The sequence below is a fragment of the Dermacentor variabilis genome, chromosome 8 (genome assembly GCF_050947875.1).
Source record: "Dermacentor variabilis isolate Ectoservices chromosome 8, ASM5094787v1, whole genome shotgun sequence".
Taxonomy (NCBI): domain Eukaryota; kingdom Metazoa; phylum Arthropoda; class Arachnida; order Ixodida; family Ixodidae; genus Dermacentor; species Dermacentor variabilis.
This window is the reverse complement of record NC_134575.1, coordinates 58,555,068-58,843,425: the sequence shown is the minus strand read 5'-3', so window position 1 is coordinate 58,843,425 and position 288,358 is coordinate 58,555,068. Positions and strand designations below refer to the sequence as shown.

Sequence of the window (288,358 nt, the reverse complement as noted above, 5' to 3'; positions counted from 1 at the left end):
TAATGTTGTTGCAGCACCGCTATGGGCGGCGGCGTGCTGTCAAAGTTATAGTTACTCTCGTTACTGTCATTACTATAAATTACTCTTACTACTATTACTATGAAACAATAAAACAGTGTATACGCCCCTCAGCAGTTGCTGTGATGGTTTTCAACGACTTCGCTGGACATCTACTTTCTCATGGCCGGGATGGTAAGTCAATTTTTTTGTTGCTTACTACGATTACAGGTATCAGGGTGCTAGTCTGGCTATTAGTAGTTATGTGCTACGGGCTTTCTTTTCGATATGCAGATATGAATTTGGCAAATGATATTCATTTTAAGGATTTTAATTTGTCCGCGACACCCTGAACTGAAAGGGCAATTTAACTGGCCCATCTTGACGGTGTTATCGCAGCCCGGTTAGTTTAGAGGAACTATTCATTATTTTTATCGGTCTAGAAACTAGATGACTGCGGCTGCCTGGGTATAGGCGATTATAACTCTCTCAATTGCCATAGTAAAGAAACATCCATGCATGAGCCAAGGCAGCGAGCTATCTCGCAGCATCTAAAGCGGATGCGCCTCGGCTTGGTGGGATCTTTTGCTATCGGACTACCTTTCGTTTTGAACGAACATGCGAAGATTAGCGAACAGGATCGCGCCGCTTCTTCGGGCGCCGTGTAAACACCTAAAGTATTCTTCTTGCGTCGCCCGATAGGCTGAAACGATGCGCTTTCTACAGGTTTAGGCAAACTCACTGCGTATTTCATTTCCGGCAAGACGTCTTACAGAACTGTCTGAGCATCAATTTATAAACTGCCTGACCACAGGACCATGTGAAAAAAATAAATTATGGGGTTTTACGTGCCAAAAGCACTTTCTGATTATGAGACACGCCGTAATGGAGGACTCCGGAAATTTCGACCACCTGGGGTTCTTTAACGTGCACATAAATCTAAGCACACGGGTGTTTTCGCCCCCATCGAAATGCGGCCGCCGTGGCCGGGATTCGATCTCGCGACCTCGTGTTCAGCAGCCCAACACCATAGCCACTGGGCAACTACGGCGGGTCACGGGACCATGTAGCTTGCATCAATGAATTTAAACCTCTACGTGGCTTCAGTACTGCCTCATTTTTCTCTCCTAGGTCTGAAATTTCTCCAAGAAATGCTACACCAGTGCGCAGTTCTACTTATATGTTGAAAAAAGTGGACGCATATGTTTGTACATACTAATGCAGGTAACGCAGATGTGATGCACATACAGATGAGCCGTATTTGTACACTATGATAAATTTCGATTTACAACTCTATTCCAAATTAGTCAGTTTTGCCAATTTAAGAAGCTTATCTTCTTTTGCATCTTACGCGATCATGCTTGACACCTCGGAGGAACAGTGACGCAAATTTGATTTATTCAAGCATTGTAATGATTCTTCATATGTAGTCTTCACCAACGTTCAGATTCCGAACTTCTGCCCACCATGAAAGACACTCTCCGAAAGCTCAAGAAAATTCTGACGCCTGCGTTGATTCAAACCGTCCGTGTCACCGATGTCGAAACAGCTGCCGTCGGTGGAATGTACACTCGTGTTTGCATCGCTGATCGCCAGACACTTTCATTCGCCGTCCTTGCCAAACGCCCGCATGACGTGATCCTGGAACTTCACTTTCTTGCCGCACACTCCGTCTTTAGCGACAGCTCAGTCAGCACCCTCCCTATTGATCTTTCACTTTCGGACCCCGCTGACCAACCTCCAAGCCGCCTCTGCCCCACCGGGTACGCCCGCTTGCATCCGCAGTCGTTGACTTACGTCGACTTCGTGTCGTCACTGCCAGTTTCTGACGGTGACTATGTTTTGACGCCCATTACGGTCATCTTCCTCACCCACGGTATCACAGTAATCCATGCTGTTTTGTATAAAGTGGCGAATTCTATCTGCTTTCCAATTGTGAACTTCAGCTTGACACTTTAAGTGATGCCACAAGGCATCTCACTCGCACTCATTTGCGCCTTCGGTGGAGGCGAAGTGGTAGCTTCCATGGTGGCCGCCTCTCCTGGTTCCCCGACTCACCAGCAGTCGGATTCTTGCCCTGACAGAGCTATAAGTCGATGATGGCTTCTGACTTAACATCTCAGCAGATGGAAGAACTACACCGCGTTCTGCTTTCCTACCTCGATGTTGTTTACATTAGCGGCCGTCCCTTGGGCCAAGCCACAGGCGCGACTCATCGCATAAATACTAGCTATGCGCTTCTTATTCATCGGTGCCCATATCGGGTGTCCGTCTGTGAGCGTCAAATTATTAAAAGTGATGTTCGCAAAGTGCTCTCCAAGAACATCATCGAGCCATCTTGCAGTCTTTGGACATCACTTGTCCTGTCGGTGAAAAAAAAGACGACACATGGTGGTTCTGCGCGCATTATCGGCACCTTATCAGAATTACGAAAAAGAACGTGTACCTTCTGCCACGCATTGATGATGCTCATGATTGCCTGCATGGTACCCGCTGTTTTTCCTCCATCGCCTTACGCTCTGGGTATGGGCAGAACGCTGTGGACAATACGGACAGTGAAAAGACGGCCTTTGTAGCACTTGATGGCATTTACCAATTCAAGGTCATGCCTCGAGGACTTTAAGATGTTCCAGCCACTTTTGAGCACGTGATGGTCTTTCTGGTCAGATTCTTCAAATGGCCCACATGTTTATGACACTTGGATGACGTCATCATTTTTTCACCAACTCTCTAGATTCATATAGAGCACTTCTCAGCCGTCCTCAAAGTTTTTTTTTGTCAGACCGGACTGCAGCTGAACTCGTCTAAATGACACTTTGGCCACCGCCAGATCACAATGCTTGGCCATCTCGTAGACGCTAATGACGTACAGCCATACCTGGTAAAAGTCTGCGCAGTCAAGAGCTTCCCTGTTCCCCGATCTGCAAAGTATGTTTACAGCTTTCTAGCGTTATGCTTGGACTTCCGCCACTGCGTGAAGAATTTTTCGGGCATAGCGCGGCCACTTAGTTAACTACTTGCCTTTTTTATGGAGCCCGGAAGAAGCCTCTGCGTTCTCGCACCTCATCGCACCCGTCATACTTGCCCACTTTGACCCGGCTGCACCCACCGTTGTCCCAAGCGATGCAAGTGGCCATGAAGTCGGCGAAGTACCAGCCAAACGTCAACGTGGCCGTGACTGTGTCACCACCTACGCTAGCCCCTTCCCATCAGCCAGTGAGCGCAATTATCCCATTACAGTGCGCGAGTGCTTGGCCCTCATTCGGGCGGCTGAAAATTCAGACCCTATTTATAGGGACGGCCATTCTCTGTAGTTACCGACCATCACGCGCTGTACTGGCTGTCCTCTCTGAAAGGTACTTCCTGTTGGTTTTCCAATATTAACCAAGGGGCTGACAGGTGGAATAGCACACTGTGGTATAAAGTTTGTAAACAGCGATAGGGTGCCTCAGAAAGGCTGGCCAGGATAAGGTGCCTCAGAAAGGCTGGCAGGATAAGGTGCCTCAGAAAGGCTGGCCAGCCTTTCTGAGGCACCTTATCCCTGTTTACAAACTTTATTCCTGATGGCTTGGTTGCTGGGCCCTGCGTCTACAAGAATTTTCATATTCGGTAGTCTACAAATCCGGCCGCATGCACGTGGATGCAGATGGATGGATGGATGGATGGATGCACGTGGATGCAGTCCATGTATCTGGTCGGCAACCATGAGAACGCTGATGAGGACACTAACAGCTCTATTTTTTCCATGTCGCACCTGATTCGCATCGGTGAAGGACAAGACCAGGACCCTCCATTGCGAGAACTATCAGTTGCCTAGAATGATCGCCTAATGACGGTTCCGTACGCAAATTTCTAATTCAGAAGGGTGTGCTATACCACCGAGATCTTCAACCTGATGGACCTGACCTCCTTATTATTGTGCTTGACACTTACGACGGAGTGTCCTCACAGAACTTCATGATACGCCCACTGCCGGACACTTTGGCGTATCTAGCACCTACGAGCGTGTCCGGCGTCGCTTATTTTGGCCAGGCCTTGCACACTCCGTCCGCCGTTACGTGACCACTTGCGAATCATGCCAACGTCGCAAAACAGTCCCGATACTGCGTGCTGGTCACCTTCAATAAATCGACATAGCCACGATACCATTCTTTCGCGTTGGACTAGATGTTCTTGCCCATTTTCGCACATGCACATTGGGAAACAAAGGGATAGCACTGTTTACCGATTATGCTACGCGCTACGCAGTTACCCTAGCTTTGCCGACCACTTGTGCAACTGATGTCGCGGACTTCTTGTTCCAGGACGTTATATTGCTTCACGGCGCCCCGAGCCAATTAATTGCTCACTGACCGTGGCCGTAACTTTCTCTCTCAAGTTATTTCCGACATACTGCCTTCCTGTTCGACTCAACACAAATTGACCACTTTTTACCATGCTGAGACCAACGGCCTCACGGAACGCTTGAACCGCACTCTAACAGGCATGCTCGCTATGCATGTTTCGCCGCTGGACCGCCGTGATTGGCACTTTGCTCATCCCTACATAACTTTCGCTTATAATTTCTCTTGTCATAACACAGCTCGATTTTCGCCTTTCTAGCTATTGTACAGATGACAGTCAAATTTAGCTCTCGACGCTATGCTCCGACTATTTGCCGCCTCCACTAGCGAGTACGCACTTGATGCCATCGCGTGGGCTCACCCCGCCCGTCAGCTTGCCCGCGCTCGACTTACGTCGCCACAAAATAATCAGACAAGTCGCCATGATGCTTCGCACCGCGAAGCGCTTTCTCTCTTGGTGCGCTTCTCTGGCCCCCTTCCCGCCGTGTGGGCCTCTCCGGAAAGGTTCTTTCCCGGTATACGAGATAATACTCTGTGTTGTGCCAGGTCACACCTGTTACCTACGAAATTGCCCCTGTCAATTCCAACTCGTCATCTCTCCTTCGGCCCGCTGACGTCGCTCAGATACAAAGCCTCAAGATCTACCACTGTTCTTCCAACGACTCCCTTTAGAGCTGTGGCACGGTGCTTCGGCCGTGGGTTCAATGCTACGGAACAGTTATTACATTGCCCAAGAGAAGGTCTATTAAAATTGAAGAGACGAGGAGGACGACGTTATAACCTGGCACGGGCTGTTCGTTCTCGACAGGGCTACATGCGCTTGTAAATATACCTGTACATAGTCCTTCCCATGTATCTTTGTACGTAGCAATAGGTGCCTAATTGGAAGGGGTTCTATTTCAGAGCTCTTTCTCTATTATCTTCGTGTCAAGAGAACTTGCCTGTACAACAGGGGAATACAAAACGGTGTATACAATGCGCATACCACGTAAGCGAAATTGATCAACAGACACAAACAACACCTGAAAACGTAAACGATCAAAGTTCAGCCACAAACTTTCATTTTCTGACGTTCGTGGCAGACCTTGGGAGGTTTATGGCCAGGCGCTTACGCAACGTTCTTGCTGAGCAGTTATGCACTTCCGCTTATGAACAGACACTGCTGTCTGTTAGAAATCAGTGCCGCTCCTTGTCACAACAACCAGGCCATTTATAGAATTTGTTGGGCCAGCGTTCTTTCGCATCGGATGGAGCCGGACACCTGCATGTAGAAAAACAAAATTATGCTCTTCATTCAGGTGGCTGATACTCTCAAAGCCGATTTAGACAGTATTGTACACCGGCTGCTAACCGTATATTTCTCATATTTGCAGCGAAAATAATTAAAATGCTTTCGTGCCGCATGCATTTCGCATCACACTCAACATTCTATTTCTTCAATTTGTATTTCTAGCGCTTCATGGTGGCGGTATTTTCAGCCTACCACTTTCGGACAAAATTACTTCTAGTTCGTTCACAATAATTGCCCTAGTTCATTGAATTGAACGCCACTGAACTAAGATCACAAAACACTGTTTTCGTTAATGCAGAAAGTTGTTTTCTAGGGCCGTGAGTGTCGCATCACTCTTCGCCGCTCCCCGCTCTTCATCGTAGCCTGCTGAAATTTCTTTTAGGCTGTGGGATATCAGTGTGTACAAGCGGTAGTAATGAGACAAATTGGGTGCAAATTGTACGCTTTAATGTCGCAGAATAGTTCATTGAACTTCGAGGTTCCTGACAGAGGTTCTCGACAGTTACTTAATAAAGGTGGCTAAGTTCCACCTTAGTAAGGTAGTGTCTTTTCATCGCTTAGCGGGTCTTCGTGACCGGGATGCCACTGGTGTTGTACTACCGCACAAATTATGTACAGTTATTTTGTTTATTTAGCTTGCAGACCTGTACACGTACCAAGCATACCAAGAAACACAAACCTAGAATACAACAAAGAGATAAGGTAAGCCAGCGACACTGCGCTACAATAAATGCTAAAGAACAAGAGCAACAACGAAGAAATAAAATACTCGGATGCCACAATATACAAGGAAGGGAGATGTGCTGCCTACGATACCAGTAAACAGTACGAAGTGGTAGCAGCTACAGCAGTAGTTGCTAGGGACATTGAGGTTACCGAAGAGGTCGCCATAGCAATGAGCAATGCAGACCTGCCGAAGGGATGGGCCGGTCATCGCCGTGACTGAGCCACAGACAGCCTGTCGCCATTTCCGGGAAGTCAAAACTAGTAAGACCGCACTCAGCATCATCAAGAAGCAAGACATGAAATTGACATTATTTGAATCGTGTGACAAAAATCCTTGCGCTTGCCACACCGCCACCCGAGAGCATGTACGCCGGGCCCCCATCGCGTACTGTCGAGACCAAGAAAAAAGGTTACAAAGCAAATGTTCCGACATTGTGAACATTATACAAACAGGTGGCAGTACGGCACATCTCATCGCAAGGTTAACGGAAAACAAGCCGTCATAAACCTTTGGCCTACTTAACATGGGCAAAAACCACCGCACCACTCTACTACACGCGACGTATCGATCCCTCAATGTGTCATCATCATCATCATCATCATCATCAGCCTGGTTACGCCCACTGCAGGGCAAAGGCCTCTCCCATACTTCTCCAACAACCCCGGTCATGTACTAATTGTGGCCATGCCGTCCCTGCAAACTTCTTCATCTCATCCGCCCACCTAACTTTTTGCCGCCCCCTGCTACGCTTCCCTTCCCTTGGGATCCAGTCCGTAACCCTTAATGACCATCGGTTATCTTCCCTCCTCATTACATGTCCTGCCCATGCCCATTTCTTTTTCTTGATTTCAACTAAGATGTCATTAACTCGCGTTTGTTCCCTCACCCAATCTGCTCTTTTCTTATCCCTTAACGTTACACCTATCATTCTTCTTTCCATAGCTCGTTGTGTCGTCCTCAATTTGAGTAGAACCCTTTTCGTAAGCCTCCAGGTTTCTGCCCCGTAGGTGAGTACTGGTAAGACACAGCTATTATATACTTTTCTCTTGAGGGATAACGGCAACCTGCTGTTCATGATTTGGGAATGTCTGCCAAACGCACTCCAGCCCATTCTTATTCTTCTGATTATTTCCGTCTCATGATCCGGATCCGCCGTCACTACCTGCCCTAAGTAGATGTATTCCCTTACGACTTCCAGTGCCTCGCTGCCTATTGTAAATTGCCGTTCTCTCCCGAGACTGTTAAGCATTACTTTAGTTTTCTGCATATTAATTTTTAGACCCACTCTTTTGCTTTGCCTCTCCAGGTCAGTGAGCATGCATTGCAATTGGTCCCCTGAGTTACTAAACAAGGCAATATCATCAGCGAATCGCAAGTTACTAAGGTATTCTCCATTAACTTTTATCCCCAATTCTTCCCAATCCAGGTCTCTGAATACCTCCTGTAAACACGCTGTGAATAGCATTGGAGATATCGTATCTCCCTGCCTGACGCCTTTCTTTATTGAGATTTTGTTGCTTGCTTTATGGAGGACTACGGTGGCTGTGGAGCCGCTATAGATATCTTCCAGTATTTTTACATATGGCTCATCTACACCCTGATTCCGTAATGCCTCCATGACTGCTGAGGTTTCGACTGAATCAAACGCTTTCTCGTAATCAATGAAAGCTATATATAAGGGTTGGTTATATTCTGCACATTTCTCTATCACTTGATTGATAGTGTGAATATGGTCTATTGTTGAGTAGCCTTTACGGAATCCTGCCTGGTCCTTTGGTTGACAGAAGTCTAAGGTGTTCCTGATTCTATTTGCAATTACCTTAGTAAATACTTTGTAGGCAACGGACAGTAAGCTGATCGGTCTATAATTTTTCAAGTCTTTGGCGTCCCCTTTCTTATGGATTAGGATTATGTTAGCGTTCTTCCAAGATACCGGTACGCTCGAGGTCATGAGGCATTGCGTATACAGGGTGGCCAGTTTCTCTAGAACAATCTGTCCACCATCCTTCAACAAATCTGCTGTTACCTGATCCTCCCCAGCTGCCTTCCCCCTTTGCATATCTCCTAAGGCTTTCTTTACTTCTTCCGGCGTTACCTTCGGGATTTCGAATTCCTCTAGACTATTTTCTCTTCCATTATCGTCGTGGGTGCCACTGGTACTGTATAAATCTCTATAGAACTCCTCAGCCACTTGAACTATCTCATCCATATTAGTAATGATATTGCCGGCTTTGTCTCTTAACGCATACATCTGATTCTTGCCAATTCCTAGTTTCTTCTTCACTGTTTTTAGGCTTCCTCCGCTCCTGAGAGCTTGTTCAATTCTATCCATATTATACTTCCTTATGTCAGCTGTCTTACGCTTGTTGATTAACTTCGAAAGTTCTGCCAGTTCTATTCTAGCTGTAGGGTTAGATGCTTTCATACATTGGCGTTTCTTGATCAGATCTTTCGTCTCCTGCGATAGTTTGCTGGTATCCTGCCTAACGGAGTTACCACCGACTTCCATTGCACACTCCTTAATGATGCCCACAAGATTGTCGTTCATTGCTTCAACACTAAGGCCCTCTTCCTGAGTTAAAGCTGAATACCTGTTCTGTAGCTTGATCTGGAATTCCTCTATTTTCCCTCTTACCGCTAACTCATTGATCGGCTTCTTATGTACCAGTTTCTTCCGTTCCCTCCTCAGGTCTAGGCTAATTCGAGTTCTTACCATCCTGTGGTAAGAACTCGAATTAGCCTAGACCTGAGGCTAACCTCCTCAATGTGTGCAAGAGACTGCAAATCCTGCAATACGCCGAACTCCTTCTGCCAAATTGTCTGGAAATGTGACAAGAACTCACTGACAATGATCATCGATACACCAACAAAAGACCAGTGAGAGGCCCGGATTACAAACCCAAGTCATGAGGACTAGATGTCGCTGGCGAACAGGGCTTGTCTATCAGCATCTGGCCACGCTTACATGGAGTAGGGTGGCCACCCACCCCCGGGCCCTAACAGCGTGGTCTCTGAAATAATCTTTATTTTTATTTCTTTGTTTATTTATTTACTTAAAATACTCTCAATGCCTAATCGGGTTAAAGAGAGGATTGGGTGAGTACCGTTATAAAATACTAAAGATTACGCCTTGGAAAGTTTAGTGGTCAGGATTGTTGACGATGGAGGCGGGAAATAAGGTGGCTATATTCGACGCCTGTCATCGGCTGGGAGGAATTAAATTTTAGGTTATCACGGTTGTTCGGTGCGTGCACTTTACGCTGGTGGTGCACGCGTGGAGAGATGTAAGAAACCGGCGTTAAGCTGAAGGTTTGTGAAATATACAGCGTGGAAAAGGACATACTCGGCCAATTAACTTTTAACGGCTTCAGTGCTGACAGAAATATGCCTATTTTCGGTGCATTTATGATTTAACCTCTTATTTCAAGGTCGACGCAGCAATCGAGACTATGGCGTGATACATAAAATTATAGCCTGATCGCTGGTGTTTTGAGTGGATATAAAGAAGTACCAATTGCCCGGACAGAATTTGATCAATCTTACATGAATCTTGATAGAGGCACGTCATGGAACACGAATGAAAGTATAATTTCACATTTCTTAGTCTAAGTGCAGCAAGGGAAATGAACGTGAAATATACAAAATATGCACGTGGCTCCTTATGGGCAAATTTTGTAATAGAGATCACGGCAAAAATTATTACGAAGATTTGTTGGCGTCAATACTAGCCATAGTGATGTCCATGCTATGCGGGAAAGAAGGAGGAGGAGGAGGAGGAGGAGGAAAAACTTTATTCTTGTCCTGTACAAGGTGTTGCCACCCGCCTGGCTAGTCCCATGTTGGGACCGGGAGGTCAAGCCTCCTAGCCCTATCACGGGCGTACTGGACAGCCAGGACTTGAGGGATATGATCTGGAGATCTTATCATTCCTAAAAACCGATTCCGGGAAATGCCAGGGCCGAGCGACCCACACTCCCAGAGCATATGTTCAAGCGTGCATATCTCCTTTTTGCATGCTTTGCATATAATATTCATGTCTGCAATGTCATACCATTCCTTTATTTGTGCAGGTGAATAATAAGACTCTGTTTGTAATTGCCTAAGTGTAACTGCTTGTGCTCTGTTTAGTCTATAGTGAGGGGGTGGAAACTCCCTCCTTCCCATGCAGTAATGTTTTGTAATTTCATTGTATGTAATGAGGGTATCTCTCTGTAAGTTCTCCAATCCAGCAGAATCAAAACCATATGTAGAAGCGGCCCGGTCTGTAAGGTCGCGGGCGACGCTGTTGGCCGATTCATTTGGATTGACAGGAATACCATCAAGTGAACCAAGGTGCGCCGGGAACCAATAAATGAATCGCGTAACATTTGTTTGCCTTTTTTTAATTATTTTCGCAGCCTGTGGGGCAATTTTTCCCCTATTGAAAGCTCTAATAGCTGTTTTCGAGTCGCTATAAATTTCTGTAAATCTATCGTCTGTTAGTGCCAATGCAATGGCAACTTGTTCAGCGACTTCAGGTTTGCTAGTGTAGACCGTGGCGCAGTTGGTGCAATTGCCCTGATGATCCACTACTGCCGCCGCGAACTTAGTTCGATCGTTGTAAGCAGCCGAATCAACAAAGCAGGCTCCTCTGCCCCCTTTATCCATTTTCTTGATTAACGCCCTGGCTCGCGCAACTCTCCTGTTGATGTTATGTTTTTCGTGCATATTCCTGGGTAGCGGTGCGACAATTATGTTGTCTGCGAATTCTTGATTAACTTTAGTGTACTGTGCTGGATCCGTAATCGGGTTGATCATAATCTTGTCCAGGATTGATCTTCCCGTGCTGGTTGTAGATAGTCTCGCTATTTGTGATGTTTCTTGAGCCTCCGCGATCTCCATGGTCGTGTTGTGTATTCCTAACTTCTTGGGAAGGCAGTATCGTTGCAAATGGATAAAGGAGTAAGTTCCTATATTGCAGTGAGCATTTGTTTTTACTCATTTCAGCATACACTGCTATCTCTACACTTGCGAAGCAATGGTTGTCAGGTCAGAAAGCTTGCGGAGGCCTCCTCATACTTAATTATTGTGTTCGATGAGATTTTTTTTGAAGCGACATCTAGTGTGCGTTCAACTGGCGCTGGGGCCTCCACGTGCATTGTTCAGCCCCTGTACAGTGCTGTACAGTAATGTGGAGTATCCCACAATATTGTGCAGTAAGGGATAAGGGCACTTGCCCAGAGAGTATTAAAATGCAAGGGATTAGTCAAGCATGCAAGTGAAGCTTAAATCCAAGGTTGGTCTGATATCGACTGCGTGGTTTTGTGTGAGCGAAAACCCCGCACTACGGTAACAATTGCCCGTGATCATTCGTACAGACGCTGTCGGAACAATGATGGGTAGAAGCAACCGATGGTGGCAAAAATAAGGCTGCCCTTGATATTACGCGAACGCAATCATAAAAATAACATGCACTCACGAGGATTTAGCGCTGCTTGATACAGCGTTAAAACAGCCTGGACGTCAGATCGGGAAATTGCAACTAAGAGAAACTGTGTCTTCACTGCTACTGTAATTTAGAAATAAAGTCGCCCAGTCGACCAAAACCAATTTTCTCATGTTGCGTTTTCAAACACACGTCTTTCATTCTAGCATTTCCGAATACATATACTTAACATTTTATTTCTTCCTCATCTTCTCCATCACCTTCGTGTTTTTGTTTTAGCGCCACTACTATAAAGTGTCTTGCTCCTCCCGAAGGCTGACCGGTTGATACTTCCGCCCACTTTAAATCCAAGAGCTTCTGAAAAGTGTACATTATCTACGGATCTTACCGGGTAATCTCTTCACATTCGATTAGGATGTGCTCAGTGGTCTCTGGGCTTGTTCTGCCGGATCCCCATGCCTCACCTTCTTGCGAACGTTTGCTCCGGTATCTTTTGTCTTTAGGCAACCAGCCCGAGCCTCAAATAGCGAGGCACTGCCCTGTGTGTTTTACGTACAGATTTTCTCTCCTGATTTCTTGTTTGCGCTTCGTGTAAATCTCCATGAACTTTTTTGTCTCCGTTCTTTGCATCCAATTCACTGTCTCTGATTCGCTCACTTTGCTTCTGATGACTCCTAGTTGTCTATTTGCACTCTCAATTACCATGTACTTGGCTGCGAACTTTCTTGACCTCTTCCTCCTTGACCATCCTTCCTTCCTTGACCTCACCTAAGAACTCTCGGCACCATCTGGCACCGCCACCGCAAAGCCTGCGCGTGGTCTCCAGAATGCATGGAGTGCCGGTTCATGCGAACGTTAAGAAACGTGATATGGTGGCTACTGGGCTCCTCTCACGCTTTTTTCAGGACAGGCTGCGCCATCTAGTGGCACTGTCGCAAAGTTTGTGCGTGGCCTCTGAGACAAGCAGCGTTGCACGCCGTTGCTTGCGACCGCTGAGAATGGTTCCTTCGCTTGCCCCACACTCAGTGGCCCAAGTTGGTGAGAGATTCACTGAAGAGCGGCACATATATAGTGCCTTCATGGCGCAGCTTGCTAAGACTTTGGCGTGTTAGGTGTTCATTAGAAAGCAGCCCATATCCAGTGCATTTTTGGTGCAGCATGTTAATGCGACGGGCTGCTGTCCATGAAAACCCTGGTAATATAAGCTTGGTTCCGCTGAACACTCAAAGATCAAAGATGATTCAAAAATCCCCGACTACTTCTCAAGCTTCCCGTCAACTCCTGCATTTGTAACCGTAACGTTTACCGGGAAATGCTGGCAGTGAACGCTATGCACTAAGGCGAGCTTTATAGTAGAGACGCGGCCTCTTGCATGGGCCGCGGATGCGCGTAGGGGAGCGCCATCTGGATGGTGATGCAAGGAATCGGGCACACCGCTGTATGAGTGGTAGAAACGCTGGAAAACGGGTTGGTGTTTGATTTCTCGCGTTACATTTCTCGTATATTCAAATTACACTCCGATGCTATAATGTCTACAGGTTGTGTGTAAGTCCTACTTTACTATTTTTCTCACGCACTTTGAGAAATTTATTATTTGAGTAACATCTTTGCGTTACACGGAGGGTGTGGGTGGTTGGGTATGCGTGGCTGGGAATGATTCATGGCGCACAAGACGGTAGACGCTGGGCGCGGGACGCGGGATTCCTCAGCGGATTTTCTGTGACACGATGCCCTTAACGCAATGCACTGAGCCTTCACCTCTAAAAAAAGAGCCGAGACAGAAGGAGTGCACTAACTATGATACACTATTTATACACAACTAATATGATTCGCTTACTTGCTTGACGCTAAACGATGTCGCGCACTTCAAAGAGCTCTTTATTTTTTCCATACAAATCTGTCTTTGTTTCACTGGTTTAAACATTAAACGTGAATGTCTCTGGCAAATTTTATGGGTGATCTGGATATCATGGCTGAGCCAAAGATATTTTACGTCGAAACAACGAGCCTTTATTTCCCAATGAACCAAGCATTTACATTTGCACAGCACGTTCATTAAATTGCGAGCTTACTCCAGCTGCGTCGGCTCTCTTTCAGAAGTGAAGGGCAAATTAACTTTTTTTGCCTGAGTGGAACCTATTTGTAATTCTTGGGTTTTCGCCGACTTTTTCTAGTTTACTGCAGAAGAGGACGAAGAACAGGCGCCAGGGGTTGGCGATCGGCTCCTTGCGACTATACCACGTCCTATCTTTACCCTTTTCGCCCTCCGGGCTGTAAATAAATCCATCACATCCGTAACAATAATAGGAATTTAGCATCACCAGAGGCGTCCCTTATTTAGGATATAAAAGGAAGTTCTATAGTAAGCGATAATACCAACTACAATACCTAGGAAAGGCACTCACATGCACATGTTTTGGCAGCACGAAGTGAAGCAACAGCTGGCTACTTACCCTCTTATTTTCACTTCTTTATTATCTAATATACATGTAAGTTGCTCGCAAGGCCATTCATAAGCCATCGGCGTCTCGTTCAGAAGATTCTCGCCGCGGTAGAGGCAATAATCTGCAGGAGTAAGAAAGAAAGAAACAAATAAATACGAGGTAGGTTTGTGCAGTCTCACAACCAAATTTCCAGCGACATCGTTCTTTTGTATCAATAATTCTTAATACTCGTAAGACAGTATTATATCAGCAGTCTTGCACTGCACGTATCGCAAATCATACTTTTAACGGTCTGGAGCGCCTGCATAAGGAATTTATTGCTAAGAGCTCGGCTATCTGGCGCACTTCAAAATACACCAGTATATTTGCCTCAATATGCCTTTTATTTTCGCATGATGTAAACAAGATACCCCATTTATTCATTGTGTACGCCGAGGAAACATGTTGCATGGTTTCTAAACCTCCGCAAACTAGGAAGACTACCAGTACTTAGGCATTATTAGGGGCCGAATTTTGAGGCAGTTGGCGTGTGGATGGAGTTCGTCACACAAAACGGGCAACTAAAGCCTAATTTTAGGCACGATACGGGAGTAAATAGCACTGTCTGTGAACTCTTCGCCAACTATGACCTATTTTTTGGATTGAATGTGCGTAGCCCTATAGCACAATAAGAAGGTGACGTAGCATTTAGTTGTCATGTCTAAAATGCGGCAACGATATTGTGCAAGCCATCGCTTAACAGGGCTTTTCTGGGCACAAGAGCGCCGTTTCTTTTTCAATCTGCCTACGGCAAATAGGGAATTTCAAATAAAATCTGGCGTTTAAGTGCCAAAACCACGATCATAACCACGCCGCGGTGAGGGTCTCCAGATTAAGTATGGCCACCTGGCGTTCTTTAGTGTGCGCCTAATTGAAGTACACAAGCGTTTCTGCATTTCGTCGCCGTCAAAATGCAGCCGCCGCTGCCGGCATCAAACCCGCGACCACGAGCTCAGCAGCGCAAGCCGCATACTGCAGTCGAACACGCGTAATGCATTCGTCTTGACACTGAGTATATTTTAATTGCAAAATTTTCCTCCTTCCAATGGTACATCAAGTGGAGTGAGCAGTGAAAAAGTCTAGAACACAAAGCTATCGGAGGTTCTTGAGAGAAACTAAAGCATATGACCAATGGAAGGCAGTCAACAAATTTTTTACAGGTAGAAAAAACGCATCGAATAATGACGTTTACGAATTATTGCAAAAGTAAGAATTACAGTAACACTTCATTATGTATATGTTTTAAGGTTCAATCTCTATGTTTTAGCGCTCTTCTCAATATAATGTAGGCAGAAAACAAGCTGGAGCATGAACAATAAATAAACTAGTTTTTTTTTATTTTTGAATGCCTGATAACTTCATGCACTTGTAGATTCTTGAGTGTTCGCCTGGTAGAACCGCGGATATATTTTTTTACCTTAGAAATAGCTATGTTTTTTGTCAAAGTCATACTGAACCTTTGCACAAACTTATTTACGGCTGATCTTATGCACATGGGATACAACAAGTCGTGCTATGGTATGACGGCTGCGTCCGGACTTGCGAACTTTGTCGACTGTTTACAAGAAACTTTACTTTGGAGTTCTTCGCACATTGTCTTGGTTCTTGAAAGAGTATCTAAATATCTATCACACGTTCGAGCACAGCAGCAGGTATCTCTCTACATACACATATACAAAATAATAAGGTTGAGGGAGGGTGAAATTAAGGGCAGAGTATATTACTCATATACTAACAGTTTAGATGAGCCATCATCGCCTGGGGTGTCTGTACAATAAAAGATGGAGCGGAGATGCCGAAAAAGGGGACATCATAGCTACAGTCGCTAGTAATGCAAGCGAATTTGGGCGCTTCCACCTAACACACACGCAGCGCACTCAGAGTCATTGCCATCGCTTTGGTACCTTCAACGAGAAAGAGTTAAAGTATTTAGATAGTATGGCCCTCTTAAAAGGTGATTGAAGTGTGTGCTCCGGCTATTACGTTGCTATTTGTCCAAGGGTTCGTTTCGAACCCTGTCCCCTAAGCACAGCAGCCTGATGCACCACCCATTCGACAATGTACTACCCAGTGACCCAGGCGGGCAGGAAAACGGTTAGCATATATTGATAGATATAGACAAGCATAGATAGATAACCCCAGAAAAGTGCGTGAATTACCGTAAGAATGCTAACGCCAATCAAGCATCCCTTCAATTTCTGCGATGCTGAGTGGCGTCGTACCCACATCACAGGAGTTCTTCGAGGAGAACAACCAGACGCCTGAGCAGGCTGCGCTACAAGCGCACTGGGTGCGTGCCGCTTTTCAATCAACCGCTTTTACGCCAACGCCTTAGCGAGCTGCGCCACGAATGCACTGGTTTTGTGCCACTGTTCAATGAACATCTCGCCAACTTGCGTCACTAAGTATTTGCCGCTGGGCGGGTGGCAAGCGAGGGAACGATTCTCAGCGTGCACAGGCACCGGCGTGCCACGCTTCTCGTCGAGGAGACCACGCGCGGACATCTCGGCAGCGTCACCAGATGACGCAGCGTGTCCAGAAAAAAGCGCGAGAGATGAGCCCGGTTGCCGCACGACGCGTTCCTAAGCGTTAGCACGCACACGCGCGTCGTGCGTTTCGGAGGCCACTCGCAGGCTTCGCGGTGGCGGCGCTAGATGGCGCCCAGTGTTCTTAGGAAAGTTTGAAAGAGGAGTCCCACTGCAGTGTATGCCTCATACATAACTCGTTTCGATGGCGGCAAATATGTTGTACTGCTATAGTGATTCGGCGCTAAACGACGTTATACCGTCTGCACTCATCGTAAGATGGGTTCTAGCGAATTTTTTTTCACATAAAGGTTGTTCTTAGAGTGCGCTTGCGTTGCCTGTTCTTGTCAGTATTTTCACGCTGTTCTCAAGTTTACTCCTAAATTAGTTAGGAGTAACATTAGTTGTTTAACGGCGTACATACTGAAAAGAACAGTGCTCGTCTCGCGTAATCGACGGACTTGGCACTTGTCGCGCTCATAGGAAGGAACAACGGAAGTACCTTATGTTGATCATCGCGACTGGTAATTTACAAGGTACAAAAGGCACAGAGAGGTGACTAACAAGCAAATTCTTTATTTCCGGAAGCTGTATATGCAGGCACGTGGAAGACACATACAAAACGGAAAAAGAATCAGCATGAAAGACAATTTGGTTCTTTTGTCAGTTGTCAAGGGCATGGACAGCTAGCGCGACAGTCTGCGTCTGGGAAAATATTGAAAACTTCAAATATTTCTAGGGCGCGCAGTAAGCAGTACTCTCTCCATGCCGCTGTTACGTACGTCACCGAAGAGCCAACAAAGGAATGGGTCGTACTTTGGGATTCTAAGGCAGCTCTTCACATTATCAGGTCTACATTACATCACAGAACTTATGAGCAGATGATATCTGACATCGGGGAAGTGCACCACCATGCTCTGGAAAGAGGGCACACCATCATATTTCAATGGACTCCTGCTCCTTGTGGCATCGTCGGCAACAACCTAGCTGACAAGGTTGCTCGGTCTGCCCACGAAGATACCCAGACGCGTCCAACATCTTTGGCGAAGTTGGACGCAGCCAGGAAACTTCGCCTACTTTCACGCAAAAAGTCACAATATCTCTGGGGTTCAACTACCTTCAATTGCCGACTGCATAAACTGGACGCCACGCTACAGCTACAACTGCCATCTAGCCTTTCCCGCGGCGAAACAACCTTGCTGTGGCGCTTGTGGTAGAGAGTGGCGTTCACGAACGCATACTCCTGTCATTCGGGAATGGCTGAGAGCCCGATGTGCGACTCCTGTGGGTGTGAGGAAACCATCGAGCACCTATTGTGTAGCTGCCGTCGCTACGATGTACAACGCCACTCTCTGCTGGCAACCTTATACCAGAGTCCTTCCATGTTTTTTCTGGTCACGAAACTGCCGCCTCAGTTTCATATAGCGCCAGCGCCCGCCGCTAGAGGCGCAACCGTGCATGAGAGGGCATGCGAACGCCGCTACCGCTGTGGTTGTGTGTGGGGCAGCCTCGGTATTCTAGCTTTCTCAACTTCCTCAACCATCGCTTTAGTTTCACGTAACTATTTTTAACATTGAATATAATTAAATTACTGCCTCAGCGTGTCTTCTGCGATGATATGAGCGCACGGGACGAAAAAAAAAAGCCGCTCATAACATGGAGCTTGCGGCGGTCTCAGACCAAAAAGAAGAAAGATCTGGAATTTTAAGAGCCAGAACCGCGATACGATTATGAGGCACGCCGTAGTGGGGGACTCGGGATTAGTTTTGACCACCTGGGATCCTTTAAAATGCACCTAAATTTAAATAAACGGGTGTTTTGCATTTCGCCCCCGTCGAAGTGCGTCCGCCGTACACGGCCGGGCGGTCCCGGTCCGGATTTCTTCGTCATCGCCGTGCGCCTCAACGCTTCGGTGGGCTCCGCTTTTTAATACTTGCCTGAAATTAAACACCGCGCATTCGCAACAAAACGCCAGTGGTCCCACTTATCACCACAGGAGTAAGCGCCAATTCTCCGTTGCGCATAGCGCCAGATTGTTCGCCGAGCACAGCTGTTCAGTTTCTGTTAAACTGTGGCATAGAAGGACTCTGTGGGCAGTATCTTATAACGAGATCAAAAGAATGAAATTGCTATTGCAAAGGGCTGCTACCGTAGAATACTTAATGACAAAGAAAAGGGAACTGAGCTGCTCCATGCGCTTAAGATTTCTTGCAAAGCGATGTCATTTCTGAATAAGATTTAGGTAGAATTAATGCAAGCCGAACTTCGCTACTAAATGTCTTCCTAGACAATCACATGTAAGAAGACAGGACAGACAGACAGACCTGTCCTGTCTTCTTACATGTGATTGTCTAGAAAGCGCAACCAATGTTTCCTATTACAATGAACCAACTTGCCCAACAACGCATCCTGCTAAATGCCTTCGGTGCGGCTTTTAACAACGGATTAAGGCGAACCTGAAGTGTTAGGACCTGCACAGTTGAAACTAGCTGTAATTAGGCAATTGCCTTAGCAAGCAGTCGTTTAGAAGCGTCAGTAAGCCCAGCACTTCACTGCTCGTGGTTTCGACGCAGAAACGACGAGACTAGGTATTTTGGTTCTTAATTCGCAACTATTTACAATATGTTAAAATGTTGCAATCACCGGTCCTGATATTCTTATCATGGTCGAAAAATGAAAAAAAAACTTTATAATTCGATTAAGAAAATAAATAAAACGTGTTGGTGCAAAAACAAAATACAAGCACGATCATTTATTTATCATGCAAAATAAGCGGAGCGAAATACAGATAGCACGGAGGCGTCCGGTCACAAATGGTCCACCATTCACAATGCAAGAAGTTTGTTAAAAGCATGACACTGATATAATACGCATAAAGAAATAAGATCAAACGTGAGAGGTATGCATTGGGAGGCAGGAAACAAACACCAGCAAACGAATGGCAATAAGTACAGAATGCATAGTCGATTGTTTCTATAAACAAGAAAGTGTAAAGCATAAGCATTTCATAACACACGGCTAAAGAACTCTCAAACGAACACAAGTAGCCACATCACAAATACAGCAATTTTTTTTTTAAATGGCTTGTTAGAGATACCACCTTTCTACTTCTTCAGCTGTTACTTAAACATGCAGACAAAACTTGCTCAGCAAATCACAATACAAATGTAGCTAACAGTGTGCTAATAACCTTCTTACTCATAGCAGCTTATAGACTTAAAAGTACGTGCAATTGAAGAATTGTAGCCCATCATTAGCCAAGACTAAAGGACAATGGAAAATAAAACAATGCATATTATTCTGTTTTAACACTTGCATTTAAAGGAATTCTAATGCTATACCTTTCATAGATGGTCGGGGTAAGGGCGCTATTGCTGTGAACTACTCTATCCTGGTATAACACAAATTGAGGTTGCAACAAAGCATAAAGCAAATGTGTTCAGCGTCGGCTTCTCACGCTCCAGGGACACGTCGTCGCCGTTGATGTTGAAATTGTACGCAGTGACGATGTCCGAGGCGTCAAAGTGTTTCGCGCACACACGTGTATACTTCGATTCGAAATTAAAACCGTCACTTTCCTGCCGCGGTATGGCCCGCTTCCATTTCTCGCGCTGCTCCTTGTTATTAGGTAAACAGAACAACGACACCTTTTCGGTCGTGCCCTTGTAGCCGGAACGGCACCCAGGCACGCAACACGTGTTCGGCATCGTTGTCCCACCCCGCCACTTCAACCAAACAGCCCAGCACTCGAAAAATAGCGCAGCACATGCACATAACGCACCCGATCACTCAGCTTGCCTCGCACTGCGCGCGCGTTTCGGTACGCGAACGATGCCCTCTGTGGCACAGTGGCGCCGCGTCGCGGCACCTTTGGGCAGCATATGAACCTCTCCCATAGCGTGACGGCGGAGTTTCGTGACCAGAAAAACATGGAAGGACTCTGCTTATACTGACTGGGCTCGAGACCGTTCACCGAGTCAAAGATACTCGGACGGTGGCCGGTCACTGGCACGCAAAGCGATTCGTGCGCTAGTGCAATACTTGAAGTGCACCGGCTTAAGAGACCGTTTATAGTGTCCTTGTGTAGAGTGTCCCTCCCACACACACTGAGTGCTCACTCTCTCCATTTTTCCTCTTTCTATTCTCCTTTCCCCCAACCCCAGTGTAGGGTAGCAAACTGGGTGTCCTTCTGGTTGAACTCCCTGCCTTTCCTGTCCTTGCTTTCTTTCTCTCTCTCATTGTCTTACACTTTTCACAGGAGAGCAGTTGCACAGTATAGTAAGACCTAACCGTATTAATTTGTCGTATCGAACATACGCGAAGGCCGCCGTTTACATCAATGCGCATTTTTTCTCCCCAGCAAGCTTCATTCAGCTAGTGCCATAATTGAAAGTGAACGCTGTCACTTCCACTTCTGTCCGATATGCATGTTTTCGCTGTCGTGTTGTGAAATGCACCGAAAGTGCCTGCAGGGTGTAGGCTATACATTCCGACAAGTTTTCCTTCGTTTGCCCACGCGGACATAATTACGGAACATTTATTTTGACAAAACATACCGTATTGTACCAGGGTATTAAAATGCCCCAATGTCACCGCCACTGTTGTCACGTCCAGTAGTAGCCGAGCACGGCCATCTCGGCTTCTATTTATTCATAGAGAAACTGGCTAGGTTATCGCCGCAAATCAAGTAAGTCGCCTATGTTAATGTCATTTTTCACTGACAAAGAGAACTGTTTCGTCGCGCGTATTGTACTAAAGAGGGCAAAGAGATCACGTGTAGCATGCTCCGTCAGCCGCCATTTCTGTTTTGATGTCGCACAGAGACGGTGTTGGCTGCCGCCTGTTGGTCGGCCCGTTGTCATCCCGCAGTGAATGCGTTCCCACGATTCCTGATACGAAACGCTTATGTTTACGTGCGTCGTTGGAATTCGTATTTTCCCTCTGAAGCTATACCCCTGCTTGAAGCATTTGATGTGACACGCCTGCTTAGCGAATTATCTTACTTGCATAAGAAGCAGTACGCTTCAAAGGTGCAATACGCTTGAAAACAGCATATTGAAGCAGGCAGGAAAGTGGGAGAACACGCTGCTCTGTCAAATATTATGCTCAAGTAGACATTGGGAAATACATAGTTATTGATAATTTGCACAATAATGCAGCTTATTTTAGCCAATTTACACATAAAGTACAATAGACAGCATTTCTCAGCCTTTTATTCGTAAATGCGATTTTCGATGTAATAAAATAGCAAGATTGCACAGTTTCAAGCTAGGCCTTAAATGGCTACATTGTGCTAGTCATTATGCTTTTTATTCCTAACTTCGAAGGGTGACTTCATAACTGAGTATTTTAGTTCATGATTCAGAGATTTCGTACTTTGTGTAATCAACAGGGTTTTCTTACTCACAGCCCCTGCCTTATCTTCTGAAAACTGCTAATATATTAAAGCAGTTGTTATGTGCTTGTCACTGCTTAGTCATTATTATACAGTCACACGGGAATAAGGTTACTGTTATGTCACCGGATATAAAACCTGTGCACTATTTAGCCAACTAGATGTTCAGCCAGCACGTTATCAAAATCGTAGCGCCAGTGCGGCTACACGAGGCCTTCATGAGGCTCCGGCGACACTTCGCCACAGAAATTTAAACGAGGTTTGTAGGCTTAAGCATGCCACACTTATATACACGTATGATACATACAAACAAGAGCAGTGGAGCCTACGTAAGCGCCTGTTTCATTAGCTATGGTAATTAGACGAACGAGCAACCACCGAAAACGATACGCTTGTACATGAGTCTTGCCGCTTTTCAACTCAAAAGGAGTTAAAGGCATACTGAACAAAATGTAAAACAAAAATGAGGGAAGGAGACAGCGATTTTTAAGACTTGGGTACAAGCTCCGCTTGTGGAAGCAAGTACACGGCCGCGACCAGCTGCTCAGTTGAGACGTAGTTCGCTGTCGACCGACGCCGTCCACGGGCGTGGGCAGACGCGGGCGATGGCTCGCACGCCAGTATGCGGCACAGACACGTCACAGACATGTCACAGACACGTCAGTTCCTCTAGTTCGCGTTACGGCCGCTAGACGCGGTATTTTGCGAAGAATGGATTAAATTCGTCATTTTCCGGTAGTGTCTGTCTGAAACCAAGGTTGTCTCAAACAATTCCAGCACCAAAACTTTCATTAAGGCTGAAAAAATCTTGGCGATTTATTCAGTATCCCTTAAAACAGTACTTCATTTTCATGGCAGAAAGAGTCATTCCGTCGTGCAGTGTTGCTTTTCGGCAATGGTCGGTCCCACCGCCTGTTGCCTCATTTTTTGCTGCTCTTCTTCTTCCTCCTCAAGCGTAGGGTAGCAAACGGGGCAGCATGTTATCCCCTTAAAAGCAGCGCTAGCTGTTGTGGGCCTGAATTGCTATTAGTTATTTTCGTATCTGCCGGTGTCCGTCACCGCAATTTTAAGGTTGGTTGTTAAAATGCTACAAAAAGAAATCCGACTGAAACCCATCGGGGACTACTTGTACGCGTACAAATGAAGGCACAGCTTCGTATTGCAAAACTGCTGAGATGCCCAGTAGTGCGACGCGTGCGGGTGTGTAACGAAAAAGCACAAAACGACGACGTCGACGATGCGGCGATTAAGGTGGTGCGGCGCCCATAAAAAAAAAAACACGGCGTTTCTATGACGACAGCAACGCGGCGAGAAGGGTGTGACAACCGTGGAAGGACGAGGACAGAGATTATAATGAGGGCGTGACGCAATGGAATGCTAGCGCTGGGCACGCGGTCGAGGAGAAACTCCATGAAGTCCAGATATTCAGTCCACGGAAATGGCCGAAATGGCAATTATAATAATAAAAAAAGAGCCATAGCTTTAAAAGTCGGAGTGGCCGCGAAGATTCCAACTCAGCAACTCCGGTAACGGTATAGATTGCCTCTTGAGCGTTAGCTAACATTATCAACAGACGCCGCGCTCTGCAGCTCATTAAAAGCCTAGCGCTGAGGTAAAAGAATATAAACAACGCTAGCGATAGGAAGTGAAAGGTAAGATAGAAAAAAAGAAAGACATCTTGTCTTTCCGCTTCTGGGGAGAGGGGGGAGAGTGCCACTGGAGAGCGGTGCCGCCACAAACGAAGATGGTTTGGACATAGCCAATGAATGATGTTTCTTTTTTTTAATTTTTTCGCTAGAAAGGAGATTGATCGTGCGCATCTGCGAATGTTTGCAATAAGTGAGGAAGCATGAAATAGTGCAAGACTTCATGCGAATAACATTGCGCCCCATAGCTAGCTATCTCGTTGCTGCGGGAGAAACAATTTCTTTCTTTCTCATTCTTCTTTCGGCGCTGTGTTTCTCGAGTCCACTTAATGCCCAGATATAAGCAGAAAGCTTCTGCATGTTGCATTGGTCACTGCATAGGTCACTGCAAATATATAGCGCTGAACATATTTTAACATCATCTAAGTATTCCGCACCTTCGAAGGAAGAGTGTTAGAAATAAGAATGGACTAGTAATATAATGACCACTGATTTCCCCCTCTAGAATATAGATTACCACAGAGGTCGGTATTAGGCCCATTAATTTTTAGTTACATGTGAAGGATGTGGCCGAACTGGCATTAAACTCCGTTAGATGAGCTTGGCGACGATACCGCGATAGCACTACCTGATGAAAACTTCAGTGAATGAGTGCACCTGCGTATATATAGTTATGAAGTAATTCGAGGATAATTACTTAATTAATAATGAATATAAGACCATGTTAACGTGTTTTAGCAATCCCCACAAGAAGGTTGATTTAAACAGAGCAGGACGTTTACATGACGAGTATCTTACCAACTATTTTGAAATGTCTTGGTCTGCTGTTTGATTAAAGGTATTCACTGACCTAAGATACTGAATGCCTGGATAAGAAAGACAGAGCAGTTTGTACAGCCATTTAAAAATTGAGGTAGGTGTCGTTAGCTTAAGGAAGGCAACATACAAGGCTGTTGGTTGTTGAGGACCATTGTTGAAGCACGGTATTACAATTTACGGATTAGCATCACCATATAATGGGACAATATTTAACTTAATAATACGCACTACGACAGCTAATCTTATATTGAATAACCAGAAGTTTGTTAACATTGCAGAAGTAATGACTCATCACTATAGATTTGATCTTAAAGACCTCTTTCCTTGACAGGGCCTCTGGAGGCCTACCACTATAACAAGTTAGGCATAAAAGATGATAACATTGAAATATTTGTCCATGCCATAGCTTCTAATAATTGAGCAAAACGAGCGAGAGAGATTTATGTGCCAAACTATTGAAGAAAATAACAAAATTTCTTGCCTTCACGTGATTTCATAGCCAAAGTGAATACATATATGCGTAGGCTTTACCAAACATTATTTCTTTTGTGAATGCATAAATACTGCCAGCCCTAGTTCCCCCATTGAAGTCGGTATTGGTACGTTCACCACTGTAACATTATAGGAATGTGACCAGCTAGTCATATTGTTTCTTACATTACTGTAGTATTCTGTCAGTCACTATGTAAGACGAAAAAAATGAAGCAGCTCAGTGGCAATGCCATGCCAGGAATGAGGAGTAAGCATAAGATCAATGATGTATGCCCTGGCTGAAACTCTATTAAACGGGGCACAAAACTGAGCTTAGATCTTTTGCTGAAAATATAAGAAATCTTGCATGCAGTTTGTAATTTTCGAACGTTCAAGGCCAATCGGCTGCCCTTTCCTGTGCAAAAGCATCGGTGTTACAGCGGGTTGATCTACCTTCATGTAATGAGGGTATGTAATGAAATAAATAAAAATAAACATTACTTACTGCCACTACTCTGAACTGGTACCAGAACAAATATGTCCGCTTCCTCAGCAAGAAGTAACGTATGTGCTGCAAAAATACCCATTAATATGTAAATTAACATCCTGGAGAGATTTTAGTAAAAACCTGGAAAGAGAAACCGTAAAAGACATTGAGTGTAACTGGTAAAATACCGACTGGGCTATGCGACGTGTTTAAGGTGTTTCGATTTCGCTTGGCGGAATACATCTTTCTAAGCGTTCGCAAGTTGGTTCGATATGTGGAACTGGTTCAACACTGTGTACCAGATTCTAAGCCTCCAATATAGTTACCACGTGACAAAGTGTGCCGATTTCAATGACCGCGCTGTGTACACAAGTTATCCCAAACAATCGAAGATGACTTGCGGCACGTTGGAAACAGGACAATCTTTTATGAGGCAAATAAATTTAAGGTTATGTAGCTGCAACAAACGGATCCGTTTCCTCAAGCTGTAATCAGGAACAATGCCCACTATCTATTTCTATTTGAAAAAAAAAAATTCACATAAAGTGCACTCTGTAGGAGAAACAGATTAAGTCATGCTGCGCAAGGCACAAACTTTTCCGCGGTGAAGCAGGTTTGTCTAATGCTTTCGATCACGCTCATCATCACTTGCTAATATGCTTGTTTTTCTACTAACATTATGATAGTCACATTAGTGCTAAGCCTTTCTTATAATTATGGTCAGCGTACGGTCAGTGTTCTGATTGCAATAATGTATGTTTTTCTAATTGCTTTATTAAGAATTCACAACTTAATCACACCACACTACGATAATAGTGAATTACCTTGGCTTGACTAAATTGACGAAATATAACTGGCGAAAAAAGCAGAAAACCAATACGAGTCGTCGTAGACCTCCGAATGTGGCAGCGTGGCCGAAGGCCCTGATGTATTATGATTATCTCAAGGGCATATTCAACAGAAACATTGCAAGGCTAATGATAAAGTACTATCAAATATGTCCTAGCGCGTGCAAGGTTCATGGAAATAATTGTGCCTGGTAGGGTGGACCAAAATGAGACACAAGGAAACAAAGCATAATTTTTGAGCTTACGACTATCTTCTAAGTCCGCAATCTATGTGGCGTGATATTTTGCCTACAGGTGCTCCTACATATTCCCTTCGCTTGACCAAAAACCGTCGTAATTGGGCTTTGGAAATTAGAGGAAGAAACTGTGGACCGAGTGCGCGTTAGTCGTACGCGACCCAAACAGCGGGAAGTCAGCTCACTTCATTTTGCGGGTGAGTACGCTGCATCCCCAGTACATTTCGTAATCAGCAGAAATAATTGCTTTATTTCTACCCTTCACTAGCTACACTTTCACAATATTTCTAGTCGGAACACCTTAATATTCAGTTGGAGAATCATAATTAAATGTTACTCTAAGAGAGGGGCAAAACGCGCCAAGGAGGTCTTTGTGAGCCCTGATGATATCTTTATAAAGCTCATTGCTTATGGCTGTTCTGTACCATTTCTTGTCTAGGATGGTAAGGGCGTACAAGAGGAACACATTGAGGGCCGCTTTTGAGAAAAATGGCATGAAAAGAGCACACACGAAGCCGTCCCTGAGCGGATGCAGTTCATTTGAACTGCGACGAACTTAACGCATTATTACATGCAAACTGTTCCTGAACTATCAATGAGGGAACCCCTCTTGAGTTACGCTGCTTAGCGACATGCCATATTACCCACCGTGCTGGCCTAGCAGCAATGGGGTTGCCCTGCTAAGCGCGAGATCGCGGGATCGAATCACGGCCCCGGCGGCCGCATTTCAATGGGGGCGAAATGCAAGAACGCCCGTGTACAGTGCATGGATGCACGTTAAACAACCACAGGTGGTCAAAATTAACCCGGAGCCCTTCACTACGACGTGCCTCATAATCAGACCGCTGTTTTGGCACGTACAACCCCAGAATTTATTTAATTTAACATACACATATTGTAGTAATGCCAATGGCTATCATTCGGACACCTTGAAAAAAATGTGGTTTGGAATTGCAGGCTGTCTCCTCTTTGGTCCCGGTGTTTTCACATGAACATAGCGTGTACAAAAACTGTACTGCAAATTTTAACAAGCTGCTTCTAGGGTGGTTTAACTGTGGTAGTGAGAGTATTTTGTTCAGCATAGTGCGTTTCTTGAGTCTGCATCACCCATGAAGCTTGAACCCTCTCGTTCTAAAGCAGTTACTTGTGCCAGGGAAGGTGGAGGGTCGAGAGTGGAGAGGCCTGTATCAGTCAATGTTCAGGTTTATGTTCAAGTAAGTTTCGAGATTATCGGTTCGATTGCAGTCCCGGCTGATTATTTCAGTTAGGATCCATCCATCCATCCATCCATCCATCCATCCATCCATCCATCCATCCATCCATCCATCCATCCATCCATCCATCCATCCATCCATCCATCCATCCATCCATCCACCCGTCCGTCCGTCCGTCCGTCCATGTATCTATGTACCTACCAAACCATTTCCCAGTCCACCACTGAGGTTGGCTAGTCCATGTCCAAATGGGTAGCGCATTGGTCAGCTGTACTGATGGAAGATAGTTATAAACCAACTACAGAACTAACTTGGTTCACTGGGTGTGTGGTACTGGGTATGTGTCTCTGTTAACTGAACCTCTATGATGCCAATTTGCAGCACTCGCTATGTGGCAGTTGATCTGTGCCGCTCTTCAATGAACCTGGCTCCAAATCGAGTCACTTCGCATATCACCAGGTATGTGCCGCACTTCAACGAGTCTCCTAAATGCCAACATGGGTTACTACGTATAAGCCACTAGTTACGTACGGCTCTTCAATGAACCTCCTTGACGCCAACTTGAGTCACTGGGCACATGTCGTTTGGTATGGATCGCCTTTCAATGACCCTCTTTGACGCGAAGTTTGGTTAGTAGGCACACGCCACCGGTGCTTTGCCGCTATTGAACAATTGTCTCTGATGCCTTGTTTGGTAACTCTGTGCCCCTCAGTCTGTACCGCTCCTCATCAGAAAAACGATCGTTCAAAATTTATTCACTGGCGAACGGAATGTAACCCACGTCACATATATGCCGACAAACTTGTCTAAATGTCTGTTCACACGAGCGCAACGCGCGGGCTTCGCGGCGGCTATGTGGAATGGCGCAGCGCTTTCAGCGGAACGCGCGAGAAAAGAGCCCGGCTACACCATTCACACCGCTTACATGACGCGTCTCTGCGGTGGCAATACAGTGTGTCCCTGCATTACTTCGTTGCTAATCGCATTAATGTCGACGTTCTTCACGAAATTAGTTCTGCAGGAGATTTTTTTTTGCTCCCAGCGTAGATCGAAATTCTGCACTTAGTGCGCGAAGAAGAATTTCAGCTTTGTTACAGAAGAAACATATATAGGAGAGCAAAATTATTTGAGACGATTTCGCTGGTTCGCGGAAAGATTCTTTCACAGGGTTCGCAACCACGGGGAGACCAATGCACACGAAAAACGTGGAGATCTAACAGCAAGTTCTGGAAAAAAAAGGAAATATTAACGTGCCTAGAAATATTGGGATATTCGATTTGCTGGATGCGAATAGAATTGAAGCATTGAGCGCAAATCGATATTCAGTTCTTTGGAATATTTGGTTAAGGTCAAATCTAGCGTTTATTGCAACTACCCGGACCTGTAGGCAATGAAAAAAAAAAGGTATCTCCACAATAACTCCCAGCTACTGTAAGTGGCTGATGGTTAATGACGGTGAATGACAAGGCACAAATGCCGTTGTAATCCAACTAGGAACTGCGATGCCCTTCTACTGTTTGCTTTTACAGCCGCAAGTTGTTCTTTCAACCACTTTCATTGCCATTAATTTATCACGTATTGAATTCAATTAATAAGTACAAGTAATTTCCCCCATGTTGTCCTTGGCGTCTTTCTTTGTTGTATTCTCATAATATGATTATAAAAATCGGGCCCCTCAGCTAACCCCCTTTCTTCTTGTTCATTACTGTTTGCTTGTTCATCTTTAAGCTGCTCAGTGGATTCACCTTTGAAATGGCCTTGCACTAATTGAAATACATATTTTTTTATTGCGACAAGAAATAAATTGAAAGTTAGTGCAGCCACCATCGTGCTGTCACTCCATGGACGTGCATGTGTGGCTTGTACATGGAAGATCAGGTCTTCAGAGACGCGCCGTGCCTTTGGGTGCAAAAGCGACGAGGCCAAGTGGACGCGCCCTCACGCTTCGTTACGTCATTTCTGCAACGGAGCTAGGGCAGTTTTCTGGCTTCGCTGGCACGAATGTTTAGTGCGCACAAATGAGACATCCCCGCTTAGCAGGTGCGTGCACACAGCACCTTGGTGCATGCACTGGTCTTAGCGGAACGGACAGCAGACGTCAAGCAACACCATACTTTCATAGGTGGTGTCCGAATCCACGGCCCAGCGACGGCTCTCTCTGGATAACAAGAACAGATCTAGAAGGCTATGCTTTAAGCTGACTTCATGCACCGGAAGCAATTCGGGAGCCGGAACTACGTGATAGACGTCCCTTTTTTAGACGTCACCTACTAGGCGCCTAACGCCAACGGTTTTCCGTCGGTCTCATCTCAAGCACCATCGAGGTGCGACACCGCTAGAACACTGCTGCCAGGGTTAACACAGCGCCAGAGTCGTAAAGCGACAGGCGTATGCCAGAGTATTGTTTGTTCGGCGCACCAGGAGTTGTCTAGGGTGCTTCGTCGCGTCATGTCGCCTCTGTGTATCGTTAGAGCGACGTGCGAGTAACTCGAGGCCAACGCTATACCAAGCTATCACTGCCAATGCTTTCTTCACCTTCTGGCCAAATGGTCATTTTATTGCAGCGCCCCCTCCTAAATTTCTCGGTTTTTACTTTTAGAAACAGAAATAGCTCAGGTTCGATTCGATATTCGAAGCTCGTAATTTTTGAATCACCGCATGGATTGCGGAAATGTCTGTACTCAAACATTTTCCCATAATATGGGCAGGACACGTAATGAGGCGGGAAGATAACCGATGGTCATTAAGAGTTACGGAATGGATTCCAAGGGAAGGGAAGCGTAGCAGAGGGCGGCAGAAAGTTAGGTGGGCGGACGAGATTAAGAAGTTTGCAGGGACAACATGGCCACAATTAGTACAGGACCGGAGTAGTTGGAGAAGTATGGGAGAGGCCTTTGTCCTGCAGTGGGCATAACCAGGCTGATGATGATGATGATGATGACATACAATACAGTATACAAGTATAATCCTAAGAAAAGGGTTTTACTCGACAGTTGTAAAAAAAAACAAAAAGAACGACATGTCAATGACTCCCTTTGGCGTTGAACTCATTTACCGTGACAGCGCCCCCCCCCCCCCATAAGGCTCTAAAGAAACTTAAATTTAGGGGTTTATGAGGCACGCAGTAGTAGGGGGCTCCGATTTGATTTTAGCCACCTGGCGTTCCTTAACGTGCGCTCAGTGCATGCTAGGCGGCCATTTTCGCATTTCACCTTCATCGAAATGCGGCCGCGACGACCTGAAATTGATCCCACGACCTCGGGGTCAGCAGCACAACACGATAGCTACTCGGCTATGCGTACGCGAAGCTTTCATGAACCAGAAAGGCAAAATGGTGCTTTACGACAAGCGACGTGCTGCAGGTTGCAGTGACGAACTTGTCCCTCAGCTTCAATGATGTAGATTGAAAAGCGAGTGCAAGTTTTATCCAGCAACCGAACGTGTTCAGTCACAACACACAGCTTGGCCTTGTAGAAACGAACCACAGCGACGTTGTACGGTGGGAGACGCGCATGAAATTTCGACGGCAAACGCGTCTCGCAATTTTCGTTTTCATCATCAGCTACTAGCTGCGCACTTTTAATCAAAACATCGCTATGCAGCGCGGATAACGCACCAAGCATCTCAAAGTGCTGGCTTGCTCGAGAGAAATTGTCCGCTCAGGATTCGCCTTAATTGGCGCCGGACGTGATCGAACGATGGAGGTGCTACACTATTAGTAAAAGAAGGATACGGCAGCTAGAAATGACGACGACAACCGATTCGCAGGCCACCACGATTGCAGATGACAGATGACAGAAGAGCAGCCTAGTTGATGGTGAGCCAGATACTCGCGAATATCCCGACTGCCGAATGCCGTGCCGCCTGACGACAGCACACCGAATTGGGGATTGTACGGCACACGCAGCGGTACGAGTCAAACATGTCACCACCGCCACGATCAAGGACTACGCCAGCTGGATCTGACCTGCGGCTCAAACCCGCGACACGTGCTCGACTCACTCTTGGCGTTCGCCACGGAGAGCGGCCTCAAATGCTGGCTCTAGCGCCATGACCGTGGCCAAGTTCCATTAGCCCAGTTTACTCCCTTCCCCTGAACCCCCTCTCCAAAGTAGGCGAAGAAGCCAGCTTTATCGCATTAAACATGTATCCTCGTCTATTTCTCCTTTTATCGCGTTAGCCTAATAGGCGGATATCTCACACTTTATGCGTATTCTTCTGACGAAAATTTGGGCCGATCCCGCAGACAGTAGGGTTTAAAAATGTGGGCTGGTCCCGAAAGCCGCGCAGTCTAGCACAGCTTCTCAAAGCGCTAGCTGTCACGAAGGAAGAGTGCAAGAAACAGGCACGTGATGCACACACTAGATCTTTCCAAGAGCGATTTTCGGTAAGAGAGAAGCATTTGTGTGGTCGTGGCATAATGGTTAGACCAATGAGCTGTCGGCTGTGGAAGGTAGAGCTTTGGTCCTACTGTGGGTCAAGCATTTTTAAATGGAATCGTAGGCACATTTCGCCCACCTTTTAGGCACCTAACAGAAAATAGGAGGTGTATTTAACGTACGCGAGCGTGTCACGGTGCGCGCAATATCACACGTTTGCAAAACAGACTAGGTATAGAAACGTGGCTTTGATAATAAAGAGTGTGCAAGGTCGTCCCTGACGCACGTAGCTGTCGAGGCGTCACAATGATCACTATCGCATAGTTACTCAGCGGGGCTACGTTCTGGCCTAGTATCTTTATTGTCATCTCATGTCATTTCGCGTTTGCCTTTTAAAGAGAGTTTGCAAAAACATTTAAAGCGCGTTAAGCGATCTTTAGTTGAAATTATTGTTTTTATTGATGAAGATGCCCCGGATGGGTCCTGCTACGCCCCCAGACACAACATAACTCTTTCGCGCAGGAACGAAAAGGGACGTGGTACTAATGTAGCCAAAGAGCAAGGTGTGCAATGGGTTAAAATATGTGTCCAAGGGTCAGTGCGAACTGTTACCAGGAAAAAAAGTAAAAAAAAATGGTTGGGCAGAAAACATCGGAGTACGATTCTGAACTCAAACGATAGCTTCCCGGCAGACCTGCTGAGATATGCCGATGGGAACAGACATTCATAAGCTGCATTGGTGAAATGCTATGAAACTAGTCAGTGCTGTGACACAGCACTGTATACAGAACTGGTCATCGCTACGAGCCACACAAATTCCGGCGGCACGTATGGTTCACTGGTCAGACGCGTTCGAAAGCCAACACTTTGAATCACATTGTCTCCGGGATCGGCTGAGTTTTCTCGACCACACAACTGCCCTCGCAAGGAGGAAGCGGGTGGGGGAGGGGGGAAGTACTAAAGAGAGCTTTGCACTGAAATCTACCATTCTAGCTGCGACCTAATAAATGCAGCATCATACCGAACTTGTTTTGAAGATATGCCAGCTCAATCCATAGCATAATATATATTTACGAAAGCAGCGCTCATAGTTTCACTCAAAAACATCAATTCAAAATTAAGTCACCAGTGTTTGTGTAAAGCGATCTTGCTGAAAATTGGGTATTTTGAGAAAATCTAAAAGAAAGTTCTGCCGGCCCCATGTAGACTAGTTTGCCGGCAGTTAGAATATTTCATATGTCCTTTGAACGAAGGAAGCTATACAAGTACATTGTGCGCCATATATCAGCATAGCCTAGGAATGATAAAAATGTGAAAAATCAAGTGGTATTGAAGAAATAAACACCTTTAGAGAAGTCGTGACATACCTTGGGACACACTGCAGGAAATGCTGCAGTGTTTGCGCTCGCCGACGACAAAATGGCCAGTCTCCACGAAGAATATTTAACATTGCCAGCGAGCAACCGCGCTGATACGCTTCGTGAAGGTCTTTTGAATGTAGTTTTTAGGTTTTACAGATAAGAAACATACTCGGGTGCTGCAGCCTACATTGTTCTGGCTTCCTAAAAAGATTCGAAGCAAGGACAAAGGTTCTCAACTAAGATACTTGGAAAACATATATGAGTAATAGATTCGGTGGGACGAACAATCGAAAATAGCTTGATATTGGTTTTGTGATTTATAGTGGCTGTTTTCCTTTGCGCAAGTCTGTTTCCAATGCAGTGTAGCGAGTCAAGCTCACTGGCGTACGAGTTGTGGCACATGAACGTGACGCATTTTAATGAAAATGTCATAATTAGTATTTTTAACACTACAAAAATATTTTGTAGGGACCCTCCATGTATGTGATATTCTTAACGAATCGCTTTGTGTTAAGCTGCAAATAAACGAAAATCGAAAAAGAAGACCGTGATATTTGACTGAATATGATACGCGAATACATCTCAATATACTGAATATATATTGCTGCGACAGCAGTTAAATAACCCGAAACACGTTTGCTGTGTGAGTGCATTTATCCACCCATGCGTCCTTTCAGTACGACGCCGGTCGTAGTCAGACTACTTCCTCATCCTCAGCTTGGCCCTCGCCGCGCGGCAAAAAAACGAAAGTCGAAGCAAAAATGCTTGTATACAACGGTATTGTAAACCACAGTGTAGAGTGAGCGAGCATATATTTTTGCCGCGTGATGAATATGCCACGAAATTTTTGTTTGTAGAACCCATCTGACGATAACTGTCACCAGTAATGCGTTTAACATTGAATCAGTATAGAGACTCAACGTACTGCCACCGTCGAGTCGAGTTATGTATAAGGCGTGCTATGCATGTTAGTTTCCTAAGAGCGCTCGGCGCCATCTAGTGCTGCCGCCGCGAAGCCTGCGTATGGCCTCCGCAATGCATGGCGCCCCAGCGCGTGCGAACACCTAAAAATGCGTGATGGGGCAGTCCTCTCTCGTGGTTCTGATGATGATGATAATAATAATAAGTTAATAGCATACCCTTTGAAACGGAGCGGTGACAATCACCTAGCCTGCTTGAATTAATCAGGCATGCTATACATGTGTTTTATCTAGCATCTTTGTGTACGCCTCCATAATCTTATTTCCCCCCTTTAAAATCTACCTTGTACCGCTAGCTATGACTGTAAGAGATCCGGCCGTATCAACCTCTTCTCTGTTCTTTTTTTCCCACGAATACTCGAAACGTCTCTTGTTATCTCGACTGCTGACAGCTCGGCGCTTTCATCTAGTTTAAACCGAAGCGCTTTTGGAAAGTGTACGTTACCTACGATACTCAGTGGGCGAATGCCTTCGCATTCCGTTAGGATGCGCTAAATGGCCTCCAGGTTTTGCTGCAGCATACAGATGCCTAATCTAGTTTTGAATATTTGCGCTCGTATGTTTTTGTCCTTAGGCAACCGGCTTGAGCCTGAAATAGTAAGGCACCGCCCTTTGTGTTATCGTACGGACTTTCCCTTCTTTGTCAATCACTATGGTCATTTTGGTTTCCATTCTTTGCATCGAATTAACTCTCTTTGTTTCTCTCACTTTCTTTCTGATGACTCCTGGTTGGTCTATTTACCGTTTCTATTACGGTGCACTTGGTTGCCAAAATTATTAACCTATTTCTCCATTCTGTGTCCGCACTTTTCATGTATGGATACTTGGGGACTTTGCTGCCCATTTATTTTGATCTATGTTGCTCAGTCTTCCTTCAAAACTAATTTTGCTCTGTGCTTATCTGACTTCAAAAGTGGCCCAGCCCATGCCACCCTGCACTACCTCATTTGTGGTTTTACCGTAAACTCCCGAAGCGGACTGGCCCACTGATCTTTAGTTAACTTCAAACACTGACATGCTATCCGGTTTGATGGTTGTGTTCATATAGGAGGGTGTGGCCAAGTACTGCACCAGGGTGGCCAATCCTGCTCTGCTGAGGGAGTGCGTTACCGGTTCTGGTCACCGGGATCAGGCCACACTCCAGGCCTGTTTATGCAATTTTATCAACACGCGGATTTCTTTTAAACCGGTGGAAAATTGCGCGGCACCAGGATTCGAACCATGGACCTCTTGCACGCGAGGCGGGTGTTCTACCTCTACGCCACCGCTGCACCTATATAAGCACACTATCAATCAGGTGATAGAGAAATGTGCGGAATATAACGAACCCTTATATATAACTTTCATTGATTACGAGAAAGCGTTTGATTCTGTCGAAACCTCAGCAGTCATGGAGGCATTACGGAATCAGGGTGTAGACGAGCCGTATGTAAAAATACTGAAAGATATCTATAGCGGTTCCACAGCCACCATAGTCCTCCATAAAGAAAGCAACAAAATCCCAATAAAGAAAGGCGTCAGGCAGGGAGATACGATCTCTCCAATGCTATTCACAGCGTGTTTACAATAGGTATTCAGAGACCTGGATTGAGAAGAATTGAGGATAAAAGTTAATGGAGAATACCTTAGTAACTTGCGATTCGCTGATGATATTGCCTTGCTTAGTAACTCAGGGGACCAATTGCAATGCATGCTCACTGACCTGGAGAGGCAAAGCAGAAGAGTAGGTCTAAAATTAATCAGCAGAAAACTAAAGTAATGTTTAACAGTCTCGGAAGAGAACAGCAATTTACAATAGGTAGCGAGGCACTGGAAGTGGTAAGGGAATACATCTACTTAGGGCAGGTAGTGACGGCGGATCCGAATCATGAGACGGAAATAATCAGAAGAATAAGAATGGGCTGGGGTGCGTTTGGCAGGCATTCTCAGATCATGAACAGCAGGTTGCCATTATCCCCCAAGAGAAAACTGTATAATAGCTGTGTCTTACCAGTACTCACCTACGGGGCAGAAACCTGGAGGCTTACGAAAAGGGTTCTACTTAAATTGAGGACGACGCAACGAGCTATGGCAAGAACAATGATGGGTGTAATGTTAAGGGATAAGAAAAGAGCAGATTGGCTGAGGGAACAAACGCGAGTTAATGACATCTTAGTTGAAATCAAGAAAAAGAAATGGGGGGGGGGGCATGGGCAGGACATGTAATGCGGAGGGAAGATAACCGATGGTCATTAAGGGTTACGGACTGGATTTTAAGGGAAGGGAAGCGTAGCAGGGGGCGGCAGAAAGTTAGGTGGGCGGATGAGATTAAGAAGTTTGCAATGACGACATGGCCACAATTAGTACATGACCGGAGTTGTTGGAGAAGTATGGGAGAGGCCTTTGCCCTGCAGTGGGCGTAACCAGGCTGATGATGATGATGATGCTATCCGGTTTTAGGCATAGAATGACATTTGCGAACGTTAGCGCTGACACCATTATTCCTTTCCAGGTTCCCCGCACCACCTCATGTTTCCCCTTTATTTTCAGATTATCTTGGTGAGTGCTTGAGTACGTCTTTCTTCATTTATGTATACGCTGAGGTATAGTGCTTGACTATGGGTATGACTTGCTGCTGAATTGGCACCACGTAATTACTCGTCTGTTCATCGAAGACCATAATTCCCGATTTCTCTGAGCTAAACATGAGGACTACATTTGTCGCTGCGTTACCATAGATGTTTCCTAGTGTATGAAAATCTATTTTATTGTCCGGTAGTAGCACTATGTCTTCCGTATACGTCAGTCCAGGGAGCTTCTGTTTCACCATTTGTCCATTACGCATCTAGGATAAACCATAATTCGCTGTTTTGCAGTCGTCTTTCTAGCCATTAACATAAAGCGTGAACCACAGGGGAGACAGAAGACATCCTTGCTTCAGTCCTTGGTGCGTTCCCACCACTTCATTACCTTGTCGATCATCCCAGCTTATTTGTGGACACGTTGCGCCATCTAGTGGCACTGCCTAGAAGTTCGCGCATGACCTCCGAGACGAGACGCGTGGCGTGCGAGTGCTTGCAAACACTGATGATTCTGACTTCATTTGCCGTACACTCACACTGTGCAATATTTACATATTTAAGGGTGTTTTCTTGTCGCACTGGTAAAACCCTTACCGTTTGGGCCTTAAAAAATTGATGGAGGCCGACAACGGAGCCCTAACTAGACGTGCGATGACGAAAGACGTAGTTGAAAACCATGTAATTATCTAACATCCTTGGGCGCACAGAATTATCCGACAAGAGCATTTCACAGGGAGAGATATGAAACTCTTCTGCCGGATATTTCACTGCGCCGAAAGCTGTAAGAATGATTACATAGTTTTCAGCATTGTCATTTGTTGGGCGTGTTGGTAAAATGACTTGGAAAGCATATTTAGCGCCAGCAAACAAGGACAGAAGGGAGACGACCATGCACAGTGGCGCCACCTCATCCATATCTTAACCATCCGAAAAAGCCGTCTCCTTATCTAACAAGTCGACCGAAGGGGCACTAACACACTTATCACTATTCCGCCAGATAGCCTGAGCCTCAATAATCTCTCGCACATCTTTATCTTTGTACGTCGCAAGAACCCGGCAGGATCCATACACCGGCAACTCACTGTCAGGAATGTGGCTATGCGCCGGTTTAATGGCTTTTCGTAAAAATGCAATTTTCGTAAGTGTGCTCCTTCGTTTCTTCAACTATATATATATATATATATATATATATATATATATATATATATATATATATATATATATATATATATATATATATATATATATATATATATATATTGTAATGGATGCACTGAACAGTTCCGAGGGTAACGTCTCTTCGTAACCGAGGAGGCAGGTGACGCAGAGCAGGAACAGCTGGTTGCCCGAACGGCTCACACTCGTGCCAAGCACTGGCGATCCGGCTGGCCCTGTTCTTGTGCTCTTCTTCTTCATTACAATATATATATATATATATATATATATATATATATATATATATATATATATATATATATATATATATATATATATATATTGACGACGCCATCGACTGTCTCTCTGCGGCATCTTACTTTTCCTCAATCGATTTACGGTCAGGTTACTGGCAAATTCTTATACACAAGGACGACAGAGAAAAGACAGCATTTGTAACACCCGACGGACTATTCGAGCTTAACGTGATGCCTTTCGGGTTGTGTAACGCACCCGCAACGTTCTAAAGGTTCATGGACACGATATTACGCGGCTTAAAATGGGAAGTTTGCGTGTGCTACTTAGACGACGTTGTGATCTTCGGGCGAACGTTTAGTGAACACAACAAACGTTTGGATTTGGTCTTGAACTGCTTGGAGAAAGCGGGTCTTGTGCTCAATTAAAAAAATGCCGTTTTGGGGAACGACAAACTCAGTGCTAGGCCATCTGGTCGCTAAAGAAGGCATCCGACCAGATCCACAAAAGACTGCGGCCGTAGAAGCATTTAGAGTACCCAACTCTGTCAAGCAGTTCAGAAGTTTCTTGGGCTTGTGCTCCTATTTTCGCCGATTCATTCCCCGGTTTGCTGACATGGCTCATTCCCTTACACGCCTTCTCCAAAAAGGCGTTCCCTTTGAGTGGACTGCAGATTGCGACTCATCGTTTCGCTAGCTCAAGTTCCTGTTGACATCCCGACCAATTCTTCGCCACTTTGATCCTTCATCACCAACTGAGATTCACATCGATGCCAGCGGCGTAGGCATCGGTGCTGTGCTAGTTCAGCGTGTTGGCGACAGTGAGCACGTGATCTCTTACGCTAGCCGGTCCTTGAGCCGCTCCGAGCACAACTACACAGTCACCGAACAAGAGTGTATGGCGGTCACCTTCGCCGTGCAACGGTTTCGTTCGTATCTCTATGGGCACCCCTTCACTGTGATAACAGATCATCATTCGCTATGCTGGCTTGTGAATCTGCGGGATCCCTCAGGACGACTAGCGCGCTGGGCCGTCCGTCTACAGGAATACGATTTTGTTATTTGCTACAAAAGTGGCCGGCGGCATGCTGACGCTGATTGTCTCTCTCGGATGCCACTTCAAACAACTGAATGTGATGCGGACAATTTTGATGAATACATCGCTTTTGTGTCCGCTTTTGCTTTTGTGACGAGAGCTTACAACCGCTCTTCGCGGCAGCACAGGAGTCAGCTGCAGGCAGTCGCTTTGGCCTACGTGATGGTGGCGCGCTGTATAAGAAGAGCTACTCGACCACCGGTGCACGCTACCATTTAGTTGTCCCCAAGAACCTTCGCCACCAAGTATTACACGCCATGCACGATGACCCAACTTCCGGTCATCTTGGTTCCACACGTACCCTCTACCGGGCTCAAGAACGTTTTTACTGGCCTAAGATGCGGAAAGATATCGAACGGTACGTCGCCAGCTGCTCTCAATGCCAGCGCTACAAGCGTCGGCCACAAGCGCCACATGGCCTGCTTCAACCAGTTCCCCCTTCTAGCGTCCCCTTTGAGCAAGTTGGTATAGATCTTCTGGGCCCTTTCCCGCGATCCTCCAAGGGAAATCGTTGGGTTATCGTTTGCGTAGATCACCTTACCCGCTATTGTGAGACCGCCGCATTGCCATCGGCCACAGCTACAGAAGTTTCTACCGTCTTGCTGGCTAACGTTATACTCCGACATGGACCTCCTCGCATAGTAATCAGCGATCGTAGGCGACAGTTTACCGCGGACGTGGTTGAAGAAACCGTTCGTCTGTGTTCATGTAGCTTCCGCCATTCTACGCCCTACAATCCACAAACTAATGGTCTGGTCGAGCGCACAAACAGAACGCTTGCCAACATGCTGTCCATGTACGTCGATTCAGCACACAATAATTGGGACAGTACCTTGCCTTTCATTACCTATGCCTTCAATACCGCGAGACACGAGACCACTGGTTACTCACCATTTTTCCTTCTGTATGCTCGTCCGCCGCGCTACACCCTCGACACCATATTTCCCTACTTCGCTCATGACAACGAATCAATTGATGAGATCCTATGTCGAGCAGAAGAAGCGCGACGCCTCGCTAGGCTACGCACCATAGCATCGCAGGACCGGTCCAAGATACGCTATGACGAGCGTCACCGCCACGTTTACTTCGATCCTGGTGACCTTGTGTGGCTCTGGACGCCGTTGCGGAAGCGTGGCTTGCGCCAGAAGTATCTCGCCCACGACGTCGGCCCTTACGTTATTCTGGAGCGCCTCAGCGAAGTAAACTACTGCATTGCGCGTCTCACGAGCAGTGGACGACGCTCGGCCAAGGCTGAAGTGACACACGTCGCGCGTCTGAGGCGTTACAACCCACGAGATGACTGACTCGCCCGGCGGGCTTCGTCTGCCAGCGGGGAAATGTCACAAGCTGTCATGAACCACGCCTGCCGCGCAGACAACCAAATGAAAGAAGGAAGAGAACGACGTTAGCCAAGCTGCCGCGAGACCGCTCTTCAAGAACCGCGCCTATCAACCAGATTCATCTGGTTCTGCATTAAAACACCTCGTGTGTAACATATATATATATATATATATATATATATATATATATATATATATATATATATATATATATATATATAAACATCTACTGGCACGTTAATGGGCGTCATTTTTGCCAGAACACCTTTTACCTCCTGCTGTCGTGCGTTCGGGGTATTCGACAGTGTGTGAAAGAGCCTGGCACGCGTTCTAAGCTACCGTGGACTCGAGCACGGTCTAAGCATTTACGACGCCGTTATTCGCCTTTATTATTGTGTTGTAGGTCAAACGTGCTTTTGGTAAACTAAATTATGCTTAAGAGGAAGCTTTAGCTCGGACCCAACTCCGACGCGGCCTATTGAAATACATGTAAAACGCAAGAACGTTTTTCTGAGACCGATTTTAATGAAGTTTGTTGCATTTGAGAGAGAAAGTTAAATGCTAGTGACTGCTGGAAGCGGAATTCAGATTTACGTCCTGGATCTTGTTAAAAGAATTTTCAAAAATTCCGAAGTTAAAAAAAATAGAAGAACGAAGTTTACAAATTCATAACTCTGCATCAAAAACAGATATCGCGGTTCTGTAAACGGCATACATTAGACCATTAAAAGCGGACAAACTTCATATGTCATTTTTTTATCTTACGTGAATTTGTTACGTTGTTTACAAAGGTTCTGCAAAAGCTGTATTTCCATATTACTAAATTTTTTTAGATTCATGTATAGCACATCAATTTTGTCCGCTTTAGATGTACTATTAGATGCAATTCAAATAATTGTATTATCGTTTTTCGTTTTAGAGTTACAGAGTTCTAAACTTGATAGCTTCTTTTTTTGACAATTTGCAATATTTGTCAAATTTTAATAAAAAGTTAAGGACCTAAATTAAAAATTCGAAACTAACAGTCACTAGATTTTAAGGTTTTCTTTTAAGAGCAACAAACGAATTCTCCTTTTACATGTATTTAGATAGGAGCATCCGAGCTAAAGCTTCCTCTTAACAACTAAAAGTTGCTCTCTTTAAATGCACTACAGCCTTGTAACCAAGAAAGGCTTCCGTGTCTTCAGAAGGATGTAGAATGGACACGCAGAATGCCGTGTCGTTCATAATTTTCGCAGCCATAGTAACTTATTAGCGGATACTGAAAGAGACGGTAGTAGAAATGCAATATATCGTCCAAGTATTGTTTACTAGTCTAAATGTCAAATATACTGGTTTTGTAGTTTTATGTAGTTTCGAAAATAATCACCATAAAGTGCTTCAGGTCTAGGTGTCCATTTCCTTGCAACTCCATCCTGGAATTCCGGGATACCATTCGATCCAAATTCCGCTAGTCTTATTCGTGCCCTGATTTCATTCCGATTCCACTCCGGGTATCTAAAAATGCGGAATGATTACGGAATTATTCCAACTCCGGAGCTACCACTCCACAACTCTGGTGAGCGATCCCACGTACTAAGTGTCCCAAGTTGGTTTGACAGTTGGTTTCGAACCCTGCTCCTTTTGCATAGCAGCCCGACATGTTAGCCGTTCGACCATGCCCACAGAGCCGGGTAAGCGGGAAAACGGTTACACATAGACAGTTAGACTCCGAAAAGTGCATCAAGTACCATAATGCTAATGCTTTAAAATCGTTTCGATGATACATTATTTGGAGGCACCATACTCGTTCTGGGGCGTTTTTGAGACTTCAAAGAAAAATGGTTCAAGGTCCCATTAAATGTCTACCGACTTACTCTACCACCGAAGGACCAATATTATCTAAAATCGCGCGCAAGCATTCAAAGCCGTGGATGAATCGCAATCTGCACATAAAGATGCCCGAATATTGTACATACAGTGTAATGTGTTTCAGAGTGTCTTTCTTCATAACTAAGACACTTTCGCTTACATGGCCAGACATGAGGGGTGTGCTCTGTCTGAACTTTTTAATGCAATTAGCATTATTTCGGTACTGCAGTGAGTTTTCGGCATGTTTCTAAGTTTGTACTCGGCTATATAACCTCTATCACACCAACTTGGGTCCTTGAGCTCTCCGTGGCGGAGTGGGTAGAGCATCGAGCTTCGTCGCTGAGAGAACCGCATTCGAAATCGATCATCGCGCCAACTTGGATCGCTATAGGTATACAACATTGAGTACGTATTTATTCGATGAGGCTCTTTCATACTCTTTAATGAACCTCTTCGGCCCCAATTTGTATCACAGGGTATGTTCCACGTTTGAATCGCACAAACACGAAAAAAAGACTCATTTTTGCGGTGCTGAGCAGAATCAAAACTGAGTCATATACGCGCCTATTCAGGCAATCTTGTCTAAATAATATTCACACACTCGCGACACCTTGATTTCGCGGGGGCGCAGCCAGATGGCGCAGTGTGTTCATTGATATGCGTGAGACAAGAGTCCGGCCGCGTACACACTTCGTACATGACGAGCGTTTCGGGGCTGCCAAAACTGCGACACGTTTCGGAGGTGGTGTGTAGCTACAGCGCTCCAATTCTAATCGCAGTAACACCGACATTCATCTTGCGTAGTTTTATTCCTTAATTTGAGCCAGGCGATAGCGGTTAGGAGCCTACCAAAGTGAAGTTAGGCTGATAATGACAATTGTAATAAATATTCGTGTTTGCCAAGCTCAGGGAGGACATTAAAGAACTTCACGTAGTCCAAATTTGTTACATGGTTAGTTGGATGCTGCGCTGTCAGAAGGCAATGTAGACGCAAGCTGACAAGCTGGAAGAATGTTCGTTTATTTTCTGTTCACGTCGTAATATACAGACAAGTGCAGGTAGGAGAGGAAGGGAACCAAGGTGAGGGAAACATAAGAATGGCAGCCAGAATGGCACGTGTTGGCACCTTGGCTTCAGTTGAGCCAAGAAACAGAGAACACTGAAGTTACAACCAAGTTCAACTAGCGTCCTCCAAGACGGCGTCCCTCGTTGCCGACTGCGTGGCTTCATGGCGTGAAACTTGGTACAAATAAACTGTGATTTTCCCATTTATGTTGCGCGCATGCTCAGCGGTTAGTTCTGACTCGGTGCAGAAGCTGCTGCAGCGCCTTTCCGTGTCGGCGCAATCATTGGTAGGAGGCACGTTTTGTGTTTGTCGTTAGGCGAGTGCACAAGAATGCGCCTGAATTGCCAGGTGGCAGATCTTTGTACGAAGCCTCAAATTTTGCAGCCTTTTTAAAGCTGAGTATACATTGTTGCGCTGTGCGGGGGAGCCTGATATATTTTTTAAGGTCACAATGAGTGCTGACTATTGTTATTTTCACCGAACAAGGGGAAATGTCAACTACTCAAGCAATGGAACAGCCTAGAGAACTTTCAAGGTGGCAGGCCTACAAAAACATCGCTAGCAGTTCTGAAAATACTATTACTTCGGTCATTGGAACTGTATTGTAACATTGAAAATTGTTGTCGTGCACCCAATTCCACAGCCACTTTCTACAAACATGCATTTTAATTCCCCGAGAATATGATGAGAATTAAAATCCTTTGCTAGGAGCATTGAATTCGAACAGTTTCGGCCCCGTAGTCCAGGGGATCAGTGCATTTGACTCCGTTCGTGAAGTACGCATTAAGCACTGTACGCGCAGCGCAACCAGGCCATAAAAAAGCTAATCCTGAAATTTTGCGGTCTGAACGCACATGTTCAAAAGTGACAGTTACATTATGATGCATTTTGATAAAATTAATGCTAGCAGCCCACCGCCTCTACCTGGGCGATCTAAACGAAATGTTCGAAAATTATTAATATCAAATCTTTGATGTGACGGAAGCCTTGACTTGGCGTACTAGATAAAGAAAGTCTACGTAACCGGAGAGTTGGGCTATCATTCCATTGAATAACCTTCAATGATGCTATGGCATTCCTAGAATGGATGACTCCACAACAGAGTGCAACGCGCTCTGCTCGTGCTGTTCACTGCTTCGTGGTGTACTGTTCACTGCTTCGTGGTGTACGTGGTTCACCTAGACTTATGAGAATCAGTGGGAGAAAGCGGGGAACGCTTACGTCTGTTGCTCATGCTCCCAACCCTCATGCATCCAAATGAATGGCTAGGTCTCACAGTCGCTCTTAGCGGTTAACACACTCAGGTATCAAACTCAACCACTGCCTGAGTGTCAAAGTTTGATTCGTTTGAATCTTGCGCAGGAATACTAGTTGAAGTGGGGGCAGCAGAAGCTGAGTGCGATTGGAGGAGGCTGTTGAATTTGGCAATTAGCCTTTCGGTTATACCTCTGGCAAAGGTGTTGAAAAGTCACTCCGTAGCTATTCGGATTGCCTTGTCTATTGCTACGCATCCTGCGACCGAAACTGTGGCTTCTCCAGATGCCGAGTGACGGGACGCAGCGGCTGCGTAACCGACTTCACGCTCTTTAATTGCAAGCCGTCCAGCCTTGATCACTTGCGGCCCATTTCCCTCACATCCTGCGTTGGCAAGGTGATGGAGCACGCGTTCCTCTCCCGCATCAACCACCACCTCGAGGACACTGGAGTCTACCCACCCACTATGGTGGGCTTCCGGTCACACCTCTCCACTCAAGACGTCATGCTCCAGCTCTACCACCAGATTATCAATGACCCAACTAGTGGCAACCGGGCCATCCTCGGCCTAGATTTGGAAAAGGCATTTGACAATGTAGCACATGCAGCAATCCTGAGCCGCATAAACAAGCTCAACTTGGGTGAGCGAAGCTACAACTACGTCAGAGACTTCCTGTCGCGCCGCACAGTCACCCTCGCGGTCGGCAGCATGACATCCGACGAACATACACTAGGAAGCACCGGCACTCCTCAAGGATCGGTCATATCCCCGCTCCTTTTCAACCTCGTGATGCTGGGTCTCCCGGCCTACCTCGACGAGATCGATGGCCTCCATTACACCTTGTACGCAGATGACATCACCCTGTGGGTCAACAAGGGCAGTGACGGTCAGATAGAATGCACATTACAAGCAGCGGTCTCTGCAGTCGAAACCTACCTCCAAGACACAGGTCTCCGACTATCTCCACTGAAATCGGAGCTGCTCGTCTACCGCTCGCGCCGCCGGCCCAAGCCTACAGCCGAATCGCGCCAATGTGACGACATAATCCTCTATACGCAAGACGGCTCCTGCATTCCCCGAGTCCCGAAGATACGCATCCTAGGCATGCATATAACAGCCAACGGGTCAAACATAGAAGCTATTCGCAAAATCGAAGGCAATGTTACAGCGGCTACCCGCCTGATCAAACGCATTACAAACAAGCACACGGGCATGAAGGAGGACAGTGTCATGCGCCTCATACACTCTTTCGCAATCAGTCACATCACTTATGTGGCTGCCTTCCACAACTGGAATGTCACTGAAAGGGAGAAAATCAACACCCTTATACGCAAGACTTACAAGATCGCCCTTGGCCTACCGGAGTCCACAAGCACTGCTCGTCTGCTACAGCTGGGGGTATACAACACGCTTGAGGAAATCGTGGATGCGCAAAGAACCTCTCAACTCGAACGCATGTCTCTGACAGCCACGGGCCGGTACATCCTGCAAAAACTCGGCTTCAACTACCACGTCCAACACGGTCAGAAACAGGTCATTCCACCTGACCTCAGCGACACGCTGATTGTCGCCCCTATACCTCGAAACATGCACCCCGAATTTAATCGGGGCCGACGCCAGGCCCGTGCCAAGGCACTGCTGCGCTCCTTGGGTGGAAAGAGGACTACGCGTTTGTAGACGCCGCAGAATACACACGAGAACATCGGTTCACGGCGGTAGTCGTAGACGTTAGCTCCAGGCTTACGCACGCGTGTAGTGTCGCAACGGAATACCCCGAAACAGCAGAAGAGGTAGCGATTGCGCTTGCGCTTACCGACCCCCTCTGCGAGGTAGTGTTTAGCGACTCACAATCCGCAGTTCGCAACTACGCGCGGAGGCGCATTTCCTACGAAGCTCTCCAGATTCTAAGGAAAGCTGGTCGACAGCACTTCGATAACACCGCCATCATATGGTTTCCAGCGCACGTCGCCACCCCCACCGATGAGGGCCTCATTAACTCGAACGAGGTAGCACACCGCTCTGCGCGAGAACTGACCCGCCGCGCAGAATCGGGGACCGCCTCTTCGAGTTCGGAACTGCTGGCTCAAAACACGCGAGAACGCCTGGTCAGGTACAATGACATCACCAAGCACTACCAGCTAGGCAGGCGGTTGCTGCCCCCACCTCACCCCATGCTGAAACGTCGCCAGGCAGTCATCTGGTGACAATTGCAAACACAAACATTCCCCAGTCCGGTGCGATTGCAGCACATTTTCCCCGCGCAATACCCGAATGCTCTTTGCAAATAATGTCAGGAAACTAGAGCGACGCTGTCACACATGTTGTGGGAGTGTCGGGTTACACCAGCTACAATGGCAGTAGCTCCAGAAGCTCTTGCGTCGAAGTGGGCCGCCGCTCTGCGCAGCTCCAACCTCAAGACACAAGAGTGGGCTGTCCAGCAAGCCCGAGAGGCGGCGACGAGGCAAGGCCTCGAAGTCCCCTCATGGGAGACCTGAGCCCGGGTCATCAAATTTGCCGGATTCAGAATAAAGTTGTTTCCATCCATTGCTGCTATCGCTTCGGCACCGGAACAATGAAGTTTCTCCGCAATCTCAAGCACCTGCATCTCATGGCCTCACGCGGGGCTGTTACTATACGTAGCACTATGAGATACATCACATAAGCGACACCTTGGGGCATATACGTCCCAGGCTGATGCGAAGTGAGAGCCTCCACAATTACAGCATCTCACTGAAGATCTGCAGGCATTAGCACTGTGCCCAAATTTCCAACAGTTTCCACACTTCAGTGGTCAAGGTGTCAAGGTCTCACAGCGGAACAAATATGACCAAGTCTTCACTTCAGACGGGTGCATTAAACCGGCGAACGCGAGGATAACGCTCTCATTTGGAACTCGGTTATCACTCAATGACCTGTTGCACCTGTAAACAGAAACACCATCCGGAGAGGGCATCTTCAAGGAGGCCTCAGGAGTGATATTGGTGGGTACTCCACGAACCTGCCCTTCACGCGTGCGAGAAGAGAAGGCACGAAAGCGCGAACCGCGATTCTAGCGAATCACGTGCAGTTAAGCAAATCACTGAGGCACTGAACAGTAGATGGCTTACCCACAGAATGCCAGTCTTGCCAAAACGCCTCATCCCGGAGATGCCAATGAATTGTTCGGTTATACCACGCAGCTCCTCCTGAAAAACTTTGATTCGGTCAATCGAATGGATTCCCCACTTGTGGGAACTAGCGCCATGGGCGAGGTATTGACTCCGTTCTGAAGAAAACACTCTAGGGGCACCGACTAGCCAGCCAGTCCCTGAAAAAAAGAAAACACACACACGCACGTCTATATAAGAAACAAAGCACTACGAGCAGCTAAAATGTGACCAATCCCCTTCCGAATATGAGACAAGAGGATAACTTGGAAGCCTGGTTGGAGAGGATGACGTTCACACATAAATGCGAGTCCACTCGATATCCAGACGGAGGGCTCACTCGTCCGCTTCTCCTGCTTCTTCCTCGCGTGGCCTCTCCGCTTTAAGGTCGCGCTACAGGACTCTTAGGTATTTCTTCTTTTTCTTGGTATAACTTTTTTCCACATCGCTTCATTAGCGCCCTCGTTACTTCGTCGTTGTGTCGTCCTCATTACGAAGTCCACACGTGTACTTCATGACGAAAGCCTGATTTGGGGACCTCAACTCCTGTCGAGCAAGATGCTTTGCTGGACTAGTTGGTATGTAGACATCATGGAGAGTAGGGCAAAACACGAGGAAAAAAGCCTGTATTCCCATCCGTCCTTTTTCATCATTTCCTCCCGTACTTTCCATGATTCCTAAATTACCGTATTCAAATAATTGTCGGTTCTGCAGTTCTGTCACTTGTGTGTACAATGTACCCGTCAAAATGACATGTTACCCGCGTTCGCAGACTGTTTTCAATCTGCAGAAGGTCGTCTTTTAAAAAAAATATTCAAGGGTTCTACGTGCCAGAACCACGATCTGATTTGAGGCATGCCCTAGTGGGGGACTCCGGATTAATTCGAACTGGTGCTCTACAATGCGCACCGCATCCGCGGTGCACGGGTATTGTTAGATTGTCCTGCCATCGAGATGCAGCCGTCGTAGCAGGGATTTGAAACCCTTTTGCTCAGCGCCGGCTCTTTGTAATGCTGGAACCGTTTGCAAGAACAGAAATATGTATGTATGTATGTATGTATGTATGTATGTATGTATGTATGTATGTATGTATGTATGTATGTATGTATGTATGTATGTATGTATGTATGTATGTATGTATGTATGTATGTATGTATGTATGTATGTATGTATGTATGTATGTATGTATGTATGTATGTATGTATGTATGTATGTATATTGTCGAGCTTCGTTGTTAACCTCCAAGTTTCGACCCCATATGGTATTGGTAGCACCGGTAGAATCCGATGATTGTACACTTTTCGTTTCAACGACAGCAGTAAGCTCCCAGTCAGGATTTGGTAATGCATACCGAATGCAAGGCACCCCACTTTTGTACTTCTTTGCGTTTGCTTCTTATTACCGGGGTCCTCTGCGAGCAATTGACCTAGATAAACGTGCTCCTGTCCCGACTTTACAGGCTGACGGGCGATGCTGAATTCTTCTTTCTTTGCCAGGCTATTGGACACTGGCTTCATCTTCTGTATATTAATTTTCAACCCCACTCTTATGCTTTCTTTATTAAAGTCCTCAATAATTTGTTGTGATTCGTCCTCAGTGTTACTGAACAGGAAAATGTCATCTGGAAACCGAAGGTTGTTGGGATATTCGACGTTGATCCTCGCTCCTAAACTTTCCCAGTCTAATGGCTTGATTACTTCTAAGCATGCATGGGAGAGATTGTGTCTGCTTGCCTTACGCCTTTGTTGATAGGTAATTTTTTAGTTTTCTTGCGGAGAACCATGGTAGCTGTGGAATCTTTGTAGATATTACCAGAGATATTCACGTATGCCTCTTGTACTCCTTGATTATGCAACGCTTCTATGACTGCTGGTATCTGCACTGGATCAAATGCTTTTTCATATATTATGGAAACCATATAGAAAGATTGACTGTATCAGCATATTTTTCCGTTACCTCATTGACGACATGGATGTGATTCAATGTTGAATATCCCTTCCTGAAGCCAGCCTCCTATCTTGGTTGATTGAAGTCAGGTGTTGCCATGATTCGATTGGAAATTATCTTGGTGAATATTTTATATAATACTGGGAGTAAGCTAATGGGCCAACAATGGATTTCTTTAACATCTCCCTTCTCATGGGTTAGTATAACGTTGGCATTCTGCCAGTTCTCTGGGACCCTTGAAGTCGTGCGGCATTGCGTATAAAGGGCCCCAAGCTTTTAAGCATGATACATCCCCCATCTTTGATTAAATTGGCTGTTAGTCCATCTTCTTCTGCAGACTTTCCCTGGATCATGTCTTGCAAGGCCCTTCTGACCTCATCACTAGTTATAGAAGGAACATCCGCATTCTCTTCATCTCTACTACGGATGAAGATAGTGTGGCTGCTCAAGTTACTGTACAGGTCAGTATAGAATTCTTCGGCTGCTTTAACTATATGATCAAAATTACCGACGACATAACCCTTTGAATGAACCCATCTTGCGTTGTCCTATGCCAAGTTTTCCTCTTAGTGATTTCATATTGCGGCCATTTTTTCTGGTTCCTCAATCCTTCCTACGTTATAACTTCGAATATCGTTCACTTTCTTCTTCTTGATCAGTTTTGGCAGTTCAGCGTATTCTATCTGATCACTGAGTTAGACACTTACACGCTTTGTCGTTTCTTTATTAGCTCATTTTTTATTTGGGGCGCACCTACTGGTTACCTTGATGCCTTGTCTGCCACTTCACTTGCTACTCCTCAAATCAGCCTACATATGGTTTCATTTATTACCGCTATGTTACCTTCATTTTCCTGTTCTAAAGCTGCATATTTGTTTGCGAGCACCAGCCTCAATTCGTCTGCTTTTACCCTTGCTGTGCCAAGGTTGGCCTGTTTCTTCTTGAATAGTTTTACACTTTCTATATTTAAGTTGAGAGAAATCCTGGACCTCATTTACTTATGGTCACAGCACTTTGCCCTACCTAATACTTCTACATTCTACACTTTGCTGGGATCGGCAAAAAGTATGAAATTTATTTCATTGGATTTTTCAGCTCCACTTCCTGCTACTACGCTTCCTGAAGAAAGTATTCATCATTCGGAGTCTATTGCTTTCCGCGAAGTATACCAATACCTCTGCTCTAGTGTTCCTAGAATCAATGCCGTAGTTCCAAATTGCTTGTTCCCCAGCAAAGCTGGGGGCGCTTTGCATTGAAATCGCATTGACTACAGTATAATGAGATTGCACCTTTCTCGTTGCTTGTTCAACATCTTAATAAAACTGTTATATACATCATCATGACTGGAGGTTGGACCGTAGGCGTCTGCTACGTTTGTTCTTTATCTCCTATTCAGCTTAATGACAACGACTACACTCTCATCATTGCTGTAGAATTCATCAGTGTTGCCCGCTCTGTCCTTATGAATTAGAAATCCTACCCCGAACACATCTGCAACACCCCTGTAGCAGAGGCCGTGGCCGTTAGTTTGCACTGTATAAGCATCACCAGTTCTTGTAACATGAATAATTCCAATAAAATCCCAGTCAATGCCGGATAATTCCTCAAAGAGCCCGGCTAAGCTGGCCTTACTCGAGAGGGTTCACGTGTTCGAGAGGATTAGCGGATAGAAACTTGGACGTCAATGAAGAAGCTCGAAAAGAAGTTCATTGCTGCGTAATAAAGCGGTTCAACGAAAAGTGTTAGGCGTAACGGGAAGAGACAGCAGGAGAGCAAGCGCATTTTCAGTAAATGAAATGAGCACAATGGCTACAAGTAGGTGACGTCAGCTTCGTCAAGAGGAACACCTGCGCAGCAATTTTCCACTGTGTGAGGAAACTGATTACGGCTTCCACTGGTACACAACAGGCGGATGAAGAAAGCCGACTGTATAGCTGTTGCTTCATTTTGTTTTTGTGGCCAACATTTCTATTTTTGAACACCTAGTTGAGCGAAACAAAATACAGGTACTGGAACATACATATTTTTCTTAGAATGTTCAATTCTAGGACAAAAACTGCAGTTAACACGTTATGCGAAGAAGCGATGCGGTAGCTTGCGCAATATTCCGCGCGGTAGGTCTTGCACTTTTCTGTGCGATATTGATTAGAGTAAGCGGAGAATATTTATGACTGCATGAGTACCTAACTTTGGGCATCGATTGGAGAGATGCAGACATTATTAAAAATTTGAGATATTAGCCTAGCTGATCACGTAACATGCTAATCGAAATATTACGTTGTAGTTACGGTGTACACAGTGCTAACACCACCACAGCCAGCACATACACTCACACCCGCATACACAATAACGCCATTCACATATTTCCGTTAAGGACATGTCCACATTAAAAACGCCATCAGCGCTTTGGAATCCTGCAACTAGCGGGCGTTGCCATTCCAAGGGCCAAGAGTGCCCAGTAGCTGTAAGCTGGAGTCGAGATGTAGTGTGACCTTCAAGGATTGTCGCTATGCGATGCGATGGCAGAAGACACGTACATGCTGTAAATGCTTTGGAATGTTACAGACGGAGCAGACCGGCGAGTCGGTCCACGGAGTTTGTAGTTCGTGTAGCCCTCATTAAAAGGTAGCTATATCTCGGTACTCATCTAAATACACGGGAGAAATAGTCGTTCTCGGCAACCACAGCACCAGTTTTGATTATGTTTCTTTCATTTATAAGAACACGTCAAAACATAGTAACTCTAGAAAGTGGATTTCGAATTAGTACCACGAATGCTAAATTCCTAAATATTTCAAAAAACAATTATAATAAATATTCACGTATCAAGTTCATAGCTCTAAATGAGCAATAAAAACAATATGATAATAATAATAATACAAAAACGATATGGCCACTCAGCGGCCATGTTGCCATTTCTATGGTGATATCTACTGCTTTTATCTTGTACACCGCTGAAAACTTTCTCCTTTTTCCTCTACTCATTGCTCACCAGACAAAAAAAAAAGAAAGAAAAAATCGCACACGAGGTGGAGCGGGAGAGCGCACACTGGAAGAGAGGGACAAGAAAAAAAAATGCCAGCAATCGCATTCGGATATGGATCCGGATTTGGCTACGTCTTCGCCAACATGCACTGTGTAGGTTGCCAGAGGACGACCCCCACTCTGCTAAAGGGAGAGAGAGAGAGAGAGACATGTCATAAGGGAACGGCAGGGAGTTTAACGAGGCTGAATTCGGTTGGCCACACAGCACTGGGAAAGAAGGAAAGTGGAATAGAAGATAAGAAGGTAGAGCGACGCTCAAAATTTCCAGAGCTCACACACAATCAAGCGTTCATTGTTAAGTGAATGACATGCGGTTGCAGAAGCTGGTGCATCTCAAAATTTGCGGCAGCGCTTTTGCGACTTTATACAACGCAAGTGCATGAGACCATCGTCCCAGGATCTCTTCTGTGAAAGGCCTGTCATCTAAGTCAGCTAAAGCTGTTTGAAGGGCAATTCTTTCACTTCCGTATGTTGGGCAGTCAACAGGCCTTGCTTTTTCGGAAATATAGTTATCTCCAAAGCAAAACAACAGCGGCAGCCGGGAAGAAGGCTTCATGAGTTCATCACGCGTCGTACGCTGGCGATGCATACACATGGGGAAGGGGGAGGGTCAGGGTATTCGACAACCCCCCTGGATCCGCACATGGGTCTGAAACTTTGTTCTTGACCCCTACATTATGGGTAATCGAGTGCCTATTAGCCAACAACGAGTTTCAGATTAAACGGTTCTCAAAGCGTACGCGGCTTGATATGCACCCGATCCTTAGAGGGTAAAGCAAGAACTATGTTAACTTCAGTGTCTTCGCAGGCATGTGTAAAGCGTCAGTTTACTGACTTCAGCATTGGCTTGTAGCGCCACGTGGTGCGAGTGTGACACTCATAGAAGCGACCTAGGAGCAAGCAAGCAGCACTTTTCTCTTCGGTCGAGCTCCTGGTAACGATGTGTAGTTCTTTATGCTTGCTAAAACACTCCAGCCGAGCGTGTTAGCAAGGTGCGGGCTCTCCCTAGTGAATCGTATTCGACAATTACTTATTTTTTTTGCAGGACAGGCAGAACAGACAGCGGCACAGTACAAGCGCTAACTACTAACTGAAGGTGCAATGCGTCCTTGTGCGTATACTTATACAATTGTGTGAGAGACATGAAAAATGGAAGGAAATAGCATTAAAAACAGACATCTGTCGTACCAATAAGAGTTCTAACCATGTGAGACAGACACCACTTATGAGACCGAGACCGACCAAGCAGCGAATCGCTTTTTATTCCATAAAGGAAAACGCGCCAGCTAAAGTGCGAATAAGCAGAAGATCAGGCTGATGATGGCTATGCACATATGAAAACGACGAAGTATTATAATAGTGCTTACACTAACTATGTGTGCTGTTATCCGACGCCAAATCAGCCGGCCGTACAGTAATGTTTGCGTTTGACAAAATGTAAAGGGTTTGATGGTAGTTACGTATCATCCGAATGCGGCAGTGTGGTGGCGAGGCTGAAAATCGCTCGTCAAAAGCAGTGTTGCTACTGCCCATTAGTGTCCTTCACACGTGCGACCTGTGCGCCCTCAAGCAACTTGTCGACATTTATGTTTTTTGACAGCCGTAGCAACAGAACAGCGCCTCAGCCTGTCCGCATATGCATTGTAGTTTAAGGGATACCGCAACATCGAACATGGGTGACGTAGATGGTAGCATCATTGCTGGTAGCGGCATCTTGTGGTGGTTTTCTTCAACCACAAAGCGGCGGTAACCATAACGTGTTTCATGCTCTTTTCGTGGAAGGAGAAGAAAAGAGCCAGTATATCCTCTTATTTCTCTAGTGCTTTAATAATGAGCAATGCCTTTGACCTTTTCCAAAATTAACATGGAAGGAAGTACGCAAGATAACTATCACGCATATAAAGTCGGATGCTTGCGGAGCTCTACGAAAGCAACTTAAGCGCATTCTTGCCGTTAGGGTTCGTGAGAAGTGGCGCACATTTGGCGTAAACCATTGTGCCAATACAAACGACAAGTACCCGTAAAAAAAGGAGTTTCGGAGACCGCGAGTTTGACAAGAAATTCAGATCGTGACTTCAAGCACGCAGACATACAATGCGATTCGATACATTCAACTGTGTGTCAGAGGGACAGGAAAGCACTGGGATCATCCGAAAAATTGCCACAGCCGCCTCCAGAGACTGGACACTAAGATAACGTTCAGGATACCACCAAAAATTCAGCTCAGCAGTGGCAGTGTTCTACAGAGGCTTAGGCTCGAAGTGGCCTTTGCACAATGCTGCGTGCACTTATTGCGGCCCCTTGAGCTTCCTGGCTGTGAGCTGTGCCATGCGACTGAAATTATAAAGCGTGTGCTATGTGAGTGCACTCAACAGATGGAAGGCCGACTGAAGTTGGTTGATGCGCTTCCCTGTCTTGGCAGCCAACTGTTTTCAGAGTAATCTAGATTGGGCCCATGGCGTGACTCTAAATGTAGCTTTCAGGTAATTTAGGCTTTATTTGTTGGAATTCTTTAAAGCACGGGCCTGGAGTCCTAGCTATGAGTGGACCTGTCCACTGCTATGTGCTTTGCATTTCCCACCTGTCGTCATTGTCATTCTCCCCTATCTTGTTCCTCATTCAGTCCCCCTTCCCCGATCGTTGAGCAGTTGATCATAGGAACGAGCTTCAGGCCCATCTCTTTGTCTTATCATTAAAATTCCCTCTCTCGAGGCTAAGAAAAGCAGTTTTTACGACGATAAACGTGTAGGGCCAGTTATTTTCATTGTCTATACACGAAGATACTGCCTTCAGTATGTAATCGGAGCATTTCAACAAAATTTCCTTCTTTTCCTGTTATCGGTTTATCGTCGCGAGACTGCCTCGGTGTCTGAATTGAATTCTTGGATTTTACGTGCCAAAACCACGGTTTGGTTATGAGGCACGCCGTAGGGTGGTACTCCGGATCAATTGTGGATCTTGAACGTGCCCCCTGTGCCGCAGGACACGGGCGTTCTTGCATTTCGCCCCCATCGAAATGCGGCCGCCGCGGCCGGTATTCGATCCCGCGACCTCGTACTGAGCAGCACAACACCATAGCGGATAAGCCACTGCAGCGGGTCGTGGTCTGAGGAAGATACGCATTCGTAATTTGGTTGCTACCGACGCCTTTACGGTGGCAGCTAACGTGAACGTGTAGACTATCGTTGCAATGATAGTTTGTGCGATGAAATCTCAAGTAACGATGTCACGTTAACGCTACGCTCAATCGTTTGAGTCTGCGCCCACTCTAGTAAGTGTGCCTCATTCACGCTAATGGGAAGCTTTGTCTCCAAGAAAGACAAGAAGCTACAACAAAAGAAGATTGGTTAACCATGTTTGAGCCTGGTCAGCTACCGTAAATTTGGGCAGGAAGGAAGGGTAGATATATATAATTAGAGAAAAGAGAGGTCATTTGCGATGGAGACGGCGACGACGACGACGACGACGACGACGACAGCAACAACGCCAACAGCAACAACAAACAAACAATTGTTATCGTCGTCGTTGCATCACATGTGGACGATCAGTCCGACTCACTTACTCCCGCAATGAGAAATGCGACTCTACAGGCGTTAGAAACTAGAGCAGCATTCTTGAGGTGGGGGATTTTTACTACTGCGATGGCATGCCATCAAGGGAAAACAAGTTGAAAATCGCCACACATGCCAGGCTTCCTAGTTAGTTCCTAGTTAGAGAAGAAGACGAAGTGTCTTTCAGGCAGAACGCCGGCTCTTCCAGCTCTACTTGTTTTGTGAATTTCTTAGTCTTTGCAAGTGAACTGCTATTTCCTCCTTAACTGCGACGGAGATGGAGCCCCACGCGCGTCCGCCGGACTCGGCAGTGCCCGCGGCGGCTGCCTCCAGGAAGCTCAACGGCACCGAGAGCGACACTTACAGTGACGGCACCATGCAGTACTATGTCAGCAGTGAAGATTCTTGTGACGACACCTTCGAGCTGGTGCGGAGTCGTAAAGCAAAGCGAAGATTTCTCAGCGCATCATCGAATTCGAGTGAGTCCACCGTGAGATCTTCGCGGGATACCGAGGAGCTCACCATCCTGTTCTCGCCAGTTCTCGCCACTGAAAACCTGAGACGCCTCAACAGGCAAGCCGTGTCTTCACATCTAGAGGCGCTGGTTCCAAACGGAATCAAAGACATCAGAGTGAACACCTGTAAGAACGTGCTAGCGATTGACGTAGAACACGCGGCTGCGTTGGATTCCTTGCGCAAGGTCACGGAACTTGGCGGGATGAAAGTCCGCCCTTATATTCCGCTGGGCAAACAAGTCCGTACTGGCGTAATTTACGATGTTGACGAGACCATTGTAGACTCCGACCTGTCGATCTTAATCAAGCCAGCTACGGAAAACACCATCATCACAAACGCGTTTCGTCTCGGCACGTCACGGTGTGTGAAGATCATATTTAAGGGCGTATCCCTCCAATCGCATGTAAAAGTGGGCCACTTCCGACACGCAGTTCGCCCCTTTATACCAAAACCGCTGCAGTGCTGGAAGTGCATGAAGCTTGGCCATGTGAGTATTGTGTGCAATAACACTACCGTCTGTTCTCGCTGCACTGGGCCCCACACCACAAACACGTGCGAGGCCAGTGTGCTGAAGTGCACAAACTGCAGCGGCCCTCACGATGCATCTTCGAAGGAATGCCTTTTAATTCGAAAGGAAATGCAAATATTGAAGAAAATGGTTAGAGACCACTCGTCTCACCGAGAAGCAGCAGCATCTATTAAGCGACGACGATCCCGTCGCCGACGTAGATCAAGAGCCTCCAAAGCCTCTGCAGAACGCCACACACGTATATTACAACCCACTCTTCCGCCCAGGCCAAACGCAGTCAGCGCAAAGGACAAAGGTGCATCGAACAGCACGACTTCTGACGCGTGGCCTGCACTCCCGAGGCTACATGCCCCTACTGAGTGAAATGATACTTCTGCAGCAGGGGACATTTCGTCTGTTCCTGATAAACTGGCGGACCAAGATCAACAAATTGTTGTTATGATCAGCTCTCTGGTGAGTGCTATTCGTGTTTTTCTGGACAAGCTACAGACAACGACAGCTCGAAGTGCATTGCAAGTGCTGGATGCCATCAGTCCGGTTCTGGCGAGTCTTCAGAACTCCAGTGCTTGAGAACTTCTACAGCAGAGCCATGGCTCATCTACAACAACGATCGTTCCGGGATAATGTGAGAAGTGCCTCCATATTCCAATGGAATGCGAGAGGCCTGAGGTCCCGTATTTCGGATTTTAGACAGTTCGTATTAGAAAACCATTTTCCTATACTGGTCATCTGTGAACCGAACTTATCAGCCTCCATAAGACTATCGGGATATGAATCTTTTGTTTCAAACACGTGTGTCCATAGTAGTAAGGTTCTGGTTTACATTCGCAAGGACCTTACGTATTTTTCCCAACACGTAGCGCCACACGACGGTAACCAATACGTCTGTGTTACTCTGAAAAAGAAGAAGCTGTCTTTTACTCTTATTGGCGTCTACCTTTCCCCAACAAGTCAGTTTGATAGAAAAAGACTGGAAGACATTACGGCTGCTACTCCCGGTCCTTGAATAATAACAGGGGACTTCAACGCTCACCACCGTATATGGGGAAGCTCCAGGATAAATTCGAGGGGCAGGTCACTAATATCCTTTGCATCAGGCCACAACCTGTATCTTCTACATGACGGAAGCCCGACATTTCTGCGAGGAACTACGTACAGCAGCTGCCTTGACTTGACTTTGGTGTCATGTTGCCTGACTTCGAGCGTGCACTGGTTCACTGATATTGAAACCCGTGGAAGTGATCATATTCCGACCTATGTGAGAATCGATGGACTAGATGCCGCATTACCGTTTGTCTCTCGCCAAATCGACTGGTCACTCTTTCAAGATCGCGTAGAAGACACATGCAAGACACATATTGCACGCAGATTAGAAGACATAATTGCAGACGCTATGCAAGATTGTACACGCTGCTTCACACATCCATCAAAGCGTACAGAGAATGACATTGAATTGGAAAGGCTTCGTGCACTACGTCGCCGAGCTGAAAGGAGGTACTGGCGCACGAAGTCAATTCTTGACCTCAGAGAAGCTCGGCGCATGCAAAAGAAGATCAAACGCCGAATGGATAAGCTAGCGGATCAAAGATGGAAATGTTTTTGCGACTCACTAGACCCCCGCAAGCCATTGTCCCGTGTGTGGCGTACCTTACGGGGTCTTTGTTCAAGTCCCCAGCAACGACACCCATTCAACGCTCTTGCTCTCTATCAAAACTGCCGTGAGATAGACGTCGCAGAGGAATTTTGTGCGAACGTCGCCGGCGGCACAGTTTTAGTCCCTGACATGGCTCTAGGCAACATCCCCGGCCCACGAGATGCAAGTATGGACGCTCCATTCTCTATGGAAGAGTTAGAAGCTGCTATGGCGCTATGCAGGTGTTCGTCTTCACCAGGGCCCGATGGCATAACATATGCTGCTTTGCGCCACCTAGACAGAGAAGCACGAAGAGAACACCTCAGCCTTCTTAATAGTTCATGGCAAGATGGTGTCGTCCCACAGGAATGGAAACGCAGCCGCCTGGTACCACTTCTAAAAGCAGGAAAGTCACCACTCGAACTGGCATCCTATCGGCCTATAGCTCTTGCCAGCGGCGTCGGGAAGCTCATGGAACGTATGACCCTCACGCGTCTCGAATGGTACCTTGACACCACAAAATTTACCCTGACTCTATGGCGGGATTTCGACGTGGTCGTTCATCGATTGACAGTGTCATCGATCTAGTATCATCTGTGGAACAACAAAAATCTCGGAAGCGATTATCAGTAGCACTCTTTCTTGACGTGAAAGGCGCTTACGACAACGTTTCCCATCAAACCATTCTAGACGCACTTTTGACAATTGAACTAGGAGGGCGAGTGTATTCATGGGTCAGTAACTACTTGACACAAAGGTCCTTGTTCGTACGTACGGAAGATGGTCCGACTACCGACCACTACACATGCTGAGGCGTTCCCCAAGGCGGTGTTCTAAGCCCTATCCTTTTCAACCTCGCGTTTCTTGGGCTAGCCGAATCCCTACCGGAAACAGTGAGTGTTTCAATCTACGCCGACGACATCTGCATCTGGACATCAGCGGTCGCTCGCCTGCAGGTTCGCGCATGGCTACAGAAAGCAGCAACACAGGCATCCGACTACCTTCACACACAAGGCCTTACCATCTCAACAGAAAAATGTGCGTTATTCGCTTTTACGCGAAAAGCGATGATTACTTATCCAGTATGCATCAATGGTCAGCCTATCTCCTACAAGAGAAATCATCGGTTTTTGGGCGTCATTGTAGACCGGGACCTCACTTGGAGCCCTCATGTTGCCCACTTAAAGAAGAAGCTTACATCTATTGTTCACGTTTTCAAGTTCATCGCCGGCAAAACATGGGGATCGTCAGTGGGCTCCATGCTACAGTTATATCGAGCACTGTTCATCGGATTCCTACGCTATAGCTCCCCCGTGCTTGCTAAAACATGCAAGTCAAATCTTCGAGAACTTCAGAGCGTGCAGGCGCAGGCACTACATGTTTGCCTAGGCCTTCCGCGCAGCGCCTCAACACCTGGAACTATTATAATCGCTCAAGACCATCCGATCACAACTTACATTAGCACCGAAACGCTTAGAGCCCATGTTCGTCATGTTTCACGGATGCAGTCAAGCCCTCTTGCCTACCTGCCCGAACGACGACCACAGGCGTCCTTCTCCAACGAGGTCAGCATCCATCGTGCCTCCCTACCATCAGGCTTCACACACTCAGCACGTTAAACCTCAGCTTTGTCGTGTTTAAAAAAATCTCAAGAACGTCTTACGGTTCCAGGGATAAGAAAGAATACCGACCTACCTACCTTGACCTTGAAGCAAGCAGCTCTGAATTGTTTGCACACTTTCTACTTTGACCGAGTCAACATATATACGGATGGCTCTTCCACTCAGACCAGCTCCACCACCGCAGTGGTTATACCATCACGATCACTAAGCATCCGATACAAAATTTCTCACTTGACAACATCGATCGGTTCGGAGCCTGTCGCCCTCCGAGGTGCCATTGATTATATTAACAACCAACCGGCTAATCGGTGGGCAATATTCTGCTATTCGAAGGCGGCCTTACAATGTCTTCTGTAATCTCTTCGTCGCGCGCCCTGTGGACAACTCATGCCGGAGACACGAGAAATGCACCATCATATGATCGCGAAAGGACACGACGTCGTGTTTCAGTGGCTGCCTAGCCACTGCGGTATCTCCGGCAACGACCTCACTGACGAAGCTGCTAGGAAAGCACACAAAGGAGCAACGCTTGCTTCCGTACCTTTATCGTGGACTGACGAAGCCCAAGACTTAAGCAAGCTAGCGCACCGCGTGTCATTGGAGAAGTGGCACACACCTGAATTCACCCAACATCGATTGCATTCCATCGACCCATCTACGAAACTGCGGCTGTTACCAGGGCTTCCGCGTAAAGAGGAAAGAATGTTGTACCGCTTACGCTTGGGCGTGGCATTCACCAGTGCATATACATTTTTGATAGGAATGGCTGATAGCGCTGAGTGCAATGCTTGCGGTGTCGATGAAACTATAGAACATCTACTTGAAAATCTTTTGCCCATCTTTTGAAAATGAAAGACATGACCTCTGCACAGCTCTCAATCATTAGAAATCGGTTCACCTTGAACAAGATCTTGTGACCATGGCCTCGCATATCGCAGCTACAAAAGGCCGAAAAAGCGCTACTGCAATATTTGAAAGCTACCAGATTTAGTCAGCGTGTGTGATCCGGACTGAGTGACCGAACGATATCCCCAGTGAACTTTCTCCTCTTCCTTTAATCTTTCCGTCCAATTTTTTCCTTTCAACAGCGTAGGGTGGCCAACCGGGCTCAGTCCTGGTTAACCTCCCTACCTTTCATTTATCATTTCCTCTTTCTCTCTGTCTCGGCTCTTTCAGAGGTGAAGGGTAGGTATACTGCATCCTTGTGGTAGGAGCTTGCTTGTAATTATTTGGTCGTCACCTACTGTATGTAGATGCCTTGTGTTGTTTCACAGCGTAATTATTGTGATGGTGGTGACGACAAAGACGCCGTTGTCGTGAGCGTCATCATCATCGTCGTAATCTTGAGTTCATGAATTACAGCAGTGAAACAACACATGCCACCTACAGTCGGTGTTGTGTGCACCATGGGGTACTGATGCAATCGGTTCTATTGGCAGAGGGCGACGCTTCCAAGCTATCGACATGTTGGTCCATTGAGTTTCTTTCCTGCTCGCAGGTGCTGAAAACATTTGTTCAGTTATTGTAGCGCGTTTGCCATAATGTAACGTCATCTTCGGGTTCGTCGTTATTGCGCTTCCTTTGACGACGATCTTTCATACGCCTTTCTCCATTTCACCTACTGCCGTACAGTCATTCGCCCATCTGTGCATTCTTCCTTGTAAGCGTTCATGCATTAGTTAGTCACGTTGTGACCGGTGCGTCAGTACGTCTACCGACCAACCGACCAACCGACCGACCGACCGGCCGACCCACTGACCAACCTACCGGCCAACCAATGGACGAACAGATTGGCCGACCAATTAACTGTCCTATCAATTAACAAAACAACTAGTTAGCAGAGATTTGGAACAACTGGCATAGACAACGAAACCAGTCCTTCACTGTTGCTATGGCCGTTTTCTTATTACCGTTTTTTTTTCTTGTCGAAGTGATCCATTTGCGACCGTCAAGGTGAACAAATCTCGCCCACATGGCGGTGGCACTATTCTGGTCGTCTCGGAATTCAAGGATCACTTTTTCGCACAATCGGAGAGCAGGTCCGTCCGGCAGCTACGATAGCGGACGCACCGGAATTGTTTTCATTCGTTCATTGCTTCCCCCCTTAGCGTGCACGTCTTATCGGCGTCACCGCAAAGCTGACGGTGCCACGTTCTCGACTTAACACGTTCGCGCAATCCACAACTACACTGCGGACTAACCGGGCGACCTCGGTCGACGGGCCTTTCATTTGGCCGTGTGTACAGCCGGCGGCGGTGACTTCGGCGACTTCGTGAGTCAATCGGGTGGAAGCTGAAAAAAAAAATACGAAAGCGTCAAGGGGAAGGATAACTTGACGGGAACCGGAGCGTTTCCCGTCTGCGGTCGACAACGCCCTCCAGGAAGTTCTCGCTTGATTATTTCGGTTAATCGGTGCGCGCTGGCTTCTTTCTTCTTCTTTCTTCTTCTTTCACATTTCTTAGTGCTCCGATGATCGACGGAATTCCAACAACGCCGCCTTGCAACGGTGTCGCAACTGAGCTCGCGTTGCGATAGGATCTGGAGGCGAATTCACCAAAGATTTTCTTTCGTAAGTGCTCTCTGCCGTTGGCCAGCCGATTTCGCTAGTAATGTGTCCAACATCGAGATTGGCTAAAAGCTTTTTCTTATGAAGAATCGTAGCGTAAAAGCGGGATTACGGGCTCTGAAACAACCGTAAACTAAGCGTATAAGAAACAAAGGGGCTGACTGCACAAAGCTCTTCAGCCTATGTTCACGAAAAGCTCTTACGATAGTTTTGTTCGCGAGAGCCAATCCTACAGTCAATCCTGATGCGGGACATAATATTCGAGAAAGCGGCCAGCCGATGACGAATAGCACTTACGAATGCAATTCGGCCCATTGTTCGTAAGTGTTCTTTGTCGCCTGCAAGCAGCATTCTCTAATAATAGACAAGCACTAGGATAGGATATAATTTGCTGTTTCCAACGATTCTGTCCTAAGAGTTCTTCCTGAACCAGGGCAAAATGGCCTGTATTGAGAAAAACGCTCTTACAAACAGTTCCAGCGTAAGTACGGTTTAGTGAATTCCCGCCCTGGGCCAGTATTTGTTAAAGGGTGCGCACACAAGGGTTAGTTATATAAACAAGCGGTGGTCATTCATAAAAGCGATCACATTATTGTTAGCGTAGGTAGCCGTGTAGTGAGAAACAGCTCGAGAATAAAAAAAGAAAAGCTCGGTGAATTTCGCCCAATATGACCGAAACATCGCTTCGACTGGCCAGTGCCACAAGTGATACGAGAAACGACAAGTGGTACGAGTGGTACCTCTTGTGGCGCAACAAGTGGTACGACAAGTGGTACGAGAAAACCCGTTGGGCAGGGCTTGGGATTATTGATGACAACCGGGGATTCTTCCAGCGTTCACCCTGACCACGATGACCCAGGCCTCCTCTGCGTTGTAGTGTATCGATTAGTCGTCATTGGAGTACGGTAGCCTCAGCAACAAATAGCAACAATAACAATAATAATATTTTAGACTGTAATAGATGTAGTAACGATTCAGTAGCTCAAGCGCCATCCACTTTCAACGGGGGTCCCATTTCAAACCTCCGCCAACGCCACCACCAACAGCAACAACAAAAGTCATCATCATCATCATCATCATCATCATCATCATCATCATCATCATCATCATCATCATCATCATCATCATCATCATCATCAACAACAACAACAACAACAACAACAACAACAACAACAACAAGAATCACGGCAATCCCTGAGTGTTGTCCGAATTGGGGCGCCTACTAAACCAGTCACTTAATAAGCGCGGTTTGACAAAAAAACTTGCATGCCACGCATTTTCATGCTGCGTACACTAGATTGAATCTGCCTAACGTCTTCGGCAACAAAAACGACATAGCCGCACCCAGCGAATCCGTTGGGTAAATGGGCGCAATGCTACGTTGTGCATGGTGCGGAGTAAATAAAAATGTTGGTAGCTGACGCGAAATTATTTTTCTGGCTTCTTCATTGAGGCCCGAAAGCACCGTTCAATGTGTGACCGCGGCTGTACACGAGGTCGCGGGTTCGATCTCGACCGCGGCGGCCGCATTTTGATGGGGGGCGACGCGCATAAACTTACGTGTGCTCAGATTTAGAGTTACCAATGTTAGAGATTGGGCTAGGGGCTATTCTATTGTCGAACTTCATAGCACGAATTTGGGTGGACGTTAAAGGGATGCTAGGCGGTCCATACTATTCCGAAGTACCCCGCTGCTGCATGCCCCATAATGAGATCGTGGTTTTGGCACGTGTAACACCAGAATTGAAAAAAAAAATGCCTGACGTCAGAGTGAAAAAACCTTTGACGTAGGTGCATGTTAATCTACATAGGGATGGTGATATGAACTATTCTTCCTAACAGAATAAAAAGAAATGCTGCAAGTTGTTTCATATAATTTTTTTTTGAAATCACTAAGATAGTGAGCTTACTTCGGTAATGCAATCACACAAGTTGCGACATCTTCAAAATTATTTACGTTCTTCTTCTCTTTTTTAATGCAAACGCGCGATTGAGCGGCTTTGAGGTGTTCGTTCATGTTGTTTGATTTTTCAATCTTGCGACTACACGTCCTTTTCAAAACGAGACCCCTTGCCACTTGCAATGAACGTAGGTAATAACATTTTTTGCCAATTGAATCAGGAGGGACATAAAAAAGTTCACATGGATTTGAAGGGAATACGTATGGGGAACTAGCTGCTACTTGTGCAATCATATTTTTCCCACCAAAGCATCGTGAAGAAAAATGTTTGTGCGACCATTGCAATGTCGCGCGCGTGAAGTACCTCTCAAGTGCCTCGAGATGACTTCACAATCCCGGATGCAGCGTCAGCATACCAACCTGGCACATACTTTTCATATATACGTATTTAGTTAAGTGAGAACTCTTTGATCAATGTTATCGATACATTCTGGTTAGAAGGCTTTTACCAGAAATTACGCGCACAAGAAGGGTCGGTCAGTTTTCAGATGAGATCAGGTCAAACATTCTTTGCTGTGATAACAAAGGACGTAATACGAGTGAGAACGTTTTACAAAATGAAGTTCCAGAAGCGAATACATTGGACAGGATTCTTATAAACGATTTGTACAGCAAAACAAATTCTTGTAGGAGTAGCAGTACGATATATCACTGAACAGCCGCCCACTTTGCCCATTTACGTGAAGATGCTTCAAGCTTATGCATCGAAATGGGGTGCTAGAACAAACAACGGGTTTCTTGTGTTAGCAAAATATTTCCTCAGTAATGAAAACTGGTTTGAAGTTTAATTGCATCAGAGGACCTAGGGAAGTTATGTAATACTCGCACTTTGTATTAATTTGTTGGGCTGAGAAAGCAACAATATTGCATTAGTGCCCAGGCAGTCTGGCATTTTTTAAACACTCGTGCATAAAGAGACCACTAATTACGCACAGCACGAATGTTGATGCCACTCTGTGAGCATGAAACTATAAAAAAAGAAATAAAAAAATTAGGCTCTATTTTTTTTGTCCCACCAATAATCAACCTCTGTTCCTGAAGAACACGTAAACGGGTTTTTGAAAAACTTTTCTAGCAACCTGAACTCATGCAGTGCTCATATATTGTGTCGCCTTGAACGATGGTTACGAATTGTTTGTTGGAAGTCGTACATTCAAATTGTTGAGAAATAATCACATAAAATGAAACTTGTTTCAGCACCACGGCTATGTTAGGGGGGCGCAAGGCGAGCCTCTGCAATAACTGGACTATGGATGTGCGCCATTTACAGAAACTGGCATCGTGTACAACACACACACAAGAAGAAAAGGGAAACGCCAAAAAATGATACAGGAACAGGAACACAATGAAAAATTAAGCCTAAGGGCGGCATGACGATATGACAAGTGCCACCAGAAGCTTTGCACGTGTGAAACGGTTCGAACCGGAAGAAGGATTGGCCTAAGCAAAGGTTGAAGGGCAAGCGTCCGCCAAAACAAGGGTCAGGGCGTGAGCTTTACATATCGGTCACGCGGCAGAAGCTCTGCAAAGTTGAGCGCAAGAGGACGAAGGTTACACGAGAAGTGAATTGCGAAGAATAATGAGTTGACCTTAAGGGGACGGAAATAGGAATAATATTTCGAATAAGCATCCATGGAATACTTAGACCAGTTTTCCTTCCGGCTATGTGAGTATGCACCTATCCCGCCAAAAAAATATGGCGCTGGTCACTAGATAGCGCTGTCAGAAATGTGGGCCTTCGCCTGTATGAGCCGTTGTTCAATAAAACTTCCTCGATGCTAACTTGGGTCCCTTTGCATATGTCGTTGGGTACGTGAAGACTTCATAGTGGCGCCGCGAGATGACGCAGCGTCACCCCAAAATAAGCGCGACATAGGAGCCCAGCTGCAGTCACGCCTCGCGCATGACGCACTTCCGCTACTAGCACACACGGACACTCAGCGTAGATTAATTCCGCCCGATGAAAAAAAAAAATGAGGCCGTTTTAGTTACATATACTTCTGCACTAGCAATGCAGCCTCTAGTAATGTCAGAGGAGAATTGATGAGACATGAAAGACGATAAAAGAAGAAAACAAAGTGGCATGAGTGATGCCGCCGCCAGGGAAACGCCCGCACCAGCTCGCACTTACGTCATAAATACCGATAGCATTTGCTATAGTTGAGTCAAGTGCTTACTTGCAAGGAATGGCTCTCTTTGCTAATAGAAGCGAAGATTCGACCCGACAAATTACGTTGATTGTGTACGCGACAAAAGGGCCCTACGAAAATGTTCGTGAGTTACTGGAGGTGCCTAACGCATGTATTTTGGAGATCAAACAGGCGATACAGTGTAGCGGGGGAAGACGAAGTTGTGAGCAGTGTAATGAATGTCTCGTTCGTCAGGAGATGGCACCACAAGCTATAAAAGCCTGCTGCTGTCGCGGAAATTATATACAGAACAAAAGGAATCTCTGAAGTCAGCTGATAATATTTTTTTTTTATGAACGACTCCTCTGTGCCAATGGTAGTGCGCATCGCCCTTATAATTTCCTGAGGCCATTTGTCGGTTATAGCGCGCATAGCTTGCAATCCTTTCCAAAATTAAATTCGAACCAATTACGTATATTATATTCGTTGCGAGTGTGAAGTCAGATGCATATAGAACTGTGTGGAAGTGGTTTAATCGAGTTCGACCTTTCGGCTGCTGAAAAAGACTAGTGCGGAAACGCACTAATTTAATTTGGAGTGTTGTTTGGTCCCAGACAATAAAACGCACTTTAAAGGTGCGTTTCAGACACCACAAGAGGACAGGAAAAGGCAGAATGCATCATCAACACGGCAACCAACCACACGATGTTCTATACCGGCGTCACACGTACACTTTTGATTGCGATCGAGGTCGATCCGAATCGGACTTCTTGATCGCGATTAACAATGGTCGCTTCTACTCGGCCCAACGATCCGGATCGAGTTATTACCGTCTGCTGATCGTCGGCAACTCTGAGAACTGCATAATGCCTTGGCTACAAATTCAGATTTGCAAAATATAGTTAAACTTGGATGATATTTCAATTTTACACTTTACGATTGCTGATAAAAATAATTTTAAAGGGTTTCTTTCTTGAGCTTCTTTCACTTTTTGTCTTTAGCGTTTTCAAAATACTGCGCCAGAGGGCGCAGACGTCAGCCAGCGATCGTCATCAAGAGGCCTGATGGCGATTCACGGATTGCGATTGCGCCGATGCGGATCCCGCGAGATCTCGATCGCAAATGAGCGCGTAGAAACACTATCCGGACCAAGTTCGATCCGGATAGGCCCCAATCGAGATCAGAAGTGTACTTGTAACGCCGGTATTATATTTATCTGCGTCTTTAAGTAAATAAATGCGGTCTTTAAGATTAAAAAAAGGGCAGGAAAGGACATGAGCAGATGATTACTTTGTCGTACACGCGATGTTGCTTTTAGCATCTAACCGTAATATATGAACGACACATCGGCGCTTCAGGAATGTAACGTGAAACGACTTGAGAGGCGACTACTTCCTTGACCTCTTCTCGGGTTTCAGGATGTCAAGTCAATCGAAGCAGTCTCAACACCTCAACTGCCTCAACATAGCCACCTACGGGCTTCCATGAAATAGCCTGTTCTCTTAAACTTGTGTTTGAAAACTCGCTTGTTTCGAGAAGCTTCCCTGGGCGATGGGCTTTTACTGCGGCTAAGAATGGATGCAGCAGTGAATGCTGATTAGGATCCACTTATTCGAACGAAAGAAACACATGAAAACAGCCGATCAGTTTGTGCGCAGATAGTCGATCATGCGTCACAGGAAACGCACTGGACGACTTTCGGAGGACGTAATAAAAAAAATAAAGAAAGCAAATGTCATTAAAAGTCGTCAATAGAGCCTGAAGCTGCCAGCGGGCATCGTTGCAGAGGCGTGGAATGGCGCACCGCGCGTACAAAACGCCATGGACGAAAGAACAAAAACCTAAAATCCGAGGCGAAACTAAACGAAAAAAAAAGCAAGAAGCCAAGGAAGGGGAAAGGACCCAACCGAATGAAGGCAAGGAGAAAACAGGCTTTGATAAAGAAGGCAGTCGGACCAGACTTGCACGACGCAGGAGCAGGTAGGTTACCTGGTTTCTGGTCCGCTGGTTGGGCCCCTCGCCGGTTCACGTGACCCGTCGGCGCAGAAGAGAAAGAAAACGTTCGCGAGAGGAGGACGCTTGAGGAGCGAGTGAGTGACGAAGCGGTTCTTGCCATAGAGCCTCTAGGGCTCCGTGCTCCACCGGCTCTGAGGAGGGCAAGGGGGAGCTGTAAGGAGAAGGTCCAAGGAAGGGGGGGGGCAGCGGCAACGGGCAAGACGACGAAGGACCCGTTACGCGCAAAGCAGGTAACGGTGCTCGACCAGGTCGGATCGGTTGGTCGCTGCATACTGCTCCGTCCTGTCTCTCATCCGCGAGAGCTCGGTTCGCCCTCCGTACAAGGCAGGAGGAGACCGGAACTACGTCCAAGCACGGAGTGGCGCGTGAGGTGGCGCGAAGACATCAAATTTCTACCCTACATTGTAGGCTGGAATAGCAGACGGCGCGTCCCTGCTTTCGAGAGCAGAAGGCAAATCCGAAACAAGAAGGCCGGTCTTCGTATACGTTCTTCAGCGCCGCTCCTGCGAGAGTGCGCTCTCCGCGTTTCCTTTTGAGTGGTCGTCTGGAAGTGAGCGCCCGGGCTTTGCCGTCCGCTACCGGTCAGGTGGATAACAGTTGCTCGCCCAACTCCCCGCGAAGGGGGCCCAGAGGACAGCGTCTTACTTGTGGCTGTGGCCTGATTGAAACGGAGGTCCTAGATAACTTATCTGGGGCTGATTTCGAATTGTTGTTCGTGCATCGTGAAAAGGACACCAGCGCCTGCATCAAGCCTGTGTAACCCGTCGTCTGTCACGGTGTGTGTTATACTGTGAAAGCTCCTACCAGTCGGGTTATCGGCCGCGTCATATCAGGACTACCTGTTCACCACTGGATTCGGAAAGCATAGCGCACAGTTCTGTTTCATCATGGTAAGTCCTTGCCTTTCAATTATTTTGCCCGCTTGCTGACGTCATTCGCTGTGACACTTCGGTCAGCGTCGCCATGTGAAGTCTCCGCTCACCATGGCGACGTACTGACGAACTGCGCTTGACGACCTGGAATGATCGCGAATTTGAGAGCAAAGGTTACGTACAATGAGATTAAGAAACAAAATTGCACATGGACTAGTACTGCAGTGATGGAAACTGCAGTTTCCAGTCAGCGCTCGGCGTGGATGTTTCAGTATTATTCTTGCGGCCGCATGGAGATTACCTGCTAGTAGTCTTTTTCAGACGCCGCAAATGTAATCTAGCTTTATTCCTCTGTGTGGAACCAACATGAAGCGCGTGCTCTGGTATTGCTCTAAATCGACGTATCCTGTTTAAAGGATTGCTGTATGCATTTCCAACGTTATATATACGCAATTGCCATGGTCGGTTCATCTGTCGGGGCAAGTTTATTTGGAGGGAGGGCAGGGCGAAGCCTCTCAGACTACTGCCTGAATTTGATAATAAAGACGCTGTGCCTTCGTTAGATTAATTCAGGATATAGGGGATGGCTTCGTCATCCTCTATTGCTTATGGCTTCACGCTGTTTGCTGAGAACACGTGGAATTTAATTTATTAAAATGGAAAAAGGAAGCTAATAAGAAGGTAACGGAGGATCACACGCAATATTTACTACCTCAAAGTGATTCGCGTGGCGTTTCAGAGCGAGGTGCATTAGCAACTCACGGTAGCAACACGTTGAAGCGTCAAAAACGACATCGAAGCAAAGAACTCCTTATAGTTTCTGAATGCCACCAATACTTCTTTCCCGTTCAATGCATTGTAAGTTTTAATGAAGTAGTTGTACCTTAAGACGCAGGTCTCCTTCGTCTCCCTAACCTTCTATGCAAAACGCACCCGGGAACAGACAATCCACGGGCTTCTTGAGTAAGGATTTAGGCCACACAACTTGATGGCTCCGGACCGGCAACGGATTAGCTAGTATTTGCGTCAGTAAAAACTCCCTTGTTTTGCAAAAAAAGAAGATGTATCTTTTTTTCCCTCATACAGCGCCTTCAGCAATTCATATTAAACTGCATGAGCTTGCCCCGCCCATCCTAATAGCCTATTTTAAAGCACGCTCTCAGCATCGACTATAGCCGATAAGCGTATTGCCAAACGGTTTGGCTCAGCTGTTCTCCAGATGATCCCTGTCTTACGATGGGTTGTCTTAGATGAGTTGTCTTACGTATAAAGAAAGAGAAAAAAAATGTCATAAAATATAAAGCAGCAGTTGGAAAGAAGTGACCTATAAGACGTCAGTAGTTCGTGCACAGACTTCACCAAACTTCTCTTTTTGTAAGAGAGAGAGAGAGAGGGAAACGAAGAGGAAGAGATAGGGAGGTTAACCAAGGGCGTGCCCGGCTGGCTACCCTTCACTGGGGGAATGGAAAACGGAACAATAGATAAGGAGCGGAAAGAAAAGTAATAGTCATTCACAGTCAGTCGCAGAGGAATCTCCACTGTCACTAGCGTTCATGTAATCCAGTGTCCTTCAAGAAACGCAGAAGTGCTTTTGTGGCCTTTTGCATGCAAGAACGCATAGGCAATGGTCCAAGGATCTTTTGTTCTGAGAGCGCTCTATTATTTAGCAGCTTGAGTTTCGCTTGTAAAGTACGTCGCTGAATGTCAAAGGATGGGCAATGAGACAGGATGTGCTCCATAGTCTCATTGCACCCGCACGGTGCACTGCTGGCCATTTCCATCAGGAAAAAAGCTACCTTTTTGTAATGGTTTACGCGCACCGTTAGTCAGCAGGAACCGGTGGGCACCGCTCCTTACGATGCAAGCGTTTTATAGCGTCGAGTGACTTCGCAGTTGCTGCCAGAGTTCATTATGACAACTAAAATTGAAGGCGGCGTATCCCGGTACTAGGGATATCCGTAACCGGAGAAAACCAGTACAAAAGTTATGCAAGAGCATTAAGCGAACGCAACCAGGAATCAAATCAGTAGAGCGGCTCGAGACCACGGAAGAAGAAGAAAAAAAAAATAAGGGCACCGCACACGAGAAATAAATCTAGCGCAAGAAATTTGTGCGCTCGAAGCAGCGATCGCAAAACGATTTGCGTTCTACGTGCGTCCGTCACGCTGTTGGTCACCGCGCACCATAGCTCTTCTCATTTTATATTTATTGGCTATTTATTCTTTCAAACGTCCCTTTCGCTCTATTCAGGGGGATTTCCAGTGGCGAGGTTGCCGGCGTGAAGCGAAACGCCGCGATCCCGTTCGGTGGTGGAGCCGGTCTACGTATCGGTCTATTTTTTGACACGCAGTTCAAGCGGCGTCAGTTTATTTCTTTGTAGCTTTTCGAGAAATGATTTTCCACTAAAATAGAAAATAATGAGAGAGAGAGAGAGAGAGAGAGAGAGAGAGAGAGAGAGAGAGAGAGACAGAGAGAGAGAGAGCAGCTGCCCCATCGTTCGTAGAGCTACAGCAGCTTGATCGCTTATCTTTTTTCCCACTCGAATGCACGTTGAAAAAATACTGCCGCCGACATCTGGAGCTGCCCAGTGTGGTCCCAGATTGGATGGCACGAAGCACAGCTTTTTTTTTTTTCGCAAGGCGTTGTCAAGTGGAATACTGTAGTTAGATGAGGGAGAGGTTCGTTAAATCGCCAGGAAAGTGCATAAAGGGCGCGTGGAACTTATTATTCTGCATAATCACTCGTAGTATGTATGCTGGACTGCAGTATCCGGGCACTTTTAAGCACTTTCTTTATACTGTGGCTTTAGTGGTTGGACTTAACCACTGCATATCGCAAGTATATCCGCCGCAAACACTATAGGGGCAAAGCACTTTGGGCAATTCACAGAGACTTCGGGTGCTGCGTCCGAGGCCCGGGTTGTGGAAGGGATTAGAGCCAGTCCGGGTCCAGGTCTCAGGAGAGAGGCTTACGGGAGCGAATCGCTAGCATAAAAGCGCAAGGCGCGGTGATTTGAATAACACACACACACACACACACACACACACACACACACACACACACACACACACACACACACACACACACACACACACACACACACACACACACACACACACACACACACACACACACACACACACACACACACACACACACACACACACACACACACACACACACACACACACACACACACACTTGCACGCATGCAACACGAACGTGATTACATTACTACATCTTGGCGACGCGTTTTGTTACAAAGTGACATAAAACATATGCGACGAATAAAATAGTGATCACTACATTTCTGAAAGGTGTCCAATTTGTGTTTTCTTCAATATTAAGCGTGAGTCAGCAACGTAATTTGGCAAGCATCGAGCGCCAAGGAACACGGGCAAAAGGAGCCACGTGCTGCCTATACGGATTGGGCGCTCTTTCTCCAACGTTTGCCGTTCGACACATGCGCTCGACCTAGTCCCGAAGCTTGCTTTGCTCTTCGATTACATCGGAGCAGCTATAGGCAAGCTATACGCTAAGGAAGCTTCTGAGTAGGCGGCTTCGGCGAGACGTTATACTAATCGGCATAACTAGAAGAACGGGTCTGGTAATTTGCTGGTTACTCGGGCCGCGTGCCACCGTTTGTGCTATTCCCGATGCGATGGTGGCTTCAGCTGACGATTAATCTCTGCTTCGAAGCTACCGTGCGTCCATTGTGTTCGCCTGGCCGTGCACAGCTGTGCGCAGTGTGGCGGTGATCTTAGGTGGCTTCCGACGTTGGGAACGTACAGAGCGTCGCGAGAATTATTCTCCAAGTCGCAGTTGGAACGTCACCTCGCTCAATGGTGGCATCCGTAGAACGAAGCTCTGAACCATTTCTCGCATTGTGTTTTCATTGATGCTTTCCGACATTTTTTTTTTGGGTCTCTTCGCTGACCCAAAATTTCATAGATGAGATATCGGTTCTCGAGGGGCAGCCTTTAGCAAAATTGTGCATTTATTGGCTCAGTAAGATCTCAGTGAAACGAGAAGGTGGGAAACCACTAGGCAACAGAGATTTTCGTAGTGACTTAAGGTATTTACCGCGTGAAGAGTCAATTGGGTCAAAATCCAAGCTCGTCACATTTCGACGCTGGATAGTTGAAGTCATCATAAACGGTGACAGGACAGCCAGTTTTCATGTCACTCTGACCCGTCTGCCGATTCTGCTTACAATGCGGTAAGGAATGGCCCGCCGAAGAGAAAAAATAACGCATGCAATAAAAAAGGGGTTCCGCGTGTTTCATTTGAGAGAGACCCCCACTCTACACGCAAATAAAGGGCGCGCCCTTGAACAAAAAAGCATAAGCGTCAAACAAAGAGCGCGCGTCAGAAATATACACAGTAGCACATCCGTGGGGAATGTAGTAGAGATCTACGCAGCGCATCCGCACCATCAAAAAAAGAATTGCCATATCTGCTGCAAGAACGTTTATTACCAACAGAAAACGAGGTATCATTAAGCGGAATCATATATTTAAGAAGAAAACATGCCTGCAAACGTACTTAAACGTCCAGTAACTCGTACTAGTCGGCCAGCTGGTATGTGAGGTGTTAACTGAGCACACATATGCATGTATACGCGATGTGCAAAGCTCCTTCACAAGGTTTTAACAAGCAGCTCTAGCGGACAATGTTAATGCCGAAGTGCGCGGAGAGAAAGCTTGCGTAATAACTTCTCGTGCCCCCCCCCCCCCCCCCCCTCCAAGGCGACCCCATTCGCCGGCAGCGCTCGATTAAAATTACCATGCGGCGCTTTCCGAACACGCGTTTAAAGGCAAAGTGACTGGCGCTTACGGATGTAAGATTAGAGAGAGTGAGAAAGAAGATAATTACACGCTTGAATGAAAAAAAAATAAACTAATGAAAATGAAGACTACGTGTCAGCTATACCGAGTACATGCACAAGAACAAAAAAGAAAGAGTAAAAAATTTCTGATGCGAAGGTTCACTACTTCGACATCGTGTTTACTAGTGAGACATGAATTACCTTTTGGCTTATTTTCGTACTTGCGCCGGGTCGCTCCAATCCACGAAGATACTGACCGACGCTTCGGTCTGAACTAATCGGTATATATTATGCGTGGTAAGAAAAAAAAAAAACAAAAACAAAAAAAATGCGGGAAGGACACAACACAGATAAGCAGGAACCGACAGGACGAGCTCTGACTAACAACTACAAGCTTAATCAAAACACGTGTATTAGAAGGGGCAATGGTACACTAGCCGTCTCTACCACGCTGTTATTGCTTTATTTTTGTTTGTCACTCTTTTCCCACCGTTTTTACCAACTCACCGAGGAGTCACATTTAATAATTAGTATACACCCATACCGGCGCTGCCTAGTCTCGCGAAACTCTCGCTTTAAGAGAAGCCTCGCGAGAGGAGCCGAGACCGAAATCGGTGGGGGAGGGGGGGGGGGCAGGAATGTCACCCGACGAACCTTGCTTGTGGCGGCGGCGGCGGCAGCGTCGGGGACGGCAGGGCCGGATCGAGGTTAATTTTCGGAGCGGCACAGAAGTTTGTGTTCTTTTCTAATCTCCCTCGCATCTTTTTTTTAATTTATTTTCTCGTTCGTCTCGCCTCTCAGCCGCAAACGCACCACCCCGCGGCGGCGGCGGCTGCCCGTTCAGAGGCCACTCGCTTGGAGAATCTGCTTTTAATATCTCGCTGTCGCGTGTATACGTCTACCCTGACCGAGTAAGGTCAAATGCTGCGGTCTGGATAGAAGTCGGTCCTTACACGTGACGCCCGGGCAGCTCTCTGCTAAGCGTTACTGGGCCGTCCCGTTCTGGAGCACGAAGTAGGACCGGACCTAGAGTTAAGAAAGAAAAGAAGCACAACCCTATCTCTTGTGGAACTCTTGCGAATTCTCGCAGCAGCAGGACAAGTCAACCTTATCCTCAGCCGATTAATCTTGGCTGAAGAAAGATGGCTTCCTCCTAGGTATTTGCGCTCGCGCCTGCTGTTCTGCGTCAGGGTAGTCTATTTCGTGAGTGAGAATTTTACCCATAACTTCATTGAATCTGTAGTTCTTTGCTGCGTCAATTGCGTTTCTCTTCGCTTTAGTCACTCATTAGGTCGCTGCAATGGATCACTCGTTAAACGACCTATCTCTTCCTGCTGATGCCATGCAGAACGCGTACCATCGGTGGAAATCCCGCTATGTCGATGTGATCTGGTCGGCAATGCATGTGTGCGACTTTGTTTGGATGCCTCAGTTATTTAGCACAGTATAATGCCTATTGGGAAGAAGAAGCGCTTCGGTTTCTAATCTCGGCGCCCGTGTTCTTATTTCAACACACACACACACACACACACACACACACACACACACACACACACACACACACACACACACACACACACACACACACACACACACACACACACACACACACACACACATATATATATATATATATATATATATATATTGTTTAGGAAAACAAGGTTGACACCGCTCGGCGAGAAGCATGCATTTGCACCGTCATGCGATAAGAGCAGCGTGCGAGATACCTACACTACACGTAACGCCCTGTCGCGGGCCAGTTTCGCTGCATCCGACCTTGTTCATCCATCGCATCCTTGAGAGCAGCACAGTAACAGTGCGCAAGCGCCCCGTCACGTGGTGCTTTTGCATATTTCGCGGGCTTTCCTTGGAACGCGGAAAAAAGGACCACGTGAGATATATCGTGTTGGACGCGATTTACTGAGAGGTGTCTCAAGGTGCTCTACAACCTTTGCCTATCACACTTGGGGCCTGCAGCCAGTACTTAGAAAGTTGATTAATTAAACATAACTAATCCGTTCGTTAAGGGGAAAATAAACAATAAAATAAAAGAAGGCCCAGTGACAACATTATTCCTTCGGTTCAACTCACGCCCGGAGTGCCTTTCATTTTTAAAACTTTGGCTCAAGTTATGTGGGACAACCTGTACGTAAACTGGGTGCTTCTCTTGTTAGAAAGCTTGCTTAATTTCACACAGTACATAGATACGTACATACATATTATCGTAAACATGCTCCTAAAAGAAGTTTTAAGGGTGTCGTTCAGGATGACCCAGTATTTACAGGCACCGATCGCAGGGCGTTTCCATTACGGCTTTGGAGTGTGAGAAATCCCCGGCAATTGCCTTCGGTAAGCCGAGACAGTAAAAGTCCCTCAGTTCTCACCCCTGAGCGACAATAGTGGAAAATTCCCGAAGGGCTGTGGAACCGGCAGGAAGTTCAGGTGGGGGGAAGGCGGGGAAGGGGGGAGGAGGGGGGGGGGCTCTTTTAAGCGGGTCACGTTTAAGGAGGATGGCACGCGGCGGCAGGGGCACAGATGCGATGGGGCAAACCTCTAGCGCGAGCGTCAGATAAAGTGCATTCCTACACTTCATTTTATCATTCCGGTGTGCCTCGTGCGACCCCGTATGGTGGCGATAAGGCTTAATTACAATGCGGATGCCTCATCGACCTAGCATAGGGTATGGCGCAGAGGGATACGGGAGATGTCGACAGGTGGTCAGATGTCGAAAGAAATTGACCCGCGCCGTCACTGTGGCGGTGAGTGACCTGTTTGGGGAAGCCAGGCACGCACCCGTGCTTGCTGCGTAAATTTGCGCTCTCCGTTGTTTGAATTGGCGACAGCCCGCGCCGTTGCAAAAGCACTGTGCTACGTGACCGTTTACAGCTGTATTTGCAATGTGCAGCTTAATTTGTCTGCACAAACGAAGGGCATTTAGAGCGGTGTAGGTTTTTTTTTTTTGAACACGTGCCAAGGAATAGAAAACATCAACAGGAAGAAGCACGATGAAAAGTAAACCATAACGGTTACGCTTAAGAATATCAAAACAAGTGGACTTATTTACAACAACAAAAAATGGTCCGAAGGTTATCCAGACCTGGCAGTCAAACAGCCACACGACGTATCGCCACAGACGTATCGCCGCGGGCGCTACTTCTCAAATTAAAGAAAACCCGCCGTCGGTATCTTAGTGGCTATGGTGTTGGGCTGCTAAGCACGAGGTCGCGGGATCGAATCGCCGGCCATAGTGGCCGCATTTCGATGGGAACAAAATTTGAAAACACCCGTGTGCCTTTGGTTTAGGTGCACGTTTAAGGAACCCATGGTGTTCCAAATTATTCCGGAGTCTCGCCCACTAGCGCGAGCCTCATAATCAGATCCTGTTTTTGGCGCGTAGATCCCCGTAATTAATTTTTAAAATCAAACAAACACGTAGCTAGTACATTTCGTATTTAGATTACCAACCATAGTCGAGTCCCGTGGTTCTGCGGGGCACTGCTGCTTTTTACGGATCCACAAGGTCACCGACGCACACTGCTCCCCTAAATGCCAGGTCTTCGCACGCATTATAACTTTGGGTCAGGGACTGTGTAAAATTTCGAATACGAATCAAATAGGCTTGGTTATTCGAGTCGTATACAATTCGAAAAAAAAAAGGAATTGTTTCGTGCATCGCTCTGAGCTCGATGCATCAAGGACGCCTTCCGGTATTCATACATTGAATCCCATTAGTTGTCGTTGTTTCGCCTGTTTTCCTTTTTCTTTCTTCAAGTTTTCTTCAGTACAGAGCCTGTGTTAGTCTTAGCGCGTGACCCGCCTTGGTTGCTCAGTGGCTATGGTGTTAGGCTGCTGAGCACGAGGTCGCGGGATCGAATCCCGGCCACGGCAGCCACATTTCGATGGGGGGTGAAATGCGAAAACACCCGTGTACTTAGGTTTAGGTGCACGTTAAAGAACCCCAGGTGGTCGAAATTTCCGGAGTCCCCCACTACGGCGTGCCTCATAATCAGAAAGTGGTTTTGGCACGTAAAACCCCATAATTTAATTTTTTTTAAGTCTTAGCGCGTGCTGTACGGTAGTTTCTGGCATTTCGGTCGTTTCTCCCGATTATCCCGATTAACGAAGCGAAGCCGCGGTGAACAAGGCCCCCTGCGGCATCTCCAGGTGGGCACCGTATAGTTAATCCTATACCTGCGTCTGAAGCAGGGGGCGATCCTATATATAGCACGCCGCAATGCGAGAAAACAGGAAAATGTGCTCCGCGGATTATAGTTCACAGCGCGCTAACCACTGTCTCATAGTTTCTTCTTTCCTAATTTATCTTGCCACCCGCGTGTCCTATACTACCTTCGAGACTTATATGACCACGTATGACTTTTATGCGCGACTTATATGACCAACCATTGGAGGTCGCAGGGCCGAAGAAACCTTCATGGAACGAAAACAGAAGAAAGGCAGAAAATTCCGGATCATTCTGTTTTTTTCCCCCTCCAGATGCCTCCGTTTTCTTCGCGACGCCGCGGAAAAAAACCGGCGCTCAATAAGCAAGCTACAGCACTGCGACTGACGCAGATTGTGATCCACCCGTGCTCCGAATTCACAAACGCAGTGCGCTAGAGGCCGCAGCAGTAACAGCACTCTAAAAGGTGCCCCCCCCCTCCCCTTTTTCCTGTTTGTCAGAAGGACTTTCAACAAAGTCATAAAGATTTTCGCTTTCTTTTTCCAGGCTCGGCGCCTGAAAATGCACGAGGCGTGGTCGACCGGCGCTAGTCCGCTCGGCATGCGTCGTGTTTGGCGCGTGTTTTCCACCCGCAAATTACTTCTCTCGGCCAGAGATTCACCCTGAAGAAATTATAAATTAATGCGTGCGAAAGGCCAAACGTGATCTACAAGTATGCGCCGCCGCTTGGAAGATACATTCTGTTGGCGTATACACTTAGGATCCCGAAGCCAGAATACTTACGCTTTTAACGGACCCTTCGCAGCGTGGTAAAAGGGGCTGGTTTTGAAACACACGAAAAAATTTCGAGGCAAATACCTCGTTAAGATTGTGTTGATGAAACTCGGAGTGCCGGAGGCTGTGTTGAGGGGCCGCGAATGCTCCTGCTTCTAAGACGTGTTAGCATGCTACCTTGATGCCGCCCGACCGTTGTTTACGTCCTTGAAGTGTTCAGAAGGCTAAAAGTCTTACATTACAAGTATTTACTGGAGGGCGGCCTCATCGAGGATTTCGAAATAATTTTGATGGCTTGCGAGAACTCGAACATGAAATAAGTGTGAGTACAGGAAAGTGTTTCCTTTTTCAGTTTTTTTTTTGTTCTCCGCCGCTCTCAATACCGCGGCCACTGCAGCAGGTTGTCGAACACACGACCTCGGACTCAGTTGCAGACCGCTGTAGTCGATGGGCGACTGCAACCCGAGCGCCACCTTGAGGGGGCCATGGGAGTCGACATTGGTGACAGACGTTATGCATCTATTTTACGTTTTTTATTTATGCTGGTGTCCGAATCTTTCGAAGCTGACAATTATCGTGCGTAACTTTTTCTGTCAAGAAACAACGATGAAATCATTGAGCTCCCTCCCCTGTCCTGCACGCCGACACGTAGCACGACTGCCTTCACATCCCTTTCATGGTATAAACAAGCAGTTACAAAAGGAGATTCATGTGTGTGTTCGTGTGCTCCTTGTGTGCGTTCAGCGTTTGGCGTCTGAAGTAATAACGAACAACATCGAAGCAGTCCCATTCGTTGCCATTCTGAACTGCACGCCCCGACAGCGCACCCGAAGTGCTAATTTGTAAGGAACGAAGACTGTTTCGAACTCGACGCTTTCGTTTACAGCAGTTTCTCAAACCAGTAGCCGGTTTGAGAAAAAAAGCAGCAGTAGTGAAATGCAAAAAAAGCAAGAGTAGTGAAATGAAAGGCATGGCGGTGTTTCGTGACGAAAGTGGTGCCTGATGGCGAGTTCCTGCCCATTGCTACCACGGCGGACGCCTTCACGCCGAGTTGTAAACGAGCCACTCGAAGAACCAAAGAGGCACTATGCGCAACGACGCCTTCAGACCACTGGAGCAGGCTCACCGAAAGGCCGCGATACGAAGTCCCCCCTCCCCACTGCGCCCTTTCTATCAACTAATAAGTCGGCTGCAGAAGCCATCGTCCTGCAGACTGTACTGCTGCACCCAATAAAGGCTGCAAATATAGCGGAGCGCGGAGCGCAATCGGATCAGCTCCGAGCAACAGGAAATGTGGAAGGTCCTTGTCGTCGCCCGGAGGAAAGCCTGTAGGCGAGCGCAGGAATTTTTTTGCGCTTGGAAAGCCCAGCAGTTCCTCGACGCGCCAGCTGGAGCAGGAAAACAAAAACGGCAAACAAAAAAATGCAACAAAAAGCCGGCTGCAGAGGTCAGACAGCAGGCGTTTGCACGGCTGGAAGCCATGCGAACCATTACCCATGCTAGCCCGCCAGTTCTACTTCCCCCGCCCCCCTATGTCCCTCAGCCTACGTCAGCTCTAGCGGTGTATGTGTGTGTGTGTCTACGCGTGTAATCGACCTAATAATAGCGCCGCTGGAGTTCACCAGGGGGGAGGATGGAAAGACGGGGGGTGGCCGGAGGTCGGAGATCAGACGGGAGCTTAATGGTGTCAGCGCGCCCGCTGCCCGCGCACTTAAGCGAACACAGCGGCTACAGATCCCGTGATGTCTTCCTGCAGAGTCGTTGATGCCTTCCTTTCTGCCACCCCCCCCCCCCCCCCCCGCCTAACGCGAGCGCAGCGTTGAACGAGCGAAGACCAACGGGTTAGGCTGATGATGAAGCCAGCTCTTGTTGCTGGCATTGTCGTATCAGCATTGTGTCTGGTGGTTCAGGTCAGTACAGGCATTGGCAGGTCTATTCGCGTTGAGGCTTTGGCGGAATTGAGACGCACGCGCGAACCGACACCGATCGCGAGAAAGACGCTTTGCAAAAGAACTATTTTGGCTTATTTGAGGTGCCCGGTACACAGAGAGGCGAGTTTCTGCACCGAACTCTTAGACGCTGATAACAAACAAAATACGTAGATTTATCGAGTTCTCGTCGACCATTGCCTCTACATTGGTCACTCCAGGCAACATTGTGTCTTAAAAGAATAATGGAAATAAAATTGGACAAAGAAGTGTGCGACGCTGACAACCAGTTGATGCTCCTGATGAAAGTGCCTTGCCAAAACACGCAAACAGTAAGCCCCCTTTTTTACTATGAGATATAGCAAGTATCAATGCTATTTTATGTCCGTGATTTCGATCGATAGGACGCTTTGAACAGGCCGCAGCAAATTAAGATCTACCGCTGCAATGGCCACTAAGTTTGTTCTTCTGTGTTCAACTTTAACGCTTAACTAACGGGAATATCTCTTAACTCAGTATCTCTTTCGCGTCATTGTCAAACCAACAGATATCGCCAAGCTATATCTGCTTTTATAAATGCCTCTATTTTGACTCGTGAAGCGAAAATTGTTCCTATAAAGTGCGCTGATGCATGGCGGCTCCTAATTAAAATGCTCAGGGGTGTTTAGTTGTGGTGCCTTACGCGGTCGGGCAGAGGTACGTGAATACACCGTTTCCTTTGCGAACGTTTTTCGCATAGCATTAAGGGAAAAACACAAAGACAGCACTGGTGTTGAATATTTGCATTGTAGTGTTTTGTCTGAGTTTAACGCGCTATATTGCAGTCCTCCGCCTAAATATAGGCCACCTTGGGTGGTTTTTATCGCGTACAGGAATCTCAAAGCGAAGAAACACGTTTGTGCCCTTCGCCGCTATTGGGGATTCTGCCACCGTAGCCCCATGCGTCGCTAGCACCAGGTCTGGCCTATCTCTACGTTCAGTAGTGATACATCTGTCCGGATTTTAAACGTTACAGACCATTTACAAACTAAGGTTGACTGTAAATAAGGAGAGCGACACAAACGTTCTTGATGCCTTCTTCCTTCGCCATGGACGCGCTACTCTTGGCCCTTGACACTGGTCCCACAGAACGCAGCAGAAGACAACTGCTATAGAAGCTCTGCGTCCAACAGCAGACTGCTTACAGCCACCAGGTCACCGCAGCCGGTGGCAGGAAGGCAGACGGCATGCAGCTAATCCTTCGTCCGCCTTCCGAGACCACCCCCAGGTTCATCACGACGCATTACGTAGACATCGTACGCGTGCAATCCTCTGCGCCAGCTTGACCATCCGCGCTACAAAAATGCACGCGACCCGTGTGCGACCGCAGTTGATACCGTTAAGCATTAGCCTTCCATGTCGGTAAAAAGAGAGAGAGGGTGGGGGGCTCGGAACTGCACAAAGGTCCGGCCATCGGTAAGCGACCGGCAACGCTATGAGTTTCTCACGGTTCTCGCTTTCAAGTTGAGTGCTTCCGCCCGGAGGCTGTGTGTGTCTCTGTGTGTGAGCGCACTTCCTCCTGTTGTCACTTCCTCCATTAGTACTCCTTGGGAAACTGTTTTTCTTTTCTCTGTCGGTGCTTCCTATAGTCCCCGGAGCGGCCGTGGGACGACTTTCAGTTTAGGCTCTGACTGGACGTTTTGGCGCAGACGCGGTGTTCGCAGCCCATTGACTTTAGTGACGCCTCTCTCGTAGCTATCACATGCAGGACTATCAGCCATTATGCGAGGAGAACATTAACCACTTATTGTGCCACTGCCCTCAATTTCAAGCACAATCTTTGTCCAACACATTAAGGAAATTAGATGATCGTCCTCTCAGTGAACAGACAGTACTAGAACAGCGTCCCCACCGATCATCGGCTCAGAAGGCAGTGAAGGCACTTTTGTGCTTTCTCAGAACTTCTGGTTTGCGCGAGCGGCTTTAACTCGAGTACTGTCCTTACACGTATCTACACCTTCTCTCTCCCTTCCCTCTCTTCCCCTTCTTCATTCCCCCAGCGTAGCGTAGCACACCAGATTCTTGACTGGTTAACATCTCTGCCTTACTCTCTCTCTCTCTCGTAGCTATTATGCATACTCGTGCTTCTTTCTGTTCAGCAGAATTCAATGACGGTATGGTTGGTGCGCATTCTGAACAAACTTTAGCGCTAGCATGACTACACTGGAAGGAGACTCATAGCTCTCTTTATGTCGTTGATGTCACGTTGACGTTTCTGCGCATGCTCCTCGTGTGTGAGTAGCGGTGTGACGCCGTAAATATGTCGGTGGAGAGCAGCGCCTTTGTCCTGTCTCCTTATTGTGTCAATCTTTTCGCGCTAAATTCTTTTACGAAGTGCTCTTATTCTTTTTGGCCTTGAACACTTATAAACATGTCGTAGCAGTCTGTAAGCAGCATCCAATACTTGATGAGCTAATTGGCATTTCTACGTGCTCTACCATTTTTTATATATATATATATATATATGTATATATATATATGCTCACACTAAAAAGCTGAACAGGCAGCCTATAGATTAATTAAAGTGCCTACATGGTGTGTACGTATAGGGAAACGTTAAAGTTATCGAGAGCACACGTTTTATCAATTCAGGAAAGTTCGAACTAGCTACCATACGCACTTCCTAAAGATTTTTTGTCCGCGCAACGCAACGAAAAGGAAGTCATCAAAGCTAGGACAGCTCAAAATAACTTCGCTTCATACGCTTTCGTTTCCCAGTTGACGGGCAATCGTACACTTGAACGCGCGTGTTCGCGTGTGGTAACGTATTGTTCCTATTAATATGGCTGCTCCTCGAACAAGACGAGAGTCCGTTGGCCAACAAACGTTCACTTTGTAAGTCTTTTCCATATCCTCTAGCGTAGTCCTGTATCATGCGTTCAGTGCAGTTTAAACGTAAAACTGTTTCGTGCGCTGAAGGCCGAACCGACACCGGATTTCTCAAGGAAGCATTCATTTCCGTTTCGGTACGGTAAGCTTTCACCGCAGCCTGGCTTCCTCAGGGAAGCGCTTGTTTCCGTCTAGCCTGTGCATTGTCCAGCTCCGTTGCACGCTAGACTTTCTCAGGGAAGCGTTAGTTTCGCATTCGGCATGGCGTGCTCTCGAATAGTCAAGCGAAGAAGCGCACACGCTATACACGTGGAAGAGCTCCACATCGCGCGGAATGATTTAGGTGTTCACCGCGCAATACGAAGCCTCCAAGTGGCGGGGTTCTCTCTGGGAGACATATGCGCGCTGTATCGGGAACGGGAAGAATAAGAACCGACGGCGCCGCAGCTCTTTTCCTGGTCTCGCGAAGCAGACGACACTATACGGCCGGCACCCATGGCCGGCACTCCCAAACACGTCTGGTCAAGCATCGTGTGCTGCTGCTGATTGTGACTTCGTATAATTTCGGTTCGTGCATCGAATTTGCTTTCAGCTGCTCCGCATTTTGCGAAGCGCGCTGCATTTCGAAGGCGCCGCATTACAATTGCAACTGTGTCACACGGCCAACAAGTTTGCGGAGACGGCATAGCGCACTTCCTCTTGAGATACGTCTTGCTGCCGGTTGAGCTACAGGAAGGTTTCCTTTCTCTCTCTCTCTCTTTCTCTCCCTTTTCTTTTTTTTTAATGAATCAAACGGCCCCTGACGGCTTCTCAAACTGCGTTTGCTGCCCGTGTGGCCTGCGGCGTTGCTGGGCCTTATTTGTAACTCTTCTTTAATGTTTTCAGTAACTGGACTCTCAAGTAAACCAGGACCAACTAAAATACTTGCACGTGGCTTACAAAAGCTTTCTCCTAGCTCCAATAACTGTGCAGCCTTGCATGACTTTACACCTAAGGCACAATTCTTAGCAAAGGTTACTCTAGGTTACATCACGTTACGTTAATTTAGGTTGGTTAGTTGCCACGGGTACTTCAGATTCTCGGTGCTTCCGTCTTGCGTGAAAAACTATGGCAATCATGCACTCGTGACAAATACCTCACGGCAGGAACCAAGCGAAATAAATACAACATGTTGAAAGGAAACAAGACACTATTTTCATTCAGAGAAACACCCTACTGGGGATTGTTGTCGAGGTCGTCTCCGGGATGGCTAGCCTATACAGGTCCCCTTGAACGTCGTTTTGGGTTTTCTCATTTTCGTCCAAGGGCATCAGGATGTATATTAGCAGTGGCTACGAACTGCGCGTAGTACGGAAAGGCGAAAGTAAGGGTGTTAGAGAAAAATAGAAGAAAATTAAACTGCGTGACAAGTGGGCTGGATACCCCTAGCAACGTCGCACATTGACGCAGCACCTTGTTAGTCAGGAGGTACAACAAGCAGGCAGAACTCGAGTCACAAAGAAAAAGACAATCTGTCTTTTGCGTACATCAACTATGGTGCAAAGACACCACTACGAAGAATAGGCTAAGATTCATATTCTACAATAAAACAGACGCACAAATAAAATGAGAATAAAAGAATACAAATAAATATATAAATCCTACAGCTTAGCGACGCGTTGTGATGCGTTCGTAAGTTGTCATGTGAGCTTGAGAGATACACGATCCCGTTGCTAAAATAACTTATATGAGAAAACTTGCACTGTCTCTTCAGTTAGCGCTACAAATATTGACTTCTCTGCCATTTCATACGCCAACTGCACAACGATATTCGTGAACACTTCTTGGCCGTGGGGTCCCTACTATACAGGTGCGGAAACCACCGAGGAAACGTTTGACATTGCCGCGACGTAAGGTTTGTGTGCCAAGCTTCTGCTCGACTGACGAGTGTGCCATCTGCAAACTGAGGCTTCGTGAGCAAACGAAGTGAACGCATGGGTGGACTGTGTAAATTTAGTTTATATGAGCCCCAGAGGGACTCAATTCATGACCACGAAAACAGCTATAGCAGACGAAATATCTACCGAGGCATAAGAAAGCAGCAAGCAAGGGAGTGAAAAGCATTTGTGAACGACGGATGCTTTCTTTTTTCATTTTCCTGACTAAGAGCACGGATTGATAAATACGGTTGTCACTGGTCGCTATTGTAAAGATGCGGAGTTTTGATCCTACGGGCTGGACGTTTTGTTTTGCAGCGACGGCTGGCAAGCGTGTGTTTTATATGGCTCTTTAGATCTATATCGCAAGTGTCATAATCGTAATTGTCATCATCACCATGTTTGGCGGCAGAAGGAGACGGGAGGAAAAAGTACTTTATTTGTTACCCCTTAATGTTCAGACGCCTAGACCATGACGTGTGAACTGTTTATGGCATCCTGTCAGCACCATTTCCGCCATGCCGTTGGCGGTGTCGTCGCAACGGCAACGTCGTCGATGTCAACAGCGGCAGGTTATCGTTCAGACGGCTATTTCTGTATTTTTTCTGTGGTGCTTAAGGTTTTGGTTTTGAATTGCCCCATGCAGCGTTTCGTTTTGTGTCAGGACTTAATGCCATGATCAATAGCCTCTCGAAAATACCAGCCCTCGAACGTTCAAAAAACAAAATGCCTTGGGTAGCGAAAAAAGAAAAGAGAAGAAAACAGGATGATCAGGGTACCGTCTGTCGAACCCAGCACGAAGCACACGTCTTGGCTAATCTGTGACAACGAAACATGTAGAAGAGAAGGCAAGACGCAAAGCCCCTGTCTTGCCCGGTCTTTTCAGTGCGTGCATTTGTGCGATTTATCCAGGAATAACTTTCTGTTGAGACAATTCGTTACGCTTATGAACTATTGCCTACAAGTATAACACAAAAATATACGCATGACAAAGACAAGAAGATATTTCGTTGGAGTGAATGACCACAGCCTATCACAACTCTGCGGAATTTCTTTCAGTCACCAGGTGACCTCGATAACGAAGTAGTCGCCGACCACGAGCGAAACACGCCGCCTACCGGACATCCACTGCGAGAGCACCGTATCCCTCACGGAGAAATGGGTAGCAGAGTTGCGACCGGGAGCTATTGACATTCCAGAGCGGGGCCCCACCGAGATTCGCATATTCATGTCGGCCAATCGTGCCCTACCGGCCGCAGCTTCACTTTCTCTCTCTCTCTCTCTCTCTCTCTCTCTCAGCTTTTAATTCTTCTCGTCACGACGTACGCGGCGTGTAGGCGTCGGTGGAGGCCTGCGCGGCGCCAATACGACCTTGAAAAACCGTACTAAGGTTGCAAGACGAATGGCTCGCGCGTCGCCTGCTATTTATTGCCGCGCTCTCGAGACTCGCTAAACGGCCACCTAGCAGTTCGCTGCGATCGCATTCTGGCCGGCTACGTGCTCTCCAAGAAGCAGAGTTGGCGCCGACGAAAGGAAGGCGTGTCGACGGAATGCTGCTTTGAAAACACGCGCATATGCTTTGAAAGCGCGCCCCCCTTTCTCGCCTTGAATGATCAGCGAGAGTCGCACGTGCCTCGCGAGAGGTTGGAACGTTTGTCTCGGCTGCGTGGTCAGAAAGCGTCGTATGAGGTTGCACTGTGGCGATATTTCTAGCCGAGGCCGAGTAGCGAGGGTGCACCGATGAAGGGAGCTTTGAAAACGCGCTCGCGTGTTTGGAGCCCGTCTTCTCGGTTTGAAGGATCGGCGGTGTCGTACGTGCCTCGTAGGACGATAGGTTATTTGCATTGGGTTCGTGGTCTGAAAGCTGCGCGAGTACGGCGCGTGCATGATCCTGACGCGCCGCTGTTTGCAACGACGAGCGCCGATTAAGCAGCTCGGAATATTTCTTGCTCATACGCGCCTCGACGCGGCGCGCCACAAACGTCGGCAACACACAAAGCAGGCGAGGCGCTCAGCTTGCCAATATTCTCAACAGTACATTCTCAGACGGGTGAAAAAGAATAAAGAAAAAAAGAAGCGGAAAGCTCAGTACTTTCCAGGTCCAAGTATATAGGCTGGTACTATGCCAATAACTTATACGAGGCGTGCCTTTCGGTAGAGGTCGCCCCGGAAACCCGCGTTTGTTTGATACCAACCACCTTGTATTTGCATGACGAGCAACATAAAGAAGATATCATGAGCTGCTGAATAAATTCTTTTGTCGACCTGTACTGAATGCGGGGAACGTAGTGTACGTACGCGCGAAATTAAAGCGTCTACTGGCTCTGGCCAGCCCCATGAAGTTAGACCCGACTTTGCTTAACTCTTAAGTTAGCTTTCGTGCAAGGCATCATGAGTGTTCGACAATCCTGGCTAGGCGTCACTCAATTATCTAACAGTAAAGAAAGATTACCTTTGCTTTCTTGAGGAATGTTGGAGGCAACGTCATTATTTTCGAGATCATTTTCTTAACAAAGACGACCGTACCATGTGAAGATACTTTGAAATCTTCAACACACTTATGCACCGAAGATGCGATTATGGTGGAAAATTTAAAGAAAGATATGTTGCTACGAAGCAACTGCTTTTCTGCAAAGTAAACAAAAATCGAGGGCATGGAAAAGGCATACTTCCACAGGCTACACTAAGGAGTGATTGCTGTGCGCCGCACTGACCACGCTACAGTAATAGTGAAAATAGCGCGACGGAGAAAGAAGGTACATACGTAGCCCTTTCTACGCTCGCCGTATGCGACCTGCCGCACGGTTCAACAAAAGCGAAGGGAATCCAATCAACCAACCCTCAGTTTAACTTTGTCTGTGTATAAATACAGCGTATTGTTACAACTGCTGAGGGGTAAAAATATCGGCTTAATATAAGCACCCCATTGCATTAACCCAGTGGCACAGCTAGAATATGTTTTTCGGGGGAAGGGGTCGGGGTGAGTGAGAGGAGTCAGATGGCTGGGCAGGCTGCATATTAGCGCTGAAATTCTGGGTGCCGCTCTCCCCACTCTCCTTCCTTTTCCTGGCCACCACTGGATGCACCACCCGAGTTCCCTATTTTTTGTATGAAGATATCGCTCTCTATAGTTTGGGTGCAGTCATTGGTTAAGCAAACACGGTGTCGGGCAAACTCAAACTGCACAATAGCCAGACTTGACATATCATTAACATATCATTAACATATCATTAACATATCTATAACTTGACATTAAGCAAGAAGCCCACAGGACTGCTCGCCGTCGTCCGTTCTCCTTTTCACGCCAGTTAGTGACTTCTCGAGTCTGCAACAAGCACCAGTTAGCCCGACTGTCTCCTCTAATTGCTCTAGCGAGCTAGTTACCAAGGATCCAATGTAACGCGCACAAACTATTAGCTCTAGCATGGTTTCATTGATGTACGCCGGGGCAACTACCGTGTGCAGTCCGCTGTGCCCGAGCGAGCGAGCGAACGAGCGAGCGACTCACGCCAAGATCGGCAGCTGCGATACCGGCACTGGCTATGCGAACTCCTGAGGCCTGCTCGAGGATAGTGTAGAACCGAAGGTCGAACACGACTCGGCTCTGAATTCTCCCCGTTGCTCCCGTTATTATTAAACGCAGCCGGCTATCCCGAGAACGCATATTCATGAAGAGCGGGATCGTTTCCTGCACTACGGTTCGAAGCAATGCTGGGCAGTGCGAAGGAGCCACGGAAAAAAAAAAAATATAGGAAAACGCAGCTGAAGGCGTAGACGTGTCCAGCTGAGCTCGTGGCGATACTCTTGCATTGATGCTGTCGCTTTGCTTGTGTATAGCTTTCACGCTTCTGTCGTTTTCTTTTTTTTTTTGTTTAGTGTGGTTCCCGTTTAACTCGGGCACGGAGCGGTCGCTAATAGTCACTTGTCAGAGAGAAATAGAGAGAGAGAGAGAAAAAAAAAGAAAAACAGAAGGGCGTAGGCATGCGGTGCCTTTGGCTTCGAAGGCCGTTCCGCGCAAAGGAGCGTCCAGCAGCATGGCCGAGCGCAACCATTCGCCTCCTCCTCCTCCTCCTCCTCTCCCCCGTTATGCGAGAACGCCGCGAATGCTTGCTTGCTTTATATACGATGTCGGCCAACCATTCACCGCAGGCAGTTTCGTTTCTTTACACTTCTTTTTTTCTGCGTTTCACTTTCGTTTCTTCTCCACCGGAACGCGGGCCAAGCCAGGGACATGCCGTAATACGTGACGGGCCAACGCTCGGAGCGAGGCAATGGCGAAAGGGTTTTTTGAGAGCGAAATTCCTCGCTCGCCCGTTGGAGCGAACTGCAGAACCCGTGATTGATGGTTTTGGGGGTCTATACAATGCGGTGCGGAGCCTTTCCTAGACGCTTGAGGGCGTTCGTCGATATAGACGCCGCCTCTATAGTAACAAAGGAGACAACCCCCCCCCCCCCCTCCCGGTGTGAGCTGCGTTGAGCGGGTACAGTATACGATCAAATGTTAACGTGAGGTTATTACCATCATCACGAAAAACGCTGTGTAGAGCCGCTGAAGTAGCTCGCGCGCCTCACTCGCGTGGCGGTGTAGTTTCTTTGAAACAAAAGAAAATAAGCTGGGCGTGCCGTGGGTTACGCAACGAGAGCAACGCTCGAGAGCCGCCATTGTTCCCGCGATGCTTGCTGCACAGGTTGCTTGCTTAACATGTGGGAACGAAACTGGCCATGAATCGACAAAAAATAAATTATTTCATTGTCATCATAATGCATGGAAACGTACAGTATTGGTGGCTTCCACTCGATCCGCAGGAGAGAGCTGGCGTACAGTTGTCGCCTAGGCTTCCGCAAGCTTTCGTCTTTTACACTGATTTATTCTCCACGAAGCAATATGTTCCGAAGCCAGATTTTCAAACGGCGTTGGTTGTTTTGTCTTATCTGCTTCATTACTTGTTACTTGTCTGGAAATCGTGGTCGTTGGTCGTCTTTCTACGTGACTCAGCGTATTTCTCTTACGGGAATTGCGCAATCTCAAGTTGTGTTCACGTATGTGCATTATTGGTCCGTGGTTATATTTCAGGAGCATAACAAATTTTTTCTTATCCTGCGAAGCTTTCTTTTTTTGAGAAACCCAATGGCCTTCCCTTCTAGCTTCGTCCTATGCTGTCGGCTGAATGACAATATTTGAACTTTCCCCACCGCGTGGATTTCTGTAGAAACAAAAATAAAAATAAAAAAAGGAGTTTCTGTTTGTAGAACGCAAAGCGATAGCTCGCTGATAAGGCGAGCGAGGCTTAATTACCGTGCAAATAAGGCCGCACATTCTCCTTTCGACAAACAAGCGCAAGGGTTTCTGCCCAATCGTCGGATGGCTTCGGAGGGGAGACCTTTGGGCGACCTTCGATAAGCGAAGGATGCCGAAAGGCCTTCTTCGCATCTGTTATTCGCAGGCGATCCGAGAGAAAAGAAGCGGAGAACGCGTTTCGGCATCCTTCGCCCTTCGGGTCCGGTTGCTTTTCGAGTCGCTGATTAACTGCTCGCCCACGTATAGAAAGCTACGGAGACTCAAGCTGCACTTAGGGACGCTGCGTTCAAGCGCAAATGAGCCGTCTATATGCGCGACAGTGTCAGCGAGAACAGGCTTGTCCGGCACCCAACACGCCGTCTTGGCATTGCCGCCGCGGCCGTGTCAAAAGAAGTCGTGCTTCAGATGTAAGCGTATCTTGGCAGGCAGCTCATGTCTGCACCTTCTCTTAGAAAGACAATCGCGTCACTACACTTAGAGTGCCAGAAAGGAGCTGCTTTAACCAGCAAGACGATCAGCATGTTTTCTCTAGATTTACTTATCCTGCACCGCTATATACGTTTAAATTGTGCGAAATTCGGAAGGAGCAAGTGGCGCTAACACCTTGTCTTGAAAGAATAACGAGAATTACTTGCTTCCTTCAACAAACGCACCGACCATGCTTAAAGCAGGAGACACGTGGTATGCTACTCGGCAAGTGATCCCATCTACGACCTGTCGCACCAACAATCTCATCCAACAAATTGTCGGCAAGTTCCGTCAGGTTCCCTAGAATCCCACCAGGTGGAGTAGCCATCTTTGGCAGGTGGTATGCGATTTTGAGCGGGGGAAGGACAACAAACGTAAAAGGAGACGAGCCTGACGAGACGATGATGAAAACGGAACGAAAAACGCAAAGTCAATGGTACAGGGTGCGGAGCTTACGAGCGACTATGTATCCGTAAGCGTTGTCCTCAACAGACCGTACAGCGCATGCGTTACGGTACAGTGAAGATTACTTCGGAGTAAACGGCACGGCATCACATTAAGTAACGCGTGTCCACCAGCAGCTGCTTGTCTCCACCAGCTTAGTATCCAACAGTATCCAGCAGCTTAGCAGCAGGTTTCCAACAAGCTCCGAGAGTCGCAGCAGCCATCTTTGATACACGCCGCACGTCGTACCAGACATACACAAGTTTCCTACAAAAATCCCTATAGAGTGAACTGTGGCGCTGTGATCGCTCAGATACTATGGAAAAGAGGGCAGTGCGTGGATTTGTCCAATCTTCGTGCCTGTGGCTTAAGACGTCGACGCGAGGTTATTTACTACGCTTTACCTTTCCAAATTTCCCGGTAGTCGTGGGTTTTGAGACGCGGTACGGTAATAAGCATCTTTACGTATACGTATTCACCACGAATCGTTGAATATGTAACGCACGATTTCGATCGAAGTGACGAATTCGCAGAGTGTCAAAGCCGCTTGGAAGCCGCAAGGAAGAGGCTTAGGCAAATCCACGCAAGCTAACCATCATTCACATTGCTGTCTGAACTGTCGTGCTCTCAGCTACCATAGACACTAGCGCCACATAGCTCCATCTGGTAACTTTTGTAGGAAGCTCTGAGAAACCAGACGCCACGTGTTTCCCTGTGCGTCTCCTGCACGAGGCAGGCGGCAAAGGCTTTGCGGTAGACACTAAAGCTGGAGTCGTGGGAAAGGTCACTGCCACCGCCAGTCGAGGAAACACAAAGCTATAAATACAGCCGTCGTGCTTAGAAGCGCGACCAGCGGATAAGTTACCTTCTTAAGCCGAAAGGTGCGCAAAGCGTGCCTTTAACCAGGAGTCACCGAGTTCCAGGAATAGAATCAGACTAAAAGAAGGGAATTCCGTGGGTTTCGGGCGCGGAAAGAGCGTCAGGCGGCGAAAACAGTTCGCCAGGTTTAGCTACGTCTCCGAGGTCACCGTTCCAAGCAGCCAACGACTTGCAGTCGATAGCTGCGGAACGGCAATGCTGTTTTAAGCACATGAGTGAGCGTTAGACGGTGAAAATCGTCACCGCCGGTGAAAATCAGCTGCCATAAACACAATCTTTTGCTAGATCGACACTATTTCGGTTCAGCGCTGAGCCTTCGCTTTTTTTTGTTTTTTTTTTGTGCTTGGACGCTGGCTGTTTGAATGACTCGAATAATCAGTTGCTGTAAAGAAGTCATCTACTGCCTTGATTTTTTCCCCAAGCGTTCCATTTTTTTTTCTGACAAAGCAGTGGCGATGGAGTGACGCTGGAATATTTTCGTTGTTCAGTCATAGTTCAGCTAAAGCCGTCAACTTCGACTGCACCTTTGCGTATAATCGTGAACACAGCATTTTTAATGTTCATTCACTGATTCACCAACTCGTTCTATTAATCATTGACTAATCTGACTGAGGACCGACTGACTAAACTGACTCATAATGCAAAGAAGGGGTAAGTCGTGCAGAGACGGACACAAGTGAAGAGAAGTGGACAACACTTCTCTTGTGTCCATGTCTGCCCGCCTTACCCCTTTTTTGCATTATGAATCCTTACCAACTAGCTCAACTTTCTGTGGTTCTAAGCTTCAACTGACTCACTGACCGACGGATGGGCCAATCAACCGACGTACCGTCACTCACTCACTCACTCACTCACTCACTCACTCACTCACTCACTCACTCACTCACTCACTCACTCACTCACTCACTCACTCACTCACTCACTCACTCACTCACTCACTCACTCACTCACTCACTCACTCACTCACTCACTCACTCACTCACTCACTCACTCACTCACTCACTCACTCACTCACTCACTCACTCACTCACTCACTGCCATGCAGTGACTTCTTTCGCCAAGCACTGTACCCTGGACGCGTGACAACGGCGAGGCTAGGCTGGTGGTAAAGTTGGCCAGATGAACTGTCGCCACGAACTTGGCCGTTATGGACGTCACGCGTACACTTAATGCCCGAGGCGTTACGTAGATGCTGTGCATTGATACACACAGCAGCGCGTCCACTCTTTCCGAGCTAACCCAAGCCAAAAGCACTGCACTCGCGGGCCCGTACCAGGATAAGGCAACCACGCACTCCGCGACGCCGACACACCACCGCTGGATTAGAGCGGCGCCCCGAAACGGGCGTAAATCGTGCGTGCGACGCCAAAGAGAAAGAAAACGGGAGCCGAGAAACAACGAGAAAGTGCTGCGTGCCTGATGTCGCTTTCCTTTCCTTAAGTGTGTGGTTTTCCGCACGCGGTATTCCCCACAGCGCTGGGCTTTCGGTCGGGCTAACGCAGATTTACCTTCAACGTGATCCGGATTAAAAAAAAAAGGGGGGGGAATGGAGGAACGCATTCTCGGTTGTGGTTGCAGCGCTGTTCGTGTTGTCACTGCCGGGTTTATTGTTCTGGTAGTCTGGCCGGGCAACTGATACGCCCGAGAAGCTTTCTCTCCGAGTGGCAAAGACGCCTTAGGAAGTGTCTACGGAATGAGTCAAGCTGAAATGCGAGCAGAAGGCGTGAGAACTCATTTACCACAATTATGGGTGTACCTCGGTGAGCAGGAGTTGTTACACAGGTGCAATTCCGCGCAGACGCGTAGGCGAGACCGACCAACGATTTTGCGGGGCTGGCCAAAATATGGCCGTCAAATAAACAGGTGGCCAATGAGGGGTAATGGCAGTTGTTCAGGCTGTATGCGACTAAGGCAAAGTGAAATCATTAGTGCAAGAAATGGCTACAGATTCGAGTAAAAAGTTTTCACTTCTTTATGAGAAAAGCGATTTCTTCTAGAGAAAGCCTTGATTTTCCCTAGATGCGACTGTATTAGCAAAGACGCCTGCTTTCCTGGTTTCGCATGTTAGGTTCTTATTTATTGGTTACGTTACATTGTGCGTGTTTCATCAAACAGATTCTCTACAGGGAAGGGAACGCCAATAATGATCTTGTTAGGTAAGGTAAAGCAAGTCTTGTACTGCGTAATAACGCTTCAACTGTTGGTCTCTTGTGCAAGTTAGAGGGGCCTAACGTAATGAAAGTGTGCAAATGAGTTCCCTAAGCAATGAGGTTGAAAATTTGAACGCGTAGGCTTGGTTCGGCTGATTCTATAGGCAGCGCTAACTGGAGGTATTCGTAATACGCCATTGTGGTGCAGTGTAGTTAACGATAGGCTGTTTTTGATGGTCAGTACATTGGTTACAGAGCGCATTGAAGCAGCTGACCGATACAGGGCGACTACCGCTTAAGGTAATCGCCACTGGACCGGCACCTGCGTTCAGCGGACAGAACAAAGGTATCCATTTACAAGAGATGAACCTTGGGTTGGGGGGTGCGGTTGCAGAGGAATACGCTGAAGATAAGTGCAGGGTACGTCAACAACAACAGCAACAAAAAAAAAAGACATGAACTCGGGCTAATGGTATCGCATGTAAACGCAAGGTTCCCGAGCAAAAGATTAAAAAAAGAAAGAAACGGGCCATATAGGTCACGTTACAGGCAGAGCACGTCTCAAGGTCCGCATCAACAAAGATGCATGCAGAACGCAGTCGAAAAGTGACGCGTGACCGCTTACTCGTTCGCTATTCCTGGCTCGATCGCGTTCTCACGGCTATAATAAGTGACGGCTACCTTTGCGCGTCAGGCTAAACGATGCGAGCGCGACCTAAATAAGGTGAAAGACGACGTAACGACGAGATCCCGACGCTCTCTTCAGAGACGAGCGTCTGCAGTCGAAGACGGCGAGCCGCGCCAACTCCCGGGCCCGAGATGATTGCAGGGCGCAATGAGGAGACAAACGGTTCGCGATAAGCGGGCGAGGGCGCCGTGTTTACAATGTGCCCCCTGAGAAAATTATATGGTGCCGGGATCAGTGAACGGTATGCCCAGCTGAAGGTGGTTGCCTCGTGGATGAGGAAGACGCGAACGCACGCGTGGTCGAGGAGTGTGTATAGCGACCTCTGCGCAGGGTGGCGACCGTAGGAAAATGACCGTGAGAACTCGATGAGGTGGACCACACAGCAGCGTGCGTTGAGGATACGATCGCGCTGTCTGGATGTCAGCGAAACGAGTGACTGCTTTTGCGCTTCTCGACTTTCTTTATCGGCATAGTGGTGACACTCCTTTAAGCGCGGTGTGAACGCGAAGAGAATTATAGGTCGAACGTGTATACGAATATAAGCGCTGATTCTAGCGTTTTTGCTGCAATGGATTAGACAGTGTACATATAGTACGTACACGTTTCTACGAAACCTGTATTCGTGCAGCCGTGTGAAAAGCTAACCTTTGCCCCCGAGGGATGGCGGACAGCGCACAAAGAACTGTCGCGCCTTCTGCTGGCATTTATGGTAATTTCGCACGTGTTGACACGTCTCCGTGACCTGGACAAGAGACACCCAGGCACAGCGAGTTACGGCACACACTGCGAAGTCCAAAAGCGCCTATAGAAAACCACGGCTACGCCCCCCCCCCCTCCCGCACACACACGCACCACCATCACAGCCACACACCACTACAAATCACCGTTCGGAGGGAACATAAATCACTAATTGTTTCATTGTCGCCCCCTCTGAAGGGTAGATTTCGCAGCTTCGGGAATCATTTTCTCACGCCACATTTCGTTATAGCGAAAGCGCTTCGCTACATCGAATAGTACGCCCTCGCCTTGAACTGCGCCAGGTCGAACGACAGCGGAAAGGTCGCGGCGGGAGGCCGTGGGCTAATGGTAGCTAGGTGTCGCACGGTTCAACACATCTCGTCGAGAGTTAATAGAACGCTTTGCGCGCGCCATCTGCTCCACTGCCGTCGCGACGCGCGCCGTCGGGCAGAACCTTGTCTTTCGAGCACTTAACAAGCCCCCCCCCCGACGGTTCGCTTGCAAAGCAAGCAAGCGTATACGTGTGGGCTGACAGCCTCGCAGATTTCCACGGCGTGTTTCTCTGAACCCTTCAGCACTCGTCAGAGAGAGACAAAGAATATACACACACACTCACACACAGACAGAAACGCACGCACAAGCGCGCAAGAAAGAGAGAGAGAGAGAGATGCGAAGAGACACATCCAACGCCTTCGCACGCGTCACTTAAGGTGACTGTTTCGGGTCGAAGTTCAAGAGAGGGATCGCGCGCGCGCGTGCGCGCGCGCGCACACCGTACTCTCCAAACACTTACTGCGTAATTTTTCTTTTTGCTTTCGCCATCCCGACTCGTTACGTCCAACGACTTCTGCGCGATGGTTGAGCGGCGAAGCGCCGCGGCCGCGTACGGGAGACAATGGGGCACGCGCGGCGCTGCAGCTTCGGCGCTGTGTGGTCTTCGTCTCTCCTCATTGGATTCGGCGCGAAGTGGCGTCTTGCAGCCTGCGTGGTGGCTTCGGGGTAATGAAGCATTGTGCGCAGTCCGCGCCAGACGAATGGGAGCTGCGGCGGCGAGGAAGATGATCGGCTAATTGAGCTGTTACGCGTGGGGAAAAAAATGGCTTCCGCACGCTTGCGGCGGCTGTCTTTGCAGACGCGACGGAAGAAACTGGAGCGGCTGTGCGGTGCGCTGCTGGTAAGGAACCTTCCAATTCGTGCGCTTGAAAAGTGGAACCTTACGCAGTTCTGAAATGGGCTCGGGGAATGGTGGTGGGATGGATATTGGAGGGAGGGAGGTATGGGTTGGGGGGAGAGAGAAATAATAAATAATTATGGGATGGTTTTAGATGCCACAACCACGATCTGATTATGAGGCTCGCCGTAGCGGTGGACTCAGGATATTTGGACCACCTTGGGTTCTTTAACGCGCACCTAAATCTAAGTACACGGGTGGTTTCGCATTCCACCCCCGTCGGGGGAGAGAGAGAAGCATATAGGTAACAGCGCCAACAGACAACGACATGAAAGGTGACACGTAGACACAAGCGCTGTGGTCTTGTGGTCGTCTGTTTATTAGTCGTCTTCTTGTGGTCGTCTGTTTGCGCTGTTACCTATATATATTCAATATGAACCAACGCGCCCGAAAAGTAGCATTGATGGGAGAGAGAATGTTCCGTTTAATTTAAATAATGGTAATGAGTATGACCATGCTGGTTGATTTGCTGTATGCGCGAGAAAATTATGCTTTATGTTTTTTTGTTGGGCCTTAAGAGGTGCCTCCTATAGCAGTGCGCTTGTAATGACACCGTACGAGGGAACCTTTACGATGTAGATGGAATAGATCTTGCGTGTGTGGGGGTGTGTGTGTTTGTGTGCGTGCGTGGTGTGCACACACACATACTGGTAGGAAGTACAGAAAACCGTCTTGAAGGAGCGCCTGGATGATTGCAATCCTACGTTAACGTAACGGAGAGAGGGTTCGTTTTAGTCCCGAGCCATATAAGGTTTTCGCAGTGGTCTTCAAACAAATGTCAGGCACGGGAGAATACGTGCCACGTCTACCACATTCACTTCTATAAAAAGCTGGCTAGTAGAGAGACAGAACAAAGGAAACATCAGTCGTCTTCCACAACAGTGAAATTAATGCGAATATCTAGCGGTGACTCGAACGCATACTACGAGGCACGAGATACAGACGGGGTGTACGCGCTGTAAACACTCAGTTCAACTCGATCAGGTGACAAGCAGCCCGAGTGTCCTATCGTCAATTCGTTGCGGTGATCTGCGCCATTCGCCACGTTGCGGGTAAACGGACTTATCCAGCTTTGCAGCGTTGCGCACTGAATGACTACCATCTCTGGACTTATGGTACGCACTGGAGATCACTGATGCAAGCCTAGCCCACGCCATAGATCGCCTTGGGGTTTCAAAGAACAATGCAATATTTACTTCTACATATGACACGCTTCACAAGTTTTATGTTGTTTGGCAAGCTTCCCAATAAGAGAAGAGATGTGGGACCTCACCCTACTTATTCACACTGTAAGCTCGATGGCGAGTCATCACAAGGACTGACTGTTGTGTTAGTTTGACTTAAGTGTTATCTGGACTAAGTTGGCGGAAGGATATCGCGCCAGATGCCGATCTGAAACGCTCCTCTTTGTCTGTTTTGTGTTCGTGTCCGACGCCCAATTTCGCGCTAACGTGTCGTAATTAGGTGTTGAAGAAAGACGGAGGTTAACTGGAAGATGAATACTTGAAGTGAGGAACAGTGACCGAACTATAATAAGGGCACCACAACAGGAGTTGTCAGGGCAGCAACGTCAGGGCAACAACAGTTGCTGCTGTGGCGAAGACATGTCTCCTTGTCGAACCATTGGTTTCATGCTTTCCTTGTTTGTTATTAACTTTACCGCGGCAGAAAGACAACGGGCAGAAACGAAGGGGACACACAGAAGGGTTGTTTACGCATGCGTATATCACAGACTTATCTTTTAAAAAACGAAAAAGAAAACGACGTCCTCGGGCTAAGGCTTTACGCATGCATAGACTTGCGTGTTTCAGCATTAAATCAAACCTACGCATGCGTAAACGCCGCTCTGTGTGGACACTTCATTACTGCCCATTGTCCTTCTGTCGCGCTGCAGTTAACGATTCAACAGAAACTAACCAGTCTTTCAGTTGTTTCTTTCTTTTTTAGCACACTGTTGATGGCCCAGGCAGAGCCAGAACACTATAGCAATCCAGAACCTAATCGAGAATGCCAGATAATGAACAAATCACGTAGCCCTGTCGGCGTTCAAGGAATCCACCTAGGTAACACCTCGATTTCGGCGGCTTCCAAAACAAGAAAAAAAAAAACAGCTGCCAATAAAGGAACACTCAGGAGCCGACTGAACCCGTATCACGAAGTGGCCTTACGTGTCGTGTCCGACCTCAGCGGGCAATAAACAGCGCCGCGGGCTGCGCAAGGCGCCATACCAACGTGATTCCTCGCGCGAAAGCGGCGGTTGGCGAATCTCGCATCGGTGTGAGTGTGTGTGCGCACGAAACCGCAAGCAGCAGCTTCCTCCGCGCATCGCCAACTGTCCCAGATAAACTGAATGCCTAAGCACTCCCTGCCGTTGCAGCAGTGGTCGCTCGTGCCTGTATAAGGTCGCCGCGGCTAAAGAGCTGCGCCACCGAGCAGATAAAAATGCACGCCTCCGTAGACGTTCGCCCAGAGACAATCGCGGCCGAAGCACTGCCGAAAAAGAAGAAAGAAAAATGCCTAACCGACTCTAACCACGCGCAATTCGTCTGTGTCCCTCATATATGCGCATGCTCAGATTTTGAAATCGCACGCGCGTTGCGCTATTGTATATATGCGATATCTCCTTCGCGTCCTTGGCCGGTCGGAGCGGTGGCGCTGCGATCGCCTGCGACCTGACTACCAAGCAGTCTCGATTCCCCCCGGTACAATAGATATCCGATAGGCAAATTGCGGCTAAGAGGCGCGTACGCGCGTCCTTATCCTACCTTGCCGCCTTGGAATATAATACCGATGGCTGATAGATGGCGCTGTTGGAGGAAAGCGCTTGGCGACCGGAATTCGAGTCACTGAAGCAGCAGAAGTGGCGGTCGAGTGGATCTTGACGGTAGGACGAAACCAATTTTGAGGGTTTTGCGGCTTCTGCGGCCTTCCGGGAATGCATGAGCACTCGCTGTGAATCAATGCATTCGTGTTAAGGCTGCCCAGCAGCACGGAATGAGCCCTACTGTTTTTTGGCAGAGTCAAGAGAGAGACAGAAAGTGAGGCTTTTGTTCAGTGAGTTCTGCGGGTGTTTGCCCCGGCCATACGCCGGCTGGAGCCTCCAGATGACATTGGTGATGCGTGAAATGACCCGATCATCACAGTGCACAGACATCCAGCTCGCACGAGTAACAAGAACAACCGTATGCGGCAACAAGAAACAAGGGCCATGTGTCAAGGCGTTTAGATTACGGTAGCGCCGCATGTCATGCGTATTTTGTACCAGCTCGTCGCTTGAGTCGCGCTGCCATTACTTTGTTTTAGCACTAGCTGCTATAGCGTGACATCATCATCATACTCATCATCATCATCAGCCTGGTTAGCCCACTGCAGGGCCAAAGGCCTCTCCCATATTTCTCCAACAAGCCTGACAGTTAACCTTCAGATGGTCATGTTGGGACGGGACTAAATGCCGCAGGAAATTGTTCCGGGAGGGTTACGAAAGTTCCTATCTCATTATGACATGGGAACTGATGCTTTCACTGATACAACGGGGCTTTAGAATTTTTCGGCTGTTGTGGCGCGTTGTGTCGTATGCTGCGTGTTGCTGTATTTTTTTTTTTGACAGCACGAATCGACAACATAAAACTATAGCAATATACGGCCTCTTAACGCTTTTTTTTTGTCTTTTGGCCAGAAACGGGAAAAATTTAATCTTTAGAGAAAAATCGCCAAGCGGCGAGAATGACGCTTTACTCAAAATTTCTTCTTTCTAAAGTTTTAATTATTCGAAAACGTCCACCGTATTACTTGTTTTCAGCTGTAGTTTGAGTTTGACCCGAGGAATGACTACATAGTCAGAGTTTGAAACGGAAGAACAACCCCCGATTTTATAAAAAGGTACCAAGTCTCAAGATTGTATTTGGCCCTCCAAAAGAAGCAGCCTTGACGCAGTCAAATTGCTCATTGTGAAGCCCTTCGGAATGTCTTAGATGTAGACATAAATGAAGGTTCCAAGATTAAAAAAAAGAGACAAAGTTGTCGTTAAGGTGACCGTAAACCTGCTATATATTTAACGACTTTCTCGCTAGGTTACCGACCCTGCTTGAAGCTCTTCTAAATTTTCCTCACCGAATGTGCTAACAACTTTACGACATATATATACGACGGACGGTTCCCATATTTCAGGGAATGTGGATTTTTGAACGCTCGCTATAGCGCAAGAAAAAAAAAAAGAAGCTTTAGTTGGCCGTACGATGCTCGATTCGCGCCGTTTCTTGCTTTTCCCACGTGCCACCCGCTGAGCAGCGATTTACGGGTCTCCGGAAAGCGCACGTTCGCCGAGGCCGAGCACATGCCGCGACTCCCAATTTTAGCGACTTTCCTTTCGGGCTGACAGCTTCGACGTCAGTGCGAAGTCATTAACAAACTTGCCGCAAAGTGCGATGTCTCCGGGGGCAAAGTTTCACCCGGGCCGGCTGAAATTTATGCGGCGAGGCAGTGGTGACGCCGAGTCGCTCCTGGGAAATTCTGAAAACGCTCGCAATTCGCCGCCGCGCTGGCCGAGCGCTGGCGTTCTGCTTCGGAGCTCAAGGTCGCGGGTACGATTGCCAGCCCCGACGGCCGCGTTCCGCTCCACCGGAACACGAACGCGCTCGCGTACTAATACTTAGGTGCGCGTTGAAACAACGAACACCGTGAAGACGATCGAAATTCTCCGGGAGCCACTTACAACGGCGCCCGTCGTAATCTTTGTGGCTGTTGCGCAACTTATGTGGCATATTCGGATGGTTGCTTCAGAAGGTTCTAGCCGTGCCACGAAAGCGGTGAAGAACAGCTTTCAAACTGTATTACGAGAGTATAACCAGGCACTGAAGCGATGATCCTGCTCCAGTATCGTATAATTGGAGCACGTTTATGCTAGCAGTAACGCTTATGCGATCTTTCGTAGCAAACCGGACGCTCGTCTGGTTGACCACTCTGCCATTCTTCTCCTTGCTTTTCTACCCTCTCTCCCCAGCGTAGGGTAGTGGACCAGATCTTTTCATCTGGTGAACCTCCCTGCCTTTCCCCTTTCCTCTCTCTCTCTTCTCGTTGCTTTCTTTCTGTCTTACACATCAATGTCGCTGCGTAACCGTGGCAAAAGATGGAATAGGACAACAATACGGCGTACGTTACGTCAGGTGACGGCCCTGTGTCTCGAACGAGGCAACAAATTGGGTGTCTGGGTGATTATTCATCTTGGAAAAGTAGCGCTGTACGGTACGGAAGCACAGGAGCGTTAGGTAGAAGGCAAACAGGGGCGCTGACCCGCAATTAATATTGAAGAACTACGCATATACAAGTAACCCATGAGTGCTACGTGACATGCGTGAAACAAAATCAAACCATTTTTAAAAAATTCATCCGTTTGCATGCGCCTACGTTTCAAAACCCCGACACAGTTACTGGCGATGTCCTGGTACAAAGTTTATGCGTTCATGTGATCAAGCGTTCCTTTTCTACCAAAGAACGTTATGGCGCTGGCCTCCTCCCAGGAACTGACACTTTTCCTGCATTAACACGCGCCAGTGTATCTTGGCATACCTGAAGTGACAAAACATCGCATATTAAAGTAATTAGAGTCCTAAACTATGACGCGGCTTTTATGACAGACCCTTTCGCAATTACCGCTGCAGTATCTCACTCGAGCAGACGTGTAACGCGTGCGACCGCTAATTGCCGGTAAATTATGTGCCCTTGCATAACGCATACGGGAAAACAACGCCTGCAAGAAAGCGGACCGTCCTGCCTTGGCGGTTTGTGACCTTTCTGCAGCCTCTGCAGTGGACAAGTAGCCGTGGTCTGTTGCAGAAGTGGACGGGTAATCGTCTGCTGTAGCAGAAGGGAAGAGGTCAGCGTCATGGTGGAGCAGACGTATTTTCTTGATTATCGCAGACGACTTCCGCTTGCAGAAGAGCGTCGCCTGCCGTATAATGAAGCAAACGACATTGTCTCGGACTTCCGGTCAGGAGCCTGTCGCTCGTAATTGATAGCCGCAGGCTTAATAGTTGCAAGCATTCTTTTATCGCTTGTTGCAATAAAGAAATATAACAGAAAGAGAGGGCGCAACAAAAGAAGCAGGAAAAATACGGTTGCGCGAGGCGGTACTGCACAGTGACTTTATAAACGTGGGAAGGAGCTGAGTGGCAGCATATACCTCTTATCAGAGGTTTCCTAAGCACATATTACGGATGTCGTGCTTCGAATTAGGAATCGGTTGATCGGGCCAGGCAACGGGTCGGAAGCGTTCCATTTTGCAGAATTATTTATGACTTATGATAGTGCCTTCGGGGCAGGACTATATCGGTTCAAGTACCCATCATCGAATTCAGCTTTTAAGAGCAATTTTTCCACGTAGTGTTCAAGCCGGGAAGTCTTGCGTATGTGCAGCACGTGTACGAGGTGGGCTATAACTGCTTATTGATCGAGTGTTTCATGCGGATGACTTAGGGTCGAGATTCGTTCCATTAAAAGCGGCCCATGGAACGCGGTACGCATGTAATGTAAGGCTGTACGTTAGACAAAAAGTAAATAATAAATGGCAGAAAAAGCCCAATATAGGAAAAGCTAAAAAAGGAGAGAAAAAAAAACATGACCCGGACGTGATTCGAACACGCAACCTTCTGATCTGGAGTCAGACGCGCTACCGTTGCGCCACCGAGTCGAGCTGGCAGCAGCGCTGAAATGACAGCTCCTGAACGGAATCCATAAATGCTCGATTATCGCCTTCAGTTTTTTTCTTCAGTATCCGCATGTGATCGTCACTATACATTGGCTCTAAGTTTCTAAACGTAGCATGAATAAATTCTTTTTCGGCGGTAATGCTTCCCCGTAACATACCTAACTTTTACGTCATCCAATTACGAGTCATCGTCAGTGTTGCACTAGCTAATGGAGGTTTGGAAGCATTACCCTGAACAAGGGCACTACAATAAAAAAAAAGGCGTTGTTCACTCCATCATCTCGTTTTCTTTAGCAGGCTTTAGAGAAAAAAAATGCACCATCAACGTAAAACATAAAATGCGTTTGGAGGTACATGAACCGCGACGAACGCGTGTTTTATTACCACATGGTTACTATACTTAGCACGGAGCCCCAGCTTTCACACATCTCAAGAAGTTGGAACTGCCTATAGCTCCGACTTTAATAAGGAGGGGATGAGGGGTGATGTTGAGATTACCGCCACGCGAGCAGTAGGCCCCATTGAGCCCCAGCTTTCACACATCTCAAGAAGTTGGAACTGCCTATAGCTCCGACTTTCATAAGGAGAGGATGAGGGGTGATGTTGAGATTATCGCCACGCGAGCAGTAGGCCCCATTGAGCCCCAGCTTTCACACATCTCAAGAAGTTGGAACTGCCTATAGCTCCGACTTTCATAAGGAGAGGATGAGGGGTGATGTTGAGATTATCGCCACGCGAGCAGTAGGCCCCATTGAGCCCCAGCTTTCACACATCTCAAGAAGTTAGAACTGCCTATAGCTCCGACTTTCATAAGGAAAGGATGAGGGGTGATGTTGAGATTATCGCCACGCGAGCAGTAGGCCCCATTGAGCCCCAGCTTTCACACATCTCAAGAAGTTGGAACTGCCTATAGCTCCGACTTTAATAAGGAGGGGATGAGGGGTGATGTTGAGATTACCGCCACGCGAGCAGTAGGCCCCATTGAGCCCCAGCTTTCACACATCTCAAGAAGTTGGAACTGCCTATAGCTCCGACTTTCATAAGGAGAGGATGAGGGGTGATGTTGAGATTATCGCCACGCGAGCAGTAGGCCCCATTGAGCCCCAGCTTTCACACATCTCAAGAAGTTGGAACTGCCTATAGCTCCGACTTTCATAAGGAGCGGATGAGGGGTGATGTTGAGATTATCGCCACGCGAGCAGTAGGCCCCATTGAGCCCCAGCTTTCACACATCTCAAGAAGTTGGAACTGCCTATAGCTCCGACTTTCATAAGGAGAGGATGAGGGGTGATGTTGAGATTACCGCCACGCGAGCAGTAGGCCCCATTGAGCCCCAGCTTTCACACATCTCAAGAAGTTGGAACTGCCTATAGCTCCGACTTTAATAAGGAGGGGATGAGGGGTGATGTTGAGATTACCGCCACGCGAGCAGTAGGCCCCATTGAGCCCCAGCTTTCACACATCTCAAGAAGTTGGAACTGCCTATAGCTCCGACTTTCATAGGGAGAGGATGAGGGGTGATGTTGAGATTATCGCCACGCGAGCAGTAGGCCCCATTGAGCCCCAGCTTTCACACATCTCAAGAAGTTGGAACTGCCTATAGCTCCGACTTTCATAAGGAGAGGATGAGGGGTGATGTTGAGATTATCGCCACGCGAGCAGTAGGCCCCATTGAGCCCCAGCTTTCACACATCTCAAGAAGTTGGAACTGCCTATAGCTCCGACTTTCATAAGGAGAGGATGAGGGGTGATGTTGAGATTATCGCCACGCGAGCAGTAGGCCCCATTGAGCCCCAGCTTTCACACATCTCAAGAAGTTGGAACTGCCTATAGCTCCGACTTTCATAAGGAGAGGATGAGGGGTGATGTTGAGATTACCGCCACGCGAGCAGTAGGCCCCATTGAGCCCCAGCTTTCACACATCTCAAGAAGTTGGAACTGCCTATAGCTCCGACTTTCATAAGGAGAGGATGAGGGGTGATGTTGAGATCGCCACGCGAGCAGTAGGCCCCATTGAGCCCCAGCTTTCACACATCTCAAGAAGTTGGAACTGCCTATAGCTCCGACTTTAATAAGGAGGGGATGAGGGGTGATGTTGAGATTACCGCCACGCGAGCAGTAGGCCCCATTGAGCCCCAGCTTTCACACATCTCAAGAAGTTGGAACTGCCTATAGCTCCGACTTTCATAAGGAGAGGATGAGGGGTGATGTTGAGATTATCGCCACGCGAGCAGTAGGCCCCATTGAGCCCCAGCTTTCACACATCTCAAGAAGTTGGAACTGCCTATAGCTCCGACTTTCATAAGGAGAGGATGAGGGGTGATATTGAGATTATCGCCACGCGAGCAGTAGGCCCCATAGAGCCCCAGCTATCACACATCTCAAGAAGTTGGAACTGCCTATAGCTCCGACTTTCATAAGGAGGGGATGAAGGGTGATGTTGAGATTGTCGCCACGCGAGCAGTAGGCCCCATTGCGGGCACATGGCGCGTGCTCAACGCGGATGCTGTTGCTGCTGCTGATGATGATGAAAGAAGCGAGTCCAGTTTTGCAATAGCGGCGGGACGCAGAAAACGCAAGCGGGAGCCTGACCGGACGCAAGGCTTGCGGAGGCGATTCTGATATTTGTTCAACATGAAAAAAAAAGTAAATCTTGGGCACGTGCAAGCAACCGCGAAGTTGCGGAGGCAAATAGTCAATGCGATCGGGGGTTACACGGACCCTTGCTACACAAGTCACAATATGCGGAGAAGCGCGTTTCTACCTGCGCATCATGCACAAGGAAAATAAAAAAAAATATTTCGCGCTTACCGCTGCTCCGTTTTTCCTCAAGTTTCGCGAAAGGTCGTATGTTATGGACTATAGGACGTTGAGTATAAAACGGGGCACTCTGGCCTGGCTGGTTTTCAAGAAAACAAAGCGCCAAGTTCCCTTCGTCTAGATCTCTCGAGGTGAGCGACGTTCAAAACATGCCGGCTACGACGTCACGCGATCGCTTTCGTTGTTTTCTGTACGGCAAGTCATGGTTTTCCATAGATTAGATTCCAGAGCTCGTTAGAGGCGATGTGGTTTGGACGTTAGAAGAGCGCAAATGAAGGTAAATTTGAATTTTTTAATAGAAACTTGGCAAATGAGAGTGCGAAATGTTATATTGAGCGATTGAGACAAGGAAATGCGATCTTTCTGCTAAACTTCAGCAAGCACAGAGCAACAGCAAGCACGCAATATTTCTTCTTTATAATGTACAGAAAGAAAAAGATACACTGGTCTTTGTACTTTAGTGGACGGTATTCTGAAGAAGCTGATACATATTTTTAATCTGCCAATTCAGGTGAAAAGCTGGGAACAGTGAGCTTCTAGCCTCTCTAACGGGTTGACCAGTTCAACATTAGGCCTTGTTAAACAAGACCTTTCACGACAGCGGGTTTTCTCCCTAACGCTTCCTTCAATTTTCCAGCAGCAATTTTTCCCAACGAAAATTGACGTAGGGTAAATGACGAAAGCTCACTCAAGATGTCGAGCAAGCCTACAGTGTGTAACGTCGATTAATTTCGAAAGCCCACGTCTCCAAAGCAGCGAGCGAGCCCGCAAGGTGTTTCACTGACAAACCGACCTCCTCTCTCATCAACACGCCGCCAAACAAAGGACCGTTGCCCACCCCCTCCCCCAAACTCCCTCCTGCTTTCAAACCGACGGTGCACAGAGCACGAGGCCCGTGGAAGCACGGCTCATAGGCGACGCCCCGAAACTGGGTCACCCGCCGCCGTCTCCGGCCGACGAAAAGCGCTCGCCCGCACCGGCTTGGCTCGGCTACCGCTCGTGTTGTCTATACGGTGGCCGCCTGCCGAGTAGATTGGGCGCATTTTCCGGCGGCCGGAGCGCGCGAGGCGGCAAGCAATTTTGCGTCGTACACGGTCCTCACGCTCTGTGAGGCCCGACTTTGTGTGTAGTCAGCCGACGGGCGTTGTTGGGCTGCACGGAGAATTAGTACTCTAGGCATGCCGGGAGCGTTGCTACTTCACTAATTGCGTGCAGTGTTGCGGTTACTGCGCGCCGCATTTATTTCGTATTCGTTGGCGAAACCCTCTCTGTTACGTCGTCGTCACTCCGCCGACGTTGTAGTATTTTCACAGTTTCCTACTAAATTTACTAGAGGGAAATTTGCCTCTGCAATATTAGCCTTATCAGTCCTGCTCGTCTGTGTCTTCCAGTGCGCTTATGTTCCGTCGATCTGTAATGAACCACTTAGCCCGTCTGCAGTTGTTGTTAAACTAACAGGAAATGATAGTTGTTGGTACCTGGACTTGCTGATTCTGTTATGCTTGTGACGTTGTTTGTTACGCTTTAACTTGCGGATTTTCGTAACAGTCACAGCTTTCTAATTACAGTGAGGGAATCAATCTGGTGCACATGTGGGTAATCATTGCGAATTCTTGCATTTGTAACTCGACATGTTGTTGAAAACGATCAACTTACACAGTGACGAAGCTGTTTGAACCCATAGAAGGACAAAGTTCAGGTAAATCCATGTATGCCCATCTTTTTCAACGCTGGCTGAACCGCCATACTTGTAGTTCCCGTAGACTATAGCCCCAGAATTCCCTCCAGTATTTCTTATAAGAAAATATACAGAATGGTTTAGCTATAGATATGCCGCAGTTTCGAAAAAAGAAAGTGCTCACACGAATTTCGTGAACGTGAAATCATCAGCCCATTTACGACTACTGTATGCGGAATTCTATGCTTAACATTATTCCTCGAAAACAAAATTGTTGCTTGTATGGTCTCACGGTTATCTACGTGGCGTATCACGGGACCTGTCTAACTCCTTTCCTCTATCTCGACTTCGGTATCGCTGCTCTCGAGATCCAGTATCGCTATAGCTAGATTGCCCGCCTGCAGTGATCCAGTTTACTAGCGATTATCTGATATATATATAGGTACAAGTCGATATTTCATAAATAGAGGGCCGTTAAACACGCCGTTTAGTTGCGAGCATTTTTGTGATGTAATTGTTCGGGCCAATTGCAAGCATCAAATTTCGTAACACTGAAACACTTATGAAGACGAGTGCCAGTCCCGCTTATAAAGTCATATTTCCTAAGAGCGGTTGCAACGACGGCAGCGAATCACATTGTACGCCCGACTAGAGAAGAAGCAGTTCGCTCCAGAAACGTTACCGCATCTATAGCGTCCAAAACCGGAAATAATTTGTATGCTTCCGGTAGCCTCTCGGCGTTCCTAATTTGCACACGAACAATGAACTGCTCCGAACAATTGGACAAAGTAGCAGTTCCTTCCGCTTGCCGTAATAAGACAGACGAGCTTCGATGCGTTAATTTAACTGGGTCCCAAAAGGCACCTTCCACACACGCACGTGTAGGTCACGACCGCGAGTGTCTCAGCGAAGCACAAGCGACGCCGTTCTGCGTAGAATCGCAATGACCCGCCGTCTTTGTCACTCGGTTTTGATCGTCTGCGGCCGCAGGGTCCCCCAGGTCGCACACGAAAACGACTGCCGTCGTCTGCTTCGTCGTGTCAGTGCGCCCTCGCGTACGTACCCACCTGCCGAGGTCACAACGGGTTGGAGTAACGGTTCGAATTACGTCCTCCATGTTTTACCCGCTGATTTACAGAGGCGTACGTTCACCTGTTATATGACATCGCGTGTGCGTACTAACCCTGACAGGCGCACGCACAGCTGGGACATCCTTGAGGTCACTGCTTGGGTTAGGCCTAAGACGTGGCAGGGCGAATGCCACGGCAAGCAAAGAAACGTAGAGAAAACAGCTGCGTGGAAATGAAAATAAAAAAAAGGTGTTGTTCTTTCCTGCCGATGGGGACGATTCGCGGTGCTGAATAGCTTCCTGCGTCGTGCGCCAACGGCGCGGACAAAGACGGATAAATGTTGTTGGTGAACGTATAGACCGCCGGGTGTGAGGAACCCTCTGTTGACGGTAGAGAGCGTGGTGTATACACATACGTACAACGAGCAAGGGACTCACGAGGCTCGGGGTACTTTGCTCCCGTTCCGAGCAGAATGGAAGCCCGCCGCGGCCAGCTCTTGTAAAACAGGCGGTCGTGTTTTCTCGTGCGTCATTGCGTCTGTCGTTTGTTGCTGGTGCAGAACGGCGGCCGACGTTGGGGTGTTTCTTCGTGACTGAACCCTTCACTCGGAGACGCACAATGCGGCGCTCCTAGTCTACTTTCCTGTTTTTTTTATGGTTTGTTTCCGCGTGCGTGTGGGCAGACAACGCGCATTATTTCCTGCGTATGTGTTCCCGTGTATAACCTGTTGCTTGTATGCATGTGGCTGCCGCCAGCTGGAAGGCTTTCCGCTACAAAGGAGCCGTGTATAGTAAAGTGCGGTGTAGACGACGCATACACGGTAGCAGACAACTTCTGTATAGTTGGGCGAGGATGTTCTCAGAAGTATGCAGGATGCTCGCCAGACAATTTGGAGTAGAGCAGACGACAAAAATGTATCCTTAACTGTAGTAGACGACTCCTGGATACCGGAACGCTCGCAAAAGTATGACGCTCACCAGACGACATTCTCATTTTGCCTCGAGTTATAGGAAGCCTCTTTTGAAGTCCCGAATACCTCACAATGTATTCGAAACTAAGTTTTGAGAATTATAGCGGCTGTTTCTGTTGCTTACAAGCACAAGATATATCGACATTGTAAACTTACGTTTCGCAATTTTAGGAATGCGGCAGGTACGTTGTGAGGTGTAGCATTGGAATTATATGAATTACCAAAATGTTATTCTGGCACAATTACGTGAAAACACTCACAGCGAGCAGGCAAAAAAAAAAGAACACTGGTTGATTTGCAAATAAGGGTACTGTGCGAAATTCCAATCGTATATTATTCTTTCTAGAAATTAATGTTTTTCTGTGGCCGGTGTTACATTTTTATTTCACTGTGCAGGGATCATCCCCGACCCGACCGGTGCGAGCTGTTTCTCAGCCAGACGTTTAACGGTTCTTTTCTCATTTGAAAATTATTTTCCCGTATAAGTACTTCAACCAAGGGGCCATAGGAGAATCTTCCCCATGAATAATCTTGCCTCGATGCAAATTAAAGCTGCGAACCTGTCGGTTCCAGCAAAAATGCGCTATCCGGTAGATGTCGACACGTTACAGTACACTAATACGTGGAATTGCACTTATCGAGCTTTGTGCATGTTGAGCCTAACTCTTGTTTTTGCAAGTATGTTAACGGGAAAGCATCGACTAGTCGGTTATTCACATTGAGGCGGTAACAGCGATGAGGGCAAGGACAAATTGGGGCCATAGAGAAAGGACACGATCCACTGTGTCGTTTCTCTATTTTCTCAGCCTCTGTCCTTGTTCTTAGCGCCGTTACTGCCTCAGTTGTGTGTCCAAATTTCACGACCCTATAGAGAACTCTCCTTGTGAACGAAACCACCACGTGCGGCGCGCTCTTCTGCGAAGCGTTTATGGCCCATGGTCTCCGCGTGGTAGGGCATTCGCCAAAAGCGTTGTCTATGGCCTATAAGTCACTGACATCGCTTCCAAGACGTATGATGCCTCGACGTTCCTGACAGCTTTCGCTCGTGTAGTCTCCCTCGCGAATCGCGGAGGAAAGGCGCGTGGACGCTTGTGCCGATCACCATCCTACAGGTCGCTTAGTCTTCTTCTTGTCGACGTCGTCGTTTCGACTCGCATCTCACGCGAGTGGGTCGTAAGTCAAGAAGACCAGGGAACGCCGATGGTCCTGTCGGTCCTTGTAGACACGATGGAAGTGTAGAGGCCGTCAGAGGCGTCCACCACATTCAGTGCGGGAGCCGGAGGAGCTTTGTTCTACGTGACACCGTTTCCCGTAGCTGGCCGAATATGCTGGTGTTTTGTTTTCTTTTGCTTTCTTTTTCTGTTTCCTTGTTTTTGTGTACGAGCAAGAAGCATCGGCGATTGTGCCAGATAACGACTGTTAGGTGGAGAAGAGATGAGCAGGAGTTCCCGATGCAATCCCCCTCCCCCCCCACCTTTCCAATTTTGTTCAACCGATCGACATCTCTTGAAGTTTAAACTCGCATTTGACGAAATAGAATGCGGACATCACAACCGGTATGGGTTCACGGGACAACCTCCTGCCGGCGAAGTTGAACAGTTCAAAGTGCCTTTTAGTGGAATGCTTCAAATATGTGACGGCGAAAATGAATACTACGAAGAATGAAAATGCGTTGGTACTGTTCAAATAGTAGCGTTCACTTAAAACTTTTGCGAACCAAGTTTATGGCACGCAGCGGAAGCGTGGCAGTATTGACTGCGACAACGCCGTGCTGCAGATGACACCAGCTTAGTGCAAGTCGCGTGAATCTTGTCAACCCCGCAATGTCCGAAATACTCGTATTCTACGAGTTCCTATTATTCCTTGGCTGAAGTGCGACGACATAGGATTTAAATGCAGATGAGAACTAAAGTTATGCGTCGGTACTTTTCAACCGTACCGTTTCCGTTGCCTATCTAGCCAAATGGATTCTATAATAATGCCTTACGGGTAACTTAAAAAAAAAGAAGATGGACTTTTGCGCAGGATACGACGGCAGTTACAAGGACAGAAATCTCAGACGATGGTAGTTTCTTCCCTTAAACGAAATATGGCGGTCGTTGGTGGTATCATCATCATCATCATCATCATCATCATCATCATCATCATCATCATCATGGCTACGCCCGCTGCAGGGCAAATGCCTCTCCTATACTTCTCCAACTACCCCGGTCATGTGCTAATTGTGGCCATGTTGTTCCTGCAAACTTCTTAATCTCATCCGCCCACCTAACTTTCTGTCGCCCTCTGCTACGCTTCCCTTCTCTTAGAATCCAATCCGTGACCCTTAATGACCATCGGTTATCTTCTCCCCTGATTACATGCCCTGCCCATGCCATTTCTGTTTCTTGATTTCAACTAAGATGTCATTAACTCGCGTTTGTTTCCTCACCCAATCTGCTCTTTTCTTATCCCTTAACGTTACACCCATCATTGTTCTTTCCATAGCTCGTTGCGTCGTTCTCAATTTAAGTAGAACCCTTTTCGTGAGCCTCCAAGTTTCTGCCCCGTAGGCGCGGGTGCTGGTAAGACACCGCTGTTATACACTTTTCTCTTGAGGGATTATGGCAACCTGCTGTTCATGATCTGAGAATGCCTGCCAAACGCACCCCAGCCCATATTTATTTTTCTGATTAGTTCAGTCTCATGATCCCGATCCGCGGTCACTACCTGCCCTAAGTAGATGTATTCCGGGCCCTTACCACTTCCAGTGCCTCGCTACCTATCGTAAACTGCTGTTCTCTTCCGAGACTCTTAAACATTACTTTAGTTTTCTGCAGATTAATTTTTAGACCCACCCTTCTACTTTGCCTGTCCAGGTCAGTGAGCATGCATTGCAATTGGTCCCCTGAGTTACTAAGCAAGGCAATATCATCAGCGCATCGCAAGTTACTAAGGTATTCTCCATTAACTCTTATCCCCAATTCTTTCTAATCCAGGTCTCTGAATACCTCCTGTAAACACGCTTTGAATAGCATTGGATAGATCGTATCTCCCTGCCCGACGCCCTTCTTTACTGGGATTTTCTTGTAGCAAACCAGACTCCTGACTTTTTTAACATCCCTGCCTTCCTATATTCCTTGCCTTCCTCTCTCTCTTTGTTGCTTTCTTTGTGGAGGACGACAGTGGCTGAAAGATATCTATATAGCTGAAAGTTATCTATAGCGGCTGCACAGCCACCGTTAGTGTATAGCCGCGCCCAAAAACGTTTGTTCGGCGCCTGCTATGAATATCATCCTGATGAGCAGTTTAAGTCTACTGCAGAATGATGGTATCCCTGAGCAATAGCAAGGCCTCAGTGTCCTACATCAGCCGAGCTTTCCCTTGACCTGGAATCTTCGAATCTCATCATTGTTGTTAATCAGTCCTCCGCCACACTGGACTTACCTTGACGCCCCATCTGTTGTTAGCTAAAATAGGTGACCGCTTATCTTCTATGTGAATTACATGACGTGTCATATTATGCGCGGGCCTCCTAATCTTGATTGGTTATTTGCTGCTGTCATTTTCTTTCTAATCCATACCCCGCTGTCTCGCTATCTCTTAACCCTACACTAATCATTTTCCGTTTCGTAGCTCACTGCGAATTACCTTGCTTTATTTCAAATTTAACTGTAATCGTCCGTCTTTCCGCTTCACAGTCTAGCACTGCTCAAATGAACCGATTAACGTAATATATAGTTTTTTTTTTCTGAAGAGTGATGCTAAGCCGCTGTTTCGGCTGCATGACAGAAAATTCTCATGGCAGCTCCTAAGGTATGTGTACCTTTGATCAAAATTTAGGACCGGGAGGGATCTGGGGGTGAAAAAAAAAACAGTTTTTTGGGGGGAACTGACACTGAGAAGCTGGAAGTGAGGAATGAACTGCAGTGTAGAATGGAATCGAACAGTGCGAAAGACAGTGCAGATGGCAATGTAGCCGAGCGACACAGCGCCGACTAGTAACCAGCATTTACTGCATATAAAGTGAAATATACCGGAGAGGGAATTAGCGCAGGACACAACAATGCTAAATATATTGCAGTTGGTAGATAACAAAAGGCTCTTTGTAAGTCATCGTTGGGGTCGGTCGTCTACACTACCTGCTCTCTTTCGAGGTGTTCTTTTCCTTTCAAGACGCACTAACCATCCGATTTCATCAAACTTTTGCAGTGTTTTTCAATGCCAAAGGTTAGCTGAAGTCTTCAGCATCAGTTTACACCCCAAAGCATCGTGGGAGAAAAGAAAAGTTGGGAATAGCCCAGGCCCTCGTGTTTTTGGTCACGGTTGTAATGGCTAGATCACCTATTGACGTTATTGTTGAATACATAGCCATACGACTCATCGTAGCAGGTGGAGACGGGCTATAGAAAACACTTATGCAGTCGTGCCTTGAAGGCAGGAACGTAGGCATGCCCTTCCGAGGTGCGTTCTATGTTCAGGTTTGCAGAAACAATGCCTTTCGTTGTCCACCGTGCTCTCTTTGCGCTTGCCTGAAGGGTTTCGCCAAGTCACGGCCTCGGGTAACCGAAAACAAAACGGCGTCATGCATAAATTAAAGGGGTTGCCTGACCCGAATAGTCAATTCCGCATGCTGCAGAAACAAAAAAAAACTGTACGAAAGAAAACAGAAAGGGATGAAGAAAGCTCCCTGTCCAGAAACGCCGCGCAGAAAGTCTTTAAGATAAATGAGCGTTAGTTCGCGATTTGTTTGAGAGCAATGAAAGCCTGCGCTACCGCGATCTCATATGTTTTCCGCATCTTGGTTGGAGTTGGCTTCTGTTTGCTGTGCACTGTTCGGCTAGACGGAAAAGGAAGGTCGCCGGTATTGTCCACCTGAAGTACACACGTAACGTTACACTAAACATTTACATTACATCAATGTAAAGTATTAAAGCGACCTTTTAACTTCAAGCCCTATTTTCGTTCATTTGCGGGCAGTGGTTGGTTATGCTCGTAGAAAATAAAAACCAGACTATAATTTGTTCAAGATCTTCTGTGACGAAACAAGTGCCAATACCACAGCTTGCGTCAGGCATTTCGAAGTGCCTCCTGATATTTGGTCGCTTTTGCGCACGAGTTCTCGACACTTGCTGATTGATCCTTTTGCTCCCTGAGATTGTGCTGTAGCTCTTTTTTATTTTGCCGATGTGCGATAGGCTAGAACCAAGTAGAAGTTGCCTCAATAGACCGATTTCCCCACAATTCAGAGTGCATGCCCAGCAGTAGCCCTACCGATCGGCCCCACGATGACATGACACTATGGTCCTAGCCGTTTTACGACAGTACTTGGGTTCGAGGCATCAATGCGAGTAATACCGAAGACAATGCATTTTGTTTCAGATTAATTTTGGGGAACTGGACAGACCCTTCTACCCAAACTCACGCTCAATGTAGAATATTTTAATTCTCGGCTCCCTGCCTTTTGACCTGGAAGGGTAAGTGGGTTTGTAATGACACAAACACGAAGGCCTGTTACCATAGTTGCTCTTCAGCCCGCTAAAAATTCCACTAGCGCCGGCATGCTATGCTGCAGCTGTTGAAGCAGCGAAACTCGTCGTGAAAGCGGTCTATTCTCTTGCACCGACTCGGCGTACCTGCACGCAAAGCTGTTGCAAGTAAAGCTTGGCTAACTCAGTGGGCTTAAAGTTCCGAAGGAACGCGCCGGCTGCGATGGACGGAGTAATAGGGGACTACAGATTAAGTTTGTCTACTTGGGGTTCCTTAACGCGAAACTATGTACGTGAACGTTCTTTCATTTCGCCTCCTTTAGTATGCGACACCTGCAACAAGAAATTGATTCCACAACCTCGTCATCCATAGCAGAGTCACATAGCCACTTGGTTACCGCAACGTTTATTTACTTATTTATTTACTTATTTATTTAGATACAGACAGACAGACAGACAGACAGACAGACAGACAGACAGACAGACAGACAGACAGACAGATAGATAGATAGATAGATAGATAGATAGATAGATAGATAGATAGATAGGTAGATAGATAGATAGATAGATAGATAGATAGATAGATAGATAGAAGGATAGATAGATAGATAGATAGATAGAAGGATAGATAGATAGATATATAGATAGATAGATAGATAGATAGATAGATAGATAGATAGATAGATAGATAGATAGATAGATAGATAGATAGATAGATAATTATTTGTCATGACACTTGGTCGCCATGTTTGTCACAGATAATCTGTGGCATTAACGTGCGCCACCTCAGAATTCTGTTAGCCGATTCCCACTTCGCTACACATTTTTCTGCCTACCCATCTCTTTAAATTACTGTCCGCTTTTCGGGGTAGCACACCGGACTTTTGTTCTGTTTAACCTCTCAGCCTATCTTCTGTTTCTTTCGCCAGCTCTCGTTGCGAAGACGTCGCTGCTGCGACTAGTAAAGCAGCGGGATTAATCGAGGGTGATGAGATGGGCTAACAGTGCGAATTCGTCCATCCGTGGCATCACACAGGTGGGGAAACGATGCACAAGCACAGCATAAGAAGTGCTCCCGATTTGCTTCGCCGTTCGACCCTTCGATCTGGGTATTGAAAAAAACGTAACCATTGACAGTATGGTCGTGCCGTAATTTGGCAGTGACGAGCAACTGCCGCTATTACGCAAAGGGTTCAACTTCGCTATGCCCGCTTCGTCAATATGCACTCCGAAACTATCGTTTCTTTATTCACAACCGCAGATCGTAGATCAGACGCGCCAGCGTGAAATTTACCCCTGAGATGGTGTCAGCCGGGAGGTAGCAGAACGTTGGGACCAATATATATATATAATCTTTTTTATTTGTGAAGGGGCCCATCTTTCAATCTCCTGTTTAATGTGGAACATCTCAGACGGCCAATTTCTTCAGTCGTAGGGCCGGGGACGCTTTTCTAGGTCAAAGGTTGCCGATATCGCGAACTCATTGGCTTCGGAAAGAAAGAAGCAAACAAAACGCCATAAATAAATGCACGCAGCATGGTCCAAATAATCGCAAACTGCAACACGGTCAAGAGGGCACGGTTGTCTGCACGGCATGCGTGCCTAATGGAACCTTGCGTCCAAGCACAGTTACGTCACAGCTGCAGCACGAGCCATCGTCGCGCTCGAACAATGGCAAGGCGTGTAATCCATTTTGCGCACCCCCTCTGTCTGACTGACGCTCGCGTGCGGACCATTTTGACGGACAACCGCGAGCAGACGACAGGAACGCGTAACAGCAGCAGACGCGCATCCGCCTGAGCATGCAGAATAATTTTTTTTTCAAGGACGACCGCAGCGCCCTCAGAAGTTCGGCGGTGAGGTCGAGCGCCTTTGGTGTTACTACCTCGCGCACTTAATGGCGGCCCATTCGTCACGCGTCATTTCAGCTCGACCGCGGGGCCGATTAATCCGCATTCAAGCAGAAACGCAGGTTCCAGGAGACGAGGGAGCGAAGGCGCTGCTCGTGGCGGCAGCAAAGCGGAGAGCAGACGGCTTCAACCGGCACCCCCCTGGGATGGGTGTCCCAGATCTCGCGTTTCTATCAAAACCTCTCGCTTTTGTTTGTGTTTCCATCTCTCGTCTGGTTGCCAAACGACGCCAGCGGGTGCGGGGAGGTCAGGGCGGCAGTTTGAGGAGCGTCAGTAAGGGGGAACGAGTCAAAGTGAAAAAGAAATGCGGAGAAAGACAAACAAGAAAGATTGCGAAGCGAACCGTAAGGGAAGCTGCGGTTGTGCTTTACTTACGAATCTCTACGGGTGTATAGGACGCGCTACTTGGACAACCAGGTGCTTTATTGCGCTGAACACGGTAGCGTTTTCTCAGTGTTAGCCTCTTGCTACATTTTTGCTGTTTTACTATCCGTCGGCTTTTCTTCGGCATCGGACCGTTACCGCACGACCTATCAAAACAGCGGCGAAACGTTGCAGAGTTAACGAGCGTCTGTTCAGAAGAGTTGTAGTGATGCTTGTTTATAAAAGCAGTCGCAACAGCTCTAACAGTAGCGGAAAAGACAGAACAACAAATAGCCTTCCAAAAAAAGAAAAAAGGATAAGCAGGACCCCCGAGATCAGGCAACGCGCACACAGCACCTCCGATCTCGGAAGACATGTGAAAATAAAGGCGCTACAAGCGAGATTGCAGGCCGCTAGAGTCTATAAAGGTGGCGAGCCGCTCAGTGAGCCAGCTTCGCTGGTTGAACGACATGCCGACCCATTTCGATGCCGAGGAGTAATGCAGCAACGGTGCTCTGCTGGACCCCGAAATGCTCACGTGAACTTTGTGTACGCGTAACGATCGCGGCCGAAATGTCACTGTTTTGCCTCGGGCGAGTAAGGGGAGCACAGCGGAGGTGTGTCGGGAGGGTGGCGGGACGGAGTCCTCGAGGAGTAACACAATCCTCAGTGACCTCGTCGCGGGGATTACGATTGCGATCTAGAGCACCGAAGCGCCACTCCGCGTCGCATCGCATTTCGCGACTCGCCCCAATAGAAGAACAGCCGGCAACCAGCCGGGTGAGGCTATGATTGCAAGAAAAGTTGGGCTCTTTGGAACTTGGACACCTGAAACGTTTCCAATGCTCAGGGAAAAAAGAAAACGAAGATCTTAGAAACGCAGTGGAAAGATGACTGGACAGGGATGTCGGTGGCCTTCAACTGTGCCAGCCACATCAGTTGAGGGCCAGCATCATGTCATCTTGTTGCCTTTCCTGTGCTGTTGTATGGCCTTTCCTTTTCTTTCTTTGTTCTCAAGCTATGTCCGACAACGAGGCTTGTTGTTATAGCTTATGTACTGAGATAAAAAGAAGTTCGGATAAGAGAGAGTTCGCTATCCCAAAATCACTTCCAGCTACAGCAATGTGCCAAGCAAGACAAAAGTATATGCTAGATGATAATATTTCAAATAATTAGATCTCACAATTTGTAAGTAGAAGAAACCTTCCCTACATACTAAAACACAATACTTGCAAATATGTACATATCATCCTTAAGGCGGGAGCAGAACGTCAGCTGTGATTCTGCATACGCAGTTTTTGATCATGGACCAGTAAAATATTTGAGATCAAAGCAAAGTGCCATTATAAGTCACCGGCACCAAATCGTCATCAAGGCGCCAGACTGATGTAAGACAGAGAACATACCACTAAAGCAAACTAAGTCCCACTGACAAGGAGAAAAAAAAGTCATCATGACGTTACAGATGGCATACAAAAAATACTTTCTTGCTGTTTAGGGACTTCGCAGTCCGTCATTAGTGCCTTCAACTGCCTGAGAGCCAACGTTTAGTCTTAGAAAGCACTGGTCAGACGCTGCAAGGTTTACGCTGGTAATGGACCGCACACATGGCCTAATACGGGCGCATGAGTTCGGTTGACAACGTCATCGCACGAAAAACTAAGGGTGAGAATTTGCAATTAAAACGGCCAAATATAAATCTCTCTACTGGAGTGTTTGTTATACTCTATATATTTATCACGCTGCTAATGGAAATTATCCGAGAACACTCTCTGTATTAGCATTTAAATAGAATGCGGGACCCCTGTTTGTCAAGGTCGTCGCTCCTTAGAGTACTTCCTGTTTTATATTTCTTGCCTTTATTTAGAAATGCTCGCGTCTACACTTGCACCTGATCCGAGGCCGTCGGACGCTAATTTTGTAACGGCGGCCTCACCGGAACCAGCCACGCATTGTCGTCTGTCGACTCGAGGTCACCTGGTAAGCCACTCACATACCAATTTCCATAGTCTCGCAGACTCGTTCCAGACGCTTACAAGATAACTTGCGTACTTTTTACAAGACGCCGTCTTGTAACCGCTGCAGGCTACCGTGGCAGTTAGTCTACACGTGATAGTTATCGCAATTTGCAGACGACGCCTCTTACGAGGCCACTGTATCACCGCTTGCGGCACCGTCTGCTACAGCGTGCGTATAGCAGAAGGACACGCTCGCGAAACACCACGAACCGCGGCAGCAGACGGCACTTGTCTTGTCCTTTTCTGGGACGCCTGTTGCGCGCACGTTGGCTTGCGTCACAGGGTACACATAAATACCGTTCCTCGGAGAGTAGGCAAACAACAGGTGTGCAATAGAGGCTCTTCTTGGCCGCTTGGCTTTCGGCGCTGTGCATCACCGGACAAAAGGGCATACGCGCTAGCGAGCAGGCACGGGGGGAGCCGGACAGTGAAAACGGAACCTCATGCATACGAGACCCCATTTGGTGACGGGTCGCTTAGTCGCGCGTTTCCGGCACGCGATAAGGCATCCGCGAGGTCCGCGATTGCCTCACGGACGGCGCTGCTTGACCGCGGGGCGTACGGGAAACCGGTAGAAGAATGACTACCTCCGCCTGTAGTGACGCGTCGAGCTCCTCCGTGGTCCCTGAGTGTCGTCCGTTACAGTGACTGTAGCTACGTGTTGCCGGGCAGTGAGCCAGGGAGGTCGGAACGCTATAGAATCCGTTCGCTTATTTAACAGCTAGTTTTCTGGACGCGGTGACTTTGGAGAAGGGAGTTGGAAGTATATATGTAGGTTTAAACGAACTGAAGGACTGAGCAATAGGCGGGGAAAAGACGTTAGAAGGAAGTGCGTGCGAAAATCTTCAAGATAACGGCTTCTGTGATTCAGTTCATACGGCACGTTTGCGACTTCATTATGGCACGCTGCTTAGAATTTTGAAACGAAGCGCTAAAAATGTGAGTGTTAAGAGGTTGCAGGAGTATTGAGCAAACACGGGAATGTTTAATGAAGAGCGACCACTGCTGCGACAGCTGAGTTAAGAGATTTCCTTTTCAGTCCTGACGTTGACGAGTATGTTAAAAAAAAAGAGATAGCCCAAAGGGGCTGGCTTAGATACGGTCTGTTACAGAGAGACAAGGGTTACACAAATTTACTTTTATGTTTCTTTTTTTCTCGCTGCCGTAAAACAAGAATGACACAAGTACCCCTGTTTTGTAAGAGACCAACTTCAATGAGAAGCTGTAGATGTTAAGTTAGCTTATGTCCTGCATCGCAGATACTCCGGGTGCTGCATGATTCACGGCGCCGGCAGAGTTGACACAAAGGTGTACTGGTTCTTACTCTCTACAAGCCCTAACGCTTTAGAACGCATGTGCGTGCTGCGCTTTCCAAAAATGGAAGAACAAGAGCTCCGTTCGTTTCACGGATGAACGGGGACGAGGTGCTGTAATAATTGCGGGAGAAATGCGTTTTGCCGCTACATTAAACGATTCGTTATTACGTATACAGTCTCTCTATATTATTGACCTGCAGTCGGTGTTTCCGTGTTCGATGCATTTCCATGCTTCTGTGCATGTGGAGGTCGTTCCTTGCGAAATGTCTTCGCGGTAGGTCGCCGAAGGCCCGACGCAACGCGTTGGATAACGATTTGCCACGGCTGCCAAAGCACAGAGAGAACGCAAGAAATAAAAAACGGGAAAAATGTGGGACAATCGTTTTGCAGTGGCTATTAAATTTGACGTTCGAGGTGTAGGGAACGTGATTTGTTTCGCTTCTGCCGCCTGAATGTTCCTGGACCAAAGCCGTGGGACTGCTCCCTGCGAGACCAATGACCTGCCGAAAGCGATTGTCGTTCGCCTACTTCGAAGCTGGAGCGGAAAACGTCATACGCCTTGCAGAGAACTTCCAAGGTTACAGCTTCTAAGGAAAACAGAAAAGAACATTAGCCTGTTCAAGAAATGTAGGGCCGAATGTACGAAGTTCCTCGTTCGCAAGCGCTGTTTGCTGTTGGCCTACCGCTTTCGCTAATGATATGTCAAGCATCAATATTGGCTAGCAATCAACTTTAACGAATGATTCTACCGCAAGGTTTTTTTTTTTTGTGAGCAGGGCGGAACAGGGCCCTAGGGCCGAATTCACAGAGAGTTTCGTTCTTAAGTCCTGTTTGCCGTTGGCAGGTGGCCTTGAGTAATCATGCGTCAGTCACCCCGATTAGCTCTCATCTGGGGACGTATACTGCGACGATCATCACTTCGGCGATGCTGTCGCCTTCGCGTGACGTGATGCTCAACCAGCCAATCAGCTCATCCGATTTTGCTCAAACAGCCAATCAGCGCGCGCCCGACGCCGTGGGGACACTGTGGCCGAAATTGACCGTCGCAGAATACGTACCCTGCTCGACGTGGGGCGACACGTGGTAAGGCGAGTGATCGAGGGTTGTAGAATACGAAGGCTCTCGCAGAAAGAAAGAAATAAACGAATGAAGAATGAAAGTGCCTAAAAATGGCGTCTCTTGCTTCGGCAAGCATATTCAACAGTGGCTCACCGCAGGAGGCGTCGCTTCTGCATCATCCATCCCACAGCACATCCGTTTTCGAGAACACACACGCACGCACACACAAACACACTCAAATATATATATATATATATATATATATATATATATATATATATATATATATATATATATATATATATATATATATATATATATATATATATGCGTGCAAGCACGAAGCATAACTGGAACACATCATTTTTCTTATCACAGCGCTTTCAGAACGGATGCCGAGCGCGATAAAAAGCGGGAGACAAACGACGTGCGCGACACGCTCGACGCCGCGTCGCTCCTCTTTTAACCTGCGGGCGCAGAAGCCACTGCGGAGCCCTTTTCATCGAAGGTCGAGTCGCATTTTGTGCCAATACAAGCCCGCGCGCTTCTCTTCGGCGACTTCGCCGATAACCCGTGCGGGGAGTCGTCACGCGGCAAGGGTGTACGCGCACATGAGTCCGCAGAGCCAGCGAGAGGACCTAGGGAATAACCCTGCCAGAGCTACCCGCGGCGTATAGCCGTGAGAAAAGCGCGATAATCTGTCGCTCGTTACATCGATACACAGTCGGCGCACGTTCGTTGAAGAGCATGCGAGCTACCGTGGTAGCAACGACGAGTGAATGATGAAGCGTATATAAGTTGCATCCGTATACAAACCGGCTACGCAGAGAGCAGTAAACGAGAAAGGCAAGGGGGGAGGGATTTACAAAAACATCATCAATCGTGAAATGGCGTGTAGATAAAGACATCCGTGGCTTGTGCAATCTCGCTTACGGGCGAGACATTGGGAGAAGAACGGAAAATACAGCCTAACGAATGTGGTTATAATCGACTGCTGTTCCCGTTGATTGAATTGATTGGCGAAACGCGGGGCTGACGGGCAGTTCTGTGAAACGAGACGCGAAGAGCTAGGAGACACGTGAAGAGCAGATGTAATGCCCAGTGTCCTAGTTCTTCGCGCGTCTTTCCTTAATATTGCTTCTCAGTGCCGTGTTACATCGTTTCGTAGAACCAACTGGCCCACTAGAACACATTATTCGGCTGATTGATCCGCTGTGGGGGTGCAGGGACCAAAGTGGTATACTGCTACTAAGCTCGATTGATCATATCGGGGTTTTGGCTCTTAAAACCACACAACTTAATTTAGATGTGGATGGCGACGTGCCGAAGTGACTCGAGTTTGACCTGTTACAAAAAAGCAAAAAAGAAAACCGATTGAATAGTGCGTGCGGTAGGCATCTTTTCTCATCCCATTTCTCGTTTATCTACGTGCGTGGTTAGACTGTCTGTTCCGTTACACGTTTTCCAAGAGCTCGCGAAGAGCTCTGCACCTATATAAGCCTGCTTCATTTGAAAGGCGAAGCCTTGACTCATAATGAGCTCCGAGGAAACTGTAGACAAAGGATACTGAGAAGGCCATTTGTCTCATGAGCAGCCCGCGCGGCATCAAAAGGTAGTTTCTTTTTGGCTTTACCAGTGCCTGAAAGTAGTCAAATCTGCTAATTAGGCACTTGCAATATTTTATTCGGGGCACGCTCGTGCCTATTCATGGCAACCTGCGATGAGAACCGCGAGAAGAGAACGACGCTGGTTGCACATTCATATGAGCAGTTCGTGTTTGGCACAACCGTCGACACAAAGAAAGGCCGTGGATAAGTGATAATAACGGATGCTTAGTAACGTATTCGAGAAGCGACGGTAACAACGGAAGGAATGAGCAGCGGGCAATGCGGCCTTATCCTGCGTCCACTCTTTTAAATCGTGCAGGTATTATTGTAAGCTGCGCACTCGTTAACGTATGATGTTTAGTAAAAGTGCGTTCGAAACACTTTTACTCATTTATTGCACTAAAGCGTTCTAACCGAAAGAGTCAAACAATTTATCCTAGTGCAAGACTCGAAGCTCCTCATGCGAGGAGTTCACAACCGGTTCCAGAAACGCAAAAAAAAAACTGACGCTGGAAATTTCACCCTGACATCCGAAACTGAACTGCGGAAGAGAGCGGCTGTCATGCCCTTGGCAGTCATCCGTGAGAGACGTGACTTAGCAGGTGACTTAGCGTCTCACCGTCGGGCTAGTGTGGAGCGAACGTCTCTGATCAAGTCTCGTTCTTGCTGACTTCTTTCATTGTACGATTAATTGTCTGGCTTTCTTCCGGTGAAATAGTTAATTAGCACAATTTTGATAATTCTTCGTCTGCTTACGAGTTCCAATCACTTTAAAAAGTATGCCTCTGTGTTAAATGTAATCGCGAGGAAATAGCTGAACAAACGCCCCTTGCCTATTTATTTATTTATTTATTATTACCCTCAGGGCTTACAAGAAGCATTATAGAAGCATTACATCTTTAAGAAAGGCCGAACGTTTTTTTTTAAAACACCCTGTATGATAATGCGGATATGTCACTGTAGCTCAGTTGGCGAACAGGACGTCAAGAAGGGAAGGGGAAGGGGGGGGGGGGGTGGCGGAAAGCACCAGGCATTTTACGGCATCTACCTTCACCCGAAGCAATAAATAAATAAATAAATAAATAAACTTTGCAAAAGTGACAGCATATACAGTATGGCGCCCGCGCTGCAATTGGTCGAGTGAGGAAACCATATTCGTGCTATTTTCACTCGTTTACAAGTCGGTCAATTACTGCGCGGTAATTTACTGTGCCCGTGTGCGGAAGCTTATTCAACCACGGGTAAACTTGCTCAAGGGCTAGACGCTTCGTACCAGCCAAGTTAGATTTATCAATTACGATGGCAGGCTACAAAAAGGCAATGCGAGAAGTGAGCTCTCTTTTGCTCAAGACTTTTTATACATATTGGCGTCGCGGTATGACGCACATCACTTTCCTTTGTTGTCCAAACTTAGTGCAGTTTTCATCTTGTGATGGGAGTGGACTTTTGTTCTACACGATTCTGCTTCGGGCTACGTATGTGCTCTCAAAATTATCGTCGGAGTGGTCAACAAAACACGGGATAAGCGTTTGTGGCATCTACTTTCAGCTTACCCCTAATAATTGACGAAAATTTGTCTCTGCGCGTTGAACTTGCACTCGCCATACGGTGTAAGCATTGTCAGCCACTCAAACGCGTTCATGTAAGTTGAGGCAGGAAGCTAGACGCCTGCGGGGAACGAAGCAAATGCGCTAGCATTCATCCTTGGGACTTCGACAGACCAAAAACGTGTAACTATGTGCAAGAAACTGAAACTGAAACCATATCTAAAGTGTCAGAGTGTTTATTCGTCACAAATTCAAGGACTGAAGGAAAGCTCCATGGAAAGAAGTTCGAATACTTGAAGAACAATTCATTGTTTTCGTTTATGATGGCGTATGACACGTTTCTGGACGCGACATGGTTGTGAAAAAAGGATCGGGGATAGTATTGCATTTTCATAAAGAAGTACACAAATTCGCTTTGGCATCGGGGGAAAATTGGGCAACCTACTGTGAAAGTTCCAGAGTCGCTACTGCAGCGCGTCTTAGCCTTAATTCCCGACACAGTTGGAGCACAGTCGCATATACGAGTCGTGTCACCCCGCAGGCGTTAACGACTGATTCCATTCGCGTCCCCTGGCAACGCTCCGCGGTGCATGCAATTCGACCATTGCAATTCGCCCTCATTTCACGATGACGTAACGGCGTTCGCTCAAGAAGGTCACGCCAGAATCATTTGGCACACCAGCTTCCTTCGTCGTGTACACCCTACAGATGGAGACGCGATATTGTTCGTGCAGCGTATGCGCTAGCAACGACGCGAATAACAAATCGAGAGAGATCACGTGTGCATACACCGTTCCCGGCAGTGCGATGACAGTGACGAAACGGACGAGTGACTCGCGCTAAGCGTGTCAAAAAGTCGTCGCGTTTACGGAGGGCGTCGGAGTTCCATTAAACCTCACCGACAGGCCGTTTGTGTGTACGCCAACACGACGCTTTCAGCGCGATTCGGCGAGGGGCAAACTTCGCGCTCCCACAAGTTGCCCGTTGTTCGGCTCGCGATGACGCGATGATAGTTCCGTGTAATGACGGCGCTCGTATTACGAACGGTGCGCATGTACCGAGGCTGGCGAGGCGACGGTGGTGACCTCATCTGTCCGCGACGGTTGCCGTCACGGCCGTGCAAGCGTGCAGGTAGCCGACCGTCGCGTATACCCCTCTTTATTTTGTTTTTTTTTTGGTGCACCGGAGACAATGAACCCTGTAGTCGGTGTCGGCGACAGTTGGTGAGGCGATGATGAGAGAAAGAACGAGAGAGAGAGAGAGAGAGGGCTGTGAAAGAACGCGGCTGAACGTGGCGTGACTGCAGCAAACGTCGGGGTCGTGAATTGCAGCTCTTCTTTGGGCGGTGACGACGGCGCACTGTGAAATTTGTGTGGAGAGAAGTAAAACGACGACGACAACGACGACAAAGAAAATAATCTAGGCGTACAGGTATAGAAAACGATTTAGGATGGCTCAAATTCTATTTTCGCTTATCGATATTGACTTCAGCTGGCTGACTGATCAATTACAATAAGCTGCCTGCAATCTTCCCGATTTGTCATTATTATGGTGAACGTTATTGGACGTAATACGTTTACCAACGCCACTACATAATTTGCCAATCTGTCTGACTTGGTAGGAGCCACTGCCTCTGGGGTCACGATCGTCAAGTCAGCGTCATCGTAGTGGCATATAGAACATCTACGTCATCTTGGAATTGACTTAGCGCTTTGCTGTTCCTACGTTGGCGCAAACTTTCGGCCCAAGAGGATAACGCGCTTCAGCAACGCTTCTCGGGTATTCTAACGAAGAGGAGGACTGGCTGCGCAGACGTATACTCTCATCCCGGTGCATTCGAGGGGACACCGAGAGCACTCCGATCAGTAATTGTCAAGCAGTGCCCTTGAAGTACACTGGCCTCATGAATCGAGGTGCAACGCTGGTGTACCCTTTCCCCCGAATGGAAATGGAGTGCGCGGGGCAGGAATGTCCCAGAATACGGGGGTGAGTTTCCTCTATTTTCGGTGCCACTGTGAGCAAGGCGCTGGCTCGAAAAAACAGGGTAATGAAGGGCTCAGTTTGAGCTTGTTCGAAGATTCGTTCTACTCAAAGCACCCGGATGACCTGAAGGGGTGAACGCGCCACAGCTTTTGTGAATCTCTTCCCGGTGGTGACCGCAAGAGTAACAACAGGGCGGCATTCGGAATCCGCGTCGCAGAATAAGCCAACTAAAGGTTCACGTTTTTGTGCGTGTGTGTGGTGCGTGAGCTGAACAACCCGGAGCCTAATGACACGTCAACCCCTCGGCCTTCCGCGTCGTGCTGCTGTCGTCGCGACGCGGTTCACTTCTAAGCGAGCTTGAACCGGCTCTAAATGGGTTTCTCCCTGCTCACGGAGCCAATAGCCGAGACGCTCAGAAGCTCTTGGGGGTCAGAGGTTACTGCGGCAGGCTGTTGCGCTCGGGCAATGCAAAATTTAGAGTGGACGTGGTTCGTAACGAATCACTCCGAGAAGGGGGTTAGCTTCACGCACAGCAGTGCACGACCTGTGCGCGAACTCTGACCTTCGAGCCGAGGAGAGTTCGCGTCTCCGTTCTGTGGTACTGCGACGTCGTTCGGCCCGGAGGCAAGGGGAATCCTAAACGTTTGTTTGACGACTGTTCATCGTCCAACGAAAGCCGATATGCTATGGAGTGCCGTCTTGCCGTTCGTCGTCGGATATATTGTGCCTCATTAGCCGCCGTTTTGTTTTCCTCTGTCGGAGGGGTGTTTCTGTGTGCACTGCTGACAGTTTGCGTACACGCAGCTATGGCTTCGATGGCACAGGTGGCTACGGCGTGTTATGACAAAGACAACATGTCCGGTATGAGACGGTAGAACTGGCGTTGACGATGAATGGCTCCCCAAATCTAGGGGCCGAGCAAGCACTGTGTTTGCCTTACGAGCAGCTGACTTGCGCGCTGAGCCCACCCCGCATACCCACGCACTTGAAACACAGACGCTGTAATATGATGACTCAGTCGTTTTGAGTCATTGTGTTCCCAGAAAATGAGCTCTGGATGGCGATCCTAAAACACACACACAAACACGCAGACTCATGCACACGCACATGTACACTCTTTTGTGTGTATATATACAGAAAGACATGATATTTAGGTCATGTTATGGGAACGCTTAAATATTTGTAAACGTGCGGCATATTAAGTGCCCGACTCTAGGCAGTAATACGTCATTGCATGTGTAGCAAGCCTCAGTAGTTTAGCTCTAACTACAACGTACTTATGCACGTAATCGCTGGCATGCTTAAGCGGTAGTCTGATTTTGTTAATAACGTAGCCGGTAAACACGAGGTTGCAGTCGCCGGCTCATATATATACACACACACACACATATATATATATATATATATATATATATATATATATATATATATATATATATATATATATATATATATATATATATATATATATATATATATATATATATATATATATATATATACACTCGCCTCGCTTTGCGCCCATTGCATTCGCGTAGAAGCGAAGTTAGGCGAGTTCATTAGGTTTGCAGATTTTCTTTTCCGTTCCACCCGCGCGCAAGGCAAGCGAACGTTGGACGCACCTGGTTAAGACATCACGATCGCAGTCGCTGCTCGCTCGTCCGCGTCGAATTAAAATTGCAGATGGCATAATCCTTCATCGAACAATTTTCACTTGAGCCCTTCGAGGGACGCGTCCAGCCGTCTCTACATAATCTTCGCGGTCTAGCGTCTCGGACGTCCGTTTGGCCAGAGCGCGGAAAACAGGAATCGCAGTCGCGTTTTACGTGCAAGCAATCCGTGATGCCCCACGCTTCTAGCCTGCACGCATGCGCTACAAGTTATCTTGGAGGTTGTACTGATCACTATGGAGAAGCGCTGTAACGTCAAGAATATGGGCGCGAGGATAGTGTTTGCGCGCTTAAGGGTAGTCTAGCGTCAGACGCGAGTGGGCAGTGCTATATTACCTCGAGCCTTAGCAGTTTCTCGAACCGGAATGAGATGTCCTACTACACCACTCGCAGCCATGCATAATGAAATGAGGGATGCTTTTGAGCGGTTTATGGCAAGGTTGCATCGAAATGCACGGTCATGTACAGCCTAGATGCGCCGTCTGTGAAAGTAGAAAATGTACCACACATTCCGCAGTATAGTCAGCTGACTATAAACATGCCCGAAACTCGAAATTTGGCTCGCGGCGGACTATCTGTGTTTGGGGTTATATATAAATACGTCTTCTAGAATGATATGGCAGCTTCAAAAAAGAAAGAAGAAAAATAACAAGAACAAAATAGAGGCCCGTATGCTACAGCATCATTTTACCGTGTAAAATAACACAACGAAGTGCACTTTGTGCTGGCGATATTGAGTTATTGAAACCGACTGCTTACTTGTCCCGGGTAATCGCAAAACAAAACCCAACTTCCGGGGAAATCTGGCCTTTCGATTCATACAGTGGGTGCGCACTGTGAATTAACTTTTAATTTTGAGCAGTAATGTGTCCCTGCGTGCGTGAACTAAACTCCGCAGAATACGGTATGCTTCAACTTCACTTGTTCGATCAGAGGGCAATGACTGAGGCTCGAGACAAGTGGGAAAACTTGTGCATAAATAGCAGACGAACTTAGCTGACGTCGAAATCCAACCGAGAAAGGCTCCGTGAAGGAATGTGCGAGCACGAATGGCACTGTTTTAGAAAAAAAAAGAAAATGCGCGAGAAAATGTATTCGAAGAAAGTAAACAGGGCGTTACCGGAACCTGACCTCGTTGAGATGCCCCACGGTGCTCTCCAGGCATGCAGCTGTTGCATATTTTTCCGCTGAATGTTTTTTTTTAAGCGCCAGCAGATTCGCCGCCAGCGTCAAAATCGTCAACTTGTCTCCTGCATGCATAAGACAACGCGATAATGAAAGTGAGTCGCTGGGCACACTTTTCGAGAGCTCGGCACTGTCGCGTTTGAGCAAGCGCGAAGTTCTGAATACAGAATCGATGCAAAATCTATACTAGAACTCTAGGTTTCACACGCACAAAAAGAAGATAAGAAGGAAATAGTGTTTGCGTGTTAGGCTGACATAGCGCTACATCGTGCGTGATAATGATGGGCATACTTATCGCACTGCTCTCGAATCTGTCTAAGCTTAGGCTATAGGCTTCGAACGACCAGATGCTTTTCGATAAGATCATTTGTGTATCTTATGGCAATGACAATAATTACCCCTATGTACTAATTTATACCATCACAGTGTATGATAAACATTAAGAATAAAAAGAACCATTAAAAATGCGTTTCCTCTAAAATTGACGCACACGCTGAGTACCACTCCGGGGCAGCCTTTACTCATCCAGTGACACACGTATTCAGAAGGGTGCGGACTTTTCTATGCAGTCGAAGGTATACCTAATGGCGCGAAGTAGCTGTAGACCTACAAGCGGCCACATGGTTTAAGGAATTGCCGTGCGACTAACACGCAACACAGGTGAGCCCCGAATAGGAGTAAAAGAAGCTGCAATTTGATTCCTCTACAAAACCGTGCTACAGGGTAGACAAATCCATGCACTTTCCATTGTATGTCGCGGTAGTTTAACGGGTGCAGCGCCACTTTTTCCCCGTAGTAATTTTGGCAGCAAACTCATCTCGCGAACAACTTATCAATCAATCAATCAATCAATCAATCAATCAATCAATCAATCAATCAATCAATCAATCAATCAATCAATCAATCAATCAATCAATCAATCAATCAATCAATCAATCAATCAATTTTTATTTTCACCTTGAAAAGGAGGAGACGAACGGGACTAAAAGCTTGGGTACAGCTTGCCGAAGGTCCTGCTCCCTACGGTACTTCGTTGGCGTCGAAAACAGTTCGGACAAAAAAAAATAATGAGAAGTAAAATTCATTTTAGGCCACCCATCAGTAACGATCGTGTGTGATACACGCTAGAGTGGCTGTAGCAGAAAAGGACCAGTGATCCGCAGTAAAATATAAATGGCTACAAATGGCGTTCAATGACAAACGCAACAGTCTAATCCACGGGTGCCATTGACGCATGCTTCTCATGCAGAGGGCTTACACAGGTTCAGAAGAAAACTCTGGATGGCCAACGGTTAAATAAGTATAGCACACGCGGACAAATGACGTGCCGTGATATTTAGAAGGTGATAGTTGCGGACAAGTTGACAATGAGTGGACAGCAGACGAAGATACAGCCAGCAGATGGCTTCGCGAATTATCTGTCGATGGCTGGGTTGCAGACGACACTACTATGCACCGCACGGCAGTAGCCGTCGGTCACATTCTTCCGTTTTGAGCCAACTCTGGAGAATAAAGTGCCCCAGAACATATTAAAAAAATGAAAAAAAAAAAAACGAAACGAGACAAGGGGGTGCCCGCGCGCAGTGCGTTTATTCGATTTACATATTATTCGCTGCGGCCTCCGCCCTGCATCTAGGACACGACCGGTCAACCGTACCGCTCCCGACCGTTACTCGGGGTTCAATCACACGCTATGCCTTTACCGTTTTTTTCTCCCCCCGTTTCGCGCTTCTTTGCGCTCATTTCGAGGGCACGTGATGCGTGTGGAGCTTTAAAGCGAGCCCCTCAAGGCGTTGCCTTGGACGCTTGCATAACCACAACTTTGTTAGCTGTCTGATACCGCAGCAAACACTGCTTTGCGGTGCGAGAAGCTATGCGCAAGGCGTGGTCAAATCGAAGCAGGAATTCTTCGCCCGACGGGAAGCATACCACGCTGTGTAACACACCCCGGTGTAACGCGTTGCTCTTTCCTTCCTCATAGCCTTAGGCCCCGGTACACTGTTTGATCGGCGCTGGCAACAATTTGCTTTTATTTTTCTTCGCTGTCTCATTCTGTTAGTCTTGTTTTCGCTGCACTGTCTGCTGGGGCGGCTCGTTCCCAGGACGTATTATACGTGCCCTACATTTTCCGCGTGCACCTTCCTTTTGCGGCCAGTACGCAGCGGCGCGTCAAAACATTCCCGCCTAGTTCCGGTTCCGCGAGGGCAATGGCGGAGGCGACGAATAAACGAAGCAGACGACATAAAAAATAAGTGTAGAGTCCAAAAATAAAAAATAAAAAAGAACATACCACAACAAACAAATAAACAAGCAAGCAAACAAACGAAAAAGAAAAGCGAGGACGAAGTTTAAGCAGACGAAACGCAAGCGGGAGCAAGTTATCATAAACAAATGAAAACGCCTTCAGGACAGCTGAGGTAACGCTGCCTAAAAATGAAACACAAATGAAAGAGGATGCAACTGAAAAACAGAAACCATTTTATGTAGGTGAGCTTACGTGTGCGGATTTATGTTTAAGTGAGCGTGGAAGGTTAAGCAGTTCGTTTCCAGACGTGCACGTCTGGACTCCGTCGATGCCGAGCGGACTGCTTGATGACGACATGCTCGCGCAGAGCGTCAAAATGAATGGCTGGATACGCGCCCCTGTTCTCCAGAATGCACGCAGCCAAATGGGGCCATATTTCTTTTTTCTCGAGAGATTTGCGGCAGAATAGCGCGTCAGTGCGACTTTCGTTGTTAGAGCAACTGCGTTTGTTGCCCCGAAAAACATGTGCATTGCCTATATCTTCTCGTCGTTACTTTCTTCAATGCGTGCCTCTTACCGCCGTTGCTACGGCTGGCAAGCGCCCAGTGACACCGATTAGACAACAAACGTCCAGTGCTGCGAGTAGTAGATCCGGTTTCACTTTCGCCTGGCAATATCGGCCATTTCTTTTGAGACGGGGCAACGTGGGCGCCATCTTGGAATGCCGCCGCCGGTTACACATCGCGGCGAGGCCGGCTTTGATGGCGTCGGTACACCGTGGCTCGGCCAACGTAAAAAGAATAAAAAATAAAAGAAGAAGGACAAATATAAAATAAAGAACACTGGCAGTTTAATTTCGTCCGCAATCTCCCGTCTGCCTGCTTCGACCGATTAAAGCCATCTCGTCCTCGGCCTATTCGCTGTTGATTCTAGCTTCCCGGCTGTCTTTGTTTTACTTGCAGTTTACATTTTGGAAAGATGTTTCGGAAAAAGTTGCACTTATCGTCTGCAACTGGGCCTGCGCTTGCTGAACTGCAGACGACGGGAATTCTTCGCACTAAATCTCCGTGTTTTCGGAATGGAGTAAGTGCGATTTCACGTCGTTTCCTGACCTGGATTCAGCGGAGGAACGATTACGCCTCTACGTGGTGATTTTCGAGTATTCAGCGCACGAAGCCATTTTGTTTTTTCAACGTTTGTTTACGAAATTTGTGGCTTCGAGAGGGAAGAGGCTTGCACTTCACGGAAAGAGGATTACGGTGAAGCCAGTGCGTTAGGAAAGTTAATCACAAGGAATGTGAATGAAAACGGATCATTCATGAAGAAGACATCTATTTCAGAGTAGTGTCGCGCTGAATTTATGCAAGAAGCAATGTATAGAGCAGCGATTAGCTGTAGGATCAGGCGTAAAGATTGCAGGTATAAACGTTTTAGGCAGTTGTAGTTTCACATTGCGAACAATCAACTTAACAACAAGGCATGTTGTTGGGCGAATGGGATCACGACACGGGCTTCTGCTCTTTCTTGTTTTCTCCGCGTCTTTTTTATTCTTCTTCTTTGAACTCTTTTACACCTTATTCCGAATCAAATACATCGTTGAAGCTTCGCTTCGAGAAGCAGGGCGATCCATCCTGCAGGTGAAGCAGGTAGCCGCCAAAGGGGCCCTTCTCATCCCGCTTGAGTAGGCCATTTTGCCAGCGGGTCACAGACGACGTCTGAATTTCGTAGGACGCAAACTGGACTACATTTAGCATTTTTATTCGGGCCTTAAATATGGCCACAAAAGAACATACTGATACCAAGAAACCTATGTGCTACAACGTTTTATTGTGCGATTAACATTCATTGGCAGCTTTACCCACTTTGCGGCTGGCCCCTTTGCATTCGACAACTTTCACCCATTGACTCGAGTCGCCTACTGGCTTGCTCCACTCGGCATGAGCTGCCGGCTGTCTTGCTGAACAGACAAGTTGGGTCACTTTGTAGGTGCCATTGGGTTGAGCCTATCCTTGGCCGGAATGTATGTGCCACGGTGACACCATGGGGTATGCGTTAGTAAATTTAATAAAGCGATAGACTCGCATTCACAACAGACACAGCTTCGCTTCGAGCACGGCCGCTTAATGGAACGAAGCTCCAGCCATGACACTAGACATACTACGAAACTTTAACCCGGGTGCCATGATTACAACAAGGCGCGCTGTGGCGTGATACCATTCGGCATTGTTTTTTCGAACCCTCTTCGCCTCTTCGCATGTATGCGCTGGCAGCAGGACGTGTCGTTGCATTATTTTAATGCTAATTGCATTGACATCGAAATTTCCCTTGAGATCGATTTTGCTGGAGTTTTTTTCCCGTTACCATTGGCAATGGCTCACAAAGCGACGCCTGGTTTTTCGAATACGGCACTCCTGAATTTTCTGCTAGCAGAACTGAGAGGAGCAATTATTTCACTTTCGCTGGGGCGGCAAAATACCTTGAAACGCTGCTGGCTTGAAGGATACATATATTTAAGAAATTATAAATGCAGCAGTTTCGTCAGAGCTTCGACAGGAAAATAGAGCCGCGAAATTGCAACAAGCGGCAACGACAAAGAAAAGCAAGCAGTTTGCAAAGAAAGCAGTGTACAGTGCATAGGGTTGAGATAAGATCATTAGAGTAATGATGGGAAAGTAACAGCGCTATTTTATAGCTTTCATCAATGGCAGTCATTATGAAGAGAAAAACGAGAACGGACTGCTGCATACTTAATGCTCGTCAAGGTTTGTGCTCCGCCATATCTAGTTTCGGAGCAGAGTAGATGTCACTGACGGGTACAACGAGAGCTCCGAGTATATTAACGAGCACCTCATGCAAGAAAATTATTGCACGTTTGGGCCCCTATGGCAAATATCTCGCATGACTACCGCTAAGGGTAAAAGTGAGACAGCGTTATTATTTCTAGTAGTAGTGTCCTTGTGTTGACAAAGGTTTACAGTTGCCGTGACTCCTTCTTTGGAATGCTATTACAGGAATATGCACAGATGGATGCTAATTATTTGACACAGCCTTGTGCGTGGTAATAAATATCGGCCTTGTTTGCAGCAATTTCGGGATCTTTCTTGTGTTTTGATTCGTTAGGTTAATGTTACAGCCTCTCCACTTCCCTGCCTGTCACGTGGTGCACGTAAATGCCTTTAGTGTAAGTGAATGATAATAAATAAAGAATGCGTCTGAATGGATCAGCGGATGAACGCGAACTGTTGAGTGGCAGTATCGCTTGCACCACGTTCATACTGTTCAATGATTACATTTACAGGGGTGTCGGCTGCGATTTTCCAATTTGGTGCATCCCATCTCCCTGTTTTAACAGTTCTACCGTTTTGCGTGAGACAGAGAAAAAAAAAAGAAACGTTGGAAAGACATGGAGGGTAACTAGAATTTGTCTGCTGAGTTATGACATTTTCTGCTTCGCAATTGATATGCAGGAAGTGCTGAAGCTCGTTCCGTACGTTGCTGACTTAATGGAACGACGCTCGGAACACAGTCCGCAATTGAGCACCCCGACCGGCAATGACGTTGGTTTGAGATTTCGCAACCTCAACGACGAGGTTGTGGCGAAAGTATTTTTTTTTTTGAAGAACGGAAGGGAAAGCATCGAGAATGCGTCAGGATTCGCTGCCCCCACAACAGAAATGTCCGCAAGAAACATCGTAGCAATTCGCGTTTTTGGGACGCACACGTCGTCAATTGCGATGTATGAAGGAACTGCAGGAAACGATGGATTATGTTCACAAAGAAGGCCGTTTGCTACAGATCGTGTAACCCCCCGTCATAAGGCTATGCGTCACTGATGGGACGAAGGGCAAAACGGTGCCGTCTGCTAAGACGTGTACGTCTGCTCTGTGTCCCTCCATACCGCAAGAAATAGGAGTCGTCTGCGTCGACCAGAAGCCCACTTTCTTTTTTTTCTTTTGGTTTCGTTTCACTTATCGTCTCCGAGGAACAAAGGAAGCAGACGAGTGCACGAAACGATTAGTGCTTGAGACAAAAGACCCGCTGCGGTAATCGCGCGCGCGAACCCTTTGTAGTAGCCGTCAACGTCGGAGCCTGTCCGCAATGTCGGAGGCTCAATGTCGCAAAGTCAGTAAAAAAAGAAAAGAAACGATTACTTGCTGATGTCGGTCGTGGTAGTAAGACCGGCTGACGATGACGATGATGATGAGAGACGATGACGTCACCTCATTTCTTCCTTGACATGATAAGGAGGAAGCGCTAGCAAACGAATACGGTGCCCGCTACTGTATGTCAAAAATAGCTAACGTTGCACGCATTTACACTTATACGCTTGTCCTGAATGTTCTCAAAAGGAACGCACAATTGTCATTGGCGGCAGGAGTTGGGCCGCAGCTTCAGGTGAATTTGTGACGTTTATAACCAGCATTTCCCCTTCACGTTCGTGTTTGAGTTCTATTTGTCTATTTTGCCTCTGCAGTTCTGTATCCCTGTTGAGTATCTAATAACGAACGCCATTATTTCGGATTGCTTCTGACTATATGGTAAGCTCATAACAAAAGGGCCCTTAGCCTGCACAGAGAGCGCAGATAACCGGCTACTGCCTGCTGCCATTAGTGATGACAGCGCTTACAAAAGTAAAAATGTGGGCCAGCGGATTCAACAACGTTGCAGGTGAAGTAAGGTACGGCGAGCTATTGGACGCTAACGGAGACTAGCGGGGGCTTGCTTCCGGTAGAGGGCGCACGATATGCATCTCGGAAGCGATGAAATGTGGGTGAGCCTGCCGGAGGGGGCGTGTATGCATTCCGCCTTCTGCTGTTGATTCGACAGGGGAGGTGCGGAAGTGACCCAATCGAGAAGAGCTATCGATGAAGATGTCTAAAGGAGTCAGGAGTCTTTTGTTGAGTTAAAGCATAAATACAGGAAACTGATCGTCGACGGAGCTTTGGAGTGACATAGCGCAATACGAAGCCAAATTTTAACGTAAACGCCACCTCCATTATAGAAAAAAAGCACTCTGTACGAAACTACAGCGGTAAAAAATATCGAATAAACTTTAGCCATTGAAAGGGGCAACAACGAAAGTGGTTTAAAGTTTTTGCCATGGAAGGCTTAACAACCCAAATTGTCCGTCTTGACAGGAAGTAGCAGATGGACCTGAAGTAGATTTTATTTTACGACGCAGTCTGCAGAGAGAAGTTACAAGCTGCTTGCACCACGCAGAAGCCTTCTTTCTTTGGGAGGTGGTTCCATAAACGTTTTATATACGTTTTTTATACGTCTTTGACACGTCTGGGGTGGTGCATTGGCAGCCGCCTGCAAAAGCGTCAATACCTCGGCTGGGCTTCGTGCTCGTCGTTTCACGGAAGCCTCCTTGAAGTTCCGGTCGTCTGCCATAGCGTGAGCGTTGCAGACGATAATGGTTCGCGGTCAGCGACGAACAGCCAGCCAACCGTCTCCTAAGGCGTCACCGCGTAACTATATACCATCTATGCCTCAGGTCGCTGGAGCCTGCTCGCGGTACCCTTTCGCGATGTTCTCGTTGATACCTTTTGTCATCCCGGAGGCGCGAGCCAGTGTGGCTCCTAAACAGGTCGTTTTCTTCTTGCTCGCCTGGCTACGCTCGACCGGCCGAAACTAGTTCCGCCCTGCTCTATTCCTGAAGCAGACGAGCAGGTGCGTGGGAACAACGGCAGACGACGCCCTTAAAGATGAAGTGCGGGAAGGCGCGATTTCCGGAACCGTGCCTGCGCATATGCAAAAACGAGTTCGCTGAAGCGCAACCCCTTTGCAAGATGAGCACGGTGCTCATCACCATAATGAACTCTGGATTGTTACGAGCGCACGGATTGAACACCAAGGGAGTGGCGTCGCGAGCTTTCCTGACATGCACGCCATATTTCGCGGAACGGCTGTGCCCACTCAACATTGCAAACAATGGAAAGTCGCCTAGATCACTCAGCTATTTGTGCTGCAAAGCAGCAGCACCTGGTGTCCTGTTATAGTTTCGAAATTGGGGTCGCAACATTTTGTATTCGTAATCGCTATAACGTGAAACCGCAACTGGGGCAAAATATATCAGTGGTATGTTTATACCTTGGAAACTTGAGAAATTCACACGCATAGGTTGGCGTCAGCTAGCCCAAGACAGGGGCAACTCGAGAACGACAGGAAATGGCTTCGTTTCGAGGGGACATACAATTCGATGACGGTGATGAGGGTGATGACAACTTTCCCGTTCGCTTTGCGTTGCACTTGGTGGGCCAGTCCCTATTACAGCGAATAGGTGTCAGGACTTTAGTATTTGCTAACCTGTCGATGGAAAGCAATATCTGTGCCCATAGACAGCTGAGTAAATGCATATAATGTTTACATGGACCGAAAAAAAGTTTTCGTTTGTGCCGAATTAGTCGCCCATTCAGCTCAAGCCATCTGCTCCATTTCGCATTACCATGTGTGTATACCGGTGTCTATTAACTATATTGCTGCGGCACTCATCGATTCATTCATGTATCACGGGGTAATGCAAGCTTCGCGTGTAACTTGCAACGTCAATTACCGCGACAGCAAACGCTTTCTGATATATTTTTGCTGCACATTTAGCCTGGATCCGATTCATGAAGAGATGCTAACGGTAAACATACATATCAAAATTAGGCACTGGTAGAGATTCAGTGCTTTGTGATGCTTCAAAACCGAACTAGTCACTAACGTTGTGTATCCCGTGAGAGCTTTGTTTGTTATTATCGCGACACTTCTTTTTTTGTTCTTGTTTTCTCTGCAATCGTTTATACGTTTACAATCCCCTTACATCCTATTTTTTCTTCACAATAATTTTTAATGTGATTAGTAGTCTTTGGGAACTTCACATATGTTCCAGTATCTCCGTCCGTATCTAGCCTCTTTCATGTCAACTTGGGTGACTGTCTACGTGGCCGAATAGACAACTTCGGAATGGATAGCTTCATCCACTGGGTATGTGTCTGATTGTACAACTTGGCACCCGACAACTTGAGACGAAGGGTGTCTGCAACTGAAGATGTGCCTCTTTGTATATGAACTGTCTTGGCCAATCCTGAAGAATGAACATGTGTGCCTTTGGGTAGGTTCCCGGGTAGACGAGCATAACAAGAGGCGAGAATCGAAGAAGTCGGCAACAGAACAATGAAAAAGCGATCTACAGAAAAGTAAAAAAAAACATCAAGGGAACTTAGGCATCCCTCCGTGGATCAAGGAGAGAGCATTGTGACGTCTCTCCGATGACGGCTTGGTTTATTTCGCGTACTTGCGTCGACGTCCAAAGGAGCCGAGTGCAACTGCTGACTGAGAAGTGAAACGCTGGCGGCGAACGCTATGCGCGAAGGCGAGCTTTCTGGTTCTTTTTTTTTCACTCCGCCCCAAGGCGGGCGCCGCCGCTGCCGCGGATTCGAGGAGGCGAGCAGCATCTGGTGGAGCTTCAAGGAACCCAGCTCCCACGCGGCGTGCGCGTCCCGTTGGTCAGCTGTGACCACGTGAATTTTTGTACCAACTGCGGGGACGCCGCTGGGTTTCCCACCTCACGAGGCATAAATATAATGCTTTCGCATTAATAAAAAAAAATCGGCATCAAAAGCACCCGAGTGCGGAGAAACGCGAAGTGAAAGAACGGGACCAGAGCGTGCATGGAGTGAGGAACTTTGAGTTACAGTGAGGTGGAGATGATGTCATCAATAGGAAATTGAAGAAGTCGGCCACACAGAGGTGAAGAATTTGACTCTGCGATGTGTCGCAACATTGCTTGAATGGTAAGCGCATTAACGTCGACGTTCATCGGAGGATGGGTTCTGCCAGAATTTTGTTTAGTGTACTGCTGCTGCTGCTGCTGCTACTACTACTACTACTACTACTACTACTACTACTACTACTACTACTACTACTACTACTACTACTACTAATAATAATAATAATAATTACAATGCCTTTCTTGTATTACATTTTTGTTCTTTTCTGCGCGTTAGATCTTATTGCGCACTCGCTTTATGTTTAAATTAAGTATACGTACTATTCAGAGAACATTTTTCCGGCATGCATGTTATTGTATGCAATGCTGCAAATCGCACGCGGAATTATGTGTCGAATATATATGTTGCAAATGCAGATTCCTATGTACATATATATTTACATATCTATATTTTCTCATTTTTAATCTGCAATGTACGCTCATTATGCCCAGCTGCTAGACTCTCGATTTAGAAGGGGCAGTATTGTAAATGAATGAATGAATGAATGAATGAATAATAGTAATTTTTAGCACAGCAAGGACCTCTCGAGAACTATGGACTCAGTTTTCTTGACTCAAAAGCACTCGTGTGAAAATTTCACGTGCTTACGTGAACTATTCCAAAAGTCATATATCGTGAATATTTTTTTTTGTTTACAGGCCGTGCACAATGAACATCCCTAACTCTCCACGGATCATGTAATTATCACCAGAGCGAAAACTCTGCGACACGCACTCTCGAATGATAAAAGTCAGCTTGCCTGAATCCCAGAAAAATGAAAAGTGTACACGCAGCACTTTCTGCCTCTACTTGCCCAAAAGGTACCGAAATTTGCCGAATAAGCAATAAACTCGAAACCGAGGATATAACGGAGGAGGAGCAGATTTTACTGAAGACAAAGCAGGAGAGGTCGGTCAAGGACATCACGTCAGGTACATCAGCATTGAGCCCGAAAAGAAAAGCGGAAAGTTAAAAAACTGCAAAACGGTTGTATTAATCAGATAGACAGCGTGGTTAGCAGACGATTTCACACGTAGCAGGCGACGCCACTGAGGCTGCGCAAGCATCATAGTGCGGGCATTGAAGTCTCCCACAGTGCTTCTCACATAGCGGTTGCACTGGATCTGCAATGCTTTGCAAGCAAAAGAAAAATCTAACTTCGCATAATATAACTACAACATCGTAGGCGTAAATTTACGCGCAATCACGCGTAATTTGTGAGCCGTTGTGCGGCTTGCGTGCGACGCACTATATTTTTGGTCGGACGCGGAGCGCCGTGCATAGCCGCTGTTCGAATAAACGTGTCATTCCGCGCGTTGTACGAAGCAGACGCTCCGACCAACGCCGCCTCACATGTGGCAATTACATTAGGCTACACGGCGCATAAATATGACGCCCTATTTTGCACCAAAAATTTACGAAGAAGACATGTTATACGACCAGTGAACCATCTTGAGTGCTGTTGTTCTCTGTTTCAGGAGCAATTACTGCGCAGTTGCCACCTTAAATATGCAACTAATATCTTCTAGTTTTCCTTGCAGTTTCTCATACGTTTATAACGTAAAACAGCCGCAGCAGCCCTAGCATGTGAGGAGATATGTCTGTACTTGAACTCCTCAAACGCAACTTTTATACTAATATTGGTGTAAATGAAAAGACATGGCGCTCTCGACTATACTTGATGTCCATGTAATGCGAAACGCTCTTCATTTGTTGAGAACGGTTGTATGAATAGCCTAAATGAGTAGCAAACTATTGTGCGGAGAGTCTACACTGTAATGGTTATATATTTATTAAGTGAGAGAAGGTTTCTTATGGCAAGATATGATTGAAAGAAAACTAAACCCCAGTGGCACGTAGCCAGCTGCCGCATAATCTGCACTTTCTCTTTTCGCATCTATGCCCAGTCGCCGCTACGGCTCATAATTTTGGGGTTGCACTTGGAGATGAATGCTTCGCATTATAAGAGAGAGATAGAGAGAGAGAGAAACAACTTCATTTAGTCGCCTGCAGAACGACAGCATGACTAAATGGCGCCGTGAAGCGCGCCCTGACGTCTTCTCAGCGGGTGGTCTCTACTCAACTCCAGCGCGCGTTACTCCCGTGGTCGGTCGCCCTGAGGGGAAACGTTCCATCGGTTCGCATTATAAGAGAGAGCGCAGTAACACGCGCTGAGAAACTGGAATAATGACGGTAACACCCGATACCCTCGATGAAAGCATCGGTCGTAATGACAGGGTTACCCGCCGTGCTTGCGTAGTGGCTTTGCCGTTACGGTGCTATGGACGAGGTCGCGGGATCGAATCCCGGCCGCGCCGGCCGCATTTCCATGGTAGCGAAGTGAAAAAGGCGCCCGTTTGCCGCGCATTGGGTGCACGTTAAAGCAGCCCAGGTGGTAAAAATTATTCCGGATTCCTCTACTACGACGCGCGTCGTAACCTAACCTAACCTAACCTCAACTAACCTAGCCTAACCTAAACTAACCTAGCGTAACCTAAGAGTTCGAGCATTACGAGATACGTTAGGCCGTCTGCTCATGCAAGTATTATACCGCTGAATACGACGACAAGTTACCATGACTGCGTAATAGCATTGCAGCGCCCAGACCAACCGCTTCGATCTGCGTTCGATCTTGCTTTCTCTGCGTCGTGACAGCGACGAAGAAACTGTAATAGGCGCCATTGCTTATTTTCTTCTCAAGCTGAGGACAAGGTATTGGCAAAGTTCTTACACGGTAGCGGTAAGGGCCCCGTGTCGCGCAAAATGCGGCGTCTGGCGTCCCCGTGAGCGAAAATTTTCGTGTATATTTAGGTATATGTATATGCCACGCCTTGCTATGTGACATTCCGTATATGCGGGTTGCATTGCCACACTATTCTGTCGCTAAAGTTGCTCACACCTTTTCTCACTTTCTTGACAAAGCTATTCTTAGGAATTCTGAGAAAGGCAGGGCACGAATAAATGCCATGAAACAAAACACCGACAGCGCTGGCCCTTCATGTTAAATCTTTTCAGACTTAAATATTAAAACTGCGAAGCAACAACGGAAACCCGTAAATTATGTTTTTTTTTCTCGTGCCACTGTGTGCTGGCTCCGGAATCGGCCCGCGCGAATCTACCAGGAAGCGTCAATTTGCCGCCGGCGTTTCCCGGTAAACATTATGGTTACATAATCTGCAGTTGCCGGGAAGCGTGAGAAGCAGTCGGAGATCTTTGAATGCTACCGCGTTGGGCTCTTAAAGGCGAAGCTTAAGCGTCCTCCAATTTTCTCTATCGTTATTGTTGAAATTAGGGGAACTGGAGACCGCTCGGAGATGACTTCGTGCTACAGTGGACGTAAATATCGGCTGATGATGCTAATAATGATGGTATACTAGAGAAATATAATCTTCTGTAAGCTGCAGGTTCGGTAGTTGCGTAATTTTTTAATCAGCAAGTATAGGTCGTTAATGGCAGCAGTCTACCCCCGAAATTTTCCAGCGTACCGCCGGCCGCCGCGGGTTAAGTCAAGTCTATACTCCCGGAGGTTATCCCGAGGAGCCGCGCTTGAAGAGTCAAGCGTCATTTCCTGTGGACGCTAAGGGCGGCGCTTATTTTCTTTCTCAATTCTTCGGAGTCAGTATCAACAACGCGTTATTTGCGAGCTTTTTGTGAGAGGCGTCCACTTGGATTTTAAACTTGCAATTCAGCACGGAGGCTGCTCTACATGTCAACCAATATGAAGATGGGCTTTTTACGCGTCTGAAAATTTCGTTGCAATTGGTGTCTTAAATAGGTTGACGATTATGACAACGATAAACTGTGGTTAAATTTTATGACCACGAAATGGAGCAAACGATTGTGAACTTGCGAAGAGAGTCGAAGAGAAAGAAGAATACGCGCGACGCGGGCTCTGAAGCAAATATTGTCGTATCTATAAAGCGCGTAATATAAAGAACTGCTCCGCCGAGTTCCCGGTCGTCCTTGACGCCGCACGACTTTTGTCGCAAGGACTGAACACGCTCACGCCGATTCGTTTCGTGCTATTTTCCTTCCTGTTTCTTTTTCTGTACCGCGCTTGCAGTAACGGACGAGTGGTCTGGAAGGTCGCAGCGATATGGAAAAGAGCGCGCTCTGCCAAGTGGTCTGCGACGAAGACAAACCCGCAAGGCGCGGTATATAGTTTCTGGCGAGCAATCGCGAGACGCGTTCCAGCGGAAAGCGAAGACAGAGGATTCTCGGCCGTCATGGTCGAGAGAGAAATATACGAAAAGAAACGAACGGCGGCGGTGGTCGAAAACTTGAGGACAAGTCCTGGTCTATTGCAGTCGCATGCAGTTGGGCATGGAAGTTGGGCATGCACATAGTCATGCCCCCCCCCCCTCATACACACGCACGCACACACGCACGCACGCACACACGCACGCACGCACGCACGCACGCGCGCGCGCGCAGACTTGCTCCTGCTTAGGCTCCAAGAGTCATTGATTTGACATTGGTTGAGGCTTCCAGAAATGGTGATAAGTTGGGTTGTCCCGAAGAAAGAAACGAAAAAAAAATTCAGATGAGCAATTATGCGGAGGTGGGAGTGCATGCTACTCACCTTCGTCCCATTAAATATTACCGATGTGTATCGAAAAAAATAAACTCCTTTTATCAGCCTAAATGAAATACCCTGAGGTGATTCTCTCGTGTGCGAATGTGAAGTTCACGCTGTTCTGCGCGTGAACCTGGGCGCACAGTGACCGTAGATACCAGATACTCTTAGGCATTAGGAAACAACCAAGACGAATACCACATGAATTTGGGTTGGTATTCTCCCGAGATTAATTAGATGTTGCTTGATGGCAACAGCTCGACTAACAGCCGAGATAACGAATATCTAAACACGTCTTTCTTAAGTTATAACTGGAACCGCGGTGTGGATGACGTCAGTGTGACGACACGGATTGCCCGGTGCCTGGCACAGCTAACAAGGTCAATATATCGTTCGCTAACAAATGAAAATGCCATCCGTTTCTGATAAGAAATTGACCGCCACCACCAAGCACATGCCATCAAAACTTTGTACGTCACCGTGAACGGTGGCTCAAAACTCAAGTTGACGCCACCGTTGAGTTGTCTTTCATTCTTGGCTGCTTTCTGGCTTTCCAGCCGCGAAATCTACTAAAGCTGCTTAATATTTTTATTTGAGGCTTAACTATAGCGCAGGAGTTTGTAACCCGGATCTCACTTCAAACGCTGTGAAATGGCCTTTTGACACGGACCACCAGGCGTCCTGTTGAACTCGCTCTCCCGTACGTGCCGGTATAGCGAGAGGGCGTTACGACACATAAACGCTCCCCATATTCCGACACTCTAGTCTGCTCTCGACTCGCGTGTGATCGGACACTTCGACCCCGCGTAAAGAAAAAAAAAGAAAAAAAAAAGAAGGAAAGCGTTGAAAGACCGGCGTAAAAACCCTGCGCTATCAACGCTAGACTCTACGTGACGAGGGAGCCAGCTGGCATTGGCGCACAAGAGCCTTCACCGCAGCTTTCGAAGCTCAGCATGACCGCGCGGAACGCAGAGGGGAGAACTGTTGCTTCTGTCCAAATATTCAGATTGGGGATGACGCAACGTCGGAGCTTTTTTTTCTCGCCCGCGCACTGCATCGCTTACGGCTAGGGCAGCGGGAGCGGGGGACAGGTTTCCGACGGAACGGGCGTGTCTCCGATCACTGTTTGAGTACGCGTACCTGACGTTGGCCTCGTGCCACGTGAACTGACCGCCAGCTGGAAGTGTGTGCAACTACCAGTGGAGCGCACAGCTGAATGGGCGCTCTGCATACCAGATCGGGAAAAAAAGTAAGGTTGTCCGACACTGAGACAGAAATGGAAGTGCACGCAATGGCCCAAGTACGGCACGCAAATTTTAAAGTACCAAATATTTTGTTTCCTGTCGTTTATTTTACATGTACGGTACTATTCGCAGTATTGTAATACGCATATCACATGTTGTACTGCGAGTGCTGCTGCCACGTGATCGACCCTAACTGGGCCCTCGTCAAGCTGCTGCAATAGCTTTTTTTTGCGATTGTATGGAAGTTCCATGCTTATTTACACCAACAGGAACATAACAAACCAGATTCACGAAGTTATCCTGACGACATTTCAAGGGTGTTGGGAAGAATAATAATTTTGTTTATGTTGAATGTGAGTATCGAGCTTGTTGATTACGTTCCAGGTATATATGAAGTGTTAGATTATTTGTTGTCCTTAGAACATTATATCTTTTCGTTGCTCTCCGATATTACTTGAGAACCAGGCGAGTGTAACATACCACCTTGTATCTGCTCTACTTGCATTTGGGCGCTGCTGTGAAGCACAGGAACTTTTTTTATAGTCTGGAAGCGGGACTGACACCCGAGGGCAGTGAAAGTGTTGTCCTACGAGGAGTGGATTAGCCCGGCAACTGGATCAGCGGATTCCGACAGCGTCATTCTGGACTATCTCTTGGCTTTCGTCGAGGATGCGCAGCTCCTTGGACGACTATGAATACGCCTCCGCCCGCCCCTTCATATTCCACATAATAGGCCTTCGAGGCATCCCTCAATAGATACACTTTATCCTCATCATAACTCTCAGGACATTGATCAGGGGCAATCAGTTTATATAGTGATGTGCCCTATGGTCTTCTTGCAATGCAGCAGAACAAAGCAGAGTTGTAAATAACACAAAAAAGTCGCAGTTTCGCCCCGAAGGCGAAGCATCGACTGCGATTGAAAGTTAGTCGACAGCTATGCGAAGTAGGGATGGTAGTTTTATCGCCCGTATAAACTCGTAATATAGGCTAAATTAACAAGCATGGTGTCGCGCGCACACAAGCCAACATGAGCACACCTCACTCGATGACCGCGGAAACTCGCTGTCAGAACGCTGCGGTGAGGAAACGCTGCTGCAGCGTTTCCTCACCTGAAATGGTGCGAACGAATTGACCTTTGTGCACGCGCTTGCATCTATGCGAAGTCCGCCGCGAAAACACAGCGTAGTGCGGACTCTGTACCCGTCGCAAAAGGCTTTCAAGCTACAGCGGCCTGGCGCGGCCGTCCGGTCGGTCCGTTGTAGAACGCGCCCCCGCCCCCCTCACCCTCCCTACCCTCCCGCCGAAGCCTCGCGCGCGACGGAAGGCGGCGCGCTTCATCCCCGCTTTCCGCCGTTGCGTGCGCGAGATTGAGGCGAGATCGCCGGCTGGTACCCCGCACGCTTTATCTCGCACATACAGCAGACAGTGCACGGCGGCGATATTATCGCCCTTGGACTTTATACGGAACCTCACGACGACGCCGACGGCGGAAATGCGCCTGGAGTGTCCATATAATTGCTATCGCGATAAATCTTTACGCACTCCGTGTAGTCGTCGCACCCCAACTGCGCAAACGCAGCGAGTCTTAAAAGCGTTCCAGCATGAGCCGAGTCGCCGTCCGCCTCTAGCCGTTTAGAAATTTCTGGCACCGAACTGAAAGTGGCATGATTCGGGCAATAAACGCACACACACAAAACAAAAAAGAAGGAAGTAAGAGAAGCCACAATATCTTTTCTTTTTTGGCCGGAGTGGAGGGGGGAGTGGCTTTGATTCTCAAGTGCCGCCGATCTTGAAAGCCGACGCGTGAACCACGTATGTGCCAAATTCAAAACGCGACCTTTACGTAACAGGCGTTTGGACTGCTTCGACTGTTAAGCTACCATTTCCTGAGGACAGATTGACAGATGCAGGGGCAGCTTGTGGTGGTCGCAACAGCGGCGAACCATGGAGGTCCGACGAATGCGTGGACGCTGAAGTCTCTTGATTCAACAACATGAATCAGTTCCTTGCGTACCGCCTTAGTGCGCGAGGGAGGTAGTAATACCGAGAATCAGTCACGCGTCTCAAAAGACCGAGTTGCGGCACCGTCCAGTCAGACAGCACCGAGTGCGCGCGTTTATCTTCCGTAGAAAACAAACAAGAAGACAGAACAGGTTGTCTGTGCGTGGCCGCAAAATCGATGCCGTGACTCGGTAGACAGCGCCACTGACTCAGATTTCTGTCTCAAGGACGCTTGGCCGGATACCGCGGCAGTTTATCTTCGTCTGCTTCCGCGAAATGGGGAACGATGCTATTGTTGCTTTTCATATGCATCGCTCGGTTGCGCTGGAATGCAATGCTTTCGAGACGATTTTGCGGACAGATTGGAGCAGATTCAGAATGTAAAACTGCTGCCAGTTATGCTAAAACTGACATACATTCACGCAAATAGCTGTATAACCTTATTGACGAGACGTCAGTTGTCTTCTCTCTTGCTCGGGCTTATTCACCTTTGACAAACAGGAGGCTGTGGCCACTGGAGGTGGCCACAGCCAGTTGTACTCCAGCCAGCCTGCATCGTCGCCAGGAATCAAGCAGGAGAGACAGAACAAGGAGCGACTCCGCGGCGTTCCTGTCCACCTAGCAGCAGCAGTGAATCTCATGCCGGCCCATAAAGAGTCGCATTCGGGACTCGCAGTTTTGTCACTGTCTAGTTCTTTACTGTAGCTACAAGGCAAAAATGTAATTGACAAGAAAACCATTGGTCAATGGGCGCTAAGCTTGATGCAAGTTTTATATTGGACGCGCGTCGTGTGCGTCGTCATGTTTGTCGACTTCTTAGACATATCTATAACCTTAACTACAGTGGGCTTACGTAACGCCACAAACAGAGCCTAGAAAGCAAGCTCTCCTCTCTTTCTGCCTTTGATATAGTTAAAGTGCTTGAGGAAGCAAATCGAACATAGAAGGACATTACGCCGCAGCCACTCTTCCATCCGAAGACGAAGCGCCCAAAGCATAGAGTTGCCTAACGCAGAAGACCATTGACAGGGTGACAGCCGCCTCGTAATTTCGAAAAATTGGGACACAGCACAGCAGGCAAAACAAAAAAAGCGAAGGGTCTTGTAGCAGATATCGTCTGCGACGCCGTCTGCAGCACAGAAGCAGACGAAGCGAGCAGGAAAAAAAAGAAAAGAAAGAGGGAAGCAGACGACGAAGACGGGGTCGCGTGCTACAGTGTCGCCGTGAGCAGACGACACGGCAGCCTTATAGTTCTTTCGCCGCCGACCCAAGGACCACACAGAGGTGCGTGCTTCGTTCGCGCGAGCAGCGGTAACGGCTGCTGCTGCTGCTCCTGCCGCCGCCGTTGCTCTGAAAAAGTGCCCCGTAGCCACGACGAAGGTGAACAACTCGTCGACAATCCGTGCCAAGGCTGCCACCTCTCGCAGTATAGTGGCGGTGTTTCCGCGACGGTCACCGCCGTCGCGTTTAGGGGCAGCTTCGAGGCGCAGTCGCGTGCAATGGCCAGTATTACATCCGCCGGCCAGGGAGGTCCTATTTTTTCACGCCCGTCAAGGCGCAGTGCCGTTGGCACTCGGCGTGGAGAACGCCTTCGACGACGCAGAACGCAATTTCGGATTTGTTAAGCACGGTTATCTCCCTTCAGAAATAAAATACAGAGAAGCCTCATGGTTGTATGCTTACTTTCACTAAAGGAAGACAAGCAATCATATCTTGGCTCGCGCTTTCAGGCTATTGAAAACAGAAACAGAAGTCATATATCGTAACGAATAAAGAAAATGAAATAAATGCATCATAAGAAAAGAAATAGCAATACCAATGCCAGACAACATAAGACAGAAGGCGATTGAGTACTCAGTCCCTTGAATGGAGTTGCCCAATTCTTATTAGGCGGTGCTGGTAACATAAATATTCACAACCCCAGCAAGAATAAAAAAATATTCGCATAAACGCATGTGATAAAAAAACATCAGCGTAGCCCTAAGCAAATCAGAAACCACGAAAATAACGACAAACGAGAAATACATGCTCGGTAAAAAATTTGTGTAACGTTACACGTGCTTGGTTGGTGGACCTATTGGCAAACAGCCGAACGCTTAATGGGTGACATAGCATCGTTGTGAAGGCAATTAAAATTCTCTTTCTTGGAGACATTTTGTGACAAGTAAGCACGACGGTAGCTGAGAGAGACGACACGAAATTGACATCAAATAAACTTTAATAGCGATTGCTGCCAAACTCTCGTGTCAGATACTTTGGCGTACACTAGAATTGTTACAAAGTTTGCAACTACGGCATCTCTAATCGTAGGTGAAGCTTGAGCTTACTGTCGTATAGCATAGAGCGTTTTTAAAGCCGTAAGGATAACAATGTTAGCTATCCAACAAATCGGCACCCTTAAAAGGGCAAACACTTTTACATTCATTTAACACTGCACGCAACTGCTACCTGCTGTCGCGAAAGAAAGAAGGAAGAAATCCAAGTCGCCGTTACCTTCCCCGCTGCTGTTTCTGTATGCAGCCCCAGAGAGCACAAGCTGGTCCTCGTGCACAGCACGTGCCAGGTTCTCAGAGCGTTAGCGACGCCGGCGCGCGGAAAGGAACCGGAGCGGCGAGCAGTTGCAGCGAACTAAAGAACAGCAAAATGGCGGCCGCTCCCTTGCCCACCTGCTTCATGCCCCTTACACAGACACACGCACACGCGGAGCGCTTGCTCGCCAGGTCTAAGATCGCTCTCCCACGGCACTGTTCTGCGTCAGAGAGAGAGAGCCACGCCCTTAATTCTTCGCGCGCGAGCGTCCAGTCCTGTCGACTGCGCCAAATGGGTGGCAACGCGAGCGGGCCGGCGCCTCTCGCGGAGCAAGCACGTCGCAGCGAGGAGAGCAGAGCCTTTGGCCAAGCAAGGGCGAGGCTCGACGGCGACAGTAGCTGTCCTTGTGTTGCGTGAAGGCTACGCTGTAAATTCGCCCAGTTTTCTCGACGGTTCTCCGAAGGGTGCAGCAGTGTTATCCCACCGCTGATGCATTCGGTAGCTCCTCTCAAAGGTCTAACTCGCGTGTTCAGCGTGTAATGCCAGTGAAAAGAAAGATCAATTCAAAAGCCTCTGGAAATAGTCATTTGGTTCTTGAGGTTCTAGGCGTCACGTGGCACCTTACACATTTTCTAGGGGTTAGCAAGGGCTTCTGCTGTTGGGTAACACAGCCGAGCAATCTAAGGAATCAGTAAAAGGTTGTTGCACCCACTGTAGCAACGATTGACTACAGCCAACTTCTGTAGCATTGCGCAAGGTCCACGCAGTTCCTCAAGACAAAATTCACCTCTTCATTTATGATGTGGGACCGCCAGTGAACTTGACTCCAGTATGTCTCACACAAAGAAGTGCTTGAAACTCCATTTGGGGGGTGACATATTGACCAATATATAACTTAATTTGCTAAAGTTCTGGTATTCCTCGGTGGCTAGGCACTCTTTGTGTGCTCTCCGAGGGAGCGTAATCTATTGGGGGTAAACTTGTAAAAAAAGTCAAATAAGCAAGAAGCTGTCCGGAAACGACTTGCCAGGCAGCCTTTAGTTATGGAGTGCAGGCTTTTATAAATATTCTATGCAGAAAAGCAAAAAAAAAAAAATGAAATTTCCCATATAACCAGGCAAATAGCCCGGAAAGATGTGCCTTGGCCTATATACACTGCCTAATCCGACATTTTTAATTTTTGCGGGGTAAACTCGTTCTACGCCCTCAGAAGACGCTGAAGTACGGTAGCTTGCTGGGCGAGTCGGTACATCTGCATTATTACTTACAGTCCGAACAAATTAAACACGGACAAAACATGGACGGTCCTGTTACGCCTCTCTTCTTTGTCGTTGTTTGATTTGTTCGCGTTACTAAGCAGTAAAACGCACCCACTTAGCAGCTTCCTTTTATTAGTCGCATCAAACAAGTTTTCTAACCCTTTCCTACAGATTTTCGTCAGGTATGACAGGTTTTAACAGTATGAGTGGCCATTCTTCCTATACGCACTCCGAGCTACTGGATGACTTTAAAAGACGTGCACTTCCTAGTACTAGAGCGGACCTCTTCTGTGTAAGGACTTCCTTTCCGTCAAATATGTTCGTGACAAGAGCGTTCAGGAAGTTGCCAATGTGTTTCGGCAGGTTTCCAGCAATTCTAGCCGCCATATTGTGGACAAGTCATCCCACGTGTGGGATCGTTTTGAGGCCCATGCGTTTCCGACTTCGATTCATTCTGCTCCAGCAGGAAACGAAAGCTTAGTGCATCGCAGACAAGCACAGGGCGTAAATTGTGTTATCTTCATCACGGAAGCATTCCGAACTTTCTCGCCGAAGACACCGGCTGAAAGCCGCTCGAGACGCGCTGACAGGCCACGCCTGCCACCGGGCAAGCGGAGGCCATTCTCTTCGTAGCTGCGAAGGCGGACAGTAGCAGCCGTCCTTGTCTCAGACAGCCACCGTGTGACAGCTTCAGCGCCTCCGTTAAGGGCGCGGAATGCGTATCTCCGTTTCTCACGAGACACTCCTTGCCCGTCGACGGCGGTGTCAGTCAAAGGAGGCTGTCAAGCAGAACGGCTCTAGCACAGCCGCAGTGGCTTGATGGTGACTGATGCGGCTCCGTATTGCAATGTGGCCGCCCTGTTAAAGCGGCGTTGACTTGGTGATAGCGTCAGAACCTCGGTTGTCATTAGTAGCCCCTTGTGCATCTCAGTTGCTCCGTCATTTTGTGTTCCCTAGATGCAAGTAAGTACTGCCTGATTGATTAGAAAGGGAGACGCATTTTGAGTGCCGGAGATGATTCTCTAGCAGAAATTATAGACTACATTTATTTGAGTCTCAACAGAAGCTCTACTTAGCGCAACAACGCCTTATAGAAAGTCAACAGAAATCCAATGATGGTTTTCTGTAAGAGACTGCCTGGTCATCCATTGGCTTGTTACTCAATGTGGCAAAGGCTGTGCATAAAATGATCAAGGTATACATAGTACACACGCACACAACATACACAAGTAACAAGCACAAGCGCATACACTAAAAAGCAACGAAAGTCTCTCATTCATGTTATGATTTCGGAGGGAGACTCATAGCTGCTGGATTAATTGCACAGTGCATTATCGTTCACTTTGTCAAGGCTTCTCAGTTTGTTGCAGTCGGCGTTCGCCGCCTCGCCTAGTCCGTGTAAGTTTTGAAAACACACGAAAGATAAAGCAGATGATGCACCGTTATGTGAGTGTGAACCGAATGGAAGTGCATAAGTGCATATAATGATTGCCCGCCTCACTCCTTTACAAGGAATCGCTAGTGGCTGGAGGTAAAAACAGAACGATTGGCGTGAATTCCAAGTTTGAGACAGAACAGCTGTCATAATCTTGTCTCAGTGTTGGCAGATTGAAAGGGACTCGTTAGATACTTTCCTTTGCAAAAGCACCGAACCGTCACAACTGGCGAGCTAAGTTGGCTTATCGATTGAAAACAGGCGTCCGTAGCTGGGACGACTGACGATCCGCGCGCCGAGTCAAAGTAAATGTTTGGACTCCGACGGACTCCAGTCTTGGTTTCGATCAGTCCAAGCGACATCGAAGCAAGACTATTGCCAAAAGGCGAGCGCCTATTAATTTCTGGTAGTCGGCGCGAAAGGGAAAGCGTTCAAGTTGCTGACGCATACAGGCTTCTCTTGCATCCTAAAATTCTGTGCTGAGCTCGGTTCACTTCGCAGATGTGAAGTTATGGCTACAGAAACGGTGACACTGCAGCCTGCATGTAATTGTAGTGCAAGTAAAAACAAGAAATAATACTCATCCGCTCTGTTATAAGAACGACAGATATCGCTGGGATGTGCTTTGAACTACCAAATACGTTAGCGATGCTTGCTCGCGAGTGCCTCAAAGTTATTGTGTGCCTATACGTGAGCTAAAGAATTTGTCTCGTAAAAAGATCTATCGCACGGTCCCTTATAGAAAACAGTGTTCTTGTGCATTTCTTGACTGCACTGGTGGTGTGTGCTGCATTTCTTAAACGCCTCTAATTTCTCTTTAATACTTTCGTGAATATGTGTACGTATAGCTACGACACATCCCCTTGAGGATCGTCACGTGATACCCGAAAAATATAAAGCACGAGAAACGCGTGTGAAACTATGGAAGTAGTGCTCGAAGCTTCGTCCCTGGAACGGGTTTCACGACATGACAGACAACGCTTTCCGGCAACCAAGCAAGGTCATGCACGGAATTCGCAGGAAACCAGCGCTTACACGTAGTTCGAACTTTCAGCGTCCGGGCCGAGGTCGTCGCTTGCACCGCGCGGCAATCTATTGTTGGCGAGCCCGGCCTGAAACAATACTCTAGGTACCTAGATGCGCAGTGCAAAGCATTGCGCTTTTGGTTGCAGAACAATGATTTTGGTTCTTGACAAATTGTGGGAGACGTCGAGCATCGTTACGATGCAGATCGTTTGCTCGTGCCTCGCACCGTAGCGGGACGCCTTTGTGCCAAGGCGGAGGAAACGCGCGCATCGGAAGATTCAGGAGAACAAAAGAGCCCTTAGCAAAACCTAACGTTACCCAATGTCGAGCGAGGAAGAAAATGAACAACAAAATGGCGATCAAGCAGAGGAAGAAATAGAGATTTCTTTTTTCTCCTTTAGACTTGGCGCAACACCTGCTCGGGCTTGTAGTAACGTAGCGGCAAGAAGTGTCGTCACTTGTCTTTTGCGGTTTTCGTCATCGTTTACAGAGTAGTGCAGATGCTGCCGCTTTGTTGCCAGAACGTTTGACCTCGGAAGGTCGCAGAGTGAAGCGTAGTCGTTAGTGATGTTGATCGTTCGGGCGGGATGGTTTTGCTGGGCAACCAGTGCGAACCACAGGACAACAATCCATTGTAAGCGATGGGCGCGCGCAAGGCGCGAACAAAAGAATCGGTCACGATGCTCATGTCTGAACAATTCGAGGCGACGGACATCGGTTTGCGTCTTGTGTAAACTGCGTACTTTAACGACAGTCACGTTTCTTCTGCAGTTGTGTCTTCATTTCCGAGACTGGTCTTCAAGGCAAAGAAACGGCAACGTGTTCACTATCATTATCCATTTCGTGCTCTTTGAACTAAAGGTTTTTTTTATGCGTAGTTCACGCTTTCACTTGGTTCGCAGCAAGTATGTGGATTATTGCTTCGTGGCTTCTCTCAAGTTGTTTTTTACCAACCTGCAGATGATGAATATAGGTTTAGTCGAGCTGTCATTTCTGTTACAACAATGGTGCGGTCATTTATCATTCCAGGTTAAATGCGACGGCCCCTTTCGCATCAGTGAGACTAAGTAGCATTGGTCATTGAAAAGGAAGATCACCTGCGTAAACCCTGGGTGTTGATAACTCTACCGCTTTAATGAAATAGTTCTCGCGCCCGCCTTGGGCAAGCCAGTTAAGGTGTCCTCTACATACCCTTGCCAAACACTCGCACTCGCACTCCCATTCAGCTCCAACTCCTCGGCAAGCTCCCTGTTTCCTCTCACTGGTGTTTACGAGTAAGTAAGAGAGAATGACTCGACGTCACCATTGTTTCTCAGAGGCTCCTTCCTCTCTTTGCTATCTCTCTCTCTCTTCTCAAATTTCTGTTGGTGACGAGTGTGAAAATATTTATTTTCTACTGTGGATAGTTGATTTGAAAAGTTCCTTCGTCCCATTCCCTGCCGAGTAGCATGTAGGCGAAAATACGCTGGCTAAGCACTCTGTATTTTCAATAAAGAGCTTTCTCTCTCTTTCCTTAGTAACTCGATGACAGAAACATTACAAATAGCATAAAAGGAAATGAAAATACTCACGATTGGCTTTACTGTATCAACGGAGACTCGTTAGAAGTTTAAGGAGGCTTTTTTTTCTCTCCATAAGCCGTTGGGTGTAGTTCCCTAGGTCTGGCCGGTGTCTTTGGGGAAATTGCTAACCGGGGATCGTATTTACAACACACTAGAGCTGTTATAGTAAGATCACGCGCAAGCGAATTGTGGTGTCGGACTTCTTACTACCGAATGTTACCGGCCAATGGAAAACAGCACTCACACACGAAAATCTGCGAAGTCGAGCTGAACACTTTCCGACACGTTCGGAGAGTAGCGCCCAATCTCCGAAGCTACTCGACGGCGGCTGTGTAGCCTGATTTGGAATTGTGACGAAGCGAGCATTGCCATTCTTCCGAGCACTGAGTACACTTAAGTATGTGCTGCAAATAAATAATTGTCATCACGCGCACGTACGCGCGTTACGATAGAGTACGGAAGGCAAACGCGAAGGGGGTCCAAACGACTTCGCTTATTTGTTTACGACAGCTTTTCCCGCGCATTCTTTCAGGTTTAGAAGCCTATTTTAGGGTTTTATTATCCAGCGTCTCATTCGGGTATCCGGCTCGATCTGCCGGGACACCCATGCGAGAATTCGGGGCTCTGTCGAAGCACGGCCATTCTTTCGAGCACTGAGTTCACTTAGTATGCGTTGTGCAAAAAATTGGTCACTTATTGCGCATGCCAACACTTTAAGATAGAGCCTGGAAGGAAAACGGGAAAGGGGTCACAATGTCTTTGTTTGTGATTGTTTTCCCCCACGTACGTGCATCCAGACCGAGTGGTTTAGAAAGCTATTTCCAGCGTTCATTATAGTCCCATTCGTGTATCCGGCTTGATCTGGCGTGACACGAGCGCGAAAATTGGCACTGCATGTACACGGATGCGGGCTGTGCGTGAAACGGGGACGTGTCTTCATCCGCGATGTACACACGTTCCTTCCGATTTTTTTTTCTGTTTCTTGTGCTTCTTTTTACTGTATCACCTCACGTCGTCACCTGGAAACGATGCATGTCTCGCGAGAGGAAAACAGGAAAAAGCCACAACGGAGATTGATACGAGCTTAGGACACTAATTACGTATTCCTTGCGAGTCTGTCCCTATTTCTAAAGTGTTTCGCGCGGCGTGGCGCGAGACCTCTGCGATGGAAATAGGTACAATTACGCCTATCACGTGTTAAGACCAGGCCAACGGCGAGTGTACAGGCGAGAAGACATTATGGACGAGGGAGAGTGAAGAGAGGCTATTATGATAATTTTTTGATCGACATGATAAGAGAAATGAGACTTCGGCTCGCGGTTATGGCGTCGGCTAATGCCTTGTCTCATGAACAGGCAGCGAAGTACTCGTACAATCTTACAGCACAAGAAAGCGTACAAGCGGTGTTTGTAAGTTTTGTATTGGCGAATGTACGCTTTCTTCTACTATGACCGTCCCTCGACAGATCGTTTTTCGTCAGACCCTCGACTACGTATTGTCTCATACACTTATGCCCGTGGCCTGTCTACAATAATGATGTTGTAGCGGCTAGCGTTAAACTTAACAGCAGTGTTGCTGCACGGTCAGTTATGAATGTTCAGCGGCATTACTGAATAGTCATAACAACATAGCAAGATTGAGAGGAGTAGTGTGAGCAATAACGGAGTTACCACATAATGCACAAGGCAACAGTGGCAGTAAAAATACTCATATGAATGGAAACATTCTTGTTTCTTCCGTTTTTAGATATTATATGGTGTATTCGCGGCCGATAATTGCACCCGACATCATTTTCCCGAAAATTCTTCAACGCTAACGGAGCATATTATTGCATGTAGATTGTTGAAGATGGACCCAAAAAGTCATTTAACGTGAAAGGCTTGCTGTCTAGTGTCAATAATGACCAATTTAGTATGCCTCTTGTTCTGTCATCATGAGGGAATTCTGGGTGGAGATGACATGGCATCTCTGTACGCTTCAGCACATGCTTCGACGGTGACAGGCATCACAAAGAGAAATACAGGCTCTTTCTTAAACAAAGCTGCGCATACGTAATCAGTTTTTTTTTAAATATGGGAAATCTGACAGTTTGGTTAGTGTACAGAAATTAATCTTAAAACAGGCAACGCCACTTGCGCAACCATGCTAGCATAAAGTTAACAGAAACGTTGCACATGCCAGTAACCACAGCGTCACTTACAAACATTCGAGCGGGGAAATACTGCTATTGGTCACAGTAAACCACACAGCTCTGTTCTACATTGATTTGGTGCCACATGTACTTGGCATACGCCATCAGGACTTTCAGTTTACTAGTAAATCTAGAATATTACCTCCAAGATAGTTTTCCAATCCTATTCGTTCCTTCAGGGACACCTGTATATGGACACACCGAAGCTGCGTTTTCTTTCAAGTTGGAGTAATTACTCAAGTACGTTAGGAGTGAGGTGGTTGGAGGCTTACTAAAGGTTTCTCTAAAAACGAGAGTGCCACAGAAGAAGAAAACATTGAAAGTTTGAGCACCCAGGGAACTGCTATACACACGAAATCGAAAAAGCAAACGTTCACGCCATATTGCGCTTGTTTTAAGACGACGCCATACAAAAGTTAAGGTGTGGCATTTCGCCAATGTCGCTGTTTGATAGAAACATCACAAAATGGTCGAGCACGCAGGCGACAACATCTTATGTCTGACGAAGTATCTATTCGTAAGCAGCGGTAAGCCAAAGCGCACGATGAGTACAGGAAAAGCGCACACTAATTGAAGCTGAGTAGGCCTCCTAGGGAAAGGTGAAGAGGTGAAACCTCGAAACAGGTGTTATAGGCGAAACCAGTCTTTGGAAGCCCAAGTTTCGTACGCCGAGTATTCGGAGGAGGCCGCACGTCAGGAATCCAAGAACAACACAAAAGAGCATCCGTAGCGAGAAGCCGGTCCAACAAGCCAGTAGGGCACCCGGGTAAGAAATCGGTGAGCTGATTCGGTGGGGGAGTTGCCGTGACCGCAATTCGCTGTGTACACGGCTAGACACGCCGTTGGGGTGGGTTGGAAAGAAAAAGAAAAGAAAGGCGTACAAAACGGGAAACGCTAAAGGAAAGCTGCTGCCTGAGCTGAAAGGCACGCAGAAACGAAGAGTGCTTTCGTGATTTTGTACGAAGGCGACGATAGAAAAAGAAACAATGAGCAGACGACAAAGAAAAAAAAAGAAAGACAAGCAGACGACAAAAATGCCTACGCGCGAGAAGCGAACGACTAGAAATACATCCTTTTCCCGCCCATCAGCTGTAGCGCAGCCAGCAGACGATCGTTTCGAGATGGAGTTGGAGCCAGACGCCAGGTCAAGCCCGGCGCGTGACCAGCATTTTCACCCGGTAGAATGGGCCCATGCGAGCCGGTTGCTGTGTTTCGGTTCTTTTCTTTTTTTCTCTGATGTTCAGCGGTCCACATACGGGCGCAAGCTAGCACGAAGGTCAGGGACGACGTCGCATGCACCGACGGAACTGAAAGGCTCCGTGTTACGACGCGCGGTCCCGAGTTGAGCAGCTCTGGGAAAGAGCGCGCGGAGGAGCTAGCAAGCTTCACAATGGCGATGGCACGCACGAGTAGTTTTCGAACTTTCTGACCTGGTGCTGCTGCTGCTGCTGCTGTTACTGCTGCTTTCAGCGGCTCTTACAACATGGCGGCGGCGGCCGGGATGGGGTGGTCACTGGCGAAACGGGGTCAAGACGCTTCTTTCATGAGCGGCCTCCTTGATTGCAAAGTCGCGGGGAGGGGAATGCATTGCAGGGTGGGCGGAGGTCGGAGGTTAGCAAGCGACGATGCCACAACAGCAGGATAAGCAGCAGCAGCAGCAGAATAGCACGCAGCAGCTCCCATCCTCAGGCTTAGCGGGCGAAGGGTCGTGAAACGCGTGTCCCGTAATGGTCGCCTTTGTTGTCCGGATTTGAATGGGCCACTCGTTAGGGACGGCGGCGGGGCGCGCCAAGGTCCGCGCGTCCGTTGGTGTCGTGACGGGGAGCCATTGAAGGGGCTAAATGGTGGCACCGGGGCACCCAGCTTCGTTGTCGCTACGTTACGAAGCATGTATCTCGGTCGCCGTGGCAGGTGTGAAAGGAACACCGCGGTTCCACAGAGTCCAGCTGGACACTCGGGCATCTGGGTGTATGGCTTGTGATAAGTAGATCGTACTTCGCGACAGCCGCCTCTGTGGGCTTATGTCGCTAATTTAGCGCCAGGGGTACTTTATGGCTTGAAACGGACCTGGGGCAGAGGCCATCGCGAACTAAATGGCAGTCCTGGAGCAACGTGACACTCGGGTAACTCTCTCGTCTGTCTCTCTCCAGCTGTTGGCGATGCGTTTGTTCATTCGTACAGTGAAAAAAAAAAGGTCCGCGAAAAAAAATAACAGTTACGATTTCTCAGCAGGTGGTAAGGGCAGCGAAAGATTGCAGCAAGCGAATGTGGACTTTCGTTATCGAGGTCAACCTGGTGATCCTGTGCACTACCTCGTAAGCATCGAAGTTCGGCGCCATAAGCCGCGCCAGGCACCCAGACGAGTGAAGCGGCAACACGAGCGCTGACTTCACCAACCTAATCAAGGTTTTGACATTCTTGATCTAGCCTAACGAAACCTAATTAACTGCTCTTTGTCGGTGATAGTGTGTGACAGTTCACTTTTACCCACACCAGTCTACTGCGCTACGCAAACAAGTGGAAACAAATGTGTTTCAGTGATAAGCAGCCTCGTACGAAATCTGCTGCAACAGTGTAAGATGAGGTCACTTCCTAATGTCAGGTACTTTGACGTGCCTGTAAGCTTTGCATGAAAGAGCGGACGCAGAAATGAACGCAAAGAGAAAAGCCAAAGAAGGAAGGCCGCGGTATGTAGGGTGCCATTTTGTCTACTTGCTATCGACTTTATCTTTTGTAGAATAGGCCAGCAGGACGGTTTACAAGGAAACACGCTGAACGCAACAGCATACAGGACCATCTCTTGCGTTATGTAATGGTCGGCCAATGGGGGCGCCGTTATCGCCGCTTGGCTGGCATAAGAAGCCTTCTGGGCTCTGCGGGCTATCCATTGCTCGAGGCAATGTCGATGTCACCACATCGTGGCTTGCCGACCTTTCCTCGTGTGTACAGACTCCATCGCTGTAAAGAATGAATAGCCCGCCAAATGCGTTGTTCCTGGAGACATAATAGGAGCACATTAAAAAAAAAATATTGCTACGATGTGTAATGCGGGAAAGGTAAACGCAGCACAGCAGGGATACACCCCACAGCGTTAAGATGGTGAAGCATATCAATATGCAAACAAGATGGCGCCTACAACTGACTTGTGCTGTTGCGCGTAGTCTTCTTAAGAAAATCTTGAGATAAATCTGGTATTGCACTGGTTCAGTTACTACGGCAACGAATGGTAGCAAATGGATTTGGCTAAGCTTAGTGGTTTTGGCTTCAGAAGTTCTTGTGGCGTTATGTTTTACGCTTTAGTTCGGTTCTCAACTTCCAATCAACGATAGCTTTCTAAACACGTGAAGGCAATAAATGTCTGAACACATGGATAATCACTTGACATTTTTGCATTTTAACGCAATATATTGTTAAAAAATAATCACTTTGAAAAGTTACAAATTTATTTGACATCACAAGCACTCGGTATGGGAGCTATCATTGCCAAGATGGGTGAACCACTATGCTTGCAAGGTACGCAGACACCAGTAAAGTGCAACAGTTACCTCTAGTACTAGCGGAAACTCTCGCGCCATAGTGTCTACATGATGTTTTGGTGGTAGATGTATTTAAAAAATAACTTGACACCTCTGAGAATCCCAACCCATACAGTTATGCTTCAGAGAGGAAAGTAGCACCACATGAGGTTGGCTGTGGAGCACACTGCGCTTTCCAATTTCCATCAGTTTTTTGAAGTACTTCTGTTTGCCATGGGAAAGAAAAGACAAAAAAAAATAGAAGAACGTTTGTAAAGCTAGCACATTTGTCATTATTTTCTTTCTTCATGCGATACAAAGAACCTTGAGGGAATTTATTTTAGGAACGCCCACACAAAGGCTCCCAATATAACAAATAAAGCTTCCACATCACATTCAAGTGCGACGTCGCGCTTAACGCTTTCTCGAAAGTCGCACGCCCGTGGCGAATTCGCAGCCAGCGACTTCCAGACGATACGCGGTATCTCCACGCGCGCGGACGTCGCATGCCCACGCGTTGTTCGCGATTCGCAGAAAGTTTCTGCCTGATTCGGTATTTTAGTTTGGGCCGTAACGTCGCAGTAGCTCCTGATCCCAACACTGGCTCGATAGCGTCCCGCATCTCGAACGTGGCACGTGACCTACCCACTGGCCGGATAATACGTTTCGCTTCGGACGTTCGAGACGGAGCCTGCGTTTCCTGATGCCGCATTGACCGTCGTCGTCGACTCGAGCTGATTCCTTTTGAAGTTGCAGCTCTTTTTCATTTTCATTTCTGCAGGGAAGCGAATGAAAATTTCCTGTAGCGAGTTTCCAGAGATGCCAACGGTTTCCTGTTACTGTTCAGACGGAACATGTTCTTGTCGAAACAGAAAGAAAAAGAAAAAGAAAAACGAGATATGGAGAAGAGGAAGTGAGTTTCGAAAAAAGAGGAAGAGAAATTAGACCCCGAAGAAGCGCGCACGAGCGCCCTTCTTCGACGCGCGTGCGACCACAGACAATCGCATCGAGCACAACAGTGGAAAAAGAAGTAGACTATGGTCCCGGTTTTGCATTGGAAAGTGGCGGACTTATCTGATCGTGCCAGAGAAGAGAGGCCGAGCTTTCCTTATTGAGTTATCCTCGGAAGGGAAACGTGCCGACTTCCTAGCTTTTCTCAACTGAAGCAAGCCTTGTGAAAAAAAAGAGAGGCGTCTGTAGAGTTAAACGCTTCGAGTCAAGCGATTGTAGTTAAAGTAACCACGGCCTATGTGACTCGGTGAAATAAAACAAACAATACAAAGTGTGATCGAGGCGATGGCTTTGATGTTCTGCGTTTACTGGGGGCGTGCGGGAAGATAAAGTTGAATGCTTAGTGCAAAAGATCACGGAAGTCTCTTGACTGAACCTTTAAACGGTGAATGAATATTTTGCTCTCTAATCTATTTTATTCGTAAGAGCGGTATTCATTTCATACGCCTGTAATTGCGTAAAATATAATGGTGGAACATAAAGCACGACACATGCACATTTACCCTTTCTGTTGATTTTATTTGTTGCTCAAGAAAACGACACTAGAAGTTAAACCTACAGCACAAAGGAGGTGCATAAATAGACGGAAAAGCAGGGCGTTAGCCAGTTCTCAGACCGGCTGGCTATCCTGTCCTCAGCACAGAAGGCTTTGAAAGTGTTGTTGCGCTTCTTGCGCAGGACTGGTCTTAGAGACAGACTTCAAGCAGTGCCGTATACAACACAAAGTAACCGCCAAGGAGATGTTCGTGAATAAATGTGTATGTAAGTAGTTATTGGTTGCACAGACACTTTGGAAACACTCGGTTTAATTGACAGTACTTCATGGTATTGCTAATAAGATAGTACTTTACTGCGGTCAGACAGGAGATTGATAGAATAATTGATTCGTTAATTGACCGATTAATGGGGTCTAGCGTCCTAAAGTAAAACATGGGCTAACAAAGACGAGGTTATGAAACGTACTGCAATAATTTTTTACCTTTTCTGGTAAAAATGGTTCAACTAACATTCTAACGTGCAGGACTGAAGAAAGTAGAACAGGGTACGAGAGTGCAAGTAGCAACCTAAGCTGGGTTGCGTTGAAACGCGAAGCGCAATGTTTACCATAGGTTGTTTGGCTTGGAACCAAGGCTAGGTGCTCGCCGTGGTTACCGTGGACAGCAATACGGTCGTTGAGACAGGCAACCGAACCCGTGACCTTGTACTCGCCAGCATAGCGCTATAAGAACTGAGGCCCCTTGGCGGGTGTCATAAAAGTTCGCCAGCAGAAAACCGTGAATGAATTATGGCAGTTTCCTAAGCGCTTGTCTTTAATTGGGTGTTGCAACCACGCAGAGGTCATCGACGCAGAGCTCTTGCTTTGGAACCAGAGTGATTCGATTCGGTGCTCCATCAAAGCTTCACCTGGTAATCTACTTCGCGGTCACTTCTCACCCGCGAACTAGATTAGGCACTTATTGGAGAGCTCTGCCGCGTATTCTAATCGCCTCCCCCCCCCCCCCCCACACACACACACACATACACGCACAACGCGCACATTATACCAAACCCGTGATCAAACGCCCAACGAGACCAGCATAACACCGGCCCCTGCTTAGCCTTCGCTGAGAATGCATCGGCAATAGGCCAGCATTCGTGGTTGAGACCAAGCGCATAATTATCCCCCTTCCGAAAGAGATCATGCTCTAGGCATTAGCTCTAGGGCAAAGATTTTTAAGGTGCGTCCCGACAGAGGGTGTACGCGCATATATGCCTAAGTCCTGGCTATAGTAAACCGCACAATTCCGGGTACATTGCGCTCGGCGAACAGTATGTCTAATTAATTGCACCGCGCAGATGCCGAACAGCAGCTGTAGACTACAGATATACCGAGAACGGCGCTCGGTTGGCATCGCGGATGCGAGGCGCGGGCTCGTTGCCGAATAAGTGCACACCGCGCGCGGGCGCGCACGCGGTCAGTCAGGCCCGACCATTGTGCCATCGCGGTCAGCGACCCAAATGGGGACGGACGCAATTCGGGGCAGCAGCCCATTTTGAGCGGCAACAATGAGTCGCGGACGACGATCATCTGCCGAGAGGAAAGAGATGGCGTTTGTGCGTGCGTGTGCGGCGATTTTCAAGGGCACCCATATTACACACAAATTGCCTGCTCCTCGGGAAAATGGGATCTTACAATTCTTAAGCTTACCTGCTCCTAGTGTGATGAATGGGGTCCACAGAGAGGGAGACGCTGCGGAGCAGGCATACAATTTGGAAGGCCAGGACAGATGAGCATCCTGCTTTGGCTAATACCGTTGTCAATCCAAGTGTTCTCTCGACCAGCCGTTGTTTTGTTGTTTTTGTCATAGTGTGACGATTTCTCGGCACACATTGTAACTGCGGGCGTTCTTAAGAATTTCTTTTTTTTTTCTGGACACGGTGATCTGCGAGAACTGCTGACTCTTCCGATGCGGACCCAATATGTAACATAAGGAGCATTCAGAGCCTGTTGTCAGATGACATAAACAGCTTGATTTGGTTGTGTTGCTGCATAATATTGTGAGGTCTTGTACATGGACTCTGCACATCGTGTTCTCGGTTCACATAAAATTCATTCATACACATGGTACGTAAAGTCGGAAGTTAGCGTATTTGATGTTGTCATTGAAGTTACTTTCGTATCTTGTATGTTTGATCACGAGAGGTCACTTTGATTTGACCTGTAGCAAGCTTCCATTCGCGGTGACAATGGCATTAGCTTAGCTCTATACAATCAAAATCAGAGAGAGGGAAAGCCACCCACAGTTATATAAAAGACGTTAACTGTTAAGTGGATAGTTATTAGATGACCAACGTTTATGTTTATTTAAAAAAAACTGTCATAGAAATTTTTGTAACAAGATTGGACCCGCCGTGGTTGCTGAGTGGCTATGGTGTTGTGCTGCTGAGCACGAGGTTGCGGGATCGAATCCCGGCCACGGCGGCCGCATTTAGATGGGGGCGAAATGCGAAAACACCAGTCATAGTATTCTTGCCGACATTGTAATTGTGATATCTTAATTTAAAACTGACACATTTGCCAGAGATCCCGACTAACGTCTTTCCACAGGACAGTGACAGCGTTTATACATCCAGTTCCCGGAATTTCACGAGCAGGCTCTGGTGTCTGAATTTCCCCTGAGCTTCTCTGTTGTGGTCAGCTACAAGCACGGTGTCATATGCATGGTTCTTTTAGTGTGTCTTCACTATATACGCACGCCCATTGGGGTTAAAGCCATCTAGCTTTAATCAGCCTGAAAGCAGTCATTTTGAGGTGCAAAAGCTTTTTTCAGTATTGTCCACATGCCAAGTCTTTCCATCAGACCTACACGCACCTGCACTGGCGACGAGAAAAAACAGTATTAGTCTCTCTCTCTCTCCCCCCCTCTCTCTCTCTCTCTATATATATATATATATATATATATGTGTGTGTGTGCGTGTGTGTGTGTGCGTGTGCGTGCGCGTGCGCGTGTGCGTGTGTGTGTGTGTGTGTGTGTGTGTGTGTGTGTGTGTGTGTGTGTGTGTGTGTGTGTGTGTGTGTGTGTGTGTGTGTGTTTTCTTCTGCCTGAACTCGAAACAAGCGGCATCCAAAGCGTGGGAAAGGCCGCTGATATAGTGTCGTTCTCCGGATCGGTCGCTTGTGGGCCGCCAGCCGAGCCTATTAAGTTTCCTCACTCTGTTAGCGTTCATGGCCGCACAAGTTGCAATATCCAAATACCGTGTGCATGAAATAGAATTTGAAAAAAGGCAGTATAGTTTGACAACCTCTGCGCTTCGCATTCGACGTATAGGGTTCATTAGCTTTCCCATGACCCGTGAGTCCTATCGCATTGCCTCGATTTTAGCCATCCTCTTTCTGCACCCGTCACGATAAAAGAAGGAACAGCAGGAAAACATGCGCGGACTTCACGTTTCTTACAATTTTCTTTTCAGAAATTGTGGTCGGAGAGGTCGGGATGTGTGTTAGACTTGAGTGAACGTGTTTGGGAACTTAGTGTTTGGAAAGTTTGGAATTTGGTAAGAACCTTCCTGTACCGGAGACGGGGGTCACGTCTTGGTTCGGCGACCACGGGAGCCTTATTGTGATAATATTTAATTGCGAAAAGCGTCGTTGGCTAAATTTTATGCGCACATCAGACAGTGGTCACAGTGAAACCTATCTGTAGGCTTCACGGGACATTCCTCGTGGTACCGTTGTTTTCTGTCTAACGTTAAAAATCAATCAATCAACTAATCACCTAATCAGTCACTTCTGAACCAGTAACTGGGAACTTGTTGTCTGTCCTATTCCGATGCCTAGATTTAAGGTAAGCCCCATCATGGTTCATCGGAGATACACCTCGCATTTGAAGCTGACATTCGTGCCGATACGGGGATCGAACCAGATACGACCACACTACCAGAACAATCCCTCAACCGCGGTTCAACATTTAGTCCACCTTCCAGTTTAAAACGGCTCGCCTTTCTCGTTCGTTCATCCTGCAGAAGATTTAACCTTGTAAGGTAACGGTAACATTCGACGCTCGGCGCCGTGTTGCCGTGATTGCAACCGAGAAAACGCGGTACGTAACTTTAGGATTCCCCGCGCGTGCCCACAAATCGCTTCAACGCGGGGTTACAAATTGCTCGCACTTAATCGGGCTACACGAACGCGAGCTTTGACACATAAGGAGATCGCGTGTGTATGTTGGCCGGTTCCTCCTTTAAGCGCTCGAGCTTACCCACTCCCGTTCCGTCTTGGAGATAAGGCCCCCGGCAGGGGGCGGTGGGGGGCGATTAGAGCCAACCTCTGCTGCTGCTTCTCACGGACACGGTCCGGCACAATGTCGCCTGACGCTCGCGACCTTAATTCGCCGTTCATGCGGCGGCGGCCCTATACAAGAGGAAATGAACCGTTCATCATTCGTGGCTAATTGAAGATAGCGAGAGCGGGCTTGCGGCGGCGCTTTCACGAAGATCATCGCTCGAGGCGCCAGTGAAACGAGCTCCTCTTCCTGAACAACCTGTGCGCGGGTTACTTTGCCGGGTGGTTTATTTTATCCGGCAGAGGGTGAATGAGAAAACAGTTCAAGGCGATTCAAAGGAAAGCATCGACTGCCACTCAAAGCAGCGACAGCTGGCACCCCGGCGATAACGCTGGACACCATCAAAAGCTGCACGACGGCGACGGTGGCGACAGAATAACGCCCGCAACGAAGACGGTACGGCAAGGAGAACAGGGCCGCTATCTTGTATACGTTCGAAAAGCCGACGTTCGATTTCGCCTCACGCGATTGGAATAGATTGGCCTATGCCGCGATATCGGCGCAGCTATGGCGCAACTGAACAATCGTGATAGCGGCCCGACGATATCGAGACAACGATGATAAAAGCGTCATCGAGAACGATTACGGCACGATGTCGACCTGCCGCAGACGAGAATGACGAGAAGGATGCGACAAGGATGACGATTGGCCCAACGTTAAGTGTTTGACAACGATAACCACGATAAAGCTGAAGGGCAAGGATGAACACGCCGGACAACCGCCCCCAAATGCCGTGTGGTTTGGAACAGCAGTTTCCTCAGGACTGCCTCCTCTGTCGATGGAAATTGGCGGCAAATACCACTGTGATAACCATGGCTGCGCAAAACCACCGTAACGCCGTGGTGGATTCAAAAACGGCGTCCCTTAAGTTGGCCTTGCCGTGTTTGACGTGGCGTCAGCTCGAACCGCTTGCTCATAAAACGGCTGACCTGTTTTGGGCTCGTTTCGGCTTTAGGCCGACGACGACGACACTAGGGCCGGATTCTTCTGGGCCTGCGCTCTGGCTCGAATGGTTTGTGTGCGCTGTTACCCGTGCTCGCAGTTTCCCACGTTCCACAAAGGCCAGTAACGCCGAGTCAGCGGGGCTCTTGGGGTGAGAGGTGAATCAAGGGCAGCGGCGGGTAAGGCGAGTCCTAGAACCGGGAGGGCGTTTACTGCAATGTAAGGACTATAACCGCGTCGGCGCTTGAGTGGGCGCGGACGCTTGCTGGACGCGTGTATGGGGAGACCTTTTAGAACCTCGAGCATTTGACGTGAGCCACTCGAGTACGATCATCTCGCGGCACATTGAGTACAGTCGAGTCACGTGTAGCGGTTATTAGTGTAACACTTGGCGTTCTTTTTTTCTTTCTCTGAAGGAAACTTCCCGGTAATTTCTCTATCTTTCCGCAAGATAACGGTTGCCGTTGAAGGCGCCAGAACCGGATATGCTTGGACGGTGTGGCAAATGTATTGTGGTATATCTCGAATTACTTTTAGAGGAAAAGAGTGTCCTGCCCCAAGGTATACACGTGGGAATAATAATTCAGGCTGCCTTCGATTATCATAACACCACCGGTGCCAGGGATGAGCATTTTCCGTGGTGAGAAAAAAAAAAGAGGCTACTCTCAGTCAAGGCACGTACAAGCCTCTGAAGCATTTCGAATGAATCAGTGTTCCTTCTGTGCAACTCTTTGTTCAATTATCCTTTCACCAGAAGCACAAGAAACACTCAGTAAACGCGACTCAATCCGGAGCTAGTTCCTGCGGTGTTTTTGGTTGTGCGCACGTACTCAAATGACTCATTTTGCACGACTGATTCACTGTGCGAACAATGGCGAATCTCTTACGGTCATTTCTCACTTGCCTCTACTCTAGCCAACAAGCAAATAAAACCAAGTAACGAAACCCTTCCATTCGTTTAGAGCGTTACTTAACTGTGCAATTCACTGCCTTGAGACATAACTAGCAAGCTTATGAATCATTCATTCGTTCAGAGCCGAATTAGAGCATCAACTTTCCTTCTCGTGGAATACACTAAAAGCTACGTTATTGTCCCTTAATCTCATATTCCTCGAAGTCTCACATCCGAGTTGAAATAATGACGCTCTCGCGTAACTTTTATTGTGATAGTAACGGTCCTCAACTTATCCCTTCGGTTTCTATTGTTATTTATAAAAAAATATACAGACTTGAGACATCATTAGCTATCACGAAAGAGACAACGAACGAAAGCAAGAAGCACACACAACAGAGCGCATGCATTCTACCCTGTGGTCTTCCGGCTGTCGTCCCTTGTCCTTTTCGCGCTAGTTACTGATGTCTGAAGTCTCAACTAAGCACCAACAAGCCCAAATATATTTTCTAAAAATAAGCAGCACCTTCCAAATCCTTTTAATAAGTTCTGCGGCTCACCTAAGTAAAACATCTTGGCTATGCGAAAATAAATTGATTACGATTCTGCGGCTCTGTGAGAACCGATTACTTTAAACGAGAGTCCCAGTTTATGGAAAAGTTGTTAGAGTTTGAAAAGCGCCCGGGGCCACGCAAACCCGTATCCTGCACAATGTGCCAAGAGGAGACGAATGTACAAATAGCGCCTTTGGCACACGTTAGGCCAAACGACGCATGTCTCAGTCACATGTTTCGACAGCAAGGTACAGAATGTCCCGTGCTACATATCGTACAGGGGCGAAGACACTGAAGGATCTTACGTGATGAGCTTTCTCGTTTTCTGGAAAAGAGCGCGCACCACACCACCGATAACTCGTGGAAAGACTCAGCGGGCGATAGTAACGAGCAGCGGAAAAAGAAACGGGAAGCCATTGCCAAGCGGGCACGTCTCGGCCAAGAGATAAGCCAAATGGGCTGTGTGTCAACAGTGACTCGCCAATAGGGAGTCATAGACTATACAAAGACCCATAAGGTACGTCTTAAAGGCAGGCACGGGGGGTTGGCGCCAACGATATTCAGGCAATCGCGGAGCGCGGGAAAGTTGCGTCCGCGTGAGGCCCGAACCTTTATGCAGTTTGCTTTGGCAAGAAACCCAGTTGTGCGAAACGTGACCCGAATAAACGGTCGTTCGCGACTTGCTTGGTTCTCGCTCGTCTTCCGGGACTGCGAGCCAACGTAACGTCGCCCGCAGCGCCTCCCGGCTGCCGCGCTGGGAATAACGTTCACAGTACACGCGCCGCCTGCATGTAATATAAAGCTTCAGTCTGCAAGTATATACGTATTGCCATTAGTGGGAGGAACACTGGCTGTGACGCCATCTTGAGCTGTGGAGTTCAGCCAGAGTGCGCAGGAGTATTACTGCAAAGCGACCCTTCTGCTACTCAGGTTTGGGCGTAGAGGCGTAGGCAGCGCTGACGATTACGGTATAGTAGCTAGTTCTTTACTGTATACACGGCGATAACTTTCGTGCAGCGTCAGAAGTTTCCTAACGCGTTGCAGTTGGACAAAACACCACAAGATGTCGATACCTCTTGTTCTGTCGCCCTCTACGTCTTCGAGTCCCTGTAGGAGCAGCAGTAGCATGTATAAGGACTGCCTAGATATGACGCAGTAAGAGACCAGATTTTAACGTCATACGCTTATCCAGTCACTCGGCTGAATAGATCGTATCGAACGTTAAGTACGCTACCCAACGCAAGTGGTAGTTCTCCGGTAAAAACACCGATGTACAGAATCGCTAACTCCTTCTCTTCGCCGTCTACCGCTGCGTAGGATGGCTTCCGGTGGCTTAGCAATCTACTGCTTAGCAGACGACCCTGAGACGCTCCGTCGAATCGCTTCGCGGATGCATCGACACGTGTAGCAATATGCGGGCTGTCGTGCGCGTACAAGTTTCGAAGTGAAAGAGGCGAGATCGAGAAAACGCGAGACTCCGCGAGGAAGCGAGTGCGCCTGTCGTCTGTCGGGCAGAAGGCGGATCCGCAGACGACGGTGGCAAAGTGAAGAGGAAAAGAACGGCAGCCACTGTTCGGCGCAAACGCGTTAGACACATGAGTATACTTCCGGTATACGGCCGAGCTTCCGGCCGCTTTTGTGGAAGAGGAGGGTAGAAGGTCATCGCTTGGCCGCATCGAACGCGGAAATGGGCGCTAACGGCCGTTCAGGTGCCGTAAAGACCTTACTAGCTCGTCTGCGACGATTTAGTTAGCCCCCCGGAGGTATAGGTTTCGCGTGGTTTTAGTAATGCTTTCTGGCTGTGTCTTCTTTTTTTCGTCCCGCTTATGGTTGCGTCAATGCGTGGCCTGCATGACAATGCGGTGAATTTGAAAGTTAGAGACAGAGGAAGGGGGTAAGCGGTTTGAATGTGATAGATACACTAATGGAGACTGAGGGCGTCAGCATTGCGCCTATCTGGGCCTGGTTTACTGGATGCTTTAAATGAAGTTAAAAGAAGAACCAAAAAAAAAAGGCAGGCGAGGGGAGAAATCTAGCACACATTGGCAAGACTCAAAGAGTGTGGACTAGCTCACACTCTCTGCGAAAGGAATAAAATATACATACTAAGAACAAAGGAAAGAAACAAAGAACAGCGCTTAGGCGTTGCAAGCACATTTTTTTTTTAGTGGAAGGTGCGTTGCCGCAAACCCTAGTTGGAACGATTACTTTGACGAAATTGGTTTTAAATTAGGTATATCGAAGTTACCTTGCTGAAGCTGCAGGACTAGTAATTGTCTCATTTCTTTACGAGCTCTATTTAAGAGCCTTTCGTGATGCATCGATCCAGTCTCATTGCGAACGTGGAATTTTGCGCATAGGCCTCTCTATATGTGCAGTCTCTAAAACTAGGCTTTTTACACAGTCGAACATTTTGCTGCAGTTAGAATTTAAGGCGTAGAAATGAATAAGAAAGCTGATGTACTATAAATGAAAATGCGCTTATGGTTGAAAGAACACTAAAGGTCTGTAGTGAGTGACATCTTCAAATCCACGTGCTGAATTCAGTATGCCTGTCACTGTGGAGGCCAGACAGCCTGAGGAAGTCCTCCCAGATGTGTCGTGGGCCCGGGCGAGTCTAGAATTGGTGATAGAAATAAGTATCTCATGCAAGGGTCGTACTCCTGTGGGCATGACGTTGGCTCAGGGCATGTCTCGTGTACTCTGGTAAGGTTTGCGCACAGAACGACATGGGGCAATCAGTTTCCATTTATTCCGCAGATAGCCACGGGTAGTTTTCCACCGGTATTTCAAAAGCACGCATTCGGAATGTGCAATGAAATGCACTGTTGTTACAGTTAGTTTGCACTCGCGCTGTGTAAAACAAAATTAAGTCGAAAAGAACTATTCTTGAGTAACACTGAATTTCACGGTCATTTTGAGGCCGCGTTTATCGAAACTGGTGTCTTACAAACTTCGCAGCAAGAAGTCCTGCTTTGAGTATCGATGAACTTTTAATTCTGCAATTATATGATTCTCTTTTAGATCAGCAAAAAAAGCAAACAGAACCGCATTCCAAAGTTTTCTTAATAAGTACATCAGCGATTATCATGCGAAGTGGTGTCCGCCACTCTAGCAAAGCTTAGTCGTCAAAAATTGGAGCTTTTTCTCGAATGCGCTGTTATTAATCACACGAGTAAAACTACACTGCGTTTTAATAGATGCATGTTGCATTTGGTCCTCGATTTCACGCTCATTATTGCCACAAATGTAGTGCACAGACACTAGACACGTATTTCAAGGTACCAGATACCCACAAGAACGCGCCCGGAGGATGTCCCGAGAAAACACAACGCCAAGCGCCGAATGAACGAAGCGTGCACACCAAAACACCCACCCACAAAATAAATAAGAAGTGCTTGGCATTAGGAAAGCGCGGCGCTTATAAGAGCGCGAGGACAGCGCTCAATCTCCGACCCGGGGTCAGCCGTTCAACGTTGGCCGCGCAAGACAGCGGGCACGCGCCAACACTGAAGCCGCCACAGAGAGCGAAGGCTTCCTTTCTTCCGAGTGCCAAATCGACTTGCACGAATACGTTCGTGTCCATTGTCGGCAGTGGCCTCAAAAAAAGTGCGCCCCGCTTGCGTTTCTGGTGTGCTTTGGCTCAAACGAAGGAGGGATGGCCTTGGAAGTGGCGGTTTCGCGCAGGTTTGTGGCCAACCTTGATCACCGACGTCTCGGACGTAAGCGCGAGTGCCGGCGACGACCGCTTTCGTGGCGCGCATAACTCGAAGGCTGCGCGGCACATTTCCACTTCCGCTGTATCGAAACATGCGTATACGTGATGCACGGTTCAACGGCAGTGTTTGAGGAGGGTCTGCCCCGGTATTTATGTGTTGTCGTCGAATGGAGCTGCGTTTATCGTGGCACCGTGCCACGAGACTGAAGCCCACTTTACCTATACTTGCTGCTTGAGTTCCAACATCGTAAAGTATTTAAGAGAGGCGATGTGTGCTGACGGAGTCACTATAGAGAGCCGCATCAGATCAATACAGTTCCCACGGAACGCGTCTGACAAACATTGGTGCATGAAGTAGGTCTGCAGGAATTCCAGTCATAACTCAGTTATAATTGAAGGTACAGTTTATACCAAGGTATGTCCTGGGAAATGGACCGTATTGTAAAGTAAGCAAACAAAAATGACACCCCATCACTATATTGATACGATAACAAGGTAACCCATACCAATGTCTTTGAAGAACAAACCTCATAGCTGAAGACTGAAAATTTGGTCCGGGTAGCTATAATGCGGTGGACAACAAGCAGCTGCCCTTCTCACGGCATAGTTCCTGCACCTTGCAAACTTCGAGAAAACTTGCGCGAGAAATTGTATTCCCCGAAAATGTTCGACAAAAGTGCTCCAACCATCCGGCTAGTCGCCGTCAGTTGACAATTTTGTATACATGAAAATGACGAAAAGAGAATGTTTGCGTTTATGTCCAGGGCAGGCCCATCCAATATGCTGGATAGGAGTATTGCTATGGTGATGCGGCAGATTTGACTTCACCGTTATTATCTTTAGCGGTGTTTTCTTTTTTCTTCAGCACACGCTACGTGCATGGCAGAAACTATAAAGCTTCTTGTCGAGCAATACACTGCACAACGGACACAAAAGACATTTATACAGAAAACAAAACGCGAACAAGGCAACATAGTCTCTCCTATATCTCCAATGATCTCGTGCGCCCGTCCACAAGTTATGTTGCCAGGAGTGTTACATCTTTTCATCACGACTGCCAAAGATCGCTATCGCGTAGGACCCTTGAGATGAACAGCCTGCCTCCGTCACGGACACCTTCAATGCGCATTTCCCCCATTAATATTCAGTCATGGCGGCGCTCACGGTATTGCTGCACATTTGTCGGCCAGCCACGATCCACCGGTGCCACGCGAAGGTTGCATGAAACGACTCTGTGGCCACACTACCATCGCCATGTTATTAATCGACCGCACGAGAACAGAGTTGGGAACCTTCCGGCCTGTGCCCGAACGGCGCCTATGGCCAAAAAATCTCACTGCTACAAAAGGGAGGCCCCTATTTCACCATCAAAGCGCGGGTAGTCATTTGAGCGGGCGATCAGTACAGGGTCAAACTGTGCACGACCTCTTGCGTGGGCGTTCGACGGGAACCCATCAGCCGAGGATGACTTCCCGGTTCGATAACGCGTACTACGTACTCACACGAAATACGCAAGGCCAACGAGAGCACGAATCCTGCACGAGAAGAAAAATTACACGAACACACAAAAACGCAGAACTCAGCGCGAATAGGTCAAACGGGGGCTCTCACTTCCCGATCGCTGAGGCTGGACAAACGGAAGTCCGGGCCCAGAGCTGGGCTTGAGGCTGAAGAGTACCGAAGCATTGTTGTTGTTGTTGAGGTCGGCGGTGCGTAGTTGATGGTTTCACCATCGCAATTAGTAACATTGGCCCCTTGACCTGACCGGCGAACAACGACGTGGCCTCGGCACTATACGTCCGGCCCCTGATAGGCGCACATGCACCAAAACTACAAAGAGCCCGCAGATGGACGTGGGCAGTGGTAGTCGCCATAGACTAGAGAGGTTGCTTGGTAGGCGCCCAGGGCAGCGAGGGTATATCGTGATCTGACACGTCTGTGATTGGTCCATTGTTTCCACGCAAGGTCCTAAGGATACACTTGCACGCTATATTTCGGAATCCGTGATCCATTCCTCCTCACCACCGAGTGTTGTAAAAGATGGACGTACCCGGCTTGCAGACAACGGTGCTCGGTCGACGAAGCGTGTGAACTTGACACGCGTTTCATTTCTCGTTGTTTTGCGGGCGGCTCTGAAGGGCGAGAATTGTTGCTGCCGAACAATGCCGAGGACGGCGTTCAGAGAAAAAAATCGCCGCGTAGCCGTTCGTTCGTTCGTTGGTTCGTTCGTTTCTTTTTTATTCCTTTACACGCTATATACCAGCATCGTGGTCGTTAGTTGCAGCGCCGGAAAAAGAAGGTCTTCTGCGGTGGAGACCTCGACGTGGCGGTCGTCGGTGTCATTGCCCCCCCCCCTCACCCCCTTCCACCCCCCCACCGAGCAACGACGACGGATCTGCGCGGGGAGCGTGATTTCATGTGTGTCGCGTCGTTGTCGTGACGGGATGGGAGGTTCGTCTTCCGTGCGGCAGCAGGTTTAACAGGTGGGCGGCAATGACAGCTCGCGTGGCCCGTCTTGCAACGAAGGCGACGGCTCGCAGAAGGAAATACGACGGACGCGGCATCCGTCATCGCCGTGTGTGACTTGGCTCGTGCAGAAGCAGCGGCCTTTTTCCTGAACGAATTTTCGGCGTCGTGCGGCGCCGGGAGCAGGAAGACGCGCTAATCTGGGATAAAGAAACGAAAGAAAAAAGAATGAAACAGGTGTTGCAAAAGTGATGGTGCGCGTGGTCTAGCAAAAAGAGGTAGATAACTCCGTAGCTCGGTCGGGAAAGCACAATGCGTAACTTTTGTTGTTTCATAACTGATCCAAGTTATGACGCCGCCGCCGCCGCCTCCGACGACGACGACGACGACGACGACGACGACGACAACAACAACAACAACAACAACAACAACAGCAACAACAACAACAACAACAACAACAACAACAACAACAACAACAACAACAACAACAACAACAACAACAACAACAACAACAACAACAACAACAACAACAACAACAACAACAACAATGTATATTCTCTAACGGCTTGGATGGGAGTATGCACTGGCTGTGCTGCTTGGCTTGGAATGACACTGGCTTGTCTCGAGAGCAGCGAGACAAGACGTTTGCGTCTTGCCACTTTTACAGAGGTGGCAGAGATTCGAGGTCGCCACCTGCGCACGGGCACGCTCAGCTCATTTCCCCGACTGCTCTCCATGTATATCTCTCCCTTAGCTTTCAGGAAACATTGACTACTTGCTTCAGTGTTTCGTTCAAACCGCTGACTGGCATTGTTCAACAATATACAATTAACGCCAGCACGTATCCATTCGCACTGTCGTTCATCGTATAAGGATGAACACCACCTACTCTTCAACACGCACGAGATCGCGGGAATGAATCATGGCCGCGGCGGCCGCATTTCGATGGGGGCGATATCCGAAAACACCCGTGTACTTGGATTTAGGTGCACGTTCAAGAACCGCAGGTGGTCGAAATTTCCGGAGTCCCCCACTACGGCGTGCCTCAGAAGCAGAAAGTGGTTTTGGCACGTGAGACCCCATAATTTAATTTCTACTCTTCAAAACGAAGACAGTGTATATGCACGGGCCGCGCCAGCATTTCTCAGTGCTGCGCAACCTGAAAGCACCAGGTGTCAGCAAGGGTTGCCTAAAGAAACGATATCAATCAACCGGGTAAGAAAACAGAGACGTGAAGGCAACGGGCTGGCTTGTTTCCCAGGGGGCGTCTACAACCTGGAAACGGTTAGATACGACGGCGAACCTTGTGAGCCATTCAAGCGTGCATAACCATTTACGCTGACCATCTGCGTTGAGTCAAAGGTCGGCACCTTCGCGTGGGCGGTCGGCCAAAGCCAAGCGTCGAGGATGACCTTCCCGTCCCGGTCATCGGAACGTGCACACAGTAAATGAGTGGCTGCCGACGCAGTGATTCCAAGGCGATGGGCTTCTATGCAGCGGCAAAATTGAAGTGTCCAGTAGGGTTGAAGTCTAGGCCACTTGGTACATATTTGAAGAAAAAAAAAACCTGTCAAAAACACAAAGGAGAAGAGGAGGGGTTCACACCACAACGACTGGACTATCTAGTCCAGTCGTTGTGGTTTGAACCTCTCCCCTTGTCCTTTGTGTTTTTTGACTGGTCTTTTTTCTTGAAGTGCCCGCCGTGAGCGAGACAGTTACGGGGCGCACGAAGACTACGCCACACCCAGCTCTCGATTAAATTGCTACGTGTAAATACCTCAGGCGTGCACCAGAAAAATAAAATACAATAGCGATTTCCGAATGCTCTGTACGATTAGACGTTCGAGAATAGGCTGTCGAACGCCCGACTGGACAACGTATTGCGCTGCATGGGTATTTCTTTCCGATCGAGTACTGAATTTTCTTCGGGAGGTTCTTGCGTCACAAAAGTCGCATTTTTGGCTCAGTGGCTGAGCGTGCGCATTCAGATGAGCGTGGGAGGACGAAAGTGTTCCCGTGATAAGATTTGTGTGCACGTTGGGCGTTGGAAACTGATATGAAGCTTGCGCCTTCAACGGCATTGGCATTGCTTTCTGGCGTTGAACTCCACGAAAACATCGATCCTGCAACAAGCTTGAATGTATGCAATTAAACCAAATTGTCTTACGGTTGTGGAGGGACATTCGTAAACGTGGGGAACCAGGATTGAGGCTCTCATGCTGCTTTCTTAATGGTTAGCAAGATTGTGGCTATTTGTGCATCCGTAGTGCGTCACAATCGATTTAGGGTGAACTTCTATATTTCTCTTGTGACATTTCGCGAAGTGGCGGTATATTTTAATGCCATGTTATGATACGTCTCTGTTACCTTTGTGATGTATTCCCATATTTCTCCAAGTAAAAGTAGCCGGGACAATTTTTCGGTGCTAACAACTTATTATTTTTTCATGTTAAGAAAAAGTCCATGGACTAGATAAGTATGTATTTTTCTGCAGATATGGTAGTGAACAAAAAAAAAAAAGCAGATTGCAGATCGAGAACATATGTTGGAATCTATTTGACGATAGGCTTAAGTAATAAGGTTAATTAAATACCTTACGGCTAACGGCGATGCGTACAATTTTGTTGACTTTCACCCTGCGCAACATGTACTCTCACATTTATCCACCTCAAGGGTCACAAATATATTCTCGTGCATCTTTTATGTTTATGTTAGCAAACTCCAAATCAGGCGGATGCAAATTGTGAGACGTATAAGCAACAATGAAGGTGACGCATGATGCTTGCCGACTGAAGAATAGCGATGACGGGTGCATGCGAAGTACCTCACGTATCGAGCAACATTTAAGGTTTCCGTACCTCTTGTGTCACACGGGGACGTACCCAAAATGGAGGATTGAAGAGAAAGGGGCACCCACCCTGTAGTACGTACCGGGTGGCTAAGTCAACGAAAACAAATCAAATCAAATAATCAGTTAAATGTAATTCACCATTCCATTGACAGATCGGCGCACTTTAGAAATTCCTACGAGCCAACGTTGTATGTTCAAGGTCTTTCGCAGTAATTTTTTTTTGTTATGGTTGAGCAACCTTTAGACTGTTTAAGTGCATTAACAACGGAGACAAGCGAATGGACTTACATAATCATCGTCAATGCGCTTAAGCAATCTTAAATACGTGGTAACAACGCCGCACGTCAACGCTTGTCGCTTTCATGTAACCTTGGTGTATATATATATATATATATATATATATATATATATATATATATATATATATATATATATATATATATATATATATATATATATATATATATATATATATATATATATATATATAGATCCGGAGCATGAGACTGAAATAATCAGAAGAATAAGAATGGGCTGGGGTGCGTTTGGCAGCCATTCTCAGATCATGAACAGCAGGTTGCCATTATCCCTCAAGAGAAAAGTATATAATAGCTGTGTCTTACCAGTACTCACGTACGGGGCGGAAACCTGTAGGCTTACGGAAAGGGCTCTACTTAAGTTGAGGACGACGCAACGAGCTATGGAAAGAAGAATGATGGGTGTAACATTAAGGGATAAGAAAAGAGCAGATTGGGTGAGGGAACAAACGCGAGTTAATGATATCTTAGTTGAAATCAAGAAAAAGAAATGGGACATGGGCAGGACACGTAATGAGGAGGGAAGATAACCAATGGTCATTAAGAGTTACGGAATGGATTCCAAGAGGAGGGAAGCGTAGCAGAGGGCGGCAGAAAGTTAGGTGGGCGGATGAGATTAAGAAGTTTGGAGGGACGACATGGCCATAATTAGTGCATGACCGGAGTAGTTGGAGAAGTATGGGAGAGGCCTTTGCCCTGCAGTGGGCGTAACCGGGCTGATGATACATGCGTATATATATATATATATATATATATATATATCCATGGAGATAGCGACCGACCCAGAAGGCCGCCACGACAAAAGCCGGGAAAGCGGGCAAAGAAAGCTGCGCTGTAAACCGACTGCCGCGTACGTATATGGCGGCAAACGCACGCAGCGAATGCGTCCGTATTTGAGCGTTTTCTCCGCTTTGAGCGTTTTTCGTCGGTGGCCGCTGCCTCACAAAAACCGAGTTCGTACGCGGGGCCACCGTAATTGAAAGCCGCGTTGGACGAGGGCGGTCCCTGCGGAGTGGCACCCTTCACGCTTGGCTACCTATCGAGGCGCGGTCGAGGGCCCGAGTCAAATTTTGCCCCCGCGGACTCTCGGCGTGCGTCGCTGCCTCGTTGCGCGGGCCTTTGTGTACGCACTGCGCCGAGTGGGCCGCTTCTGCGGAGTTCGTAAATAGAATCGAGAGTTTTGAGGCTCGGCTTACCAATTTTTTTTTGCTTCTTACTTTTCCACCAGTTTTAGAAGGAAGGCGCTACGAGGGCCCACAAGTTAACCGTCGAAGTAGATTCGCTTGGATCCCAATCGGCGCCTGACGTCGTGTTTTCCGAGCACGGGTCCCTGCTCTGAAATATACGCCGACCGCGCGCATTTTGTTCGTGATGCGGCACCGTCGTCAGCGTTCAGCGTTTCGTCCTCGAAAGAGGACGCGGCACGAAAGTATCTTCGGTTTGTACGCACGGAAGACGCCAAATGGGAGGCGAAGTTGATGCCTGCCCGAATCTTTGCGCGTATCCGGGTCGCTCCCACGGAGTCTGGAGTCTTAAAGCAAAGCTTTTGCTGGCGCAACTGCTACCAACAAAAAAAAAAAAAACGAAATGAAAAAGACGAGCGCTGAAGACACACGTAAACGTTCCTGCATTTGCCTGAATCGACTTTTATGGAAACATTTCTTTGTGTGCGTCCGCGTGTGTACGTTCGAAAACGCTACCGGAGATGCCCTTGCTGCCATCCACGTGCAGCAATTTTTTAGTTTTGTGTGGTGCACAGTTTGCGCGAGAAATTAAGCGCCACGTTCGGCCCCGTCTAAGGTGGGCGATTTCGGCTACTCCCGATGCGTCCTTGCGATGGCTGTTTCCTTACGCAGTAGATAGACTGTACCTTCGGTAAGCTTGCTTACAGGAGCTATTTGGTACTGATGCTCTTGATCAGTTCTCTTTTTTTTAAGTGTCAGTTTCATTTACTAGTTTCCTTCTTTTCGTTATGTTTGCAGTGCTACCCCAATAGTGATCCGCCTAAAATGTAGCGAGCTGTAAGCTTGTTTCCGTTGTCGGGTTGTTATAACTTAATAAAAAGCATCAGATCGTGTGTTTTTGTGCGAAATTGAGCAAAATGACGCTTATTAAAGCAAGAGATCTCTTACACGGATCGGTGGCTATCTATCAATCTTAATTTTCGGTTTATTTAGCGACACCGGTGTCTCTACAGCACATATGCTGTACTCTATGAGAGGCTAGGAGGCGGTGGTGTAATTTTCTATTAACCGCGACAGTATAGAAAGTTTGAATACTGAGGAGGCCGTTATACCAGAATATTAGGCATCAAGAAGTACACTCTACGAGATACGAACTTAAATAATATAAACATAAAAATATTCAAGGACTTTGAAAATTGCTTTGAGTGAAATAAACATTAGGAGATCTTGACATCAATATTCAAATATGTACAAATCACACACAATGAAGAGTCGATCTATTACTTGCGAAATGCCTCTCATGCGGTAGTCTTGATCCCCCTCCGCTGTTAAATGAATTGTGCGGCAACGAAAGACTACTCAAAGTGCTTTTGGTGCGGCTCTACAATCTTCTTAATAACTCTTTCTCGCAGAGACGTTTTTATCAGCAAGGAATATCGACCGGCTCAAGAATGAGAAGACAGACGCTAGTGTTCGTATGGAACAAAAAAGAAAGAGGAAAAAAAATACCACACACACACAAGAGTCCTCCTTTTCTGCAGACCCCTCGTGTCGCAGATAGCGAGACGCTATAATTACGAAGAGCAGGGGAAGAAACGAAAACTCGCATATCGCGGTTCCAAACATAGACGAACGGTTATTGCGGAAGCCTTCTCAAGCACATCGCTTTTGTCGAACACCCTGTACGCGGTCGGGGTGTTCGGCTCTCTAAATTTACTTAACGGGCCGCCCTACCGCCCGACACGCTTTCATACACAAGCTGCGGGCGCTCCAATGGTGCCATTCGTTGCCGCTCAAAAAGTACACGACGAATAATTGCTTTTTTTCCAACCCTCAAGAAAGGTGCTTTAAAGTTTTTTTCTTTAAAAGCGTTTGTGCCCTTCGGCAAGGGTTGCCTAAAGCGAGGAAGACAGGAAAAAATTACACCAGTTCGTCGACAAGGTCTAGCATAGCCCTTGGCCAAAACTACCACGATCGTAACATCGAAGAGAAATCACTTACTGCGCACGTTGCCGTGTCTTGACAACTCTTGCCACGAAAGCAGGCGACAAATTAGTCGTATTCCCGAAAGCAGGTTTGACTCGCTTCCCCGAAAAATAAGCTCCACCGACCGCACTCAAGATAAGCGCAAGAAGCAGGAAGACCCTTATTCGCTTTCTTCGTTTCACAATGAAATTATCGGAGAAAATAAGTAAACAGAAATAAAAAGAAGCGCTTGGAGTTGCCTCAGGATAGCTGCCGGTTGGAGTCGGCTTCTTTCGCCTGCTGTTCCGCGCCGTCTGTTTCTCCGCCGTCTTTTCCCGTCGTCTGCGACTCGACCGCGGAATGCGGTAGAAACTCAATTTGGGTCCCTTCCCCTAGTTTTGCCGCCTACATTTATTTTTCGGCCTCCTTGAGGCGAGGGTGCCAGGGGCACTCCAATACGAATATCCCGTGACGCGATAGAGGAAGTGTGGAAGAGATCTACTTGGCAGACGAAGCGTAGCAGACGAAGTTTGACAGACAAACCACATCGTCTGCTCTTTGCGTGTGCTCGAAGTGCGAACCTTTACAGTAAGCACAACGTTGGGTGTAAGACTGACCGAATAGAGGAATGCGTGGTGTCTCGCTCGAGGCCGAAGTATAGGCTGCGTTCGCTTAGAAGCATGTCAGCGAAGGGCAGTGCAGCAAAAATGCGCCAACTTAGGGATGAATATTGGTGCTGTTACATTTATGCTAAGAAGAGAAGCCACAGGTAGGAACGGTAGACACGACTGACGACTTTCGCGCATGTGCAGATTTTTTTTTTTTTTTTTTTTGCTACGCGAACCTTCTCAATTTTTTGTTTCACACTTCCTCCCAATTTGTACTAACCTCTAGAGGTGTGAACGAGACAGCTGAAGCTTGCTCCGAAAGCTTTGACATGCGAATTGAAATGGGGAGATGATGTGAAGTGATTTATATCAACATCCGCTACCTTGACGATTTCGTGCGCGAAACCAAAGCTCTCAAAGCTTGTGAAACCGTACTCCATCGCACGCTATTATAGGAAGCCTCGCAACGCGTCGAAGAGAGAGAAAATAAAGAAATAAATGGAAGCTTTCGCTGTTCGAGAGCAGGAACGCACATTCCCTGATACGATAATGCTCGCTTGGGCGACAAGATGCTTCGCCTACAGGTTTGAACTGAGGAAAGAATGAACAAGCCGACAGAAAGAAAAAGAAACATACAAAGAAACACGTAAAAATCGAGCACAAAAATAAATTATCGAGCAATATTTACGATGGTTAGCATTAATACCCAAGCATGATTTCTCTAGGTCACGTTCACTATCGTCTGCGCCGCAGGCTGTATTAATGATGAACTCCCAAAGGTTCATCGAGGCTATTTATATCGCTCACCACCATAAACTATAACGTCGTCTGAATCCGTAGTGAAAAGAACTAACTGTAACAGACATTTATGTAGGCTTTCGAAATAACACCGAATTCTCTATTCTGAAGAATTTTTGCTCTACAGCACCATGCGAAAAGAAGCGAAAAAGAGAAAAAGAAGAAACGGTTGACCAGGCTCGGGAAGCGGAGAGGAGGAGGAGGAGGAATAAACTTCATTAGTAGAAATGAGCCGACGGTAAAATCGTCCGAGGTGGGCGGCGTCCCTAGTCCAGAATGCCGTGGGCCTGAGCCCATAGCTTGGCCCTGCTCACCAGGCGATGCTGGTCTTCAGGGCTCGAGCTTGTCAGCTGGGCCTCCCACTGCTCGACCTGGAAAGCGGAGAAAAAAAAAAAGAGGAGTCTCAAACGCCACGCCTGCGGAGCCGCGGTTTGCGAAGAGGACGGGAAGCGTGTCTTGTTGGATAATTGCGGACCCGTTGTACGACTTGATGAACACCGAAATTAATTGCGCCCACATGCTTCCGCCCCGACCTCTTTCGCGTGTCTCAGAAACACGCGTAATGGGTTGCGTTCCGAGCCGCTTCACATTGTTCCCTGTTCTCGGATTGCATAAATTTTTGATAAGTGCGCTTGCTCTGTGTGCGTGCGTCTGTGTGTGTGTGTGTGTGTGTGTGTGTACGTACCGTAGAACGCCGAGTCTCGCAAATAGGCGGGAAAATGTTCCACGGCTGGACGACTTGAGCTTTCGCAACCAAAGCCAAGCATTTGCAACCAAAGCCAGCTTAGCTGTCTATTTGTGTTTGTTGAAGACTGAAGGCTGCAGCCTTCAGTCTTATGCCCCCGTAAAATTACGGGGGCACGGCGCCACATAGCGAACACACTGATATATGTCACACGTTTAGTGGGGGACCGACGCACAATTTCGACCACTTGGGTTCGATATTCCACACCCGTACCTTAGTGCACGTCTGTGTTTAGGACTTTCGGACTGACAGACTTTCAGACTTTTCAGTCTGAAAGTACTTATCAATTTCCGAACCAGACAGGCAATTCTGTCGAAACGTTTAGCTTCACGTCTGTGTTTCCATACCACGCTCGTCGTAATGCCTCCGGTGCGTCCGGTCATAGAACCCATAACCTTGTGCTCAGCAGCACAACGCCATAGCACATGAGTAATTGCGGTGGGTGTGGCAATAATTCATGGTCATAACATCTCATTTTGAAAGAAACGCGAAAAAGAAAAACCACCAAGTTTAACAAAACTTGTAACCCGCCGTGGTTGCTCAGCGGCTGTGGTTTTGGGCTGCTGACCACGAGGTCGCGGGATCGAATCCCAGCCGCGGCGGCCGCATTTATATGGCGGCGAGAACACCCGTGTACTTAGATTTAGGTGCACGTTAAAGAACCACAGGTGGTCGAAACTTCTGCAGTTCTTCACTCCGGCGTGCCTCATAATCAGAAAGTGGTTTTGGCACGTAAAACCCCATAATTTAATTTTTTAAAGAACAAGAATCGTGTATATAGCTTTTCTTGGAAGGTCAATTTCCCATTCTGCATTCCTGACGTGCACGTTACAAGTAATGTTTAACCCTAATGTTGCTCTTTAGATCCACATCAAAGACTCTCTCTGACCGCGTTCCCTTAAAAGCAGAGCCTTAGAAAGAGTAGAAACGCGGTATGGTGTTTCAACACGATGGTTTGGGAGCATAGCTGCGATTTAATAATGAAGAAACTCGGTGACATTCATGGGGGACGGCACACCTCAAGATCAGAATCATGCATGCATGCTATCCATGCACGCAGTAAAAAAAATAATAAAAAAGAATAACTAATGTTGTGCATCAAATACCTCGAGATAGAGACAGAAAAAAATTTTTTTTTATTCAGAAGAGTGAGCGAAAAAAATGTGGGTGATGCAGCGTGCAGGTTTCATTGGAACAAAAGGGAAAATCAGGGAAAATCAGACATCCACCCATTCGTAGCAATTGCTACAAAGGAAACCTTGTAAAGCTAACATTACAAAGCGACTATTATTATCTACGTAACTGGACACCGCCGCAGCCGATCCGTGCTGCATTAACTGGTTAGGCGCTTACGCGGAGATATCGCGGTATATCAGGATTAGAGCAAAGCTCCTAGCCAAAGAAATTCGTTTGCGCGGAGTAAGGCGATATGTTGGCAGGTGGAGGCCGTTGCGAGGTCTCCAGAAAATGCTTGACTGACGTTTCTTTGGCATGTGTGTAAGCTTCCCCGGATGTATGTAATAATCAATGAATTGTTGGTACATAACACCACCATGAGAAGAGCTATAGCAAGAATAGGGTAAAAATAAAGACGTCAAAATGCGCATTTCGCACACAGACACTAGTTTAGCAGCTGTGAATAGTAGCTAAAGTTCTCTACAGTGACAAAGACGTAACATATTGCGAGGAAGCGGGTTCTAACATTCGATGGCGCCACGGAAGTGGCCATGTTTAAATCTATTGGTTGGGAATATATCGCCGCAATTTTGAGAAAGTGAAAGAGGTTTGGGAAACTTCATGTAAAGTTGTGCAGCGTGCAGTATTAACTACAGCGTAAAGAAATTTGAGCAATAGACGGCAAGTAAGCATTCCTGCACGCTATTTGTGACCAGAAAAGTGGGCGCGGGGCAAGTTCCAAAGCAACACGCACGACTGGCGCGTATAATGTGAGGCATTCTTGGTGCTTCGAAATAGATTTTGGCAACGCTCCGAGATAGCAAGATTATCCACACAACCATGCCCGTGGCGTTCCCGTGGTCTTTCTCCCTTTCTCTTTTACTCCTGAAGAATTGATAAGCACGAAGAACCACGCTCCACCCACAGCCAATTCACCCTTACTTAGAGAAAGAGAGAAAAATATATTTGCAGAGGGATAGGTAGGTCAGCCTTAACGACAGCTAGTTTTGGCTAGGTAGTCTGCACTCGGGAAATATCGGCCCCATAATCTTGTAAACATCGCCTTACTACTAAATTAATAATGGTAGAATATATAAGCGTGACTCAACGAGGACGTATAAAGAAACAGAGACAGCACTGTTTTTGTGTGTGCTTCTTTCTACGTCCTTCTTCAGTCACGCTTACGCATTCTATCCTGGATTCAAACCAACTAGACCGCCAACGCGCTTTAACTAAATTAACCAACCGGGTGTCACGTGCGCACGAGTAAAAATCAACGCATCTTGCTCGATGAACGCGGAAACTCGCTGTGAGGAATCGCGGCAGCAGCAAGCTTACTCCCCTTCATGTATATCTCGCTTCAACGCGAAAGAAACGTCGAAAGCACAGAGCATACGAAGCTACCGGCACTACGCGCACTCTGCAAACATCGCAGATCGCTTTGAAGATGAGGCCCTCACGGGCGCGCAATCTGGCCACGTCGCACATCGCTTTCAAGACGCACGCGTGGGCAACGCGTCCCTACGGCGTCCGCCAAAGGTTTTTGCCACGGCGTCCGCGATTCGCGTGGCCAACGCCGTAGTAGACGCCGCGGTTGTCTCCACTCTGTACGGAGCCGCGGGCGAGGAGGACATCGAGACACCATAGCAGAAGACGAGCTCTCCTTCCTCGCCTGACCCCCCTTGCCTCGCGCGCGACAGGAGAGGGTGTGCATCCGGGCCGCGTTCTCGGTCGCGTAGACAAGGTTGAACCGCGTTCACCGGTTCACCCTCACACGCTTTCACTCATACGGAACATCACGGCAACGCCGACGGCAGAAATGAGTCAGAAGTGTCCACATAATTGCTATCGCAATAAAAAGGGACGGGGCAGGAAAAGGAACGACGAGTCACAATGATGAAAAGAAGAAATTATGTGCATACATGTCCACCATTTGGGCTTGTCTAAAGCCGTGTGTCAGGGCCAGGAGCTTGGAAGAAGGCTACAGTGCTGCCCTCGAGATCAAGGAAGGCTTCTCAGTTTGCGTCAGGTGAAAGACCCAAAACGAAGCAGTCGAATAGTGGTTGGTTACTGATGTGGGGAGTCGCTGAGACTAGCTTATTGTATCATTCTTGCACGTGCACCGAAAAAGAGCGAGAACGCGTGTGCAAGTTTTTGTGGCACTCGCCAGCGCTTCCAAATCTCACATGCGTCGCAACCAATGCACGAGACCATACCTAGAGCTCAGGTGACGTCTCTTGCGCTTGAGATATTGTGACGTATTTTTCGGTTCGTCTTTTCTATGTAAGTTAGAATAAGAGCAGTACGTCGTGAACTAAAGGTGTAACAGAAATAATTTCGCGGCAGTCTTAATTTATAAAAAAAAGTAAGGTTATTCGTCCGGTTCCGCCGAGATAACCGGCGCAATTTTGGTAGCTAACCAAAATTGCACCGGTAAGCGACCGGTGGTGCATTGGCGTAACTTGTCGATTTTTGTCCCCAAACCTTTTTTATCCGCGATGTGGCAGCACTACGTTCATGACCCAGCCATTTACGAGAGTCATGTTAGCCAAGGAAAAGTAAGTATTTTGCCGCATACTACACTGCAGGCACATATTCTTGATGTTTTCAGATAAAAGAAAGTGCGCAATGCGTCGAACTTAGGTGCGGGCTTTTTTTTTTCGTTGCACTTAACAATAAAAGTCATTGTCAAATACTCCAACTCCCCAACAAAGCTGGCACCAGCTGGATGGCCCTGTAAGGTTATAGGCTAGTGTAACTTTTGTTGCTCCTGATGGCTTAACCGGAAGTCTTCTGGGAACTCCGTTTGTAAGCATGAAAAAAAAAAGCGAATAGCTTTTAATTTCTCTGTACACTTTCGCCCGTTTTCGTCGTGGTCCCTGGCGGTCTAGCTTTCAGCGATGATGCACGCTAAGGACGCGTGCTTAGCGCCACAGAGTTGCAGTGTACGTTCGCCGCCAAACGCCCGCGCGACATGTCGCGTTCGAGCTTTGGGACATCTGAAGGTTCGCGAGAGGGGTTACGAAGAGACGCGTACTTCTGCAGCCCTAATGGGGAGAACGCCTCAGGAATCTGAAAGTTTACATACTGTGGTGAAGCGATCGGATAGGACAGCCCTCTTTCTTTTCGTGCCGCTTTGTTTAAAAGAGTTTTGAAAGTTTAAAGAATTGTCTATAGTTAGCGGCATTCGCATGAATGGTCCGCAATCTCGTGCCTTAGGATTTGGGTTACATCTTACATGGTACACGTGGGGCACCTTACTAGTTAAGCCACGGTGGCAACCATCCTCTCGCGCGCCTGTTTGAGTATTTGCGTGTAATAGATCTAGCTCTGGGAATCTTAGCCAGCGCCATGGCGGCGGATGTGGAGCGTCCTTTGGCCTGCAGGCCCCATATTGTTTAGGCGAACTTCGGAGCAGCGAACCAGCCTATAAACTCAGGTATACTATCCGTTTGCCGAAAAACAACAACAACAACAACAGCAGCAGCAAGTTAAAGCTTCGAAGACATTCTACAACCAGGACGGACACTTGAAAAGTTATATGAGTCAAGGAAGGCACAAATGAGAGTCAAAGGATGCTCACAGACACACGCACAGTTCGGCATCAGTTGTGTCAAAATCGCACAATAGAGTCAGACAACGCGCGGAGAGCTTGTCACTTACGTATACAAGACGGCTAACGTATAACTACATGGCACAAAAGTCCGTGTTAAACAAAATAAGGTTGTGGATTACACTCTCCGGACGTAAGCCTATAGGGAGACGTTGTATGTACACATATATGATGCGGATTGATTTCGACTACTTGACGTTATTCAAAACGTGCGCCTAGATCTAAATGCACGAGCCTTCTCGATATGCACTCCCACAAGCTCCACCGCTTACGAGCTCGTCCTCCATGCTTTTCGTCGCAAACCTGCCTGCTGGCCTCGGTTTTGGATGGATGCGATATATTGAAGAAACCTTACCATAAAGGGTCCACAAAGTTCGACTATCAGTAATTTTGGCGCAATGGCTGTGCTAGTTGCCGAAGTTCTGCTGCTTCAAGAGGGGCTTTGCAAGCTTTCGTGGACAGAATATTCGTGAAAAAGTAGAGTAAGGGAGTACATAATCAGCAGGACATTGCTAATAATCTTTTGTGATTGAGCGATTACGGTAGATGTTTATATCAGAAACTTGAAGTTCGTATTTGAGGACAAGTTAATTTTCCTTGACACTTCTAAACTGAAATGAGCCCCTCTCCTCCAAGCAAAAACAAGACTGGCTTTCCGATTTCGACCAAAATTGGCTGCGTCACATAAGGGGCGCGTCTTTGTGTTAAGACTCCCAACTTGCACAGCGAAGTTAGCGTACCGAGCGTATATTTTCGTAAGCGATATCCCGGAACATAAACGCTTTAGAAGCGCACATAAGATGGAGCTGTATCCGAATACTGTAGTCTTAAAGTTTCGCATGTCAACATATAAGCTAATCGCGAAATTTCAAGGGTCAATTAAAAAAATTGTTGTTTATTATGTTCTTGCGGACTCAAATTATTTGCAATACTTTCCGCGAAGGATTATGAAGATCCTTTGCAGAAAAAAAAGAAAGGAAAGAGCAAAACAACATTGCGTAGTTAACATGGATGTTGTTAAAAAAATAGGGATAGTTTAGCTTTGAGGAGCACGTATATTCACTGATATTTTAAAGCCAACAGGGTTGAATTTAGTATGCTTTGCTAGATAGATGAATCACGAACACAAATATTTTGTTGCAGTGCCATGCTAACAGACAGAAGAGAGAAGGCGAGAAAAAAAAAAAAGAACACGTCCAGAAAGCGCATACTTACACCCATAGTTGCCCGCTCTCGGTAGCCCTTACTGATCGTTCTGCCAAGCCACCCTCCGTTGTTCAAGGATACTCCTCATTGCAGGGAGCGAAGTAATAATAGCAAGAAAAGCAAACAACTAGCGACGAAAGGTGGGAGATTCAAAGAAAATAAGAACACGAAAGAAACTTCGTACGGGAAGTGAAAACTAAAAGGCATCCTGCAATCCACCGCCGATGCACAACTCTCCGCTCGAAAAAACCGAGCCAAAGTTTCTTCGTGTTCTCCTTTCGTTATTTCGTTTCCTCTCTCTGATTCCACAGCACTCGCCGTGGCACCGTCTTTGAGAAACACTTTCACGTACAGCAATCGTTCGAACGAGGCCAAGACTCTCCGATCTCCCTCGTCGCACACGGGCAAAGGCTCGCTGGACTGGTAACTTCTCTCGATTCAATGAGGCAGTATGGCTCCAACCGTATTGCGAAGCGCGTGCCAGGGCGGATTCGAGAGAGGAGGAAGGCCCTTTGAGACACAAAGAGAAGTGAGCGCTTAATAACAGCGTTGAGAAACAAACGAAAAAAAAAATAAATTCCAAGGACGAAAGAAAACGGAGCAAAAAGGGAGAGAAGAGATCAAAGCGAGAGTGAACGGCACGAAAAAAAAAAGAACAAGAAAGGCGAGCTTGAAAACAACCTTATCTCGGCGCGAAGAGGCGCTCAAAGTTATAGCGGTTTCGATTCGCTCATCACGCCGCTCATCACCGGACCTCGCGTGGACCAGTCGCCTCTACGTGTGCGGCACAGTTTTTAGAACGGTGCCCGTAAAGGCAATAAGCGGCGTGAGGCGTAATCTTGGGTGCTGTGTGCGTAGTATGTTGGTAGTTGGCTGTTTTCCTGGTGAGGGATGATGCGACAGGCATCGGCGAAATTTCCTGCGAGCTCATGAGGAAAAAAAATTATAGACCTAGGACATTTGAGACGTGTTTTCATATTATGGGGACGGTTCCCGAGGATGCTTCATAAAGTTTCTGTCTTTTTTTTCTGGCGTCCATCTCAGATATCGCGACGAGGTTTCATTGGCACAATGATTAGTCAGAAAAGACAGCTTCATTATTTCTCATACAACGCCACGTCCGAGGCTGTTCGGTGGTCTACATCCACGTCACCCTGGTCTCTATAGTCAAGGCATACCTCAATGCCTTCGTCGGCTGTCTTTCATGCTTTCTTCGTCATCATCTGTGCCGAGTCGCTGTCTTTGTCCTGCCGTCGTCAACGTTATCGTACAGCCGTCGTCACATCGTCATGCCATCGTCGGTCTTCATCGACCGCATGCCGCCGTCCTTGTCCCTGTAGCAGTCGTCGCAGTATTCGTCGTAGATGTCGGGCCAGACAGCAGTGTTTTCGGTGCCTACAAATATGGTAAAGTGGGAGGCGTAGCCGACATGCGGGAGCCTGCGGTAAATAAAGTCCAGGGAAACTATATCGGGCATGGGTATATAGCTCGTCAAGCGGAGCATGGTCAGCCACCAGAACCGGTGTCATTATTAAGTGCCAGTGTCTTTCCACCTTGTGCGCTTGTTCATATCTGCGTTCGGTTTCAATTTTATTAAAGACAAAAAGAGAAGAAGCTGAGGCGTACAAGAGCATGACGGAAGTTCTAACACGGACATGCTGCAGCCCCACGTTATTCCTATATTTTTACGTTGCATTTACGGACGTTTACTATTCTGGAGTTCTCAGAGGCTACGACGTTATGATGTTCAGCACGAGGTAGCCAGACCATCACCTGTTTCCGGCGGACGTATTTCGGTGGGGGCGAAATGGTCAGGCACCTAAAGTTAGGTGCGCGTTAAAGAACCTGACGCGATCGAAATTAATCCAGAACAATCTGCGATGGCGTCTACAGTAGCCCGAGAGTTTCATCGGGACTTTAAACCTCACGTGGAATACCGCACGTACAAGGTACACCAGACTGACCAGTAGCACCTTCAGTGCAACTCGGACCTCCTACCAGACTGCACCGACGCGAAGCGTCTCTTCTGTGTCATTTGTGCTTTGGAGTTGCCTTCACGAGAGCTTATTCAGTTTGGAAGGGCTGACAGTCCTGCGTGGGATATCTGCGGCTGTGAGTAGAACATTGATCACCTATTGTGACACTGTCCTCAGTTTGAAGCACAAGAACAACCTATGCACAACGCATTCATGAAACTACAGACGATCATCTCCCGAGAGAGCAGACAGTACTAGAACACCGTCCCCACTGACCATCGGCTCATAAGGCACTGAAGGCACTTATGTGCTTTCTGAGAAAGTCTGACTCGGGCAAGCGCCTTTGACTCTGTAGCGCTGTCCGTACATATCTATATACCCCACATCTCTCTATCTCTCTTCTTCATATTCCCCTTCACCGTTGCGCAAGCGCAGGGTAGCCAACCGGACTTCACACTGGCTTACATCACTGCCTTACATCTCTCTTCCACCTTCTTTAAACCTCACGAATCAGTCAATACTCTGCAGCTGTTAAGAGGAAGCTTTAGCTCGGGTGCTCCTATCTAAATACATGTAAAAAGAGAATTCGTTTTTCTCGGCAACCACTGCACCAATTTTGACGAGGTTTGTTGCATTTAAAAGAAAAACTTAAAGTCTAGTGACTGTTGGTTTCGAATTTTCGAGTTAGGGCGTCAATCTTTTATTAAAAACTGGCGAAAATCCGAAATTTCCAAAAAACAATACTGCCAAGTTTACAACTCCGTAACGCCTAAAGGAAAAGCGATAATACAATTCTGTGAAATGCATCTAATAGTACATTCAAAGCGGACAAAATTGATATATTACACATGAATCTCAAAAAATTTAGTAACATGGAAATACAGCTTTTGCAGAACCCTTGTAAACAACGTAACAAATTCACGTAAGATGTAAAATGACATATGGAATTTGTCCGCTTTCAATGATCTAATGGATGCCGTTCACAGAACCGCGATATGTGCTTTTGATACAAAGCGATCAATTTTTAAACATTGTGCTTCTATTTTTTTCAAACGGTCAAATATTTGAAAATCGTTTTAAGAAAATTCAAGCCCTAAATAGAAATTCCGCTTCCAACAGTCACTAGAATTAAACTTTCTCTTTCAAATGCAACAAATTTCATTAAAATCGGTCCAGGGGTTATTTCATAAAAACGTTTTTGCGCTTTACATGTATTTGAATAGGCCGCGTCGGAGTTGGGCCCGAGCTAAAGCTTCCTCTTAATGTAGCTAACGATGTGCCTTCAAGGATGAGTGGTACACTTTATACCAGGTCCTGCGATGGCACTTATAATGCAGTAACCGCAAAAAAACATAACAAAATCGAAAAAGCGATTTCTTATCACAACGACGGCAATCGACAAAACTGGCAAATACTCATCCAGGAAGTTGGAGGCTCAATCGTCCAGATTCATCGTAACTGGCGGCGCCGACGCACCTTCTGGCGGTTTTCCGTTAAAATAACGGGGCGAGATGTTGCGAAACGTTCTTTTAATGCGCCACTGCCAGTTTCTAAAATGAGCTTCCAAATCAGTTTCCTTCCATCGTAAAATGACAAAAAGAAGAAAAAAAATGGTTGAAAACTGATTTAGAATAACGGATCGAGGGATTGCGAGATGTTTGATCCATGGACATGCAGCAAAAACTAATAGAAAGCTCAATGCAGTTAATTTAATTCTAGTTCTTGGAAGAATAGCAAGCAGCACTTCATTAAGCGAACGGACAGGTTGTGCAACCCATATGGGCCGGCTGCCATATACCGCAAGCATGGTTCACCTAGCCCCGCATAATACGACGACTCTGTTTCGCTCGAGGCCACTTCCTATTCGATTCTTACCGACCACTGTGCCCGGTGACCGATCTCTCAGATAACATGAACACAGCCACGCTAAATGAAACTACAGATGACAACGGATATAAATGTGCTGTCGTACGGTATAAAATAAACCAACGAAACAAACGTTATTTGCGCGTATACGCAGATCCAAGCCACTCCTTGCATGAGACACAGCGAGGTAATGTGACGAGGTTTTCACACCTTTCGGAAGTTCAAGAAGCCTCTTTTGTCACTGCCCAATACATATTTGTTCAAACACTTCACTGCATTGAAGTTAGACCTTCCGTAGTCTCCGCTATGTTCCACACATGTTCCTCTGTGCTACATCAGCGCTACTGCACCGTCCTTGCTCAGTACGATGCGCGCTGGCGTCATTAACACTGAGCACACCGATATATATACGCGTTTCCGCCGCATGGAAATCGTGCAATTCTAGCATACTGCTTCGCACTAAATCGAAACAATATATATATATTTATATATATCTATATATATATATATATATATATATATATATATATATATATATATATATATATATATATATATATATATATATATATATATATATATATATATAAAACAAGGTCACGAATTATTTTGTTGCATGAATTTCATCGCCACCCTGAGAACCTAAATGAACGCACTCGTGAATTTTCTGATCTTGCTTAGAATGGGGAGTTCAATCTACGGTAACTGTGTGAATACGGCGGAGCGTTTCTCGATGACGATCTGGGTATTTGGTTTTCGTGGCTTAACTTCTCGTCCTGGTAGCATTCGCAGGCAATGAATTTGGCCAAATGAAAGAAACGGGTTGAACGTACCGACGGAAGATCGAGCTGCCCGCAGGATGAGGTTTGTTTTAGTGTATATTGGTTATGCTATACTGCAAACCTCATCGGCCCTATAAAAAAAATGGAGTCGTTTACTGCGAATCCTTCGAGGTACCCTAGAGAAATGCCGAGCTCGCTGTTTATACGTGAGACACCGTCACATACGTGTTGAGTCTCAGCAAAACGTTGTCGATTGAGGGAACGAAAGGTACTCCCTTAGAAGAACTCCATGCCCGTAAATATTTCTTCCAGGGGGACAGACACAGACACGGGCTATTATTTCCTACGTGTGTTTGCTCCCTGCTCCGTCGTCTTAGTAAGGCGGAGGGAAGTTGTGTCTAGGACGCTTCGGGTCAGGGTGGACTTTACATCACGTGTTACTAATACGCGTAACTGACCGCACTTTCTGCTGGTCACAACGCGTCTGGGCTGTCGCCTTCCCGTGACACAGGTAGAGGCCGTTGAGACCGCTCACTTAGTATCGAGTTGTGCAGGTTTGCCTGAGAAACACTGCCGTCTTCTACTGCAAGCTGGCCTCCACTACAGTGCTACGAACAGTAGTTATGAGTGCGGGGTACATAACAACAAATACAACAAAACACTGCTACTTTGTACACAACACGCGCCAATAGCACAGGCAATGCACAGTGGTCGCTATAAGTTCAGGGAAGTCTCTATCGAAATGGACGATAAATAATGGAGGTCGCATTTTCACTAAGATTATTGATTGAGATGACAGTTGAAAGTTGAAAACTGGGCTTACTGTGTTTGTCCTTCCGTTGCGCTGACACCATCGTGATCGCGTTATTGTCATCTGGCAGCCTGCCCATCCTGGCCTTTACCCTTGGTATACAGCACAAAATATCAATTTCTGTTCGCTATGAAGCCAAGAAAAATAAAGATTTAGCCACCTGTAACAACTTTAACTCGAACTCTTGACTCTACGGAGTAGAGAGCTGAAAGCACTAAGCAATGTGCCGTCGCGCAACATTTGAAGCGGAGCTTTCTACGGAAACACTTCTGGACTGTGCTGATTGTGGCTGCTGCCGTCGCCTTGTTGCACATCTCAACGCAGGGCAGCCTACGTAGCACTAGACGGTTTATACGTATAACCATCAATAGAACAAGAGTTTTCATCTTTTCTGATACGTCATATTATTTACATTAGTGCGCTTGATTGTTGTTTTCTCGTGACGATAACACCTGCAGGTACAAACAATGCGAACGGTGATGTAGTCGCGAGTTCGGCAAAATGCTGTCTCGTCATGTAAAATGATTGTTAGGAAAGAAGGAGGCCACGACGGCAGTAAAAAGGGGATGACGTCTCGACACATTTTTTGGATACCTCGGATTTCTTGTTCCCAACGCTGTGAACCGATTTAGTGTGAATAATTAAGAGATGTGATCAGTCGATGGGATCAGTCAATCTTGTGAACAAGAAATCCTTTGTTCACAACATCATGAGGAAGGAATTTATGCGTAATTTATAAGGAATCAAGGACTACTTGTTCATAAAATTGTGAGCAACGAATTTTTGCCGATCCCGAAACAGTCATTTCATTTCGACCATGGTCTGCTACCTGTTTGTTCCGAGCCATAATGCGAACATACTATTCACATACTGTTTACAGCTGCTGACCGGCGAAATTCGGTTTGTGTTTTTCAGAAACCGAGGTGGATGTTTCTCGCCTTATTGGCAGCTTGGTGCGCCTCAAGTACAGTCGATGCCAGGAGACCGCTGCGCAAAGTCAGCCTCACAAGTAAGACCGCATGATTTCCTTGCTTGCTTTCGACTGACGCTTTTGTTTGTTTTCGGGTTGCCGGCACAAAGCCAGCCGCTTTTGCGTGTGGCGATTGGTCATGCTAAATGAAAAAAAAAGAGAATTGGACTGTCTTACACATCGAAGTGCCTACCTTCCCCATCTCAATATAGTCTCTACGTCGTACGTATCTTATCGTACTGATTTGTGTGTGGTCGTTATCAAAAATTTCCATCCACGCGTTGCCAAGATTAATGGGCACGAGGTCTTTGGTTGGAACACGAGGCCCGGCAACAGTGCTGCCAACGGAGGCGCAATTTGAAAAGGCCAATTTACTTAGAATATAGGCGGACGTTAAAGAAAAGGTCATCATCATCATCATCATCATCATCATCATCATCATGACTACACCCACTGCAGGGCAAAGGCCTCTCCCATACTTCTCTAACTACCCCGGTCCTGTGCTAATTTGGCCATGTTGTCCCTGCAAACTTCTTAATCTCATGCGCCCACCTAACTTTCTGCCGTCCCCTGCTACACTTCCCTTCTCTTGGAATCCAGTCCGTAACCTTTAATGACCATAGATAATCTTCCCTCCTCATTACATGCCCTGCGCATGTCCCTTTCTTTTTCTTGATTTCAACTAAGATGTAATAAACTCGGGTTTGTTTCCTCACCCAATCTGCTGTCTTCTTATCCCCTTAACGTTACACCCTTCATTCTGCTTTCCATAGCTCGTTGTGTCGTCCTCATCCTCAAAGGCGTTGCGTCGTCCTCAAAGAAAAGATAATATGATACAAAGCACTGAACTTTGGTATCTCTGATAGACCAGGTGGTGTTTCCGAACTTTCAATCAATCAATCAATCAATCAATCAATCAATCAATCAATCAATCAATCAATCAATCAATCAATCAATCAGTGCTGATAAGGTTACGCTTACCTTCACGAATAATGCGTCCGCTACAATCTACTAGGTTACAGGCACTTCAGATCAGTTACTACGTACAGAGAACGAGTGACGCAGAGGAAACATACACGGGACCAGCACCGTTCATAAGCTGGCCCACCGTTGCGCAATTCGAGATACCGAACAGCTTAGCGCGGTGTTCATGCGCAACGACGCGTACTCCACAGACTTCGGTTGCGCGATCGCTTCTATCACGCGTGTCTCGCTCTGCGACGTCGGTGCAATTATCCCGTCAAGCAGAGCGAGGAGGGTCGCAAGAATTACGTACGGGCTGGCGTACACACAACAGCCCACCGTCTTTTCTTATTTTTGCTCTCGGCGCTCGGTCCAGTATAGACAGAGTCTTTCCTCCAAGTCAACGCGGCTAATTCTGGCAGCGGGATAATCTCCGCAGCAGCTGCAGGTTAGACACAGGTCCCTGGCACGAGCGACCGAACAAGCAGTGCGCGTAAGCCTAACTCGGCTGCTGGGTTTGATGCGGGTGACGGAAGTTCTGCAGGAAGGGCTTCAACCTGCCCGGATGAAGTGGGCGCCACCGGTATTAGCGATATAAATATTGCGTTCGATTTGTGACTGTTTGCAGGCCTGTAGGCGGACGAGCAGCAACGCCCACTGTAATCGTGTGTGCGTGACTCGTCGTATACGTAACTATATGTGTTGCAAAAGGCGCAGAGTTGAACCGTGTTTTAAAGAAGCTAAGGCACTGCATATGTTACTGCAGTTGACCCCGTGAAGTCCAGTGAACTTCCTGTTTGCTCGGCTGGGCTAGAAAATTCTGGAGACTATGGTGAACCATCAATCTCGCCCTCCACGTCTCTCGCAAGAAACGCCAGACATACGGACGCTACGCTATGATTTCAGAATGTCGCAACATTCAAAGCTCTTGAACAGATTGTTCACATGTTTTGAAAAAGGCTACGCGTAATGCTGACAAATACTGTAAAACGCTTGGACTAACGGGTTTAATGAGGGTACCTCTAAATCTATGCGTGCTCGTGTGCGAAACTGGATGCGCATTACTTTCTTACCCAAAGTCAACGAAACGACGGTAATAGTTGCACTGCGGCGGTGGTCAAACGTTGCTGTAGCAAGCTCCTAACCGAAAGTCATCTACGCGTAGCATTTTCAAGAGAAAGCCAATGCCTTTTTGTCTTCCGCGGAAGGAAACTTCGAAACGATGGAACCATTTTGCTTTGGCTGGGAGAGTTGTCAGCAACAGATCACACTGCGTGCTCTTCGCACTCATCTGCGGCCCGTGAAGAAGCTTCGCGGATCCGCAAGGAAAAGACTTCGTGAATGAAGTGAGCTTTCTTTGTGGAAGCTATAGGCTCATGCCCGAATGTTTTGTTAAAGAGCCGTATTAGGGAACGCAGAGTGGCATTTTATTTCACTTGGAATTCTTGAGGGAACTGGTGGGCTCTGCTGAACATAAACTAGAGACTGACTATAGCACCGTCACGCCGCCTTCGGCTTGCACTACGCGTGCTGAAAAAATTGCGCCAATTGTCCTCTCTTGTGAATCTTTATACCAGTTGGTAGTTGCGTTTCTTGTGTGTGTTCTTCCATTTTGTGTTATTGGGGCCACAAGCAATATCTGGCATGATAATGTTTTAATGATTTGTTCGTCTAATTCATTGCTTGCTTCTTTCTGTATTTATTGATTTTCATACTTCGAAGGCGCCTATTGGAACGTTGAAATCCGAAGGTTGCGCGATAGAAATTAAGAAATCTAAAGTCTAATTTCTGCCACAGTTCTTCTCAGGACAAAACTTCAAATGCGACGTAGTGGCATATAACGCACCGAAAGCCGAGTGGTAATAACGAGAATCATTGTGCGAATTATCTCTACCAGTCGTCTGTGTAGAAGTGGACAAACCAAGTGGCAATTATTAAGTGGGGAAGTTGCTGAATGACAGGGCTTCTAAAATGCGCGATGTGGCAAAGCATTATAATTTCCTCCACACGCGTTTCGAAGTGCACCGGTGTGAGAGAAGTCCACCAACCCGATATCGCTACGACAAATGTAGAAGCGAACAAATTTAACACAATAATTACATTAAGAAGCAGCATATCAGGTAAATTTACGCTTTGGACTAGGTCAGGTCCCCTTGTGCGTCGCCTTCAGCAATTCTCGTGCTTGCGTTCTCTTTATGGTCGTTTTATTCCAACATTTATTTGTGGCAAAAACACTGGAGCAGCTATCGCAAATGCAGGTTCACGGAGCCTGTTGATATTCTATTCGTTTCAAGAGCTAGCAAAAGGCGAACCGCTAATCCGCACTGGGGAAAAGCGTCGTCAAGGAAGTAGCCCGAACTGCCTATACGGAGTGTTCGTGGGCCACCGAACGCACCTTGTAGAACTCCTCCATGTTTCGTGATTTCTTTCCTTGATGCTCGACTAGGGCGCGTCGTGTCTTTGCCGTTCCAGACGTCTCCCGACCACACGGTCTCACCTCACGGACGTCGCGGCTTGCTGTCCGTGCACTGCCGCTATGGCCGCCGAGACTTCCACGCGGTTAGCGAGGCTTCACGCAAGTCCCCCCACAGATGTGGTCAGGGAACGTCTCTACCGCGCGGTGTGTACGAGCCAAACAGAATACGAAACGTCAACAGAAGCAGCCAAGCAGCGCTACGCGGTGTAAGCCTGAACCACGGAGTGGCTCGCTGCAGCCACAGTATGTAGCGTGCAAAAGCTTTGTCGGTTGAGCTGCGTGGTAGTGCGAGTTGCGTTTTGCTTCTGTTGCATCGAGGATGTCCCTGGATTCGTGAGCGTTAGTGCGGCCACGTCGTGCGTCTGTCTATATGTCTGTCTCGGCTCGCTGCGCAGCAGACCGCAACGCGAGCAGACTTCACGAAACCCCATGAGCAGACGACGCGTCCGCGCGTCTGGGGCAGTCACGGATCGTGCGACGGCTCGGGCATCACGCGAATGCGTGCGCGCGCTCTTTGCGATTTCGCGCCCGCTGCGCTCTGGCGTGTGGGATTTCGTGAGCGGCGGGTTCAAGGCGCCGCGCAGACGCAGAGAGGAAGGGTTGCGCTGGCGTCCTAAACACTCGACAGGCTGTCCTTCTGGTTCTCGAGACCAGTGAACCCTTTTGTTGTTGTGCGGGAATCAGAGCAGAGTTGACAGTGAGGGAGCGTGACAGTACCCTGAATCTGCCGAACTGGGTATATGCTTCCTCGAAGGTCAGCACACGGGTTGTGTTCTTCTTAGGAAATGAGCAAAAGACGTGAGGTGAAAAAAAAGAAAGAAAGGAAATACGGCAGGAGCCAACGGTACGTTTTTTTGTCCCGTGTTGCACTGTATCTAAGATGCAAAGCTGAACCGACATGCTTCAGCTACAAAGGATTTGGCACTGGATGTGAAAAGGCGCGCCTGGCCTATAAAATGGCCCGCTCTGTATTGCGCACGCCAAAGTAGTTCTTGACAAGTTGAGGGTCTCTACAGTGAGAGTTTGTTACTGTCGCAGTACATGAGTTCAAAACGGAACCAATCGCTGAAGTCCGCTGTCTTTTTCGTTCCTTATTAAACGTGCTCCCGTCTGACGCAAAACGTGCTGACAGCTGTACGAACTATTCGATCAAGCGCGCAATTTGATATCTGGTCGTCTCTTTGTCTCTCTTCCATTCCCCTCTCCTCCTTCCCGCGTGCAGGGTAGCAAAGTGGACAAAGCATCGCTAACCTCTCTGCCTTTCCTCCCCGCTCTCTCTCTCTTCGGTCGCATTTGTCGGGAACTGCACACGTTACAGCACGAATTAACACGAGCGGCCCAATCGCTTTGGTTCGCGATGACGTGACTATACACAGCAGGTTCACGTCGGCTGTTTGAGCGAACCGTAACGCCATGTCGTCGAGACGCACGTGGCCCGACAGCGCGCCTCGCTCAGTCGCGTGGCGGCTCGCCGCGGGCGGCGTCGACCTGACCTTAGCGCCGTCCGCTATGCGGGCACTGGCCCACATACGAACCCGTTCCGGAACAGGCGCGCTTAACCCAGCGCAGACGACAGCGCCGGAAGTCAGCCGACGGGCTTCTCACTTCGCCCGATGGGTGAGGTACGCAGCGCGGGCCGAAAAATGAAGTTTCGACAGAGGAATATCGAGAGCTGAGATTCAGTGCTCGCGGAAGACGCTTGCATGGTTTGGTGGCGATGGTGGCAGGAGTGTGTGGGATCGCAAAAAAGTAAGTGGGCCAGTTGGGGCGAAAAAATAACTGCATTTTGACGGCATGCCAGCGCATCGCATAGGATGGGACAAAGACAAGCGCTGGACGTGCAAATACTTCTTATTTCGTGGATGCGTAGAAATTCGTGGTGAAAACAGCGAAACGACACAGAAGCAGATTCCAGTTAAATGCAATGAACGGAGGCCACAAAATATTATTACAATTAATTATGTAAACGTATATAAACGCCACAGAGAGGAAAATAGAAATTGACTAACAAGTAGCTTGTGAAATCGTGCCTGACCATCTCGAAAGAAAGATAAGAAGGAGGCAAAGAAAGGGCGAAGGCACACTACAACACATTACATTGCATGCAGGGCATGACAACTAAAGATAAGGTTATGCTAGGAGAATGCCAGCAAACTTGAGGCTTGGGAAAAAAAAACGAGAAGCCATGATAGGCAATGGGACAGGAAGGTGGCTGGACTAACAACTGAACTTTATTGTCGAAAACGACGTGCCCCAAGTCCGTATTGAACATGCGCAAGGCACAGCATATCATGTACACGGCACGTGATACCATGCATATGTTACGCTGTTTTCACCAATAAAGTTCAGTTGTTAGTATAGCCACCTTCCGGTCACTTTTTATATGCCTGCTTCTCCTTTTTTTTCTTCAAGTTGGCTGGCATTCTCCTAGTGGTAACCACCCGCCAACTAGCCCAACAAGCCCCTCTTATGAACTAAAGACAAGAGTTGACTTAAAAAATTGCATTATTGGGTTTTACCTGCCAGAACCACGTATGTTGACTGGCATTCTTCTAGTATAACCGTGCTCCAATTAGCCCAACAAGCCACTCTCATGAACTAAAGAGAAGAGTTGAGTTAACAAAATTGCATTGTGGGGTTTTACGTGCCAAAAGCACGCTATGATCATGACGCACGTCGTAGTGGGGGACTGCGGAATCATTGCGACCACCTGGGGTTCTATAACATGCACCCAAGGCATGGCACATGGGTGTTTTTGTATTCATCCCCCATCGAAACACGGCCGCCGCGGGCGGTATTCAATCCCGGGCCCTCAGGCTTAGTAGTAGCACAACGCCAAAGCCACCGCGCCACCACGGTGGGCAAGAATTGAGTTTTGTGGTTGAGAACATTTCTACTACAGCTTTGCAAGCCTCGTTTCGCGTTTGAGCTGAACCTTCCGAAAATGCGAAACCATTGAGCACGCTTTGAGAATGTTCAAGAGGGTGAAAAGTTGCTCATCAGCACTGAGTCAACAATTGTTAACATTCTACTGTTGAAAGTGGGACATTCCAATAGCAATTGCCGCAGCGTTTCTTTGTAGTGTTCACAATTTTGGAGAATGGACCAAAAGGAAGGAAAGCATCAATCAACCAAAAAACAAATAATCGCAGAGCGCCAGACGTATGATGAACGGAATCTTGCGAAAACGACTCTTGCGCAGAAAAGGATAAAAAGAAATAATTTTCAGATCCCACCCGTGTGAGAATCGGTTCAATAAAGCATTGATCGGTTCCACACGCGCGCTAACGTTGTCGTTATTTTTCCCTCTGCAAGAACCAATGAGTGTCTAAATCGTCCCGAAGCGCTAGCTACCATGAGTGTAGAGTGATACGACTATGAATCAAGTGTGAGTTGGAAGCCTGCCCACTGGTTAGTGCCGGGCCATTGTGCCTCGGGACTTGGCTAAAATTCTAGCATCTGGCGTGTAATTTCTTTTACTAAACAATATTTCGTGTAGAACGCCCGCTGAGTCTACTTAGCAAGACGCAGACTAAACGACGGGCGGATCCACACAGGCAAAGGAAAACGCCAGGAAATAAAAACCTCAAAGACATTATAAATCTGGCGCAGTCAGCCAGGTTTTCTTCATAGAAATGACACCTATGCCCTGCCGGTAATGAAAATGCCTGCCAATTTCGGACCATTCGTCTAGTAAAACTTTTGTGGTGTATCTTTAGTAAGAAAGCAGGGCCTGTATACATTTTCTCGTAACGCGTATGGCCGTGCAATGTGCCGTCAGGCTCCTATTACGTGGATGGCACATTTTTTTCCTTGCCACAGGTGGCAAGTGAAAACCACGTTTTAGTCCTTAGTGCACCAGAGCCTTGTTTCCATGTTGGCGGTGAGGCTCATTTCGAGCGCAACTGGTAACCCTACCTTGACAATTATTATTGATTGCTAAAGACAGGAAACTGCCTCACAGTTTGGTTTAGATCATCCATCATGCTGCAGCTCGAGCTGACTGTATTGCGGGCACATATACCGTCAAATACTTACATTATCTTCGAGTGGATTCCATCCCAAGTGCTTCCAATTCATGGGTACGTCCTGCGGCTGGGCCCGAATTTAGCTGGAAACAAAACTTAATGCCAGCTAATGAAACTTTGCTACATGTCCTTACGTGTCCTTCAAACTAAATCCCACTGGCTCGCATCCATATCGTCGAATCCGTGCCAACTGTTTGGGAGGATGAGGTCGTAGTTTCCTTGCATGTTTGACCACGAGGATCCAGTTGGCTCGTGTCAGTCACGTCAAATTCGCACCACTCCTGGCAGATTTCATCAGATGTCTCCTCGTGTTCTTGCATTGTTGTCCAATTTCAGCTATTATCCCCATCGTCAAATCTGCGCCATATGTATGGGCGACATTGCCTCGCAGATCCCACGGACTACTGGAAACTGATTCCAACTTGATTAATGTTCTTAACTTCTGGCCAGCTATACTGCAGCAAAGTAACTCATAGATCTCTCCATTTCCTTGAAATGGGATCCAACTGGCTCGTATTCAAATCCTCGTCAGCTATTCCAGTAAGCACTGTCACCATTTCCCCACGTCCTTGAAGTGGGATCAAACTTGCTTGCATTCACCGCATTCCCGAATTGGTTCCACCATTCTGGCAAAATGTGCTGCTTGCCTTCGGCCAGAACTCCGGCTCGCATCCACATTCCTGAATCGGCTCCAGCCGCTCCAGCAAAGTCCATTGCGGGTCCTTCCAAGTCCTTGCCACCCAATCTTTCTCGCGAAATCTCGATCGCCAGACTGCGCCAGGCACTGCGTAAGATGGAACGACATTCCCTCTTGAACAGCCACGGACTGCCATCGAATAACTAATCACCTCACTCTCTCTCTCACTGCATCACACTCGCTATAATGGTGCCCCCGCCAGGAGTGGGCGTCGTCGCGTATGCAGCGAGCTGTTATTGACCCAGCTGCTTTATGGCGGTACTAGGTAATGAATTCGATTCCGATCGGCTGGTGATGCATAAAGAATAAGTGAGCATCGGGCACGTACTTGGGCTCTACTCTCCGCTGACTCGCTCGATGGTTTTGTGGCTTGGTAGCTCCAAGCCGTGGAGAAAGTTGTTGGCGAGCGTTTGCTCTGCGTGGATCAGATTGGTGTTCAGTCCTGGCAGTGCAGCAGTGGGAGCGGCGCGGTTTCTATTAAATCCATTAAAGCCATTGTGCATTGTTCCTGTTCTCAGGGCTGTACGCGTTCCGAATAACGAGCTTTGTCAGAATATTGGTTAATTCCCACGGTGATAAGCAGGGTTAGTAGTAAAGCAGTAACAATCAAATGGTCAAAACAAAGCTCGAAGCAAAGTGTGCAGCGTTCGAGAACGGAATGCCAATTACACGAAAGCACTGGACGCTGGCCAAGTGATGGCACCCAAGAGCTGCACTGTCTGAATAGTTTGACCAGACGTCCGGGCTCTGCGAAGTATGAATCAACATCTATCAATGACTGTTGCAGGGTATGTACGGAGAATCGAATCAGATCCTACATTCAACTGATTTACCCGTTCAGATGTGCGCTTGCATCTATATGCTAATTCGTTTCATTTCTGACTCAATATTTCAAGTGAAAGACACAACGCTGTAACCACCGTGCCCGCGGCCAGCACATTTTTATGTTAGAATTAAGTATCCTTCAATGTTTTGAGCATGTTCAAACCTAATAATCGATCACTAGGAAGGCTTCAGCATCGATGGCAGGGAACAGGAAAAAAAAGTTTGAGTTCCGAACACGTAACTCTCCATGTTCGTTTCCATCGGTGCTCGGGTGGCGCAATTAGTACATGACCGGGGTAGTTGGAGAAGCATCATCATCATCATCATCATCATCATCATCATCATCATCATCATCATCATCATCATCATCATCATCATCATCATCATCATAATCATCATCATCATCATCATCATCATCATCATCATCATCACCACCACCACCACCATCATCATCATCATCATCATCCTGGTTATGCCCACTGCAGGGCAAAGGCCTCTCCCATACTTCTCCAACTGCCCCGCTCATGTACTAATTGTGGCCATGTCGTCCCTGCAAACTTCTTAATCTCATCCGCCCACCTAACTTTCTGCCGCCGCCTCCTACGCTTCCCTTCCCTTGGAATCCAGTCCGTAACCCTTAATGACCATCGGTTATCTTTCCTCCTCATTACGTGTCCTGTCCATGCCCCCCCATTTCTTTTTCTTGATTTCAACTAAGATGTCATTAACTCGCGTTTGTTCCCTCACCCAATCTGCTCTTTTCTTATTCCTTAGCGTTACACCCATCATTCTTCTTTCCATAGCTCGTTGCGTCGTCCTCAATTTGAGTAGAACCCTTTTCGTAAGCCTCCAAGTTTCTGCACCGTAGGTGAGTACTGGTAAGGCACAGGTATTATACACTTTTCTCTTGAGGGAGAATGGCAACCTGCTGTGCATAATCTGAGAATGCCTGCCAAACGCGCTCCAGCCCATTCTTTTCTTCTGATTATTTCCGTCTGATGATCCGGATCCGCGGTATCTACCTGCCCTAAGTAGATGTATTGCGTTACCACTTCCAGAGAATTATTGGAGAAGTATGGGAGAGGCCTTTGCCCGGCAGTGGGCGTAATCAGGCTGATGATGATGATGACCCAACGACATCGACATCTGCGGAACTAGCTGCTCTTTGCGTTGCACTTTGTTTCGTAAATCGGGAACCACTTCTATAATGGTCAATCTTCAGTAACTCAAAGGCAGCCCTACAATCTGTGCTATCAGCTCTGCGTCGCAGACCATACGAACAGCTCGTATTCGATATTAGATGCCTACTCAATAAATCACATGAGAAAGCACACCACGTGACGTTTCAGTGGTTGCCAAGTCACTGCGGCGTCATAGGAAACGAAGACGCCGACAATGCTTCTCGGGCAGCTCTTGAAGACACACAAGAAGAGGCTATACCTCTTTCACGGTCCGACACAGCCAACAGACTTTGACTACTTGCACAGGAGATCGCGCTCTCCCTATGGTGCACACCAAGCAGCCAGACAAACCGGAGCAATCGTCAATACCACCTGCCCTCTTTGATGCATCTCCGCATGCCAACTGGACCCCGCCGAAGAGAGGCCCCTCTGCTTTATCGCTTATGGCTAGGGGTGGAATTCACGAAATCTCACTCATTTCGCATTGGAATGGCCGAAAACGCTCTCTGGAATGCCTGTCTTTGCGATGAGATGCTAGAATACAGTCTGTGCGACTGTTTTTTCTGCAAACCTCTCATGCATCCTCTTGAACGTCAGAGCCAGGGTAGCGAGTTGCTGAGAATTAATTTTGACCCTCTATGGTTCTTAAAAGCCTAACTGGTTTCAACTTTACGGTCAATTCTGCCTTTCGCCGCCATAAAAACTGTACGGCAGGGGCGAGGGATCAAGCTCACGACATCGGCACAAACAAGGGAAAATGATTTGGGAAGTTTCCGTAAAGAACACACGGGACGAAGAAAGAGAACACGAAGGGGTCCGTGCGTTCATCCCGTGTATTCTTTTCGGTACGTTGCCAAATCACGATTCACTAACTGGATTACGCCAACACTCTTCCTCTTCTAAGTTACAAGGGAACATAGTGCGCGTGTTCTTCGTGAGTTGCCTGTGTCATCGCAGGATTATACCTTTCGAGTTTCATCGTGCAAGAACTTACAGCTTCAAGTGCCATATAATGCAGTGTTATTTATAATTTTTTAGCACTTAAATACATGAAAATGCCTCATTCCGCACTGCAGAACTTCAGAACCTCGTCAGTCCTGCTCTTTCGTATATAAGTAAAACAAGTTTTAGAGCTCTACTTGGTCAATTGCTGAGGTACGTTGTGTTACTGAAGACATGGTCGTTCCGATGTAAAACAATCACTGTTTGGCATAGGAACAGAGGTGAAGTGTGCGGAAGCATTGAAAAAAAACAATGCAATTTTAGGTTTCATAATATATTTTACAGGCTTCCTAATTATGCATGGTTACTTAGCGTGCCGGTTGTTCTACGTGGCATGCAATAAGGTCATATTCCTGATAAACTCTTTGAGCCTTGGTTCACCAGCACAGGATAAACGGAATGCTTTTCCACGTAGAGTCGCCCACATTATGAAGCACATAACAGCGGTCCTAACCTAACCAAACCAAAATTCAGTATCCCTGCATGCATATGACAATAACGCGTTCTAGTCCTTCAAAGCAATTTGTGCTGTACTGGCAGCTGTTCGGGAAAGCAAGTTTTGAGCAAGTTCGGGAAAGCAAGAATGAAGCGTATCAACTTCATAGTGGAAGGGGGCAATAAGTGAAGGTGTTAGACGGATATTTCACTGCACTATGGATTGCAGTGCGTTCTTTGCTTCAATTCTAATGAGAATGACTTGTTTCGAAGCGCGATGACGATCGTCGGATTGTTGCGCAACAATGAAGTACAGCGATTAATTCCCGTCGTCGTACACTGGCAAGGCGTAACCGTGCTTAAGGCATACTTTCGCAGTGCCCGGATAATGTCAGCTCGAAGGAAGCGAGCTCTTTCTCGGCTCTGGCAGTCACGCAATGTTTTGTAAGCGCACGTGAGACAATGCATGATACGAAACACCGATAAGCACGAACCGTTGTGCAGTAATCAACCCGACTGGGCGAAGTGCTTTCAGTACGTGACCCTTGTGCAGGATCGATGTGTCAGCAACCGCGGAGATTGTCTGCAATCCGAAAGAAAGGAGTTGGTGACGTTGAGGGCAATATGGCAAAATTATTTCTTGAGGATGATTGAACGATTGTTCAGAATATTGATGTGGAGATATGAAGCGAGAAAGGCAAACGTGAAACGTGGACGAACAAGCAAACAGACAAGCACACGCACGTACCCACACGCACAAGTAAAAGGAAAGAAGCAACAGGAATGGCTAGATTGAGTTGGAATGACTAGATTTGGTTATTCGGGGTAAATAATCTTCGTCGCACGCAAAGTGAAATAAAAGCACTTCAAAGCGGGTTTGTGTGTCTCTTTCAACTATGTAACTTGTTGGACTGGCAGTTTGAAGTTCGAAGAATATACCATCGTTTCCTGCGTGTTCTGTGCAGGCAGACGCGATCAGTTCAAACATCTAGAACAAGGGATTCTCTACTTCTGCCCCATTCCTGATGTCTTAGCTTCGTGCCACCGATTCGAAACCCAAGTCAATACGTCACATTTCCTTGAATGAACAAGCAAATCTAGAACAAGCTAGCAAACAAGGAAACACACAAACAAACAAGAACCAACCAACCAAACAAACAGATATAGATGCAGCCATGCATATGACTAATACAAAACAAACGACTGAACCGAATGGAAACACAGGCATCACGACATTTGTCCTGTGGATGTCATCTGCAAGCAGTGTCGAGCTGCTCCCGTGTCGTCTGCTTCAGGGAAAGCAAGTCTTAAGGCGTCGTCTGCCGCGCTAGCTTTTTGCTACTTCTTGACTTGGTCGAGCGGTGGCCCTAGTTGCAGCGTCTTCGTCGTGCGTCTGAGGCGTGGGGCGACGTTTAGACCCGGCACTCGTATGATTTTCTTCCCTTTCCCGCGAGGCGTCGCTGCAGCACGCGCAGAACACGCGGCAGCTCCGGCAACGGCACGACAGTCAGGTGGGTGTTGCCGCATATGCTAGTCACGGAGGAAAGCTGGATCTCGCAGTACGGAGTCGACAGGCTGCATTTGGAAGTCAGGCACGCCTACATGCGCGCACATTGACCAGCGACAAGGATGTCAGCGTGACGAATCGAGGCCGCTGTTTTCTCTGAGACGTTGTACATACGCTACTCGATTTAGCTGCGCAAAGATCAGTGCCCCTCTTGCAGGGCTTCTCTGCTTGCTCTTGGTAGGTGGCAGTACACTGCGGGTGAGGGCGAGGGAGGGCAGAAACTGTGTCCCACTCACAGTCGGTAGCATGAACGCTGGAGACTCTTCCAAGCCTCAGCATCGCGACAGTCAACTGGTTCAGATGACAGCATCTGTTTGTAAATGATCCAGCGAGAGCACGTTGCCTCAAGTGAAGGGCAGTATAGTTTGCTGTGATTGCTTGTACATATCTTTCTCGCCCGAAGCCCCGAACGGCTGTTTCTTTAAGTGAGCGTTGCCATGGCGAGAAACAGGTCCCTAAAACCGAACCGTCCTCCCCTGACGGCTCGTATAGGATAGCTTGTTGGTACGGCATATCTTATTTTGTTGTAGCGCAAGCTGAACGAGAAGGACAGAGACGCAGAGCAAGGTCACCCAGTTTCTGCATAAGGAACAAACTTCTGGCTTGTACAGCTTGTTCACTGAAGCAACGTGTGGTTTTGTTCATATGAACCTCATTTCTCCTCTTCACTTAGGTGGTGTGGTAGATCAGTGGCTATGGTGCTGCGCCCCTGAAGACGAGGTTGTGGGTTCGATGCCGACCTCAGCGGCCTCGTTTTAGTGGACTCTAAATGCCAACAACAACAAAAGAAGACGCTCGTGTACTTAGATTCAATTGCACGTGGTATTGTAGTTACCGCTGGAAGTAAATTAACGAAAATTAATCCAAACTTAAGTATTCACCTTGACGCCACTTCTGGTCGGACACACAAAAATGGGACTCTAGTTAGACTCCCTCAACCAATGGGGCCAACGAAATAAGACTTATTAGGGCCACCCGCACTAGCTGCCTTCTAGCTCTCTAGCTCTCTAGCTAGAGAGCTAGATCACTAGCTGCCTTCACTCTAGCTGCCTTCCTTTCTCTCAGACTCGGTGAATCGACTTTTCCGAGTGTCCTTGGCACGATGGCCAGTGGTGGAAACAGCGCAGCCTAATTTGAGAGTCTCAAGTTTAGACGAAGCAGCCGAAGAAATGGCGGCGATGAAGCATTAAGGTGCGCATCTTAAGTATAACACAGCGAATGTCCAATCAAGTGAATGACAGCGCGCTGTGAAAGAAACTCAGAAGTTTGTGAACTCTCACGAAAAAGGGAGAAAATTGGCACAGAAGTTATCGTTATGGACGAACACAAATAACACCTCTGGTTCTGTGTATTGTTGGGGCTCGTTTTCGTGCACTTACGCGCATTTTTGTTTCCGCGTTCAGTCGCCTGTTCGAAACGAAACAGCCGGCTTTGGACACGGCCTCACCGCAGACAGGTAATTCAACAAGGTGTAGGGACCACAACAAGTCGCTAGAAGCCCTTTCCGCGGCAATTTTCGCGGAAACAGGCAGACAAGAAAGAAAAAAAAAACAAAGGAACAAAAGGAAATCTGCCCTCAAGTAGTCGTCGTGACCGACGCGCGGAAGTGACCGCGGTGCCGCCACGTCTCGCATTTCTTTCTTCTCGGAAATAGAATTATCTTCGGCACTAACAGCGTCGGGTGGAGCGCCGGAAGTCGTCCGCCCACTTTTCTTCTTTCCGGGGAAATGGGCGGCTGATATCTCCTTGCGTCGCCGAGGCTGCTGGTGCGAATCGGAAAAAGACGCACGACCGAGTTAATCTTCTCGCACGTGCGCGCATACATACAGAGTTCGATTCCGCTTACCCGACCGGTGTGCGTGGATCAGCGGTTGTGCGGCTGCTTGCTTGATGCTGGGCGCGAAGGCTCGAGGGTTCGGTGCTCGGGTGCGGAGCGAGGGACGTCGCTAGCACTTCAAATGTGGAGACATTAATTCTGTTAAGTGTTCGCGAAGACTTGTTCCTGCCGAGTTATGCTTTGCGTCTGTGTGCGAATTTTAGCACTGTAATTGCTATGTTCTTTCTCTTGTTCGTTGTGTTAATTTTTTTTTGGAGAGCACGTATATGAATTAAGAAGAGCAGCCGACACCATACCACCAAGCAGTCGGGAACGTCTTCCCGAAGAAGAAGAAGATGATAATAATAATAATAATAATAATAATAATAATAATAATAATAATAATAATAATAATAATAATAATAATAATATATTGCCACTTTGTAGCGGATACAGAGAGGTTCAGGCCCGTCAAAGCCAACAGGAGGCTTGAAAGACTGGGCCCGGCAGTTTACGGCAGCGGTAACAAAATGGCAATAACAAACAGAACATTGATTGAAAGGAACAATAGGGTCAGCTGAAGAAATAGAAAAAGAAAGCAATCACGAAACCAGTACCAAGGATAGCAGTGCCAACTCCAAGGAAACAACACTCAAAATATATAATCTCATACTTCTGAGCTCAACCGCAGATAATTCAACAATCAACACAACGTTCTCAAATGCTTTTTTAGGTTCCGCATAGAGGTTACAGTAAAAACTTCTTTTGGTAAGCCATTAAATATGTCAGGCACATAAGCACACCGTCTTGCCTTTCCATACTTTGTTAAGCTCCGCGGTACATAATATTGAATGGTCCTTAGCAATTTCCGGTCAGCATCATATATAATTAAAAAAGTCTGAATTCCAAAAGTGGCGCTGCACAACCATTTGAAGAACCGTGAGAGAATGGAACAAAGGTAGACGTAAGAACCGGAAAATGTCCGTCCGGCCCGGATGGGATATGTTATTTACACAGAATGCTGTTTAACATGTTTATTAAGATGCTGTCAATTCGGCAATGCCAACGGCAAGGACATGGCGCAATAAATGTGATTCCATATCTAAGAACACTATACGCAAGTGTATATTATACTTTTCTTCACATACATTGGAGCCAAAGATGTGATATTAAAGAGTAGCCATGAAACTTTCCGTAGCCTGGCACAAACGTAAGCCAAGTGGTCATGCCATGATAAACTGCTTTTAATAATAATAATAATAATAATAATAATAATAATAATAATAATAATAATAATAATAATAATAATAATAATAATAATAAAACTGAATGATGGCCAAGATTATTTCAATGTCACTCACTAAAAGGACCCTCATAGGCAGACTGTAGGTTTCATTTTTCTTTTCACGCCTTTTAATTTCTTCCACATTATTGACAGCAGGACGAACAACTATATAACAAGTGCTCAGTGTAGAGAAACGGAATGTTGGTAAAACATAAGAAATACAGTAAGGAAATACAAGATCTAATAGCTAGGCAGGGAAGCGTAAATGAGTGCTATGTATACGAAGGAAAAGGAATACTATAATTGCGTTAATCAACCTAAAATGAATTTGCTCGTCGCTAGTCAAATACCTTCTGTAGTTTCTTATTGATTTAGTCGGTTATAGGTGGTGCCACATAAGCCTTGAACTACGGTACCTCTTTGTGTACGTTTACATTAAATGTACAGCATTGCGCGAAGCTATAGGGGGCAGCAGGCTCTCCGTAAAAACTCAATTTCTTTGTAATGCACTCGCGCAGGCTGTAATTGAAGAGTGCAACTGAAAGTTAGCAATGCCAAGTTTCGAATTGCGGTTATCAATTTCGAATTGCAATTCGTAGGCAGAGAGAGCTTGGGTCAGTATTTACGACGTCAATGTGTTCCTAGGTTGAAAATGAACTAAACAGGGTTAAACGCAATCTGTCAGTACTGCTTCACCGTTTCAACTGTGTCCCGTCTCCAAAACTTGGATCACGTGACGTATAACGCCGGGTGGGCTCGATCATAGCGCACCTAAAGATACAAGCCTTCTCGGCTCGCCTTTGCATGCTTGTCCGTCGACCCTGACGACCGCAGCAGAAGACCTCTAATATACGACGCGCCGCCTGGACTAGACGCAGCCATGGCTGGACTACAGGACCAGAAGCGCGATCGCTTCCTCTAGCCTGACCGAGGGGCAGCGCGGGATTGATCACGTGACCGCAAACCTTGCGCGCGTGGGGAAAGCGGCGCGCGCCATGTGACCGTGGAGGTTCTTTCCTTCCTGCATGAGAAAGCAGTCTTCTCGGCTCGCCATCGCCTGCTCGCCCCTTGCTCCCACAGGGGTTCACGTGACCACAAATAGGGGACACACGGGCCGTTCATCTTGCTCGCACGTAGACCTTGCTCGTCACCAGCACCTCGGTGAAGATGGCGATGGCTAAAACGCGCCTAGAGTATCCGTATAATTGCCATCGTAGTAGTAAAAAAAAAAGAAAAAAGAATATATATATATATATATATATATATATATATATATATATATATATATATAGTCATATCATAAGAAGCCAACAAACATTGACACCAAGGACAACATAGGGGAAATTACTTGTGCTTAATAAATGAAAATAAAGAAACGAAGAATTAATGGAAATTAAAGTGGATGAAAAAACAACTTGCCGCAGGTGGGAACCGAACCCACAACCTTCGCATTTCGCGTGCGATGCTCTACGAATTGAGCTACCGCGGCGCTGTTTTCCCATCCACTTTCTTGGGTATTTATGTGTCCTAGTAGAACCCTGGGAGTGTTAGCCAGCGCCACCACACACAGACCTTGGCGACGGACGTGGGACGTCCTTTTTTGCCGCAGGCGTCACGAGAACGTGATCTCTTTTGGGTGAAGGCAACTGGTCAATAAACCCACATATGCTACCTGAAGGCATCAATGTAGCCGGATTCGAGACCCTCGTTATGAATAAACGAGAAGAAAGGGGGTTAACCGAGGGTCCCTATCAACCGAGGGTTAACCGATTTTAGTTTACGGTTTTACTTTTGTGATCATTCCTTCCACTCCTCTTTGCCTCCTACTCGTGCCCTCTGAATTTCTTTCCTTTCGGCTGGCGGGGCAGCGATTAGCACCCCGTACCGTGAGCCCCTTTCGCTGTGTCGGACGAAACCGTCAATCACGCCTCCGTCTTTCCAACGCCGACGCCGACGACCTGACCCCGTGCAACAGACGGAAGGAAAACGAAACGAAATGGCCGCGTAAGCGCGAGAAAAGAGCGCCTCTTTTATTTTTTCCCCCTCACGCACGTATGTACACTGTACTTCAATTTGCGGCGCTCGCGCTAACGCCGAGGCCGCAAACATTCCAGAGTGAGAGCGCGTGTCAACACCGGAGCGGCTAACACGGCCGCCCATCGACCACAAAAGCGCCGCGCCGTCGCCGCTTAGGCCTCACCCGAACCTCTCGGCGGTATCAAACCATTCATGGTGGCGGGACAAAAGCTTGTCGCTCGTGGAGACTGCCCGAGAGCCTTCAGTCTATGTATTTCCCCATCACCTCGTCGACGCCGTAATGCCGAGCCTCTCTAAACGGCGAGGGCTGCCCGGTGAGACGAAACAAGAAAAGAGACGCGACGTTGATCCCAGCTCGAACTTCTCTGCAGCGCGCGGCGGCTATGTGGGCGAGCCTTTCACTTCCTCGCGTAGCGGGAAGAACACGCGCGCTTCTAATTAGCCAAGATGGCGGCTTGTGCTGGTAGTTGCGTATATACCGCGCGTCTCGATGACACGGTCGCCTTCTGCGAAGGAGCGTGACCGTTCTTACGTCAGCGTTTGGCATGCGAGCCGACAGAAAAGGGCCCTGCGGCAGAGTGGGGAGGGGGGGGGGGGCGTTGCAGTGCTGGCTTCTCTTGTCACAGGAGGGTGCTGTGCGCGGAGGGCAGACGCGCTTTTCAACCGTCGTCGTCGTCATCAGCAGTGCATTCATGCCCGAAGACGTCGTCTGTGTGCACCTTCACTGGCGCGGCAAAGACAAGAACACCTTCGGGCCGGGGGAACGACGTAGTGGTGCGGTTGAGGGCAAGTGAAAATAAACAACTGTGGCGGTGACGACGGCGTGCTCGGGACTGGTCTTTTGTAAAGAGCGGTGAAGAAGAGAGGCGCGAGCCAGAGAAGATTGGCAGGCAACCCCGTTGGAAGATGTGGGTCACCATACGTCGGCGTGTGCAAGTTAGGACTAACCACGTGGTGCGCCCTCGCCAACCTCTCTCGCCCTATGCGTCCTCCGCGATCACGCTCGCATTTATTTTTCGTCGCCGGCGTTTGATTTCTGTGGCTGCTTGTCGTTTTCATTATGGGGTATTCCGACAGCGAAAGTGTTTTCGGGTCGGGCTAACCTCAGCATCGATGTCCACTTGCCTCTGACAGTGACTGAGCTGTGTGTCCTTAAGAGTCGATCGCAAATAGTAGACCTCACTTCAGTGAATAGGAAATACCTTTGTCACATACCACTATCGATAACAATATGGAAAACCAACTACCCCGCTCACACACCTTGCTCTATACCCTGTGTTGCTTCCCAAAGTCCAAATTAAATAGACTTCATGCCACGCGGTGCATAGATATCGCTTTGGCACACGTGTGCGTTTACCAGCCCCAAGTATGATCCGTAAAGGTTGCGAAATCTAAAAAAAAGAAAAACCGTTGTTCACGCTCCTGGGACGTCATCAGTGAGCCTCGTAGGCTCCACAGTGCTGCACGCAGTGACTACACCACTCATTTAGCAACGATGATCTCGCGCGTGCTGTACTCTACACGAGCGGGCGCCATGTCGTTCGCGACATTTGCGCAGCCGGTGTTCAGCAGAAGCGCCGTCGACCTTACGCTGAGTTCAGCTTTCCTCGATGGCATGCGCAGAAGAGCGCATGCTCTGTGGCAGCAAGAAACAAGAGAAAATTTCGTACACCGAGTACACGTCGCAAAGCCACTTGCAGCGAAGGCCTCCGTAGGCATTCGTGCCCGTCTGCTTTAGGCGGATCGCGCGCGCCTTCTGCAGCGCGTACAGACCAGCAGACGACCGCCGAATTAATTCGGCACGCGCGCGCAGTACCCGTCTGCTGCTGCGGGCTGACCTCGATGCAGAAGACACGAGAAGAGCGCGATTGCCTGCGTTTTGGTAATCGCTGCTCTTCGCTCAGCTTGCAAAACGCGTGCTTTCATCTTTGATTGCTGGTAGCTTCGACGCACCTACAGGGTGCACGTAAAGAGCGTCTATTCGTGCCGGTGGCCGCAGTTCGCGATGAGTATGTAACTGGGTAACGCAAGGGGAAGCGATCACGGATCATCAGACAGCTAGGCACGAGGTTCTATTTCCGTGTGCACGCGATATGACCTCATACGCCGGGGGTGGACATTCCTAGAGCGCGTACTTGAAATTCTAATTACATTGCGTTTCGACGTCGAAATATACGCAGTCGTCTGGTTCGTCATTGTACGGACGATCTCGATTAGGTCACCAAGCACAATTAACCGCATAATTCCGGCAGAAGGTATAACGGTACGCCAACAAGTCCGGAGGTGACGGAGGGCTCTTTGCTACCAGTCAAAGTTGCGACTCATTATTATTGGTATAGAATTCTAAAGCATACGTCGCACACCTTGAAGGGCTCCTTGCGGCAGAGAACATTTAAATTGTAAGATTCACCTTTTTACATGCAAAACATAGACCTCTAAACTGTAATTTATGCGCTCGATAATACGCACAGTCCCAAGATCTGCCATCCCAATGAAGCAGTTAAACAGGCATAGCCCGCACAGTAAGATGCACGCAGAGAGTATTACTCTCTATATTTAGATTTATTGCACTGCATATATTAGGAAGCCGAAATTCTCAACAATGAACGATTATTTGAAGAAAACTACTGGCCTTTTGTGAAAAATTTCGCGATTCCGTTAGTTTCTGTCCAGCTATGCAAATCACGTATAAGAGCGTTTTTTACCGCTTTCCAGAGAGCATGCGCAGGAACCTTTCATGAATGAGGTGCTATCAAAGTAGAGTGGCCTTAGGAACTGAGATTCGAATGCCCGGTTTATTATCCGGAGCATCAGAATAAGTCACTTCGTCATTTGGGTCACTATGCCAAGGAAGCGGGAGAAGTCCCTGCTTCGCCTCGTAACACGTGATGCCACAGTGCAGTCTATCAAAAGCCGAAAATTAGTTCTTGTTTAATATAGACGGACCGTGTCACTATAACCATTTGGAATTTTACGCTACATTTCTTTTCGCTTTATTTGCTGCGCTTCACCTTTCTTTCCACCCAGTTATCTTCAAAAGCCTACATTAAATTAACGACTACGACGATACCGCAATGCCGTGGGTTCAGTGGTATTCTATTTAGCTGTGCGTCAAAACTTTTCGTTGGCATCTAGCGCCACATAACATGCGCGACTCATAACCGCAAGCATGGGCTGTTCATCCGTGCCAGAGAGAGAGAGAGAGAGAGAGAGAGAGAGAGGGGTAGAGATGGAATCCTGTATTTTTTACTCTTGGAATGTATTCTCGCCCCTTCCTCTGCAATATACAATTATGTACCTTGAGGGTATCACAGATGAATAAGTAAAGGCAGGGAGGTTAAACAGAGGCAGTTCCGGTTGGCTACCCTGCACGGGGAGAAAGGTGAAGGGGGGATAAAAAGAGAAAGACAGCGTAAGGGGGAGATAGAAAAAAAATAGAGACGAGCACGACCAAACCGCGTACACTACAGAGCGGTAAGGGGCCGTGTTCTTAAAGTCTATTGTGAAGCTCTGCAGACCGCAGGAACCCTAATAACGCGAGTAAGGCCCTCAGCGCGGATGTTCTGTGGGAGTACTGACCCAAAGCTTTGAGTTCTGATAGTGGGCGATTGTCCACCTGGTCCAGTACTCTGCACAGCACTTGTCTCTGGGCACTATATCGAGGGCAGACACAGATAATATGTGCTAACCTCTCATTGCTGTTGCATGTGGCGCAGGTGGGGCTGTTGGCTATTCCAATAAGGAAAGCGTATGAGTTCGTAAAGGCAACGCCTAGCCGCAGACGGTACAGCATGGTCTGTTCACGTCGTGGTAACCCAGGCGGTATGTGCATCCGTATGTCTCCGTGCCAGATGTATGATATATCAGTGCCAGATGACGTTTTTTGACCGCATGGCAGCTGATGTACCTGTTAATGTGACCTTTCTGTCTTCTGTACCGCAGGTCCCTCGGTACCCAGCGGTGGCAACACGGGCAAGAAGATCGTCTGCTACTTCACCAACTGGGCACAGTACCGCCAGGGTGATGGCAAGTTCCTACCCGAGGACATTGACCCGACGCTGTGCACGCATATAATCTACGCCTTCGGCTGGATGAAGAAGCACAAGCTGTCCTCCTTCGATGCCGCCGACGACACCAAGAACGGCAAGAAGGGCCTCTACGAGAGGGTCATCGACCTCAAGAAGAAGAACCCCAACCTCAAGGTCCTTCTCGCTGTCGGTGAGTTGGAGTTATATACGCGGACATTTAAAGCACAAAGGAGCTAACAAAGGCACCGACAATTTATGTGAGCAGAATAACGAACCTTACTCGTGAGTACCGGCTGAGCGCTTCTTGAGTGTACTGAAAAACTTGAACCATGCATGAGCGTAAATGTTTTTTGGATGCCGTAAAGACCGGCTAGAGAAAACATGTGGCAGTAGAAAAGCAAACAAACGTTACCAAATTCTTCAATAGACTAACAAGAAAAGGAGGAGGCGTGCGAACGTTTACATGGTGTGTCACAAAATAATGCGATTTCAATTTTAGCTACAGCTATCGACAACTGACTGAGGCAGCGTAACATTATAAGGAGAGATCACAACAACCTAATGCAACAATTAGACCGGTCCGCACACTATGATCGTTAACAGAGCACTGAAATACGAGAGACGTGAGATGCAGCGCACCTGCAAGCACACGACTTGCATCCAGGCAGCCTGCAGCAAGCAACACATCTGCTAGCGACACCTTGCCTCATTTGGTTCAAGCGCGAAGCGTCGTAAACGTTTCTTCGTACCGTGCTATTTTCACTGAAGGAACCGAGAAGTGTATTAATAAATTCGGAGCAAGTTTATAGTTTAACGTCGTCGGCCGAGTTCCGAAGCCACAGAAGCAAGGCTCATAGCGATGTGCCGGATATGTGCAACGAAACACCATCTCACAAGATAGTCTCAATGTACGATCTATGTTGGAGTTATTTTTTTTCTTCACCAGCTCTGATAGAAGAATGTCGTGGAAAAAAATAAACCCTGAGCGCTGGGGAACAAGAACAGAGGAAACCGCCGAGAGACAGCCATTGAAGAATGAGTGGCGGTAAAAGGGCGATGGCTAGAAGGTTGGGATCGTCACGTAAATGACTTCCTCAAGCGACAGATATGTACGGACATCGAATGAGGGAGAGAGAGGTTCTACGAATGACGTGAGAACGGTCTTGCTGAAAGACAAAAAAAATTACATGAATTCAACCTACTGGCGTGAATATCCGCACTATACATAGCCTCACCCGAGGCCTTCGGTTTCCGAAGCGCACCACCCACGTGATTAACATGCACAGAACGTGATAGCAGTCGCTCGGGCCCATTCTTCACGGCGGTGCTGGCGAGGAATCTAGCACAAAGTGAATCTCCCGTGTGGATCTCCCCGGAAAACACCCTTACCTCTGCGCAGTTATATACCGGGGGCACAGAAGAAGCAGTCGGCTTCTTACACTTATCAGCAAGGGCGTTGCTTTTAAAACGCATCCCCTCCTCGACGGCTGCGCCCGTTAGCGACCACTGCACTTGCAATAGTTCTCCCGCCGAGCACCGCACTGGAACTGTCCTCGAAACGGCGGCGACTTTCTTCGAAATCGTGCCGTGCCATCTTGAAACATCCGAGGACAATGCGGCTTTCGGCTGAGGGCATTCTGCAGTTTCCCTGCTCTTTTGACTTTCTTTTTTTCTTTTCGTTTCATCGGCAAGAGTTGCTTCCGCGCGCAGCTATCGCACTCACTGTAGCTCTAGAAGACCGGCACCAGGACTTTCGTACATATAAACAAAAGGCCTGCTTAGCATACACGGATTGCACGCTTCCAGCCCAACTCGCGAGGTTTTGTCGACGGCGAGAGGTGATAATCTTACAGAACGGCTCTCTACAGCCTTCAACGATGTCGCGAAAAACAGTGCGATTCTCTTTGCGCGAACGCTCAAAGTGATGGCATTGTAGATTGCACACTGCTGGGTAGCCGACTTCATATTTAATTGCAAAGTAGTTTTTTTTAAGGAATGTGGGAGTCTTCCCAAGTGTCTGTCTTATTTTTTTTCTCGTACCGAGATGACAATCTACCGCAGTGTCGTAGGTAAGTTTCCACTGGCACCGTTGCATAATTGGCTCTGGAGATCCCGTTATTATGGCCATGTCTTGAGATGGGCTACAAAACGGTCGCTTGGCGAAGGCATGCTTGGCAAGGCATGCTACGACCGGGATGCGTGTTTGGGCTTCGAATTTTGCACTGGCACTTCCCAAGCTGGACTTCAGAGGGAGCCGTGTATATCGATGTATATCAGGGTTGGATGCACATCGGTGTACACCAGGGTTTTTTTCCCACGAAGGAGCAACAAAAGTAACATGGTGCTGCGAAATTCCTGCAAAGAATTGGCATGTGCCTTCTGCACGCAGCACGTATATTTTCCGTCCTCCCGGCAGCCTCGTAGTTTGTATCAACATACTACCTATAATCTCATGGATACACCGATGGCCACATGTGACTCCCGTATTGGCATCGTTTACGGCCAGTGTTTAGTTGGCGTGAGTCAAACTGGTCACAAAACACTTGCCCTTAGTGCCGCTGGAGCAGTAAGGCGTATCCTGAATTATGCATGCGCGCTTTCCCACGCGTCTAGGTTTACCCACATAAGATGGCGGACGTCATCCTATAAAAGTGAAAACAAAGCGGGAAGCACCGTCTGGTGCTGCTATCCTTCCCAACGTCTCTTGCTGTTTGCTAGCTTAACTTCGTCTCAATGGTGCCGAGAGTGGGAGGTCGGCCATATTGTGTAGGGTAACCTAACAGCTACAAAAATCTCTTCTCCAGTACTTTGAACATCCCCTATTGGAAGACGCAAAGGGCACTCATAAGATGCTGTATCACTGTAGTAATGAAGCACTCACGAATGTTTGCTGAAAGATGCGCACAATGTCATGCATGTTCGTGCCGCTGATGTCATTTTAAGTGAACCTTAAGTACCCTATCTTAAGTGATCTACAACGGGTCAATACAGCAGATAGCTACTGGAGACCCTCTTATTTGTCAATATTCCTTTTTCCCTTACTTCTTTTTTTCATTGCGCATGCAGTCAATTACGCATGCGATAGCTATGTCGATCATTAAGACTGCGACACGATACTTAGCCGCAGAATGTAATCTTCCTCGGCGAACAACTAGCGCTGTCAGATGTGCGCGGGTCACTAGCTCCAAGTACCACAAACACAGCCTTAATACTGTGTTCTGCGGTTATCGCCTTGTGCAGCTCGGCGTTAAGTCCATTTTAATTGAAGTATAGCGTTTCTGGTGTCTGCGTACCTTGCTTGTGTCCTGTCTAATCTTGCGCTGGTAGCGTGAATCAAGAATGACAGTTACCTCACTGACGCGTGCCTTCTAGATTCACGAACTCTTATCGTTGACTCTGAGCATGCATCGTAAATCGTGTGCATTGCTTAAAGGCCCCACGTGGCTCAATTCCGTTAGGCATTCGAGTGCGATGTATGTGGAGGATATACATTTTTAACGCGCTATGTCACTAGCAATCGAACGTAACTCACGAGTGGTCAGCGCTTATTTCGCGCCGAGCGAACTGACAATGCGGAAGGCTAATCCATAGAAGGTGACAAGAATGTTGAGTAAAAAAAACAAACAAAGAAGAAGAGCGACCTTCGGGGGGATTTCTGGTGCAGTTCCTAGCTTAAATTTGCTTTGCTTCTCAGTGCGACAGCAAGCAGTCGTAGATGACCTTTTGGTGGGTGTTTCTTCAAAAGGAGAAGTTGAAAGCTGTCAGTGAGTTGTGATGTAAAAAGATGCCAAATGATATCAAATAATGACAAGAAAGGAAAGAGACGCTATGTGTTTTTGTTAGGAAAAAGAACACGATCTTTCCTGTCTTGTCGTTTCTTTCCTTCTTTTTGCCATACTTTAGACAAAAACAAATATAAAGTGGTTAAGCAGCATTAATAAAGAACACGTAACGACTGGCCTTCACAGGCCCGCAAGGAAGCGATATTGGCTTGTGTACATAAATAACCTACAATGTTAGGCAGGTAAATAAAAGCGATCGTAATATTGGGACGATAGAGATTCCTGAGTATTTTCGACCCTTTTTGTTCACACGTGATCACAACCTTGTAGATCAATGTTGTTGCGAAATGTGCCATAATTTTGGCAGACAAAAGAAAAGTGCAATTGGAAGCATCGGAAGAGTCGCACTTTCGCTCGACAGGTGGAACATCGATTGCGATAGCAAATTATGAGACAGCTATACGAAGTGAGGATAGTAGTTTTATCAGGCGTAAAAACTTGTAAACATTCGCTTACTAACTAAACTAAGAGGCATGGTATCACGTGCGCACAGGCGAGCCCGAACACATCTCACTCGATGACCACGGACACTCGCTGTCAAAATGCTGGCGCGAGGAAGCAGCGAGCGGACTGGCCTTCGTGCTGCTTGTCGCTTCAACGCGAACTAAGCGCCGAGAACACAGCGCACACGAAGCTATCAGCACTGGGTACACCTTGACTCTGTCCCAAACGTAGATTGCTTTCAAGGTAGGGCCCACGCGGCCGCGCTCAGCCGCGCCATACGCAGCCACCGCCGGAGCAAAACGCCCCCCTCCCTTCATCCCCTCCCTCACCCCTTACACCGGTGCCTTTCGCGATATTGAAGACGGCGTGCTCCCTCCCCGCCTTCCCACCTGGCGCGCTCGGGATTGAGCCACCATCGTCGGCGCATCCTCGCACGCTTTCACTCGCAGACGCAGCATACGGCGCTCGGCCACGGTGTTCTCGCACTTGGATTTTATGCGCAGTATCACGGCAACTCTAACGGTGACGCCGAAGGCGGAAATGCGCTTGTAGTGTCCACATAATTGCTATCGCAATAAAAGAGGCATTCGGTAAATTGATCAAAAGGAAGCATAATAACACGTTTCCTGAAAACGGTGATTCCAAAAACAAGAGAGCGGAAGTTTCTCGGGGCCAGCAGTTTCCCGCTGCCACTGTAGCTGCGCGCCTGTTTGTATATGCAGGTAGTGCAGATGACATCAGCCTCCTTAATCATGCTCTCGCGTTCCAAGAAGGCGACATAGAACATTCTATAAATGGATCGTGGCGGTGAAACGGTAGCTTCGACAGACTCCAACTTTTTTTCACGCCAGTAAGATAGCTCAATGGTTATACCCTTATCGCCTAATTAACAGCCATTCCTTAACATGACGGTTCTTCGTCCCATAATGATGGAGGAAATGGCAGAAAATGTTTGAAAACACCAAGGCGGTGCAAAACAACTTGCCAAGGACACAGTCTTATCGATGCACATATTACGAGGTTTATAAAGATTCGGCATACGTGCCTTGATACATCCTCAATTATGCGGACTATTTAAAATTCGAAGCCGTGCGTTATGAAGCTTCTATACTTAACTATGCTGCGTGCCTTGAGTTAATCAGGCAATATTGACAACCTCAGCCGGCGGCCAATGCGCTGATATGCGCCCGCTGAGTGCCAGAAGTTAAAGAAAATGAAGGAATACGCGGCTCAGCTGCCAAATGGTAATGAAGGTTAAATAGAAAATGAAAGTTGCGGGTTTTTTACCTGAGGCGAAAGTGTTCGTGAAACCTTCACCGTGCAGCGGAGTCAAGGCATCACGCATACGCATTAGCATTTGTACAAGTATTCTCTTAAACAAGCAAGGCCGGTCAGGTTCTTTGGCCTGGTCCGACGTTGTATATGCCTTACTTGTGGGATATCACCGGAGACGTACATATATTGGTGGACAAAGTTGAGATGGGCTGCCAGAAGTGCGACACTATTGGCTATTTGTGCCAAGAATTGAGCTGGGTTTCGCGAAAACGGTTGAGGCAGACATGCCAGATATAAGGAAATGACATAGAGTTCCTAAAAATTACAATACAGATTTTTCTTCTCTCTATTCCTCTCAAAACAGAGCGGCTCAGTCGTTGCGTATGCGGCACAAACACATGCGGATTTGACAAACCGTGAACTGAAAAATTCCTGTAATCGCACGCACGCTACACCGGAGGGAGGGGCGACAGCGGAAATTTCATTAAGTGCTTGTGCTTAAGGCTGGCCTTTCCAGGGATACATTGTACGTCATAAAAAGTGATTCAACTTTCGACAAAACGCACAAGCAGCAGCTAACTTGGCACAGCAAATACTGTCATGCTACGCATTGCTTTATATCGCAGTGATCTGTCCAGCAAGTTCAGTGTAGTGAATTTCGCCTGTTTAACAAATTTATCCAAATTTATCCATGCAAACTTGCTAGAAGTGTGTGTCCGTTTGACGTCCTTTCGCAGTTTGACGACTTCCAACAGAAAGATCAGGAACCGATATCCGAAGCTTTTTCGTGAGCGGGATGTATTCTTTGTAAAGCTTGGCGCAACATTTGAAAAACTGTAAAACGAGCCTGACTTCGCAAGCATTATGGGCAATTTGGAAAGGCCGGCATGTCTGCATATGAAACATGGTTGCCAACGCTGAAGCCGATCGCCTGTGCCAGGAATTAGACTAATGTGAGGGCGTATTATGACGCGGGCTGCTAATAAACTACAGGAATCTGGCATTCCAAAACGTAAGCCAAAGTAATTAAAACATATCTCTATACAATTTGAGAATCTGCAAAGAAAATTTTTGTTAGCGTGGATCCCACCTGCGCCTGAGATATCTGTGGGAACGATCATTCGGATAAGCTCCTGTAAATGTCTAAAATTTTCACTGAACTACAGAAGTATTTCCGCTTATATGAAAGAAAATAACTCAGGCTTTTTCTCTCAGTAAGAAGGCTGTGTTTTCCTGCCCAGCCCTGATGTGACCAGCAGGTGATGGCAAAGAGAAAGCAGGTCCATGGGGTCCCGATCTTATGACCTTATCCCTATTATATACCCTAATAGAATGGACATGTTAGAGCTGGAGCTAGTGTCTCAGCGCGATGCTAGTTTGGCTGCTAACCCAGCATGGGAATGACGCGTTGTGTATGAACTTGCCTAAACCTCGTGTTTCTGGCTTTCAGTAGCGTTGGGCCCTATAACGTAAAACTACTCCAGTCTGTTTTTATTCCAATCTCCTGACGTAAAATTTATGTAACCTCCGACGCAAGCATCGGCGAGGTGACCTGCAGCGTTGTCTGAACAGGCCAATCAAACACGCTTCTTGTTGCTTTTGTTTGCTTTCAAAACGAATAACCTATCACCTACATTGAACGGTTTTTCATATCTAATTGGCTGCCAAGATGCGAGGAGCACGCTCAAGTGTAGAAGGCTTCGATGGGGCCGAGCCAGCGCAGTGCAAATAGATAACCGGATGAGGAGGGCGATGCTGGCGTCTGCGATTGGTCCGCTTCCCCTTACTTAGCTTGCGGTGGCTAGTCGAAAATCGCGGTGGCGTTCAACGGAAGGTTAAAAAATAACGCTAAAACGGATCCTCAGGAAAGAAGTGTTGGCAGAGCGATACGTGCCGAAAGGGGTCGATAACGTCACCGAACGGAAATGCCACAAAAAAGTATAAATTATACGCAAATAAATCCATGCTCTCTGGCAGGTGCGAGTAGCCAGTGCCTGAGCGATTGGCGGGCAGCCATTTTCTATTTCTTTCGGAACGGGGCAGTCTCCTGCTATTCAGAGAAAATTCAGTTTTGTACGGCATAGTAATGCACCTTTAACGCGGGCAGGTCGTTTTGACGCCGTGAGTTTTCACTGTTTTGTGACGTTGCGTGACAGACAGGGGAAAGGAGTGCAGCCCGAAAATTTTTGACCAATAGCAGACGCATAAAAGACCTCCAGTCAGAAATAATTATTTCTTTTTTGTTTGGTCTGATCAGGCATTATCAATGTGTACTCTTCATATCAGATGGAGAGATATCGCGGTTTTCGTGACGTCGCGTTATAGACAGGCGAAGTGTGGGCGGCCCGAAAATGTTTTCAGCGTTCGTGGAGGGCTTATTGCAGAATTGGAATGGAAAAGTTTGAAGTAGCTTTACGTTATAGCGTCCATTGTGGTTACTTATATTACATTGGCTAAAACATAATCCTTAAAAGAAAACTGCTTCTATGGCAACAATGAGTGAATCAATCATACTTTATTTCCGCCATCTTGTGTTTACGAAATATTACAAAGAAAAATAAATACTTAAAACATAGCTCTAATTACTAGGAGTCCATGCTATATACTCCTACATTGTCTGGATTTCAGGGCAAGTATACTGCAAGCGTTTACGTGTTTACGTTCACGTTTACTATCAAACTTACCCAGTTAAATGAATGCAGTGTGAGCGTACAGCAGTAAATAAATTTAGGACACGTAAAGCTCCACGAAACGCAACCTGGTCAAAAAAACACATTAAAGGAAGCTGCGACGTGCTGTCTGAAGTATCCTATAATAAGTTGGAGAAAGATGCGTGTACTATCTATGATTCTATGTGGCTTAAATATTGCGAAATCACATTTATCTCTTGTAATTATAGTACAAAACTGTTTTGTATATGACCTTCGTGATTCGTGGATGCGCGTGCTTAGCATTTCGGAGAACATCCTTTGTGCATGCGGCCGGTATTTTGCGCGGGGCCACGTTCACAGCGACGTTCCTACGTTCCACGGGTTAAGTCACGCAAACAGTAATAGCGGTGAGACCTCGAGAAGTGCATCAGATGCGGTGTACTGCAAGGTGCTTACCATTCTTGTCGTCTTCGTAACGCAGGCGGCTGGTCATTCGGCACCCAGCGTTTCAAGGAGATGGCGTCGAACAGCTACAACCGGCGTCTGTTCATCTTCAGCGCGCTGAACTTCCTGCGCAGGCGCAAGTTCGACGGCCTCGACCTCGACTGGGAGTTCCCGCGTGGCACGGAAGACAAGAAGAACTTCGTCGAACTAGTCAAGGTCGGTGTTCCACCTTGCTCCATTTAGCACGGTTTCTGAAAACCACTCTAGCGTAAGAACCTTTTGTGAACATAATCGGTCCCTTCCCATTGGGTCTTTGGTCGCTTTCACATAGTGTCTTTCGACTGCGACACTCATTCGAAGAGCCAAATCAAAGTTGTTGAATTCAAGATTTCCCTGGGAAAGACGATTTTGCAAACAGCCCAGCGATACCACGTCGTAGTGGCGAAGTGGCTACGACGTTACGCTACCCAGCACGAGGTGGCGGATTCGATTACTTGCCACCACGGTCTGAATTTGATGGGGGCGAAATGCAAAAAAAAAGGAAAATAAACGGTCGTGTGCAAGTACATTTAGGTGCACGTTAAAAAGTCCGAGGTCGTAAAAACAAGTAAAAACGTGATCCGGACCGCTTCGCTATGACATCTCTGACACAGCCCCAGTGTTGCTTTGGGACTCTAAGCCCCTCGAAATAATCGCCGAAAGAACAAGTCAGTGATCCTTCCTTTTTGTCGCAGGAACTTCGCGAATCTTTCGAGGCCGAGTCCAAGGAGAAGAAGCTGCCCCGACTGCTGCTCACGGCCGCCGTGTCAGCGGGCGCCGAGACCATCCGGGGCGGCTACGACGTGCCCGCAGTGGCCGCCTACGTGGACTTCCTCAACGTCATGTCGTACGACTTCCACGGAAAGTGGGAGAGCGTGACGGGACACAACAGCCCGCTGTACGCTCCCGCCAACGAGAGCACCTGGCGGAAGCAGCTGTGCATGGTGAGCCCGTGGGAGCCCGATTTGCGGGACGCGTAACTCGAGCGACCGCAACGCGAGATCAGTTCGAACTCGGTCCAGAATAGAGGAACAATGAAAAGGCCCCATGGGCTTCACGTGTTTCATGTACAGCCACACTTATCCCTAACATTGGATCGAGGAGTCATCTTTAGGGATGCTTTTTGCCCCTCTGATACTCTTTTTTCTCCATTGCGCAGGACTTCGGCGTGAAGACGTGGGAGCGCCTGGGTGCTCCCAAGGACAAGATCGTGGTGGGCACGGGCACGTACGGCCGCACCTTCACGCTGACGAACCCCAAGAAAAACGGCATGAACGCCCCATCTTCGGGCGGAGGCGATGCCGGAGAGTTCACCAAGGAGGCTGGCTTCCTCTCTTACTACGAGGTAATTAAGCGCCGTAACGTTAGTGTGGTCCTCTAATGCAGCTGCTGAGAAGCGAAGAATGCAATTCAAACCCATGCTTGCGCAAGCGCGTACCTCTTCGTTAGGGGGGCCAATTGACTGACCATGGCACCAGATATATACAGACATATGCATACATAGTCAACACTTGCTGCAGGGCTAGATGGTACATACGTAATGCGGCCAAATAAGAGGCAAATTAGGAAAGACCACTGCCAGAAAACAGGGCACCTAGCCCTATTTCACTGCTTAGATCGCCGCTTATTATTACTTTATATATATATATATATATATATATATATATATATATATATATATATATATATATATATATATATATATATATATAGAATAACTTTTTAAAACCACAAAATTTAGGCCATACGTTTCTTCATTTGAAAACAATAATATAAATAGCCTCAACTTCAATTGACGCGTGGGTAATGCGAAGTGTAACGTAGATGTCGCTACGCAGGCGTTCATTGTTGTGTTCCCTACTTACCCAAGTTGGCGTGGAAAAGCTTCGTTGTTGGGTGGCAGATAGCCAGTGACACATTCCCAGGGCCCGCAATGGCGTACATCCAGAGACACATACCCGAGTTGCCGTTGAAGAGGCTCGGTGAAGAACGGCACTTACCCACGTGCCCATACCCGGTGGCTCCTGGAGTGCATACGAAGTGACACATGCATCCCTAATTTTTTTTTATCCCTAGTGTCGTATGCACTTACGCTGCGCTATCTTTGGTATCGGCGCACACGTATGGCCAGACAAACGCCCAAAAAGTGCACAGATCCGACAAACAAATGCTTCAGGTTATATATTGGCAAGTAATAAGATTGTCAAAGTTCTCTTGGTGAACTGCAGTACTCACGACTGCAAGGATCTCTTCATTATACTAAAGCAAAGCTTCCTTTGCCCACCCTGCAGAGTCTGGCGCGGCTTCTGGCTACTGTGTCTGCTGCTTGGTCGGTCAGTATCTCAGGAGTTTACACGTTCGCCGACTGCTAGCGCCAGCAAACGCGATTATAAATCCTGACCGGCAGAATCTTGCTAGTAGGTTCAACTTTGTTCTGATCATGAAGAAAACAAGTTCCTTCATAAAACGTGATCGTGTGACGACGATTCTTCGAACAGGACCATTCAGTTCAACAGATTCTTTCATTTACGTCCCTTTCTTCGCTTTAGTCATCCGGTATGCCCCACTTGGTGTGTGCCCAATATTGGCCAAACCTACATACGTGGCATGTGCCACCGTAGCCCAAGAGATACTTAATCCTCAAATGCAGCATTATATGTGCCCTAGTTCTCTACGCCTACGATTGCCAACACAATTCGTCAAATGACAAGCGTCACGGATGGTCACCGTCCTCGTCACATCGCCTGCATAGACACCTCACATTGCACGCGCCTAACTTGCCGTTTTTATTTCGGCAGAGCTTGTGAGTAATGTAGCTCATAAAGAGGAAATTACACGAGTGTAAATTTATAACCTTCTCGGTCGACAAACATAAGCATTGTGTTAAGTAAGGCTGCATAGGATGAAAGTAAAATCAATCTAGTTGTGCATGATTGAATATACACCGTCTCACTGAAGCTTCGCTTCATACCAATTCCAAGGCGTGCGTCGAATTATGAAACGCATAATTTGTGCTTTTCCCATATGTGACCCATTTCAGCGCAGGGTGAAACCACCGAACTAGTCCCGTCGTGTTCTCGTTCACCATAAAACACAGTGCACGCATATTGATTTTATACGCGAGGAATTGAATGTATCCAGCCGGGCGATTTATTGAAAACAAAACAACAGCTCGAGTCCCGTTATAACGGAGGCGTTTACTAAAATGAGGCTTTCTTTGTGTTCCTCCCGGGTGTCCCGGTTTCTTCTGCTGCTGTCGGTTGTCGGCTGCACGGTTCGTTCGTATCTTTGTGGCTATATTTATAAATATATGTGCGAAGGTTCTACGTGCGCCAAATGCAAGTGTCAGCGAACAGGGCTTCGACAATCCGAAGCGACAATGTAGCGCCAGTGAGCCCACCTTTGTTCTGCGTAAGACATAAAAAAAATTCCTACATCAAACCTGAGCATTATTGCCTGCTCCCTAATCGCTTATCAGAATAGCGCATTGAATTTAAAGGATTCTTTTCATTGCTTCATTTTCTTTGATTTATTGATTTTGTATGTGCCCATTCATGACCAATCCTATTGAATGGTTATACACCAATGTTACACAAGAAGCTCAGAATTTCTAACCATAGGTAGATATGTATCATACTTCTCTGTTGATACTTTTGTCATCGGTATACTTGCCTTCACAAGGAGAATACACGCCTTCATCGCTGCAACATAAACATTGCATAAGATTACACGTTGCATAGGATGGCAATAATACAATTGTAAGCATTGCCGTTAGCGAAACACTTTACTAAAACTTCGCTTCGCATCGGTTCCAAAGTGTAAATTGGATGTGCATGTTCTTTTACTGCAGGCGTGTGGTGTGTCAGTCTCACCGAGCCTAGTAATCTTCTTTGATAGAGGATCACGAGGGAAAGATATTTTTTTTACTGGAGAGACTGCTACCTTCCGAGTTCGAAATATATGCTCTTATATAACCTCCGCAACCTTTTCAGCAGACCGCACTAATACAGCAAAAGATTTGGCAGGGTTACCGCATTACTACAGCAAAAAATTCCACCACCTCCCAGGAAAAAAAAAGATTTGCATAGCTATAAACACCTGCGCACTTTATTACTTACAGCGCGTTCGTGGAATCGGCATTGCGAGAATGAATTTAGCGCTACACTTCTTTGGATGCTGTCTCCAAGGGGTTTTTACAATAAAAGAAAACGGGCTGGAGCGCCAGCTCACCCAGCTTCTCAGCAGGGGACGTATTCTGCGATAACTTTTGGCGATACTGTCGGCTCGGCCGTCAGGTACGCGCTGATTGGCTGGTTTTGCAAAAGGGGATGAGATGATTGACTGCTTGAGCACTAAGTCATGCGAAGGCGATAGTGTCGCCGAAAGTGATCGTCGCAGAATATGTCCCCAGCACAGGTGAAGCCAGCGCTTGCCCTGACTCCAGCTCTGAAAGAGTGCAGCGTCAGCGGGACTGCGCTCATAACTTAAGTGCTTTAATTTTACTAACGTAAACGCTAGGGCAATTCAAAAAGCAAAAACTTGTTGTTTCTAGGTAAAATATTACGTTTGACTGGGTACTGATGCCGGGATTTCCCACAGAATTTGCAATGGCGTTCAGGTTTCACCTTAGAAACGAGTGGCACAAAGACTGTCCTTCAGTAGGATTTGCACGGCGAAAGTACTCTTCTTATATACGAAGGAAGTAAAAAAAAATTTACCGCCCTTCCGCTACTGTGAAGAAGGGTGCAAGCGAAGCTCGGGATGCGGCGCTCTTTATTGTCGTAACGCCTCAGCTTCGAGCTTTCGCACGACGAGGTCGGCACGTCAACGATGGGCCCCTTCTCGAGCTAGTTCGAGGCGGCATTCATCAAACGTCGCCTGTTCTTCGGCCGAACACAAGACGCGCGGCCGACCCACTGCAGCTTCGATAGTGTTCTAACGCGAGAAACACTAGTTACTCTCAAGTTACCTAGACGCTCGGCTCCCATTGGCGCAGAGAATGACGTCAGTAGTGCGGCGGCGCAGCAGGATTCTCCATTCAACGGGTCTACTGCTTGTTTTCTTTATAGCAATATCTGCACGTGTGCAGCTCTGAGAGCGCCATGCGGCGTTCATCAAACGCCGCCTGTTCTTCGGCCGAACACAAGACGCGCGCCCGACCCACCGCAGCTCCGATAGTGTTCTGACGCGAGAAACACTCTTCCTCTCAAGTTACCTAGACACACGACTCCTATTGGCGGAGAGAATAACGTCAGTAGTGCGGCGGCGCAGCAGGGTTCTCCGTTCAACGGGTGTACTGCTTGTTTTCTTTATAGCAATATCTGCACGTGTGCAGCTCTGAGAGCGCCATGCGGCGTTCATCAAACGCCGCCTGTTCTTCGGCCGAACACAAGACGCGCGCCCGACCCACCGCAGCTCCGATAGTGTTCTGACGCGAGAAACACTCTTCCTCTCAAGTTACCTAGACACACGACTCCTATTGGCGGAGAGAATAACGTCAGTAGTGCGGCGGCGCAGCAGGATTCTCCGTTCAACGGGTGTACTGCTTGTTTTCTTTATAGCAACCTCTGCACGTGTGCAGCTCTGAGAGCACCGTGCGGCGTTCATCAAACGCCGCCTGTTCTTCGGCCGAACACAAGACGCGCGCCCGACCCAACGCAGCTCGGATAGTGTTCTGACGCGAGAAACACTCTTCCTCTCAAGTTACCTAGACACACGACTCCTATTGGCGGAGAGAATAACGTCAGTAGTGCGGCGGCGCAGCAGGATTCTCCGTTCAACGGGTGTACTGCTTGTTTTCTTTATAGCAACCTCTGCACGTGTGCAGCTCTGAGAGCACCATGCGGTGTTTATCAAACGCCGCCTGTTCTTCGGCCGAACACAAGACGCGCGCCCGACCCAACGCAGCTCCGATAGTGTTCTGACGCGAGAAACACTCTTCCTCTCAAGTTACCTAGACACACGACTCCTATTGGCGGAGAGAATAACGTCAGTAGTGCGGCGGCGCAGCAGGATTCTGCGTTCAACGGGTGTACTGCTTGTTTTTTTCTAGCAATCCGTGCACCTGTGGAGCTCTGAGAGCACCATGCGGTGTTCATCAAACGCCGCCTGTTCTTCGGCCGAACACAAGACGCGCGCCCGACCCAACGCAGCTCCGATAGTGTTCTGACGCGAGAAACACTCTTCCTCTCAAGTTACCTAGACACACGACTCCTATTGGCGGAGAGAATAACGTCAGCAGTGCAGCGGCGCAGCAGGATTCTCCGTTCAACGGGTGTACTGCTTGTTTTTTTCTAGCAATCCGTGCACCTGTGGAGCTCTGAGAGCAGCTGGTTTTGTTAGCGTTACATCACCGCCGCAGGTTAGCGTATACAAGCTTCACTTGCAAAAAAAGAAGGCTTCCCGTTCTTCAATATTCTCGGATTGATTATCGTGCCCCGAGTGAGATTGCGGCGAAGTGGCGTTGCTTTCAAGATGTGATGTTCAGTCCGAAACTTATTGTAGGCATCTTTGCCTGTCCATTTCTGATGGCTCGCAGACCTCGAGCCGTACCTACTAATTCGACCACACCGAACACCAGTTTCTTACTCGAGACGAAACAACCATTCACGTTCGACAGACATGCTCTAATATAACCCCCGTAAGCTTTCCAGCAGCCCGCCATAATACAGCAAAAATATTTGGCAGATTTATAAAAAAAACTTTGGAGCACCTTTAACAACTGTATATTATTTTATTTACAGCATACGTCTATTAATTTATTAAATGCGAAGGACGAAACGGTCTTACCAGAATGCATTTCACTCTACACCTATACGAATGCTGTCTCTCAGTTTGTAGTGGCTCGCGAACTGGGGCCAGTATTCGCCAGAGTTTTGTTTCCGAAGGACATCTTCGTCGTCTGCCGGCCTTCTTTATTCAAACTATGCGAGCGATCGCGACGGGCCTGTGTTTGTTCTTACGAATAGTTTATGGTGAGAACGGGCTTTGTGAATGCGGGCTCTAAACGTCTTCCGACAGCGCAAGAGCATTCAGTGCTCCATGTTACTGGCGTCTCGAATTACGAAACAAATTTAGCAATGTTTAGCATAGCTCGGCGACAAATTGAAGACCGGGCTATCCAGCATGGCGTGACCGACGGACGGTTATAACTGGGGCCGACTTGACGGTGCTAAGGGTCGTGACGTCACAACGAGTTGCTGCGCGCACAGCGAAGCAATGCCGCCGCCAATCTTTTCGTTTGTGTGTTAAACCGTTCACTACAGGGGCGGATTCAGATGGCCCCTTTGGGGTGAGGGTGGCGGTTTCCTAATGCAGTAGAGGGTTGGGGGATTGCGCAAGTAACCCACGTCTATAACCCACGTCTATAAATGGTCCTGATTCGTTCTCATTTGCATCTCTTAGAGCGTTTTCCATTAACGTATTGCAGACAACAATGTGACCAGTTTGAAAACAATTCATCCACGCTGGTGGGAATCACCAAGCCTTGTAATCGCACTAAAACGTAAGAACTGTAGGGACACAGAAAAGGGAAGTGCGAATCGCACTTAACCTCTTCACTACCGAAAAAGAAAGATGTAAGCAAGGAAAACAAAAATTTTAACATTGAATTTAAAATGGTTTTGGAAGGGCAGAGAAAGAAATCGAGAAAACATTTTGATTTTCAAAGATTACAAATAAGTGCCCACAAACGTGGACATTAGGTGGGAGTTTGGTAAAAATAAAAGAAACAATTTTCCTCTTGCAGGCCCAAGAAAACATTATATTTCATGCACCAAACACTCGACTTTGCTCGGCAATCTTGGTTCCTGCATCGCATCGCATTTACAGTTTTACAAAATTGTGGGAAATGGTGGAGACCATTCTTTCGTGTCGCCGCCAGGCAGCTAGGCTGGTCTGGCCTGTAACTGCTGGTCTACTTTCGTACCTTTACTCTCTGGTAACATCTTGATTTGGGTTAGATTTGGTGAATGCTTTAGCTACATCCTGCTTGAAAGACAGGAGAGACCGCACCTCTTTTTGCTGTACGTGCAAAGCTGTTGCGTCGCGACCGTATTCGACCCACGCGTGGCCAACAGCAATGTCTAGAAAATATGTGGGTATCCTAACGGCGCATTTCCTAGATTGGACCTTCGTCCAAATATACAAACAATACAAATATACGTACACATCAAATATACATGTCGATGAGGGCCACTCCTCTCACCTATTGGTCATATCCCGATACACTTCCCAGGGACAATACACATTTTCTTTTTCGTTTCATCCTTCGAGCAGCACTTGCATGAAGACATAGGGTATATTCCGACTGCACTGGAAATAGGAATTTACGCCTTTGTTATCTTTCCGTTTGACAAGAAACACATTTCTGCTTTTACGCTCGAGAAAGGTCGATCCGGCACGGCTTATGTTTTGCTGTGAATGGAAAGGATTATAGCAGCGCCCTAGTGTAGTTTAGATTTACTCTTCCAGGCATGAACTTCTTCCCTTGAAGTAAGCAATAAAAAATCTTCGATCCGGTAAAATATCGATTCGTGTAAACATGCGAGTGCTGCGCAGTTGTCTCCACAAGCTGTATTAACACTGCTCGGCCTAGGCCACTTGCTTTCATGTCTTCAGAGAGGACTGTACCTTTCCCACTATATATTAAAAAAATCAAGCACTAACCCACCTGCGTAGGTTGAAACAAATGCGTGAGATAACGTGCGGCGAACCTTAGAAAAAAGTTAACACAAGATCTCCACACCCACAACTCGTGTCTACAAATGGGGCACACAGTGCTTTACCTTCACAACTTCCGTCCACAAACATAGACGCGCTTTCGACACGTCCGATAAATGCGAATTTTGGCTTTCAGTGCATTGACACTCCGTTAAGTGATTCACAAGGGACAGCGTCATGAATTTTGCCCGCTGTATTTCACATACAAGAAATATTAATTGCGAAAACTTGAAAAACTCGCGCCTTGGTCGCAGCGCGCTGCGGGCCTTGGTCGCCGCCAATTGGCCTGTTTTTATCTAAGCCTCTGAAGGTGACTTGTGATGCCCTCTTGTGGAGCATTAGTGAAGAACACTCCGTGCAACGAAAAGCGCGAGTCTGAATGACACTGAATGGTTTCCAGATGTATTGACACTGAATGGTGACTAGTACCAGTACGCGGGCTCCTAAGCAGCGTAAGGGAACACGTGTCATTGAGTAAAGGAGGGAGAAGGGAAGGCTCCCTCCTCGCTGCCGCGCTGGTGGTCCCGCTTTTTAAAACGAGCTTCTACTCTCTGAAGGGGCAAAATTAGAAGCGGAGAGGAAGCGATTGGCTGGTTGCCGCGGACAACGATGGTCAATGAGTGGGAGGGGCAGGGCAGATACCCTCCCCCCAACCCCCCGAATCCTCTACTGGCTTACTATGGAGTTCTCTCGTGGTGGGACGGGTCACTTTGTTAATGAGCGAGCATAATATACTAATATTATAAGCCCTATAATGCTCCATTTGGGGTCCTAAATTTCGCAGAGTTCAGGAGGAATCCTTTTGTTGAGGAATAAATAGTGGTGACTGATGAACGAACTCTTCTCACTCTTTCAGATCTGTGATATGCTAAAGAAGGGCGCCGACTACGTGTGGGACGACGAACAACTTGTGCCTTACGCCTACCTCGGAAACCAGTGGGTTGGCTTCGACGACGAGAGGAGTATCAGGGCGAAGGTGAGAGATTTGAACTTTGAATTTCAACTCGACATCGCATAAAGTATATGCTCGGTTTTTTGTACATACGGTTGCAACGTTTCAGAGGCTAGAAAAAACTGCTTACAGCGCCAGCACTGGCGACCTGAATTATTTCGTGCCACGTGACACCAAGAAATAGGAAGGCGCTACTCGATTTGGTTCGAGATTTACTCAGTGCATTATTGTCACGATGCGCAAAGCGAGTGCCACGTTGTAGGTACATCGCAGGCGTGAACCCGTTGTCGACGCAGTGGTGAGCTTATGTATGACCGACAACGCCAACCAAGCGACATGGCGTTTTTAAAATATTCCTCCGCAGCTTCCGCCTCTCGCCGACTGTATTCGCTTCCAGTATGTGCTAAATCGAATACTGTACACTCCAACCCTACAAACGATTTGTTACTTGACTTAAAATTGTTAACTCCTTACTTTAGAACACAAAATATCAATAAGGTACTCGGTAATATATGTCGCAGATGAAATAAGCAGTTGAATATTAGATGCGGAGAATGATATATTTTACGAGCGCAGTAGTTGTACAAATTACGTAGCATCGTGTACTATATGCGAAACAAACTGTATTTACACCGTGTGAATAGAAGTTTTCAGACTAATCGCCAGAGCCTAGTGCTGGGTTCTGGTGGTCTATGCACGTCGGGTAAGCATCGGCGCACTAAACGGAAATTCAAGTTAGTTTGAACATGCTGTAGAAAAGACACATATAGTGTCAGATACAGACGCTACCACGGATTAAAATCGCAACGAAACAACTTATACGCTCGCATTTTTTCAAAATTTAGTGCTTGAGCGATTTGATCAAATGATGAGAACGAACATCATAATTCAAATGACGGCAGACTATTGCACTACTTCACTGCTGCGATCTGTCGCAATCGCTCACCATAAACATTCTGACCATAAGCAATGGAAAAGCCTCCACGAACAAAATTTCCAGTGTGATGGGTGTCAGTCGGCGATGATCTAAATCGCCGAGTGACACGTTTCACAAACATGCGCTGCTAACTAAGTACCAAGTTAAACATCCGCACCATAAATTTAAGATCACAGTGGCTAATTGTGACCCTAACACAACGCCAATAAAGCGGCATGGTTTTTTTTATTAATATTCGTCCAAAGAAGCAATTAGAAAAAATAACAATATTTCAACTTGCTCATTTCGTCTGCTAATCTATGATTTCTATGTAATCATACGAAGCTTCGTCTTTCCGCTCTCCCTCATATTTTGAGAGGTTTTTCCACGCAAAACCCGTAAATTAAAAGAGTGTGTGAAATTAAAAATTTCCAAAGCAAATGTAAAATTTTCTTCAGAAGGAATGTATGCGACACGAATTCTTGTCGTTTCATTTTTTTTTGGGTACGTTTTAAAATCATGGCCGAATATAAAGCGTTATCGATTACTGCAGGCTGTTGCCCCATGTAAAAGGACACGCGAATATTATCTATCACGGACAGTAAAAGCCCAGTGTCAGCTGTTTCTAATCTCTGGTTTCTGTTGAAATTTGCTGATATGAAAGCTGTTTACATAGGACGTAGTAGCAGCTAGCGTATCTTGAAGAAAACAAGTAAGTTTCTTTTTAAAAAAACCGCTTTCTCGTAAAGGTGTTTCTTTTTTCTGTCTTGAGCCGCAGAAAGGGATTTGAGGTTTCATTTTGATGCGCTATGGACATCATTTATTGATGAAACATTCCTGTTCAATTCGAACGCAACATTTCACCATTTGAACAAGTGTACGAAATTCACTGCATAGCCTTGTCACGAAGGAAATAACTGTTACTTAGCGTGTAGACGACCACATTCTGAAGGTGTGGCTTTCATACAAGTTGCGTACTGCTAGTTGCATTTAAAAGGGAAGTGGAGTAGCGGGAAGCAAAGTTTTTGCAACCTCTCTCCTTGATCACTGAATCCTGTCCCTATCGTTGGCGATGTCCCCGGCATAGATGAACTGGATCAAGGCGAACGGCTACGCTGGTGCCATGGTCTGGACTGTGGACATGGACGACTTCCGAGGTCGCTGCACGCCCAAGACCTGGCCTTTGATCGGCGCCATGGCCGAAGAGCTTCTTAACAGGCCCAGCCGTGGACCCAAGAATGTGCTGCCCATCGGCAAGAAGCCGCGCACCATCGCTTCCAAAACGACGCCGACCACTGAGACCCCCGGTTCCATCAAGAGGATCGACAACCCCAAGTCGGCCCCGTCCAGTCTGCCTGTCAAGGACGAGGCTCCCGAACCTGGTGAGTACCATGGGGACGCTGACGCAAATAAGCAAAAAAGAAAGACAATTCCGACAGAAAGCATTTCAGTGTGACTGTTCACGTTAATACGATCAGTATTGGAGTAATCTAGCGACGCATCATATTGCCTCCTTGGGAACACGTGACGTATAAGGCGTGTACTCTCTCGAGCATCTTCTCGGCACGCTGCGCCATCTAGCGTCGCCGACACGCAGTGCGCGCGTGGCGCGTGTCCGATTATACATGCAGACAAGACTGACAGAATATAGATGACGTTGGTTCGGTTCAGACCAGTAACGTGCAAAGTTTAAGGTTTGTATATATATATATATATATATATATATATATATGCGTACATGCATACATACATACATACATACATACATACATACATACATACATACATACATACATACATACATACATACATGCAGGGGGTTCCACATAGCTTCAGCCAAGAGTTAAAAAATGTCAGGCGTGTCGGAAGCGCATTGAAGCAAACGCGTACTATTCGCAACAGCCTATAGTAACTCAGACATTTCTTTGTTTTCTCCATAACTCATTAATTAATTAAGTTTGATTACCCAACTTTTAATTATAGGCTGAGGACACCGAGTATCATACGCAGATTTGTAGAGCACCTTCAGAAACCACCGATCGAGTTGTTTTCTGTACGATACGTCTCACGTAGTCCTTTTTTCCGGGTTGCAAAGAAGGCCCACGAAATAAGAAAAGAGCCACGTGACAGAGTGTTTGCGCCGCGGTATTGTGCTGCTCTCAAGCGTGCGTTCGGTGAACAAGGTCGGCTGCATCGTGACTGGCGACGAGGAAGCAGCAGGGCGTTCTTTATCTCACCGGCAGCGCTCGGCCAGCAGCATGAATTTTCGCCGTCATCCCACGGGAGCCGACAAAACATTGTAATGTCTTGACTAAAGCTGAATCCGAGGAATCAGTTCTGGAAACAATAATATTCTTTTATTTAGGTCGAAAGCGCTCAGCCAGACACAGTGCAACATTAGTTGTGCAGTGTTTAGCAAAGTCATTCGTCTCGTTACAAAACAGATGACATAAAAACACAAATTTTGTGCTTGATTTCATTTTTTCAAACCGTTTTTATTTCATTACCCAATTAGGGCGAGTCCAGATAACCTGTTCCAGTCCAACAAACAATGCGAGTATATATAGAATACTGGTGACCATTCATGTTGCCAATGTGAACTAATCGCCTAGCAATTGCAAAGTTTATGCGTGTTTCCCGACACAACGAAAGCCTTTCACGAGGTGGCCGCCGGACTCGTAGCAATACAATCATACTGGGCGTGTGCCACTGTGACGCAATGAGTTTGGATTATTACTTAGTGTTATTATTGAGTTTCAGCTTTACACGGAACATCGTGCAGCACACATCACTACTTCATGAGAGGGGGACACCGACTGCATAACGAGTGCCACTTTCCTGAACAAACGCTGCATTTGGCGCATTGGCGGGAAGACGCTACAACGTTGCAGGAGACAAAATAATCATTCGTTACGCCTATGACATAATTGATCCCAAAAGATAAATTTTGATTCGAAAGCGTCGAATGGCCCATTGAGCCAAAAAGCCGGCGCTTGTCACCTGTAGCAGCGAAATGGCACCTCAATCCCCGCTGGCTGCGACGCCATGTAATGAGCGGGCTTCAACGGAGCAGAGCGGCGAAAAAGAACAGCTGCTGCCGCCTACGCACGCAAGCTTTGGGTGAGGGGAGAGGGCACCGCCGCGGCGACGCCACGTAAACCTCACTCTCGCTCTCCGAAGTCGGCGCGTAGTGTCCGAGCCAGCCCCGCAGGCGGCTGCTGCTTGCTGGTTCGGGCATCACCTACCGCTGTCGTCTGCCGGCCAAGGTGGCCGCTGCTGCTTCGTCAGTCTCTCGTAGCGCAGGACGTGGCATGTGGCGTTGGTGTGCTGTTACTTGCTGGTTCGGCACCATGTAACGCTACGGTATTTTACTCGCAGCGCAAAACTCGAAGGAGCGCTTAGCGCCGTTGGATTAGACATTAATGCTTCCGCATTCACAGCTTATAAGAAGTGTTCAGGTGTCCTCAGATTTCTGTTTCCATAACAAATCAGCATTGCAGTATGTACACATTACCCAGTAGAGGAACCGAATCAGTAACCGAGCATCAGTATTAGTTCAGTACAATTTCTCGTACAACGTTTTACTCCGGAACTCATGTAATAACGTACTTTGTTTCAGTTTATCCATGGGTATTTAAAGACGGTAATTGTTTCTGCCAATCTTGTTGGTCAACCAGTTCACCGAACTTGTCTCCTCGCGCAGACACCAATGCCCGCGTGGTCTGCTACTTCACCAACTGGTCGGCCAAGCGCAAGGGCAAAGGTCACTACGAGCCGGAGGACATCGACCCGACGCTCTGCACTCACGTCATCTACGCGTTCGCCAACATCAAGGAGTTCAAGATCGTGTCCACCGAGCCCGTGGACGAAGGTGATGGCGGTGCCAAGAAGGGCTTCTGGGAGAGGATCGTGGGCCTCAAGAAGAAGAACCCGCTGCTCAGGGTCATGTTGGCCGTCGGCGGTTGGATGCTGGGATCCGCCCCCTTCAGGGAGGTCACCGAGAACACCTACAGGTAAGGCGCCCTGTGACGCATGTGCATGAGCCCTAGCTAGTTAGCGCTGTTGATCGTTAAGTAATTCAGAGCATTAACGGATAGTTTACCTTTAAGAGAAATCCCACTTTCATTAAAACCGCGACGAAGTAGCGGGGATGGCTTGCGAAACTACAAACGGTCGCTGCCGTGGATGTTCCTCTTTCCATTGCTTATTGTCATCTCTCAACGGTGCTTATAATATAAGCTTATAGATACGGTACTCTGCAGAACACGACAAGCAAGCTTATGACCTTTACAATGTAATGACACTGCGGAGACTTGGCAGTCAACGGGGGCGTGAGAAGTATATGATACGGCTTGTCTTCGTGTTTTTTTACGCACACTTCATGGTTTACCGTGCGTAGGCTTGTTCAAAATATGCGTTGCTCAGTGGACGTGTTTATTACAGAACTCTTAGGAAGCAAGTACTCTAATCTTGCGGGGAACTATTTTTGATCACGAATGCCCAAGCGGAAGTACGCAGACATGTTTGTACAAAACTGCGCTAAATGTCGGGACGAGCGACTGTTGTCAATACATATGAAGCTAGCTTGTACTACTTGGAGCGCAGCCTGTAGTGCAGCACACGGACCATCGTGGTTTTCTGTAGGTGCCACATAACGTGAGAAGCATCATTAATTGATTATTTTGCTCAATAAACAAACCAAGGGCGCTTCATAGATATGGCTCCTCACTCTCACGTCGGCAAAGCTGCCGACGAAGACTTCCGGCACACGCGAATGAGACTGAGAGCTGTAAGAGCTACAGCTGTAAATATGTTCACGTAGTAGGCGAACGTATTTGGCTTAAGCACCGCATAGGAGGGGCTTCGCACAAGCGATACTCTTAACGACGAACGCAGTATGATCCTTAAGACAAGGGCCCTCACACGTCGAGCACAGGCCAATGCCACAAAGCAGCACCAGACTCGCAGGCCGGTTTTCGTGGCCAAGAAGATGCGCATGTGACGTCACACCCACGCTGAGTGGCGTGGGTAGAGCGTGACGTAACGGGAATCATTCTCGCGCGGCACATCGAAGAAGGGCAGGTGGAATAAGACGGTGCACGAACGGAGTACGGTGTTTTTTTTTCCTTTTGAGAAGTGGCGTACGCGATGTTTCGACGGTATAGCGCTCCCCACAACTAAACCCTGCAGAAGCAACGTTTCCCGCCACATTCGATGGCACGGCAAATCGATTCCCTTCCGTTTCATTCACACAAGGTCCTGGCAGTGTTCAGTGTGTATGCTAGCTGCAGTCGTTTCGAAGGAGGATCACAGCCATTACTCTATCTTCACGCGTGCCTCTGCACAGTTGCCAAAAAAACCCGTCACGCGTTCGAAGACAGCTCACGCAGCGTCTAAGCATGTGTACTACACCACTTGCCGTAAAAAAAATTTGCGAGCGCGTCACCTCTCCGAAAGCGCGGCCCTTTTATTCGTCCTGCGAGGTCTGTGTCACAATAGGATAACCTGATAGTTTTTTATATATGCCTGAGAGGGTATGTTGGGTGACGGGGGCCACGTCCAGTGCGTAGCCTTTCCTTTCTAGCCGTATTAACTTTGCATCGCACGCCAGGTGCCCCATCAGGCAAACTTATCCCGCTGTGAATAATGATTTCCTTCCTTTATGACGTTAATGGAAGCTGTGACGCTACTTTAGGTCCTTAGAAAATGTTATAATTACTCGCTTGACAAGCTGAGCTCTGAATTACGGAAATAAATAGTACAATATATATGCTGCACGGTTCCACAAGGCCTCCAGGGCAGCGCGCATGTGTTACATAACTGCCGAGAAAGCCATGGATGGTCGATGTTTCGAACCGGTCTGAAGCTGTAGCAGAGCCGTAATGTAGAACGTAACTACAAAAAAATGTAGTGTCGTCCAAAGTGCGGAGAAGTGATAGGGATATCGAAGGTCCTTAGATACGTTTTTTATCACAGTACTTTGATGCTAAAGCAACAGTGGGCGTAGTGTGCCTTACGGAAAGCGTTCAAGGGAGCATGCTAAGAGCTTCCGCAATAATAGGAACGGTTGCTCAAGCGTACACTCGATTATCATTGAATGGTTCTAGTCATCATATTCACGATTTAGAATTATACTACATGCAGCGAAGTACCGGCACGGGAACGTGAACAGCCACCATGGCGATCACGCTTGGTGCGTATGTGCAGAAGGCAATGCAATGTGTAGGCAGAAGGCAATGCGGAAAGCTGCATTAGTTGGGACTTGTGTGTGTGAGACATTTACAGAGTTCGAGGAAAGAAGAAGGAAACATATTAGAAGAACGCAGAACGAAAAGACAGAAAGGCGGAAGGATGAACCGAAGGGATGGTAAACAGGGAAGATTCCTTTAGGCGTTTCCTTTTTTTTTCTCTAAGTGCAAGAAAAATCTCAGGTGTTGATGCGTTTAAACGACAATGTGCTAAAAGCCTGTGAATTTCTTTTAATGTGAGAGACTTACTGATGAAGTACACTGTGGTACGGCGAGCTTTCGTCTGTAAGAGGTATAAAAAGAAATTGCGCTCAGCGACAGAGGGTAAGTATGGGGCTCAAGTTATCTTTTATTGAGCACTTATTAACAGAATTTTGTGAGGTCAGCGTTGAACATAGCGTCCTCTTTTCTGTACGTCGCTGAAACGATAACGCGCAATCGCGTAAGTACTTGCTAAATCACGAATCTTGGGCTGAAGTGGGGCTGTGTCGGAAATCGCGAGGCGGTTATGAATTCTCGTTCCAAGCGTTGCCAGAGACGAAGGAAACTGCGGTTAGCGAATGTGAGCTTCTGGGTTATCTAGATTCCCCTACAGAGGCGCACGAATTTCGGCAGCTCAAAGAAAGGTTGGCAGTATTGGCGAAATTTTAGAAATAAAATTACATTTCAGCGTTTACCTCGGAATCCCGACGTGTGCAGTCCAGCAAGCCCGTGAGGCGGCGTTGAGGCAGGTCCTTGACGTTCCCCCGTGGGAGACCTGAGCCCGGGTCGCGTTACACCTTGCAGGACGTACAAGAATGTTGTATCCATCCGTCCAACGTCCGGAAACGGCACAATAGGTTATAAAGGGCGCGGTAGGGGAGGTCTCCGGATTAAATTTTACTACTCATGGTTCGTTAACGTGCACAGAAATCTGAGCGAACGAGCAATTTGGAAGCAGCAGCAGCTTTAGCAGCAACTTACGCCAATGGAATCTGTTGCCGTATCTATTGCTGCCGCATCGCACGGTTTATATTCGGCGAGATGACGCGCTAAGTAGCTAACTTTATGACGTATAGTATTTAAATTTGTTTCCCACGAACAAACTCTCAGCGCCGATGACAAATATAGAACGAAGTGGCGCCAGTGCCTGCGAGCATTAATACGCCGGCGCTGTGAAGTTTGCGCATATACAGAAACGAGAAAAAAAAGAAGTAAGCCCAATCAAATGAAAGATCAGTTCAGTACGCTCATGCCTGTTTCGTGCATGACAACTGCTTCCATGCCTAATGTAAAAAAAACAAAACAAAAAAACTCAAGTAAAGCGGATCAACACACGTGGTGACGAGCCCTTGGCGCTAGATGTCTTCGTAGGATAAAAAGAAGATCGTCTGGCAAAACTGCCTCGAAGGCATACGCGGTGAGTCACGTAATTGGCCCTGAAGCGATAAACATCAACTATATCAAGCCAGAGCTGAGCCAAAAGCCGGAAGGATTTAATTTACGTGTTCTATGCATACCGCGAAGACGAAGCGCCCGCGAAGCAGAGGGAGGCTGAAGAGTTTCCCGTCGTGACCTTTTCTCCGAGGCTAATTTATGACGCTAGAGGGCAGCGAGGCACGTTCCTGGTCGGATCGTCGTGAGAATATCGACGCGGAAGAAAGCGACGGCGAGGCCCTGCGTTTACAAACACAATTGACCGTGAACAGAGCTGGGCGAAGTGCGGTTCACCGAGTCGTTAAGCGCTCGTCGCGATGGCGTAATACGTTCTCACGACCCCGGGCCGGATGCCAGGGATGAAAGGCTTCCTCGCACGCAAGCTCAGAGGTCAGAGGCTGGCGCTAACAGATGCCGACCACTACACGAAGGTGACATCAGGTCAGCGGATGAGCGTTTGCCTGCCAAGGTTACCCAACGTGCATACAGCCCGAAGGTGGCCATTGGCACCCGCGCGTCTTACGAGCGAGCGAGCAAGCGAGCGAGAGAGAGAGAGAGAGAGAGAGAGAGAGGCTTTAATTATACAGGGGTTGGTTGGCTCTCGTACGTGCCACCGAGGTCGTAAAGCCCTTTGGGTCCATGAAACACCAGGGTTACTTGCTCAAAGGGCAGAACCGCTGACCTTCTGGGATTGACGTCGTTAAGCAGGCGCGTGCTATCGGAGTATCGTGAGGTCACGTTGTGTCAAGGGAAAAAAGCACGTGTTGAGCAACACTACGCAAACGAGGATTCGCACGTCAAAACATCGAACCGTTTCGCTGCCTATAAGGGAGAGTACGTTTTTCTTTTGTTGACGTTGACATGATGGAAATGCACTTGCGCATTAGAACACAAGTTGATAAAATATCATTCGGGTGAGCAAGGCTCGACCGGAGCTTTCTACCGCAGCGTTTCGCAATGCTGGGATTGTCTTATCGAACGTTAGCATAAATACGTATACTTTCGATCAAATAACCAAGGGACATACAAGATATAACATTAGCAGGCGTCGGCAATACTGTCAAAATAATGCCTATCCTGTGTTTCCTACGTACTTTCAATCAACAATGATTTCACCCTAACTCGACCACATCTCTGTCATTTTGCTGAGCACGGAGAGCGTCGGAAACTACCGGCTATATAAGTGCTCATGTACAATTTCAGAAGAAGACCATGTCTGCGTGGGCGTTTCAGAAGGATGTGCCATACTTTCCGTGAGTTGTTTGAAAGACTATTGCTCGGCTGCAAGTTTTCATGTGCCATATATGACACAATTTGTAATGCAATGGGAACCCTATAACCGCGAAGCCAGCTTTGGTATTTTCGTATACTACTATTCGGAATAAACGCAGCAATATTTTATTTCGGCCCCTGTGAAAGTGTCATTTTGTCCCGGATTTGTCACCTGAAGTGTCACTGCTGATTCTCATACCTCTTTTTGGCAGGCAATCCCTGTTCGTGTTCAACGCCATCGACTTTCTGCGGGAGAAGGGCTTCGACGGCCTCGACGTAGACTGGGAATTCCCTCGGGGTGTTGAGGACAAGAAGAGACTGGCTGGACTCATCAAGGTACTTGTCGGTCTCTCTTATCTCCGTGTACATGACGACGGAGTATGATAGGACAGGACTTGAAACAATGTGAAGAACACGACTGTAAGGGGTGTCCTATTACACCATAACAAATATGAACCAGCTAGCTCAGCAGCCAGTAGTGTTAGGATAAATCTCTTCTGATAACGGGCCCCGCATTGGGTTATTGGTCTTCTGTGAAACATCTTCCGATAATAGTATATTGCTTCTGAGTCATGCTCCAAGTAATAACTAACATATAGCCTTGAAAAGGGGCTATGCTCGTTCAAGTACAAGAGCTGATAGCACGCTCTTTCGTCTCTCGTTTGTTATTCATATTGTTTCGCGTGGTACTGCACCATAACAAAAATGAAACAAATTGCCCCGCAACGAGTAAATATATGACAATGGGTGGCGAAAATAACCAACTGATATGGTTTTATAGAACAACATGCACAAGTAGCTTCGACGGCGGCTGTCCGAGGAGTGGTAAAAGCCGTAAACAGCCCGGTAAACTGTCGGGGGCAGAGATTCACATTGTTTGGTGCCGTAATGACGAGTAGCGAGATTTGCAGAGTTAAAACGGAAATGCTTATTGATGTTGATGCATTACGAGAGTCACCCTCATATTGTGTGTCTGAACTGAAAGTTTATTGAAGCTAAAGAAACACATCATTATAAGGCAACATAATCTTTATTACGATATGTGTTAGGGGCGTCAGTATAAACTTGTGCACTGCCAATATTTCTTTTTTCTTGCTTCTTTTTTTGCTGTGATCTAAATGCGTTGGACATAACAGCGAAAATGGCGTAATAATTTAGCTGCAATGCAATATCTTTTGTGACGTCTTTATTATAATTCATCACCTGCTTCATGTTCATTCATGTTTGGTGCGAAGCCAGGCTGTAAAGAGTATTCTACCTTTAGGTACTGGAATGAAATATTGTCTTTATGACAGGAGACAGAGAAAAGGTTCATGACATGGAACGCAGAGAGGTAGGCCTGAGGCACATTTCTCTAGCCAGCAAATGTGCGGTGAGAGAAGGAATAGTGGGAAAGACAAAAATAATAAGATGGCTGATGAATCTACAGAACTAAGAGGCATAACAATTGATGGACAAGTGTACTCGACTGCCTTTGGTTGAGGCCTACATTTTTTAAACTGCTGAAAAAAGCTTAGAAGACGTGGAAAGAAGACTTACGGTCCCGCCAACTGCCCAAGATAACGTTATCTGACGACGCCTGGCTGTCGAGATGTTTGTGCAATAGGATGTGTGTATTGTGTCGCATACACTGTACCCCTGGTAAAGTATATGGGGGCATTGAGAACTTACAGCCACTCGTAGCGGTTGTACCAAACTTTGAAACTTTTGCAACTTCAAGACATAAAGTCTAATTCAAGTTAGTTAGCGATATTCTACATAGCGACGGGGTTGTAGTCTTACGATGGGCGGCGATGCTTTGGGGAATAGCAAGATAAAATACGAGCTTGTGATAACAGTGTGCTGCGCTACACGACGAGGAAACAGAAGGAAAAAGACAGTCATGCGTCCCTACTTTCAGCTACAGATATTTTTCGCACGTATACGATAAATATGCATACGGGGCTAACGAAAACAGAACACAAGATTAGCAACTAAACTGAAACGGCGTGACTAAACACCCACCGACAGAGAAACACACCATAAACCGAGTGCTTTTGCTCTATGCTCTATGTGCTTTTGCTTAGTCGCATTGTCTTAGCTTAGTACTAAATTTGAACAAACTGGTTCTCGCCACGATGTTACTAACGCAAGAATATCAGCATTCAGATGGACAGATCAACGAGCAGACGCGTGTTCCAGAGCGAAATCACAACATATTAAGCAAAGCACTACAGCGATAATTGCAGGAACCGCATCTCCTCTCTCGATAGCGACACCCAAAGCCTGCTCGTACACATTTCCATCATGTTTTTTTGCAATTTCATATGCCCCAGTGACATCTCCTGTCGTCTGACTTTGGGCCCGATTCAAAAGAGATTTTTCAAAGACCCAGACGCAGTCGCACTTTCATCAATGCATACGTATGGCCGAATAAGAATCCTTATAATGCTACAAAAGCTATTTCAAGTCATTTAGACATACGTTGTTGGCACCCCGTGCCTATCGTGTACGTGCTTAGACAAAAGCTGTAGTTGAAAGTAGCGTTGCGGTGTGTCTGTCATTTGCATGCTCTGCTGTCGTACTCTTGCGCTGTACCGACTTATAAAGAATGCGAACTGTTCAGCACAACAAGATGCTTTAGCCAATGAAATGCGGGCACTTCAAAAACGGCCTATGGAACAGTGCCTCCCGATGCCTAAACGTCACCTCACGGCTTTCTGCGTTCTGCGTTGCAGGAACTTCGCGTAGCCTTCGACGGCGAGGCGCTGGCGTCCAAGAAGCCCAGGCTCATCCTCTCCATGGCAGCGCCGGCGAGCTTCGAGGCCATCTCTGCCGGATATGACGTTGAGGAGTTGAACAAGTGAGCTGATGGATCATGCATGACACGTTCGACTTGTCATACCCTCCTCAGGCGCGTTGCGCTCCATTGTATTCGCCAAGCCAGCTAATCAAAAATGATAATAATAATGAAATATATTAAGTTTGACACGTTTGTCACATTTTTGAACGCTTCTGATTGTACCAGAGCTTCAGTTCTCGCATAGAATTCACATTCTGCTAAATTGGCAGAATTTTAATAAAGATCTGAATGTTCCAAATCTGTTCATCTGCACACTTTTCAAGATTATGTATAGGAAAGAAATATGGGTACGATAAATTTTTCAGTGAACGGAGTTAGCTGCAGGCTAGAGGGGATATTCATGCATGAAATGAAGGACCAATTGCCTTGGGATAACATTTGACTTACGGTGTCCAGGAAGCTACGAGTGCTTAGGAGTTTATAAAGATTAAGCTTTATCAGTAAATTTACAAGAGTGCCTAAAGCCTACAAGCGGGAATATTATACAAATAAAAGCTTTAACTTTAAATGCTTTTATAGGCGAATGATGGCAGCACCAGAATTCTCTTTCCAAGCATCCCATGGCAAGAACGAATCTGGGTATCGACAGTGAGAAAGTGGCAATAGCATTCAGTGAGGAAGACTTAGTACAGGCTGAAAAATTCTACACGCACACAAACCCTGTTATGAGCTCTCAACTACTGTCACAGTAAAATTCAGGATGTTGAGAGTTTTCAAGGTTGCCTGTTGTTGGCATGAATAATTTGTCATGATAACAATTGAAATTTAAGCTACAGCCACAGGTGGTTTTATGCGAATGTGCGCTTATATTTACGAAGTCTTACTGGCCTCATAACAGCCATTTCGTGGTATACGTAAGCAAGTGCAAGTAGGTTGCAAAATTGTGTGTTGTTTCAAATCTCTTGAGCAAAAAAAAAAAAATTACGGGTCCGATTATGGGGCTGAACAAGGGCCCGCCGGTATAAAACCCGCTGCTATGCCAATTAAGTCACAGACGCAGGCGGATTTTTGTTCGTTCAAACACCAACTAGCGCTTTGAAACGATTACAAACCGGCAGTTTTCTTTAAAAAGCGAAAGAACGTGAGCGCACGCCAGTTTCTATCAGGCCACAAACGAAGCGATGGCGTGCGCAAATAATGTGCTAGCTTACTGCTGTAATTACCGTGTGTCATGTAGCATAAAAGCAATAGCACTTTGGTGTACCACGTATTTTGTCCGTGGCAGCTAGCGATTTTAGACTTTAGGTTACAGTGCAACACCGTCGGGATCGGGCCATTTTTTCGTCGTTTTACTAGTGGAAGCTAGCACTTTTAGCCGCATTATGACACCGCACCGCCTTAGGGATCGGCCCAGATAGATACGGAAGAGGTTGCAACTTTTCTTTTGCCACTTTCGCCGTACTGCTGTCATCGCACGTACGATTTTTTTAATTTATTCAACATATACAACAGCTACCTTTACCCAAACACGTTCGTCAAAATAATATTTTTCAGAACCCCAAACGATGCTGGAGAGCCACACAGATCCAAAACGCTATACATGCATCATTTTCTTTAGCCTTTGACGGTTGAAAGGACGCCACTGCGTGGGTGCTGTTTCTGGCTTCGTAGAGTCGACTCGGCCTCTTGCTGCATGCACGATGATTGGCTCTAAAAGAGTGACGAGTCACTTCCTCGTGACATTGCCGAGCTGTACGGGAGGGGCACAACGCAACCATGTCTCGTCTATGCAGCTGCCTTGTAATATTTAGGGCTTCTTTAATATATTAACCATGCTCTGCAAGAAAGCTCACAAGCCCGAGTTCAAGCTAGAGAGAGCATAGAGTTTATATTTGCCCCGGTTTCCTTAGCGTTCCCTTAGACGCTCATCCTCAGACCAGGTAGCGGGGCCGAAGAAGCGTTCGGAGCGTCCAAGAATTGTCTTGGATGTGGCAACTTCACACAAACCGCAATGACGACTAGAGCTAAGAAAATCACTCGCCCTCCTTGTAGGCACGTGGACATGATCAACATGATGACGTACGACTTCCACGGAGACTGGGAACGCCAGGTGGGACATCATAGCCCGCTGTTCCCGCTCTACACAGCCAGCAACTTCCAGAAGAAGCTCACTGTGGTAAGCAGGCTGCACCTTTCTTTTTTCCCTAAACGCTTGGAAGACGGTGCTCAAACGACTATGCTGCTACATGTTAAGAAGAAGATGCGACCGAGAGGGCAGAACCGCCTGCTGCACCGTCTTCTGGCATACACCTAGGTTATTGCTTATGGCACGTGTGTGTAGTGTCAGTAGTCTAGAGCCCATGTGCCATATTCGCTTTCTACCACTACGCTTAGATTGAACCGATCCGATGCCGATCCGCGTTTAGCCAATGCGTTTCATTACAGTTGTGTATGACGTCACGATCTAAAACTGGTTGATTCCTTCGCTTTCTATTTCGACAGTGAGTTTACACTTACACCTGGCAAATATTGTTTAAGCTTTGGTTTGAATACGTCTTCGTCAGGCCCAATCGAAACAAGAGACGGTCAGACACAACACGAGCGTCCAAATTACTTTTGCCAGAGCAGACATTTATCACTCAGAATAATAATATGCTACGAACCATTGAAAGAGATGGTATAAAAGTGTGCCACTGCCATTTCGTAGTTAGTGTTCAACGAATATGATCTTCAACATATGCCCTCAGGTTCGGTGAGCTTGTTGTAGGGCAATATATGTGCAAGGAATTCGGCCGAGCGCAGGTCTTTCAAGTGATCGGGCCTGCTTTTCCCCTAAATCTTCCGGAAGGTACCATGCCGTGAGGAGCTGCTTCAATAAAGACGGGTTCAGTAAGCCACTGGTCTTTCGCGATGGGGTGACCTCATTCCGAAAGCGTCCGGTCCCACGCTCTCGTTTTTTAAAAAAAATGTGTCCTGACACAGGGTGGAGCGCTATAGCAGTGCCCGCGACTTTTGCGCGAACCCCGTGCTCGCGTGACGCTTCTTCTTACGCATGGCATCGGTGAATTCTCCGGTACTATGAATGTGTGCACCACCGGCTGTTGCTAGCAGAATAGATCGCCTATAATAAACCAAGTGCAAATAGAGCCCTAACCCGTTAGATAGACCAATGCACTTTGTACCAAAATACAATGCGCTCATTAGTGTTTATATGGGAACATGCGGATTTTCATATAGCCACCTATACGAACACATGAAATCCCGGACACTGGGCATACGGAACACGCGTTGTCTATACACGCGTATTGCTTCTGTGAAAACGCATTACTGGTCCAGCCTTGATTTCTATATGCTCAACCGCGACGCTTTCGGCGGCGACCACTGTACTCCTTATTTGTGGGGTGCAGGACTACAGTGCGGGTGAGTGGGTGCGCAAGGGCGCCAGCAAGGAGAAGCTGCTGGTGGGCATCCCGACGTACGGGCGCACCTTCACGCTTGGCGACAACAACCTCACCGACATCGGGGCCCCGTCCATCGCCGGTGGGAAGCCCGGGAACTACACGGGCGAGACGGGCTTCCTTTCCTTCTTCGAGGTATGAAGGAAGAGTTTGTCTTCTTTCCTTTGAGGTGGTCGAGAGCCGCTTCATTATTGAAATGTACTTTGAGGACGGATGAATTGATCGCCTTTGTATCTTGTTTAGTGCTTCGCATTCTTATGCAGTCGTATTTCTGGCAGTGCAATGTCTGCATAAAGAGGTAAAGAAAAAAAGAAGGTTTAGCTAGAGTGAGCACCCGATTGTCAGCACTGCACTGGGAGAGCCGAGAAAAGGGGCGAAAATGATAAAATGAAGGTAGGAACGAAAGTTATTGTAAGCACACAAATGAAATAATTCAGTCGATGTCATTTTGCTTAATACGGTTCGTCGGCTCTCGAAGGAGTTTGCAGGGAATGTAGCTATTATTCTGCAGAAAGTGGTGAGCCTAGTCCCCCAGACTGTATACAATATACAATCTTAGACGTTCTTCTTTGAAGGAAGAAAGAGACTGGACCTAAGATCTGTTGAGCTTACGCATACTGATAAGAAATGATGAATCGTTGGTTGTTGGCTGTTGGCCGTTGCTTCATTTTTTCAAGGCTGTCGTATTCTTAAAAGCGTGCTTTTATGAATACATATCAGTTGATAGTAACAACTCGTATTCAGCTCATATTACAGTGCCGTTCTTAGGCGCCGTTCCTGAGGTGAGCGTCGGCGTTGTCTCTTCTAACCGAGCGAACGAACACAGCGAAGGATGAAAGCAAACGCGAAGTGAAGCGGGAGATGAAAGATGGTCCTAGCTTAGAGAGCGCGAGGAGGAAAGCAGAGAAGGGTGCAGCGGGACCATGATGCGGAAAGCGGAAGGAGAGGGTATGGCGAAAGCGTGAGAAGAAAAGCGTAGCACCGCGCAAGACGGATTGGCGGGGACGATGGCTACGAGATGGCGCGAGAGCAGTGCGCGTCACCTTAGTGCAAAGAAAGCGCTTCATGAGTGGAGATCTGTCTGCGGCGGCTTCTGTGAATCGCGCCCAGGCGTCACCCCCACGTCGCCTTCGCGATCTCCCGCTTAGCGAGGCAGCCAATATATCGAAACTTGAAAGCACATATGCAGCTGCACTCAAATTTACGAAACCGTCGGTGAATTTTTTGTATTAAGCCATTTGCGCGTTGCTTACCTTGGATCGTTTCTAACTTGCCCACTTCGTCATCGTTCAACAGAAAGAAAGTGGCTTTCTTTCTTAGCAATTGGTACTATGAATTGTGCGACTCTTCGTCTTCTGAGGCGGCCGAAGGCTAAACACTGCGAAGTGCCTGCCCTATATCAGTGGTGGCGTTCATCTAGTCAGCTAGTTTTTTTCACATGCGTTGACCATGTCGCAAGGTTGCATGTCTTTCCCGTAGGAAGCGCAGTTTTCTTTGGAGTAAGATATGTGTCCAGGGAAAGTGTTGAGGTTGAAAAACCTGAAAGCTCCGGTTGGTCATGGGTATTTTCAGAAAGTGTATTCGTTACTTGTGTGACTGCCACGTATATAAAGTTGTGGTCATCAAGAAATTAGGTGAACTCAGTGACGCACTGATAACAAAGCATGTCGAGATTGTGCGCGCGTCTGAGGACGCATCGATTCTGCAAGTGAGAAAGTGCACTGCTTGTGTGGCTGAATTGTCGTAGGCGGAAAAGTATTTATTCTGGCATATATTAAGGCAGTACTGTACTAATCGAGCTACCAGAGTCATACAGCAAAATTTGTAAACAAATTAGATTGGTGCATGCTTACACTGTTACAAGAAGTGAGCGCAAACGTATGCTGTTAGCTTAGGTAAGTTAAAAATTAGATGCGACGTCTTAAACATCTTAGATATGCGATTTTAAGGTACACTTTCACATGTAATCGCATTGCTATAGCAACACTAAAGTTCGCTGCCTGCACTGAACAAAGCAGTTTGACTTCGGCTGAACTTTCGTACGGTAGATTCTTTGAGTTTTGAATTTCTACATGCGTTTATTAACGTAAGTGCACATTGTGCAACACGAATGAAATGGTTTATGGTTAGAACACAATGTCTACGGGGTTGTAATGGGTTGGGTTTGTTGTTCGTTGATAAAATAAATGAATTAATAATTTTTTTTAAAAAACGCAATCCATTGTTTAATGTTGAGGAGGTGGAAAGTAAGTAGACTGACCTAGTTTTGATTCTTTAAGCACTGTTAAAGACCAAAGTTTCTGGCCCATCAGAGGATGCCAAAAAGTATTTCTTAGTGATTCTGAGCATCGCACAGAAGCGCGTAAATGGCACTGCATTGCGTGCGTTTCAACACTGCAGATTTTATGACACAAATCAATCCGTTAGATGAACTACGCGTGTCTAATGAGAATCCGCGTTTGTGTAAAACAGATCTGCGATCTCCTGCGATCCGGAGCAACGCTTGTCTGGGACAACGAGCAGATGGTTCCTTACGCCTACAAAGACGACCAGTGGGTCGGCTTCGATGACCAGAGGAGCCTCAAGCTCAAGGTACGTTAACCGCGTTCTGCTTGTTGGTGGTGTCAATATTGTCGAAAATGTCGTTTGGTTGCCGGGGATGCTACTTGTCGAGAAACACGTAACACGTGGAACATAGAGCGTTTCGGTTGTTTGTTGTTGGACGCTTTTGTAAAGCGAACATACGTATCCTATTGAAGAAGTGCCAAGTTACGCGCAATTTGTGTGTGTCTGGCGGCCCCTTTGGATAGCCACATTAAATACAATGCTTAGCACTGTCCCCAAAGCGACTGCAGACACAAACATAAAATGTAGGTACAGTGACATATTACACATGTGTTCTTAAAGATGTCCCAGCAGCTCTCTCAGAGCAGGAGTTCTATTGGCTTGGAGAATAACAATAGCAGGAAAACGCCTTTTCCTCGATTTAAATAATGCGACTGCACCACAAGGAGCAACGTCGCCCATGGCACGGCGCAGCCTTGACTGCCCCTGCGCTACATGAGGAAGTGTGGCGTTCTCTGCATTCAAAAGCGTAGGGATGCGCAGAGTCGCTGACTCGGAAATGACCATAGAAAGAGCTCCACGTCTTCTGGAAAAGTGATCAAATATCAGCGGCCACAGCGCTGACACCGCTGACACTGTACAGATGGTTGCGAAGTGCCGTTAAAAGTATTTAAGAACGTTGGTTAAGAGCGTATCTGTGTGCTGGACTTTTCAATATAGGTAGAGGGGGGAGGGCTATGATGGGAACAAGCTACATAGCAGCATGTCCCCAGACCTCCTGCGATATCCGCTTTCTTTTTCGCGTGCTTTATACACAACGTGGAGCATTTCGCTGACGCACAAGGAAAAAAGGAAGAAAGAAAAAGCCCTCATTGAATACGATATCTATATTCATTCAATAGGCGCTTACTAAACTTTAAAATTGCAATGGATATTGTGTCCACAGCCAATTGTTTTAAACGGCCGGGAACCACGCAACAGGCATTAAATACAGAAGGTGTCGATTATCGCTCAGTGATAAATGTCTAGCACTTTGTTTCAGAATTCTCCGTAGGTGAAACGTAGAAAAAACACTAAAATTCGTTACACCTTCCTGGGAATGGAAAACAAGCCACGCAAAAACCTTGCATTGTGCTGCTCGAGGCACAAAGCTTTAACAACTAAAGATGCTAACATGGATAGTATGAGTACATATATTTTGTGCTTCCACACCATGTTCCTACCATTTTGAAGCGAAAGCCCGAATTATTTTCACCAATCCTCTACAATTAAAGAAACTGCTGGTAGACAGCTCAGTGCCCTGCTCGGCAACAAGCAGAAGGATGCATCGGAGACAGTCACGGTACGAAGACATTAAATCGTGCGACCTAAGTTCGCCTTTATTCCCTCCTCCTCAATGGCCGCTCATTCAGCATTCTCAATGTCGCATTCTGAATTGTCAATATTCTTTAACCTTTATTTGACTTTATTGTCGACAAAATTTGTTATCTCCAGGTACGTAGCGCATGCGTCAATTTAGAACACAGCTGAATCGATTGACCTTCAGGTAGCTTTAATATTTCGTGTATCAGTCACGATTACAATATAACAAGGAGCTTAAGTGGCTGTCTAAAGTTGGTTTTCATAGAGGCCAAAGGGGTGGAATGAAGGACGCTCCTCGCTTAAGAGTTTGAAAACACGAACATACTTCAATGCTTTCCATTTGCCGCAGACATGGTTTGGCGACACTTGGCAATGGCCAATTTCTATTAACGTTGTCCTGGATAAACCTGTAGAATTCTGACCAGCGCGTTACCTAAAGGTCGCCCCACCTCCCATTAAGTTAGTTAATCACAAAATTCCCTCATCAGCCTTGTACTTTATTAGGCAAGTGGAAGTCGAGAAGAAAATAAAGGACCAGATACTACTATAATAAAGAAACAAATCGCTACAAGTTGATTGTATAGCAGAAAAGAGACCTCAAATGCGCAATATATACAAATCGACAGCATGATATGTTACTATATATCGTGATGCCATTTTAGTAAGTGGCGTCAAAAATTCAAGGCTATAATAATAAGTGAACGGTCGCAGTGCGTTTCCTACCTTTCTCTCTTTTTTTGTGGCATTTCTTTTCAATACATGAACATCCGCCAGCCTTGTTTGAGTCAAGTACGCGTTGCTTAGAAACCGAGCCGACAGGTTTCTAGTTCAACTTTCTTGTATAGGTACTCCTTGATTAGAGCCCCACATTTGCTGATCTATTTGCTTCTATATGCCGCAGCGCACATCTTAAGTGATATAAATGAGCCAGCGCAATAAACCGCCGTGTGGCCCCTATGTGAAAGACAAGATTGTTCAGACGCACTGAATGCGGATCTGTGCGCAGGTCCAGTGGCTGAAGCAGGCCGGCTACGGAGGAGTCATGGTTTGGTCTGTAGACCTCGACGACTTCAAAGGCACGTGCACGGGCCAAAGCTACCCGCTGCTGACGGCCATCAAAGAGGAGCTGAAGGGATACAAGGTTGCCAACTTGGAAGTGGCCTCTTCCAACGTCTTCAACTCTTACGGACAGCTCGTCGGTGAGGTTTCATTGCTCGCCCACTGCTCCCCAATGGTGAATGCAGTTGCAGGACTCTAAAGGCAAACATTGGAACACGATTACGTTCGAGAATGACAACTAGCACAGTAAAGCTTCACGTTCCTAAACTAAGCACGAACCGTAAGTGACACGCGAGAAGACCGATAGTCTTTTACGCAATGGATATAGGTTGTAGTTTGTTGCAGGAGGAGGCCCAGGCCTACAGAATTCTCTATATTTTCCTTCCTCTTTCCTTCTCTGGATCTGTCAGTGAGGCCAACAAAGTAAAAGGTTGGGACAGGCGGAAATCTATGTCTCATTCATGTGGCGATGCAACCCGATGCAACCCATGGCCCAAGGCCATGGCCAATAGGCAACGTAGACTCTTATATCGGCAGAGAGAGATAGACAACGACGTGTGCTAAAGCTACATGGTCGTAGCCTCCGAAACCACTCGGAGCTCGGAGGAAAGGCTCGGAGGCAAGGGAAAGAGGGCTGGAGTATTAGTACCGTAAGCGCAAGGGATAAACAGTATGAAAGTACATTTATTCCTAGGAGTTTGAGTTTTACAAGGTTTCGATTGCAGCTTTATCAAGTTGTTTTGGACAGCTTTCTTGTTGCTCCTCGATGTTTAGTTTCGTTTCAAGAGAAAATAATAATAATAATAATAATAATAATAATAATAATAATAATAATAATAATAATAATAATAATAATAATAATAATATGTATTGTTGCCATGTTACAATAATCGTACATCAGAAGGCAGGCCCGTCAAAGCCAAGGAAGTGGCTTGCGTGCCTTGGCCCGGCATGTCGGCAAACAAAGTCAAAATGGCAACGTGTACAGAAATTAAAAGCTCGTGAAGTTTATCACACAACAATGAAACAGAAACTCACCTGAAATCAGCGACAAAAGAAATACAAGGAACAAGAAAAGAGAAATGTAGTATTATATATATCTTATAGTGCCTTCAACATTTTTTTCAAGGTTTGTTTCGAAGTTGCAGTAAATATATGATCAGGTAGGTCATTGAATATTCTTGGGACATAAGCATACCTACTAGCTTTACCAAATCTTGTGTTGCAGTGCGGTACTACAAAACGCAATGTTTTCCGCAGTGCACGGGGAGCAATATATTCCTGTTTGAAATCAGGGTTCCAAAAAAGTCTTACCACAACCGTTTCAGTGAACAAAGTTTTAAATGACGGAAGACCCAGATGTATAAACAAGTTCACATTGTCGGCCGAGGAAGAGTTATAAGCAACGGATTTCAACATATTTTTTTAGAATTCTGTCAATTCGACAGAGCCATCGAGATGAGCAAAACCCGAACAATGTAATGCCATAACGTAACACACTGTATGCTAAGGCGTGCATGACAGTGATTTTTACAGGCATCGGAACAATGTATTTAATGTTAAAAAGCAGCGAGGAAACACTTCTGAGCCTGCCGCAAAGATATGTCATGTGATCATTCCATGAGAGGTCACTGTCAAAGAAAACACCAAGGTATTTAATGGAGTTTACATATTCTACAGGGGCACACTGACACGATTGGCAAGTGCGACACTGTAGAAACAAGGGTAAATTTGTAACCGTTGCTTTAAGCGGATTTATAAAACATAACATTTTTGTTTTTTCTTTGTTTATTGAGGAACAGTTGTTAGCAAACCAGGTCACTGCATCGCACACACTATCTTGAAGTAACGCAATTGCTTTTGAATGACAGATATGTTTAGTTAAAAGGACATTGTCACCTGCATACTGAAATATCATACACTTCGATACAGCTGAAGAAAAATCATTTATAAATATGTTAAAAAGAAGAGGAGACAATATAGAGCCCTGAGGCACTCCAGCTTTCAAAGGTAGCTTGTTATTGATGAATAACTCGTTGTCTAAAGATATCACCTGCGAGTGGCCGGACAAATAGTTTTTTAGGAACTGGTAAAATGGCCCCCTGAAACCGAGCAGGAATAGTTTTTCAAGCAGGAGTCCGTGGTTCACAGTATCGAATGCTTTAGAAGTATCGAGAAACAAAGCGCCTGCAAACATGTTTTGTTTTAAAGCTGTGTTTAATTCGTCTGAAAATTCCTCGAGCAGAGCAATGGTGACCCGTCCCGCGACAAAGCCGGACTGACGACTCGATATAACTGAAAACTTATCTAGAAATGACGTCATAGTTTCTAAGAAATTTTTCTATTATTTGTGACATGATAGGCAAGATCGAAATAGGTCGGTAACTGTCCACAATACCTTTCTTTCCTCCTTTAAATAATGGAGATACAATAGCCGTTTTTAATTCCGCTGGCATTGTAGCTGTCTCTAGAAATCCATTAAGTATGACAAGAAGAATACGCGATAGTGCGTTGAAGTTTCGTTGGAGCAAAGATACTGATATACCGTCTATACCAGCTGGCTTATGTCGCCTAAACCTAAAGGGAGTGTTCTGCCGCAACAAGTTTTCAAATCGGCTCATTAATATCCGAGATAGAAATAATAATAATAATAATAATAATAATAATAATAATAATAATAATAATAATAATAATAATAATAATAATAATAATAATAATAATAATAATAATAATAATAATAATAATAATAATAATAATAATAATAATAATAATTAATATTACTCCTACCATTATTATTATCCAAGATATGTTTTTATTACAAATTTGGTAGCATCAGCCTACAGCCAATTTTACTGGCTTACTCAAAATATCCTTCCATCTAAACCAGGAGCGCACGATTGAGAACACTAAGGGATTACGTTTGTCCCAGCACACTCTTAAAGGGCCCCTCACCAGGCCCCATATAAAATTTTAGTTATACACTGGAAGTTGTTACGTGTTCTGTAGGGAGGGTTCTGCCGCAACAAGTTTTCAAATCGGCTCCATTAATATCCGAGATAGAAATATTTCAGTGCCGCGAACCCATGATTTCAGAAGGCGAGCTCCACTGCATAGCGAGACACTCTCTCTACTCGCCCCGTCCGGCCTCCGCAAGCGAAATTCCTTCCGTGCGTTCTCCAATACCGGTGCTTGAGGATCGCGTGACGCATATATGTCACGGGTCCCGCCTTCATTTTTTTTTCCTAATTTTCTTTTGCCTACGTTGTGCGCGAGCTGTTGTGATGTCTCCTTTCGCGCAGCGCATACTTTTGGGCGCTGCGCACAAGGACACATGAATAGCTACACTAATACTGAGGCAGCACAAGGGGATCGCAGAGCATGGTCACGCGCTAGAATACGGTAGAAAATGGCATAGTTTCGGTATCTGTGCACGACCGTGGGAACAAGCAGACGAAGCGGAAGTACATGTCTCTTGCTTCGGTGCGAAGTAAAACAAAAACACGCAGACATTCCGTTTGTGTGCTGTATTATTTCTCTAAACTTCCATTCATCAATTCAAACAACAGATCACACAAATGACACATTTTGCGTTCAGTAATTCTCGAAGTCACGTGATACCAGGAGCGACGTCCCACTGCGGACTCGAGTACGTAGGCGCAGGGGCACGATTACGTCACCGTCCGGCTTGGAGTGCGGCGGCCGCGAGGAGTAGGAAAAACCGCGTTCGGTTTGAAATGTCAGATCTTTCCGCGGCGAGTAGCGATGTAATAATTTGCAGACACGATCGTTAGCGCGCATTGTATGCTCTGCGCTTGTCAGCTCAAGATGGTCAGACCTGGTGAGCGGCCATTTAAAAAAGTTTACACCCTTTAGGTATTATCTTGTCTCACAACAATAATCACATCTGCCTTGCTTGCGTCTCCTTTCTTTAAAGCTGGGAACCCGGTAGTTCCAAGTCACGAACGGCATGCGCGTTATCAGCGTGACACAGCATTCTCGACAGGAAGCTAGCGAGCGCAGCCTTTTCAAGAAAGCGAGCGCACGCAGGGCAGATGACGATTATCATTGCGGAGCAATTATACACCACGAAGGGTGCAAGTGCTTTAAGAGTACAGTTCAGAAAACGCAGTCGGAAAACAAAATTGCACGGTAATGCGCATGGTCTGCGATCGTTGTGAGACAATGACAAGCTAAGCGGGTGCTTTCGAACCTTGACCACCAACGTTACCACTTGTTCCCCCCCAAAAAACTCTTTTCGAAGCAGCGTTTCTTCTGGCACGCAGATCCCGACGAGGTCGTCTGTGACGAGGAGGACGGCCACATCAGCTACCACCTGGACAAGAAGGACTGCACCATGTACTACATGTGCGAAGGGAAGCGGCGCCACCACATGCCGTGCCCCACGAACCTCGTGTTCAACCTGAACGAGAGCGTGTGCGACTGGCCGGAGAACGTCGACGACTGCAAGCACGTCGCGAAGAAGTCCTAGTAGTCCGGCCCGCCTCGCGTCTTTTGAAGAAAAATTACGCTACCTTGTCGTCGTCGTCGCCCTCGTCGCCTAAAATGAACACCGCATCGACGCGTAGCACTTTGTGGAACTGTGTTTTGCGCTAACAGCCCGTTTACAGGAACTTTCACCGGCATTCTGTAGATATGTTTTTCAGAGGCTGTATTAGTTTCGGCCGGTACGTTGTTTTATTGATTGTTGAATTAGCTTTCCGGCAAATTAGTCGGTCATTACTGCCACGGTGTAGTGGGTTTCAAATTTATCGATTTGTTGTGCGTGGGGAGTCGAGGATTTCACGTCACAGATTAAGACATGGCTGCACTAACGAACAAGAACAAAACTGACACTACAATCAAGAGACAGCCTTTGGCCTGTGCTCCGTGCACACTGGGTTCGTTTGAGCAGTGACTAGATTTGCCATTAGTGAGACAAGCTACAAAAAGAAGTTCACTTTTGAATGGGAACTCTGCCAAATAGAATCGCTGGGTGGTCTGTGCCCATGACCTTCGAACTCTCGGAAATGTTTAGTGGACCGCACCAGCAGGAACGTCTTCATGATTCGTTTAACCACATGCAAAGCGGCTGCAGAGCTGTACATTGGGCTTAGTAAGCAAGGAATGTGTGTTTCCGGAGCACAGAATAATTGATTAGCGTGGCACTGCGCGCGCTGTGCAGCACTTTTATAGGGTTTGAGGAATTCGGGCAATAATTTCTTTAATTAGGAGAAGGGCAAATTTTTGTAGCTGGTCATACAGCGAGAAATGATGTCACTTGTAGGTGTGAAAGTTTTCTTTTACTTAAAACACGTCTTTCCGTTTGCATTTGCACTGCCGCATAATTTTAGCTCGCTACAATCACTCCTATGAGGCTTCGCGCGACGACGACCGACAATAATAAGCATCAGAACTAAATCTCGCTAGGCGGTGGAGCAGGTGACGTGAAATGTCCATGTTATGGCACCGCTCGTGGCTGAAGGCCTTGTTATCCAGCTCCGTCTTTTGCCGACATCGTGTCGTATATATACGTTTGCGTCGGAGCGTCGATTTGGTGGCTCGCAAAAAAGACGAGCACTGCCTTTCAGAATTGTAGCCGGGTAGGCCGTGAGCACAACGCTGCTTCGGGGGGGGGGGGGGGCGCAATGGCGACCACTGTGGCGCGATCATCGAGAGACTCGTATAATTATGCCACGTACAGGAATGAGTTTCTCGTTGCCGCCTAAGTATCTAGAGTTTAGACATTTCTTGACGGAGAATTTGATTTTGGCGTTTTTGCTTAGGATTCTTGTGCTGTTTCGCTGTCATTCAAATTCAAGTATGCAACTGTGCAGCATTGTATCGTCTATTGTTCGATGTAGGAAACACATAATGTGTGCCTAATCGAACGTTCGCGCAGTACGGCGCTCTGTGCTGCGTTCAATGAACTGGCCAATAGCATAGATTTGAGTTAATGGAACCGTTGCACTCTTTATTCTTCATTACTGAGTGTTAGCGCACGCGTTCCGTTTCTCCACGATAGTAAGTGCAGAAATCATTGAAATGTATGTCTTTATATTTTCTTGCATTTGTTCTCCTCACGAGTCTTAGTCGTCGACAAGTCGTGGCACTTGACAAACGAGTTAGGGCCGATGCTGGAGTGACGTGCAATTGTAACCATGAAGTGAGCGATGGGACCATCTTGCGAGACAATGTGCCTGAAGTATTGACATTTAACGTACACAGTGGCTAGCGTCCCAGCAAGCCGCATGTGTCAAATTAACATTCTAACCCAGAAAAAGCTGCTCTTAGGCGTGTGACACTTGGAGTTATGCTAGGACGAGCCGGTACCTAACAAAGACACGCGTCATGTCCTTTTCACAAACAGTACATTAAAAGTTAAGTGAATTGCCGTTTTCTCAGATCAACTAATGGTGCTATGCAATGTTTTCTGTCAGCGTTGACTGGTGTTTTCAAGGAAGCTTACTCCCACAAAGATTTTTGTAAAGACTGCGTTGGTCACAAGACAAACTGAATTAGGATTTGTAGCCAAGAAAAACGAGCAAGGCCACAATGACGCAGCAAAAACATCATCATACCTAGGTAGGAACCGACTACCTGGGCAGTATGCATTTAAAATTTTTGTATTTCGTCTTTATTGAACTGCATCCTGTGTAATAATGTTCCTTTAGTGCTGGGTTGATTTCAAGGTGTTCTTTGTTTTGTGGACGCATGAAATGCCATGTAAGGGTTACCGTGAAATTACTGATGTTTATAGACGTGTGCCGCGCAAAAAAACATTTTAGGTTACTACACTCCGCAAAGCACAGCCAATGTATAGCCAGCTTAGCCACTGCCTTTGATGTAGCGTAGCTGAGAGCTGAAAACTCGCCTTGCAGCTTAGCTTGCAAGGGACCATTGAATGTATTTATGGAAAATATCAGGCTTCATCTGGGAAACGCATCACGCCTGTATAGACTAGTGAAGGGATGTAAAACTTTAAGAAAAACGAAGTGGCTTGAAAGGTTTTTTCGACTCTGACACCGTCATTAAAAGGGGTTGGCGAAGTGTGTTTCGGGCAAGACAAGAAGAAGCAAAGCTTGTTATACATATTATACATTTCTGTATTGTTTTAATACGTTGCAAGAGTATTTTGTGTTGTAAAAGACATTTTGTGTTAGTGTAGAATGTGTGTGAAGCAATCTATATTTCTGACGTGAGGGAACGTGGAACAGGTGTCAACGTTTTGGGGGACATCGTATTCCGCCAATGCATTTACATAGTTTTTCCCTCTTTAACTTCTTTTACGTCACTTTTTGTCACGAACTGCTTAATTGCGCCCGCTTTGGATTGTGGGTCGTTGGATGATCAGCACTAGCTGATCTCAATATCATTACTCCTTGATTTCGTGGAAAGCTGCTTTATCTTTTCTCTTTATTTTTTTTCATTTTATTATTTACAGACAATGCTTTCTTGTGCGCGGAAAAACATTTATGCTTGAAAACCATTTCTGAACCTACTTTTCAAACCTATTCGTTGTAGGTACTGCGTATGTGCTGTGTTTGATTGTTTCTCTTGATTTATCCCCCCAAATAGGCAGTTTTTTGCGGTTTAGATAAGAAACCAAGCATAGTCGGCCATTCATCAGAGCAAGAACACGAATGCTTTGTTTGATGCACGCAGTGCTCAAAACTGTTGAACCAGCCTTCCCGAGAAACTCTTTTTCAATGATACCTTTCTTGGGTCTGAAGATAAAACGCACTATCTCAGTGAAGTTAATCTTTCAACGTGCCGATGGTATTACGCACAGAAAACGCGGCGCGCATTGTTGTAAAATGTGCCGTGCTTAACACGTATCATAGCACCTACACCTGCAGGCTCGCTTTGTTAATTTCTGCATGACCTGGTGCACTATCCAAAGAAAGCAAATCACCTTTAAGCGTGGAAACTAACTGAAACGCGAGCATAAACAGCCACAATAATTACCCTAAAATCTACTTCCCGCATCAGTATTCAAGTGCCAGGAAAACTTTATGTAAGTGAGAAAATCGTGAATGGTATCTGACAGACAAAATACAGTTGTCTGAGTAAAGCCGAGGCCTAGTGTTATATTGAGTAACGCATGGGACCGTACGTAGAATAAATATATCAGATATTTTTCTAGATTGCAGAGCTTGTTTTTGTTTGAACATCTTGCCGCAATCGTATTTCTTCAAGGTCTTGGAATGCTGTCGCGAAGAATATCTGCGTTTGGAAACAATGCTAATGCAATCAGATGTTTCTAGGCTTATTGTAATCAAGGAACTACTATATTCAATAAACAACTGAAAAGAAACACACAAAAGAAATGGTAATATATTTAAATCCGCCAGACGCAATGTTGGGAAGAGGGAAAATTTTCGGTAGGCTTTTATTCGTGTGATTAGTGCTAGAAGGACCACCGCCTGTGATACCCGGTTTGACAAAAATTGCAAAAGTGTTCGACTTCAAGAAGGCTCAGGCAAAAGGGCGAGGAAGAATATTGCGTTTTGTTTGTCTCATTTTATAAATTCGCTGGCCATACAAAAAATGTCGCTTTTGGCCGTATGGACAAGACTCAGGCACCTCTGTTCTAGTTTAGTTCTCATCAGCTCGGTCCTGGTGCCCGATTTGCTGGATGTGACAATTTACCATAGGCCGAATATGTTATTTCGAAAAGGAATGCGTCGAAAAAACAAAAGGGGTGCCGTTTAGAGACCACGCGTAGAGTAGCTTAGATTTAGTGAGAGTTGATTACTGAGCGATGCGAAAGGTAGACTTGTCTTGAATCATCAACAACAGGATCTTTCCTTGAAATGAATAACCCTCTTATTATGCAGCCATCGATTATGGCAGAAAAGAATGGCATGAGTACATGCGGATTATTTTTTGTGCGTAGCTATGTCTGGTTTCACGAGTCATGTCCTTTTTTTATGTAACACATTTCAACATGTGTTTAGCTCTTGTTTCCCCATTTACGAGTTAGGTGTCCATTTTATTGGCGAACCATCGCCCAGTGTGTTTTCCTCAACACGTATAAGGCTTGGCACCAGGGCTGGCAATTGGGCCCCACGACAAGGAGGCAAGAGTTCGCCCGGCGAACGTCTCTCTGTCGGAGTTTCTTATTTATTATCACGCATACCGCCTATGACACTTTGCAGATTGGGTGTGCTCCTTTTTTTTGAAATTTTGTTTGTGTTTTCTCTTCTTCTCAATGTTGTTCCCTATACCGTGTCGCGCTGCGTGCTCCCAGCCGAGTGCGAGGAACTGGCTCGACGAGGTCTCGGCACTCGAGCTTCTGTACAAAGTCGAATGCCATATGAGAGAAAGAAAGCGAATAAATACAAACAAAAACACCAAAGACGACTACTTCTGTTGTTACGGCGTCGCATGGTGCATTCAAAACAGTGGGTAACCAACGCGAGACGATCATGGTGATCGTTATGACGATGTCGATGACCTGAAACCATGGCTCACACCCAATAAAGTGGATTGACCTAGAACCGAGAGATTCAGGTAAGATGAATTGCTTGAATATACTTCTAAAAGCTCGACGAATAAACGAAACGAAGACGTGCGGTACCGTTGGTATTGTGTGCGTGTTGGTGAGCGCTGTGATTTGCAGCAACGAGTGATGTCGTTTGTACAATAACATGAGCATTCAAATTTTGGGAACCACTCGCTGATGAGAAACATTTGGTGTTGTCGTTTACACGCGAACCGTAGAACTTCTGTCACAACTGTATTTACGATATTGTTTGTACAAACTTTGCTTCAGCCCAACTCTAAGTTAAAAAACGATGTGAAGACGGAGTCGTTTAACGTGCGCCAGCATCTGCTTCAATACATATAGGAATAGCTCTGTACCGACATTCTGCACAGCGTCGAACGTACGAAATTTCTCAGGTTCAAAGTCGAAATTCGTTCAGTTTGACGACAGCGATAATGAACGCGTGACAGTTCTCATTGCTTCTGCGATGGTATCGTCGACGTTGCCGGCGAAATCTCCCAACACGCCTGTTCCACAAGCGACGCGAACAAAGTCCAGTGAGTTCCCTTCAAGAAGCCACGAGAGAAAGGCCGAGAGATCCCAATAATCTTTAAGTAGGTGGAAATGTGATTGCTCCCATGAGTGTCGATGTCGCAAAAGCATTTAACTTGTGAGTTAAGCTTCTTAACATTAAAGCCATGTCTAGCCAGTTGCTATACATAGAACCCCGCAGGCACGTTGGGATACAATCGTTTATAATGCAGATGTTATAATCAGAGGCAAAGCACACAACATTCCTCCCCTGGAGTTTATCTTCGTACTTCCCCAAAGCAAGTGGTACACATTGAAGTCACCAGTGATGACCCAGGGGCCATCAGGTTTCTTTAATATGTGAAGGCGAGATCCCTAAGTGGTTCTTCGGAATTGCTCATAACCGAAAAAAGTGGCGTATAGTCCAGTGAATCAAATGCTATCATCAGGAACGACTTATACCCCCGTAAGCAAGCAGAGATGCAATGGCTGAATATGAATGAAGAAACAAGTGAAAAAAAACACAAAGGAAAGAAACAAGGAAGGAAAAAACAAATGATTGAGCAAAATAAAGCACGAAAGAATACAGAAAGATCTTAGAAAGGAAGAACGAAAGAAAGACGGAAAGAAAGACAGAACGAAAGACGGAACTAAGGAACATTTAGGTAGTGCATTAGGCGGTCGCATGTGTCGTTCAGGAGGTCGAACTACAGCGCCATGCAATTAACTTTGGGCTGCGGCTAGTGATGGCGCCCACGCGCCTCGTTCAATCAATCAAGTACCGCACGCGTGTAGCAATATCTTGCAAGCAGTCTGACCCCTCCGACGGTATAACCTAATGCCTTACCACGTGTGCAGCAGGCTTTCGTCTTCACCTGTTACAGGAGTTTAACATGTTGCCGAATTTTTCAGTCTTTCAGAGTAAAACTACCCAGATAAGGATATTCTAAGAACCAATAAGAAAAGAGACCTTGTTCTTTCTTACGCGGAAACATACGTATTGGCCGTAGTCATCCGGCTCAACAGCATGTGAAACATTTCAAGTCCGTGCGGATGCAAATGAGAACATTGCTCGTTTCGCCGCATATGGAATAAGCAAGAGCTTTGAACGAGATAATCTTTAACGGGTTGATGACTTAGCTTCACCAATAACAAGTATGGGAAACCGATTCCGCAAGGTAAATTGGCGAAAAATCTGAGATGCTGGACTTCATGCCTCTGGTAGTCCAAAAACAATGTATTGGGTGGGCTATGTTGCTTATATGAGGTTTGCAACTACTGAAATCAGTGTATCCAGTATTTGCAATGCGCTTCCAGCTGTTGGTGCCTGCAGTTTGTTCTGGAGTATGCCAATCGTATTAATTAGTCATTACGCCATAATAAAAACTGAATTATAGGGTTATACGTGCCAAAACAATGACATGATTATTGGGCCCGCCGTTGCGGGGGACTCCAGAATAAGTTGGATCACCTGGGGTTCAGTAACATGCGCCTAAATTTAAGTACACGAGTGTTTTGGTATTTTCGCCCCCATTGAAATGGTCCGCCAGGGCCGCGATTCGCTTTCGCGACCTCCTTCTTAGCAGCCCAACACCAAAACCACTAAGAAACCACGGCGGCTGATCGCACCACTAAAACTACTTGCCGATCCTGTTCAGTCAATTCACTGGTAGGAGATATCCCAGGTCTTTGTACTTCCATCGGTGTGCAGTGATTGTGCTTGGAGTTGCCCCAAGCTTGTGTCTCCGCATTTTTGTGGAATTGTGGAATTCCTGTGACTTGCATAGGACCTTTGACTGCACTGGGAGAGCCAGTAATTTGCACTGTCATGATTCTGTGCCCCATCTTAATTGGCTTGATAGTATTTTGTATGGTTTGCAATTAAAGTAGTGATAGGTCGGGCGAGTATTTGTCGCAGGTGAGGGAAAATCAGGAAACCTTTCTTATGGCACCTTCGGCTGGTCACCTGCATCCCCCGAAGTAGAGTCGGGTAGATCAGGCGTTTCACGAACTCAGAGGTAGAGGACAAGCGCACAAGCGGAACGCGTGATTGGAGTAGAATATGGCAGATGCATAACCAGGAGACTACGGCGAATGTCGAATGTTTCGCCTATCCAGGGGGGGGGGGGGGGAGGTATTCTGCAAGAGCTCACCTAGTGCACTGTCCATTTCGGTCGGTGCTGATTTGATGCATCTGTACGATAGAGGAGCGGACAAGCGGCCCCGTCCTGCGTAGTTCTAAATGAGAAGGAAAACAAAGAAATTGTGGTTCACCTGTGTTGAACACCAATTCTACATAGGTATGTTTCATAAGAACAGTGTTTTCATATATGTTCCATAAGAATAGTAACAGAGAGATAAGGATGTATGCACGCTACTTGGAAAAACAAAGGGTGCTCTCAATCACGAGGAACGTAGTAAATTGGCACTCTAGAATATATGTTTGGATGCTTTATCTTGTATAACTTAACTCAGTCTGATAACGATTCTGCATATTGATGCAATGAAAACGTGAATTAATTGAATTAGCACGTTGCCGCAAGTCAGTAGCCAGCAGAAGAACGGAGGTGTTGCGGTATCAGGCAAACCGCTGAAAATGTATACTAATTCTTGCGAGAGCAACCACAAAGACTTTACTGGCTTGCTGAAGATAGCTACAAATTGAACAGGTGGAAAAAATGACCCCTAAAGTTAGATGCCGACTATGGTGCTGGCTTTAGTGACACAATACCTGTAAAGTATCGTCGCAAGCAGCACCAGACACGCCGCCGTAAACATCGCCAAGGTTGTCCCCGCAGACAAAATGAAACCCGCTTAATGCGATGGTCCAGCACTTCGTTTCTGCATTTATCGTCTCCAGCGTGTGGTTTGCTGGAGCTCAGTGCGAACGCCCAGTTCTCGTCGTTGGCGGTACGGTATGACAGCTGCTTGACTTCACGAGCACTCCTCTTGTGATAGGCTGATCCCGTGCGCGGGCGTTTCTTGCATGTAATAAACGCACGTTTGCAGGGAAAACACGGAAAAGGCAGGAGAGGCAAATTCCAGATAATTAGCGAAACAAGAACAATGCTCGCGCTTTTATCTTTTTCTCGTTTTTGCCAACGCACGCGTGCATATTTTAACTCATATTTGTGCGTTTGTGTACGTCTCGCGTCGCGCCTGTAACACGCACACACGATTTCCTGAGTGCTGCGATAAGTAGGGGGGTCTCAGTACTGCAAAAACAAGGCATGCTGGCAAAAAAGCTGAGCGAAAAACAAAGTGAAAAAACATTTCTAGAGGTTAAATTCTCCGCAACGAGCGGTACCGTGACACGTTGGGTTGGTCGGTTCAACGTACCTTTTCATGGCAAAATAGCACAGGAAACCGAGACAGACAAAAGGTATGAAAAAATGCGACAAACCGCTGCTTAACTGTAGAATTTATTACGATGAGACCCAAGGTGAATACCCGCAGGGGCGTCTGCGTCAGCAGGCATTTGGTGTGTTGCGACACCACGTACCCGGGCACACGAGGGTTTGACCTTCCAGCGTCTAACCGTGCACGGCTTAGCCGTGTCCGGGGAAAAGGGGGATCCTGGGGATTGAGCCTATGCCGGGAGTTTGGACCTTTACGGCCCCTCGGCGGCGGCAACAATCCTCTTTGGCCTCAGCTTCACGTAGACGGCACTGCTGGGCTGACCCACCCATGAGAAATCGGCAGTCGCCTTTTCCTACCCTTCTCTTTCTCCCTTTTTATTTCCTGTATCTTTCATATCTGTCCTGTCGTCTGATATCTTCTCTTATTTCAGAATTTCCGGGCGGCAAGGGTTAACCCTGTGGAAATGAACTGTATTGGTCAGGAGTGTAGATGATTTCACTAGCATTATAACAGCAGCGAGAGGGCGGCCCCAAAAAAAACTTACGGTCACGGGCTTCATCAGTCTGCCACGCCGGAACACAAAGCTTGTTTTTAAGTTCTTGCACTGTGCGGAAAGTCTATTTTTAAGTTTTGACTTAAAAGACATGCGCGTTACGCTTTAAGATTAATACATAAAACTTCTTATATAACTGGCGTAACCTTACTTGTAGAATTGTCGTTATGTACAGAGGAAAAGTGCTGAAAATCTGCGGGCTTAGATGTTCAAGCACTGCTGCTTCTCGATATAGCGGACAATGCTTTTCTTGCTTGCTAAATTTAGCGGGCCACGTCAATGAGCAAAACCGGAAGTCATCCAGGGTCTATGTTTGTAAACAGTAAGAAGGTCTAAAGGGTTATAGTAGCAATGTATCGCTAACGTCAGTACACGTTTCCTAGTTGGACTCCGTGGCGGCTGGCCAGCACAGCTCCCTAATATAATTTTGTTTTTATGCAATAAAGAACCCCCCTTCCAGAAATGATCGGCCCCTGAAAAGAGGATGCACCGAAGCAACTAAAGAGTTCTTCAATAAACAGAACGAATTTACGGTATTTTTTCTCACCAAATCTATGAGCGAAACCAAAATCCAGGTCATGTCGCCTTTCCCGATAGGCATAGCAATCCAACAATGCATTTGTAGCAACTACAACGCGAAAAAGATGAATTTCGAGGATCTATTCATTGAAGTAGAAACCAAAGAGCAAAGCAACAAGATAAAAAATGAGAGAAAACTGGACAGCACGAAATCTCAGTAACCGCAAACTGATCACTGAACAACACACGAGGTGTTATATCCGACGGAGAACTACTTAAAAGCACTGACGAGGAAATTGAGGAGGATCTGGTAGATCAAGGTGTACTAACTGCGGGAACGATTCTCATCCATAGAGACAACAGAGAAATCCGTACAAAGAATGTAGTGGTAACGTTTGCCAGCACAGCTCTTCCTGCAGCAGGTAAAGCTACATATTTGTACCGACATGTTAGGCCCTACATAACAAACCCTCGCTGGTGCTTCCGGTACCAGAGGTACGGGCGCGGGTCACACTCCATGCCGTGGAAATCCGTACAAAGAATCCGTACAAGAGAAATCCGTACAAAGAATGTAGTGGTAACGTTTGCCAGCACAGCTCTTCCTGCAGCAGGTAAAGCTACATATTTGTACCGACATGTTAGGCCCTACATAACAAACCCTCGCTGGTGCTTCCGGTACCAGAGGTACGGGCGCGGGTCACACTCCATGCCGTGGAAATAAAAAAAAATATAAAAAGATGGAGCTGTCTAGGATCTGGATGATGATGGCTAGGATCTGGAATAAAATGTGTCCGAGATGTTGGCACAACCAATGCGTCAGAGCGATGAACGCTGTTGGCCAAACGATAGTCTATGACGATGCGTGCCGAAACATCAGTCTATATGTATAAAGTAAAAAATAAAGAGTAAGAAAGAAAGAAAAAGAACAAAAGGGAGAGAGATAAGGATAAAGTAAGAAATAAACTAAATAAGAAAAGAGATAACATAAAAATAAAGAATAGCACGAAACAAGCAATGAAGTCATATACTTATGTTTTTATTCAACAATATTACATACCCATCATACAGAGCTATGGAGCAATACAGCTTCGCTGGTCTTTCATCAACACAAAGTGGCAGAGCTTTGAATTTTTCTGAGAAGGTGCATTGGTTTACCCTGTGACTTTTTGGTGAGCACGAATTTCACCTAGTTGTCCTGCAATCGTTTGCGGTTGGACCCCCGGAGGCACTGTGAAAGCCCACCCTATCGCCCCTGTTAGCACCGGCAATGGAGTTCGCTCTCTCATTGCCTTCCAGGCCCTCGTGAAGTGGGCACTACACGACCCAGTGGCGGTGGGTTATTAGGCCCCTTATGAGCATTTGGCTCACGGCAGTTATTCTACTTTCCAAGTATAGGCTGCATGTATCTCTCGAATCTGAGGGGATCACTGTGTTATTCCGCTTTCTCAATCCCTTGTGAATCGCCATCGCTATCGCGAAGTTCTCCATCGCGGTCGACGTTCTAGTGCGGTCCGGGCTGTCCGTCCGGCTCTGTCTGTGGATACCACAAGACGCACTTACTGGTCTCATTTGTGGGATTCCTTTGTTGGCTATGCATTCGTATAGCGTCTCACATCAACGTATGTTGTATTGAGGTTGCGTTTGTCGCCATATCGGTTCTCGAGGTGGGTTACTCTAGCTCTGTGTCATTCTCCGTTGACCTGTGCATGCGTATTCTTTGGATTCGACGGCTACGGAGATTCTCGTCTTGCTTTACTTGGAGATTTGTGCCAGTCATTGTCCAGCCTATCGAGGATTTGGTGGCATACTTATTGTTTCGAGCATGGCGCGTCCGGAGTGATGCATACTGAGGCACTTCCTCTGTGAAATTAATCGTCTTGTCTGCGTTCAGCATATATATTATGTACGCCAAGCGCCAAAAGTTTTTCAGTTGGCGTGTCAGAAGGGAACACCAGACCTGGTTTTTAAGGTAGTTCGTACGATGACCGTCAACTTGTTCCTCTTCCGCTTTTTTTAGATAGCGTCAAAGTAGCCCGTAGGTCGCCCGGCTTAGGATCAGGCGCAATACATTTTTTCTATTACATTCCCTTCTGGTGTAATATGTCTCGTTTCATCATTCTGGCTATGTTAGTCGTTGTGACTGGGGGTGCGGATCGTATGTGATGCACTGCTACCTTGCTGCATGCAAAAGCCTACAAGCCAGGCTTTGGTGACTATTTGAATTATGTTATCGTGCGCTTGGATGTATGCGATCGCATTCGATTTGTAGCAAACGCCATGTACTCTTATTATCATAAGCTCTGTTAAAAATAGTAAATCGCAGGACACAGATGGTATTCAAATTGGACCTATAAAGCATGTCCTTGACATCATTTGTCCTGTTCTTACTCACATTTACAACTTGATTCTATCGTCTGGCCAATTTCCGAAAGACATGCAAATTGCTCGAGTGCAACCTGTGTTTAAGAAAGGTGACAAAAATTTGCTAGGCAATTATCGTCCAATTTCGATCCTACCAGTGTTCTCGAAAAGCATTGAAAAAATAATTCACGCTAAAATATCATCATATATTGACAAAAATAATTTGTTAGGCGATTTCCAACATGGCTGTAGGAAGCATCGCTCCACCGAAACAGCTCTTTTAATTCATAAAGAAACCATTCTACAAGTGTTCAACAATAAAATATTACTTATGGGAATATATATAGATTTTTCCAAAGCATTCAATCTTCTAAATAATAAAATCTTACTTTCTAAGCTGTTAGCTTATGGCATCCGTGGTATCGCTTTGGAGCTCTTTGAATTTTATTTATCGCACAGAGTACAATATGTAGAGTTGGAAAGGGAAAAGTTCAGTCTTCAGGCTGTAAGAGCTGGAGTGCCTCAGGGAAGCATCCTCGCACCACTCCTGTTCATGATGTTTGTAAACGATATGCCACAAAGTTCAAAACGGGCAAAATTTATTTCTTATGCTGATGATACAGCAATGTTTATCACTGCTACGTCAGAAACTGAACTACAGCTTCAGGGGAACAGAGCGTTAAGAGAATTTAAAGATTGGGCCGATGGAAACTGTTTGCGAATAAATGCCAGCAAGACAAAAGTTGTCTATATGCAAAGAGGCAAGAAGTTACGAAGCACAATAAGCATGAAAATAGATACCGATCAATTAGAAATTGTTAGCACGGTCTCTGTCTTAGGCGTAACATCCGCTAAAGACTTAAGTTGGAATGATCACGTGGAAAATGTAAGTAAAAAGCTATCTTCTGTTGTCGGTATAATAGGTCGATTGAAATCCTTTCGTCCTGCTAAAATTAAAATTTTACTTTATAATACTTTAGTATTGTCAGTTATGCAATATTGTAACCTCGTTTGGGGCACTACTAGCAAGGCAAACCTTACGAAATTGCATTTGATGCAGAAAAGAGCCGTGCAATACATTGCCAATGTCCCTCGTTTCTTTTCTACGGCAAATCTGTTCTCAAAATTTGAAATCTTGCCTGTATTCACTTTATACAACTATCGTTTAATTTTGAACTACAGGTCATACTTGAAGTCTAATAACTCTATTGTGTTTACCATGTCTGATTTAAAAGCTAACCATGGCTACTGTGATACTAGACATAAAGAGGAATGGCACGTACGCACACCTCGGACCAATTACGATAAACAGTCATTAACACTTGCAGTACCCATTCTACTTAATCAACTCGCACAAGAAGACTTTGATCCTTTATGCAACTCCAATAATGAAATAAGACTATTTTGTCAGTTATGCCAAATAGACTAGAATGTCATAATATTTTTATTCACATATTACAGTCATAGGGGGGAGTGCATGTTAGCACACCTGTCCATACGTGTATATAGATCTGTGTGCATTGCTTGTGCATATAGTGTATATCTGAATGTGTGTATATATGCATAAATGCGAAATTGTATGTGTATATGAGTATGTATGTATTTTGTGTAATTTTATACTAGGTTTCTTTCTTTTGTTAAAAGTGCATTTGTTTCCAATATTACTTTGTTGCAAGTGTTGCATCTTTTGTGATTTTTCTGCGGTGCTCGGCTGTCAAATGTATAAGTGGCCGGGACCCTCGTCAAGCTGTACCCCAGCTTTTAGTCCTGTCTCGTCTTTTTCAATGTGAAAAAGAAATAAAAACACCATTCATTCATCCATTCACCATTCATCACATCGTTAACGGAATCCGTATTCTTGATCTACGGTGCGTTGAACGCGACGTGAGCAATTCCCTTTAGGATATGACGAACAAGATCACATTCCGTCATGGTGGCGTCAACACAGCGACAAAGAGGGAGGACGTCCTCGATATAAGAGGTGTTTGTTTCCGAGGGAAGTTGCATTCATCCATCAAGCATCCCCAGAGTGGATGTTGGGGGTGCCGAAAATGTGTCGAAGCTGGCGTTTGAATGCCGCCCAGTCAGGCAAGGTGCTCTCGGGGTTGAGAAACCAAGTCGTGGAAACATCATGAGGTAGAATGCGACGTTGCGAGATGGTGAAGGTCATACCCCCGGTTAGACTCACTCATGCGGTAATAATAGTCCAGCCAGTCGTCATCGTCGTCGCTACGAAGGCACGCGAACATGGTGGGATTGAGCTACCGCGTGCTGACGGCCCATGAAGGAACAGTCGGTGGGATAGAGACTGTGAGGCCGGAAGCTCCTGGTGGATCTTCTTGGGGTCATGGTGGCAGAAAGACGGAGCAAGCGGCGACCTTAACGAAGCTCCAGGGAAACTCGAACTTGTAGAGGACCAAGGAATCGAGAGAGCAGCCTCCACGACTTGCGAGACAGTTGTTAAATCTCGACGATTTATTTAGGTGGCTGCACGCTGAAGACAATGAGGCCGGCCGTGATGATGAATCTACATAGATGTAGGTAGAGTAATATAATGCTCACAATATATATATATACATATATATATATATATATATATATATATATATATATATATATATATATATATATATATATATATATATATTGGTTGTGTCTTGGAGCTGCATTCACGAATGCCTACTCAGCACTAATTGGAATGGCTGATAGTCCTGCATGTCAAGTTTGCGGATTCGAGGAGAACATTCACCACCTGTTGTGCCATTGTCCTGAATTTCAAGCACACAGACAATCTTTGTTTTACACATCGAGGAAATTACATGATCGTCCTCTGAGTGAACAGACAGTACTAGAGCACCGTCCCCACCGATCATCTCCTCAGAGGGCAATGAAGGCACTTTTGTGCTTTCTCAAAACTTCGTGTTACGCTAGCGGCTTTAAATAAAGTAGTGTCCGCACGCGTTTCTGCATCTTCCCTCTCCCTTCTCTCTTTTCCCCTTCTGCCTTCCCCTAGCTTATAGCAGCCAACCAGATTCTTGACTGGTTAACACCCCTGCCTTCCTATATTCGCCCTCTCTCTCTTTAAATTAAGATAATAAATAATTTTTGTGTAAGGTTTCCTTGTTTTTTTCCTGTTGGCTTCGTATCGTTGTGAGCGAAAATCAATTTGGGCCCCATGATTCCCCTACTTTCCCTTCATCACAATAATCTCTGCAACATTTGTGCATCATCCTGCTGTGACTGCGCGCTGCCGATGAGACAGTGTTCCAGCTGCAAGTGGCTGATCTCGCAGGTGGCCTACACTTGCAGCGAGACATATCCTACAATCCGGTCGTGCCAACCGCTGGCGGAAATTTCACCGGATGTGAGTAACATATACGCGCTCACACAACACAATGAACTCGGGAAAGAGTACCGTTTTCGAGGACCTCATAGCTCACAAATGGTAAAGAATTCCCTAGAAAGGCTGTAAAATTTCTACAATGATTCTGGAGTTAAGGATGGATGAGAGGCCACCTAAATGCTGCCTAGTCTGCTGCTGAGCTCATCATTCTCCTGTTTTTCTATCTGCTCCTATTCGCCACGTTGCCACGGGTACTAGCCCTTATGGCGTGCAACATGAGCAAGCTGGGTGTTCCTATCTGTCGACAAAACGCCTACCTGTCGACAAAACCCATGCAACCACGTAAGTTAGGTCGCTCAGGCGATCTAAAACAATGAACCGGTCCACATAATGTGGCAAGAGCTTGCTACAGAAGCCACGCTTGCGGTGTATGGTCCATGGCAGCTCTAGGTCACCTTTTTTCAAAATAAATGGCTTGGCGGAAACTATCTTACCAATCATTCTAGTCGTTTTGCAATGCCAATATGTGGACGTGTGCTATTTGGCGGACTTCCTCGGCGAGGGAAAGTGTCTTGGTGACGGAATCCTCAGCGTCCATAGAAAACGGTAGAATCGTGTCGAGGAAGCTCCGCTGCGATCGAGCATAAAGCAGATAGAAAGAGCTGTAATTCCTTTTCTGAGGCTTCGCAGTATTGCAGGCGTATGTTATGAATGGCAACACATCATCCCACTTCATATGGGTGGCGGACACATACATGGATAGCATGTTCGACAAGGTTCGATTCGTGCGCTCAGCAAGAATGTTGGTTTGCGGAAGGTACGGCGTTGATTGACAAAATTCTTTTCCACACAGCCGAAGCAGCTGTTCAACAGCGTCGGCCACGAATTGACGACCGTGATCACTTATGAACACGGTTGGTGGGTCATGGCGTAGGACGACATAACGCAACAAGAAAGCTGCAACGCAGGCAGTGGTAGATGACGGCACTACTGCGGTCTCCGTCTAGCGTGTAAGATGGTCTACACCAACCATGATCCGTCAATTGTCACTTGATGACCGTGGGAATGGGCCCAGGAGGTCCATGACAACTCATTCAAAAGGTGCGTGAGGGGGAATCAACGGTTGCAGAAGACCTGGTTGGGCGGTTGAATGCGATTTCCGCCATTGGCATTGGTCATAACTAGCCACATATTGCTTTGTTGTTTGACGCATGCGTGGCCAGTAAAAGCGCCCTTGCACACGCTGTAGCGCACGGGCGAATCCAAAATGACCTGATGTTGGATCATCATGCGTGGCATGTAGCACAGCACTACGGAGACTTTCCAGGAAAACAAGAAAACGGGTGCCACCGGCAGAATGATTGGTTGGTTGTATGCAAGAAGTTGCCACGTGTAGAAAAACCATCACTGGATTTAGGATTCAGGGCCATGATGAAAAGAGGTACCAGACTGATTTCTTTGTGTTGACCTTCGTGGAAGACGGTCGCGTCCGGAAATTCAGGTACAATAAAGGAAAAAAGTCATCAAAAGTGTCTTGTGCAGAATTTGCCATTGGCAGTGGTAAGCGGCAAAGACAATCGGCGTCAGCATGATGGCGGCCGCTTATGTATTTCTCTACAAAGTCACACTCTTGCTGTCATAAGGTCCACCACGCTGGACGACCAGACGGTTCTCGAAGGCTGACCAGCCAACATAATGAATGGTGATCAGTAACTATGCTGAATGAGTGACCATAGATGTAACAGCGAAATTTCTGTATAGCAAAAACAGGCTGCAAGGCATTCCTGCTGAGTGACTGTCTACTTTGGCTCAGCATTGCTTAAGCAACGACTGGCATAGGCAACAACGTGTTCGGCTTCGTTTCGCCGTTGAACAAGCACTGCTACAATGCCTATTCTGCTGAACTTTGGTAGGGGAACACGGATCAAAGTGACGCAGGATGGGGGCTGACGTAAGTAAGAACTCAAGTTGACGAAACGATAAGTCACATTCTGGTATCTAGTCGAACGATACATCCTTTTGCAACAGACGCGTCAACGGGTGCCCAACGTCGGCGAATTTCGGGACAGAATGGCTGAAATAAGAACAGAGTCCCAGGAAACCGCGCAGTTCCCGCGCTGGCTGCGGAGGCTTGAAGGCACTGACCGCTTCAATTTTGTGGAGGATAAGTCTGACTCCATCTTTGTCGACTAGATTACCGCAGACCAATGTCTGTCTCGCCACAAACCTACACTTTCCAGAGTTGAGAATAAAATGTGATTTCTCCATGCATATCAGAGCCAGGGTAAGGCGCTTGTTATGCTCTTCAAAAGTGCGGCCGAAAATAACATCATCCAGGTAGCAAAGGCATATTTCCCACTTTAGCTCGCGGAGAATTGTGTCCACGAATCTCTCGAACATAGCGGGCGTATGAAAGAGCCCGATTGTTTCCCGAGAAGCCAAGAAAGACATGAAGGACAACATAGGTGAAATTACTTGTACTTACCAATTGAACTAAGGAAGTGATAAATAAGTGGCAAGGAAAGTTGGCGAAATAATTGCCGCTGGTGGGGAACGATCCCACGTCTTCGCATTACGCGTGCAATGCTCTAACCAATTGAGCTGCCGCGTCGCCGTAGAGACTACTTCTCCATGCGACTAGACGAAAGTGAGCCCTCCCCCCCCCCCCCAAAGAAAAAGTTGGGGAGGTGTCAAATGCCACAATTAGCAAAGAAAAGTAATGAGAAAGACAACGGATGTGACGACAGGTGCCGCACCACAATGTCTGTGGCCGGGAGTCAGCACAGAGTGGTAGGACTTCATCCCGGTAACGTGATAAATGTCAGAGGAACGTGGTCTACGGGAGTGTTGCGCAGTTTCGGCTGGAATATCTTCGTAGTTGACAGGACTTAGACGATGAAAAACTATGTAGGATCCAAAGTATCGCCGCAATAATTTTTCTGAGCGGCCTCGTTGACGTACAGGGGCCCAAACCCATACGAGATCTCCCGGGTTGTATGTGACGTCTCGATGGCGTATGTTGTATCGACGAGCATCTTGACTTTGTCGGGATACCATTTGTTGCCGCGCAAGGTGCCGCTCTGCTTCGGCACGCTGAACAAAGGCGTCTGTATCTGGTGTGTGGTAGATTAAGACGAAGTTGGTAGGAGCATCACATCGAGCATAGCGGTGACGTCGCGTCCGCAGACCAGACGAAAAGGAGAAAATCCGATGGTTCTTTGAAGCGCAGTGTTATATGCGAATTTCACATACCGGAGCAGTTCGTTCCAATTTTTATGATCCGTGGCGACATACACAGAAAGCATATCCGCAATCGTTTTGTTGAGACGCTCAGTTAACCCGTTGGTCTGCGGGTGATACGCAGTTGCCGTAGGTTCGTTGTTTCACTCAGCTGTGGAATATCTCAAAACAACTGGGCGGTGAAAGCCGTACCACGGTCTGTGATGACGACAGCGGGAGCATCATGTCGAAAGACGATATTTTTGAAAAAAAAGTTGGCTACCCCTGAAGCAGTAGCTCGCTGAACGGCTTGTGTGTCGCAGTATCGAGTGAGGTAATCAGTGGCGACAACGATCCAGCGGTTATCAGCCGGAGACTTGGGAAATGGGCGGAGTAAATCCATCTCGACTTGCTCAAAAGGTGAGCAAGAAGGTCTTACAGGCTGAACCAGACCGGCTGGTTTCAGTGGTGGAACTTTGTTACGCTGGCAATCTCGACAACTTCCGACGTATTGCTTCGCGGTTTTTGTGAGTTTTCACCAGTAGAACTGCTGCTTGTCCCTTGCCAGAGTACACGTGGAACCAAGACGCCCGGACGTTGGTTCATCGTGGCATGCACGTAGGACGTCGTCGCGGATAGGAGTGGGAACAACGAGCAGGAAAACGGTTACCGTAGGGTGAAAGTTTCGCTTGTACAGGATGTCGCCACGTAGGCAGAAAGAGGACAAGTGACGCGCGAACTGCCGCGGGAAAACCAGAGTCGTCGTCAGCATCTAGCGGTGCGGGTTCGACGGCGGCGCGGGAGAGACAGTCGGCGTCCGTGCGTTTCTGGCCAGACTTATAGACGATTGTCACACCAGATTCTTGCAACCGAAGGCTACATCTTGCGAGACGGCCTGAAAGATCCTTGAGATTCGCCAGCCAGCAGAGGGAGTGGTGGTCGCTGACGACGCGGAAGGGGCGTCCATACAAATATAGCCGGAACTTTTGGACAGGCCATGCGACTGCGAGACATTCCTTTGCAGTTGCTGAGTATTTTTTTCAGCAGCAGACAACGTTCGGCTGGCATATGCAATAACGCGTTCAGCACCAGCTTGAAACTGTACGAGTGTCGCTCCGAGACCGATGTTACTAGCATCAGTATGGACCTCTGGGTCGGCCTCTGTGTCAAAGTGACCAAGCATTGGTGGTGTCTGTAGGCGTCGCTGAAGGTCGCGGAAGGCATCAGCGTGTGCCGGGCCCCAAAGAAATGTGACGTCGTTCTTGATGAGTCGTTGCAAAGGTCTGGCAATCTCACAAAAAATTGGGCACAAAATGGCGGTAATACGCACAAAGTCCTAAATCGGCGCATATTGTGCTTTGCGTCGGTATGGGGAACAGAACAACTGCCATGGCTTTGTGAGGGTGAGGGCGCACTTCAGTGCTGCTGACAATATGACTTAGAAATTTAAGCTCCTTCTTGCCAAGGTGACATTTTTCGGGCTTCAGAGAAAACTAGAGTGGTTGCTTGGGGTAGTTGGTAATTCATGATGAAAAAAAATGACTTACAGCGCGAAGGACAAAGACGGCGAGAGACGACATACTCTGCGCTGAGTATGTGGTTTCTCGAAGTCCTTGTCTCATGCGCTGTACGTCATGTTTTACTTCAGAGACAGGCCGGCGGTGCGAATTGTCTCATGCCTCACCACGTGCTGAGCGTTCTTTCCAAAAGTCCTTGTTTAACAAAGTTCAATTCATAGATTCCATCTCTTCTTTTGCCTGGTCGACGATAAAATCTGAATCAAACGCTGAGCTAGCTTTTGTACGCTTTTCATCTGTAATACAGCAATGTGTACATGATGCAACCACTTTTGTTCGATGTAACAAGAAGTATCCAGCACCCCACAACCCGTGGCTCACAGATGCTTTGCTAGTGTGCATGCGCAAGAAAGAGAATATGTACAAGAAAATTAAACGTCGCCCATTTAACTTCAAATTGCAGAAGCGATATGCTTGCTATAAATATGTCCTAAACAAATTGTTGAAAGATGCCAAAAAGAAGTATTATGAAATTAAAATTAATGAAGCTGAAGGTATCGCTAAACAGTGGAAGCTCATAAACTCTTTTTTGAACAGAAATTTAAAAGACTCACCAATAAGTGAGATTTCAAGCTCTAGTGGTACGTATCGAAATCCATCAGACATCGCAAATGAATTTAATAATTTCTTTTCCGATAATAATAAGTCCTTTCCTACCAGTCCTACAACAACACCCCAGAGACAACCACAATCTTTTTTTTTATATCCTACCATTCCGGATCAAATATACAATGTCATACAACAACTAAAGCTAACAAGTGCAGGTCTTGATGAAATACAACCAGTGCACCTAAAATATGTTGCTGATATTGTTGCTGACCCATTTTCGTATGTAATTAACCTCTTATTTAAATGCGGTGTATTTCCATCTAAACTTAAGAAAGCCAAAATAGTCCCTGTATTTAAAAAAAGGTGATAGACGGTTGATTTCTAACTATCGCCCTATTGCTATATTACCCGTGTTCAGCAAAATTATAGAGAAATGTTTTGAAAAGTGTCTAACTAAGTACCTAACAAAATTTGACATTCTTTGCATCACGCAGTTTGGTTTTCGTGCAGGTTACTCTACTAATCTTGCGCTTCTTTCATTCACTGATCGAATTAAACACCACATTGATGAAGGTAAATATGCAGGAGCAGTGTTTATTGACCTCTCCAAAGCGTTTGATTCAATTCTTCATAATATTTTAATTACTAAATTAAACGCAATCGGTGTTGTGGGACCGGCGCTTGCTTTTGTTCGCGATTATTTAATAGACAACAGGCTGTTAGCATTTCTAATCACCTTTCTAACTTCAAATTAATTGATAGGGGAGTTCCTCAGGGGTCTATACTAGGCCCATTACTCTTCACTATCTACATTAATGACTTAACTGCCCATCTTTCACATTGTGAACCTTATCTCTATGCGGACGACACTACGATTCTAACTGCTGACACCGATATTAATAGCCTAACTTCTAAGCTCAATACCAATTTGGAAAACATTATTCGCTGGTGTCGTCACAATTCTTTAGAAATTAACCCTAGTAAAACAGCCTTCATGCTATTTCACCCCACCCAAAAGAAAGTAATAAATATTCCGACCATAGCTATCGATAGTTATCCCATCAGACCTTCTAGTCATTGTCGTTTTTTGGGGGTTGCCCTCGATTCCAACTTAAAGTACACTACCCATATTTCATACCTAAAGCAAAAAATTGGATATGGTATCCGAATTCTTATAAAAGCACGTCCATACTTTAGACTACCAACCTTGCTTTCTCTTTATCATGCATTCATTCACAGTCACTTCGCCTATTGCATTGCGACTTGGGGCAACACATACAGTTCTCACCTTGTTCCTTTACAATACGTCCGGAACCAGGCCATCCGCATTATTACTTTCCAGTCACCCCGATGTAGTCCATCTGCTCTTTTGCAAGAGCATCGCATTCTCACAATTCATAAACTATTTCAATTAAACATGGCAATCCTTGTCTATAATTCCCTTCACTCAAACATTCTCCAAATAATCTTTAACACTGAACAACTTGCTAATCATAATAATACTCGATTTGCATTAGCTAACAACTTCTTATTACCTAAAATCAGAACTAATTTTGGCAAATTCACTTCTTCGTTCACAGCGATGTCTTACTGGAACTGTATTCCAACGGACATAAAGCTGTCTCCTAGTATAGGCAGCTTTAAAAAGCATTTATTTAGATATTTACTTAACTTGTGAATGCTGTAATGTAATTTAACATGTTCCGATTGCTTCATTATGGGTAAACCACTATATCTCTTTAACATTTCACATTTCACCACATTTCACCATTTCACCAACATTTCATCATATCTGTCCACTTGTTTCCTTGTGTCAGTTTGTGATGTGTGGTGCGCGACATGGTGCGGTGACCGGGGCGGTCAGGAGCAGACGACACTGAGTGCACGCGCGCCGAGGTGGAAGGAGGAAAACAACGACGCCGAAGAGCGTCCGGCACGAGAACGCGCGGCGCATGAAA

The 288,358-nt window shown here is 47.0% G+C and overlaps 1 protein-coding gene, 1 long non-coding RNA gene and 1 other non-coding gene across 3 annotated transcripts; 1 reads left to right on the top strand and 2 right to left on the bottom strand.

Moving 5' to 3' along the window:
• Positions 1-5,378: 5,378 nt before the first annotated feature.
• LOC142591043 (uncharacterized) lies at positions 5,379-33,823 on the bottom strand. Its single transcript, XR_012830315.1, has 4 exons — positions 33,654-33,823; positions 25,628-25,750; positions 14,237-14,348; positions 5,379-5,601 (listed from the first exon to the last, which is right to left on the bottom strand). It is a non-coding gene; the product is annotated as an uncharacterized LOC142591043 (long non-coding RNA).
• Positions 33,824-70,045: 36,222 nt separating this feature from the next.
• On the top strand, positions 70,046-270,250 carry Cht7 (chitinase 7). Its single transcript, XM_075702155.1, has 16 exons — positions 70,046-70,755; positions 199,061-199,154; positions 221,370-221,645; positions 230,149-230,327; positions 230,846-231,094; positions 231,310-231,495; positions 239,728-239,847; positions 241,827-242,121; positions 244,443-244,752; positions 249,888-250,011; positions 252,393-252,517; positions 254,510-254,633; positions 255,865-256,050; positions 258,388-258,507; positions 260,849-261,041; positions 265,185-270,250. The coding sequence occupies exons 1-16, from the start codon at positions 70,753-70,755 to the stop codon at positions 265,388-265,390; spliced, it is 2,790 nt and encodes a 929-aa protein (XP_075558270.1). The 5' UTR covers positions 70,046-70,752; the 3' UTR covers positions 265,391-270,250.
• Positions 105,745-105,816, bottom strand: TRNAW-CCA (transfer RNA tryptophan (anticodon CCA)). The gene has a single exon. It is a non-coding gene; the product is annotated as a tRNA-Trp (tRNA).
• Positions 270,251-288,358: the final 18,108 nt, after the last annotated feature.

Excerpts from the sequence above, each read along its gene's own strand:
- Cht7 (XM_075702155.1), top strand. Across the intron at positions 221,646-230,148 it reads CAAGGTCCTTCTCGCTGTCG|GCGGCTGGTCATTCGGCACC; the intron begins GTGAGTTGGAGT and ends TTCGTAACGCAG. Across the intron at positions 242,122-244,442 it reads GGACGAGGCTCCCGAACCTG|ACACCAATGCCCGCGTGGTC; the intron begins GTGAGTACCATG and ends CTCCTCGCGCAG.